At 38.8% G+C, this 288,358-nt stretch overlaps 3 protein-coding genes and 1 long non-coding RNA gene across 5 annotated transcripts; 3 read left to right on the forward strand and 1 right to left on the reverse strand.

The window, feature by feature from the left end:
* Nucleotides 1-22,074: 22,074 nt before the first annotated feature.
* LOC129452685 (NACHT, LRR and PYD domains-containing protein 12-like) lies at nucleotides 22,075-138,107 on the reverse strand. The gene is made up of 21 exons (XM_073861812.1): nucleotides 137,978-138,107; nucleotides 137,742-137,808; nucleotides 122,299-122,491; nucleotides 120,420-122,208; nucleotides 119,995-120,165; nucleotides 105,635-105,808; nucleotides 95,650-95,823; nucleotides 95,273-95,443; nucleotides 89,613-89,786; nucleotides 82,980-83,153; nucleotides 69,061-69,231; nucleotides 68,289-68,462; nucleotides 53,850-54,023; nucleotides 52,376-52,549; nucleotides 51,350-51,523; nucleotides 50,646-50,819; nucleotides 50,396-50,557; nucleotides 49,987-50,160; nucleotides 49,677-49,850; nucleotides 49,283-49,453; nucleotides 22,075-23,609 (listed from the first exon to the last, which is right to left on the reverse strand). Exons 3-21 carry the CDS (start codon nucleotides 122,444-122,446, stop codon nucleotides 23,432-23,434), a joined length of 4,875 nt encoding a protein of 1,624 aa, XP_073717913.1. The 5' UTR covers nucleotides 122,447-122,491; nucleotides 137,742-137,808; nucleotides 137,978-138,107; the 3' UTR covers nucleotides 22,075-23,431.
* A 28,045-nt stretch (nucleotides 138,108-166,152) lies between these two features.
* LOC129414907 (uncharacterized) lies at nucleotides 166,153-169,060 on the forward strand. 2 transcript variants are annotated; one of them, XR_012365962.1, is made up of 7 exons: nucleotides 166,153-166,948; nucleotides 167,136-167,686; nucleotides 167,788-167,862; nucleotides 167,976-168,024; nucleotides 168,111-168,187; nucleotides 168,368-168,454; nucleotides 168,655-169,060. It is a non-coding gene; the product is annotated as an uncharacterized lncRNA (long non-coding RNA). The 2 variants fall into 2 exon arrangements; XR_012365961.1 differs by lacking the exon at nucleotides 167,136-167,686 and having other exon boundaries at nucleotides 166,869-166,948.
* A 34,313-nt stretch (nucleotides 169,061-203,373) lies between these two features.
* LOC141359243 (myosin heavy chain, fast skeletal muscle-like) lies at nucleotides 203,374-213,902 on the forward strand. Its single transcript, XM_073861353.1, has 40 exons — nucleotides 203,374-203,441; nucleotides 204,152-204,197; nucleotides 204,519-204,730; nucleotides 204,825-205,125; nucleotides 205,221-205,248; nucleotides 205,345-205,456; nucleotides 205,543-205,635; nucleotides 205,727-205,790; nucleotides 205,880-205,978; nucleotides 206,057-206,160; nucleotides 206,261-206,399; nucleotides 206,494-206,612; nucleotides 206,695-206,838; nucleotides 206,927-207,103; nucleotides 207,177-207,483; nucleotides 207,580-207,650; nucleotides 207,737-207,824; nucleotides 207,898-208,013; nucleotides 208,107-208,232; nucleotides 208,333-208,469; nucleotides 208,554-208,809; nucleotides 208,892-209,134; nucleotides 209,217-209,393; nucleotides 209,486-209,631; nucleotides 209,704-209,794; nucleotides 209,882-210,271; nucleotides 210,346-210,472; nucleotides 210,546-210,664; nucleotides 210,755-210,951; nucleotides 211,029-211,212; nucleotides 211,305-211,470; nucleotides 211,551-211,675; nucleotides 211,766-212,074; nucleotides 212,167-212,370; nucleotides 212,461-212,586; nucleotides 212,723-212,893; nucleotides 213,047-213,151; nucleotides 213,231-213,326; nucleotides 213,440-213,571; nucleotides 213,796-213,902. The coding sequence occupies exons 3-40, from the start codon at nucleotides 204,530-204,532 to the stop codon at nucleotides 213,814-213,816; spliced, it is 5,811 nt and encodes a 1,936-aa protein (XP_073717454.1). The 5' UTR covers nucleotides 203,374-203,441; nucleotides 204,152-204,197; nucleotides 204,519-204,529; the 3' UTR covers nucleotides 213,817-213,902.
* A 2,242-nt stretch (nucleotides 213,903-216,144) lies between these two features.
* Nucleotides 216,145-220,675, forward strand: LOC129453528 (uncharacterized). The gene is made up of 3 exons (XM_073862424.1): nucleotides 216,145-216,238; nucleotides 217,039-217,365; nucleotides 219,087-220,675. The coding sequence occupies exons 1-3, from the start codon at nucleotides 216,196-216,198 to the stop codon at nucleotides 219,419-219,421; spliced, it is 705 nt and encodes a 234-aa protein (XP_073718525.1). The 5' UTR covers nucleotides 216,145-216,195; the 3' UTR covers nucleotides 219,422-220,675.
* Nucleotides 220,676-288,358: the final 67,683 nt, after the last annotated feature.

The following is a 288,358-nucleotide window of genomic DNA, read 5'->3' on the forward strand; positions in this document are numbered from 1 at the left end:
CGCGTTTACCTCCGCACTGTTTACGTTCGTTTCCACACACATGCTGCTTAAAAGTCGAGCACACCTGAAGTTAACATCCACATTTCTTCAAAGTTGTTTTAAACAGCTTACCATCTATTTGCCAAATTGCTGACGTCCACACCCTCTGTGAAGCCTAATGAGCAAACGCAGGTTCCGTTTGACGCCGCCTAACGCAATGTTGTTTGGTCACGTGCAACCTCGCGTCCGTTTGCCACAGATGTGAAAACAACAAAATACGGACCGTGGATATTAAGTCATAACCCACCATTGTTTACAAATACGACACAGCTCGCCGGCCGCGCGCCACAGGTAACTTCCGCTTTCTCTCCGAGTTTACCGGTGTTTTGATTCTGTGTGAATGATGTCTTACTGGTAAAAAGAAGGAACATCAGTGCATGTGTGAACAACACATTTTTCTCTCTCTCTAAACATATGCTTCATTTGTTCTATTTTTTGACCACTCAAATATGTGTAGGTTTCTTCAAAAATACCCAATTTGGTAACACTTTATAATAACTGCACACCATGAAGCATTAGTAAAGCATTACTAAATAGTCAATTTTTTATTTATTAAACATTAATAGACATTAGTAAGTAAATTACAAATGCTTTAGTCTTGATTTATAAGCACATATATAATATGTTTAAAAATTTTGTTTTTTTATATTTTATTAATTATCAATTCATCATTTCTAAAATAAGTATTACATTTTTTACAAACCAGTTATTAAGATGTTGTCAGTTGTTCATAAGATACTTTAGGAAGTGTAATAATCATTCACACACACACACACACACACACACACACACACACACCCACACACACACACACACTCACAAACACACCAGAGTTTGCGTTAGACTATCTCATATGAAAATCCCAACAGTCAATGATCCATCATTTCATGTTTTAAGGATAAGAATTGTTTTCGTTCACCTGTTTATTTGTAATCATGAACTTGCAAGACGAGCATTCAAGTTCAAATGTGTTTATTTATTTGTCAAGAGAACCAGTGGCGGTTCTACACGGAGGCCAAGGGTGGCCCGTGCCTCTGTAGACAAGTCCCTGGCCACCCCTGTGGCCACCCCGTGCTGACCAAATAAAAAAGTATAATGTATTTTGATTTTACACGCGAGCACCAAAAGCGGAACTAATCCGACGCATAACGTTCTAAACGGGCAAATTAGAGCGGCGCACCCAACCACTGTAGCCGGCTGCGGGTGCTGCTCGGCGAGTGTCTCAATTCGTTCCCAATTTTCCGATGTTGTGAATGTGTATGCAGGTTTGGGCACTGGTAAGGACTCTAGCTCACTTGACATTGGGACACTGTTCACTTGTTCTCCTGTGACGTGGCTGCTTAAGCGCGGTGATTATTCACAGCTGTTACTCATCAACAACCGGCAAAACCAACATCTCGCTAACTTTTTAAAGTTTACACTTTGTAAAAAGCGCAGTAATTATGCTCTTACATATACGTGCATAAAATTGGAGGAATATAATTAAATGTTTCATATAAAAATGTTTACAATTTAAAATAGATACTATTTTAAATACTGATTAGATTGTGGTCCCTAACTGTCTAGCAATGTGTGTTTATATGTAAACTAAAACAAACGTTTGTCTTTATAAAAGTTTGCATTTCATAAAGTTTATTGAGTAAGCTCGCATGATTTTCGGTTGGGGGGCTTTAGAAAAGAGCCAAGCTTCCCTTTTGCACCTGCACTCACTCTTGTATTAAATAAAGAGTTATATGATTGTAAAGTAAAATAAAGTTTATGGGGCAGTTTCCCGGAAAGGGATTAGACTAGACTAAAATAAATGTAAGAGCTGTCCAAACTGAAAACAACTTGCATTGCCATATCTTAAAATACATCAGTGACCTTTGTTTTGCTTCAAAATGCACACAAGTAATGTATTTAGTAAGGCATGTTTGTTAAAACTAGTTATATTTCCTAATTAAACTAAGGCCTAGTCCTGTCTTAAACTAATTCCTGTTACTGCCCCTATAATCTTTAAATATAATTTCTTGCCATTTTTTTATGTGCCCCTCTGGTAAAACACTGGCCCCTCCTTGGCCCCCCTAGTGAAATTTGTCTAGAACCGCCACTGAACATATGATGAACAGAGACTGTGGATCACTTTACATGTTTAACATCACATGAAGCAGATTAATTAATTATTTTTTTCTCGCAGTGACAGACAGCTGAGTCGATAAAACACACAAACTTTGTGCTGAACAGGCATATGAACAAATAAATCACAAAATACTATTGCGATTAAAATAGCAACAAGGTGAATTGAATTAAACCATGACTGTGTATCTGAAACCATCTTGTATAATAAACGCATGAAGGCAGAAAATGCAGACTCTTGTCATTACATTTTGTGTTAGACCTCAGATAGACGACGCAGTTTTACTACTGTTCTTGATCGCGTGCTCTTACATAACGCTTCAGTTAATGCGATCTGACACACACACACACACACACACACACACACACACACAAACACACACACACACACACACACACACACACACAAACACACACACACACACACACACACACACAAACACACACAGTAAAGTTGCCTAATCACAGACCAGTACGTTGCAACAAAGTTGACCAAGCCATGGAAAATACCGGATTATCTGAACATCATGTCTACGCAAAGGCAGCTCTTATAAACAGCAAACAGGGAAATAATAAAAGGCATTTGACTTACATAGCATCCAGCTAACGTTAGCCAACTCTGTTTGCCATAAGTCCTGGAAAAGCATGTAAACTCGACCATGATAATGTCCTGCTGCTCAATCTGGTCCAAGCTCTTTAATCCTTTATTCATTCTTCAACTGAACGTCTTGTAAACAGTGATTTTGTAAGCATAAAATCATATTTTCTTTTATCTCAAGCTATTTCACTTGCTTTCACTCATCAGTACTGTAGTATCTAGCAGTTACATGGCAATCTGCAGCGCGGTTATGAGACTCTGAAAATGATCCAATTACATGAGGTCAAAGAAATAATAACGAGTCTGATTTGCTTACAACATAAGTGGGAGGGTTTGGGGCCCACAGTCCAAAACCAGCCAATTAGAGCTCAGCCTCAGGTCACATGTTTTTACCCTTTTTACTAACCTACAAAGACACTCATTAGGGGTGCACCCCAGACACACAAACATGACACACACAAAACAAACTCCGTTTTGATTTTTTTTTTTTTATAAATTATAACATGACTAACAGTGAAATAGTACCACTAAACGATTTTATTTTGTATTAATTTGCATTATATATTTATCTTTTTTTGTAACATGTTAAAGTAGCTTTCTTCTCTGGCCAACTTTGAGGGGCAGTGCCCCCTAGTGACCAGCCACCACTGTTCCAAAGTAAATCCTGATAGGATGATAATAAAAGCAATGACATTTTTAAAATAATAAAAAGTTTTTATTTCTCTTCTCTAGATTATCAGACTGCAGTATTGGAGAAGAAGGTTATGTTGCTTTGTCTAGAGCTGTGAGATCAAACCCTTCACATCTGACAGAGCTGGATCTCAGTGGAAATGATCCTGGAGAATCAGGAGTCAAACACATCTATGATTTAATACAAGATCAAAACTGTGCACTGAAGAAAGTCAGGTGAGTATTCTCAATAATTGTTTTAGTTTAATTGTTTTAAATCAGTTTGGTTTTCCTTACTATTTAATCTACAAAAAGCTTTTTGAAAAGCATTTAAATGACGCAATATAACTTTGCAATATAATGTTGTGACAGTAAATGATTATTAAACAGATAATATCAGATATTATAAACTTTTGTCTCCAGATTTTTACAGAGTCGTTCAGCAGAAGAAGCTCGTCAGTATCTGAATAAAGTTGTTGGTAAAGAGATTTTACTCCAGAGAGATCTGAATCTGAATGATCATAAACCAGACAACACAAGAATGAAACAGATCTGTGATCTACTGAAGGATAAACACTGTAGACTCAACACACTCATGTGAGGATTTCATCTTTATTTAAAGTCTCTTAACAAACACAACATCATTTAATATCATGAGTTTGAATGAAGAGGAAATGATGAATTGAAGTGTATTATTGTTGTGATATTTTTGTATTGAAATGAGTTTAATGAAGTAAATTAATACAGTACACACCTATGATAAGAGTGTTGTGTGTCTTTGTAAATGATGTTTGTGTTGTGTAATATTTCAGATTGAGTGGTTGTGGTCTAACAGAAGAAAGTTGTTCAGCTTTAGCTTCAGTTTTAAGATCAAAGTCCGGTCTAAAAGAGCTCGACATGAGCAACAATAATCTACAGGATTCAGGAGTCAAGAAACTTCACAACGGATTAGAAAATACAAACTGTCAACTACACAAACTCAGGTAACAACATTACATCAAGAAATGTCTCTGTGGGATTATTAAAGATTTTAAAAGATGGACAATTAAATAATTGTAAGTGAATGCAGTTCAATAAAGAAAGAAGATTTTTATTTTGTTTTCAGTAATAAAGAATTTTATTATTTTTCACGCCCTAGAATTAAAAGAGAAATGCACGCAAGATAAAAATTGATGATTATTATTTTGTGTATTCTAGACTCTCAGACTGTAGTATTGGAGAAGAAGGTTATGTTGCTTTATGTTCAGCTGTGAGATCAAACCCATCACATCTGATAGAGCTGGATCTCAGTGGAAATGATCCTGGAGAATCAGGAGTTAAACTCATCTATGATTTAATACAAGATCAAAAATGTGCACTGAAGAAAGTCAGGTGAGTATTCTCAATAATATGTAGTTTAATTGTTTTAAATAGTTTGTTTTTCCTTACTATTTAATCTTAAAAAATGTAAAAAAAAAGCCTTTAAATAAAGCCTTTAAATGTGTCATTTTAAGGTTTCTAATGTTCAGATCTTTTATCAATTTTCAAATCTTCATTTTTGCAATATAATGTTGTGACAGTAAATGATTATTAAACAGATAATATCAGATATTATAAACTTCTGTCTCCAGATTATTACAGAGTCCTTCAGCAGAAGAAGCTGTTAAGTATCTGAGTGAAACTCTTGGTATAAATCCTTTACTCCAGAGAAAACTGAATCTGAATGATCATAAACTACAAGATTCAATACTGCTACAGATCTGTGATCTACTGAAGGATAAACACTGTAGACTCAACACACTCAGGTGAGAATTTTAAATGATCACACTTTCATACACATTCTCAGCCACAATACTATGTTATATATTATATAAGCATATTATATATTTAGAAGTCATGGTTCTGTATGTAACTCTGTATTGAGGTCACAGTTCAGTACAAAAGAAATATCAAAAAATCGCCAAATGTTGTTTCTTTTAATATATATTTACCAGACAGAAAAGGAAATTGCAGTTTGTTCCATTATAAACCAGTGCTTCTTAATTGGGGCTGATGATGATATTTAAACTGCAATAGTTATTAAAAGATAAATAATCCTATTCAAACAGGTATTTTTTCAAAACTGCATCACTATTGAATAAAAAGATTTGATGCTTTTACTTTATCTGAACTTTTTTTTAGAGACTTTAATGTAAATTATACCATGGTCTGTTTAAATACGCGATTCTGATTGGTTGGAAGGTAGTTCCAGTCAGTTTGATTACAGTTAGAAATTAATCCGCTTCTATAAACATTGATAACCATAGGTACACAGTGACACTTGCAAACTAAGTGAGAGACACATATTTAGGTAAACTAAATTGATGATTTGCATATCATTTAATTTGTATGGTGAATATGGCAGTTTTGAGAAATGGGCCCAGGCACAAGACGAAATAGAAGACTCTCTCTCTCTCTCTCTCTCTCTCTCTCTCTCTCTCTCTCTTCTCTCTCTCTCTCTCTCTCTCTCTCTCTCTCTCTCTCTCTCTCTCTCTCTCTCTCTCTCTCTCTCACTGAGTCCCAATTGCCTACTTATACTGCAATCTAAAAGTATTTACTGTTTAAGTGAGGAAAACGTACATACTTGAGTGTGTAGCAAAAGAGTATCCACGTTCTGGGACATACTTCGATGATGTCACGCAACGTGAACGAAAACTTGGTTGCCTAGTTACGCACACCACGACTGTTAACAATATTTCATTCATTCTTATAACTTGTGTCCAATATATTTTATTTAGCAGAGCGTCATCATAGAACCAAACGTTCATGTGCAATGTGTGTAACGAAAGCTACTTATTTTAATGTCAAAATATAATTAGTTATAACTATTGTTTAACATATTTTATACTTAATTGTATACTTATGTATATAACTCAAAAATACCCAGATGAAAATGAACCATGCTTTTACTATAGTAAAAGTGTAGTAACCATGTTTCTTTGGTTGGACTAATAAAGTGTAAATTTGTACAGCCACAGTCCCAGCTAACAGAAAAAAGTTCTAAGAACGTTCCCTGAAAGTTTTTAACGCTCCCAAAAACGCTCTGCCAACGTCAAAAGTGTCCAGTTTTCCTGACGCTCCAAGAACGTTTTTGTGTTGTCTCAACGTTAGAGGAATGTTACATTTGACCATTTTTAAACGTTATGACAATGTCATGTTTTAATGTTCACAGTCACACAATGTTTAAAACAACAACTGTTTATTATATTGACTTCTTTGATTGTTATGTAAATTATAGAGAAACATTGCATTTTATTATATTTATTTTTATGTTTATATTCTTTTATTATATTTATTATATATTATACATTTATTATATATTATATATCTACTATACACAAGTTCAGATGTTGATGTTTCGTTTCATTTTAAGTCACCATTATTGTGATTAGTGTTCGTTTTAGATGTGCTCTTGAGCCTTGTCCTTTGCTTGCTAGTTTTTTCCCTGGTTGTGTTAACTTTTTGTTAATACACCACATTTGTTATGAACATGTTAAGTTAGTAGTGTAATTCTGTGGTGTGGTGGTTGGTACATAATGGTAAAAAATCATTCCTAATTAATTTACTAATCAAAAGTTTATTTTCTAATCAAAAGTTTATTTTCTGTCAATAATGTAAATGAGATCCAGCACTTTCAGAGCAGTTTGTCATTAAGGAGTTTAAGAAACTTTGGACAAAAAAATATCTGTTGTATAATTGGGACGTACAAACATCAAGAATCAGACTATGAATCTCAACCATGGTGACAAAGAAAATTGGAAAAAAAACATTATTTATCCATGCTGCAGTGCATGCTGGGAGTCCTGAATGAGATTTGTAATTTGTTAATACCCAGCATGCATTGCAGCATGGAGTTTTTCATTTATTTGTCGCCATGGTTGAGATTCATAGTCTGATTCTTGATGTTTGTGCATCCCAATTATACAGCAGATATTTTTTGTCCAAAGTTTCTAAAACTCTTTAATGACAAACTGCTGTGAAAGTGCTGGCTCTCATTTACATTATTGACAGAAAATAAACTTTTGATTAGTAAATTAATTAGGAATGATTTTTTACCATTATGTACCAACCACCACACCACAGAATTACACTATTAACTTAACATGTTCATAACAAATGTGGTGTATTAACAAAAAGTTAACACAACCAGGGAAAAAACTAGCAAGCAAAAGACAAGGCTCAAGAGCCCAACTAAAATGAACACTAATCACAATAATGGTGACTTAAAATGAAACAAAACATCAACATCTTAACTTATATATAATAGATATATAATATATAATAAATATATAATATATAATAAATATAATAAAATAATATAAATATAAAAAATAAATATAATAAAATGCAATGTTTCTCTATCATTTACATAACAATCAAAGAAGTCAATATAATAAACAGTTGTTGTTTTAAACATTGTGTGACTGTGAACATTAAAACATGACATTGTCATAACGTTTAAAAATGGTAAAATGTAACATTCCTCTAACGTTGAGACAACACAAAAACGTTCTTAGAACGTCAAGAAAACTGGACACTTTTAACGTTGGCAGAACGTTTTTGGGAACGTTAAAAACTTTCAGGGAACGTTCTTAGAACTTTTTTCTGTTAGCTGGGGTATTACTACAAATAAGTCAGTGTGGTTAAGCTCCTCCCGCATGCAATGGGTTGTGGGCAATATTAGCCGTTAGAGTGTGCATTGATCTGTACTTCGAACTCTAATAGGAAATAGTAGACCATCCGGGTATCTTTGGGATACTCATTTCAACATACTACGATTTGGGACGTACTAATACTAGTTTCGAATACTATTTAGGACGGATAGTATGTGAATTGGGACTCAGCATCTTTCTCTCTCTCTGGTTCTTCTCTTTCAGTTCTCTGTCTCTCTTTTTTAAAACATCCCCTCAAAATTTCTAACTGTTTGTGTTCAGTTAAAGGCAGGGTAGGCAGGAATTATCTAAAAAACTTTTTTACAAATTTGTTTAAACTGTCTTTATATACAAATACATAATTAAAATGTAAGTACTCTGAAAAAGAGAGTATAAAACTCAAGTGTCTGTAGACCTCTCACGACTGTTTTAAACACAGCTAATTATTTCCATTCGGGACGAAACAAATGATTAGCTTGCGCGAATATCACTCTCTCTCGCTACCATGGCACCACCCGTTGCTATGGGATCTGCCCAGACATGCGCACACCCGATTGATTTGAACGTGTACGAGGCACTCTAGAAAGAGCACAAGCATGGCAGAGAAATTGCATTCAGAACTCCCATAAAGTGAATTCAGAAGTAACAGTACCTGCATATCCAGTCAGCGAAGGCAAACAAGGCAAAAAGGGAATAAACGAAGCAATCAAACGAGAGTAAATATTAGGTGGCTTTTCCTCGAGTCGATGATGCGGTAGCGGTATTGTCTGCGGAGTGTAGTCCTCATCAGAGTCAACAATGCTTTCATCACGGAAACTCTTCCATGCAAAACACTGGCTTAATAGTGAGTACTAGAAGGCATCCTATCTGTTTATATTCCTAGTGATAAAGTTAGGTGTATTATTACATGTGATTGTGACATGATGTTGTTACATGCACCGCGCTCCTTCCTCCGCTTGTCTGAGGTAAATCCTTCTCCCAGCAAAGCTGTCGGTGTTTCGCGTTCATGTGTTTTGGGGGCGTGGCTTTAGAAGAAACTCAGAAGGGAGGGGGTGGAGTGAATGGAAAAAAATGAGCTGTGTTTAAAACAGTGGTGAGAGGTCTACAGACACTCGATTTTTATACTCTCTTTTTCAGAGTACTTACATTTTACTTATGTATTTTAGTATTTTACTTATGTATGTAGTTTTTTTTAGATAATTCCTGCCTATCCTGCCTTTAATTTAAAAAATATAAATGTGATAATTAATTTAAATAAAAACAATATGATGGCTATACTTTATTTAAAGCGGACGGAGTGCGAGCCATAACTTCATAACCGTCATTTTTAACTGTCTGTTACACTGTAAAAAGTAATACCTAGATCTAACTTATAAAAAGTGAGGCAAGTGACTTTATGGGAAGTTTTAGGTTGAGTCAACTTTCAACCTTTTTTAAGTATATTGAACACACTAACATTACTTAAAATGAATGCAATAAAATTGAGTTGAGTTAACTAATTGCGCTAGTACTTCTCAGTTAGATAAACCTTCTTTTCTTGGTACAGGTAGCGTATTTATGGTTAGTTGTTGTTTTTATGCCGTCAGATGAGGGCTAGAAACATTTATTCAAACAACACACCCACTCAGTTTCGTTTTGAGCAGCTGTAAAGCGCGACATACTTCAGTATGCAGTCTATGCACAAGCACCAGTCTTCTGAACAATGGTAACTACAAAACTCAAAGAAGAAACAGAAACTCTTCCAAATATTGAAGATAAATGAACATTAAACACTAACAAGTCTTTCTTTTTAGTTAAAAACAAAACAAAAAAAAATTCAATTCAAATTTCACTCTCCAAATGCAGTCCCATGCAAAGCATGCTGGGAACTGCAAGTCCACTGCCTAGTTAGTTGTGTTTACTCAAATAATTCATGTAGTTTTAACAGAAAATTAATAAGTTAATTTCTTTCTTACAAATTTAAATCAACTATAGATAATAAAATTAAGTTGAATTTACTCAATAATGTGCTTATTTAGAATTAATCAATTTATTCCAATTTTTATTTTATTTTAACTCATATTTTGATTAAAAAAAACAAGAATAATTTTTTTTAAATACAGTTTACTCAATTAATTTTTTAAAAATCTATAAGGCACAGAACCACTTTTTACAGTGTAAAAAATTACACTGTAAACATAAATCAGCTTTAACTTGCCAAATAATCAAGGTATAAGCCGGATAATCCATGGCTAGCCAAGCATTAAAGGATTTTAATGCACTTCGTAGAGGCAACCTCCGCTATGCGTCGGGTGGTTCTTCGCCTCTACCTCATGCATTAAAATCCTTTAATGTGTAGCTAGCTGTGGATTATCCCTTACATATGCAAACAATTATACATGAAAATCAGATCATCTGTTACTGTAATTTGTGTCAGTCAGTAATTTGTGTCAGTCAGTTGTGTGAAAGATTTATAACTGACAACATGAGCAGTTGATCAGTCTTTAACACTCAGTATCTTATTTAGTGTTTCATCAGTTATGAACTGCAGCTTTATGCTTTAACTTCTTTCTTTCTCAATATAGGTTAGGTCACTGTGGTTTGAAAGATGAAGTTTTATCTGCTCTGATCTCAGCTCTACATTTAAATCCTTCACATCTGAGACATCTGGACCTGAGTGAAAATGAACTATCAGACACTGGTGTTGAATATCTCTGTTCTCTGCTGGGAAATCAACAATTCAAGCTGGAAACACTGGGGTTAGTAACATACATGATGTAGATCAAAGTATATGGACATACATACATACATACCTGTCAACACTCCTGTTTTTACACCAATCTCACACCCCCTCTTGTTTTTGTTATTTATCCTGGGAAGCTCCTGTAAACCTCATTAACAGTGCTTGAAATGGGGAAAAAGTAATTTGTAATCACTTGTGCACATTTGTGAGGTCCCCATGAGGAAACAAGCTTATAATCAAACAGAATGATGTTTCTTGAAATCTGAAGTAGGAGAAAGTTTTCTGTAATGGTTGGGGTTTGGATTAGTGAATAGAAAAAAAAACTTTAAAGGAAAGGTTAGGAAGATGGCTGCAATAAGGCTTGCCACAGTAAAAGCAGTGTTCCTGTATGTCATCTTACTGTCTGCGTTATTTGTTTGTGAAGTGTCATGTCTAATTCATTACACTCGATCGGAGCTCCTAAACCTCCGATACACCTCTCACTGTGATCTGTCTAAGTCCTTACTGGAGAATCTACGGGAACTAGATATACCACGCCAGTCAACACCATGGCTGCCGACCAAAAAAGGCCGTCGCTCAGGAACCTTTGCCAGGTTCAGGAGACGCCCGCACCGGCCACCACTCCCAGCCCTCTTGCTGTCAAACGTAAGATCTCTCCGGCACAAAATGGATGAACTACACCTAATGTTACAACACAACAAGGACTACAGTGATTGCTCTGCTATCTGCCTAATGGAGACCTGGTTGGATCAATCAGTACCCGATCAAGCGGTAACACCTCCAGGTTTCACTTTACATCGTGCCGATAGATCACCTTCACTATCGAACAAGTCTAAAGGCGGTGGTATTTGCATAATGATTAACGAACGATGGTGCACAAACTCTATAGAACTCGCCCATGTATGCTCACCTCACCTAGAATATCTCACTGTCAAATGCAGACCATCATTTCTCCCACGGGAATTTGCATCAGTAATCATTATCTGTGTATACATTCCACCTGAGGCTAACGCTGCCACCACCATAGCCGAGTTAGCCAACTACGTCTCCTCTGTGGAAAATATACACACAGATGCAGCAGTCATTGTTTTCGGGGACTTTAACCAGACTAACCTGTCGTCTGAGCTCCCCGGTTACCATCAGCAAGTAGCCTGCCCCAGCAGAGGGACCAACACGTTGGACCACTGCTATACTACCATCAAGAAGGCTTACCGTGCTTTCCCGAGGGCTCCGTTGGGTAGGTCCGACCACGCAATGCTGCTGCTAATTCCACAATACAAACAAAAAATTAAATCCTCCAAGTCACCAACAAAATTTGTTCGTTGCTGGTCCTCTGAGGCCATCGAAAAACTTTGTGGTTGTTACGCGTGCACGGACTGGGAAGTTTTCCGTGCCGCGGGCGATCTCGATGACGTCACCGACGTAATAACGTCATATGTCAATTACTGCGTGGACCTGTGTATCCCTCTCAAAAAAATCAAACATTACAATAATAATAAACCGTGGTTTAATAAGGAACTTACACAGTTAAGAAAGGAGAAAAATGCAGCTCATTTATCAGGAAATAAAGAACAATATATGGCTGCCAAATACAAACTGAGATCCGCTATAAGAAGAGCCAAATCTAACTATGCTACCAAACTGGAAGAACAGATCACCAATAATGACACACGTTTTATTTGGAAAAAGCTCCAAAACATGACAAATTGCAAAAAGAAACTCACTCCCACACCTGAAGGGGATAATCAGCTTCCACATATACTCAACTCCTTTTATGAGAGGTTTGAGAAGGCACCAGTTACTTCACCATCTCCTCCCGATCCCCTCCCCTCCCCCCCATTTATTATTAAAGAGGAGGAGGTGAGGAGTATTTTCACGGGACTTAAGAGAAATAAAGCCCCCGGCCCAGACAACATCAGCCCCACTGTTCTCCACCACTGCGCTGCTGAACTGGCAGGGGTCTTCGCTGATATCTTCAACACCTCCCTCTGCCAATACTCAGTACCCAAGTGCCTTAAAGAATCCATTATCATTCCGGTTCCCAAAAATAAGACCATCTCCTGCCACAATGATTACAGACCTATCGCTCTGACATCAGCAGTCATGAAATCTTTCGAGCGCATCGTACTTAAGCACCTAAAAACTGTCACTACCCCTCAAATGGACCCATTTCAATTTGCATATAGAGCCAATAGGTCAGTAGAGGACACCGTCAACTTAGCAATTTATCACATTCTGAACCATCTTGAGTCTGCAAATACATATGCCCGCATTTTGTTCATGGATTTCAGTTCTGCGTTCAATACAATAAACCCAGTTAAATTGTTTAATATATTACTGGATATGAATATTGACCCATGCATCTGTCACTGGATTTATAGCTTTCTCTGAAACAGGAAACAAAGGGTAAAGATTAACAACAACATATCTTCCCCTCTGTTCCTCAGTACAGGCGCCCCCCAAGGATGTGTTCTCTCACCCTGGTTATTTTCTCTTTACACAAACCAGCTCATATAACAACACAGTTCTGTCAGCCTATACAAATATGCGGACGATACAACCATCATAGGACTCATCACCAATAATCAAGAAACTGCATATCGTGCACAGATCAACCAAGCAGTGACCTGGTGTAAAGATTATGATCTCCAACTCAACACATCAAAAACAAAGGAACTTATCGTCGATCTTAGACGTCAGCCATCTCCCAAAACTCCTGTGCTCATTGAAGGTGTACCCATTTGCATCACTGATACATTTAAATTCCTTGGAACCTACATCAGCATTAACCTTAAATGGAAAATTAAATCTGATCATATCCACAAGAAAGCCCAGCAAAGACTTTTCCATCTCCGACAGCTCAAGAAGTTCAAAGTAAGGTCTCATCTCCTGCTCCGCTTCTACACAGCCATCGTTGAAAGTATTCTCACTAAATCCATTACGGTCTGGTTTGGCAGTCTTGACACTTTTTCCCGGAAGAAATTGCAGCGCATCATTAACAGAGCATCTAAAGTCATTGGCTCACCTCTACCATCCCTTGAATCACTCTACCACAAATGGACATTATGCAGGGCCCATAAAATAATCTCAGATAACACTCACCCTGCACACAACGCTTTTCAGCTATTGCCCTCAGGAAGGCGGTATAGGGTCACAGCTTCCAGAACAACTCGTTTTAAAAACAGTTTCATCCCAACAGCAATAAACATTCTGAACTCTGTACGCTGAGGAATTGATTAAGTACGACTTCTTAAATACTCTGTGGTGTATAGGTGTGTATTAATGTGTTTTTCGGTATGTATGTTACTTTATATGTTTATTGTTTAACGTAATGCTGGAACCTGTAAGAAAGATCTGTACTGGAAAACAAATTCCACCAGCCTGGCTGTGTGGTCATTAAAATTGAATTGAATTGAAAATTGAGAATATACCGTCTGTAGAGCATAAAAATCATTACGTCTATGAAATGTCCCCACAAAACATGGAAACCAGTATGTGTGTGCGTGCATGCTTAGCAGTTTGTGGATAAACAGTATTTATCACATTTAATGGTAAATTATTTCACTTGTAATCTATTGTACTGACAGATACTCATTACTAGAAGGTAGATGATAAAAATGAAATTCTTTTCTAAAATGTTTAAGATCAAAAGATGTTTACCTTTTTAAACAGGCTCAGGTATTAGGGTCAGCTGGTACTGGTCACTTATGATCACAAAAATATCACTGTCTGAGTTGCAGATTTGCTCACGCACAGTTTTTACTTTATCCTGGTGAAGTTCTGACTCACACATCCTTGGTCCCCTTCAAATTCGGAAAGAAGAAAACTTCCTATAGACGACTATTATTTGCGTGATTTGATCAACCGACAAATGGATGGCATGAAATTAGATAACTGCAGAACACAGTGTAAATAACCAAAAATTATCCTTAATTACTGTGCATTTTTTTCATTAAATGTCAAAGTGTGGAAATACAGCCATCAAGCTACCAGACAATCGTTTCTCTCCATGTTATCATTATAATAGTCCTAAAAAACACTTGCAGACAAGACATTTCTGATTTAACATCACAGGACCATGGTGGGCGGCACAATGAATAATAACACAGAAGGTGTGATAGTTTAGGGTCAACACATTAACACCTTCTGTGTTATTATTTATTGTGCCGCTCACCACAGTCTTGCGATTTTAGATCAGAAATGTCTTGTCTGCAAGTGTTAATTCATCACAAAATAGAGTAACGCGAGTAACCAACTCATTTAAATTTCACTAATTGTAACTGCGTTACTTGATTTTAAAAAAATACTCCGTTACGTTAATTACCGCTGAAAGTAGTGGAATTAGAGTAACGGAATTACTTTGTAACCTGTTAATCCCATCACTGTTTTAACACAACTTGTGTTGTCCCTTTTATTTATTTTAAAATGAAATAATGCCTTAAATGGCATGACACACACAATGTGTAAAAACACATCATTTTTGCAGTGTATATGTGGTCAGTTAATTCCTTCAGAAGATTTAAAACTGGATTAAAAAGTTCATTTTGTGATTAGCTTATTTGCTTATCCTGATTATTCAATGCATCATCTTAGTCCATATGCATTGTGTTTAAATCAATGTCAGAATGATTATTTACAGTCAATTTCTGCCCCAGACTTGATTTTTATTTTCCTTTTTCTCTCTCTGCAGGTTGTGTGGTTGCAGTATTACAGAGGTGCAGTGTGTTAAACTGATGTCAGCTCTGTGTTCATACCCTTCACACCTGAGAGAGCTAAACCTCAGTGACAATACACTTAAAGACTCAGGAGTGAAACACGTGTGTGATCTACTACAACATTCAGACTGCAAACTGGAGAAACTGAAGTGAGTCAAATATACAGTATTTTAAAAAATGGATTTAAATGTTTCGTAGAATGTAAAATTGTATTAATCTAGGACTTGTTGAATAATAAGAGTTCAGTACATGGTAATGAAATATCATGATCCTAAAACACGATTGTTTCCTCCTTATGTAAACCTCATGCATCCAAAAGACCGCTGGAAAACAGACCAATATCAACATAACACCAACTGTGAAGCTACAGTCCAGATGTACGCCCCAAACATTGTAGTTTCATTCTTACCTTGAAATGTAACGGTTGCTTTTCTGAAATTAAACCCAAAATATTAAACCTGGATGACGTATGCGGTCGACCAACGCGACTTCCGGAGAACGAACCTGAAAACATGTTCGGGACTTGTCCGGCGGAACTGGCACGAATGGCCACCCTAGGCTGAAGTTTTACCATTTACGTTACAGTTACGTTTTGTAGGTCCATACTGAAAAAACCCTAAACTTACCACTCAGAAACGTTTATTAACAATCTCCAAACAATTGATTATTCCTCAAAATCTTCATCTGATACACTGTGGGTACGGGTATTGACCCGTAATTGGAAACTGTAGCCTAACGTTAAACATGCGAACAAAGTGGTAAAAAGTATTTTTAGAAAAAACATTTTAGAACAAAGATAGAAAAGCAATAGCCTATACTTGTATTTTGAATTAGGCATTGAATTGTATTGTGTTTTAGAAGCAAAGAAAATTAACTGTTTTGCATTCTAGGGCATTAAGCCTCTTAACTTTAATAAAATTGTTGTTTATATTTACTGTCAAACTGTAATTCGTTGTAATTTAGGATACCTCAATATTTGATCACTGTTTATAATAAAAACAGATACAGTGAGAGTTATTTCACTGATTATATTTTTAATATTATTAATAAAAATGGTCCTCATTGTTACAGTTACAAAAAACTTTGTAAACCACTATCATGTTTAATTTTTATCTAACATTCAGGCTTTTATTTTAATGTAGTCAACGTTATTAAGTTATTAATTTTAATTATCTAGTTCGATGTAGAATTATAGCACATGTTCCAGTATAGATTCTATGATAGACCAGTCAAGCTCAAATGTCAAGCTACGCCTATGGTGTTACTATGTCAGTCATTAAATTAATTAGATTTTCCACAGAAACCTGTGTTTTTGACATTGTCAGTGCTGTGGAGAGAAATACAATAAAATGTGTTGAACAGGGTTCATAGAAGTAAACACTGATCACCTGAACAAAATTATAATTTACAGCAAATAAATGTAACTATATTTAACCAGGGCCCCCAGAAGTCTAGGATTGGCTCTGGTGGTGGCTCATGGTGGATAAAATGGGTTTTAATGTATTTTGTTAAAGGTTTTCTGATTTATGATGCAGCTTTTTCTAACATTTTCTTTTTACATTCTCTCTCTCTCTCTCTCTCTCTCTCTCTCTCTCTCTCTCTCTCTCTCTCTCTCTCTCTCTCTCTCTCTTTCTCTCTCTCTTAATGCAGGTTAAGATCGTGTGATTTCACAGATGAGGATTTTTCTGCTCTGACTTCAGCTCTTAATTCAAACCCATCACACCTGACACATCTGGACCTGAGTGGAAATAAACTGGGAGATTCAGGAGTTCATCATCTCTGTGATCTACTGAGAAATTCACAATTCAAACTGGAAACACTTGAGTTAGTAACATACACTAAGCTGCACATGAGTTATTGTTCTCTTTCACACAGTAATTTTGGTAAGAAGAATGACTTTACTAGTAAATACAAAAAAGTGCTGTTCACACGCCTTTTAACCAGTAAGATATCATTCAAACATCAATACCAGAGCTGGGTAGAGTACCCAAAATCTGTACTCAAGTAAAAGTTAGAATCTAATTAGTTACTTGACAAAAAGTAAAAAAGTATAAGATGGAAAAAAAGTCTTGGTTACATATGTAACACTCATTCCCTGAAGGAAGGTAACAGAGATGTCATGTTGTAACTGACGAATTGGAAACCGCTTCACGGAGACCAATCTACTTTTAGAAACTATTAAAACACCAATGAACTTGGCATGCAGGTATTTGCATCTGCTGGCGCGGGTATTTCATGCAGAGCAGGTGCATTACCAAGTCAGCTATATTATTTGCTGAGAAAGCTGAGCATCAGTACCCGACCTGGTAAACAGCAATGGAACTGCAAACTGTGATGACGGGACGTGATGTCTGTTCCCTTCCTTTAGGGAACAAGGGTTACATTCGTAACCAATACGTTCCCTTTCAGTTGGTCATGTGACCGATGAATTGGGAATCCCTACCAAAGCACCACTGAAGCTGGACCCTTCCAGTGCCTGCATAAGCCTTCCGCCTTCAACATAGGGGGTGGAACCTAAAGCTTGCTGCAGAAGGCCAGTCACTACCTGTTCCTTAACCCACGATAGTAAACCAGCGAACTGGGAAAGCGACCTAGTCTGGGCGGAACTAGGAACACTGCGGAAGCCATCCCCTAAGGAGGTTAACTGGATAACATATAAAATATAAAACAATCGACAGGTTGCTCATATAGAAATCTCTGAACAGTACATGGTATGCCAGAGAAGCAAAGCAGGCTTGGCTGAGAGAAACGTGGGCTAGTAGGATTAAACCCACAGACTATACATACATAAGAACCCCATGAGGAAACCGGCTCGATACGAACACTATAAAATTTAGTGAACGTGTTAGGTGTTGCCCAGCCAGCAGCTCCTACAGATGTCTGTTTGCGAGAAACCATGAGCTCTCAAATGGCACGGGATGTCTTGCTTTTGGTATGCAAGAGCTATTGTGTCCACAATCCAATGGGACATCCTCTGCTTGGTGACAGCTTTCCCTATCTGCTGACCACTGTAACAGACAAAGAACTGGTCTGAGGTCCTAAAGCTTTGAGTTTGGTCCACATAAACATGTAGTGCACGTACAGGACATAACAAACCCATTCAGAGCAATCTTTAAAACAGACACGGACATGCAGCAGCTTGTCATAGGGCAATACTACCGGGTTTAAAAAGTTGTGGAAGGGCGCCACCTAGTGGATAATAGCGGTATTGCGGAAAGACGGAAATACTCGTCATTGGCAGGGAAGCGTTTTCTCTTGATTGACGAGATATCTCGTCAATGGCGGGGAAAGAGTTAAACGATGCCTAATTAATGTCACAGACATATAAAAGAGCACTTCTCAATGTCTAAACCAAATTTCGAGCAGCAAAATTGGCTTATATTTCCAAAACCCTGCAGCAATCAGACAAGCAAAGGTGCGTACGTCTGGCCAAACCCTGACGTGGCGCTAAGCACTTTTCCACATCAAAGACAGTTTTTATAAATATGGACTTTGCAGTGGATGTTTGCGTAGGCAAACTTTACGATCAAATCCGTGCGTACGCACGCTTTATAAATGAGGCCCCTGATCTTTGAAAGGAGTGGTGGGAACCTTGGGCATGTAGCCGGGCCTGGGTTTCAGTGTTACACTGTATACAGCAGGCCCAAACTGAAGGCACGAATCGTCGACCGAAAATGCGTGGAGGTCCCCTACCCTCTTAACGGAGGCCAATGCGAGGAGCGTTAAAGTTTTCATAGTAAGAAACTTAATACTAATAGAAACACAGACTGCAGAGGCTTGAAGGGAACACCCTGTAAGGCTTTCAGCACCATGGACAGGTTCCAAGGAGGAATAGAGGGACGGCGCGTGGGTTTTAGCCATTGTGCACCTCTTAAAAACCTAATGAACAGTTCGTGCTGACCCACTGACCTACCGTTTATCGGAGCGTGGTATGCAGATATTGCAGTCTACTTTGATGGTGGAGGGGGACAGCCTCCTCTCTAACCAATGCTGAAGACACTGATAGAGCATTCTCTGGGGTTTTCTCATTGAGAAGAACACCAGTCGACAAACAGGTCAAATATGGTGCAACTAGAAGCACGCTCTCCTCTCCCCCATGATGTTGCAAAGTGTCTGTGTGAGAAGGCTCACTGGGGAAACTCATATTTGCGCAGACCCCGCAGCCAGCTGTGTGCCAGTGCATCCACAATGACATAAGTTTAATATGTAGAGGGTAAAAAGTTAACTACATGACATAACTACATGACTAGTTTTATTCTATCTCTCTCTCTCTCTCTCTCTGCAGGTTGTGTAAATGCAGTATTAAATATACAAGGCGTGATAAACTGATTTCAGCTCTGTGTTCAAACCCTTCACACCTGAGAGAGCTGAACCTCAGTGGAAATAAAATCAAGGACTCAGGACTGAATCTTTTATGTAATCTACTGAAACATTCAGACTGCAAACTGAAGAAAATTAGGTGAGTAAAACAAAAACCTTTGATTGACAAATGTGTAAGAGATGATTTGTTTTTGAAAGTGAATTCACTTTATGCTTGTTCAGATTAAAGCTGAATTCACATGTATATTTGTGTATCATTCTATAGTTTATGGTCTAATAAATGTAAAAAAAATCTCTGTTTGTGTCTTTCCAGCCTAAATAAGTGTAAAATCACAGATGTTGCTTCTTTAGCTGAAACTTTGGCTGATACAACAACATTGAAGATTCTTGATCTGAGTAACAATAAAATAAACAGCTCATCATTGAATCAGCTTCGTGAAGTACTAAAGAGCTCAAACTGTGAACTCATGTGAGTAAAGGTTCATTATTGTGATGTTTATTATAAGGGAGAATTTACCTCTTTCAAGTCTTATTAAAAGGGATCATCAAATACTTAAAACAAAAAGTTAATATTGGGTTAAACTGTTATCTAATATAAGGTTTCATATGAAGCAAGATGTAGTGCCATCTTTATGGAAAAATAGCAGCTTATAATTTACTTATAATAGCTTATATTAATTAACACACACTACTGTATGTTTGAATGATCACTTATACACAACACATTATCACAGTTTTCTTCATCATGTGTCATTCTGCACTTTATCTGCTCATGACCACAAACCTGTTTAATAAAAGTTATTACTGTTATACTTGGGATCGATCAATATTTAAATGAACCTCATGTTTATTATTATTGTTGTAATGTTTTAATTTGTTTCTGCTTCTCCTTACAGAGAAAGAAAAGATTGGTTGTCATGGAGCTTCAAAATGCCTCTGTTGAACAGAACAGTGGGTGAACAGTCATCTTCAGATGAAGAAGAAGAGGACACTTCATCCTGTAGGTTATTGAGCGTTTGTATGCAAGACACCCTTGAATACAGAAAATTAAATAAAATGTTACCAGCATTTCTACAGTATGTAATAATATTTACTTTTTTACATATTTACACTGCAATACAGTGTGGAAGGGCTTTCAAATATGAAGCATTAATAGGAACACACGTGTATACATGGCTGATATTGAAGATTGAATTAAATTGGTATGGGATTCAGATAAATGTTGTTTCTCTTATTTTGTACTTTACAGTTACACCAAAGGATGAAGCAGAAGCTGATCAGAGCACAGATGGATCAAGTGTAGACTAAAATATGGAGACTCCAGTATAATGCATATATAATGTAAAACATTATAAAAATTCAAAGAACATTCATATTGCTAAAGTTGCTAATAATTAAACCTACAGTATAAAGATTTGTGGCACTGAGTCTGTGTAAATAGTTAAATTATCTTCATCAACATTCTGAGATCCTCTGGATTACCTGAATCTTCAACAGGTAGAGAGTTACTGCTGTGTCATTAAAGCTGAAACAAACCATGCACACTGCATACTTACAGACATCGATGTTGAGTTCATTCACATAAATATTACTGAGGTTTAAAAAATCATTACTAGGACTCGAGTATTTAAGTTGCCTGTAACATGCTGTTAATTTTTTTTACATTTTTATATTAAATTTGATTTGATATATACACAGTCTGTGTGTTTAAGTGCACTTATTGCTGTGTGTTGATAAAATGTACTCGTAGAGTTTGTAATGTTATATGTTCAACCACAGCAGCAGAAACAAAGCTAATGTAATCTCAATGAATCATGTTCAATAAGAGATTAACAAAAACCACTGGCAACATGATTTAGCATTGTTAGCAAGGAAAAGTTTATTTATTTTGCACATTTCATACACAAAAGATGATTCAAAGTGTTTAACATAGAAATGATTTACAAAGAAAAAGGATATTAAGTGAACATTACAGTAAAATAAGCGATATTTAAAATTAAAAAAATTAAAATGAATTCATAAAAAACTTATAGAAATAAAGTGGAAATACAGTTAGAGATGCCTCTCTTTCAGATGTGAAATCTATAAATCAAAAATCTTGAAATTACGCACTGCTGAAAAGTTTCAAATCTCTGCCTTTAAATGATGCCTGATTAATGTAAAACATGTAAAATAACCCACCAATGTTTAAATCCATTACAAGCAGCAAGAATTGCTTTTATTTAAAAAAAAACCTGCAGCACTCAAACAAGAGAAAGTGCTTACATCTGTTCAGACCCCGATGAAGTGCTAGGCACTTTTCCATGTCAAAGATGGATAAATATGGATTAATTTGAATAAGGATAAATATGAACGTTGCCGTGGTTTTGTGCGTACACACAGTCTACAATCAAATTTGTACATACACACGCTTAATAAACGAGCCCCTAGATTTCTTCTGGAAGTTGATTTCAGCTATGAGTTGCCTTGTAAAACCTTGTCTTTCGCCGCAATTGAGGAGTTATCTCGTCAATGAAGAGAAAACGCTTCCCTGCCAATGACGAGTTTTTCTTGCTTTCCGCAATACCGCTCTTCCACAAGTTATAAAACCCGGAAGTATCGCCCTAGGGCAAACGGCTGTATGTCCATGTAAGTCCTTCACAAAATTGGAACTATCTCAGCTTTTTTGCTCAAAATGTATTGTTTTGTAGAACAAATGAAAGTAGGATGAAACTTTTTTTTAAAGCAGAGGGTCTGTTCTTTCATTTGATGAATTGTTTATATATTTAAAGAAGAAAATTTTCTGTGAGGCATTAAACTTTTGTGAAAATCCTAAAAAATGCTTTAACTTCTGTATATTCAGCAGTTTTGCAACAACGGACTGAATAGCTTTACTCACGTCTTTCTCCACTGCCATTACTGAACTACAACTCAAACTGGCGCACAACATCAACGTCATTGTTCTCAGACACTCCCTCTGTTCGCTGATTGGTCCTACAAAAATTTTATTTCTCGAAACGCTAGAATAGACCGAAATCCCAGAGGTAGTACTGAAGGAAAATGAAATTAAGCGGAAGTGTGTAGGAGGCCGCAGCCAGGCTAGGGAACACTGGGATACAAAGACGTCTTGCCAGGTTCTTAGGGCAGAATTTTTAAAAAAACATTTTACTGTCAACATTGATGTAACTGAGAAAATTTGATTAAATTGGTCACATAACTAAAATGAGAACCATATACTACTGACAAATTGAGTAGGCTATTTTTTACTGAACTAGTTTAAACATCCATGCAAGAAAAGAAAAAAGAATGAGGTTGACTGACACTGGTTTCAGTAAAGAACAGTTCCTCAGATGTGTCTGAACAGAGGTGGTAAGTTATAATGAATAAAGTGTGGATAGTCGGGAGTGAACTATTCCCAGAATTCTGACTGCTAGTCTTTTATTTAATAAGAGACAACAGAATTTGAAAATGGCATCTACTCCAGTAAATGTTTTTTCCAGGGGGCGAAAACATTGTTTTATTGCTTCCAATCCCCATATGATAATCATGTACAGGTTGGCTTGAGGGTGAGTACATGATGGTTTAATTTTATGTAAGGCATATTTCACCTGAATTTTTTCAATGCACATTTGGGATCTTGTATTAAATCATGGATGAGTTTGACTCCTGATTTTCCAGGATCATTTCCACTGAGATCCAGCTCTTTCAGATGTGATGGGTTTGATCTCACAGCTGAACATAAAGCAACATAACCTTCTTCTCCAATACTACAGCATGAGAGTCTAGAAAATAAAAAAAGTGTCATTAGCCATGGAATTGGTAAAGAAACCTTTTTCCCAACCCTAAAGTTCAAAAGTTATAAACACAAACATAAGTAAAACTTTGAAGTGTTGGTGGCACTAGAGGAGTTTAGGATCTCTGGTGTTAATCAAACTGACTCTTCATCTGTGTGCCACATTTCAGCATTTTTTTAAATTAAGTGGTTGCAAAACCAGTGGATACAACAGAGGTCAAAACCTGAATTAAATCTTTTCACAAAGTCAGAATGTGCCAATAGTCAAATAAAAATGAAAATGCTGCATCAACATCAACAGCCTTTTACTCATTAAAATTATTATAATTAATTAGATATTTGCACATTTATATAAAAAGCAGTACCTGAGTTTCTGTAGTTTGCATAGTGGATTTGTCAACAGATTAGAGATCTTCTTCATTCCTGAGTCTTCAAGTTTATTTCCACTCAGATCCAGATGTCTTATATGTGAAGGATTTAAAATAAAACCTGACATCAGATCAGCACAACCCTCAGATGTAATACAGCTGTTATTCAACCTAAAGAAAAAGAAAACAAACAACAAAATAAACATCTACTGATCACAGTCAACTAAAGCCCTATTTGGACGGGATTAGTTTTTGTAATGATCAGTCTTGTCTTGTGTTTTCCCCTGCCCATGTGTCTCATTTTGAAGTTCTGTTTTGTCACCCATGTTTGTAGTTCTGTTTTTTATTGGTCCTTGTCCTTAATTGTTTCTCTGTGATTTCAGTCCCATATGAATGCGTCATGTCAGTAATCATTACGGACAATGTCAGTAAAGCTTTCTTCAACTTTTACCTTCTATAAAAAGGTCCGAGGTATTACCTCTGGTAATACTAATCCCATGTGAAAAGACCAGCTGTAAATATACACATAAATATTCTGTCTTTTTGCACATTTTTTCCAAATATAGAAGTGCTTGAAGAAGTATTTACTTGCGTTCTAGGTGGTGCAACAAGTCAGTGGCAAACCTCAAGTTTTTTTCGGCATAGAACAACACAGACCTTTAAAAAAATCGTCTGGACCCAAATCTTTGTTTATATCTAAATTTGTATTTATTTATATTTTCATTTATATAATCTATTATTATTATTATTACTATATAATGTACATGTGTACATGTTATATAGGGGAGAGCGGGGTATGTTGTCACACTTTTCACACTGTCTAACATTTACTGAGCACCATACATCAAAATGGTATAAATCTCATACCAAATGAAAGAAGGAAGTCTTGGGCACATATGTTGTATTCATAACATCTTTATATCTTATCTCATTACAGAGTTGTAGACTGTTGAATAGTGACTGTGCACTTGTGACAATTTGCCCCATCGGAGGGTAAGTTGTCACACTAGGGCGGGTAAGTTGTCACACTAGATTATCTAAAAATAAGAACACAACTACTTAATTGTGAATATTGATTTTAATTTTTAAACTCAAACCAAACTGGAAATATAAACATCCGTGCCTGGAGAATCTGGAAAAACAATTATTTCAATCCAAATAATGCACATTTCAATTAAGTGGCAAGACCACTTTACTTTGAACTTTGGTTCAAATGTTCTATGGCTTTCACATAAAACCAGATAACTGAATGGAACGCTGCAGATAACTTGCTTAACTTAACATGTTTAACCTCTGAACAAAACAGATGCCCTGTATGACTAATAGGACTCATCTCCAGAATCACAATTCTGACACACATAAATTGCCTGGCCTGAGGTGCAAGCATCATGGGCCCAATTGTTGCATTTTACACATTTTACCCAGGTCTCCTTTGGACGACTCTTTGAAAATGGCTCTACACAGACGAGGCAGAAGCACTCTTCATCATCTGATGATGACTCTTGCATGATTTTTCTTCTTTTAGCTGCCTTGTTTTTCATAGGTCCAGATTTCTGCTTCCCTTTCTTTTGAAACAGCTTTTTGCTAGAGTGAGGCTTATTCTTTTCTATATCATGTTTTCTGAGCATGTTCGATGTGTTTGTTTGTACAGGGGCAAGTTGTCAGATGTGACGACTTGCCCCAAAGTCATTGAGACAACTTGCCCCATACTTACTTGTGTGCTAATGTTGTCTAAATCTCAAGTTTAGCTCATCATATCACTTTAGCTAAAGTATCAAAAGACACTTTACGGTCTCCTCTATTTTGTGCAAAATAATCATTTTAAACATTCACACCTAACAAAGTTGTATTGCATAAAATGTAAAGTGATTTTTTTTTACTTTTTAAGCAGAAAAATAAGAAAATTGTGCTAACCTCAGATTACAGTGATCTTGACCACATGTGAACAGGAAGTTCACTATAGAAGAAGAAGTCACATAAAGTGGCTATTTGATTTTTGAGATAGAGCCTCTAGTGTTGGAGTTATTAACAGTGTGACAACTTACCCGTGTGACAACTTACCCCGCTCTCCCCTACACAGTCAAACCATAAAAAAATCAGACACCACATATCATTTTTTATATTTTTGTTGACATATTATATAAGGAAGTGACAAGGAGGGAGGTGACAGCACTGCATATTGAGTTACCCCTTCCATACTGAATGTTTTACTGAGATTTCTAATCCCATGCGAATTGGCCATCAATATTACAGACGTCCTGCGATAAAGTTGCATTACTGCATCTACCCGATAAAACGAATCCTGCCTGAATACTAATGTACTCACACTATGCATATTCACACCGTACCCGAGAACATTTGAACCATTAAAGTATGGGTTAGCATTTAACATTTAAACACAGGGGTGCAAACTTGTCACCTTTCGGCGAAATTCGCCGTTTTGTCCTTGAAATAGGTCATTCACGTGAATCGTGTAGATCTGTAAAAAAAAAAGAGGGGGGAGGGGGGGGGGTTGTCGTTGTCGTATATGCGATTCATCGTCATATCTGCAAGTCATCTGTGTTGTCACGTCACCTGTAGCGCCTGCTATCGGTAAAGAAACAGACCCGCCCTACTCTGATTGGCTACTTTTCCTTTCCCTCATCCAACCACACAATCTCACACCTGAAGCCTGTTACCCTAACTTTTGGACGCCGCAGGCAACATCGCATCTCTCTCAACAGCCCATATTTACAGAGGCTATGGAACAAGCTGACGGTAAGTCATGTATTTTTTTTAAGTAATTATCATATAATGTTGGGGTTTAGATTAGCCTGTTAGTTAAATTAAGTTTGCAGTGGGGCTGCACGATAAATCGCACGTGATTGCAACGCGCATCTCGTCAGTAAAGCCGCCAGTTCCTTGCTTAGAAGTAAATCGCCATCAGCTGCAGAGTAGTGATGGCCAAATGAAGCGTTTCGAAGCATTATTGCTTTCCGATACAATTGTGTCGAAAATGGTTCATTACTCGAAGATTCATTCAAACAGAAAATGCACACCACCATCTGCTGGTGAAGTAAATGTAATGCAACAAAGCTGACAATGCGAGTAGGTTAATGTACCCGCCCCATTTGGGCTGTCAGAGCTTTGACACTGTGTTCATGTTTAAAACCCTCAATAAAACATTGAACATGAGATGTGTTTGTGTTAATATTTAGCCGTAAAATACAGCACTCTACAACTTACTATAACTGGACATTTATGTATTTAAAAATGTATTTATAATGTGGCAGAGGGCAACTGGACAGGGCTTGGACAATGTGGAGGAGGGTATTCATTAAATGTTGTGGTTTTATTCGGAAATATAATTTTATATTAATTATAATATAATTTTATATTTTTTAATAATTTTATAATATAGCCTAATAGGCTATACATTTGGTGATGTGGGCGATTTCTTTCTTTTTTTAACAAATTCACCAGCTTTGCAGAATATTCTCTCACATGAAACAGATGATGCTGGAGTACACAAAACTTGTTTAGAAAGATTTTCTATGGTTTGGCTTCACTTGTGTGGAAAATAAAGCCGCCAGTTTCAAACCTGTCAACGCCGGATTGGGCTATCAAAGCAGTCGTGTGGTTCACTAGAGAAATGAACCAGTGTGTTTGCTTCAGACGTCGTATTTCACGTGACTAGTGACGTAACGATACAAGCTCCGAAGCAGTGGTTCATTGCAAGGACTTTTCGAGTCTGAAGCAAGCATCGAAGCTTCTGTGTCAAACGTAACATCACTACTGCAGAGCCGTAGTTAAGTGACAAGATGGATATCGCATTCATAGTCACGGATGAATCCCCTGCGATTATGAATGCGATAGTTAGCTAGTATCCTACATTTGTTTGCTACCCTTTGCAAAATGCTTCTCAGTCTCGACATTAACATTGTCTCACATATCAGTATGCTAATTACTCTGACATGAAGTCGATTTGCATCAAGCATACTGTTTAACTCTTTCCCTGCCATCTATCACGGACAATTGTATCCTCATGCCAAAAGTTTATTATTTGCATGCGTTTTAAAGTTTTGAGCGTTTAAACTTTTATTTTCCTCATAGCAGCCTGTCATCAGTGCACGTGAACAGAGCGATCTCTCTCTCACGTCTTAAAGCTTCAGTAACCTATTTCATCTCTCAATAAAATCACTCTACTCTTGACTAAAGAATTTTTATACTTCATACGAATGCATGTATATTTAATTTATACAGTAAAGACGGTGGAGTGTTTTATTTTCATTACTTTTAACATATATAAGCCTTTTTAAAGCCATAATAAATTTCTCTTTGCAGAATAAATATTTGTTGTGCTTATTTATTTGAGTCTCTATTAAAACAATAATATACCTAATTACTGCAAGTAATATAACAAAGGCAACATCCGTGGTATTATTTTATCTAGAAAAAATTTAACAGTTACAGTCATCAAAGAGCTTGCATATCAGCTTGCATATAATCCTGTGAAATGCAACAGGATATATATATATATATATATATATATATATATATATATATATATATATATATATATATATAAATATATTTATAAATATAAAGTAGTTGTTAATCAAGCTGTTAACCAAACTTTACCACTGACCCACTACATTTTTTTCAGAGTGAGAGAATGAGAGAGTATGAGGAGGAAGATGCCATTACTGTGGCTCAGCTAGAGGCTGGGGTCAGGTGCAAGTGGAACTGGTCCTGGTTGAAGTTAGAATCAAAGTGTGATGTGAAGGGAAAAGAATATGTTTTTCAATTGTCACAGTTTTTTAAAAAAATAGAGAAACCAGGCCATGCTAGATGCAACCTCTGCTGCAAAGAAATCAATTATGCCACAAAGGGCTCCCATGCCCTTTTGGCACATTGTAAAACTGAAAAACATGGCCAAAAGGTGGTGACCATTATTACTACACATAGTGTGTTGTCTATGTCAGCAACTATGGTTCAGTCAGAGAAGGGGATGCTGGTGCAGGAGCCAGAGCAGATGAGGGAACGGTTAAAGGTGTCCGTACCCCTGTTTGACAGGGTAGCAAATGCAGAGGTGAATGTTTGTTCAATAGTATGTGCTAGTTGTTATCTATACATCATTCAAGTCTTAGGCTATTTATAATGATGTCAAGTTTTAAAATACTAATACTATTTTTGTGTTTTTCTAGGCAATGGTTCTTGCAACCATTGCAGAACATTCACTGCCTTTATCTGCAGCCCCTGTCATTGTTGAGCTTGCCCGAACACTGGCTCTAGATAAACCAGCATTAGGGGGCATGAAGTTATCCCGGACTGCTGCCTCATACAAGATGGTCCAGGGCCTGGGGCACACCTTCTCAGAACGAACGTTTGAGAGCACCAGGACAAGCCTATTCTCTGTAAACTTGGATGAGAGCACATCTAACTCAAATGATAAAGTGCTTTCAATTCTAGTGAGCTACTTCAGTCAAGCGCGTAAGCATGTGGTGGTGGAACACATTGGCTCCATTAAGGTTCTCAAGGGTACTGCTGAACATTTGGAAACTGCCCTAGTGACCTTTTTCACTGAACACAAAATCCCATTTGGCAACATGGTCAGCATGATGATGGACTCCTGTAATGTAATGCGAGGGAGCAAAACTGGACTGGAGAGCCGAATAAGAGAAAAGTACTGCAAGAACCTCCTGGATGTTGATGGAGATTCTTGCCACCACATCCACAATGCTGCAAAACAGTTTGGTGTGCCTTTTGGCCACCACCTCGAGCAGCTCTTCACTGACCTCCATACAGACCACAAGTGGGCTTCAGACCAGGTAATTTTCAGAGATTTTGTGTAATATATATATATATATATATGCACCAGAAATTTACTTGTGGCATAAAGGCATGTAAGCTTTAAGAGTAACCTACTTTTTGCCCATTTCAGGTGAGTTACCTGAAAGAGATCTGTGAGTTTATGGGCATTCCAGGAACCAACCCACAGAGGTTTGTGGCACATCGGTGGCTTTCGGCATATGATGTGGGCATCAGTACTCGTCGAATGTTACCTGCATACAAAGTGCTGTACTTCGGATTTCTCAGTCAGGCAGACCAGACTCTTTACAAAGAAGTCCTGGAGGAAATCTACAAGGACCACAGTGTTGGTGAGCGTGCAAAGGCCAGAATCAAGTACTTCCACCAGGACCTCAGGCAAAAAGGTACAGTTGTTGAAATAAATCTAATATTGTTATAAATTCATTAAATGGGGCCCTTTCAAAGTTATTAGTGGTCTTGTGTGTATGTATTGTGAATTAAAATGATTCTTATTATTTCATTTCTTTCCTCCAGGAATGACTGTAGTTGGGAAGGAAAGAAAAGAGAGGCTAGTCAAGAAGCTCTGGTTTGACAATCGTTCTACAAACCTCCATCTCAGTGTTTACCTTGGCGTTCTTCCCATCCTCAAGGAGTATGTGATGGTGTTCCAGGTGTGTTTTGCATTACGTGGATTATCAATCTCTGATAAATTAATTAGGATTATTCTTGTGTGGCCTCGTCAGTTAAATTATCATATAAACCAACTTCAAGTCAAGTGTGTGTGTGATAAAATGATTGTAGTATTATAAAATGACATGCCATTTTTATTTTATAGGGCGGCCAAACCCTTGTTCACAAGCTGCATGATAAGCAGCTCCAAGTTGTCACCAATTTTCTAGCGTGCTTCGTCAAGGCTGAGCATCTTAAGACCACACCAAAGAAGCTCATGGAGATGGATTTCAGGTCCAAAATGCTGCCACTCCATGAGCTCTATATCGGGCCAGAAGCTGAAAAAATTAAGGCAGAAAATCCACATCATTCTGTGAGTAAATTCACTGAAAATCCCAAATCAAACATTGGCAAATTTTTTAAATTTATAATACATTTTCATAATGTTTCCAGACTGTGCTGCAGTTTTTAGAGACTGTGAAGACTGCATACCTTACCACAGCTGCCTACATGCAAAAGAAGCTGCCACTGAACAGCAAGACACTGCGGTCTCTGTCTGCTTTGGACCCACTGGTGAGGGGCCACTCAGTAACTGGAGTTCTTCTGAAGCGGTTGGCTGGTATGATGGGCCACTTTGTGCCACCCCATTGTGACATCCCTCTGGAAGTGGTTAAATTCAATGTCGATTCCACTCTCCCTGTGTACAATGATGGTGATGACATGGTGACCTGGTGGGTGAAAGTGTTTGACACTGGTCTGTACCCAGGATTAAACCATGTGGTTCGAGGGTGTCTGTCTATTTTCCACGGACCCATGGTGGAGTCGTCTTTTAGCGCCATGGGAGACATCATTAATGATAAAAGCACTTCAATGACCATGGCAACCTTCAACGCCATCCAGACTACAAAGTATGCCCTCAGGTCCAGGGGTCAGACAGGCATCCAGTTGTTTAAAAGGGAGGATGTGAAGCATGATAAAATTGACAAGGTCCTCTGCAGAAATATCCGTACTGCAGGAACAAAGGACAAGACTCGAAGACAACAGGCCCTTGTTAAGAAAAAAGAGAGGCTTGAAGAGTTCGGATGCCAGTCAACAGGTAGTGCAGAGCAGAGCAGAAAGACTGCAGTAGAAGAAGAACGGCAAGCCAAACACAGGCACATGGTTCAAAAAAGGAAGAATGCAATGAAGTTGTTGGTGCAGGCCAAGAAGTCCAAAAAAGAGATATAATGCAACGTTTTGCACTTTCACCATGTTAAAAAGAATGTTAACATTTTTACAATCCTGTTCATTAAATTATTGTTTGGCGAATATTTTGGTATTTAGTTGTTTCTTTTCCCGGTGGGGTGGGGAGGGGGTGCAGCATATGGTTGATTTGGGTGCTGCGGGGCATGTCACCTTTTTCACCCCTGACTAGTTTGCACCCCTGAAACATTTAAAAACATTCTGATACACATAACACAAAAACATGCAGCAGCATCTTTCATACCTCTTAAATACGGGTATTTTTCTTTAAAAAATACAACATTTTGAGGAAAAACTGAAGTAATTGCATTTTTGTAAAGAAATTTTTGTAAAAGATCAGATTCAGAATGATTTAGTTTAAAATGAATTAAAAAAAATTTTGCTTCAGTTTTTTATAAATTGGGTAAGAGCACCTTATTATCTAGTGGATAATAGCGGAATTACAGATTACTGTAAAAACGAATCAGGAAAGTGTCATTTGCCATGTTTCCATCCACATGTTTTTATCCGAATTAAGTGATATCGAATGAAAAATGCGTTATGGAAACAGTAAAATTCGATTGAATTTCATGAATATCGACTCAAAAGAAATACGTTCAATCTCATCGGATTTTATCTTGATCGATATATGGCTTATGCGATAAACGCTGATGGAAACGTTATTTGCCGAATAAATAATGATTTGCGATTAAGGTTTAGGTCCTTTTATGGTTGCAACCCGCACACAAAACAAAGAAGAAAAAGTTTTAGGTCATTTCCGCTCTGGTGGCACTGCGTGTGTCAACAAAGTCAGATTTAAGTGGACAAACGACGAGACGAGATTCATTTTAAATTTAATTTAGCAGAGAAAATAACGGCTATAGAGCTGAAGATCTTTGCCCGAACCCGACGGGTTCGGTCGGATTCGGGCTTCATTTCTAACATTTTACACGGGCTCGTGCTCCGCCTTTGCACGGTAAATGAAGTTCAATGCTGATGAATGCCCTATCAGTAAGAGCAGGACCACGCTGAAGCCATTTACAGTGGATTTAATAATTTCCTCAACAAAAATGCCTAATCTTGGTGAGTAAAGGTTTTTTAATTTATAACTAAATATTACTTAGTCTTAAATACATAATTTAGACAGAGGATATAGACTAATGTTGGCATTAATGTAAAGAAAGTGCCGAAGCAAATACCACGGAACCTTTATCTTAATTTCGTTATTCCCAAATAACCATTTTATTCAGAATGTATTATCATAATTTAATTTGTTAAGAAATAATTGTTTTTATTGGCATGTTGGCCTATAATGTATTGCATATTTAGAACGAGATGTTACGATAGATGACTTTTTTCTTTGTTTCAACTTCCAAGTGACGTGTAGCCCAGTTAGTCATTAATAAATAATGTTAAAACCTGTGTAAATTACTCATTCTTGATAAAAGCTGTTTGTGTGCGCAAATTTAAATAATGTATGGCTGTAAATGGGTTCGGGCTTTTAAAAAGCTGTCAATCTAAATGTACTTTCGGGTTCAGGCTGCATTCTGTCGGGCTCCGGTCATTTCAGGCCCGATTACAGCTATATTTTAGATAGCAAAAATCTAAGAAATGCCATAATTTATCAGGAACTGGCGAAGGAAATGTCCAACAATGGTTATGACAAGACGTGGGACGTCCTCCGGAGTAAATGAGGCGCTCAAACAGCGATACGTGTTTCAAAAAAGAGTTATCTCGCAACGGTGCCGGAGGGAAAATAAAAGCAAATTCGACCTTGATGAGATGGATCCTCGGCCAAAGAACCCTCGTAGCTTCATTGGCTTCCAATATTAACAACTCTAAAGATATTTTTTCATTCTCATTTACGTTAAGAATTGATCCGGACTATCATTTCACGTTAATGCCTCCGTTGTCGTTGGGCATTTACATGCATCTGCATCATCATAGCAATTAACGTTATTTTCTTATTATTATAGCTTGATATGTCGCTATCAGCTCAGCTGGCACATAAGCACTTATAACTTGTGAAATGGTGCAAATTTGTCTAGCAAAACTTTGTTCGCAAATGTTTGCTTGAATATTGTGCGATTCAGTGCGAAAATGAATGGAAACACCTTCAAATGTCTCAAATCAATTCGATATACCAATTTGATCGCAAACCAGCATGTGACGTCATTATGCACAGGTTTTTATTCGCTTCAAAGCCGTTGGATGGAAACACACTTTCACCAGCTTTATTCGCATAAGCTTTTTTACCGAACTTCAGATAATTCGATTGACAAGTGGATGGAAACTTAGCTATTGATTTGTCTTAAGATGCACACAAATGAAGTATTTTTCTAAGGCATGTTTATAAAAAATACTTAACTAAACGTCTTAATTTATGTAAGGCCAAGTTCAGATCTTAGTTTGTGAAGCTGGGCATGTGTGTCATTTTATCATATTGTAGCGAATCAGCGGGAGGAGGCGAACGGCGTTATTTAAAACACTATAAACCTCCGACCGAAACACTACGTGAATTTAAGGGAATTTTGGGAAATTCACAGATTTAGCTCAAATGGAATAATAAGTACAATTAACTGTAATTAATTATACAAATTATTCGGATTTTAACTGATTTAGCAGAATAATAATAACAATTAATTATTGTATTTGTCCAGCAAATACTCATAATTGTACATTAAGAAGTTAATTCCTTGGCCTTTAGAAAATAACATTCTTACTGCTATAAAGTATTTTTAAGCATGTAGCTTTAAGATCTTAAAGGCGGATTAAGTGACATTGATTTCATGAGCATTGAACACAGAAACAATTCAATTGTGAAATGCAAAACCGGTTTATTAAACTACGTTACACTACAAAAACACACAAGACTAACTATACATACAAACAAACAAACGAGAAACATATATGAAAGAGAAAGAATGGAAAATTAAGAGAGCGAAAGTAAAAGAAGGGCAATATCACTATAGACTTAACTTCTACACAAACCATCAGAACTCTGAGAAACACCTTAATTAATCAGGGGCAATAACTTTTTACAGCGAATGAACAAGCGATACTTGCGTTGGCTTTTGTGATGCGCTTGTGCACGTCCAGCTGTTGGTGCGTGGAAGAGAGTTCCTGAGTTTGTGGTCACGTGACGGAGTCCTGAGGTGTCCATAGGAGTTGTTCCTTTTTGGGTTAATCCGTCGGTCTGGTTAATCTGTGGCAATTAATTTGTCCAGTTTGTTGAAGTTTGCTTTGAGGTGTTAATTTGCTTATATTGGCGCAATAAAGACAGCCAGAGAGAGTCGATAGGTCTGGAGATGTATGTTATCAGGAGATTAGGATCTTCTGAAGAAAGCGTCCGAGCAGACCTGGTGACAAAACTCAATCTAGGGTCACAGCATGAAACCGTTAACGACCCAGACTGAAAAGACCTCCAGTTGATGTCCAGCCAGATGTTACATATCCCCCCTTCACGACCGTTAAAGTCCAGGGAGACTTTGGCGGGCGATGATTAGGCTGGTCATGAAGTCTGGATGGCAGGTGTTTCTTAATTGTCAGCAGTATTCGGTCAAACAGGCAAAAAGGTGATTTGAATGAGGTTGGGTTCTGGCTCTGCCTGGGTGTCCTGCCTTCCACGGTTCCATTTGAATTTCCGACAGGAGGGCAGCTGTGCACCTGTTCACTGAACTCTTGCATCCCGTTGACTCTTCGTCATGGGATGAAGGCTAGGCGGCGAGTAAGGACGTATCCTATTCCTGCAGGGAGGCACAGTACCGTATCAGTGGCGGTTCAAGATCAGACAACACAAAGGCTGTCTGTAGTTGGCATCCAAGCGAGTCTCTGGAGGACAGTGTTGAAGGCTGTGACATCAATTTGTTTGGGTCCCCCCTTTACGCAATCCTCATTTCTAGTTCAGGGTTAACGATGAAGTGGTGGTCCCTGAAGAAAGATGAGATTTCCAGTTTGATGTAGTACTACTCACTGTGAAGGTGATCAAGTGCCAGGTCATCAATGCGGAGGATCCCATCTTTTGAAGTTTGAATCCACTTTGTCTGGTTGTGCAGGCTGATGTGGGTGGTGTAGGTTAAAGCGTTTGTATAGGCTGGGGTGTTGAACAGCCATCAGTCACCTACGAGTGTTAGTGGCATTGGCTAGTGGTTTAACCGAAATGGAACACTGGGCGTCGATCTTCGTGGGCTGCAGCCCACGGATGTCATCAGTGTAGTCCTTAAAAGGAATGCTTGGGCAGAGATGGTGAATGTCTTTAGTGCGGCTGCACCTGCGCGGGTTTGATGCAAGATGCAGCTGCTTGTTTGGTGGTGAGGCAGTAAGGAGGCGATTTGGTCTAGTTGGAACTAGTCCCCCCTTTTCTGTTAAGCCTCAATGTTTAGGGTGTTGGTTGTGTTATGATGGACCCATCTGAAGATTGCTTCTTTCTGCTCCCTGTCCATCCTGGTCTGGTATGCAACAGCAGAGATTTTGTCCACAATCTGATGGGGTCCTGTCCAGCGTGGCAGAACTTTCCTTGACAGTCACTGGTGAGTTGTGTGAAGTGACTGTGCAAAGCTGTAGTACCAAACATCGTCATCCACGTCCAGTTCCTCTCATGATGACTTCCAGTCGTAGTATGCCTTCTAGCCCTCAGCCATCTTCTGTAGCTTTTCCTGGGCGGAAGCGAAGGGTTCCAGATGCCTGTGAAGTTCATTGGGATTCTGGTGAGTGGTGTTGGCTGTGATGAGATTGGGATCTCAAGGTTGGTACAACAGGTGTACTGGTAGTGTCATCTGCTGTCCCGTCCATAGTTTGAAGTAAATTAATTTGGGGTCGATCTGATAGCCATAAGCACTAAGGGGAGTGTCCGATCCCAGTTCATCTGATTTGCTGAGACACATTTCTTTAACATGCTAGCCACAGTCTGTTTGGTTCGTTTCACTGGTTCCGAAGATGGCTGATGTGGAGTTGGGCATGTGTGCCTATGGGTCTTCACACATCTTTAATACGTTCAGTGGTGAAATGGGTACCTCTTTTTTGAGTTGACTCTCAGTGGCAGGTTGAACCAGGCGAAGATGTGGATCATGTGTAGAGGTGCTGTATTTTGAGCAGTGTCGTTGGGTGCTGGGAGGCTCTCGACCCACTGTGTGAATGGGCTGATGACCGTGAGGAAACATTTGTTGCCCCTTGTAGGCCTGGGTAGCAGTTAAAGTCTGACCAAAAGTTGGCACCTGTTCTTTGCAGTGGTGCTCTGTGGTTTGGGTTAGCTGATTGTAGTTGGCAGCAACCCACCCATCCTTTGATGCATTCTGCTAAGTCCTGCTGCATCCAGGGCCAGTATGCCACCTGTTTTAGTGGTTCGTACGTGGCTCTCGTGACTTGGTGTCTGGCGCATGCCGTTTCATACGCATACATCTGTAGAACCCCCCTATGTCATTGAAGAACCACAAGCTTAGGTGTAGTGCGGTCGTCAGGGACATATCAGAGGATGTTGTGTTGTATATGCAGCAGGTGTTCGATGTCGTTAAGACATTTAAGGCTGGAGCAGAAGTGAGGTCAGAGTTAATGATAGGGCAGGTGTAGGGGTCTTAGAGGTGGTTGACATAGCTTGTATGGTGGTGTCGGAGGCATGTAATGCAGCTATGTCACTGTTTGAGATATGTGGAGCCAGTGTAAGTGGCTTGTGTGATGGGCACTGTGGTGGTGGGCGTGTGTTGGCCGCAGGTCAGTGCAATCACAGTTGGGCGGGTGGGTGGTTTGTTTGTACCCATGGGTTGTCAATCATGTAGTGCACCAGTTTTTGTGAGGGCATCTATTTAATTGTTTAAGTCTTTATCTTGTCCGTGCTGTTTCGAATGACCTTCTTCAGAAACCAAGCATGTTGTGCTCCGTGGTGATGGCATCACCGGCTTGGAACAGGTGTTGATGCTTGACTGGCTTGTTGTTAGCAGTTTGTATCCATTCTCTCTCCACCCAGAGAGATGATGTGTGAAACTTAATCTGACATACTTTGAGTCTGTGCAGATAAGGAGTTCTGTGATGTTGTGTGCTGCTGCAGTTTGGGAAGTGATCAGGATTGCTGTGACGTCTGCATATTGAGATGGCTGGAGGCTCATGTTGGAGTGTGCAGTGTTTGTTGCTCACCTACAGAACACCTGCTCCTGCTTGTAGGAGCATCAATCGTGTAGGCTGTTGGCATGCCCTGGCAAACGTTTCCTTCACAGTACCTGTGGCAGGTGAGTTGTTTGGCATGCAGCCAGTCCATTTCTTAATGCAGACTTGTGTGTATCGTGCCCTGACTTTGCTTCCTTGGAGGGTCATTACCCACATTGCTTTGCGGGCGTTGGTGGCCACTTCGTCTCGGATGTGTTGGCTGTGCAGGGACGATACTGGTCGTTGGCAGGGTTTGACGATCACTTCCTGTGCTCCGATGACATTGGAGAATCGTTGTAAAACCCACAATGTGCAGAGCAGTGTTTTTCACAGTCAGGATCAGGTTAGGCCAGGCATGGTGCGGCTGAACAGGTGCTGTTGCATGGGTGGGTGGCACCTTTTTCGGCATGGAGGTCGATGATCTCCTGCACTGGCTCGTGTAAAGCAATGAGATGTTGTATTGCTCTGAAGAAAATGGGAGGAGCACTTGGGTGTGTGGATACGCATCATGTGGATATTAGTGAGGCCAAAGTTTACAGAGTCTTTTGCAAAAGATGCTTTGTGCTTGTATAGGAGTTTTTGGCGATCCGCATCATCCTACATGACATCTGCTCTTTTCAAAATTTGCTGAATTGGTACCTCGAATCCTGCGTATGGCTCCTCTGGTGCCATGTCGTTTGTGCTGCTGACAGTTGTAGAGGGAGTTTCCTCATCGGTGTTAGTGATGGCAGCACATGTACATGTTGAGGTGAAAGCAGGTATTGCAGTCTCTTGTTCACTCACCAGGGTGCAGACTTCTGGCGTGGTCTTGTCTGACGGAAGGTTCTCGCACTTGACAGGGGCCCCGAGGGTTGTGAGGTTAATGGGGTCCATTCAACTTCATTGATAGGTTCACATGAGTTTTGAGATGAACCCGAAAGTGGTTGGTTAAACACCGGCTGTTCCATTTCAAGTTCAGTGTGTTGATGCCCTTGGCAGTCACCACGGTTAACAGTCCAATAAAGGCTCAAAACTACCTAACAAGTCTTTGCCAATGAAGAGAGATATGTGTCCATTGATGAGTTTTACACAGGGTGTAGAAGTCTCATAGGACAGATGGTCAGGTGGATGGAAAGCACCTGTTGCAGTTTTGCTGTGAGACTGCACCTTCAGCATACACCTTCTGGGTTGAGATTTTGTGCTTCAGCTCTGTTCTGGAGTCTTGTGAAATGCTGGAATGACATCAGCATTAGATCAGCTCCAGTGTCGGCGAGGGTTTCCAATCTGACCTTGTGTTTCACAGTGGTTGCTAAATAGAGTCTTTTAGCTACTCCTCTCTCATTCAGGCTTCCCAGGGCCTTAGTACCAGGTTTTGTGTGGTAACTGGAAGGCAGTTAAGGCTGGTCTTCAGTGATTCTGTAGGGAAACAGAAGTCTAACACAGCACTTTTCTGGTACCTGCTGAATCTGACTGGTTGATATTTGAAATACAGTTTGTGTGCCAAAGTCTCTGATTTTTGCGATGACTGGATCGATGGTAATGTGATGAGTGGCAGAGATTTAAGTGTTGCTTGCAGGAGGGTTTTCTGGAAAGTTCTTGCTGTATTCCAGTGCTGCTGCTAGTGATAAGTAGTTTGGTTCATCCTCGCGGTCCTCCTTGTGAGGCCTCCTTTGGATTTGACTTCTTCACTATTTTCAAAATCTCTGCTGACTCAGATGTGTATGTGTCGCTTTGCTTTTGTGACAGTTCATACTTAGCTTTGTTCACTGTGTGTCAAACCGGATCCATCGGTTGAGAGTTTGGACTTCTCGTTCTGACAGGTGCAGGATGGTTTCCATGGACGCTGTCCTCCTGGCTGTCTGATGATTTTGGCTGTGAAGTCCTTCGATCCTCTTGGCTCTCTGCTGAAATGTCCTTCACTGTGGCGCTGTTGTTCGCCTCTAGTGGCCGTTTTGGGGTAATTTTCAGAGAAAGAAAGGATGACAGTCTTTTCAGAGGTGGCTTTTGTTTACCGTAGGCTTTATGGATGAAGTCCTGCATCTGTCTGGTTGTCATCAGGCAAGGGTAGGCCATAAATCCTAAGTGTTGCATTACGGTAAAATGAAGCTTTGCAGGGGGATGATCTTGATGTTTCCTCCATTCTGGGCTCGTTTTGTGAGCTGAAATAGACTGAAAGTCAGTTGTAGTAGTAGGCCTGTGGAGTTTCATTTCTGCTTTGTTTTAAGTCCATTGCAGCTATTAGTCCTCATCGTGATTCTGGATCTGAAAACTCATCTATCAAGGCCATTTGCAGCTGCTTATAATCCATCTTGACACTTTCTGACTGCCGGTATAGGAAGCTCCTCACCTCACGGCTGTAAGTAATCCATAGCAGTACAGCTGGTCTCTCGTGGTTACATTCGGCAGCGTGTGCACATAAAAAGTCAATGTTCTGCAGGTAAGCGTGGATGTCATGGCCACCTGCAGTGTTTGGACTAAATGTTGGACTGTTTCTAGCCAGCTTGTCGAGGTCCTTGGGTGCCATGCTGTGTGTCTGCTGACATTCTTGTGAAAGGTGTTGGCCCCACCCCCCTTGTGTTCTTGTGAGAGGGTTGTGGACGCTGGCTGGCAAAGTTCTTAACAGTGGGCTCTCACCCCCCTCTTTTTCAGCAGGAAACTTTGGTGGGGGAGTGCAGAGACACTGATTGGATGAGAGGAGAATGATGCTTTCTCTCTCAATGGTTCAGCTTGCATTCTGAAACCATATAACAGTTCTTTTGGACGGAATCACGTTCGTCCTTAGGTTGGTGATGTTGCTGAACAAGAACTTGAATTTCAGCTTGAGCAGCTTGCAGGTGGTTTTCGTAGGCCTTGGACTTGGCATCGCATTCTTTCTGTTCTGCCTTGGCTCTTACCAGAAGACTTTTGGCCTGCAGGAGCTTTCCCAACAGCTCCTCTTTGGCTGTCTGTTCCTGCTGCTCTCTGTGCTCGGTGTCTGTGTGGAGTTGTGACATGGCCTTGTGAAGTTTTCTCGCCTCGTTCTTTATCCTCTTGTGTTCCTCCTCAATCAGCTGCTGCTGATCCTTGGATTCCTGTGTCACCCAATCTAGACGAGTCTGCGCGTCCTCCTGAGTACTCCAGGCTTCCTTTGCTTGGAGCTTTAGTGTTGCTGCATCCTGTTCCAGGTGGGCGACGTTCCTTTTGTCCCGCTTAAGCTGGATGATGAGGTTGTGAGCGATGGCACCTGTGATCCTTGCCATCTCCTTGTGGCTGTAGCTCTGTGTTGAGTCCAGGTTGCCATCCCGTTGCTCTCGGTTTCGGCGCTGCAGATCGTTGGCGACATTGGGCAGGAGGTCAGATGTCAGATCGTTGAGCCATGCCTTCAGCTGGTCACAGTGGTTGGCAGGGCTGTGTGATCTGGACACGTTGGGGCACTGGTGGGTGACAGAACACAAAGAGCCAATACAAGTCCACACAATTTTAACGAGCTAAAATAAATACAAATGTGGGCTATGCGGGTCTAACTGACGTGCTAAGCTAGTGGCACAAAATAAAAACTATTATCAGGGCCTTGCTTCGGCGGCGCAGATAATTAGTGATGGCAAAAAGGGAAAAAGTTTAGTGAATGGACGATGTGTTTTAACCTATTGGTTGCTTCAGACATTTGGTTAATCGGTCGCATTACCAATACATTTTCTCATGGTTTGTGCAGATATGGTCTCTCAGCCCAAAATAAAATAAGATCAGAATAATTAAAGTTAATTAATTATAATGATAAAATAAAATAAAAAGAAAATAAAAGAAAATAAATAAAGGATGAGAAAGATAAACTGCTGAAAATTAAATGAATAAAACAAAATGGATAAAAATGAAAGAGATTCAACTAAAAATAAAACTGAAAATAAAATAAGACAGCCGAACAGACAAAGTCAGAAGGCTGAAAAATGAAAAGGATAGGAGATGAAAAATAGAGATGAGAAAGTGTTCCCTGTTTCAGCTTAACAAGTTCTCTACCCTAGATTTAATGACAGGGCCTTACAGGGAGAGGGCACTATGGAGTCATGCGAGCTAGGGGAGTGGCTTAGCTAGAGTGGCTGGGCTAGGCCCAATCTGAGAGGGATCTGGTGCCTCTAGTGGCTACAGAGGGGAGAAAAGTGCATCTCTTTGCGCTACACTTGTTGACTATTTAAGACAACCCAGGGTGGAACACAGAGACAAGGCGCTTCCCTGAGCACGCAGCCAAGAGTGCCGGGCCTTCTGCCCTCCCCACCTCGACTGCTCAACAGTCACGGCCCTTCACACCACCGGGCCGCACTCAAAGGTGTCACCCACCAACTGGCACTGCCGCTAGGGCTTTTGTGTGTCAGCTGGCATGGTAAACAATTGGAGTGCCCGGTGGCAGAGGTCGCACTGCGTCTTGCTGCCTAAGGTGCTAAAGGAGGGAGCTACCGCAGCACCCCGACTGTAACACACTCGAGTCAGTTCAGCGGAACCGGTCTCTTGTAGAACTCACCGCTGGCGAAGCCTCTGATTCATCTATCAAGTGTCAACTTACAGAGATGCACAGAGGCTTATCACATTGCACCAGTTAAAAACATAAATGAATTCACTGAGAATGGGACTTATGGGGCTGGATTCTATTCACAGTAGAGAATTGATTCAATTAAAATTTAAAAATAAATCAAACTGCATTAAATTTAAATTCAAACTTAATTAAAGATGCAATCTCTACAATAGAAAAGATAATAAGAGGTAGTAAGGAGAGAGAGAGAACAGCAAAAATGAAATAAAAATTAAATAAAGAAATAATAAATTAATAAAGCCATAGCATTCAATAAATAGGAAATCAAACTAGCAAGCAGTATGATAACCTAGTTATTAAAGTAAGATCAAAATAAAAGGTAAGCAAATCAGGTTTGACTTCCACATCTTCAAAAAAATGTATGAGGACCAAACAAGATTTTCCACCAGATGGCGATCTATTGCCCCACAAACAAAGAAAGCGGAAGTCAGGCGTAAAGTGATAGAGAAGGAGAAGTGTTAGACACTCAAGACTGACATCTTAGTGTTAGAACTAGGTAGTACGCTTTAAACTGACAAAGATTCGCTTCCATACAATTATATCGGCGACCGCTGCGTTGCTAAGACGACGGATATAATTCTGAGCTCGTGTTCGTCCGGCGCCTGCTTTGGCTTATTTTAACCGGGACACGGAATAAATAAGAGTCTAACGGGCTTTCTTCTCCGTTGACAGAAGTTACTTGATCAAGGTTTATCTCCTTTAAAATTGAAAAGTCTTACCCTCGGTGCTTACAATTTTAAAAATCCACGTACGTGAATAAAAATGGAAACATACAAAAAGACAGCTTCTCTAATTGTAAATGATTTCTGGAGATTTAAAAGAAGGCCTTATCAGATGGGAGTACTCACTCGACCACCGCTTCGCAATTCTAAATAAAGGAATTATCATCTTTATTAGGCGGAATCAGACGGTAATACGCTGTATTAAAAGGGTTTTTAATACGATTACCTTAAAGACTGCAGTTAACTATACATAACAGGGGCGCGAGTCTGTTATGTCCTGAAAATGATACAGGAAATTACATTTTCATTCATTCCAATATAAGAACGGACACAGTTATAGCTAATAGTTCTTTTCATTCACACAATGCAAAACACATTTGATTTGTTAACTGTTTTTGCTCAGAAATAATGTTTAAATCTGCCCGCATTCTCCACCATTAATATGTAGCGAATCAGCTGGAGGAGGCGAACGGCGTTATTTAAAACACTATAAACCTCCGACCGAAACACTACGGGAATTTAAGGGAATTTTGGGAAATTCACAGATTTAGCTTAAATGGAATAATAAGTACAATTAACTGTAATTAATTATACAAATTATTCGGATTTTAACTGATTTAGCAGAATAATAATAACAATTAATTATTGTATTTGTCCAGCAAATACTCATAATTGTACATTAAGAAGTTAATTCCTTGGCCTTTAGAAAATAACATTCTTACTGCTATAAAGTATTTTTAAGCATGTAGCTTTAAGATCTTAAAGGCGGATTAAGTGACATTGATTTCATGAGCATTGAACACAGAAACAATTCAATTGTGAAATGCAAAACCGGTTTATTAAACTACGTTACACTACAAAAACACACAAGACTAACTATACATACAAACAACAAACGAGAAACATATATGAAAGAGAAAGAATGGAAAATTAAGAGAGATAGAGTAAAAGAAGGGCAATATCACTATAGACTTAACCCCCTGGGGTCCAAAAACGCGGGGCCGCGTTTTGATGCATTTTTTCCTGTTTCCTGTGACATCCACTTAAAATACTCCGTCATTCATAATCATACACATACATGTAATACATCATTCGAAACTGTGAAGTCTCTACTTTAATGTGAGTGCCTTCATAATAACAACAAAACTGTGTGCTTTTGGCAAATAAAGAAAATAAACAGGGAGTGCATTTCGACATCTCTGTTTCCTTGACCATTTTCCTCAAACACGTTTCAAACATGAACTGATAACTCCGCCAATACTTGTCACACGAACATGATACATATGTCTAAAGAAAGCCTGAAATGTCTACTTTTACGTGATGTAATTAAAATCTGAAGAACTCATTGTCTGTTTGTGTAATCAACATGTAAGTAAAGAGAGGTACAGTTTTTCTGGCTCGACCTCATTAGAGCTAATGTAATCCCACCTACCATGTGCGCGCCATTCATATGGAAATTACCTGATGCGGGCTATGCAAACAAGATCAACGCCCCCAAACAATGCTTTAAGAAGCAGCGAGTTTTGATAGTTTCATTCACTTATCAACGCGCTGGGAAGATGACACGCTTTACAGGTGAGGAAGCTATACAGATGCTCCTGGACAGCGAGGAAGAGTTCACTGTTTCTTCAGACGAAGAGCAGGACTCCGACGATGAACGTTTGTATTTTGAAGAGCGACTTGATCCAGCTGAGGATATAATTTCTGAAGAGTAAGTTTTACCTACATTTGTTGAAATGTTGTGTGATGTAAACTTTTATATACTGTATACTGACTATTTGCACGCAGATATTCATAATGACTTTATAGAAACGTCTCGTAATTGGCAACTTGTTTACATTAAAATGATAGTTCTTACATTAAACCGTATGCTGATTAGTGTAATGTGAATATGTTATAAAGCAATATCACTACTATAACTATAGTGTCCATGCAGACTTATCAATAAGGCTTCTTTATTTGCTCGTATCAATAAGGCTTCTTTATTTGCTCGGGTGTTACAACCGGTGTAACATTGTGCTGTACATGAGCCCGGAGATATGTCATGCGTTAAACAGTATGATTGTATGGTGTGATGTGAATATACAATATGTCATAAAAGAATATCACTATTTAGAATATATTTTGACTAGTGTTTATGCCTCAACAAGTCTTGTTTACGCGACTATCTGTTCGGGTGTAAATGTATCGATGTAGTATCGATGTGCTGTAAATGTGTCCGGAGATATGTAATGTGTTAATGTTTAGCCATAAATATGTCCGGTAATGGCCCGTTAACAAAGATATACCGCATCTATGTACCCAATTATCTTATCTCAACTATGCTTTACCGCCTTAGTATTGCTTTATAAGTTTGTTACTGTGAAGAATACATTATATTAATTATTAAAAACTTTTGTAGGAATGTGGCAGCATCACTCTCCTCTTCAGCGGGCATTTGCAGAAATGCGGCGGACATTCATACTGGGTAAGTCACATTTGCGGGCTTTTCTGTTTTATTAGTAGACTTTTACTGATGTTTTGCGTAGTAATTTGGAAAATACAAGATGTATATATATAAACATATCTGTATTTTCCGAAAATACATGATACAAATAATGTTTTTTTTTTAGTAACGTGGCTTCATCGTCATTTACTCGCACGGGGGCATGCAGAAACGAACCCGAAATTCATAAAGTGTAAGTTACATTTACCGGCTTTTCTCTTCTCAATATTAGTATTACTGATGTGTTGCTTGATTTTTTTTAATGCATAAAACTACGCATAAACATAGAACTTATGCATTCACAATATTTGTATTACTGACATGTTGCTTACATGATAACAGTAAATGTGCCCGGAGATTGTCATCATGCGCAAATATGCATGTATCTGTTCGGGTGTAAATGTTTCGATGTAGCCTAGTATTGATGTGCTGTAAATGTGCCCGGAGATATGTCATGTGTTAATTTTTAGCTATAAATATGTCCGGTAATGGCCCGTTAACAAACATATACAGCGCATCTCTGTACCCAATTATTTTCTGCTTTACTGCCTGAGTTATATAACAGTATATATTTGACTGTGGATGCATTTATATATATATATATATATATATATATATTTTTATTTTTTTTTTAAGGTAAAATGTAAGGCAACATTTGTTTAATTATTCCTCATAACATTTTAATGCCACGATCTACAGAACATCACACAAAAAAACATTTTGAGAACTAAACCTAAAAAATAACAAAGGTGATCCTGCCTTGGAAACCCCGGCTACAATTTAGTATTTTTATTTAATTTGGAGATTAAGCGCATCAAAGCCATGACCAAAAAAAAAGACAAATGACAAATCATTTGTGATTGTTACTGTAAATGATAAAAACTAAGTTTGTATACAATTCATTAAACGTTATTTTTTAACAAGATAAACCCTGAAATTAATGATTTTATAGACACTACGCGTTATTGTTTAGCACAGAAATGCTTGCTTGCTTTGACTTTGATCATCTCTGTATTCACTTTAGATACAGAAAGACCTGATGATATTATTTCAGGAATCTCTTTGCTATCATTTGAAAGTGAACACCGACCATAATAGATAACCACTCGGTTTTAAATACATTTTAAAACTTATACCCGTCGAAAAACATCCGTTTTGTAATGTTTAGTTCGATGAACTTCTAAATATGAGACGCAGAGCACCTATAGCACGTTCGGCTAAATTGCATGCGCAAACATGGCCAGAACGAAATAGCGCAACATCGATAGAACGAAAAACAATCCAAAATGTACAGACTTAAATTATATCAGAATTTACGTTTATAATAAATACATTTTTTAAATCAAATAAGGTCAGAAGTAACAACGTGCAGAACAAATGTGCAAAATGCCTCAAGTGCACGAAAACAAAACACAAGCCAAATAGATACATCAGATAACCCAGAGTGATTTATAAATAAAATAAAGAAATTAATAAAAAACGAAAGTATTGCCAGAATTGCCAGCTTTGTCTTTTAAATGTAGAAACGACTGTGAGATTGGTAGTCGAATCCGGCTTCTCCGATGCATCGAATCTTCAACTATTCGGGGTCACCCCTATTAATTATTTAAAAAAGTTCTCAATATTAGTAATACTGATGTGTTGCTTTGTACTTTGAAAATACATGATATTAATTAAGATATGTTTTCAGGAATGTGTCTGCAACACCAACTTCGTCTGGTACTTGCACGTTTTGAACAATGGGACGACAACATTTAACTCCATTCCCAAAGAGTTACAGTGTGTGATGGTTTACAAATGTATACCTTATTTTTTAATATTTGGAAGTATTTTTAGATGCACACCAAACTTTCACAGCTGACATTTAGAATCCTTTTCTTTTAATTAGAGCCATATTGTACTGGTCATATAGAATATTGTTACATGTATACATATTGTTACTTTATTATTTATAATTACAATGAAGCTTCTTCATTTATAATTACAATAAAGCTTCTTAAATCTATTGTATTGTTCATGTTTTAGCATTTTTTGCAACCCTATAAGACTTTTATTTTACTAAAAAAGTATTTTGTACTTTATTTTAACCTATTTTTTTTTAAACTACAAGCAAAAGATTTTCTCTTTAAGTCTCCCCACAGTCACAGTTCTTTTGTCCCAACATTCCTCACTGAGCCATTAGGGGGTTGGGTCTCCTCACGTGTGAAACACATCAATATTCATGACCATTGACCCTCCCTTGCATATTGCCTTTACACAGCAAAAAGTGTCTTACAAAAGTTAAATCAATGTATTTTTTCATGTGAATGAGTGGGTTAAATGGTTTTTACATCATTTTGTAGCAAATTCTCTACTCTACAAGAGTAGATAACTTTTTTGCTTGTTAACAAATGTTTAGGATGTGTTTCTTGGCCTTATTTCAGCAACTTGATGTTTTCTTTTTTTTACTAACCACGCATAAACATCATTTACTTAAAAATACAAACATGTACATACATTTATCTTACATATTATTATAGCACAGTTTGTGCTGAATACAGTGTTATGTGATATTAGCCATTAATGTGTTTTAAAGCAACTGAAAAAAGACCAAATGTGAGAGCATGTCAGAACCTCTGACTGTGTCCAAAAAGGGTCCGACCCCAGAGGGTTAACTTCTACACAAACCATCAGAACTCTGAGAAACACCTTAATTAATAAGGGGCAATAACTTTTTACAGCGAATGAACAAGCGATACTTGCGTTGGCTTTTGTGATGCGCATGTGCACGTCCAGCTGTGGGTGCGTGGAAGAGAGTTCCTGAATTTGTGGTCACGTGACGGAGTTCTGAGGTGTCCATAGGAGTTGTTCCTTTTTGGGTTAATCCATCGGTCTGGTTAATCTGTGGCAATTAATTTGTCCAGTTTGTTGAAGTTTGCTTTGAGGTGTTAATTTGCTTATATTGGCGCAATAAAGACAGCCAGAGAGAGTCGATAGGTCTGGAGATGTGTGTTATCAGGAGATTAGGATCTTCTGAAGAAAGCGTCCGAGCAGACCTGGTGACAAAACTCAATCTAGGGTCACAGCATGAAACCGTTAACGACCCAGAGTGAAAAGACCTCCAGTTGACGTCCAACCAGATGTTACAATATTATGTGTCATTTTGTGTGGATTTTGAGTTAAAATAAATAAAAATGGCAACACATGTTAAGTTAAAAGTAACAAGAAGTTTGTTGTCCCAAAAATAACACTGTTTCTGCTGTTTTTAACAGGTAACACTTTATTTCGATAGTCCACTTTAGACATTTTAGTAACTATAAGTGACTTTGCAACTATCAACTACCAATCTTTAGAGAATTAGTAGAATGTCTGCTTAATATCTACTAACACTTTATTGTGATGATATCTCAACAGACATTTAACTGTCTAGAAGTATCTTTGCAGGTGCATGTCAACTTATTCCACTAACCCAAACCTCTTCACTAACCCCAACCCTTACAGTCTACTAATACACTAATGACAGTTAGTTGACGTATAGTTGCAAATTATTGAAAGTTAGTTGACATGTAGTTGCAAAGTTATTTATAGTTAGTTGAATGTCTAAAGTGGACTATCAAAATAAAGTGTAACCTTTTAACATATTAGTTTTTATTGTAGTTTACAACATTGATTAATTTGTTAAGAAAATAGAAAGTTTATCTATCTTTTAAAATCTTTAATAATCCCATACATTTCTTGATGTAATGTTGTTACCTGAGTTTGTGTAGTTGACAGTTTGTATTTTCTAATCCGTTGTGAAGTTTCTTGACTCCTGAATCCTGTAGATTATTGTTGCTCATGTCGAGCTCTTTTAGACCGGACTTTGATCTTAAAACTGAAGCTAAAGCTGAACAACTTTCTTCTGTTAGACCACAACCACTCAATCTGAAACATTACACAACACAAACATCATTTATACACAACACTCTTATCATGGCTGTGTACTGTATTAATTTACTTCATTCATAAACTCATTACTATACAAGACAAATAATAAAACATCACAACAATAATACACTTAAATTCATAATTTCCCCTTCATTCAAACCCATGATATTAAATGATGTTGTGTTTGTTAAGAGACTTTAAATAAAGATGAAATCCTAACATGAGTGTGTTGAGTCTACAGTGTTTATCCTTCAGTAGATCACAGATCTGTAGCAGCATTGAATCTTGTAGTTTATGATCATTCAGATTCAGATCTCTCTGGAGTAAAATCTCTTTATCAACAACTTTATTCAGATACTGACGAGCTGCTTCTGCTGAAGAGCTTTTCAAAAACCTGAAGAAAAGAAGAAGTTTACATTATCCATATAATAATTATTTGATAATTATGTGTTAATCTTATAGTATCATTATGAAATTTAATAAGAAATAAAAGTGGTTTAAAACAAACCGTATTTTATCAGAATACTCACCTGACAGTCTTCAGTGCACAGTTTTGATCTTGTATTAATTGATAGATGAGTTTAACTCCTGATTCTCCAGGATCATTTCCACTGAGATCCAGCTCTATCAGATGTGAAGGGTTTGATCTCACAGCTTTAGACAAAGATTCATAACCTTCTTCTCCAATATTACAGTCTGATAGTCTAGAGAAGAGAAGTTTTTTTCAATTACTTAAAAAAGAACTGATGTTCGGAGGTAAAATCACTTCATGCTAAATTTTCAATAATTTACCAATGGAAAAATTAATTAAAAAATCCTACATTATAAAGAAAATAATATTACTTTGATTATTTAAACACTTGGACTTAAACTACAGTTATATTCTTATAATAATTGTATTTGAAAGTATAGATGATGTGTTGCTAGATGTTTGCTTACTTGAGTATCTGTAGTTGACATTGAGGTTTCTTGAGTTCATTACAGATCTGTTTGAGTCCTGAATCCATCAGACGACTGTTGTTCATCTCAATCTCTTTCACACAGGAGAGAAGAGCAGCTACAGCTGAACATTGTTTCTCTGTCAGCTCACAATCATTCAGTCTAAACAGAAACATCATCATCATCATCTTCATCATCATCATCATCTGACAGTCTGTACTATACTGTACTGTATGAAGAGTCAACTCACATGATTTTCTTCACTTTACTATGAGAGTCCATCAATAGAGCTGAGAGTTTCTCTCCATCCAGATCTCCCAGTTTATTATCACTCAGATTCAGTTCTTTTACCAGTAATGGATGAACATCAAGAACTTCATTCAGATAAACACAAGCTTCTTCTGCAGCATCACTCTTCAATAATCTACAGACACAACAACATCACTTTACATCTCAACATATTATTATAATTATTTTATATCTATTTTAAAAGACTAATAAAGTAAACTTTTTAAAGAGTGAAAACAAGTGGGTCATCTCACATTTGAATTATTGCCATCTTATTCAATATTAAACACCATTTTGGTTGATGAGAAAGAAAAAAATGTATCCGAAATATTTCTACAAACATTAAATACTGTAATTATGATAATGTCGGTCTTTACTACATCACCAATCCCAGGAAGTAAATTGTTGCCTACAATCTGTGTGTTTGTTGTAGTCCAAGAAAAGAGATTTACATTGGAGATAACTTGTGTCATTGTTTACATTGGGGTTTGTAACTTTTGCATATCATTAACATGAACTAATACACACTTACACACCAAAGGAAATTAAAAACATGTGAATCAGACAATAGGTGCTCTTTTAGTATTTACATATCTTTACATACAGTTACATATACCACACTTCACACTAATGTCTGATGTATTAATATTTTAAAGTTGTAATCACCTGACTTTCTTCAGTGCACAGTTTGGATCTTGTATTAAATCATGGATGAGTTTGACTCCTGATTCTCCAGGATCATTTCCAGTGAGATCCAGATCTTTTAGATGTGAAGGGTTTGATCTCACAGCTAAATACAAGGCTTTATAACCTTCTTCTGTTATACTACAGTCTGATAGTCTAGAAAATGAAAAGTTTTTTTAGTTGAAACAATTTATTGAAGTTATAAGACTTTTTAAATATGAAAACCTAAATAAATTAATAAATAAATATTATTAAGACAAATAAAAACCCAGGTTTTAATGGTCCTTTTAATGTTTTTTTTCTAGATTTAGGTATGTGTTAGGAAAAAACATTGTTGTTTCATTCTGTCTACCAACAACATTTCTGCCAAATTCCTAATAAAAACAATGTTTTTATTTGCATTTATTTACTGAAAATTGAAATGAAGAAAGCATTGTCTAAATAAATAAAAAAAAGATTTCAAATTAATTTCATAACAACAAAATATTAATGTTTTTACACCTGTTTCAGGAAAAAATATTTTGGGAAAAACCGTGATGCTCTCAAGTCTTTTACAGTGCTATTAAGTGAAATTCAACAGACACTGGACTGTAATGATCGCAATATATCTAGAAATGATAATTCTGAACTGAAGAGTCTTATTTTTTTCAACGGCTGTATGTACATCAAATTGTAATGTTTGCCATGAAACAGTCTATATTTGGCCAATACTTTTTATACGGTAGGTGCTGGGTTAAAATGACAGACTTTTCTAGTTAGACTGTAATAAAAATCATGATCTAGCATTAAAAAAACAAACATCTGCATGTAAAACCATTTTAAACTGCATGTTCCACTGTTTACTGTAATGACTCAATAATTACTGTAATAATTTAAATTAAAATGTGGGACTTGTATTTCTACAGCACTATATTGAGCATTTTAAGTCACATGGTTGGTTTACAGAGTCCTGTTATCTAACCACATACCAATTTTCTTTTGTTTATGTTTAGATAACCACATTCAAACCTCAGTTCCTGTAGTCCACACTGTAGATTTGTCAACAGATGAGAGATCTTCTTCATTCCTGAGTCTTCAAGTTTATTTTCACTCAGATCCAGATGTCTGATATGTGACAGATTTAAATTAAAACCTGACATCAGATCAGCACAACCTTCTGCTGTAATACAGCTCTTAGTCAACCTGTAGAAAGTGAACAAAACAAAAAGACAAATTATCATTAAAACCCTTGCTATGCACAGATACACTAAAAGTGAGAAGAGGAAGTGATGCATTGACAATCAAAATAGTTTAACTCATAATTACACACAGCAGGTGAATATTGTGAAAGCCACTGACATTTCTTTTTAATCATGAGAGAATCAGGATTTCTATTCTCAGCAACAAACAAACAAACAAACAACATACTTGAGTTCAATTAATTTGCATTGTGGATTTGTCAACAGATCAGAGATCTTCTTCATTCCTGAATCTTCAAGTTTATTTCCACTTAGATTCAGATATCTTATATGTGAAGGATTTAAAATAAAACCTGGCATCAGATCAGCACAACCCTCAGATGTTATACAGCTGTATCTTAGGCTGCGTAAACAAAACACAAAGTTACAACTGCATCTAAATATTTTTCAAGTGTAAAAGTATCAATGATGTAAAAGTATCATCTGCTGTTGACATATGAACCAAAATCAATATATAGTCATAAAATACAAATACACTGTCACATAAGGGCATGGATTTGGGTAGGGACTTTTAACCAAACAATTGATCTTTATTTAATGACTGTCTGTTTCTTGTGTTTTTTACTAATTACTTATTTCATTTAACATTTATTTATTTAAGAATCATTTAAATGAGATTAAAACTCTTTTCAAATCACGTTCTGTGGTACACAAACGGTTAACAGATCTCATTCTCTGCAATGAGTCCAGCCTCCATAACTCAGATCAATAATATGATTGGCTTTGCCTTTCTTAAGTCCCGCCTCTTTAACCTACATCGCTTTATGATTGGTTTTGTCTTTACTCGTTAAACGTGTGATGCAGGTGTGATGTAAACAATTTTTTGTTTGTGTTTTTTGTAATGGCTGTTAAATAAATATAATGTGTAATATTTTTTATGCTGGAGCAGATTGGGAGGAAATCTGATGGTTCAGTGTTTTAGTTGCCAGGTCAAAATGTTCACTGGCATCACAAAAAGTAAAAAATAAAATACAAATAAAATAGGCCAATTCTATATTTGTTGTTTTTGACACAAGTAACCTTAATAAATATGACACCTAAGATAAATCCTGTTACTGATGTCAGTGTTAACGCCCCGGTTACTCACTACTCTCATTCCCCCGAATTTTAACCTGGACTTCATTCATTTATTACAATAAAGAGTTGCAAATGGATCCCTATCTCTCTGAGTCATTACAAATACATTATTTACGTCCCCACCAATGTCAAAATCAAAATTACGCCCTTGCTGTCATAATACTAACATGAATGTGTTGAATCGACAGTTTTTATCCTTCAGTAGATCACAGAACTGTTTCACACTTGAGTCATCAATTTTTTTATCACTCAGATTCAGCTTTGTCAAGAGTAAAGGATTTACACTCAGAACACCAGACAACCACTCAAAGGATTTCCCTGCATCTTCAGTTTTCAAAAATCTAAAAAAAACAAACAAACAATAGAGTTATACATACACTTTGCACTTATTATCCACAGATCATTGTTGATCATGTGCAAAATTATATTTAATTTAGAGATCACAGTAAATTTCTTTCTAGTTTGGAGTTATTATACATCCTGTGTAACATGAGATGTGATGTTTAAAGTTGATTATTTTTGTTCTTATTTTCACTCTTAAAGCGATACTCCAGTGAAAAAATACACATTGATTTACTCACCCTCAAGTCATCCTCAATGTACACGATAATCTTTTTTTAGATGAACACATTAAGAGTTATATTAGGGAATGTCTTTGATCTTCCAACCTTTATAATGATAGTAAACAGGAATCATAGAACAACTTCTGACCCAACGAAGTGCATCCAGTGGGTTAATAAAGGACTTCTCATGGTAATTCACATGATTTTGTAGGAAAATATCCACATTCAAAAGCTTTATAAACCACAATAACCAGCTTCCGGTATCAGCCAAGGTGTATTCATATATATTGGGCTATTTTGCTTTTATTTTGACAGTGATTAAGGAGAGGACAGGAAAGTACAGGGAGGAGAGAGGGCCACGGGGTCGACAAATGACCACGAGCCGGAATCGAACTAGGGTCGCTGAAAGTGCGAAAACACCACATGTCATGTTCAACCACACACACTACTTTCCTCCCATGATATGATGTTTCACTCTAAAATACGTCACAACACTAAAGTAAAGTCAATCACGTCTGTGTTGAAGTGGCTTGGGTACTCTTTGACAAGAGTGAGTTAGGTGGTGATAATACACCTTAATGTTGCTAATCGTGCTACCCGCCATGAAATGAAAAAGCAGCTCAGTGAATGTGCCTTGGCCGATACCTGAAGCTATTTATTGTGTTTTCTAAAGTTTTAAATTGGGATATTTTTCTTACAAAATTGCATTGATTATACCCAAAAGGCTTTATTTAGCCACTGGAGCCGTTTGGATTACTTCTGGGATTGATACACTTTGTTGGGCTTCAAAGTCAGAAGTTGTTGCCTGATCACTGTTTATTATCATTATAAAGTTTGAAAGAGCAAAGACATTTACTAATATAACTCCAAATGTGTTTGTCTGAAAAAAGATAATTATGTACATCGAGGATGGCTTGAGGGTGAGTAAATTATGGTGCAATATTGATTTGACTATCCCTTTAAAGGGATAGTTCGGCCAAAAACGATATTAAACCCATGATTCACTCACCCCCAAGCCGTCCGAGCTGCACACGTCCATCGTTTTTCAGACAAACACATTTTCGGATATTTTAGAAAATATTTTAGATCTTTCTGTTCATTAAATGTAATGTTACGGGGTCCAGCAATAGTCCACTACCTTCAAGTCCAAAAAAGTGCGTCCATCCTTGCGTAAATCCAAACGGCTCCAGGATGATAAACAAAGGTCTTCTGTGGGTAATCCGTGCGGTGTTGTTGTAGAAATATCCATATTTAAAATGTTATTAACGTTATAAACTACCTTCCGGTAGTGCCGCCATCTTACACTCAGGAGAGAGTATTAGCGTAGTGTACGCACTTTTCTTAGTGACGTATGACAAATTCGGAGGGCGGGGGCACAGAGAAGCAGCAGAGAAACTCTGTACGCTGCGTAAGCTCTCATCCTGAATGCGCATCACTCCAAAATGGCGGCGCTACCGGAAGGTAGTTTATAACGTTAATAACATTTTAAATATGGATATTTCTACAACAACACCGCACGGATTACCCACAGAAGACCTTTGTTTATCATCCTGGAGCCGTTTGGATTTAATTTGTGAAGGATGGACGCACTTTTTTGGACTTGAAGGTCGTGGACTATTGCTGGACCCCGTAACATTACATTTAATCAACAGAAAGATCTAAAATATTTTCTAAAATATCCGAAAATGTGTTTGTCTGAAAAACGATGGACATATGCAACTCGGACAGCTTGGGGGTGAGTAAATCATGGGTTTAATATCGTTTTTGGCCGAACTATCCCTTTAAGGAACTTAATTTATTTGCATATTTCACCTGACTTTCTTCAGTGCACAGTCTTGATCTTGTATTAAATCATAGATGAGTTTAACTCCTGATTCTCCAGGATCATTTCCACTGAGATCCAGCTCTGTCAGATGTGATGGGTTTGATCTCACAGCTGAACATAAAGCAACATAACCTTCTTCTCTGATATTGCACTCGGGCAGTCTACAGAAGAGAAACGATGACAAATGAATTCGTTTCTCAATTGCATTTTATGTACAAATGAATTACAGAAATAAGCAGTTTAAAATAAGAATAATAAATATAAAGTAACCATCTCTAATAGCTTGAATATGACAGACATCAGTTCACCTGAGTATCTGTAGCTTGCAGTTCTTCATCAATCCATCAGAGAGCATCTTAACTCCTGAATCCTTTAGATTATTATTGCTCAGATTAAGCTCCTTTAGACTGATGGAGTCTAAACTGAGAACTTTAGATAGAGCTAAACAACTTTCCTCTGTCAGCTTACAGCTACTGAGCCTGAAAATAAAATATATTTACATAACTGTTACAGCTCCCATAACACACTGTTTATCTGATGTTAATCTGGAGTACCTATAGAGTAGTATTACATCCTTTATATCTCTGAATAGTCTTTAGTTTTATCAGATTTATAAAAGACAGATCAGCTCTAGCAATTCTTTCTGAAAACGCACAGAAATATTCTGAAAGAGGAGTCAGAAGCTGCGAGAGGAGCGAGTCACCAGCCAAGCAACAATACAACATTGGATTACTTATGATTCACTATATGTTCATGCCATTTACATTATATGAACTTACGCGCCGATTTCCAACATAACACAGAAGTCTTACCGCACGCAACTAATGACCCAGTCGGGACAAACACATACGCAAAACTCTGCTGCTACCCCAGATAAACAAACTATATCCATTGTTTCCATGAGGCTGGCTTCCTTCTCCTTACATTTAAAAACACTTCTTTTTTCGTGCCATTGTTGAGTTTTGATATAAAACAAAGCTGTCGCTTGAAGTGATGCCTGTGACTTCGAGCGTCCTCAGATCTCGCTCTCCCACTGATTGACGTGTGGGCGTGGTTTTCCGAGGGATGTGCCCATAAAAAAAAATTATAAATATGGCCTACCCCTGATATGTAAGATCTAGTTGTATTTTAGTCGAAAAAACTTTCCGAAACTTGTATTAACCCTGGCGAAGTGCATTTGGCACAGAAATAGTCTGTCACACATCCTATTGCTTTTTTGACACTTTGTCTATAGTTTAGCATGAGGAAACAACTCTTAAACTGTATTAATCGCATTATTTTTATCGAATTATTGCGTTTACATGAGGTAAGGTATAATCGCAGTATTGCCAAAATCCCATTATAATCTCATTATTGGTGTGTATGTAAACAAGCTCAATGTCATAAGGTTTGTGACTGTCCTTTTGTGAAGAGTGTCATGCACTGATCAGGACATAAGAACCTGATCCTAGGTAAGGGTGAGAGGTCCAAACTATAGTAACTCGTGTAAGACCGGATGTTAAACCATCACCTTTTTTTAATCAAGTTTGTTTATGGTAGAGACAATAAAACCTTGGTTTGTGCCATTAATCTGCATTTGACCCTCAGGTGGGTCTGTTGACATGCATTCAACCTCTTTGATCCCTTCAACTCAACTCTTCAACTCTTCAAATTCTCTCATTCTAAAACCTTTCTCCAAGCTTTCAGGCTTAAATCAGGGCTCAACATAAAGGACTGCCCGGTGGCCCGGGGCAAACGTGAGAGATGTTCGGGCCAGTAAAAAGTATTGTCACTTGCCCGATCGGGCCAGTGCTTTACCCTCACTAAAATATATTTTCATCAAAGTATATGATTTAACATCTTGCAGGGAACTACACTAACCTTTTCCACTGGTGGCACTTGCGCTACCAACTTTTTCAGTTACTGGCGCAAAATATGATTTGGTCGCACATATTTTTTTCAAGTTATATTAAGGCGCTCTGGTTAATAATGAACAATAATGAAACTGTATTGCATACAGATATGCTTTTTATTTTACTTGCCATCTTTTAAACCACATGCCTTCTTGTTTTCTTAAACGTTGCAGTCGTGTTTCCCACAGATCTGAAATTTACTTGGTGGTGGTAACCGGTAAAAAGGGCAATCATTACCCACTGACAAATAATGGTCTACTATACATATGACGAAGAACTAATAATGTGTGACACAACACAATACTTTGATTTATTGAAAATTTATATTAATTTCACATTATATTTCATTAATCTAAACACTCCAAACTTTCTTTGCCATTAACAAAGCTGACACTGTTTGTCAAAGCACCACGAAAACACTTACTGTTTTTGCACTGATATATGAAGCAATTAGACCCCTTTTATCAAACTCAATATAATACGCTACTATGTATAGTATATTAATAGACAGTGCAGGTCTATAGATTATAAATGTGACTGATGTTATGACTGATGTTATAATGGTAAAAATTTCTATTAAATAGGCACTTTTTCTGCTTCTGCTCTATCTTTCTATTTCTCTCTTGCCGATTTAAAAAGCTTAATCCACTAATTATTTCAATAATATTATTCCACTTATTTTATTTTCAAATCTACTTGCTGTCCCGGTGACAAACTTTACATTGCTTTGCTCGTTTAGTGCAATGGGCTTGACATTAGCACTGCTTTTTTGCTACAATCTTACAAACTTAATATGGATATGGTTTTAGAAAATATATGGCTAATTAATAATAAGATTATTAAACATGTGAGAAAGAAAACGCAGCGCGTGGTCGTAACAAGAACCATCGCCATAGAAACCGAAGGCACGCTAAACTTCACTCGAGCTTTAGCGCGGTAGCGCTCATGGCCGTTTTCCGATCGACTCGGGTTATAAACTCAATATTAATCAGACTTGGGACCCAAAGTAATTAAACTAGGACCTAACCGGACCCGACAGACCATTTAAAATATAAACCCGGAACCATACGGGTCCCGCGTCCTCAGTGAAGAAAGACCTCTGCTCAAGTTCAGAAACATGGAAGACACTGCGCTTGCTTCGCGTCGCACCCAATTCATTGAGAAACAGCTGAGCACGCAAACGCACACTGATGGGGAGAGACACGACGTGCTTTCACGCAAAATGAAGCCAACGTGTTGATGGCTCAGAGCACGTTATAAAACGTATTCTTAAAATCCACATTTATGTTTTAATAAATGCTCATAGTAAATCATAGCATATTGTCTAAAACATTAGGTAGCACATTTGCGACCCATTAAAAATTAGGGTCGCAACGGCAGTTCAAAAGGTCGCATATGCGACCATTTTGGTCGCAGTGTAGCTCCCTGTCTTGGAAGCAGACATTTATTTGGGTAAAACAAGACGAAAGAAACAATGCAATATTTTGCTGTCAGTTTACAGGTAAAGCAGAAAAGTTGGGAGCCTTTTTTTCGTTGGAACATGTCTGTTGTTGTATACATTTATATTTGACTTTTGAAATATTATTTTTAAATATGTTACACTGACATTTTTTTTATTGGGGCCAGTGAAAATTTTGGCAGGGCAAGTGAAAACCTGAACCACTGGCCTGAGCCCTGTTGGGTATCTGCTGAATATATATGATCTTATGTATACATTCTTCTGAGATTGCAATTTTATATTCATGTGTGGTATCATTTTAAAGGTCATGGTGCAATGGGTAAAAAGATTTAATTTCTATAATTCTAAGATAAAGTGTACCAAAGTTCAAAACTTAGAGCATGATATGTACTCCTGCTAGAGGTATGTCTTCATAAGGAGGTCTAGTTTACAGATTGTTAACGATCCCATTTGGTGCCCCTGGTCGTGAGAACCTGACCAACCAAATTCTGATTTTAAACTTTTATGATTCTTTTTCTCTGTGTATATAAGGTGGCTTGGCAAAATACTCGAGGAGGATATCTTTAGCAAGAAGCTCCCGCAGAGTCTGCACAGTCTCTGTTTGTATTCAAACACAATGGAAGCATCTGTATTCAGAAAATCCCGCACTGCTGAGTATCCTTGATTGCCAGGTATAATTTTGACTTTGTGACTTTTATTTTCTATGCTAATGTATTAGGGCCTTTTTACACCTGTTTACTTCATGTGTTTTCTCTGATCGGAAAAACTCTTCCATTTACCATGTTTTCCATTAGACCATTTTTGGACAAAGAACTGCTCCGCCACCTTAGGGTGGAGTCTGCATTCCACCGGGCCTCAACCCCTGCCTCGACAGAATGTCTGCTCTCACGTTCTGGAACCTTGACATATGCATCGTCCTGGGAAACAAAGAGACCACAGTTTCTTCCATCTATATGGATCGCCTGAAATTCCAATGAAGCAGGGGCAGAATTCATACAGTTTTTGACTGTGAGAAAACATGGTTTCTTCCATGTAGACAGGGAATGAAAGCATTAACATGTAACCCTGAGCATACAGAACAGGTTTCCCCTCAGGGAAAACCCTTAAGAGTCACCACTGAGGTGCTGTTTATATTAGAGCATTTGCATTTTAAAACGGCATTTTAAAATGAAAACGATCCTTGTTTATAATGGCATTTTAAAAAGAACCTTCATCCACACTTTACACCACCATAAATGCATGAAACATGACCAATCAAGTAACTGGGCATGCACATAAAAGTGTAAAATAACTTATTACTTTAATAATAGCTTACCTTTGCACATTTATGCAGCCTAGGGGTGTGCGATATTGACAAAAATTCATACCTGGATCCTTTGCCGGCAACTACAACAGACACTAATTTTGAATCTATAAAAATGTGTTTGGGAAAGTCTTATACTGTTCTATCTCCCCCCTACAACATATTAATATGATTAATAGGTTCATTTTGATGTTATAACTAAACAGAAAGGTCTTTATGATTTAAAAAGAAAGCATTTAAGTGAACAGTACTAAACGAACTTGAAGCAAAAATAAATTTCAGCAAATGCAAACTTCAATCAAACATAGTAAGAGGTGAAGTATTGCTTTAGCCTACCAGAAATGCTTATTGCATTAATTTTTAAAAGTGTGCGAGGTCCGTGCACATCCTCCGCTAGCAACACTAAAAGCGCAAACGACTAAACGAGCATTAAATATAAATGACGTTGAGTTTGTTTTTTTAAAATAGAAAACAAAACTTAAATTAAACTCGAAAATAATGTCTGACCATTACAATTCTCCCTTCATATTTGTAATGGTTTTGTTATGTGTTTTTCTTGTATTCTGTGTATGTTTGTATTTTTGACTTTTATTTTGACATCCTGTTCTGTTCTGGCTTTTATTTTGATATACATCCTGCCATGTTTCACTTCACACTTCCTGTTTGTTTTTGTATATAAGTCACTTCCTGTTCACCTGTTCCCGGCTGATTATTACATCGCCCCATCCTGTCTGTATCTGCCTGTTACCTGTATCTGTTTCTGTTTATCTGTATCTGCCTGTTTTTTGACCTGTGCCTGTTTATTTGGATTTAGCCTGTATTGCCGCCTGCCCTGATATATTTTGCCTGTTTTTGGATTCTGTCTCTGGATTAACCCTTTGGATTTGTTTGCTGGCCCTTATTGGGATTTTACTAATAAAACACCTTTTGCACATGGATTCACCTCTTCATCGCTTTCATTAAAGCAACACCCGTTACAGAATAATCAGCCTCAACCGGAATCCAGCAAAGGATTGTAATCTCGCACCAGCACCATGAAACCTGTTTTTGCTCTGCTAGCACTACGCCAAAACCACCGTGCCATCGAGGATTACGTGAGTGACTTTCTGGAATTGTCTAATCGAGTGCATTATGATGAGGACACTTTGAAACCGATATTTTATAATGCTTTGGATGAATGGTTGCGCTTGTGTATGCCACGGGATATGTCCGTCTGGTCTCTGGAGCAATATATTGACTTTGCGTTGCTGTTGTGTGGTTCCCCCTTCACTGTGGGTGTTGCGGATACACCTTCAGAGGCTATTCACAACACACAAAGCCATGTCATGCCTGTTCTGTCCATGCCTGTTCACAAAATGGCCGCCACCATGGCTGCTCCCAAAATAGGCGCCACCCTGCCTGTCCCCAAAATGGCCACCACCCTGCCTGTTCCCAAGATGGCCACCATCCTGCCTGTCCCTAAAATGGCTGCCATCCTGCCTGTTCCCAAAATGGCCGCCATCCTGCCTGTCTCTGGACTCGCACCTGTTTTGGAGAGAGCTACAGTTATCCCTGCACCTGAGATTCAGAGGGCCATCGTCACCACCACACCTGCACTAATGAGAGCTATTGTACACCCTGCACCTGCCGTCAAGATGGCCGTCTTGCCTGAACCGACTACCACAGAGGTATGTCTCATTGACTCTGTACTTTCTGAATTTGCCATAGCCCTGTGGTGCGTTTGGTCTGCCTTCTGCTCTGTTGTTCCCGAGGTTCCTCAAGGCCCTGAATCTGACCCATCTGACTCATCTGATCTGCCCGACTCATCTGATCTGCCCGACTCATCTGATCTGCCCGACTCATCTGATCTGCCCGACTCATCTGATCTGCCCGACTCATCTGATCTGCCCGACTCATCTGATCTGCCCGACTCATCTGATTCACCTGATCTGCCTGATTCACCTGATCTGCCTGATTCACCTGGGGCCTCATGTATAAAACTGTGCGTAGGATTCTTACTAAAAGTCTACGTACGCACAAAAGCCAAAAATGGCATACACCAAAAATTATGAAGACTTATAAAACAAAGCAATGTTCCCTTTATAAATCACATATCACCTGCAAGTGTGCGTACATGAATCATCCTAATATCCCACCCTGCAAGCCCATTCTCCCATCAAGTTTGTTTTTTTATAAATCACAACCTTTGCGTGGGAACTGGCGTACACACGTTTCCAGCCCTGTTTTGTGCGTACGCATGCTTTATACATGAGGCCCCTGATCTGCCTGATTCACCTGATCTGCCTGATTCACCTGATCCGCCCGACTCCTCTGATTCTTCTGATTCATCTAATCCATCTGATTCATCTGATTCGTCTGTCCTGCCTGATTCACCTGTTCCATCTGATTCGTCTGTCTCACCTGATTCACATGATTCGTCTGGCTCACCTGGCTCGCCTGTCTTATCTGACTCACCTGGCTCATCTGATTCACCTGGCTCACCTGATTCGTCTGGTGCACCATCTGAAATATCCCCACCTTGGACAGTGTAAGCTTTCCCAAGTTTTTTTTTGGGGGGGGTAGTACCCGGACACAGGAAGGAGGCAGAGGACACCAAGGCGGAGGCCGAAGTGTGCTCGTACCCTTCCTCTCCTTGTGTTCCAGGCCTATTCCTGCCCCATGACCCAGGTCCAAGCCTGCCCCATGACCCAGGTCCAAGCCTGCCCCATGACCCAGGCCCACATCTGCCCCATGACCCGGGCCCACATCTGCCCCATGACCCGGGCCCACATCTGCCCCATGACCCGGGCCCACATCTGCCCCATGACCCGGGCCCACATCTGCCCCATGACCCAGGCCCGCATCTGCTTCATGACCCAGGCCCGCATCTGCCCCATGACCCAGGCCCGCATCTGCCCCATGACCCAGGCCCGCATCTGCCCCATGACCCAGGCCCGCATCTGCCCCATGTTCCTGGACCATCCTGGCCATATGACCCAGGACCTCTCCTGAACTGCCCTGCCTTTGCCAAGAGGTCCTGGCCCGCCCGCCCACCCTCTATTGGACTGTATGTTTTGTTTGTTGGGCTCCGGGAGTCGCACTTTAGAGGGGGGGTTCTGTAATGGTTTTGTTATGTGTTTTTCTTGTATTCTGTGTATTTTTGCATTTTGGACTTTTATTTTGACATCCTGTTCTGTTCTGGCTTTTATTTTGATATACATCCTGCCATGTTTCACTTCACACTTCCTGTCTGTTTTGTATATAAGTCACTTCCTGGTCACCTGTTCCCGGCTGATTATTACATCGCCCCATCCTGTCTGTATCTGCCTGTTACCTGTATCTGTTTCTGTTAATCTGTATCTGCCTGTTTTTTGACCTGTGCCTGTTTATTTGGATTTAGCCTGTATTGCCGCCTGCCCTGATATATTTTGCCTGTTTTTGGATTCTGTCTTTGGATTAACCCCTTGGATTTGTTTGCTGGCCCTTTATGGGATTTTACAATAAAACACCTTTTGCACATGGATTCACCTCTTCATCGCTTTCATTAAAGCACCCGTTACAATATTGGCCTTTACAACGCCCTATATGGCGTTTAAAATTACAGTCTATCTTTCGTAATAAGCTAACTAAATTTAAACAAAACAAACGCATTACAACAATATTCAAACCCAACAATACTCAAACATTAATATAAAACAGACATTATCTATAAGGATACATGTTAAAACAATCCGATATAGCGTTTATAATAGCTCGTTGGTAGATGTTTACTATTTTTGGCAAAACCTCCGTTGCAAACCTCCATTTACCTGAATAAAATAATTTTTACTTTGAAAATGATGCGCTGTCACGTTAACATCATCTGTTCGTTTACATAAGACTCAGTCTATGTTCATTTACACTCAGAGCAACGTCTGAGTTCTCAAACTAAAACAGGGTCTGCAGCGTTTGCGAACAAATCCGTTTATGAGGGTTGAAAACTGTGATGTAGTGAAGATGAAAGGTGTAAAACGTAGCAAAAGTGACGCGTTTTAAAGTATAAACGCATTAATCTAAACATAGCCTGAGAAAGTCTTATGTGCAGTTGGCCAAAAAGAATCATGTTGGGCACTGCTGCTTTTAAACCCAATATTTACTAAAAAAATTCAGTGTGAACAGGGCCTAATATAATCTTATGATCAGATGTCCCTGCATTGTCACTAAATCTCAAAACCACTCTAAGGGCCCTATCTTGCACCCAGCGCAATTGACTTTGTCAGTGACGCATGTATCATTTCGTATTTTGCACCGGTGCACAGCGGGTTTTCCCCCCCACAGAAGCACGTCAACAAACTAGGGAATGAACTTGCGCTCCCTGGGCGGTTCAGCGAAAAAAAGGAGGCGTGTTCCGGCGCAAACCATCCCTGATGCTATTTTGCAGTTTCAAAAAACAATTGCGCTACTAACCAAAAAAAACTAGTCTAAAGTCAGTGGCGCGTTACGCGTTGTTCATTATGCAATTTTTAAGGCGCATGCTTGACCATAATGTATAGTGGTCACAACGCGCACACACTTTGCTTATCTAATCTACACAGACGCAAGTGTTATTTTTGCAAATCATAAATTGTTACAATAAAAAATATTAACACATGAGATAAGAGAAATCATTGTGGTGATAGTTTTTATTTATTGTGTGGCTGTGTTTTAAAAATTATCATGCAAATAACGATTAAAATATTTTCATAAGTTTGTTGTGTGGCTGTATTACGTTTATTTTATGTAAATGATAATTAAAATGTTTTCATAAGAAACCTTAATGTATGTGAACTTGATTTGTAAGTGTACTTTGAGGTTGGACTGCTTGCGTTTCTTGGCTTTCAGCGGTGAGGGGGACGCAGCGATGTCCTCTGCTGGCGTCAGGTCATGTGTAGAGGCAGATCCACCTCCTGTTACATGGCGTATCCGATTTATGCTGGCAAGCTTGGGATTCCCCCGTCTCCTGACATCATTGTAGCGCTTGTGGCACAACGTCCTGGGAATGCCAGCTGATGAGACAATTGTGGCTATTTCCTCTCACGCCTGTTTAACCGACGCTGATTTGGGCGGGTTTCTCCTATCCCCATACAAAACAACTTCTCTGTCTTTGACTGCTCTTACAAGAACGTCGGACTCCTCGGCTGTGAACCACTCCTGGCGTGCGCCTGGTAAATCCGTCATAATAATAGCAACCCGCCATGGAACTTGCGCACTTGCGTTTAAAGGTGTTGGATGACGTTCTGATTGGTTTATTTGACGTTACGCCCAAACCACACCTATGAATAATGAACCTACTTCAGACCAACCCCTTATTGATTTGCGCCTGGCGCAAGACTTATTTCTCCCGCCGAGAAAATGGCAACATGACCAAGATCCGCCCACAAAGTCACTTGCGCTTCGCACTTGCGTTTCAGATCGTTAAAATAGGGCCCTAAGAAACAATATTCTTTGTGTGGAGGGGGGTATAGCTCTTTTAAGGCTTTAGCCCATATCTCCAGACATGTCATATTGCCAGGAATGACATCTCAATGTCGAACTGCCATTTTATGAGACTTTTTAGACATATAAAAATATAAATCCCCTGATCTCTCAATAAAGCAAGGGTTGAATCCATACATTCAGGTTTCCCCTCAGGAAGAATCCATTGTGTTATAAGGCTAGGAACGACAACTCAATGCAAATCTACCATTCCATAAGACTGAGCTAACACTAACCAGTCATCTAAGGGATCCCCTGAAGTCTTATTAGAGCAAGGGTTGAATTCATACATATTGTGAACGTGCAAGGGAAAACGCTGATACAAAAAATAAAAAGAATTTGTTGTAAAAACACTGTCCGTAAAGGCTGGACTGAATCTTGAGGGAGACATACCCTGGCCCTCTTCAACCGGGAGATTTAAAAACTTTACCTGAGCTTTCATGAGGTCCACCTTGGTGGAAAAACCCTTTATCTGGGGAGATAAACAGAAAACTGCATCCTGTACTATCCTGTTCTCTATACTGAAAAGAGGCCATTGTTTATTTATTTTTTCCACTCGTAGAGGACACATGATGAAGGAACCAGCCCCTCGAGGCTGGGTTAGTGTATGATGTGACTCATCTCTAAATACACTGTTTTTTCAGCTGATTCATCAGTTCTAAAACCTTTATTGGTGCAGACTGATGAACACACTTTTCGGAAATAAACATGCCCTGAAGCATTATAAACGGCAGGGTTAATGTAAAATTTCCCTGAGAACTGTCCATGAGAACAGACTTTGGCTGTCTCGAGAAGCCCCCCAAAACCCTGACAGACCTTCAAGATCTTAGTATAGCCTTACGATTCATGTATTTTCTCAAAAACATCCTGAGCGTGTTCCTCCCCAAAACACTGCATAACTCGTGAGTGTCCCCGCCTGTTATGAAACTGGGACAGGGGAACACACACTACCTTAACTTATTTCTTAAACTAGTTCTGACTAAGACACAGTTTTTGACAAATAATTTTAAGACAAATTGCTCGCTGATTGACAAAAACCTGTAATGCGCTGTTGGGGCTCCGTTATATACCCAGTGTTGGGTAAGCTACTTTGAAACTGTAATTTACTAAGCTACAAGCTACTTATCAGTAAACATGCAGTTTTTAAATGAAGTATTTTATTATTAAGGGAAAACAAAATCCAAATTCACATGGCCCTGTGTGAAAAATGTTTTTGAGAGCAAACTTTTGGGAAAATACTCTGTGGAGCTACGGGACAAAACTTTTTTTAGGTGTGTGTCCCATTATGTCTGGCATAAAAGTAACACAGCATTTTAGAAAAATAACATCATACCAACAGTAAAATATGGTGGTGGTAGTGTGATGGTCAGGGGCTGTTTTGCTGCTTCAGGACCTGGAAGACTTGCTGTGATAAATGTAAACATGAATTCTGCTATCTACCAAAAAATCTTAAAGGACAATCTGTTTGTGACCCCAAGCTGAAGCGAACTTTGGTTCTGCAGCAGGACAATGATCCAGAACACACCAGCAATTCCACCTCAGAATGGCCGAATAAAAACAAAATGAAGACTTTGAAGTGGCCTAGTCAAAGTCCTGACCTCAATCCCTATTGAGATGCTGTGCCTTAAAAATACGTTTCAATCTCAAAAACCCTCCAGTGTAGCTGAATTACAACAATTCTGCAAAAATGAGTGGACCAAAATTCATCCACAGCGCTGTAACAAACTCATGGCAAGTTAACACAAATGCTTGATTGTGGCCCAACCAGTGATTAGGTTTAGGGGGCGAGCACAGGGCCATGTGGGTTTGGATTTTGTTTTCCCTTCATAATAAAAACCTTCATTTAAAACTGTATGTTGTGTTTACTTGTGTTTTTTATTAATATTTATATTTGTTTTTATGATCTGAAACATTAAAGTGTGACAAACATGCAAAAACAAAATTCAAAATCTAGAAGGGGGTCAACACTTCTTCACACCACTGTAAACTTTGTTATGGTATAAAAGATTTTACAGAATTTAAAATTCTTACTCATTTATCTGATCATTTAAATACCAAAACACTTAAATCCTTTTTGGTATATTTAACTCACTTCAGTTTCTCCAGTTTGCAGTCTGAATGTTTCAGTAGATCACACAAGCGTTTTACTCCTAAGTTTTCAAGTGTATTGCCACTGAGGTTCAGCTCTCTCAGATGTGAAGGGTTTGAACACAGAGCTGCAATCAGTTTAACACACAATTTCTCTGTAATACTGCAACCACACAACCTGCAGAGAGAGAGAGGGTGAAAAAAAATCAAGTCTGGGGCAAACACTGCCGTAAATAAACATTCTGACATTGAGTTAAAAACTATTTATATGGACTAAAATTATGTTTTAAAAAAATCTATTTATGAAAATAAAATAATCACAAGATGAACTTTTACATTTTTTGAAGGAATTAACTGATTACAAATTTTTGTGCAGCTGATGTTAAATGTACATGTATATTTTGATAAAGATTATTTTTGCAGGGGCACCACCTCTTCTTCTATTTCCGATGCTTTATTTAATTTTCCTGTGTCTACTACCTGTGCAAACATCAAATGCGCAACTGGGTTGTTGGTAACCAGGTCATGGGTTTAAAATGGGTTTAAATTTGTATTATGTGTTGATGTTTGAGTATGTTTCTTACAAGATCTGGATCTGCCAAGATCCTTGGAATAATATATTGATGTGATTATTTATATAACAAGGTTTGGGCCATACAAAGTACTAAATAAGTAAAATTAAGTGTAAAATAAGGAACTGCTGGGAAAACATGAGTGTTAAGAGGTATGCGAGTATGTCCATATACTATGTGATGCTCATCATGTATGTTACTAACCCAAGTGTTTCCAGCTTGAATTGTGGATTTGCCAGTAGAAAACATAGAGGCTGAACTTCAGTGTCTGATAGTTTATTTCCACTCAGGTCCAGATGTCTCAGATGTGAAAGATTTGAACTTAGAGAGGTCAGAGCAGCAAAAACTTCATCTTTTAAACCACACTGTCCTAAACTACATTGAGAAAAACAGGGAAAAAATAAGGAGGGAAAACTCTTTATCGTGTAAAGTTATAGCATAAAGCTGCAGCTTATAGCTGAATAAAACACTAAATAAGTTACTGATTATTAAAGGGATAGTTGACCCAAAAATAATAATAAAAAAAAAATAATCTCATGTTGTTACAAACCTGTATACAGGGCCGCATTAACACTGTAAGGGGCCCCTGGGCTTTACCATTTTGTGTGGCCCTTCGTCCGCCAGCGGAGTCAGTATTTGTATCTGTAACAGTCTTAAAATTATTTGTATCTGTATTTGTATTCTGATGGAACCGGAAGTGGGCGGGTCTTAAACAGGAAGTTTGTCATATTACATTAAAATGTCATTTTAAATGCATTTTAGCTTTTTATTATAATTATAACTTAAATAACTGTAAACATTTGATAAAAATAATAATACAAAATTTTAATCAAAAAGACAATAACTTGATTCTCGTTACTATTATGCATGGAAAGCAAACATCTCATTTTTAAAGCCTCATACAGCTTGTGCCTATGCATCATTGTATTGTAGCATTAAAATAACAAACTTGAAAGTACATTGCCAAAACTGTAGGCTACATCACCTTTAAACGTTTATTGTGTCTGTCAGCACAGTTCCATGAGACCCATTCTGTCTAAATGAGTGGGATGTTTTCAGAAAAAAATAAGTAGCCTACATTAATCCCTCGTCTAGCGATTTAAATATACTAATTAAACATCTAAAATGATCGTTATTTGTCTAAGTTGTCTGAGAGTGAAATATAACCTAATACTACTCATACATCCACATGTCTGACATCTTGGTTTCGGTTTAAAAACATGCAGGAATTTGAAAATAAAATGCAGGACTTGCTTGATGTTTAAAGAGATATTAAGGGAGATAAAGTTCGGGACCTGATTTATGTAAAAAAGTTATTAAGATCAACAAGACTCACACTGACTTATAGATCCGAAACGCAAAAACACCTGTTTTGACAAGAATTTACAAAAGCATATTATGCATTACAACAAACTTGCTGAGCTCATTATTATCTATGTCCATACAGCGTTTGTGCCAACATATCGAATTGTTTAATAAAAAAACTCTCTCATTAATCTTCACCTAAATAAATAAATAATCAGATATTCGTTTACAATTTTAAATTACAGTATTCTCTATTATTTAAAAATCAGTTTTGACTTAGTTCAAAACAAGCAACATGATTTAAACAATAAGGTAATTAGAAAGATTTAATCCAATGTTTCAGTTGTTATTTGCTTACTTTATTTTAATTGCAATTCAAGTAATCTTCAGTTTAAATTTAGCTTTTAAAATGTTATATTTTCATATTTTTATCTATTTACTTATTTATTTTATATTCACCTAGATTGACCATAAAGCTTGATTCGACTAGAAGTAATTAAAAGATCATCTACCGGAGTCACACGGAGAAATTAATGAATATTTTATTATCAGTGTGCAGCATTTTATAAAGTTTTTTTTGGTCTTGTGTAATTAATTAAAACGAAAAAAAAAAACTAAAAGGGTATTTTTACATCTGGGTTTAAAGAAGTTTGATATTAGCAGCGTTTTTAAGATTTTAAATTAATTCCAAAACAGCTCGCGTCTCTAAATAAGGGACGCGCAGAAAATGTCACTCAACAGGCAATTCTATACTTTCGTTATTTTAAAATTAATTTTAATATTTCCTTGTTTTTATTTAATTTATAGATTATTCAGTGTTATCTGATTAAACTATTTGTGGCTTGTGTTTTATTCCCTTGCGCATTTAGGTATTTTGCACCCATGTTCTGTACCTTATTGATTCTGACTTCATTTTGTTTTTATTTTTTATTAATTGTAAAGGTAATTTCTGATCTAATTTAAGTTCTGTACGTTTTGGATTGCTTTCCGTTGTGACGATGTTGCGCTGTTGCATGCTGTCACATTAAATTTAGCCGAACGTGCTAGGTGCTCTGCGTGATTGTATTTAGGGGTTTATCAAACTAAACATCAACAAACTGATTTTTTTCGGCAAGTATAAGTTTTAGAATGTTTTTAAAAGGGTTGCTTAACTTGTCAAAGGTTGAGCTACAAAACAGGTAAGGAGTTTTTTTTTTTTTTTTTGTGATGACACCAAAAATATCTCTACCGAATCTGACACAATTGTCTCTCCGGGTTGGTCTCTCTTGTGATTTAATATTATGGTCGGTGTTAACTTTCAAATGATAGAAAAGAGATTCCTGAAACAAATGTTATAAGAGTCATCAGGTGTTTCAAGTGAATACAGAGATGATCAAAGCAATCAGGTATTTCTGTGCAAAATAATAAAGCATATATAGTGTCTATAAAATCATTAATTTCAGTGTTTTTTGGTTATAAATGAACCGTTTAAGGAATTGTATATAAAGCTTGTTTTTTTATAATTTACAGTAACAAATTATATGTAATTTCTCGTCTTTTATTTCCTTGCCCGCTAAATCTCAAAATGAAATAAGATCGCTGAACTTATAGGCTTCCGAGGCAGAATCTAATTTGTTATTTATTGGATTTAGTTATCAAAAATGTTTTGTGTAATACCTTTGTGTGCTGTTCTGTACATATTGGCTCTAAAATGTTATGAGGAGTCATTTAATGAATGTTTATATACACGTTGTCTTTCATATTAAGATAAAAACGCGTCCTCAGTTTCGTCTTTGTTCATCACTTGAAAGGCACTTGTGGTCACTTTATCAGAAAGCTGTCTTTGTGTTGCCTTCAGAAATGCAATAATGGATATTTCAGACAGAAATTTTAAAAAGCTCACTAATGATTGCAGGGGAGCCTACAGTAAGTGATAGATTTTCTTGCGCAGGAACTGCATTCACGCACGGACATTCAAAGCAAAGCGATTAAGCATAATTTTAAAGGGAGTATCAACTTTTTATAAAATGCGGTTGTTATTTTTTTCCGGCATCTCGGGGCCCTTCCCAGCCTGAGGCCCTGGGCTTAAGCCCAGGTAAGCCCATGCATTAATGCGGCCCTGCCTGTATACATTTTTTTGTTCTGATGAACACGAATGAAGATAAATTTTGATAAATGAAAGGAAGTCAAATAGTTCATGAGCCCCATTCACTTCCATAGTATTGTTTTTCTTACTATTTGTGGTGTTACCAACCACTGTAGTCATTTGTACCAACTACGCCACCCATTAGAAAATAACTATACTTGAGTAATAAGAAAAAAGAAAAAGAAATTATACCACAAATAAAAACCAATAAAGAAATAGAAACCAAAAGAATTGATTACCATTAAAGTAAGAGAACAACAGCCCAATAAGGATATGAAAAATAATAATAACATAAAAGAATAAAGATAATGCAAAAATTTATAATTAAATAAAAACACAGAAAATTACCCAAAAACAAAGAAACAATGCTTGTGACAGTCAGGTAATGACTACCCTGTCACATGCCACTTTTAGGTCAGTTACTCACACTACGTTGGGAATAATCACCATGCCCCCAGTCCAGACCACGGTCCAGCTGATCCTGCAGGTATTTAAATGCTGCAACAATAAACTGTTAGCATACAGGAGCAGCGCAATGTTAATCAGCTGGTATGACCCACCGAGTGTCACCGCATACAGTGCCAACTGGAAATAACACGGAGCTCCAGAGAACAGAAATGTAGATTACGATGCCCAGATGAGCCAAGCGAAGCAGACAATGCAGAGCACAGATGACGTAGCACAAAGCAGCTGCAGTCGAGTAAAACAGAGCAAAAATGATGTAGAGCAAAGCAGCTGCTGTCGGGTAAAGCAGACAGTCAAGCCAACATAAGGGTGGAAGTGGTGGAAGCGATGCACATAGCGCATGAAAGCCACACAGCAAGTGAAATTCCCACTACAGCAACCCACTGTAATGTCCCTTGCACATTGACCCGCACATGAACTGCGACTCACGAGGCGCGGATGCAGAAGTGTAATAAGCACGTCTCCATGAACACAATGATTAAATGGTTCCCAAAAAGCTCCTCAGTCCACTCTTGCCACTATCCACACGCAAATCCAGAAGTATGGCGGCTCGCTTCTGACACAGAACAAACGCACACACGTAACACGAACCAAAATGATTTTATAGGCAGGTAAATGAGCATAATCAGAACATGCCCTAGACCAGTGGTTTTCAAACTGGGGGCCGGGGCCCCCAGGGGGGCCGCGAGATGTGTCGGGGGGCCGCAGTTTTATGACATTTTATGAAATTCATTAATTTATCATGAATTCTGTGTAATTAAACCTAAAAAAATAAGGCTACTAACCAAAAGCACAACTTTTTTGTATAATTTAATGTTTTTTTATTTAATTGTTGAGTTTTAGAACAGTTTTTTGTCACAAATTTTCTTTGGGGGCCACGAAGGAATGCACCGTACACAAGGGGGGCTGCACGCTGAAACTGAAAAAGTTTGGGAACCACTGCCCTAGACCATACTGCTACATATGGAAGTGAATGGGGCTCACGAACGGTTTGGTTTCAAACATTCCTCAAAATATCTTCCTTAGTCTTCATCAGAACAAAGACATTTATACAGGTTTGTAACAACATGAGAGTGAGAAAATGACAGAATTTTCATTTTAGGGTGAACTATCACTTTAAAGATGGATCAACTCATGTTGCCCATTTTTACAGAAGTGACTGACACAAATCACAGTAAGATCTGAGGTGAAGTTTAAACATAATATACATTTATAAAAATATTAGCCCCTTTGTTAAATATGAGCAAAGAAATTTCTCATTTTGAGCTTTAATTAAAACATTTTTTAAAAATCACAAAAATATGATGTTTCATTTAAGTAATGGCTTTTAACCTATAATTTACAGCAATAAACATAAATTGCATGTTTTGTCATTTGTACACTCATGATTACTTTGACGCTCTATATCTCAAAATTAGATTACGTGACTTTAGCTGGGGTTTCACTGACGATGTCAGAAATGTACCTTAATAATAAATATGTACCTGAGTTTCTGTAGTTTACATTGTGGATTTGTCAACAGATCAGAGATCTTCTTCATTCCTATGTCTTCAAGTTTATTTCCACTCAGATCCAGATGTCTTATATGTGAAGGGTTTGAATTAAAACCTGACATCAGATCAGTACAACCTTCTGCTGTAATACAGCTGTTAGTCAACCTAAAGAGAAAGAAAACAAAAGAAACATCATTCAGTTTACTTCAGACACAACAAATATCTACACGAGCAGAAGAACAAACGTCTTTAATGATCACAGTCCTCTAAATCTTCTTCATGAGAGTCTTCATCAGAATCAGATGTCACACAATGTTAGATGAAATGTAAAAGAGTATTGTAATCCTCACATGAGTGTGTTGAGTCTACAGTGTTTATCCTTCAGTAGATCACAGATCTGTTTCACTCTTGTGTTGTTTAGTTTATGATCATTCAGATTCAGATCTCTCTGGAGTAAAGGATTTATACCAAGAGTTTCACTCAGATACTTGAAGACTTCAGCTGCAGAAGAGCTTTTCAATAACCTGAAGAAAACAGAAAGTCAAATTCAATTAATGTATGATACTCAGAAACAAATTCAGTGTAGCAGAAAATAAACTTTCATTATGTTTAATATGATTTAATATGTTCATATACTATTATCCTGCATATGTTGTATTTTCATTACAGCTCACCTCACAGCCTTCAGTGCACATTTGGGATCTTGTATTAAATCATAGATGAGTTTAACTCCTGATTCTCCAGGATCATTTCCACTGAGATCCAGCTCTATCAGATGTGAAGGGTTTGATCTCACAGCTCTAGACAAAGCAACATAACCTTCTTCTCCAATACTGCAGTCTGATAGTCTAGAGAAGAGAAGTCAAATAGTTCATTACAACATACATGTACAGTAACAGTTATGAACAGATCTTTTAATTTATGATTCGTTTTAAAAATGGTCTTGTCTTAAATTGTTTAATTTAAGACAATCATAACAATTTAATTAATCCTCCTAAGCTGTATATTTTATCATCACGTAACCTGCATGTTGGTAGATGTCAGTATAAACAAGTACTACTGCGGGCGGCGAATGTAAGAAATAAATGATCTAAATGTTGTATTAATTAGTATTAAACAACAATAAACCTACAGTGTGGAGAAGCCTAGAGGCTGTTTCTACTATAAAGTTGGCTTCAAGCCTGTATTATTTATTATTATAGTATAGGTCGATTGTATAGTATATACTGTGTTATTATTATAGTAATAAATGTACACCCTGTACTACATGCTTTAGTAGGCAGCTTCTCCGTCACTCTCTAAAGTGTACTGTGGCAAACTGTTCTCCTTAAGATGCTATATAATGTTAAGATCTATAATGCTACTGTTCATAACTGCTCAGAACAAGAGGCTAAACTTCAGGGCGACCAAAACACACTTTGATCAAAAAAATATTTTTGTTTTGGTTTTATTGTATATTTGGTAACACTTTACAATAAGGTTCATTAGTTAACATTAGTTATTACACGGCTCTCTGGAATGCTTGATTCTGATTGGTCAGTTGAGACATTTGCAGGTTCGTTCTTTTCAAATAATAACCGCTCCAAAATAATAACGCATAGCCGGGACTACTTGTAAGAGTAAAATCGCTCCGCGCCATATAAAGATCAATAAAGATTACTTTTTGGCGCCATCTTGTGACAAACACTGGAACATTTTGACATTCATTTTAACATGTACAGAAAAACAAAACATTTAAACAGTGGATAGAAGAACGAACAGCGACAAGACACAGAGAGCTTACTGAGACTGAACTTGACAAAATAGAGCATGACAGCTACGAAGCCAACACACAAACAAATACAGAATGGGCATTAAAACTTCTCAAAGACTGGCTAAAAGAGAAAAAAATGGAGACAGACAAGTATGAAGCAAGCAGAGGATCTTAATAAGGTATTACGATCATTTTTTGCATCTGTGCAAAGTTTCGCGGAAGGATAAAAATGTTAATTTAAAACAAATATGCTTCGCGTCGGGTCCTGATCACACTGTCGGGGCTTATTTCCCAATAACTACCGGCTGCCTCTACATTATCCCTTACTTAATGTATTAACTAACATGAACAACCATGAGCAATACATTTGTGACAGTATTAATTAATCTTTGTTAATGTTAGTTAATAGAAATAAAGCTTTTAATGGTTTGTTCATGTTAGTTCACAGTGCATTAACTAACATGATTTTCTCCTTGATTCCTTTAATTCGAAAGTTAAGTGTGAAATCGATGATATTGGATCGTTGGAGAAACTCAACAGACGTGCAGAATATGAAGAGACAATGCAGAAAAGCTGAGCGCATGTGGCGGAAGACAAAACTTGTAATTCACTATAATAACTATAAAGACAGCCTTCGTGCTTTCAGTGTGGAACTAGGCAAAGCTAGACAGACTTTCTTTTCAAATACTATAAACAAAAACATAAATAGCACACACACTCTTTTTGCTACTATAGAGAGACTAACAACCCCCCCAAGTCACATTCCAAGTGAAATGCTCTCAGACAGCAAATGTAGTGAGTTTGCTAACTTCTTCTCTGAGAAAATCAATAATATCAGAAAGGTGATCAGCACATCCTTGAGCTGCGCCGGGGTCAGACAAATCAGACCACAACATCAGAAAGTAGTTACGATGTCTGAAGCAGTTGATGGTAAAATTCTGGAAGAAACAATACAGCATCTTAAAATATCAACCTTCGCCCTTGACACACTCCCAACATCTTTTTTCAAAAGTGTCTTTAACTGTTTAGAAGCAGATCTCCTAAAAGTGGTAAATTCATCACTTTACTCTGGCACTTTTCCAAAGTCCCTTGAAACTGCAGTTGTTAAGCCCCTCCTGAAAAAGAGCAACCTAGATAACACTGTATTGAGCAACTACAGACCAATCTCAAATCTTCCTTTCATAGGCAAGATCATTGAAAAAGTTGTTTTCAATCAGCTGAACAAATTCTTAATTTCTAATGGTTACCTTGACATTTTTCAATCTGGTTTCAGACAACACCACAGTACAGAGACAGCGCTCATAAAGATAATAAATTATATTTGCCTCAACACAGACATAAGCAAACTATCAGTGCTGGTGCTACTCGACCTCAGTGCTGCTTTTGACACTGTCGATCACAACATACTTCTTGACAGGCTGGAAAACTGGGTCGGGCTTTCTGGGGTGGTCCTGAAATGGTTCAAGTCATACTTAGAAGGGAGAGGTTATTATGTAAGTATAGGTGGCCATAAATCTGAGTGGACATCCATGACATGCGGAGTCCAGCAAGGCTCAATTCTTGCGCCACTCCTGTTCAACCTGTATATGCTCCCACTAAGCCAAATAATGAGAGAGAACAAAATTGCCTATCACAGTTATGCAGACGACACTCAGATCTACTTAGCTCTATCCCCTAATGACTATAGCCCCATTGACTCCCTGTGCAAATGCATTGATGAAGTTAACTGTTGGATGTGCAAAAACTTTCTTCAGTTAAACAAAGAGAAAACTGAAGTCATTGCGTTTGTAAACAAAGATGAAGTTCTCAAGGTGAATGCATACCTTGACGCTAGGGGTCAAACAACTAAAAATCAAGTCAGGAATCTTGGTGTGATTCTGGAGTCTGACCTTAGTTTCAGTAGTCATGTCAAAGCAATAACTAAATCAGCATACTATCATCTCAAAAATATCGCAAGAATTAGATGCTTTGTTTCCAGACAAGACTAAGAGAAACTTGTGCATGCTTTCATCACCAGCAGGGTGGATTATTGTAATGGCCTCCTCACTGGCCTTCCCAAAAAGACCATTAGACAGCTCCAGCTCATTCAGAACGCTGCTGCCAGGATTCTGAGCAGAACCAGAAAATATGAACATATCACACCGGTCCTCAGGTCGCTACACTGGCTACCAGTTACATTTAGGATTGATTTTAAAGTATTATTAATGGTATATAAATCACTCAGCGGACTAGGACCTCAATACATTGTTGATATGCTCATTGAATATAAACCCATCAGGTCACTCAGATCATTAGGATCACATCAGCTAGAAATACCAAGGGTTTACTCAAAGCAAGGAGAGTCAGCTTTTAGCTATTATGCCAGTCGCAGCTGGAACCAGCTTCCAAAAGAGATCAGATGTGCTCCAACAGTAGCCACATTCAAATCCAGACTCAAAACACATCTGTTTAGCTATACATTTACTGAATGAGCACTATGCTGCGTCCAAACTGATTGCACTATATTATATATGCACTACTTTAATTATTTTCTATTTCTCTTGTTTTTATTGTTATTTTTAACTGTTTTATACTTTTATTCCTGTTTTATTCTTTTTCACACATTTAAACAGTTTTTATTAAAATCACATTTATTTTCTTTTAATTGATATTTTAAATTCATGTATCTTTGATTTTTTGTTTTCTCATTTCTATGTAAATCACTTTGAATGACCTCTGTGTATGAAATGTGCTATACAAATAAACTTGCCTTGCCATTAACAAGATTTTGATAAAGTATTAGTAATTGTTGAAATGAACATTAACAAAGATTAATAAATGTTGTACAAGTGAAGTTCATTGTTAGTTCATGTTACCTAATGTAGTTAACTAATGTTAACTAATGAACCTTATTGGAATACATCCCTTTGTCACATCCCAACTAGATTATTGTAACTCACTACTTTATGGCCTTTCTGCGAAAAATATAAAGAGATTACAATACGTTCGAAACTCTGCTGCTCGTCTGATTACACATACCAGAAAGTATGAACATATCACACCAATCCTACATCATCTTCATTGGCTTCCCGTCTCCCTCTGTATAAACTTTTGGTGCTAATTAAATGTTCTTTTTTTAATTTTTCTCGTTTTGAATACAAAAAAACAAAAAGAAATTATCTAAAAGTACATGGATCAAAATCCTTATGCTACGGCTTACCTCAGTATTTCAAGTCCACATTTAACATTCATCAGTCCATTAGAGATCAGCTTAACACCTGAATCCTGTAGATTATTATTGCTCAGATCAAGCTCCTTTAAACTGATGGAGTCTGAACTGAGAACTGTAGATAGAGCTGAACAACTTTCTTCTGTCAGCTTACAGCTAATGAGCCTGAAAATCAACAACATATAAATATAACTGTGGTATTATATATGCCAAATAGAGATACAGAAGGTCAGCAGATTAACATGAATTCCCCCTTTTTTTTATAAATTTAATTTAAAAGCAGCATGCATTCAGCTCTAACATCACCGGTCCTTGTATCTTTGTGCAGTATCCCTGTACACTGCTTTAACCAGGCCCAGTGCTACCTATAGGCAGAGATGGCAAATGTCTAGGGCCTCAGGCTTGGAGGTGGGGCTCCATAAGCGCTAAATCTATGTGTGCTAGATTTAGCAAAAAAAAATCTATGTGTGCTAACAATAGACAAAGTTATATGGTGATCCCAAAAGCGGCTATCACATCCGTTGTATCCTGCTTAGCAAATCCAACATGCAAAGACAGTGTAGCACATGATGCAGGTATTTTGAAATAATTGTAATGCATTGTAAAAATAAACTTGGCTTTGTTCTGTGTATCAACATCATTTCAGGACAGATCAAACTTCAGCGCTGCTGACTCTGTTTAGACACTTTGAATGTGTCTGCATGCGCTCACTATTAAAATAATCAAGTTAGAAAAATGTGTATTTAAAGTCAAACACCAAACAAAATTGGAGTTATTAAAGTACCTAAAGTAAACTGTCTGTATATCTTGAAAATCATCTACACCAGGGATTCTCAACCATCATAATAGAGACTAGATGCCCTATTGACCCCTGGGGACTGAGAAATACGGCCGCCATCTTAAACCGGTTGTACTCGTAGTTTCGTTGCGTGGCAGCAGATAAGATGCCACAGCACTGTAGAGCACTTTCCTGTTCATATCGGCGGACCATCGCAAATAGAGCCCGGGGAATTATTTTCACAAGTAAGTTTAACTATTGGTTGTATTTTGTGAATATAATATTACCAGACAATTGTGAAAGAGCCAGGATTATTGATATTACTGTACTTAAATCGTAGCCAGCTAATGTTCACTAGGCTATGTTTACTGCAGCAGCCGGTGTTAACCCTTCAGAGAGAGGTGGGGTAAAGTAAAGTAATAATTACAAGAGTTTCTCTGTTGTGAGTATTCTGTATGGCGCTATATAAATGTGTATTATTATTATTATTATTATAAGGTGCTGTGTAAGCTGCGTGAATCACCGAGCTTTAACAAGCTAAGATGTCAACAGTCATGCACGTTGTGTGGGATGATCTGCCTTATAACAATAATTAAAATTAAAACATGTATGTATTATACTGTTCTGTATTTTCAGATATGAAATGAATATTTAGTTCACTAGCTCTATGACAGTTTGCAGTATTTTAGTATAGCATTATAAAATGCAAATGTGCAAGAAAATATTTTTTTCTGCTGTCATTATTTCCATAATAAGCATGTTAACAATGTTCATGTTAAGTATAAAAAACATGATACTTAAATATTTTTAAATACATATTGCACATGCGCAGCTCATTACACTCGGCACTATGACTGACCGCAGAAAATGTTCAAAAGTTTGGTTCAACTTTGTAAAAAAAGACTGTAGTATTACCAAATGCATTACATGTGTAAAGGAAATTTCGTTTAAGGGAGGCAAAACCTCTAATATTTTGAACATTTGCTTCAAAACTGCGTTAATCGAAGGAATTTACCATGTTTAACTCAGCCGCGAGTCCAACAGTGCACCAGATACAGCTAATATTAGAAATAGCAGCATCTCACGTACAAAACACAGATTCACCTTCAAATAAAAGCTCCATACTTCTGGATAAACTGAAATAAACTGGATAATCACTTTTGTTTACTTTTTTTATGGTGATTGCTATAAAAAACTACAGCTATAAAATAATATAGTTTATTTTAAATGCTATCAATTTGTATCATTCATTCTGGCACTTTATAAAAATGTAGTATTTTATTAATAAAAAAACTTTTGTTGATGGACAGGCCATAGCTTTAAACAACTCTATATTAATGATTCAGCAAAAACCTAGTTGCTACTTGTTGCTATCTATGTATTCAGTATTTTTATTTTAAAGGGACACTTCACCCATTTGCATTTAGCTTTGTATAGTTAGAACCCCAGTCATGTTTTTGAATGGTCATGCATCATTTTCTCAGTTGCCGCTGAGACAGGAGAAATACAGACTTCAGTGTTGCACTTCCTTCTTTCAATGATGCAAAAATCATCATTTTGCATCATTGAAAGAAGGAAGTGCAATATCGTTGTTGAGGGAGTGAGACTACAAACACCCCTTTTCTCGGTCAAATAGGCACCAAATTCTAAATGTATGTTACATTTCGACTACAAATATGACACACTTTTAATAAAGATTAATGTTTCTACGGGTGAAATGCTCCTTTAAGAAAATCTGTTTACTGTAGCCATGAAGGGAATCTCTCAAATTAAAACGATACCCAACCCTACTGGTGACTGTGGGCGGAGTTTAGTCAAAAACTGTTGACGTCATTCAACCGGGAAGTAGAGGGCTGTAGTCCAAATTGGCCCTTCGCTGTAGGCTTTGAAAGGTGAATTCTGTTAAAGAAAATATATCGCCTAGCAGTGAACTTTGAGCTTTATCATTTTACAGCTTTTATTTATGCTATTATAGCAACATTACACACTAACTAAAGTTTGAAGAACAGGATCATGATAAACAGGACTTTTAAACAATCACAGTTATATAAACTACAGTGACATTCAAATAGGTGTCTTAAAAAGGTTTGATTATAAATATAGGCCTATATAAAATAAAGTGTAAACAGAAGCCCAGACAAATAAAATTCTCTCTCACTTGTTACTTGTTGTGTTAATATTTTAAAGCTGTGATCACCTGACAGTCTTCAGTGCACATTTGGGATCTTGTATTAAATCTTGGATGAGTTTGACTCCTGATTCTCCAGGATCATTTCCACTGAGATCCAGCTCTATCAGATGTGATGGGTTTGATCTCAAAGCTTTAGACAAAGCAACATAACCTTCTTCTCCAATACTACAGTCTGAGAGTCTAGAAATAAATAATAAAACTAATAAAACTCTTGATTATTTATTTATTGGTTAACTTTTCATTACAAAATTAAGATTTTAAAACTGGAATCAAAACGGTTAAGTATGAATATTAATTAATATATATACAATATAATATATTAGTTAATATTTCCAATTCTACTTTAAAATTGACAATATTAAACCTCAACCACAAAGTATATTAAACATTAACTATTTAATGATTTCGTTAAATTAGAAAAAACATACATCAATATAAATATGTACCTGAGTTTCTGCAGTCTACATTGTGGATTTGTCAACAGATCAGAGATCTTCTTCATTCCTATATCTCCAAGTTTATTTCCACTCAGATCCAGATGTATTATATGTGAAGGATTTGAATTAAAACCTGACATCAGATCAGCACAACCTTCTGCTGTTATACAGCTGTCAATCATCCTAAAGAGAAAAAAAACAAAAGAAACATCATTCAGTTTATTTCAGACAAAACAAACATCTGCACGAGCAGAAGAACAAACGTCTTTAATGATCCCAGTCCTCTTAATCTTTTTTATGCGAGTCTTCATCAGAATCAGATGTCACACAATGTTAGATGAAATGTAAAAGAGTATTGTAATCCTCACATGAGTGTGTTGAGTCTACAGTGTTTATCCTTCAGTAGATCACAGATCTGTTTCACTCTTGTGTTGTTTAGTTTATGATCATTCAGATTCAGTTCTCTCTGGAGTAAAATATTTATACCAAGAGTTTCACTCAGATACTTGAAGACTTCAGCTGCAGAAGAGCTTTTCAATAACCTGAAGAAAACACAAAGTCAAATTTAATTAAACTTGATGTGTAAGAAAAACACAAATCTTAATAAATATTGTAAATACTGAAGTGCTGTTAAAAACAATTTTACTATATATACTTTCATAAAGGGTTTGTTCAATCAATTTTTTGTCATTATTTACTCACTATGTTGTTAAAATCAAGAAAGACACCTTAGAAGGTGTTTTCTGGTTCCAATTCGAGTAGATGGAGATCGTCATTGTAATGCAGAATCGCACAATGTTTTTATAACACAAACCCACAGTGGACTTTAGACTTTTACAAAACTAAAGCATATCTTCGCCTCTTTCAAGTTGTGTGAATTTATTTAATCAATTGCTTTGAAATGAGCATGTTGAGTAACTACACATGCAGCTATAATCTAACATACTGGTATATTAGTGCCAACTGCGCAAGAATTTGCGTGTATTTGCTGGTGTCACTACAGTGAGTGACCTGGGTCACCATTAACAGCCACTAGAGCACACTCTGCTAGACAAAGTCAAAGTACTTACATCATTCAAAAGCATTTAAAGGATAAGTTGGGTATTTTAAACTTAAAGGAATAGTCTACTCATTTTCAATATTAAAATATGTTATTACCTTAACTAAGAACTGTTGAATCATCCCTCTATCATCTGTGTGCGTGCACGTAAGCGCTGGAGCGCGCTGCGACGCTTCGATAGCATTTAGCTTAGCCCCATTCATTCAATGGTACCATTTAGAGATAAAGTTAGAAGTGACCAAACACATCAACGTTTTCCTATTTAAGACGAGTAGTTATACGAGCAAGTTTGGTGGTACAAAATAAAACGTAGCGCTTTTCTAAGCAGATTTAAAAGAGGAACTATTTGATGGCGTAATAGCACTTTTGGGAGTACTTCGACTCGCCTGAAAAGTCCGCTCCCCTTCTCACTCTCATAATGGGAGAGGGAGGGTGTTACTGCGCCGAGTCGAAGTACTCCCAAAAGTGCTATTACACCATAAAATATAGTTACTCTTTTAAATCCACTTAGAAAAGCGCTATGTTTTATTTTGTACCACCAAACTTGCTCGTATAACTACTCGTCTTAAATAGGAAAAACGTTGATGTGTTTGGTCACTTCTAACTTTATCTCTAAATGGTACCATTGAATGAATGGGGCTAAGCTAAATGCTATCGAAGCGTCGCAGCGCGCTCCAGCGCTTACGTGCACACACACAGATGATAGAGGGATGATTCAACAGTTCTTAGTTAAGGTAATAACGTATTTTAATATTGAAAATGAGTAGACTATTCCTTTAAAGCCCCGTTTTCAGATTGTTTATTATGAAATAGATTGGTTTTGACTGAAATTCCGACATATGATGCTTTCCCGAGGATTTTCGATTGTTTCTTGTACACTGAAAAAAATTATTCATTGAATTTAATCAATTTTTTTAAGGTAAGTGGTTGCAATCAATTTATTTAAGCTACATTTAAACAAAAAATATTAGTAACGTAAAATAAAATATAAAACTTTTGTTTAAATGTAGCTTAAATAAATTGATTGTAACCACTTACCTTAAAAAATTGATTAAATTCAATGAATTATTTTTTTTCAGTGTATCACCTCCCACCTCTACAATGGCTCTATAGGTGCACTGGAACAATCCTTCCTAAAATGCATTAAACTTTCGCTCGATTTTTGTGTGAGCATATTAGTGAACACCCCTGACCACTCGGTGAGTTTCACGTCTTTGTAAACGAAACTTTACAGCATTTTAGGAAGGATTGTTCCAGTGCAACTATACACCAATTGTACAGGTGGGGGCTGATACAACAAACACCCAAAAATTCTCGGGCCAGCAGCATATGTCGAAATTTCAGTCAAAACCGTTCTATTTCATCATAAACAATCTGAAAACAGGGCTTTGGGTGTAAAATACCCAACTTGTCCTTTCATGTGTTCTGTAAGAAACGTTCATATCGGCTGCATATCTGCCACTTATACTCCGATACAGATATATCTGCGACCGGCTCATATCAGCCAATAAAATCGTCAAAACTATAAATCGGTCAGGTTCTAGCAATAAACCAATGAGAGTTTCAGCTCTCAGCCCCTTTAAAAGCCAGTTGCACTCGCACCATGCCTATTTAGATGGTGGAATTTGTTAACTGGAAAACTAAATGGAGGAAGAAGACTACCAGTTTAAGATTGATATTAAAAAATTGTGTTGTTTTCATTTGTGTTGATTTTTTTTTATAATAATGTTTACAATGCACATAGTGTTTTAATTTAGCCTGACTACGTCAGACTTCGTACTTCCGCTAAATTTTATTACGCTTCTGTACTCAGTCTGAGATACCTCCCATTCAAACCGTTTTCCTCCGGTCTCAAAACGACCGTCCAATCAACGAACAGAGGGCGGGCTGAGAGCCGTGACGTAGACGCTAAACACCGAATCACGGTTGTAGTTTGTTGTGGACATGGAGATACAGAAAGCTATTTGCTCTGTTGTGGAGAACCGCCACTTGCCAACTTAAACCCGAACAAGAAAAGTGTTTGTTAAACATTTGAATGGAGATTATGTTGTTGCCCTACTCCCGACAAGTTTTTGGAAGAGTTTAATTTATCAACTTTACCGATCGTCAGCGAGAAACTGTGTGCAGCACAGCTTGACGTGCACAACGATCGAGAAATCATGGAATGGAATTATACTGTTCACAGTTAATGGTGGAGGACGCATTCTTTGGTGACATTCCTGATTAACCAGAAAATAAGGTAGGAAGATTTAATTTACATATGGTTATGGTTGTCTGGTGGAAGAGTTTGAGAGGAGAGAGGGGCGTTCCTCCCGTTAGACGTGAGTGGAAAGCCACCGTAAGGATAGTGTTCAACTAGCTGTGGCACGATTTACTTAACATAATCTGCAAAAGTCGTTCATAGCCATGTTAACTCTGGTATTTCGCTCGATGGGTTTATACGTGTATTTTACAGCAGAGATTCGATGCGGCTGATCCGGCGCATAAAGCACATCATATCCAAATGTTATGTGTGATTGGCTTACGTTTAGACCAATGATTTTAAACTTCAGACAAGCCCCTCCCACGAGAAGGAAAACGATTGTCAATTATGCTCAGCCAGACTCTGTCTATGAAGCGAAGCAAAATAGCAGAGGATGGTATTACCAGGCTAGTTTTAATTGGAACATACTGAAATACATCACTTCTGGTCAGCGTGCTGTTGTAGTCGCACAAGTTAATTTTTTATGCATCCAAAGCTTAAATTGGATCCGATAATTATGCACCCGCAGATGGTTGGCACAGCCTAGTTCCTGACTCTCTTTCCAGTTTATCGACCATCATTTGTCATGCACAGTGGAAAATTAAAAGTAACCACACTGATTTTAAATTAGACAAAAATTATCATTTCATTAATTTAACATATTTAATATTGGGGGCATCAAAGTTATTTGAAATATTAGTTTTACGTAATAAGTAACGCAATAGTTACTTTCCCTGGTAACTAATTACTTTAGTAATGATGTAATGCAGTTACTAACGTAGTTACAATTTGTGAGAAAAACTAGTAACTACAACTAATTTATTTTTTAAAGTGACGTTCCCAATACTGCATGTCAGATTGGATTGGAAGAGGCCACCCTACTGATGTTATTGAGAAAACAAGGTGATAAAGGTGCACCACGGATGATTGATTGACCCGCAGGGGGAACATGCTAAACTTACAAAAATAACCATGGAGAAAGAGAGAGACGCCAGTGATGCAGACACTCAATTTAATTCTTATAAAAGAAACTTCTCAGTTACTTGAAGCGAGTGTTTCATGACCGTGAAACCATGGCAGCCCTCGGCAGTGGTGCAAAGGCTGACAAGGGTTTTGTAGTTTTCATGTAGCCTTGGCAACTAGCCAGCCTAAAAAATATGCACATGAAATTAAACTTGAACTCACCTCAATGTCTTTTACAATCATTTAACCCGCCATGGGTAATGCTGAAGTCATTGTTACAAACTGTACAGCATGAAAGATTGTAATTATTTTTAACTTTTATAAGACAAGGGTACACTTTTGTGTAGTCTTATATTTTCACTTTTTGTGGCACTCTCCCTCTGCCATGGGGCTCTTGTTTCTAAATACACTGATTTATTCACTTCGGGAGAAGAGATAAAAGCACACTGTCAATTGATTGGTTGATTTACCACAACAGGCCAATCAGGATGCTCTCTGTCTTACATGAGGTTAATAATAATGAGGCACCCTAGCACACACACACAAGGTCTTAACTAGATTGTAACTAATTTGTGGGCATCAGGGAGCAGCTATCAATATGCTGGAGATTCCCGAAACTTCTGGGAGACTTGGGATGTCTGAAGTACAATGACATTTAAACAAAGCTTGACAAAGACAATGTAACACAAGAGGGCTCATATACAGACAGGGAACCAATCAGAATACAACACATCAGGGAATGGGGAAGCAAGACATAACCATGACAATGAACACTTTCAAAATAAAAGACATGAACATGAAAGACAGAACTTTATAACAAAAGACTACAACAAAACACAAACACTTACATAGACATTAAATCTGGAAAGACATGTTATTCAACTAAACAATAGCACAGAACAGCTGGCTAAATAGGTGTCCGTACATGTTAAAGTAACACAAACAGTTATTTACACGATACCAGTGCTTTAAGTGGGCCGGAACGCCCGGTACTCAGTACCACCACTTCCAAAAATAGCTCGAGCGTACCACCACCTCTCCGTGTGCCCAGAACGTGCTTTTATCGTACCGGAACGCTCATTTGCACATCTGTTTAAAAATCGGAGGTTTCATTTAATCCTTTGGCTAGACTGCGGCTTTTCAGAGCGCCCTTAGTGTACGCCTCCTAATACGTCCCACCGAGAGCAGAGACTACATTACCCATACACGGTTAAAATGAAAATACAATGAACACTTAATATGCCCTCCTTGTTTTAGACTCTGAGTAGTAAAAAAACAAGGTCAGAATCAGAGGACTCGCTGGCTGACATCCCACCAAGCCAGAATGATAGCTGCAGGTCAGACGCAAGCCTTGTAGGTACGTGATAATCTCCGTTGTCGCGGCTGTCAGTTTGGTTCCCCTCGACGCAACTTCAGATTTCCTCAGGCGATGTGCAGAAAACATTCTTGAAATAGTAATATACATTTAGTTTAATTGCTAAACTACAAGTGAACAAAATTTCAATGAATTTGAACGACGTGCACAGTAGTTTTACCACCTGCAAACTGGAAAACAATGGGACAAAATAAATGACTTTCGAGTTTCAAATGGCCAGTATTTTGTTATACTTGACCCCATAGACATGGTCTTGGTTTCATTTTAAAGTTTTTTTTCAAGCTCTTTCTATCTGAACAACTAGTTTTAGCATTTAACCATGCTGAAAATTTTACTCATGTATCTACCTTTTGCACATTTTATTTATGTTCAAAAGCTCTTTCTAGATCGAGTAAATCCACAAACTTATAAAAGGATTTATTATTTTTTACAAGGTCGTCTGTTGACTGCTGAATATAAAACCCCTTCAATAGGAGTCGAGTCAGCAAAAAAAAAAATATATTCAATTCAATTCATTTTTATTTATATAGCGCTTTTCACAATTTGTTAATTGTATCAAAGCAGCTTTACATAATAGATGTAGTGAAAAGCACAGAAAATCGACAGATAGCATTAACATAATACACGATAGCACAAGCAGCTAAATTTGCTGCGGCTATAAATCAACATTATAAGCAAACGTATTACTAATGTAACGTATAGAAGTTAAGCCCAAAAAGGCTGCCTCCCCGGGTTGAAAAACCCCCTAGGAGAAAAACCCCCCGGAATTTTAGCCGGGGAAGTAAAAAAAAAGTCCTAGGAGGAAAAAACCCTTGGGAGATATATATATATACACATTGAAACGGAACGAGATTAAGCGGAGATTAAGCGGGTATAGAGTAATATAGAGTATCGGCACCTCTTTTGGGCCACTTAAAGCACTGCACGATAAACAATAGCATACAGAACATACCTGGGAGGCTGAATATGCTAAAATAACACGACAAGCCAAATCAAGTTTAAAAAGGTTCCGAAATTCTTTCCACATCACTGAATCCATTGAATTACATAAATACAGGAGCAGCATAGAGCAGACTCTCGCGACTGTAGACAGTAATGGTTTCTCTTGGTTTACATGAAATAATTTTGACATATAAGTCACACCTGACTATAAGTTACAGGACCCGCCAAAACTATGAAAAAAGTGCAACTTATAGTCCAGAAAATATGGATAAGTTAAAATAACTTACTTTTTACTTCAGTAGATTTTTAAACCAGTAAATTAAAAGTTTCATTAAAAGTAATGTTATGGTACTTGAGTCAAATATTGTATCACTCTTTCCACCTTTGGATTTATTTTGTATCGTTTCAACATGACTCACCTGACTTTCTTGAGTGCACAGTCTTGATCTTGTATTAAATCATAGATGAGTTTAACTCCTGATTCTCCAGGATCATTTCCACTGAGATCCAGCTCTATCAGATGTGATGGGTTTGATCTCACAGCTTTAGACAAAGCAACATAACCTTCTTCTCCAATACTACAGTCTGAGAGTCTAGATAACAAAACAATAATCATTTTTTATAATCTATCAAATAAATTTCCTTCATATTCTGGTAAGTGAAAATAACATTTCCCTTTCGAGGAACTCGAGCTGCGTCGCCATAGCAACGACTGAACTTGTAACACATAATCAATAATTTGATGATTGGATATAGGCTGGATGCCATGCGGACCAGGGGTATAAGAAGGCATCCCACACAAACACACTTGCTTTTAGTGCATCAGCAAGTGACTGCGTGTACATTTGCATAAATCTGAAGTATGTTTAAGAAGTTCAAGTATGTGTATCTCCCTGTCGGCTCGATATCACAGACAAGGATACACATGTATGTGTGTCTTATGCGGCTTTCACATAGGAAGCGGTGTGCGCTGCGCTCGCCGCTTGTGCTCTGCTGGCCAGACCCGAGTATAAGCAGCTAATCCTCCATTTTGTTTGGACGCCCCGTTTCTATTGGCCGCGCGGGTAATCTTCACAGAGCGCAGTGCAAAAGTTAAACTATTTTGAACTTTGACCGCGGCGTGAGCGCAAGCTGCGCTCGCTGCGCCCGAGCTTTGCTCGCCGCAACAACAAACCGCCCTCACGCGGCGCAAGCCATTGAAATTAATGGGTTTCATAACGCAGCGCGCACCGGTGTGCGCTGCGCTCGCCGCTTGTGCTCTGCTGGCCAGACCCGAGTATAAGCTCTTCGTTCATTTTGTTTGGACGCCCTGTTTCTATTGGCTGCGCGGGTAATCGCCACAGAGCGCAACGCAAAAGTAAAACTATTTTGAACTTTGACCGCGGCGTGAGCTATATATATAGCATTTAAATATGATTTTTGCATTTTAATTTAAATCAAATTTGAACCTGTTAACATAATGCAACATCAATTACTAACATCAATTACTGTAATTACATAAACAAGAATTAATGAATGCTTATATACAATATAATGTTCATTTTTTTGTTCATAATGCATTTACTAATGTGAACAAATACAACCTTTTTGTAAAGTGTTTGTTAAACATGTTTATAATGTCCTCAGTTGTTCTGTGTTGTGCATGTAAGTGGTCACAAGAGGGCACCAAAGTGTAAGCTATGTAAAACGCGTTTGCGTTAATGTTTGTCCCCTGTGGGTTACGGTAGATCAGTGTGTCTGTTCATCTCTGCATGTATGTAGAGCTGCTCTGACCGTGAGAATGATGTGTCAACAGCAGCAAGTTAATAAATATACTTAAAGATTAATCTCCATCATAATTTGTATAAAGGGTAGGCAAAATAAGCATATGCTTCAGCCTGCACCTTTTTCGGTTGATATGTGTGTATACATTTTCTTTGTTTTGGAAATTATGTATGAGGACCGAAATAAATTTTGTTGTTGATTGATTGATTGATTGACTTCCGAATGCATCCCAAGCTGCATCAGCAGTGTTGCACAACTCAACAGTGGTACAGAAATTTGTATTTTTATTATTATTTAGTAGTACATATAAACATAATTCAGGGTTTGTTCTGATCACAGTCATAGCTCTAATAATACAGTAAGTTATATGAATATAAACCCTGAACTGGTATCAGACACTCTTCTGCAGGCAGGGGGAGGGGCAGGGCTGTGTGCTCTACCCTCCACCGCCACTTTTAGAGTGTGCTTGTAGCAGCTAGGAGGCTGATCAGGTTGCAGCAACAGTACAATTTGTCCAGTTAAAAGTTGTTCTATCACTGAAATAATTTTAGAGACATTATTTAAAGGTAAAAAAACGACATAGTGTTGCTTTAAGACCTAAACATTCGTGTTTATGAGGATACTTGCAAAAGATGGGAATTTTGATGCGTGTATGCATTTAAGGCTAATATAATGGCAAAATACTCACGAGCTTAATGAGAAGGGGATACGCGGCTTGCACACTCCTCTTAAACAGAAACAGGTATATAGCGCATATAGCACTGTTGTTTGCGTTTCAATGGCTTAAAATCACTTAACTTAAAACTGCGGTGCGTGAACAAATGTTAAGCTTTATGACCATGCGCACAGCAACGTGACGTGGGCGTGTAACCTCAAATGAGAAAATACTACGAGTTAAGTATGTGCACTCAATCTGCAGACTGCTTAAACTTCGGCAGGAAATGAGGTGGCTATAAATTGTAAAACATAACCCGCCAAACTGTCTAGTAATTTGACATCGTTACCACAATAGCTGGACATGATTTTCATAATTTCATTTACTGCTACCATGTCGCAGACCCCCCTCACCCCTCATTTTCAAAAACTCATCGGATCTAGACGAATCACAAGAATTACCTATTTTGGATCAAAAACGGCGAATTTCGCCAAAAGGTGACAAGTTTGCACCCCTGCAGGACACCACACATTGCCCACGGTGGTTTTCCATGGTGCAGACGTGGCAGAGGCTGGTTGTGTTGATCCCTCCACGGGGAAACTTTATTTCCTTAAGTGGAAAATTGTCACCTCTTGGTGCTCAGCTCATCTGACAGACCCAGTTACCTGCCCTGTCGACGTAGTGCGGAGGTTTCTGCAGGAGCATTTCTCTGATGGGTTTACTCCTTCCACCATTAAGGTTTATATGGCACCAGTTTCTGCCTACCATACTCCTGTGGAAGGCTCATCAGTGGGTAGACACGCATTAGTGGCTCGCTTTCTTTGTGGCAATCGCAGGTTGCAACCTTTTAGCCACACTAGGGTGCCTACTTGGGACCCAGCAATTGTGCTGGAAGGGCTCTCATGGGCTCCGTTCGAGCCACTTGAGACTGCGCCAGATAGGTTTCTTGTCTTTAAGAATGTGTTCCTTCTGCTCTTACCTCTTTAACCCCCTGGGGTCCAAAACGCAGCGCCGCGTTTTGACGTGTTTTTTCCTTATCATGGCAGAATCAACTTAAAATACTCCATCATTAATAATCATACACTTACGTGTTTGACATCATTTGACATGGTAAAGGGTCTTCTTTAATTAGTGTTCATTCACAACAACAACAGATCTTTGTGTTTTTGTCAAATAAAGAAAATAAACAGGGTGTGCATCGAGACATTTCTGTCTCCGCCAGCTGTCTCTCAAAACGCGTTACAAAAATCAATTGAAACTCCGCGAATACTCGTCACACAAACATGATACACATATCCAAAGAAAGCCTGAAATGTCTACTTTTAAACAAGCTAAATATAATCGAAAACAAAAAATGCCTGTTTATATAATCTGCATTGAAGTAAAGAGAGTACCATTTTTCCTGGCTGACTTCATTATCTTTAATACGGACAAGCCCACAGGCGGTACCGCTGTTGATATGGTAATAATGAAGACACGAGCTGTTCAAAGCATAACAAGCAAAGCGTAAAGTTTTATCAGATTTAAAGACTTTACCACATGTTTGGATTATAAACTTTACACACACGTGAGGAATATCTTCATTTATGTCTGGACATTGAGGAAGAGAAGCGTTCATCTTTAACATTACCTAAGAAGAACAACAATGGAAGACGCAATGGAGAAGGGTATATTCCTGAAGAAACTGTAAGTAATTTATCTTCATTTATATTTGCTATTATGGCTTGTGCAGTTCAGCCTACATACAGTAAGCAACCTCAGAAGACTGCACGCTTCGGATTGAAAAACTTTCGCATCGTTTACAAACGGATGCGTGATCGTCACGTAATGGCGGATTTCACTGTTGCATGCTGTACAGTGTTAAACACAATTATTCACTTATATCCTTCATGGCAACTTTCAGTAAGCCTGAACTGCTGTATCTTTTAAGTGTGTGATGTAATATGATTCCATGTTTACATGCTTATTTACAAACAAATCTGCGTGACCTCTGATAATGGTGGATATCTGTTACATGTTGTACAGTGTTAAGACACAGTTATTCACTTTCGTATCTGTCATGGCAACTTTGAGTAATGCTGCACTGCGGGATTTGCTGTAAAATGATTCCATATTGTTTACATGCAAGGCAATTCCATACATTGCGCTTTACACGCGACACCGTTTTTATGAGCGCCGCAGACGGAGACCCGAGCTCCCGCCATACGTGATGTGTTTTTAAAATTCATACAAGCTTACAGAAACACGTTTAAAACAGAAGCTAGACGATAAGAAGATGGGCATCTGAAAACAGTCATCTGAAAACAGCTTTTTATATAACTAATCACGGCAGATGTTTATCTGAGATGTTCTGAATTTAGTTTATGTACATGATAGTTTATAATGTAGTATCTGATATTTACACATCAGTTGTATATGTAAGGGTATTTCTGTGGACAATTTATGCTAACAGCTGTTTATAACTCTCTTACAGGTCTGCATCCCTCTCATCAGTACAAAACTATGAAGTGGAAAAACACTTTTTGAACATAAAGCTATATGGTAACATGAGCCACATGAATAATTGTCAATATATTGTTTTATGTGAATAAGTAGGCAGGATGATTTTCACATCATTTTAAAGAAAAAACTCTAGACTATTAGATTTTGTTTAGGAAAGTCTTGTTAAAACATGTTTAGTATGGGTTTTGTGGACTTATTTCAGTGACTTAAATTTTTTGCTTTTTTAAAAATCATGCATAAACATTTTTATCTCAAAAATACAAACATGTACATACATGTAGTTCATATAATATTTTAGCCCAGTTTGTGCTGAACGCACTTGTCATTATTATGTTTTAAAGCACCTGAAAAAAGACCAAATGTAGGAGCATGTCAGAACCTCTGACAGTGTCCCAAAATGGTTGGACCCCAGAGGGTTAAAGCGAGTGGTGGACCTTCAGGCCCTGTCAGTTTGCACCAGGGATGGGTAAGGCTTTTCTACACCCAGAGCCAGGTTATGTTCCTAAGGTGCTGAACAATGTGCCATGGCCTATTGTTCTGCAGGCCCTCTTTCCTCCCCCTTTCAGGAGCGCGGACTAGGACTTCACCGCTCACCTTCGTCATATTTATAATTTAGACCTAGACCCCTCTTTAGGGTCCCAGGTTCTTTGCCTTGACTGTGTTCAGTTATACACGCTACAGGTATTTGGTAGTATGGAAGCATGGGCATTTCTTTCCCCAAAGCATTGCCATGGCGACGCAGCTCGAGTTCCTCGAAAGGGAACGTCTCAGGTTACGTATGTAACCCTGGTTCCCTGAGAAGGGAACAAGACGCTGCGTCTCCATGCCATACTCCCTGCATCCCTGTAGGCACTTGCTTCGGCACTTGGTAGCGAGTGTGTTTGTGTGGGATACTTTCTTATACCCATTATCCAATCATCAAATTATTGTTTATGTGTTACACATGCTTCAGATCAGTCACGCCAAGCCGTTGCTATGGCTATAGGGAACCAGGGTTACATACATATTTTTATTTTTACTGCAGACATATTTTAAATCTTCTTACTTTATTAAACTGCATTCATTTGCAGTGATTTAAAAGTTGAGAAGAGAGAAAGTTAATCTTTTAAAATCTTCAATAATCCCCCACAGAGTCATTTCTTGATGTAATGTTGTTACCTGAGTTTGTGTAGTTGACAGTTTGTATTTTCTAATCCGTTGTGAAGTTTCATGACTCCTGAATCCTGTAGATTATTGTTGCTCATGTCGAGCTCTTTTAGACCGGGTTTTGATCTTAAAACTGAAGCTAAAGCTGAACAACTTTCTTCTGTTAGACCACAACCACTCAATCTGAAATATTACACAACACAAACATTATTTATACACAACACTCTTATAATGGGTGTGTATTATTTACTTCATTCATAAACTCATTTCAAAATAAAAACATCACAACAATAATACACTTCAATTCATAATTTCCTCTTCATTTAAACCCACGATATTAAATGATGTTGTGTTTGTTAAGAGACTTTAAATAAAGATGAAATCCTCACATGAGTGTGTTGAGTCTACAGTGTTTATCCTTCAGTAGATCACAGATCTGTAGCAGTATTGAATCTTGTAGTTTATGATCATTCAGATTCAGTTCTCTCTGGAGTAAAGGATTTATACCAAGAGTTTCACTCAGATACTCAACAGCTTTCACTGCAGAAGAGCTTTTCAATAACCTGAAGAAAGAAGTTGTTCACATCGACATTATCTTCCTGACAAGAACATCCGGCGAAGCTGAACATATGGCAAAAACAAAACTTGAAGTACTGTACATTATTACATCTATGTGATAACCTGCATGCTTGTAATGTTAAAAAGCACAGCTAGACATACCTGACTTGTCTTGCCTAAAATGTTACAATTATACAATTGATAACAATTTTTGGCAGGTATAAAAATCAGGGGGAAAATTTCATCTAAATGTTAGGGGGGACAATAAACATAAAATTTTTCAAGAAATTTTTTTGAAGGGGACACCAATAATACAGGCAAAATTGTACTTGCAAAGAAATGAACGTTTCTCTTTCTCTATGAACAGACGCAAATGTAATTTTAATACACATGAATGCAGAGGTGGAAAGAGTAATAGGTAACACTTTATTATAATGTTCATGATTTAACATTAGTTAATGTATTAACTAACATGAACAAACCATGAGCAATACATTTGTTACAGTATTTATTCATCTTTGTTAATGTTAGTTAATAGAAATAAAGCTGTTCATTGTTTGTTCATGTTAGTTCACGATGCATTAACTAACGTTAACCAAATTTTATTAAAGTATTAGTAATTGTTAAAATTAACATTAATAAAGATTAATAAATGCTGCACAAGTGCAGTTCATCATTAGTTCATGTTAACTAATGCAGTTAACTAATGTTAACTAATGAACATTATAATAAAGTGTTAGCGAGTAAGGTAAATATTCCACTTAAGTAAAAGTAAAGTTACTTTAATAATATTTTATAACATCACATACATCAAAGTACTCCACTGCATGGCTGGCCAGTAAAGGCTTTAGAGATTAAAAACTAATGACATGGCCCCCTTCTTCACCTGACTTAAACCCTATTGAGACCTTTTGATCCCTTCTTAAGCAGGACATTTACAGTGAAGGTAAACCGTACACCTCTCTGAACAGTGTCTGGGAGGCTGTGGTTGCAGCTGCACAAAATGTTGGTTCAGATCAAGAAACTGACTGAATCCGTGAATGGAAGGCTTGTGACTGTTATCGAAAAGAAGGGTGGCTATATTGGTCACTGAGTTTATATATTTTTTTTTTATTGTTTTGTAAAGTTTTTTTGTAAATGTAGAGTTTGTTTATTATTCTCACTTTAACAGGTGAAAAAAACAAGTGAGATGGTAAAATCTTTGTTTTTCATTTAGTTGCCTAATAATTTTGCACACTAATAGTTGCCTAATAATGATGTACATAGAAATATTCTCTTAAGAAAGCCAACATTTCACTTTTACTACTTTAATGTTCAGGTTTGAGGGTTTGTTTACATCTTGAATTGACCAAGAGCACTGTAGTTGTACAATAACAAAAGTAATCCTCAAAAATACAACTTGCCTAATAGTTCTGCACTCCCTGTACTTTTATCCTTTACATGTTTATTGTATTCTAGCTTCCCTGACCTGTGTACCCGATGTCTTTCAATCTCTCTCTCTCTCACTCTCTCTCTCTGCAATGTCTAATGACCTGTGCATTCCCGAGGACGTTCTTAAGTTATGTTTGACTTGACGCAAAGCTGCTAGACCTCGAAGGATAATGCACATGTATTAAAAACGCGTCGTGGAAATTAGCGGTAAAAACCCGGTCGGCAATTCAAGAGCCTGAATGAAACAATCGCTTTGCGTCAATGGCCAGGGGTTTCTTTCATAAGAATTGAATTGAGGGTCTGCATTAGCGCACACTTGTCTCGTCCCTCTCCATAGCTCTTTTTGCGCGTTCCCCCGCCCATCAATCAATCATCCATGGCGCATCTTTATCCCCTTGCTTTTTGTTTTATTTTTTACTCAGTAACGGATATGATTTAAAATGTAGCGAAGTAGCCTACAATACTTTAAACAAAACATACTTAAATAAAAGTAAAAGTACAGATTTTAAAAACTACTCAAAAAGTAAAAGTACACACAAAAACAAAACAATTACAGCAACGTAAATGTAATTTGTTACTTTCAGCTCTGCCTCCCCTCTGCATGAATGCATAAAAATGTTTTCTTGTTCTTTTATCTGCTTCTGTTCTCATAAAACGAAATATGTTTATGTTTATATGTCCAGACCAGTTTTAAAACATATGAGGATAAACTGATAAGTGGTGGGAAACGTTGGTTTGTAGGTACAGTGGGGCAAAAAAGTATTTAGTCAACCACCAATTGTGCAAGTTCTCCCACTTAAAAAGATGAGAGAGGCCTGTAATTTTCATCATAGGTACACTTCAACTATGAGAGACAAAATGAGGAAAAAAATCCAGAAAATCACATTGTCTGATTTTTTAAGAATTTATTTGCAATTTATGGTGGAAAATAAGTATTTGGTCAATAACAAAAAAGCAAGATTTCTTTCTCTCACAGACCTGTAACTTCTTCTTTAAGAGCATCCTCTGTCCTCCACTTGTTACCTGTATTAATGGCACCTGTTTGAACTTGTTAGCAGTATAAAAGACACCTGTCCACAACCTAAAACAGTCAGAATGCAAACTCAACTATGGCCAAGACCAAAGAGCTGTCAAAGGACACCAGAAACAAAATTGTAGATCTGCACCAGGCTGGGAAGACTGAATCTGCAATAGGTAAGCAGCTTGGTGTGAAGAATTCAACTGTGGGAGCAATTATTAGAAAATGTAAGACATACAAGAACACTGATAATCTCCCTCGATCTGGGGCTCCACGCAAGATCTTATCCCGTAGGGTAAAATTATCACCAGAATGGTGAGCAAAAATCCCAGAACCACACGGGGGGACCTAGTGAATAACCTGCAGAGAGCTGGGACCAAAGTAACAAAGGCTACCATCAGTAACACACTATGTAGCCAGGGACTCAAATAATGCAGTGCCAGATGTGTCCACCTGCTTAAGCCAGTACATGTCCGGACCCGTCTGAAGTTTGCTAGAGAGCATTTGGATGATCCAGAAGAAGAGTGGGAGAATGTCATATGGTCAGATGAAACCAAAACATAACTTTTTGGTAGAAACTCAACTTCTTGTGTTTGGAGGAGAAAGATGCTGAGTTGCATCCAAAGAACTCCATACCTACTGTGAAGCATGGGGGTGGAAACCTCATGCTTTGGGGCTGTTTTTCTGCAAAGGGACCAGGACGACTGATCCGAGTTAAGGAAAGAATGAATGGGTCCATGTATTGTGAGATTTTGACTCAAAACCTCCTTTCGTCAGCAAGGGCAATGAAGATGAAACGTGGCTGGGTCTTTCAGTATGGCAGTGATCCCAAACATACCGCCCGGGCAAAGAAGGAGTGGTTTCGTAAGAATAATTTCAAGGTCCTGAAGTGGCCTAGCCAGTCTCCAGATCTCAAAAATCTTTGGAGGGAGTTGAAAATCTGAGTTGCCCAGCAACAGCCCTAAAACATCACTGCTCTAGAGGAGATCTGCATGGAGGAATGGGCCAAACTACCAGCAACAGTGTGTAAAAACCTTGTGGAGACTTACAGAAAACGTTTGATCTCTGTCATTGCCAACAAAGGGTATATAACAAAGTATTGACATAAACTTTTGTTATTGACCAAATACTTATTTTTCACCATAATTTACAAATAAATTCTTAAAAAAATCAGACAATGTGATTTTCTGGATTTTTTTCTCATTTTGTCTTTCGTAGTTGACGTGTACCTTTGACAAAAATTACAGGCCTCTCTCATCTTTTTAAGTGTGAGAACTTGAACAATTGGTAGCTGACTAAATACTTTTTTGCCCCACTGTATATAGTTGATTAACGCGTCGGCTCTGTACACTTCTCAACCACCCGACTGTGTGGTGCTGGCAGTGGACCAAACCACTGTGAGGCAAGGGAGGTGGGGAATCCAACTTTTTACAACGTTTTTGTTGTTGCTCCGTAAGCATTTGTATTGTTTTACTTCTTACACAACTATTTTAAGTATTATAAATCATTAAATTATTTTCAATACACATATTTTAATGATATTTTGGGGGGACAACCCTCAGATAGGGGGGTCCTGTCCCCCCCGAGCCCCCCGGGATTTCCGCCTATGCACATAGCTAATAATTATATTTCTAAGGTGTTCTACTTCAATTTCCACTGTTACACAATCCAAAACATTGTCTACGCTATATGAAACATTTTTTACAATTTTACTTCTTAATGATTGATCTATATACAAAGCAACTCCTCCGCCCTTTTTGTTATTCCTATTGGTGGTATACAGCTCATATCCCTCAAGACCCACATCACCCACTTTGCCATCATCAAGTCAAGTCTCTGATATAGCTATTATAGTAAATTTTTTAAGGGACTTAAGAAATTCTTTGATAGCTGAGTAATTTTTGCATACTTCTGCTATTGAAATGGATGTGGAAAGAGTTTGATCACCACCCACATAACCAAATGTCTCTTTTGGAAGCCATGCGTGCCGGATGTAAAGACACGAGTCCAGAGGACTGCCATGGATGGATTCACTTCTTCGAATCCGTTGCAATTTCAGATGTCATTCTGCCAGTATCTGGCACAGGTCAAGGCTGATGGGGTTGGTTCAGCCAGATCCTGGGGTCTGCACTGGGGGGCCTGTCCACACTCCAGTAGGTGGGCCCATGTCTGTACTGCTCCGCAGGTCAATGTGTCGTCTGTCTGGAGGTTCCAGATCTTCATATGTGCTTTGCACCTCCCCGGTTCTACTCGTAGTCTGTGGAGGGTCTTTCAGGTTGGCCATGGGAGATTGTGCCTGCTGGCGAGACATTCAGTCGGAGTAATTCCTCTGTCCATCCAGTCCTGGGCTCGTGTGGTTAGCTGGTTCCATTCATCTTTCCAAATGTTGGTCCTTGCTATTTTTTGGTTGTCTGGAGAGGTGAGACTGTCAGCAGAAAACTGGCTCTTGATTTCAGGCGGTGTGGGAGTGCTGTGTGTCCATGCAGGGGATGACTGGTGTCATTCTCCAGTGTTCTCCGCTCGTCTTGGGCGATGATGGATTGTTTGATGTATGGGGGGGCAATGCCAGCTAGAGCGTAGAAACATGGTAGAGCCGTTGTTTTTATGCGTCCTGTAATAATGCGGCAGGTGTCGTTGAGAGCTGTGTCAATCGGTTTGGTATGGTGGGAGCGCCTCCAGCTTGAGCATGCATATTCGGCTGTGGAGAAACACAGAGCTAGAGCAGTTGCACGGATGGTTGGTGGATCGGCACCCCATTTTTAGTTTACCAGTTTGTGCAGGATGTTATTGCGAGTGTATATCTTGCCTTTGGTGTTCTGGAGGTGGGTTTTGAAAGAGAGTGTCCTGTCGAGTGTGACTCTCAAGTACACAGGGTGAGGGTGGTTGGAGAGTTTGTTGCCATCCCATGAGATGCGCAGTTCTTTTTTCACATCTCGGTTTTGTAAATGAAAACTGCATAGTTGGGTTTTTGATTGATTGGGTTTCAGATGGTTATTTTTGTAGTAGATTGTCATCTCTTGGAGGGCACTTTCCAGAACAACCTCAATGTCATGATTTCGGTCTTACCGGCCGCTATGTTTTTGTCTTTGTGTTTTGTTTTGACAGCTTCACACGTGCACGTCTCTCACATGGGTGTCATCAGTGTGATTTCCTTCACGTGCATCACTTCACAGATGCTCCTCATTTTGATGGCCAATCGGTTTGCCATTTAATCCCTGCGTGTTTTGTGTCTCGTTGCAAGTTCGTCTTTGTATGTGCTCGCCCGTTTCTAGCCCCGTCTAGATTCTAGTCTAGATCTATCAAGCCTGTTTAAAGTTTATTTCTAGTTTATCTGTGTTCTCTGCTGATTGTTAGGATTTGGATTACCGCCACTGATACCATCTGCTATCCTCGATTTTCTCTACTCATAAAGGACTGACGATCTATCCCCGTGCAGAGGAGTCACGCCGCAGCTTTGCCGCTGTCCAGAAGGCGGTCTTTCGCCTCGGGAGCTGTCCAGCACTCAGCACCTAACGCTCTCTCTCTCTCTCTGCCCGCCACAGGATCACTCCTCTCACCCGCCATCTGCTGATGTGTAGCTTGTGCCTGGACGTGCGCGGATCTCTCTCTGTTCCAGTGGTATTCTCTTCGCTCTCCCGCCGTCTGTCTCGGTGTGGCCTTTGTGCCCAGACGTGTAGTGGATATTGACTTTGAGTTTTGGTGAATAAATATTTCTGATCATCTGCACTGGGATCTCTCTGTGTTTTCTCTTCGTAACACTCAATCTTCTGGAAGTTCTCCTGTTGGGTGGTGATGCAGAGATCGTCCGCGTAGGTAAAGTGACGGCATTGTGAGGGAAGTGGTTGGTCATTAGTATAGATATTGAAGAGAAGGGGGGCCAGTACACTGCTATGTGGTGGGCTGTTCTTTTGGGCTTTCCATTTGCTCTTCTTGTCATTTAATTGGACAAAGAAGCGTCTGTTGCTGAGGAGGCATTTGATGATTTGGCACAGGTCGAGGTCACCAGTCATGTCAAAAAGTTTCCTAATCATGGTGCGGTGTTGGACAGTATTGTAGGCAGCAGTAAGATTTATGAAAGCTGCTCCAGTGATGAGTTTACACTCAAAGCCATCCTCGATATGTTGGGTGAGGTTCAATAGCCAATTGATGGATAAGGCACTCCAGAAGGTTCTTCCCCAGGTGAATGGCAAGAGAGAACATGTGATGTGATGATGAAAACCTGTGGCCTGATGCTATAGAGAGGCAGGATTAACCCCTCAATTATTTGTTTGAATTAAAGTATGCACTTTTAGTTTTTACCTTTTTTCCTCATTACTGTAATTCCGTAAATCACTACAGACTATTGAAGCAAACTGTTAATTTTCATTTAAATTAAATAATTGTTATGTTCTAAACATGTAAATAAATCATGTGAAAGAATGTGAAGAAAATATTACTTTGTATGAAGTCACTGAATTTGTAAGGATAAAAAGTTACTATTTTCTATATTGGTGTTTGATGCTAGTGTTTTCCTCTCAGTGTGTTGTGAGTGACAGTGTGTGTTGTCTCAGTGAGGGTTGTGAATAGTGTTTGGCTGCACTGAGCCTGTTTTGAGCCATGTGTTAAGAGTTGTGTTGCTTGCAATATTTGTTTTGTTACTTATTTGGTGTTATCAGCAGGTAAACCAAAATGCAGACACTATATTGAGGAGCACATGATACAATAGCCGCTTTTGCACTATCGGGCCTGTGCGAGCCAGGGCTTCAAACGGACCTTATGGAGCCAATAGCCTCAGACCTCCAGCTGTGTAGCCAAAATCACGACGCGTTTGCATTGTCAAGCCAATAGCGCCGCAGCGCTTCAGAAAACCCTGCCCTTAATACGCCTACCTGGATGTAACGTCACACAACTCTGCCTGTTTTACCGTGAGGAAGTCACTTCAATCTGACAGGAGATGGGAGTGAGATCGCATCATCATACAACAAACATAATGAAAATAACTGAGGCGGCTGTTTGCACGGTGAAAGCCAAGATGAGAAGATAGAGATGTTTGCTCCATCCGCGGTGTTACTCTTGAAGTTTATGTTGGCTGCACACGAGCGATCTCACAACGAGACAATATCAGATCAATAAGCAATAGTAAACTTTATGAAGTGGTAATTACAAATAAAGCGTTCATCTACCTAATGTGCCATTATACACAATATTTTAAAGAATATAACGAGTCCTAGTTTTACATTTATGTAAAATAATCTTATTTTAAAATATGCACGTGTGTCTAAATAACGTTAAGTTTGTAATTATAGTTCTGTGGCGATGTAAACATACTTACACATTATATGAGGTGTGATATCATTAAACATGAAAACGTTAGTTGAGCATCACATGAAACACAAGGTAACTGTCCAATAGCTATTTCAATAATGTGTCAATCAATAAATACTTTTGTATATAAAGAACTGCCTCGAATAGCTGATTAGGACTAAAAATCACTTTACTTGCATCTCAAAAATCAAAACGTTTGAGAAATCATTAGAAAATGTACTCGTTAAGAATCAACTCTGAATATACACAAGTATTTAAAAAGCTATGTTACAGTGGTTAAGTTAATGTTGGTTATATTTACCATTTTGTGGCATCTTACCATTTCTGTGTTTCAGATGTGATTATTAAGCAATCATTTTCAATAAACTGACAAGCAGCCGTAGTAATAGCACGGTACTTTATTTACATATGAAGTTTATATCAGTGCACAGACAGGTGTATTTAAAGACATCTCCTCCGGACGGATTTCAACATCCATGGCTCCTGTCGTCTCATCATCATCATCTTCGTTTCATCTCCTGCTCTTTCATCTGTTGCTGTATCATCTCTCATATACAAAATAAAAACTCCTGAATGACAAACTGAAAGCTTTACGTTGGCATTTTTCTGTAAAACGGACACAAAAGCAGCACATGTGACGTTTTGTATAAAGGGTTTGTAAATACACATACAGTATACCGACATATAAAGTTTGCTACATTCATATAAGAGTTAAATTAATCTCCAAAATACCAGAAAGCATGGCTATGACTATGACTATAATAAAACCATGGTTACTTTTTCTAAGGGCTGACTAGAAAATTCTACAGAGATGACAATATAACACAAAAAACACAATAAACACCCATGTAAGACACTTCTGCAATGGTTATTTGTGTTGTATTTAAGTGTTTTGTATGCAAACGTGTTTTTGTAAGCAAAACTCACCGACTGTAGATAGATACCATCGTGACTCGAGTGATCACTTCTTTAATACATGGACGATGAAATGATGATCCAACACACATCTTTAATTTCCCAGCACTGTTGCACTTTAAACACTTTGTTCTGTGCCCGAAACTTTATAAACTTCTCCCGAACCGGTAGCCGTGTGCGCCGGATCCTTAGCGTGGCGAGTTCGGCGCTGTAATGCGTCTTTGTTTTTTACATATGCAGATCACTTTCTTCAGTCCGAAGTACAAACATAGCAGGCATCTTCCGTTAAACAGTAAATTACTAGTGATCCCGATTATTTTTAAAGTTTTAAATCTGCAGACGATGCGCATCTTGCCAGAGACTCAGGTAAACTCCGCCTTTGACATTTACCACTCCCCTAGCCCCGAGAAGCCCGCTCTGGCCCAAGGAATTCAGCGGGCCAGAAAAGCCGGGCCTTAAGCCCCAACGAAGCACCGGTGAAGCATGATCATGCCCCGGAAGTGACAATGCAAACGCCACAGGCCTCGGCAGGCACTGGCACGCCCGCTTGAAGCCCGATAGTGCAAACACGGCTAATGTCATCTAAACGATATTATAATATTTTGCAAAGACAGTATAGACAGCATGTTCTGACAGTTGCACTGTGCAGAAAATGTATCAGGTATAAAATTATGGCTTTTGCGCCGCACAGATAGAGAGAGAGAGATGCGCTGTATAAGCAGCTTTTATTATACAAACAAATAGCTTTTTAGAGTACCTCCATGATTTCGCAATTTATTTTTGCGATCAAAATGACCTTAATTTTATGGCATTCATTTCCAGAAATTTACGCAAAAATTTATATTTTTCTCTCTAATTAGGATATCAATGTTTGTATAATATTAACAACCATGCCATGCTCAAAATTCCTTAGATCACCTTTCTTTCCCATTCTGACATTCAGTTTGGAATTCAGGAGATTGTCTTGACCAGAACCACACCTCTAAATGCATTGAAGCAACTGCCATGTGATTGGTTGATTAGATGATTGCATTAATGAGAAATTGAACAGGTGTTCCTAATAATCATTTAGGTAAGTGTATAGTTGATTTAAAATGTTCCTTAAATGAACGTATTTTTGCACAAATTAAAATTATAAGAACACTCACCTGACAGTCTTCAGTGCACAGTTTTGATCTTGTATTAAATCATGTATGAGTTTGACTCCTGATTCTCCAGGATCATTTCCACTGAGATCCAGCTCTATCAGATGTGAAGGGTTTGATCTCACAGCTGAACATAAAGCAACATAACCTTCTTCTCCAATACTACAGTCTGAGAGTCTAGAGAAGAGAAAAGTTTGTTAATGTCTGTACAAAAGTAAAAGAGGTGTGCTTCAAAATGTTATTTAAGTAATTACATCATAGTTGCAATTTGCTTTGTTGGTCTGATTTGTACAGAATTTTGTAAAGTAAGTAAAGGACAGAATTTTTTTGTACAGTACAAAAAACAGGTTTACTATAGCTCCTGTGTTTAAATGTTATCGTTATGTCTAGCACTTCCTGCTACTGACTGAATGATTCTCAAAGGATGCAGGTTAGTTCCTGATCATGTTTTATCTTTTGAGTGCATTTACATGCACAGAATAAGCGGATAACTATCAAAAATCTGCTTATATCATGCGTTTACATGCAAATCAATAAACCGGATAAGCAGACAACTGTGTTTACATGGCACTTGGACAATTGTCAGGTTTCTCGCAAGTAGTCACCGCCTATAGTACATAGTTGTTCAAGAAGCCTACAGCATATCTGTTTTGCGCTATACTGTTGTATCTCTTCTCGTGTCTGCAAAACCTGTAAATGTAACATGAGCTTTTATTTTCAGTTTTTCTTGACCAACTGCTTGATTCGAGCGGAGACTTTTATGCGTTACTTTGCACTTACTTCCGCCTGTGACATTTATCTGTCACATGTGGAGACATTCACACATGGACAAAACCATGAAAAAGCCGGTTAAAGGACAAGTTGGGTATTTTACACTTAAAGCCCTGTTTTCAGATTGTTTATGATGAAATAGAACGGTTTTGACTGAAATTTCGACATATGCAGCTGCCCCGAGAATTTTCGGATGTTTGTTGTTTCACCTCACACCTCTGTAATGGGTTTAATGGTGCACTGGAACAATCCTTCCTAAAATGCATTAAACTTTAGTTTACAAAGAGGTGAAACTCACAGAGTTGTCAGGGGTGTTCACTGATATGCTCACACAAAAATCGCTGCAAAATATGCTTTCCAACAGCTGTTTTACCGTTAGTTGTAAACTTGTGGACCTACAGTGGGGCAAAAAAGTATTTAGTCAGCTACCAATTGTTCTAGTTCTCACACTTAAAAAGATGAGAGAGGCCTGTCATTTTTGTCAAAGGTACATGTCAACTATGAGAGACAAAATGAGAAAAAAAATCCAGAAAATCACATTGTCTGATTTTTTAAAGAATTTATTTGTAAATTATGGTGAAAAACAAGTATTTGGTCAATCACAAAATTTTATGTCAATACTTTATGTTATATACCCTTTGTTGGCAATGACAGAGATCAAACGTTTTCTGTAAGTCTCCACAAGGTTTTTACACACTGTTGCTGGTAGTTTGGCCCATTCCTCCATGCAGATCTCCTCTAGAGCAGTGATGCTTTAGGATTGTCGCTGGGCAACTCAGATTTTCAACTCCCTCCAAAGATTTTCTATTGGGTTGAGATCTGGAGACTGCCTAGGCCACTCCAGGACCTTGAAATTATTCTTACGAAACCACTCCTTCTTTGCCCGGGCGGTATGTTTGGGATCACTGCCATACTGAAAGACCCAGCCACGTTTCATCTTCAATGCCCTTGCTGACGAAAGGAGGTTTTGAGTCAAAATCTCACGATACATGGCCCCATTCATTCTTTCCTTAACTCGGATCAGTCGTCCTGGTCTCTTTGCAGAAAAACAGCCCCAAAGCATGAGGTTTCCACCCCCATGCTTCACAGTAGGTATGGTGTTCTTTGGATGCAACTCAGCATCTTTCTCCTCCAAACACAAGAAGTTGAGTTTCTACCAAAAAGTTATGTTTTGGTTTCATCTGACCCTATGACATTCTCCCACTCTTCTTCTGGATCATCCAAATGCTCTCTAGCAAACTTCAGACGGGTCCGGACATGTACTGGCTTAAGCAGGTGGACACATCTGGCACTGCAGGAATTGAGTCCCTGGCTGCATAGTGTGTTACTGATGGTAGCCTTTGTTACTTTTGGTCCCAGCTCTCTGCAGGTTATTCACTAGGCCCCCCCATTGCTCTCACAGTTGATTTCTTCACACCAAGCTGCTTACCTATTGCAGATTCAGTCTTCCCAGCCTGGTGCAGGTCTACAATTTTGTTTCTGGTGTCCTTTGACAGCTCTTTGGTCTTGGCCATAGTTGAGTTTGCATTCTGACTGTTTTAGGTTGTGGACAGGTGTCTTTTATACTGCTAACAAGTTCAAACAGGTGCCATTAATACAGGTAACAAGTGGAGGACAGAGGATCCTCTTAAAGAAGAAGTTACAGGTCTGTGAGAGAAAGAAATCTTGCTTTTTTGTTATTGACCAAATACTTATTTTCCACCACAAACCGCAAATAAATTCTTAAAAAATCAGACAATGTGATTTTCTGGATTTTTTTCCTCATTTTGTCTCTCATAGTTGAAGTCTACCTATGATGAAAATTACAGGCCCCTCTCATCTTTTTAAGTGGGAGAACTTGCACAATTGGTGGTTGACTAAATACTTTTTTGCCCCACTGTATTTTTCCAAACGCCCCACACCCGTATATTCTTCCGCTTAGAGCTTGAATAATAGACACTTCAGCTCAGGTGGTGGCGCTAATCCGCCATTGCCAATTGCAAAAATACAAACAAAGTTCCCGGCGAGGAGTAATACCGTACCTCACAGCACATCTAATACAAGTCAATGGAGTTGTCAAAAACTACGATAAAACAGCTGTTGGAATGCGTCTTTTGCAGTGATTTTTGTGTGAGCATATCAGTGAACACCCCTGACCACTCGGTGAGTTTCACGTCTTTGTAAATGAAAGTTTAATGCATTTTAGGAAGGATTGTTCCAGTGCACCTATAAACCCATTGTAGAGGTGGGAGATGATACAAGAAACACCCGAAAATTCTCGGGCCAGCATCATATGTCCAAATTTCAGTCAAAACCGTTCTATTTCATCATAAACAACCGGGGTAATGAGCAAAAAACTATCTGTGCCAATAGGATTTTGCTTACACCGCTTATGGGCTTTCCCCAAAAAAAGAAAACAGTTTAATGCATTAAAATGACCCCACGTTATCAGTTTATTAAAAATAATCGCCGTAAGTACATACACTACAGCCTATCTATCCCATCCTTATGCCCTTATAATGTCATCTTGCACTATTCTCCACTATCAGTGTTTCTCGGTGATTAAAAGTCTATGTTTAAAACATTTGTCAAATATTTAAAGTATATGTATAGTCTAGAGATCGACCTTCAATTAATTGTTGATAAGAATTAAATCGATAAATCTTGACGATGGTCAAAAAAGCAAAGTCTTGTACATGTGTGCAGCAGGAGAAACAAACATTATGCAAGCGCACAGGAGTTAAAAAAGCTATGATCACAACCATGCTTGATGCCAAACAGACACCTGGGCATTTTAACGTCATGCGAGACGGGACTGGCTGTCAACAAAATGAAATGGCATCCGCAGCAGATCTGATAGGGTCCAATACAGTAAATGCAAATACGGTTAGCCTACTGAAAGCAAAGTCCCTCTAAGAATAAAAATGCTGCTAACACTGCTATACACAGGGAAGAAGACAAGAGGCAGTTTTTTTAATGAACAGATTAAAATGTAATCTTAAATTCTGACAACTGTAAAATGTAAACTATAAACTATAAACTATAAAGGGCCGTTCACATTATAACAATAACGATCTATGTAAACTATAAAAAATTGTTTGAATTTTTTTATATTAAAGAGAATAGCAGAGTTTACACCATAACTACAGGGAGTGCAGAATTATTAGGCAAGTTGTATTTTTGAGGATTACTTTTGTTATTGTACAACTACAGAGCTCTTGGTCAATTCAAAATGTTAACAAACCCTCAAACCTGAACATTTAAGTAGTAAAAGTGAAATGTTGGCTTTCTTAAGAGAATATTTCTATGTACATCATTATTAGGCAACTATTAGTGTGCAGAATTATTAGGCAACCAAATGAAAAACAAAGATTTTACCATCTCACTTGTTTTTTTTCACCTGTTAAAGTGAGAATAATAAACATAAATAAAACTAATACAAATAAAAAAAATATATAAACTCAGTGACCAATATAGCCACCCTTCTTTTCGATAACAGTCACAAGCCTTCCATTCACGGATTCAGTCAGTTTCTTGATCTGAACCAACATTTTGTGCAGCCGCAACCACAGCCCCCCAGACACTGCCCAGAGAGGTGCACCGTCCACCCCCACTGCAAATGTCCTGCCCAAGAAGGGATCAAAAGGTCCCAATAGGGTTCAAGTCAGGTGAAGAAGGGGGCCATGGCATTAGTATTTCACCTTTAAGGCCTTTACTGGCCAGTCAAGCAGTGGAGTACTTTGATGTATGTGATGGAGCGTTGTCTTGCATAAAAAAGTCTTCTTGAAAGATGCAAACTTTTTCCTGTACCACTGCTTGAAGAAAGCGTCCTCCAAAAATTGGCAGTAGATCTGAGAGTTGTTTTTTATTTCCATTTTCAACCCAAAAAGGTCCAACTAGCTCATCTTTAATAATACTTGTCTGTGCCTGCCTGCCTGTATTGTATAAGACACTTTCCTCAAGCAGTGGCACAGGAAAATGTTTGCATCTTTCAAGAAGACATGCACTGGCATGTAAAGGCCTTAGAGATGAAAAACTAATGACATGGCCCCTTCTTCACCTGACTTAAACCCTATTGAGACCTTTTGATCCCTTCTTAAGCAGGACATTTACAGCGAAGGTTAACAGTACACCTCTCTGGGCAGTGTCTGGGGGGCTGTGGTTGCGTCTGCACAAAATGTTGGTTCAGATCAAGAAACTGACTGAATCCGTGAATGGAAGGCTTGTGACTGTTATCGAAAAGAAGGGTGGCTATATTGGTCACTGAGTTTATATATTTTATTATTTTCTATTTTTTTATTAATTGTTTATTTGTAAATGTAGAGTTTGTTTGTTGTTCTCACTTTAACGGGTGAAAAAAACTAGTGAGATGGTAAAATCTTTGTTTTTCATGTAGTTGCCTAATAATTCTGCACACTAATAGTTGCCTAATAATGATGTACATAGAAATATTCTCTTAAGAAAGCCAAAATTTCACTTTTACTACTTAAATGTTCAGGTTTGAGGGTTTGTTAACATTTTGAATTGACCAAGAGCACTGTAGTTGTACAATAACAAAAGTAATCCTCAAAAATACAACTTGCCTAATAATTCTGCACTCCCTGTATAATGATAAAGATACAATGAACAATATAATTGGAATCACTTTGAGCAATTTTTTCCCACCCGATAAATGATAAACCATTGGCAGCCAATCAAATCTATTTGATTATTATTAAATGACAGTGGTGAACCTCATTGCTAAGGTCTATAACATAAAATTACCTATGTTTCGAGCGCTGATGTAGTTGCTTTGAAATTCACTACGTAATGCTTTTATTCTACCACAATGACTACGTCAAAAGGCAAGATATTAACATTAGATTACACAAACTAAATTCACTGTTTAGAGTTACACAAACGTGGCTTGTTGAGGATATCTGCTGGCTACCTGCTCTGTAAATGCAACAAGAACAACATTTTATATTCAGTGACATGTAAACCAGGGGTGTCCAATCCTGCTCCTGGCGATCGACTATCCTGCAGAGTTCAGGTCCAACTCTAATCAAACACACCTGCCTTCAATTTTCAAGTAATCTTGAAGACCTTGATTAGCTGAGTATTTGATTTGGGTTGGAGCTGAACTCTGCAGGACAGTCGATCGCCAGGAGCAGGATTGGACACCCCTGATGTTAACAATTGCAAAAGCATATTACAATAAATTTCCAAAATTAGTTATTTCCATTAAAGGCAAGTGTTTTGCGCGAGTGCCGCGCACGTGAGCGAATTAGCATAAAGTTATCTTTATGATGTGGACACTAATATAGTTATTGTTACAGTTAATGTTATAGTTATCATTATAATGTGAACATCCCTTAACTGACTGTCGTTACATCCGGAAAAGATATCACTGATCATTATTTATTGTCTGAGACGCTACACTCTAGTCAAATTGACTGTTTCAAGTTTTCTAATGGTAGAATACCGAAGGTTGCTATCTTCATAATATAAGTATCTTTGCTGAAAGGCCTTCATATACTACTTAAGCAATATCGCTCGAGTAGGAGTGTGATATAGCTCTATATCATCACTGCTGTGATTAGGCCAAAGGCCTCTTTGTTTGGGAACTACTTTCTTCCGCCACGGATTTGAGGGCGGCCAGAATGACAGGTAACACTTTTGGCTGTTTTGAATCTCAATAACTCAATGGGCGGACGTTTTTTAAATATTACAGTTTCTTGGTCACAAAGTGTAGTTTTAAGATTAGTTAGGTCAAGAATATATATGTATAATATTCAAATCTGCAGTCGATTAGTAAAGATAGCGCCTGTTTGAACGTTTGCTTAAAAAAGATTCGGTACGTGAGCCATGAGTGGAAGTCAGTGTTCACTCGCCCCGCTGACCACGGCCCTCTCTGGGCTATATCTCTGACAGGGATTCCCTGGCTCTCATGTTGGCCCTGTCTGTGTTTGATGAGATCAAATCAGCAGTTTTTGGTGTCATGAAACTAGTACTTGGTTTCTTGTCGATATTTTGTGTCTTTTGTGTTGTTATTGTTTTGGCACGAGGTAAAAGTTAATAAAACTATACTGATATAATGTTACTAGTGCTTTCCCATTTATTCTTAACGCGATATGAGCACTCGCTTATTATAAGACTTTGTTTTTGTCAGTACTATATAAACAGTTTTTTATAAGTGTCACAGATGTTTTTTGCATGCTGTTAAATATATAAATATATCAGTGGTAATATCTCATAACGTGTTTAATAATCACGTCACGATTATCAATGTCTAATTTAAAAGCTGCAGTGCTTACCTGTGAAGAAGTTTATTTTAATCCCAATCTACATCAATATGAGTTTACCATTATAATCACATGTAATTTGTTTACCATGAAGTTGTGTTATGCTGTGTGTGAGTCAGGAGTTTAAAAGCCATCTGTGTGGTGCATTATGTGTTAGGAAGTTATGCATGTCATGTGTTAGGCTGTGTGTGGATCAGGAGTTTGTTTGCCATGGGATTGCTATTGCAACCCAGCTGTGTGTATTCATGTTTCAGGGCACAAAGGATTTTAGTATTAGCAAACAGCCAAGGGTCAAATAGGTCAAGGAAAGGAGACACTGGTTTGGTCTGGGGACTGTCATGTGATTCTTCAAGTTACAAGCCTGAACAGAAACATATTGTTAAAGCATATGGAGGGGAGGGACAAAGACCATATATATTTACCAAGCCTGGCTCAGAGGGTCAGACTGGTTTGGAGATTTCCTCCCAGGCCGGCAGACTGGGTTGGGAGGAATTCTCCGGACGGCCTCGGCTTTTGTTTTGTCCGGAAAATAAAAGTCTATCTCTTGAAATCAGAACCTAAGACTGAAGATTGTTTCATTTGAGGAAAAGGAAAACCACAACACGTGCAGTTCCAATGTGTTTTCACGTTCTGAGAAGAGAGATCGCTTCAGAGAAAATTATTGTTTTCATTCCTTTTTCTAAGTGTTAATCATCCACACGGTGTGACAATACTCCACTTAAGTTTAACGTTACATCCAAGAGCGCTGATCTTCGACGGGATAATCACTTCCGATTGGGATTACAGACTGATTGAGGAGCTAGTGAACTAATGAAACACACGGAGAGTGTTTAAAAACAGCGCGTCTGTGTGTATCCGTGTGTACCTGCAGTTTTTTCAGTCAGAGACGAGCCTGTTTAAAGAACTTCCATTCAGTAATACTAAAATGACCAGTAGGTGGTGGAATGATACGAAAGGTGAGGTGGTAACACTGATCTATATAAATGACTGGATTGCGCAAAGAATGCTTGACATAACAGCGTGAGGTGAAGCCAGCGCAGAGTTCTAGGGGCCATCTTGGTATGTGTCACAGGTCGAGAAGCGGACCGCCCCTGTTGCGGATAACGCTCCTCCTATTTCCACCCCAAGGAGGTCCCAAAACACCCCAATGACCAGGCAGACAAGGAATTAAAAATTAACAAGTTGTATTAAATATTAAAAAGCATATAGGGGGATTAAATACTACAAAAAAGGTCTCAGTCCTTTGGGTTCTCATATCAAGGAGGGGGGGGGGCATTAGGTGCGCTGGGCTCTTGGCTCCGGGCGTCCGGTGAACGTACAGAAGGGCAACTGGGTCTTGACTTGGGTGTACTGGTGAGGGAAAAAGAATCAGGAGTCACAAGCGGCATATATGTAAAGATGGTTGCTTCGCCAGCCTCAATGCTCAATTCCTTTGCAGGATTCCGTCCGGCCTAAACGATGGCTGCTGACATCATGGACACAGCACGACACTGCAAATTCCAAGTGGACACACACAGCAAAGGAACTATTCCTGGCTCACCCACAACTCCTCTCCACGGTGGGGCCGCTCACACACTAGGTCACAACTCACAAGAGGCTTACTGGTTTTTCACACTCATGAGATTATACTGCTGCAACAGTGATTTGAGGTACTCACACGGTTGTTGACACGAGGTCTCTCCTTCTTTCTCCAGATACTGGATAGATTACACAACCGCCGTGCGATCTCCACGAAGGCAGCCTCCTACGGCAGTACTTCCGGTAAGTCTTCCTATTTATGATCACTCAAAGCTTGTTACACATTATCCATAGGACGTTTCACAGATAAAATAATGAACTAGGTATACTCAGCCCGGTCTCTATTCCTGCCAAATCCTTAACTTAATCCTAACACTCCGTTTCACCCGCCGTATCAGCTAGAATAAAAACTGCTCGCAATTGTCGTCTCTCTTCAGCCCCGTCCTCTTTCCGCTACGCTTCCTCGCGATCGCCGGATCAACGGGGCCTTCGGACTCTTTCTTAGAAGGCTTACAGTCCACACGCCCTTGGCGTCACACACGGCTGCGGCGTTTGGGCGTCCCACTCTCACTGCATCCCCGCGGCCACCCAGCGCGAGCTGCAGAAACAAGACCGCCCGAGAACGGCTCCCGAGACAACTCTCCCCTGCTGTTTCCCGGAGGCCTCCTTTATACGCCTCCTCTTCTCTGATTTGCTCACTCCACGATCGCCACACTCATCTGTACACCTGCTGTCGATAAAGCCCTGATTTCATTTGCCCGTAGTTCCCGGAAGTGGCTGGTGTTCGGGGATTATGGTCCGGGCGGAACTGATCTCCATCACTTTTAGTTCCACCCTTAAAAAGTCACTCCGTGACATATACCCAACCGGCAGAAGGCGTCATTGACTTCCATTCAAAATCATGATCTACATTTACCCACTTTACAGCGTATCAGTCACACAAGAATAATTTTTAGGATGTGTACATAAATTATTTGTTAATTCTGGTGTTATTTGCAATATTTATGTTTTAATCGGGCAGGATAATGGATTTATAAAAAATGTTAAGGTGAGTGTGTATGCTGCATTCTGTTAATGACACGGGTATAAATAAAGTTTTTTGACATTCAACACGGTCAGCGTTATTTCTCTAAATAAGTTGAGGTAACTTGTAAGTTTAGATAACATAATTACAAAACCAGCAAATTATTGCGTGCACATACGGTACAAAGCATGATTATTTATTTAGATTTCAGAATAAGCACGTTTGTCATTAATACTAAATATGCTGCGGTCTGTCTGCTGATCTGATACTGTAATGAAGATGAATGTATAGTAACAACTGATTAAAACGTAAAATGTACAACTTTAAAGGAGCGGTGAATCAAAAACTAAATTTTAACTTGATAATTTGTTATATAAGAGGTCATCATACTTAAATGAACATCCTGCAAGTTTCAGAACTTAAAACGTCCGTGCTACTGAAATATAACCGTTTTTGGCACCAAGCCAGCTAAACACTCCAGTCTAAAATTCGGAAATCTATGACGTCAAAGTAGAATTGAAACACCTCCCCATAACCAAAAGGACACGTCTACTTTTGTAGCCCCGCCCACAGCTTCGCGTGACACACGTGTGTCTCAGTAAGTAAACATGTCTTTAAAGATTGACAAATTTAACCAAAATGACTTTTTAAATACATTTTTTCTGAGAGACTTTTATTTTGACGCGGTGATCTGTTATGATACCATGGAGATGCATTTTCGGTTGTGCAGTGGCGGTTCTAGACAAATTTCACTAGGGGGGCCAAGGAGGGGCCAGTGTTTTACCAGAGGGGCACATTAAAAAATGGCAAGAAATGATATTTAAAGATTATAGGGGTGGTTACAGGAATTAGTTTAAGCCAGGACTATGCCTGAGTTTAATTAGGAAATATAACTAGTTAACAAACATGCCTTACTAAAAACATTACTTGTGTGCATTTTGAAGCAAAACAAAGGGCACTGATGTATTTTAAGATATGGCATTGCTAGTTTTTTTTGAGGTTGGACAGCTCTTACATTTATTTTAGTCTAGGACTAGTCTAATCCCTGTACGGGAAAACACCCTTTAAACTTTATTTTACTTTACAATCATATACATATTTATTTAAGAGTGAGTGCAGGTGCAAAAGAGGAGCTGGGGTCTCATCAGCTCTCTTGTTCAGTAGTCAGGGCACTGTGGTTAGGTAGTCTGCCATTATGCCAAACGTTAGTTACCTAAAAATTCCATGCAACGCAAAAACCTGTGAGCATCGATGGTCCCTATGTTCCCTTACTGGAAATCACGTGACCTTTTCTAAAGCCCTCCAACCGAAAATCACGCGAGCCTACTCAATAAACTTTATGAAATGCAAACTTTTATAAAGACAAACGTTTGTTTTAGTTTAAATATAAACACACATTGCTAGACAGTTAGGGACCACAATCTACTTAATATTTAAAATAATATTTATTTTAAATTGTAAAGATTTTTATATGTAACATTTAATAATATTCCTCCACTTTTATGCACGTATATGTAAGAACATAATAACAGCGCTTTTTACAATGTGTAAACTTTAAAAAGTTAGCGAGATGTTGGTTTTGCCTGTTGTTGATGAGTAACTGCTGTGAATGATCACAACGCACTTAAAAAAGCCGCGTCACAGGATAATAAGTGAACAGTGTCCCAATGTCAAGTGAGCTAGAGCCCTTACCAGTGCCCGAACCGGCATACACATTCACAACATCGGGAGATTGGGAACAAATTGAGACACTCGCCGAGCAGCACCCGCAGCCAGCAACAGTGCAGTGGTTGGGTGCGTCGCTCTAATTTGCCCGTGTAGAACGTTGCGTCGCATTAGTTACGCTTTTGGCGCTCGCGTGTAAAATCAAAATAAATTTATACTTTTTTATTTGGTCAGCACGGGGTGGCCACAGGGGTGGCCAGTGACATGCCTACAGAGGCACGGGCCACCCTTGGCCTCCGTGTAGAACCGCCACTGCGGTTGTGGAATGTGGAAGAACCGCGTGGGAACAACACAGAAGCTAAATACTTCAATTCGGAGGCTTGGAACATAACATTAGCAATATGCTTGGATAAAGTTTGCTTTTGAAGAAGTTCCAGCTCGTGTGGGGAGTGCTTGTTAACGTTGTGTACACGGATTCATTTGTAAAGAAGTCGATGCTGGAGAGAGACTGTGATTAAAAGCACCACTTATATTGGATCTGACAACAATGACACAGCAGTATAATACACAGTAAGACATTTTACTTTATTTAAGTTACTGCGTTTCACGTAAGCAATAAGGTACGAGAGGCTGTGCTGTATTGTGAATAAGTAACGGCTGAAGGGCGTTGTTAGGCACGACGCGAAGCGGAGTGCCTGCAACCCCTTCAGCCGTTACTTATTCACGATACAGCACTTGCCTCGAGTACCTTATTGCTTTTATAAAACGGTTACCACACAATATTAAAGTAAAAAAAAATATTAGTGCAACTTTCATGAAGTTAAATCAATAAAAGCATTCCTTCCGCTAGAAAAAATAGTCCCTGACTGCGGACAACAACATGAAAGCTCAAATAAAAACAACAAACTGTTCTCAGACTTTGTCTCATTATATGTTTATGTGTTGCTAAGGGCACAGTGATATTAAATAGAACCGTTGGGTGAAGCGGTCATAGCAGTGTTTTATCGTGAATAAAGCACACCTATTGACCAATCAGAATCAAGGATTGGAACTAACCGTTTTATAATATTGCTTAAGAGATCGCTTGATATGTCTGTTGTAACATCCGTGTCTTAACACATATGTTTGACTATTTTAATTTACTAAAAACATTAAACGATTAATAAAGGTACAACACTTAACAATTCGACTGTAATTTAAAGGTAGAAATATACAAAGTTAGTGATAAAGAAGGACTTATCAACCGCAGTTTAGATTCTGATGCCCGTTTACTGTGTTGTATACGGTAATTTAGGCGAGTTCCGTTTGAAAGGTCAAACACTCAACAAAGCTTATTTTTTATCATATAACTGTGGTATGTAACATTACGTGAATGTAAAAGCAACCTCACAAGCACAATAGAAATATACAAAGTTATTGATAAGTATTTATTAGCCGCAGTTTAGATTCTGATGCACGCTTACTGTGTTTTATACGGTAATTTAGTCACGTCGAGTTTTGTTTCTACTTTAATATACGTATTGTCATTTATGTGTATCATCTTTAGCACCCAGAATATTTTGTGGCTCAAACATATTTGTGTTCGGCTGCTATTTTTATCACATTAATGTTTTTAAAACATTTCCCCACATGTAATGACGGGGAATGAAGCTGTCCAATCATAGCAGTGGGTGTTTAGGTTCAGGTCTTCAATGCGGCCCGCCCCTTCAAACGAACCATTTCTCCAGAGAGCCACTAATCCATGTTACAAAATAGCCTATTACTTATTGCTTTTGATGTTTTTGAATGTAAAAACCATGCGAACATCATAAGTAGACATCAGACAACAGTATAAAACAATAAAATCAACAAATTCACCGCCCCTTTCAGTAAATAACTTTGTACATGCTTAGGACCTTTGCGTTGTAATAATGTACAGGGGGACTTCAGATATAAAAACAGAGACTAGTAAAGTGATGTTTTATCATTAAAATCTGATAACGTCTATTGATTTAATAGAACGTTTGGGTATACCAACATGGCTGCGCGGTGGCTTCACAAGTGTGACGTCATGCGCAATCCAGTCATTTATATAGATCAGTGGGCGGTAACTGTGCAAGAACTGACCCGAGATTCTCACTCAGAGCCGGAAACATTGCAAACTCGAGAGACCCGCGGATCCGCGTGAGCCGCAAATTGACCCGAGATTCTCACTCAGAGCCGGAAACATTGCAAACTCGAGAGACCTGCGGATCCGCGCGAGCCCCGAACTGACCCGAGATTCTCACTCAGAGCCGGAAAACATTGCAAACTCGAGAGATCTGCTCTGACTCGAGAATCTTTCAACTCGTAACCGGCTGATCCGTAACCGGCTGATCAGCGCAAACTGTTTCTCCGCCTCTGGGGGCTGCATAAGCAGGACACAGTTTTTTTTATATTATTATGCTATTATTAGGCCTATTTTTTTTAAATGGTCGACCATACACACACCAAACCTAAAAGCATGTTATCTCAGAAGTGAAAGGCTTTTGTTGTGGATGTGCTTTTGAGGAGACTTCAGTCGCTCTATAGATCCACTAACCGGCTCCGGCTGATCCACGCGAATCAGCCGGTTAGTGTGGATCTGTAGAGCGAGTCCCATGGTCTGCGAGTCTGCAATGTTTCCGGCTCTGAGAATCTCGAGTCACGTGGATCAGCCGGTTACAAGTGGGTCTGTACTGAGTTTCCTTGGCGATTTAGCAATACTGACTCAAGTGATTCAAGTGACTCACACAACCCGGATCACTTTAGTGAGTGACTCACAATAACCCGGATCCTTAAAAGGAGTCGAGTTTGCCAGGCCTATTCACTACAAGATATGTTTAAATTGATGATGTTATCAAAACACCAATTACATAGACTCATTTTACAATACCACTAGCATGTTATTAACACAAATTATTTTATATTTTGTAAATATTTTATTCACATGAGGAAGCTGGCATCTTGATTTACGTAAACTTTTATGTCATTGAATATATGCCACTGCAGTAAAGGCTTATTGCACTATTAAAGTTAATGATTATTAAATTGATTGATAGTTAATTTAAACAATCATTGAATATAGGGAATTGCATAAATTGTCATCCTTAGTATAGTCTGACCTCAGTAGCTTTAATTCACACTTTGTGTTCTCCAGTCCATCACAGAGCAGCTTGATTCCATCATCCTTCAGATTATTATTGTTCATGTTGAGCTCTATCATACGACTGTCTGACCCAAGAACTTTAGCCAGAGCTGAACAGCTGTTGTCCGTTAGATTACAATCATTTAGCCTATAAAACAAAACATGTCAGCATTAGATTGAATATATGTATTGTCAGGATCCTGTCTTGTCCTAGTTTCTAGCTCCTTGTGACAGGGTTCTGGCAGTCCTGTGTTTTGTGTGAAGGCACATGGCTTTATTTATCAGGCCATGTGCTTTCCCTGGCTCACTTGGAATCTGTTCTACCGATCCTGACACATACCATATTTTACATTAACAGAAAATATTATTTTCAGATGAAAGCAAACATTTACTATTACTTACAAAGCTTGTTTACAGGTCTTGATGACTGGCGATAATCTATTGAGACATTCATCTGATTTCTTGAATTTCTGAAGCTCAAATTCCTCCACTTCCTCTTCTAATGTCAGCAACACAAAGACCAGAGCAGACCACTGAGCAGGTGAAAGGTCAGCAGATGAGAGACTTCCTTCTCTAAGATGCTTTTGAATCTCCTTCACCAGAGATTGATCATTCAGTTCATTCAGACAGTAAAACAGATTGATGGATCTCTCTGCTGATGAATTATCTTCAAATTTCTGCTTGATGTACTCCACTATCTCCTTGTTGCTCTGTTCATTGCTCTCTTCTTGTGTTAAAAGACCTCGTAAGAGCGGACGATTGGACTCAAGTGACAGACCGAGGAGGAAGCGAAGGAAAAGATCCAGATGTCCATTGTCACTCTCAAGTGCTTTATCCACTGCAGTCTTTAGTAAACCAATCATTGTTTCATTGTTTTCCTGTCCTGTGTGCTCTTGAACAAACACATTTTTCTTTGTCATGTCTAGAAACAGATGTGCATACAGAGCTGCAGTAAACTCCTGAATGCTTAAATGAACAAAACAGTACACACTACCAAGAATGATCCCTGTTTCCTGTTTAAAGATCTGTGTGCACATCCCTGAGTAAACTGATGCCTTAGTTATATCAATGCCACAGGCCTCCAAGTCTGAGTCATAGAAGATCAAATTGCTTTTCTCCAGGTTTTGAAATGCCAGTTTTCCCAGTGAAAGGATAACATCTTTATCCCAGAAAATATCTGGTGAATATTCTCCTTCATACTTTCTTCTGCTCTGTTGAATCTGAAAGCGAAAGAAATGTGTGTACATTTGTGTCAGAGTTTTAGGAGTATCTTCAGATGTTGTGTCATCAGACTGATCGTTTCTCTTCTTCTCCAGAATGTTCTGGAGCACAGTGGCTGAAATCCAGCAGAAGACTGGGATGTGACACATGATGAAGAGACTCTTTGATTTTTTAACATGATCAATGATTGTGTTGGCCATATTCTCATCAGTGAATCTTTTTCTGAAGTACTCCTCCTTCTGTGCATCATTGAATCCTCGTACCTCTGTCACCCGGTCAATACATTCAGGTGGTATCTTACCGGCCGCTGCTGGTCTGGTGGTTATCCAGATGAGAGCAGAAGGAAACAGATTTCCTTTGATGAGGTTTGTTAGGAGAACATCCAGAGAAGCAGGAGATGTGACATCACGCAGAATCTCATTACTGTCAAACTTCAGAGGAAGACGACATTCATCCAATCCATCAAAGATGAACAGCACTTTTTTGTAATTTCTTGTAAGGTTCAGTTCTGTTATTTCTGGAAAAAACTGACTTATAAGGTCCATCAGATTTAGTTTTGCACTCTCCTTTAAATTCATCTCCCTGAAGGGTAGAGGGAATATGATGTTGATATCTTGATTTTCCTTTCCTTCTGCCCAGTCCAGAACAAACTTTTGCACAGAGAAAGATTTTCCAATGCCAGCAACTCCTTTTGTTAGCACAGATCTGATGTTTTGGTCTCGTTCATGTGGTTTGAACAAATCTCTGAATTCAATCTGTGTCTCTGATGTTTCTAGATTCCTCGAAGCCACTTCAATCTGTCTTATCTCATGTTCAGTATTGATTTGTTCACCTCCACCATGAGTGATGTAGAGATCTGTGTAGATCTTATTTAGAAGTGTGGAGTCACCATGATTTGTAATTCCTTCAAATACACGTTGATACCTCTTCTCCAGGTTTGATTTCAGTTGACAGATGTAGACCAGCTCATCTAAAACACAGGAATAAAAAATGTCAATGATTTCTCCCCAACATTTTATAAGTGACAATATGACAGATGGTGATGTCTTGAGCTTCTTACCTTCCAGCTTATCAGCATGTTCATCTTGTTTCATACTTCTGAGAAAGTGGAGTGTGATATTCAGAAATGCTTCTCTGATTTGGTTTCTGTCCTTATAGTCTTTCACCAAGTCTTGTATGTTTTCGTTTCTTAATATCTTCTGAAACATTTCCAGCTCATTCTTCTGAAATGTGTTTATTTCATACTCAAGATCCTAACAAAAAAAAAGTTTTAATACATAGAAAGTGCTGCATAAAGGTTGAAATCAAGACCATACTGATTCTGTCACTGACACCTATGCTGTTTGTCACGAACATAAATTGTGGCCTCTTGTGACTGTCCCATAGACTGCAGTTTAATTTTCACAATCAAGCCCAGAAAAAAAATGGAAAACATCGCCTAAAAGGTCCATGTACTATCAGCAGGGGCTTGTCTGGGGGGGCCCCACCCCACCGGAATATGATCGGTCCCCCTGGTGCCCCCATTCAATCTCATTGGGCTAGCTAGATTTACTGTCAACCTAAAAATGCACCAGAGCGCTGTCAATCACTGTTTGATTTGAGACTCACGCGAACGCGAAGAAGCAGCGAGCACAGTAGTTGCATGTTTTTAAAATAGGAGAAAAGAGACACCATTACACCCAGACCGCACCGTTGGGCCAGAGCGCTGTCAATCACTGTTTGATTTGAGACTCTCGCAAACGCGAGAAGCAGCGAGCACAGTAGTTGCACGTTTTTAAAACAGGAGGAAAGAGACACCATGACACCCTGACTGCACCATTGGACCAGAGCGCTGTCAATCACTGTTTGATTTGAGACTTGTGTGAACGCGAAGAATCAACACTGGCCGCCACAAACAGTTTCTTCATGATTACCATTAATTTTACTATTTAAAACATCTTCATTTGCTGTTGTAAGCGCTCAGCTGCGCTTCTCTCTCGTGCGTGTGCTTTCTCGCTTTCTAACCTCGACAGTGCCTCTCTCACATGACACTGCATGAAGGAATTAAAAGATGGTAGCAATGCTGACATCGCGGGCACGTGCGTCAAAATTCTTAGGCATAAATCTGCCTCCGCCCGCGCAGGATTTTTACAATGCGTCTCACGCAATATCCAATCCTCGTCGCAAGGTTGTAGTGTGTTTTCACTAAATACGACAATAAATACGTCAAGTCCGACCACCGGAAGCGTTTGATATTTTGAGATTTCAACTCGGAGGTCTTTTTAGTTCACAGCAACTGTTTAAAAATGTGTGTCACTTTCAACCGGTCGGTGTGCTTCCACTAAACTCTGGACACTAATGAAACATAGATGGACCACAATATATATCTTTTATCTTGGTGCTGAAACACGGAAATCTAAATTTGCATATTACGTTTCTTGTAATAGACTACAGTGAAAGTCATATCAGAACGTCCACTGCAGGCATCGCTCTAAAAACGTCTCGGTTACGGATGTAACCCTCGTTCCCTGAAGGAGGGAACGGAGACGTCACGTCGTGACCGACGAATTGGGAACTCGCTTAGAGAGACCAATCTGCTTCGTATACTACTAAAACGCCAATGAACTTGGCATTGAGATATTTGCATAATGCTGGCGCCGCCCCGCCAGGTGCGTATATAAGGCGCACGTGCAAATAGGGAAATCAGCTTCTGTTCGCTGAGAAAGCCGGAAGGTGACCGGCCTAAACAGCAGGTGGCAGCACCTGTGGCGACGGGACGTGACGTCTCCGTTCCCTCCTTCAGGGAACGAGGGTTACATCCGTAACCGAGACGTTCCCTTTCAGTCGGTCACTACGACGTCACGTCGTGACCGACGAATTGGGAATCCCTACCAAAACGCCACTGAGGGCTGACCTCTTCCAGTGTCTGCGTAAAGCCCTCCGGTTCCACTTAAGGATAAGGAAAATTAGGTTTTAAGGCAGAAGGCCGGGCACTAGATATTCCTTTAACCCACAGTAGTGCCAGCGACTGGGAAGCGCCCTATCTGAGCGGTATAGGGACGCTGCGGAAGCCACCGCCCCGTTAAGGGCTATTGGTGGGCGAAAGTCAACCGTAGTTGAGGTCTAATGACAGCCGTGGCTGTGTAAGCAAAGCAGTGCTCTGCTAAGGGAAACGTGGGCTAGTAGGATTAACCCCACGGAATAATACTCACAAAGGAACCCGTTGGGACGCAATGTGGGGCCCAAGCCAAACACGTAGGTTCGTAAGAATACAGCTAGTGAAAGGCTGACAGCCAATGCTCCGCAACAAAGGCTGTCAAGGCAGTGGAGAGAGCAAATCAAACCATTACGCATTTTTGCTCTGTTAGCCTTCCATACTGAAAACTCAATTTGGAGCCTCAGTCGGAGGCTGCAAGCCGACTTGCGAGTCTGCTCTCCGTGCCCTCCCTGGTGAGGAAAAGAACACGAGAGGATACAGGCTCGATACGAACATTGTAAAATCTAATGAACGTATTAGGTGTCGCCCAACCAGCAGCTCTACAGATGTCTGTTAGCGAGGAACCACGAGCTAAAGCCCAAGATGAGGCAACACTCCGAGTGGAGTGCGCTCTCAAATTAAAGCGCAAGGAATGCCCTGCAAATTATAAACCAGGGCGATAGTATCAACTATCCAATGAGACATCCTCTGCTTAGTGACAGCTTTCCCTTTCTGCTGGCCACCATAACAAACAAAGAGCTGGTCTGAGGTCCTGAAGCTTTGCGTGCGGACCACGTAGAATCGCAGTGCGCGTACGGGGCACAACAAAGCCTCGGTTGGGTTTGCCTGCTCCAAAGGCAACGCTTGCAAGCTCACCACCTTATCTCTGAAGGGAGTGGTGGGAACTTTGGGCACGTAGCCTGGTCTGGGTCTTCAGTGAGACAGCAGGACCAAACTAAAAGCACGAATCGTCAACAGAGAATGCATGTAAATCCCCTACTCTCTTCATGGAGGCCAATGCTAGCAGGGTCAGAGTTTTCATTGATAAAAAACTTCAGACTCGCAGACTGCAAAGGCTAAAATATGAGACCAGAAGGCTTCAGCACCATGGACAGGTCTCAGGAGTAAAGAGGGAGGGCGCGAGGGGTTTAGCCTACGAGCGCCTCTTAAAATGTAATAATTAAATCATGCTGGCCAACTGATCTGCCGTAGATAAGTGAGTGATGAGCAGAAATAGCGGCGATATCAACTTTAATGGCGGAGGGACAGCCTACCATCTAACCCATGTTAAAGATATAAAAGCATAATGTTAAAGGGGATTCTCTGGGTCCTCGCGTTGCGAAGAGCACCGGGTGACGAAAAGGTTTCATTAAGCGCGTAAGCCCGTCCTGTGGACGGTGCTCGAACCGCGTCGATGGTGTTAGATACCGCTTGTGATAAATCACCTAAACCTTGCGCGCGCTCAACGACCATACATGGACAGGTCGGGGCGCGAGTGCCAAATGTGCCCCTTCCTAAGAAAGAAAGTCCTTCCTCAGGGAAATCCGCCAGGGAGGGCTGTCGCGAGGAGCATTAACTATGAAAACCAATTCTTGGTCGTCCAGTACGGACGATTAATAAAAGGCTCTCCTTGTCCTGCCTGACTTTGCACAGTGTCTGTGCAATAAAGCTCACTGGAAGGAATGCGTATTTACGCACCCCCCGCGGCCAGCTGTGTGCCAACGCATCCACGCCGAGGCTGCCCTCGTTAGTGAATAAAATAGGCGACAGTGGGTATTGTCCGGCGACGCAAACAGATCTATCTACGCACAACCGAACTTCTTCCAAATTAGCTGGACCGTCTGGGGGTGGAGTCGCCATTCGCCGGGGGCGCAGCTCGGGAAGCGCGTACCGCTGTATTGAGCGATCCCGGGATGTAAATGGCACGAAGGGACCTCAGATGCTTCTGACTCCAAAGGAGGAGATGACGAGCGAGATGCGACAGGTGACGAGAGCGCAAAACCGCCTTAACGGTAAATAACGCAACAGTCGCAAAGTTATCGGTGTCGACAAATACATCCTTCCCTCGCATCTCCATAGCGGAGCGTACAAGTCCCAGATATACAGCGCACCGCTCGCGGCAGTTGGGGTGCTATGCACACCCCAGACTGCAAGCCCGTCATACGTGGCTGAACATCCCGTGCTTAGGGCATCGCATGCTACAGAATGCCAGGAGACCCCGCAGAGGCATATCTTGCTATCAGAAATGCTGGGTCTACTACGGGGAAATTTAAATGACACGCAGGTGTAGTGTTTACACAATGCATGCCGGTGCGCCACGCTCTCCTCGAGACTCGATCGTAAAGCCAACGCTGAAGCGGTCTCATATGACGCAGCTCGAGCAGCGTCACAGCTGCAGCATGCTGTCATATGTCCAGGAGCTTCTGAAATTGTTTCAGAGGGACCGCGTACTTCCCTCGAATTAAACCGAGGCAAGTCAGAACTGACTAGTTGCGCGCTCTTGTAAAACACGCCAATTAGTTGATCGAGTCTAATTCCATACTGAGAAAAAGGATCCTCTGCACGGGGCAAAGTTGCTCTTTCCCAGTCGACCTGATGACTTAAACGAGCGAGATGCCGAAGCATTAACTCTCTGTGTTCGCGCACGTCTGCCAAGAACGGGCTATAAGTCAACGTAAATAAAGCAGAATGCGAACAACGCTCTCTCTCTGATATTTTAATGCCGTGACTAGCACTTTCATGGAGACACGGAGAGAGAGAGACAGCTCGAATGGTGTACTTAATATTAATATGCCCACCCCACGACGCAGAGCGAAAAACGGTCTAAGGCGAGGGGATATGGACACAAAAGTACACGTCTTACAGGTCTAAGGCTGCAACCGATCTGAATATTGAAATACGAGCCTCGGCGTTATCATCCAAAAAAAGACCACCTCTGTAGAGCCGGGCGTAAATCAAATCGATCGTAACCCACCGCGTATTTTGGGTACTATGAGATAAAGGCTGGAAAACCCTATCATCATATCATCATCTCGGTAAGAGGGACCGGCTCGATAATCCTTCGCCAGCAGGACATCGACTTATGCACGCAGTACATGTGCATCGGACACTTTCACTATAGTGAAACGAAAGCCCGAGAATTTTGGGGTTTTGCCGGTAATTGTATTTCGTAACCGAGGCGGATCGTGCGTAAAACCCAACGAAACGGGCTGGGAACTGAAGCCAAGCACCCAGGCACCGTACGAGGAGAATTAACGACACTACCGGTGTACCCGCGGCGGGGCAGCGAGGCGGGACAGGCGGGACTGCCGGTGCGTCTGCCGTGACAGCATAAGCATCTACAGTATGTGTGTGTGTGACACTGACCTGAGCCCGCTGAGGGAAACGGTCGTCCGGTCTCCTCAGCTGAGGACGCAGACTCTGAAGGGGTTGCTGGTGGTCCGGTCTCCTGAGTGGAGGGCTCGGACTCCTCAGAACACCCGCTGGCGATAGAGGAGAGGTAGGGTGAGCTGGTGTGTGCCCGCTCACGGCTCTCTCGATCCTCTGGAGACCTGGAGAGGGAAGAGGAATGCACTCTGTGTGTGGTTAGTGGGTACCGGCTAAACAGCCGGTGGAACATATGCAAACCAAGAATTTTCCACCCGACCCTCTATCGGGGAAAGGAGCGAATCACCGTCTCCTGAAGAGTGATCCTCTGCCAATCCAGGTCGCCCGCTTACTGGCCACTTAAACTCCCGATTTCACGGGAAGCGGCTAAGCGGGCGGGGCGAGCTGCTGACGACCGGTTCCCCCGCGCTGCCGAGATGGGGTCCGAGGAGGGGAACGGAGGTGGTCGCCGCAGGACGCCGACGGCGAGAGGCAGACTGAGGAGCCGGCGTGGTGGTTTTTACCAAGGGCAGCTCTCCTTCGCCGGGCATGACCTCAGAGATCGCCTCAGTCTGCGCAGCGGAGCTGTACGACTCCACGGCCTCGCTGAAGAGGCCGGTCTGTGAGACAGGAGCATTCAAGAAGTTGTTCTCGCCTGCGTCCGTCAGCCAGACACAGCCAAAGACGTTATTGCGTGCAGGGCTGAAGCCGCCTCTCCGCATGCCTGACGGACAGCGCCCGTAACCGGACGACTGTCTACAAACACGGGAGGGAAGGGTTGGGTGGTCCCTCCAGGAACGCAGCTGCATCGCAACCCCCCGCTCCACTGAAGGGTCCCTGCCCTTAGCGGCTCCATTGGTGAGGGAGGTGAGGGGTGAGAGCTGAAGCTGAACGGCCGGATGGCCGCAAACCACGTCAGCTCTTCGTGCCGTCGGGAAGAAAGGCACAGGAGCAGAGGACCGAGAGGCCCGAGCAGCTCCGAAATACCAATCACGTGGGCGGTACGGTTCGGGCGGAGAGGGGTTAACCTCTCCAACTCTACCGTTACTGCCGCTCGAGCGGGCACGGCCGCCATCTCCGGAACGACTCCACTTCGGAGGAAAATTGGACACCCCTCTGATGCTGCAGAAGTGAACGGGACCAGAAGGAGGTCCAATGGATTCGGCAGACATCGTAGAACACGACTCTGCCGTCTCCACCGGAACCTCAACCAGCTGAGGATGAAAGGCCGGTAGGTGGAGGACGCATCCTCCGTCCTCCTCAGCGTAGTGATGCGAAGAGCGTCATGCGAGCGCTTGACAGTCGCACCATGGCGGTGTCAGCACTGCAAAGACGCGGACAGCATTCCCGTAGAAACGTCAGTCGTCTCCGCAATCCAAGAGGGTTATGCTCTCACAGAGAGAACAAAAACTCTCCACGAGCGCAGCCTCAGAGTGCTTGATGCCCAAGCATGAAGACAGCGCTCGTGACCGTAACTGGAACCCTTATACCTCTCACATCCAAGATCGCACGGACGAAAAGCAATCCTGAAAAGGACGCCGATCTCCGAATATACGAGAGAGTGGCTGTCTTTAAAAAGACACAGAGCTCTCACGTATCACTCTTTTAGGGAAATCACTCTTTAGGTGCTCAGCTGATGATGCGCACAGGGAAAGGCAACGCACACACTAAACTCAAAACAAAAAATATGCAGAGCAGTGGAATACTGCGAGCGTCCGCTGTGTTAGTACTGCTTGTCAATCAACTTCAGCAACCGTTCCCAGAAGAGCAGAGAGTAGCTTCTCAGTCAGATAAAGCCGGCTTTCGAAGCGAAAAAAGCCGATTTCCCTATTTGCACGTGCGCCTTATATACGCACCTGGCGGGGCGGCACCAGCATTATGCAAATATCTCAATGCCAAGTTCATTGGCGTTTTAGTAGTATACGAAGCAGATTGGTCTCTCTAAGCGAGTTCCCAATTCGTCGGTCACGACGTGACGTCGTAGTGACCGACTGAAAGGGAACCATGGTTACCATGGGTCCGATGCCCATTCCAACTAAAGTTTGATGCCCATTCTGACTAAAACAGTAAATGTTTATAATTTAATTTGAAAGTACTAACAAAATTCTACCTTCCGTTAAAATTTCATGAAAATATCTGATAAAATGAGAAAGTAATAAGCAAAAACATGTGAATAAGCAGCATTATGGTCACACACATTCAACAGACATCCATATATAACTTTTTCCTCTGATTTCTAATATTAAAAATATCATAACTTTCTCAATCCTTAACGGAATCCTTATCATAACTTTTACAATCCAGGTATCTTTGTAAATGGGAACGTCTGCTCTGTCTAGTCATTTGATAGATTTTGAGCTTTGGGGTTTTTGAAAATGTTGTCATCATACCTAAAGATGGTGGTGTTTTCCACGTGGGTTCCTCCGTGTACTTCTCTTTTCACGTAAATGTCAACAGTTGTTACTGACAGACGGCTGATCAAGTTTATCATGACTTAAAGAAAGGTTAGTAGTGTCCCCCCCCCACAAACACACACACACCGGTTCTCTGTGCGTGAGCTCTCTCTGTGCCCTATGGTGCGGTATGCGCACGTGCGTGACAGTATTCTCTGATATTTTTTAATTTGCGGTGAATTGTCTCTGCTATACGCGACATACAATAAAACTATCACTCGCATTTAAAATTAAAAATTGCTCATAACAAAAGATCAGCAACAGGCTCTGCCCTGCATGAGACACACAGGTAATCCGAAATCACCTCATATCAGCTCTTCAATGTAAATGTATTGTGATTTTTTCAGATGATGTCGCATTTATAAATCAGGATTTTAGCAGTAATTAAAGTAACGGCAGGTTGGATTAAACATTAGGGGCCCTATCTTGCACCCAGCGCAATTGACTTTGTCAGTGACGCATGTATCATTTCGTATTTTGCACCGCTGCACAGCGGGTTTTTCCCTCCACAGACGCACGTCGGCAAACTAATGAACTTGCGCTCCCTGGGCGGTTCAGCGCAAAAAAGAAGGCGTGTTCCGGCGCAAACCGTCTCTTATGCTATTTTGCAGTTTCAAAAAACAATTGCGCCACTGACCAAAAAAAAAACTAGTCTAAAGTCAGTAGCGCGTAGTTCATTATGCTATTTTAAGGGCGCATGCTTGACCATAATGTATAGCGTGCACAACACGCATTGCTTATCTAATCTACACAGATGCAACAGTTATTTTTGCAAATCATAAATTGTTACAATAAAAAATATTAATACATGAGATAAGGGAAATCATTGTGGTGAGCATTGTGGTGATAGTTTTTATTTATTTTGTGTGGCAGCGTTAAACAATTATCATGCAAATAACGATTACCGTAAAACTTCCCAAATAGACGCCTGTCTCTTTTAGACGCCTGGTGTGACGACAGGTTTGGGTAAATAAACGCCTGTCTCAAATAAAGGCCTGGTCTGTTTTTTAGTTTCGGGTTGTATTTAATCTTTTAAACCCGTCAGATCGTCTGTTTAAAACAGCTCTATGGTGCAGATTGAACACGCTAAAGTTTTTTTGCTTACCGGTAGATGTCACGTGACAGACGCAGTCGTTCCGTTACTCATCACTATGACAACACAACAAGCTTCGTCGCCAGGATTGAGGTGATGATGACAGTAGTGAAGTGGCAATCGGGAGATTCAGGACTTTTCCCCGTGGGCCGGTAGAGTTTTGAGGTCTGATAATAGCCGGGCTTTCAGTCTTTTGTCATGCATGCACTCCCGCCACACATTGTATTTCTCACGCGGAAACACTATTTATCATATTTAATATGCTGCAGCGCCCAAAATGTATCTGGCCGCACTGCTCTCTCTCTCTCTATCAAGCCCGTCTTCCCTAGAGTTCTAGTCGAGCGAGCCAATACAAAAAAAAGAGAAAGAGGCTACACAATAGCCAATCAGAAAATAGCACTGTGGTATCTGGGTAAGATTTCACGCAACAACCAATAAAAAAACATATCCTTGTTTGCTTTATTTATACTGCCAATAATTTAAGACTGTTGTTATTACACAAACTAATTTGTTAAACACATTCAAATTAAAAATAAAACATAATATGTGGTAACCTCCTGCTGTCATGCTGGAACAATTAAATTAAAAGCCTGTCTCTTATAGACGCCTGTCTCTTTTAGACATCTGGTGTGATGATAGGTTTGGGAAAATATAAGCCCGGGCTATTATTTGAAGTTTTACGGTAAAATATTTTCATAAGTTTGTTGTATGGCTGTATTACGTTTATTTTATCTAAATAATAATTAAAATGTTTTCATAAGAAACCTTCATGTATGTGAACTTGATTTGTAAGTGTACTTTGGGGTTGGACCTTGCTTGCGTTTCTTGGGTCCGATTTCAAAGCCCCCAAACCCTTTCAGCGGTAAGGGTGGACGCAGCGATGTCCTCCTTTGTGCCCGGCGTGCCCGATTTATGCTGGCAAGCTTGGGATCCCCCCGTCTCCTGACATCATTGTAGTGCATGGCGCAGCTGATGAGACAATTGTGGCTATTTCCTCTCACGCCTGTTTAACTGACACTGATTTGGGCGGGTTTCTCCCATCCCCATACAAAACAACTCTGTCTTTGACTGCTTTTACAAGAACGTGGGTCTCCTCGGCTGTGAACCGCTCCTGGCGTGCGCCTGGTAAATCCGTCATAATAATAGCAACCCGCCATTGAACTTGCGCCCTTGCGTTTAAAGGGAATGTTGGATAGCGTCCTGATTGGTTTTTTTGACGTTACGCCCAAACCACACCTATGAATAATGAACCTACTTCAGACCAACCCCTTATTGATTTGCGCCTGGCGCAAGAGTTATTTCTCCCCCTGGGAAAATAGCAACAGCGCCCAAGATCCGCCCACAAAGTCACTTGCGCTTTGCGCTTCGCACTTGCGTTTCAGATAGTTAAAATAGGGCTCTAGGTGTTATTGTGTCATGTTTAGTCACTATTTTAAACTCGTTATTTACATCTGACAACAGCACAGATAATATGTAAAAATAGCATTCAGTTGTGTTAAAATACAATATAACAAACAATGAAAGTCAGATCAGACAGAGTAAAAAAACAGATGTTTAAGTAATATTTTCCCAAACGGAAAAATGAACGTTAACTAATACCAGCTACATGCAACTCTATGTAATTTAGATAGCCTACTTAAAGGAATAGTTCATTTAATTTAAATGGTCATTTACTCACCCTAAACTTGTTTCAAACCTGTATGAGTTTCTTTCTATTGGTGAACACAAGAAAGAAAAGAGTTAAGAATGTCAGTAACCAAAATCAGTTGATGGACCCCATTGACTTCCATAGTAGGAACAAAATAACATGGCAATCAATGGGGTTCATCAACTTTCTGGTTACTAAGATTCTTCAAAATATTTTATATTGTGTTCAGCAGAAGAAAAACTCATACAGGTTTGAAATAACTTTAGGATGAGTAAATTATAACAATTTATTTAAAGTTGTCTAATCCATGCAAAATACAAAAATTTTATACCATCTATATTAGAGCATGTGGCATTGCACAAGATTCTGGAAATCATGCTTAATATTTTCTAAACCAGTATTTATTTTCAGTTGAATTTTCTGATTGCTCCCCCTGACTGGTTCTTGGTCCCCCCTGTGCCCCCCCCCCCCCCCCCTCATTTATAAAATCCTGGAATCGCCCCTGACTATCAGTAGTTCAATAATAATATTATGAAGTAAAATGGTGCTTTAGTGCTGCTAACGTGACCTGCTGACGTAGTTGCCAGTGTATTACGTGTCTTCATGCTGGCAATTACGTCAGCAGATCACATCAGCAGCATGTGCTGTAGTCTGGTAATGAACGCTCACTGACTGCGTTTACATGCAGCCAATAACCCGTTCAAATCCGGAATATTAGCAATAACCCGGTCGCGCACGTCCATGTAAACACCGGCAAAAACCCGAATATGCTCATATTCCTGTTTTTAAAATCCCGAATATTACCCCTGGGTTACCTCTTTTCTAACCCGAAATTTTGGTCATGTAAACGCGCATCGGGATATTCCCATCAAAAGGAACATTGATTTGTGTACTGTGCATGTTCTATTCGCAAGGAATCTTGGTCTTTTGAGTAGAGGAACTTCTTGTATGCGCCAAAAAACCCGCAGCCGCAGGGAGTAGAGGCATGGCGAGAGAGATGCACCACACTTTTAGAGGAGGAAACCAATTGCAACAACCGCGTTTTTCACGTTAAATTAATATATAGCTATTCTTGTTTTTCAAAGCATACATGTATAATAAAGGCCAAATAGATTGTCAGTAGTTATGAGAGTAACTTGTTTTTTTTTGTGTGTGAATTTGAATTCAAAATGTAATACTATGCTATTCATATTTCGTTAAATACAGTGAATGTGTGAAAAAGTTAAAGATGACAAAATAACTGTAGCGTCGTCTGCATCTTGATGCAGTTTCTAAGATTAAAATTACTTTAATTTAACTGATCAACACAAATACAAAGCGGCATCTTAATAACTGATTGCTTACCAGCATTAAAACCGTATTTCTTTGTATACAGCGTCCGCTCCGTGGATAAGGATGTTGCAATAACACCGGTGGCTTTATTATTAACTGACTGGCTACTTATACCTGACATTTAGATATGAAAGTTTATCATCAACAGTACCTGCGTGAAACATTATGAACATTGGTGATCATCTGCCGACTCGACTGCTTCTGCACGTCCTCTGCTTAATTAACGGCTTTTTGTTCTATCCGCGTGGGGTAAACATTTTTGTTCTGTACTTTTTTACTTGCATGTATTTCTACATATTTTCGGCCAAGTAACACTCAGGATATAATGTAAGTTATTATAGATAGCATATACGCTTGTTCTGAAAGGATGACAATTATAAAAATTATCCATCCAGCTTAATTTAGCCAAAATAATGATTTATTCGTTTTCAAACTTTATAGATGTTAATATGATTGAAAATGCCATAAATAAATATTCATTGCCTTCTGTAAGCTATTGCATTCGTTTTGTACATTTATAGGTGCATAAATACTGTCTAATTTTAATTTCTTTAAGACACGGTTGTGTCTTACCGATGCTCTGTAAATTTGCACTTAAAAACCTTCTTGTTAGAAAATTGTTCTTCAATTAATAAAAAAAAATATTTAGCTGAAGGCTAGTATAGCTTTTTAATCTTTTTCTCAAAAAAGGAAAGACATGTAACTTAGACTACCCTGCTTCTACATCGGTGTAGCTTGTTCTGGATTTAAATAATATTTTTATTTTAGTAAATGAAGGCGGTAAAACCGCATAGCAAGCTAGTGAGCCACGCAAAATCACCGCATTTACCTTTTAATCACAGTTTACATCGGGATATTGCCAATTCCATGTATACAGGGGTAACTCTCTCTGCTCATGCATGTAAACGGGTTATTCCGAATGTTTCAGAAACCCGAAACCCGACCTTAACTCGACCATAACCCGAATATTGACAGCATGTAAACGTAGTCACTGAAGGACCAAGGAGAAGAACAAATTGAAGAGTTTCGTTGCAAAAAGAGATAACTCCGTTTTTTTAATTATTCAGAAATCTTGTTTTTTGGTTGTGCATTTCAATTAACATCAATTCAACTGCAGTTGGTTTGTTTTGATTTAAAGCTTCATAACTTAAAAAATACAGCTAAGTAGCACCATAATTAAGCAATGAGGTACGAGAGGCTGTACTGTATCGTGAATAAATAACGGCTGAATGGGCGTTGTTAGGCACGACGCGAAGCGCCTGCAACTCCTTCCAGCACTTGCCTCGAGTACCTTATTGCTTTTATAAAACAGTTACCACACAATATTAAAGTAAAAAAAAAATTATAAGTGCAACTTTCATGAAGTTAAATCAATAAAAGCATTCCTTCCACTAGGAAAAATAGTCCCTGAATGCAAAAAACAACATGGAAGCTCAAATAAAAACAACAAACTGCTCTCAGACTTTGTCTCATTATATGTTTATGTGTTGCTAAGGGTGTTGCTAAGGGCGCAGTGATATTAAATAGAACCGTTGGGTGAAGCGTTCATAGCAGTGTTTTATTGCGAATAAAGCACACCTATTGACCAATCAGAATAAAGGATTGGAACTAACCGTTTTATAAAACAAAAAAATAACATGATAACATAATAATAAACATGTTTTGACAAAAATGTAAAAAAATGGATTTATCTCGTTTTGCAACGAAACTCTTCAATTGTTAAATAATATCATTCATTTTGTTTTCTTTGCACACAAAAGTGTTTTCTCTGCTGCATAATATTATTATTGAACAACTGATGGCACATGGACCTTTTGGGCGATGTCTTTCTTTTCTGGGCTTGATTGTGAAAATTAAACTGCAGTCTATGAGACAGCGAACATAAATCACTGCTGTGTGTACATGAGGTTTGGCACTTTGGCAGCCAGGCAAATAATTCAAGAATCTGTTGCTCACATTATATACACAGTAACGTTAGCTCAGTGTAGTAGTTCATACGCTTTAGCTATGATTTGAACTAAGGTAATTTACTGGTTATTTATTTAGTTTGTTTTTAGAAATAATCTACTCAAGAGTGACTCTGTTGTTATTGATACTATACCAGAAGATACATTTGGGCCACAAAAGAATGGTTAATAAAACACGACAAAAAAACAAACAAATTACATTTGTACATTTTCTGTTTTGGTTTAATTAAAATTCTAAAAGATAAAATTCTAAAAGTAAATAGTCACATTTTGTAAGTATATTCCTACATCTGCGACTACTTTTTATTGAGTATCGCATGGCGCGACTGTGAAATTTAAATATAATTATATTAATATAATGCACAGGCGATTACGTCTACGTAATTCACTAGTTCACTCTCCCTTTTTGCTGCCCCTCCCCCGCCTTTCTATTATATCTCAGGTGCACATCACCACCCTTTGACAGTACATTCAAGGGGCGAATGCGTGTAACGCTTGAGGCTGGTCTGAAGGGTGGCCAACAATTTACACCAGGTATTTAAATCCGTCTCTTTTGTCCACTTTCTTCCTGATTACTTTGAGTGGTGCTCTGTGTAAAGTTTGGGCGAGTCTCTCTGCTGTCGTTTAAACGCGAGCGGGAGTAAGAACAGGTTTAAATTGCTGAGAACTAATATTATGTCAGAGTCCGCTGCTTGTGTTGTTAGTAAACATGCTGCACAGTGTTGTGTAGATATATATATATTAGAGCTTTCTCTTATATATTGAAATAAGCTCAAGCAACTTTCACACGTGCATAAAACGGAACTAATGAAATACGTGGAGACCAGGCGCTTTAGTTTTATCAACAAAGGCTACAGATAGCGCTGTGCACTGTGTGTTCGCGCTAGAAGTCAGAAAAAATGTAAAATGTGCTCAGTACCTTAGATTAGATAAATAGGTGGAGAGAAGGCGGTTTCGTGGTCTCAAAGGCCAAATTACAAGAATGATATCTTCAGAGTGCATGGAGACATTTTGTAGTGATTACAGCACAAGAACGTGATTTCTTTTCTCAAGTCTGTGTTAAAGCAGCCTAAAGCTTTTACAACAAAGTAAAAAATAGTTTATTGTAAGGTTTATGGTTTACAGTAAGGCAAATAAGAGTATGGTCAAGTTAAAAAAATAATTAATGTATATAAAGAAAAAAAATATCTGTATTTGTAATGAATTTATTAATGCATTAAACAAGTTTAGACTTAGTTTTAGTGTTTTTTTACACCACCCAGTGACTGGTGCCACCGAATTGAGGTCCAGCGCCACCAGCTCTACAACTTGGTGGCGCCAGTGCAACCTTTGTCAAATGTTAGTCTGGAGCCCTGCTTTGCATCTTGAAATTTCTTTGGGGGGACACAAAGGGATGGGTCATACACAAAAGGTCTGAAATATGTAATTATTTAAATTATTACGACTTTAAAAACGAAAAAAAAATTACGACAAAAAAGTGGGTCCCTGGCCCCAGTGTGGAAATAATATAAAATTTACAATAATTAAAAACAACTTATTAAATAATAAATAACCTAGTTTTGGGCTCTTGTTTTACTGTATAGGCTCTGGGAGAAGAATTAAACATTATGTTGAGTGCTTTACTTCTGTAAGTCTGTGAAACTTTGTTTAATAATCAATTTGTTGTATTAATGAAATTTTTTTTTTACCTTGAAGATCCGGGGAAGATCGTCTTTACAATTCTGAATGTCTGCCTCTGATGTCTCATACTGATGCCTGTTTGAAAAAGCATTAGATTATTAGAGAAATCTTATTATTTTCCTATTATTAATAATCTTATTATTTCATGAACATACAGTATGTGTTTTTTTTCCACATAAGCCACAAAATTTATAAGAGCCACAATTTAAACACACTTTAAACTATCTGAAAGTTGTGTACTCACCTGTTGATCAGAAAAGTTGCCAGTTCCTCATCACTCTTTATACCTCTCTGTTCTTTTAATGCTTTCCATCGGTTAATTTCTGAACCAATATTTACTGAGGTCTCCGGTCTCTGGTTACTTATAAAAATACAAACATAAACAAATATATTACATGGAAAGTTATGCAGCTTAAATTATATTCATTATTTAAACAATACATGATCAAATTTGCTGCTTATCTGAAGCCAACTGCTGTTCTTAGTTTAACCTTAATTCATTAAATGAATTTCTACAAGTAATTCATCAATAAATCCTTACTAGTGAAGAAACAATACCATTCTCAATAAAATACATAACATCTGCAGCCCTCATAGCTGTTCTGCATGTTTTTAATACTTTAAAGATAAACTTATATCAAGAGAAAACACTGACACAACAATATATGATATGATTCTGTATTTGTCAGTAATACCATTATTTTGGAGTAAAATGTATATAGTTATTGCAGGATTAAAGATGCCCCTTATTTTCCGCCTTGCCCTGCTAAAATTTTCAGTCAGGAGCTACAGTGCTACTCTCCTATTAAAGAAAGTTAGTCTCAAGCCGCATTCACATTACAAATGACTTTACCTTGTTCACACTAGCTACGTTTACATGGACACATTTTGCCTCCATCGGAATAAAATCCGTCCGATTGATAAATTCTATCATAGCGTTTACATGAACACTTAATAATGTGATCGGATTGGCGTGTGTGTTTATATGACACAAGATTTAAATCAGATTTGATCATTTGACATGCGCACATTGCACAAATATTTCGCGCTGTTTCAAGATACGCATACAAATCATCCTCCTAAAATCGCTGTGCGTCTATTTCAGGTCATAATTAATAAATGACGAGCCCCCGAAGCTTTGTGCCTCTTGATTATCAAGCAGCAGCAAAAACACCCATTCACATGTGCCCAAAAAGCAGAGACGCGAGTCCTAACACACGCGTTTGTGGATCAGAGTGTAAATGATGGACTGACCAAACAACGCTGTCTCGAATAACTTTACGGGGGATTGTGGAAGGAGATTAGGAACATTTTAAGATTGACAATATAATAACTTCATGTGACTTTCTTCAAAAAAACAAACTCGAGTTATGTGCATCACACGCCATTATGCCAATTCTACATCATTGCACGTGTGCATATGCTCCACACTAGAGATGGACCGATACTCATTTTTTTAAACCGATGCCGATAACAAATATTTGCATGCTTATGTGCCCGATAACCGATATGCTGAACCGATTTTTATTTATTGTTATACTTCTGTTTTTGACATAATAATTACTACACTACTGAACTGAACAAACCCTTATAATAATAATCATCATCACAATCACTCCCTCTTTGCATACAAAGTAATAAATAGAGGGGTCTGAAAGAGTGAAGAATAATATTAATTTAATGAATAATGTAGAAACTATATTCCCAATACATGGACCATTCCAAACACCCCTATCATTTCGTCAGAAATGGACTGATCCAAAGTTCGCGCTGCCGTTCCCAGGTTAACGGAGCGGGAGAGAGAGAAAAGTATAGCGGAGTTGGCTGCTTGTTAGTTTATAGAGTAAAACAGGTGGATTAAGTGCCTTTTTGAGATATAATATCGTTGTTTTGACCAGCAACATGTAGCCTTCAGCAATCCAACCAGTAGTTAGCAAAGAGATTTTACAAATAATATCACTGACTGGAATAATAAATTTAGGAAAGTAACAAACAAAACGGCTTATATATCATTAAATTTCTTAACTGGTAATGTTATTTGATGTCAGAATAATTAATATTTAGTTGTTTTAGCTTATGAAATGGCTGTAGACAGCGCTGTTTATCTATGAATTTGCTCACGCATTAACTGTATCAAACTGTGACCGCTTGCAGAGGTAATAAATAATTAATTAATATCCACAGACATTTATTTAGATATTTTAGCAAAATAATGTTTATCTGGTAAATGTTAATATAACTTAGGGTAAATCTTGTTAAAAGTGGTAGATGTGCTTTAGCCTTCAACCCCGGTAAGTGATCAGCAATATGAACGTGATTTTACGATGCTAATGATAAGCATAAATGACAGAAAAGCGAATTTAATTCAGCGTTTTTAATTCCACAAAGCATTAATTCATGGCTGTTTTATTCATGCAAAGCTACGTCATTATTGGGAGCGGATTTTATGGATCAGCCAGCGTGACTCTGTGAGTTCGTCTCTATTCTTGGACAAGCTGCATGCATTGCTTTTAATATCAACTTATTTAACATAACATACATTAATGCACAAATAAGATGTGTTATAAATGCCTAATATGCAAAGTAAGTATACTCAAAGTCCTTTTAATGAAGTCGCGTCACTCCGCCGTCATATTTGCTGTGCACGCTGCTGCTGCTGTGAGCTCCTCTCCTCAGATGCGTCCAGCGCGCAATTCTCAATTCTCTTGTTTATCGGTCAATCCGATATTACAAAACCGATATCCGATCATCGGAAAATACCCAAATATCGGGGAAAATATCGGAAAACAGATATATCGGTCGATCTCTACTCCACACTCCCGTCCTATAGGGCTTATTGGCAAACACCGGAAGTAGCTAACCGCTGCCATATTGTTAACATGACATCTGTCCTGCCCCTAGCCGTACGTAGATTTGAGTTGAGGGGAGCAGTAGCCTAATGGCTTCATCTTGTCGGTATCAAGAGAAGATAAGCTTGATTGGTGTGGACCCATATCAAATAGACCCAATAGCCTTAAAGGAATAGTCTACCCTTTTGCCATATTAAACTATGTTATTACCTCAACTTAGACGAATTAATTCATATCTATCTTTTTTCAATGCGTGCACTGTACAGTGCGTTGTGAATGTGTTAGCATTTAGCCTAGCCCCATTCATTCCTATGGTACCAAACACGGAAGCCACCAAACACTTTTGTGTTTTCCCTATTTAACACTCTGGGGTCGACGGCGGCGCGGGCGCCACAAACTCTTTATTTTTCAATCACTCTGCAAAGAGAGTTAGATAACTCTGCTGATTTTGGACATACAGATATGATTTATACATCATTTAAAACGTTAAAGTGTCTAGTTTTTTTCTGTCCACTCCCAAAAAAAAACAGAATGTTGTGCTCTCCGCAAAATTAAGAAAATAAGCATGATGCGTGTTTTGTTCTCTCTCCCTCAGTGAAGTCCTTTCAGAAACACGTCAGAAAAATTAACTGTAACTTAACGAATACTTGTCAAAGAAACAAAAGATAAATGTCTACATAATGCTTGGAATGTCTGCTTTTGGAAGATGTAAGTGAAATCGAAAACAAATATAAGAAGAGGGAGATGTACCGTCTTTCTCGTGTTACTGCATTATCTATAATGAGCCACGCACCGCTCCATTAAAGAGAAGAGCAGAGATCATCCATATTCATTAGTCAACCCCAGTCAATGGAGACTCCGTCTCTGCAGCCATTCAGTGCTGTGTTGAGTTAATTTTAATCCAAGTGCTGGTGACATGACATCTACTTGTTTACTCAGACTGTAACTTAAGTTATCTCCAGACGCGAGTGTGTGTGCTTCATCAAACAGACGCGATCGACGTCCAAACGCACACACAAACACACTACCTCATATTTGACGCGCTTTGTGGTATCATTATAAAATATGCGATTGTAAACATCACATCTACTTGTTTACTCGCGCCTAAAGTTATCTCCAAACAGACGCGAGTGTGTGCTTCGTCAGTGACGCGATGTCCAAACGCACACACAAACACGATGCCTCATATTTGACGCGCTTTGTGGTAAAATTATAAAATATGCTCTCTCGCCTGTAAATACAACTTATCTCCAGCCGCTTATGTTTTCTTTGTGCTTCCGTCAGAAGTGTTGAAGTGACATTCAGTGACACGCGAAGTGCAGAACTTTTCTTTTTAGAGGCCCGCCCATCACACACTTTCTGCCTCCGTCACTGATTAGTTCTAAAGCATTTTAATTTAATATTTTTTTTTTTTTGGACAACCCTTTTCAGGGATAAATGGAGGTAAGAAATTTAAGACTTGGGTTAATAAAATTTAAGACCTAGGATGAAAATCTGGCCGTTTTTAAGACTTTTTATGGCCTTAAATTTAACTTTCTAAATTTCAGACTTTTTAAGACCCCGCGGGAACCCTGCTCATATTTGACGCACTTTTGTATTAAGACACATCTAAAACCCTGTTTGTTCGCGTATATCTCTGCACAGTCAGTTTATTTATCGCAGGATCACGCATGGGAAGGCATTTCTTTTGTGTTGCTTTCACAAACAAACACGTAACAAGGCGTTGTCTGACTGCCTAAAGGCTCATTATGCAGCTCATTATGCAAGTGTTTTGTTCTTCAGCTGTCAATCACAGACTATTCAAGAGCTTCCAGCCTCCTTGCATATTGCCTTCCTGACCAAAAAGTGACTTTGAAATTGTAAATCAATATATTGTCTTATGTAAATGAGTAAGCAGAATGATTTTCACATCATTTTAAAGAAAAAAACTCTAGACTACTAGATCCTGTTTTGAAAAGTCTTGGGAAAACATGTTTAGTATGGGTTTTTTGGACTTATATCAGTCACTTAAAAATTTTGCTTTTTCAAAAACCACGCATAAACATTTTTCTCTCAAAAATACAGACATGTACATACATATTAATCATATAATATAGTAGCCCAGTTTGTGCTGAACACAGTGTTATAAGACTTTTAGCATATATATGTTTTTAAGCAACTGAAAAAAGCACAAATGTCAGTGCATGTCAAAACTTCTCCAGGGCCCTAAAAACCCCTTAGACCCCAGAGGGTTAAAGACTGTTACATGAGGAGTTATACCAGTAAGTATGGTGCCACAAAATAAAACTTTTTTTTGGTACCATAGGAATGAATTGGGCTAGGCTAAATGCTAACACATTCACAACGAGCTGTACAGTGCACGCATTGAAAAAAGATAGGTATGCAGGGAGCTACACTGCGACCAAAATGGTCGCATTTGCGACCTTTTGAACTGCCGTTGCGACCCTAATTTTTAATGGGTCGCAATTGTGCTACCTAATGTTTTAGACAATATGCTATGATTTACTATGAGCATTTATTAAAACATAAATGTGGATTTTAAGAATACGTTTTATAACGTGCTCTGAGCCATCAACACGTTGGCTCCATTTTGCGTGAAAGCACGTCGTGTCTCTCCCCCTCAGTGTGCGTTTGCGTGCTCAGCTGTTTCTCAATGAATTGGGTGCGACGCGACGCTAGCGCAGTGTCTTCCCTGTTTCTGAACTTGAGCAGAGGTCTTTCTTCACTGAGGACGCGGGACCCGTATGGTTCCGGGTTTATATTTTAAATGGTCTGTCGGGTCCGGTTAGGTCCTAGTTTAATTACTTTGGGTCCCAAGTCTGATTAATGTTGTGTTTATAACCCGAGTCGATCGGAAAACGGCCATGAGCGCTACCGCGCTAAAGCTCGAGTGCAGTTTAGCGTGCCTCCGGTTTCTATGGCGATGGTTCTTGTTACGACCACACGCTGCGTTTTCTTTCTCACATGTTTTTAATAATCTTATTATTAATAAACCATATATTTTCTAAAACCATATCTATATTAAGTTTGCACAGATTGTAGCAAAAAAGCAGTGCTAATGTCAAGCCCATTGCACTAAACGAGCAAAGCAATGTAAAGTTTGTCACCGGGACAGCAAGTAGATTTGAAAATAAAATAAGTGGAATAATATTATTGAAATAATAAGTGGATTAAGCTTTTTAAATCGGCAAGAGAGAAATAGAAAGATAGAGCAGAAGCAGTAAAAGTGCCTATTTAATAGAAATTATTATCATTATAACATCAGTCATAACATCAGTCACATTTATAATCTATAGACCTGCAATGTCTATTAATATACTATACATAGTATTGTATTATATTGAGTTTGATAAAAGGGGTCTAATTGCTTCGTATATCAGTGCAAAAACAGTAAGTGTTTTCGTGGTGCTTTGACAAACAGTGTCAGCTTTGTTAATGGCAAAGAAAGTTTGGAGTGTTTAGATTAATGAAATATAATGTGAAATTAATATTAATTTTCAATAAATCAAAGTATTGTGTTGTGTCACACATTATTAGTTCTTCGTCATATGTATAGTAGACCATTATTTGTCAGTGGGTAATGATTGCCCTTTTTACCGGTTACCACCACCAAGTAAATTTCAGATCTGTGGGAAACACTGACTGCAACGTTTAAGAAAACAAGGCGGCATGTGGTTTAAAAGATGGCAAGTAAAATAAAAAGCATATCTGTATGCAATACAGTTTCATTATTGTTCATTATTAACCAGAGCGCCTTAATATAACTTGAAAAAAATATGTGCGACCAAATCATATTTTGCGCCAGTAACTGAAAAAGTTGGTAGCGCAAGTGCCACCAGTGGAAAAGGTTAGTGTAGTTCCCTGGTATGTATTAATTTGTCTAGGTTGAGGTAATAACATAGTTTAATATGGCAAAAGAGTAGACTATTCTATAGATCCGTCCTTATTGCCAGCCGTAACTTATCTGGATATTTATAACTATATCGTTCATACAGTATCCGTATACATCATACAGGCACTGAAGGGGCGTTCACATTATAACGATAACTATAATGTATAACTATATTAACTATATATATATATATATATATATATATATATATATATATATATATATATATATATATATATACATACATCACCAAACGATACGTGTATGCTAATTCGCTCATGGCACTCACGCAAATCACTTGCCTTTAACCCCCTGGGGTCCAAAAACGCGGGGCCGCGTTTTGACGTGTTTTTTCCTTATCATGGCAGAATCAACTTAAAATACTCCATCATTAATAATCATACACTTACGTGTTTGACATAATTTGAAACGGTAAAGGGTCTTCTTTAATATGTGTTCATTCACAATAACAACAGATCTTTGTGTTTTTGTCAAATAAAGAAAATAAACAGGGTGTCCATCCAGACATTTCTGTCTCCGCCAGCTGTCTCTCAAAACACGTTACAAAAATCAATTGAAACTCCGCGATTACTCGTCACACAAGCATGATACACACATCCAAAGAAAGCCTGAAATGTCTACTTTTAAACAAGCTAAATATAATCGAAAACATATATTGCCAGTTTATGTAATCTGCATTGAAGTAAAGAGAGTACCGTTTTTCCTGGCTGACTTCATTATCTGTAGTTTGGTCACGCCCACAGCTGTTGACATGGTAATGAAGACACGAGCTGTTCAACCATAACAAGCAAAGCGTAAAGTTTGATCAGATTTAAAGACTTTACCGCATGTTTGGATTATAAACTTTATTCACACACGTGAGGAATATCTTCATTTATGTCTGGACATTGAGGAAGAGAAGCATTTATCTTTAACGTTACCTAAGAAGAACAATGGAGAACGCACTGCTGGATTAGAAGTAAGTAACGTTAACAGTTAATTTATACCATTTATATTTGCTATCATGTAACTTAATATGCTCATGGCTTGTGCAGTTCAGCCTACATACAGTAACGTTAAGCAACCTTAGCAGACTACACGCTTCGGATTGAAAAAGTTTCGCATTGTTTACAAACGGACGCGATCTCGCGTAATGGCGGATTTCACTGTTGCATGCTGTAACAGTGTTAAACACAGTTATTCACTTATATCCTTCATGGCAACTTTCAGTAAGCCTGAACTGCTGTATCTTTTAAGTGTGTGCTGTAATATGATTCCATGTTTACATGCTTATTTACAAACGAGTACGCGTGACCTCCCGTAATGGCGGATATCTGTTACATGTTGTACAGTGTTAAGACACAGTTATTCACTTTCGTATCTGTCATGGAAACTTTGAGTAAATGCTGCACTGGGGGATTTGCTGTAAAATGATTCCATATTGTTTACATGCAAGGTAATTCATACATTGCGCTTTACACGCGACACCGTTTATTATGAGCTCTGCGTTGTTTACACGGAGACGCGAGCTCGCGCACATCCATTTGCGATGTGTTTTTAAAGTTCATACTCGCTTACAGAAACGCGTTTAAAACAGAAGCTAGACGATAAGGGGATTTGCATCTGAAAACAGTCATCTGAAAACAGCTTTTTATATTAATTGCTGCAGATGTTTATCTGAGATTAAGTTTATGTACAAGATAGTATATGAATGTAACTTAGTATCAGTGACATTTACCCATCAGTTATATAAGTAAGGGTATTTCTGTGGACAATTTATGCTAACAGCTGTTTATAACTCTCTTAGAGGTCTGCATCTCTCTCATCAGTACAAAACTATGAAGTGGAAAAACACTTTTTGGACAAAGTTATATGGTAACATGAGCCACATGAAGTTTACAGCTCTGTTGTGTATCAGTTTCTTAGTTTATACAAAGTTTTAGGAATAGGGTATGTTTCCAAATAAACTTAAAATGTCCTACTAACCATCATTTCTATTTTAATTATATTGTTAACTTAATAAACCTCAAACAAACATGTATACATTTGTCCTCACATTCTTCACTGTAGTTCATTCTCACATTCCTGCCTCATTATTATGCAGCTCATTATGCGAGCCTTTGTTTGCTTGCTGTCAATCAATCCTTCTCGCATACAGCCCGTCTAAACAAAAAGTGTCTTACAATTTCTAAATGAATACATTGTTTTATGTGAATAAGTAGGCATGGTGATTGTCACATCATTTTAAAGAAAAAACTCTAGACTACTAGATTATGTTTAGGAAAGTCTTGTTAAAACATGTTTAGTATGGGTTTTGTGGACTTATATCAGTGACTTAAAAATGTTGCTTTTTTAAAAACCACGCATCAACATTTTTCTCTCAAAAATACAAACATGTACATACATGTAGCTCATATAATATTTTAGCCCAGTTTGTGCTGAACGCAGTGGTATGAGACACTTCCCATTATTATGTTTTAAAGCAACTGAAAAAAGACCAAATGTAAGAGCATGTCAGAACCTCTGAGAGTGTCCCAAAATGGTCGGACCCCAGAGGGTTAATATTGCTTGTAATAAAAACTTTTGCAGATGTCTTCAACACGCTGCGTTTCACGTAACTCTAAACAGTGAATCTAATAGTTTGTGTAATCTCTTACCTTTTGGCATAACAGTTAGTTAATGTAATAGATTACGCAGTTGTAGTCAATTTTCACAGCAACTGCAGGTAATCTTGTGTTATAGACCTCAGCAATGACCTTCACTGTCATTTTAAGTGCTCGTGCACTTGAAGTTCAAATAGATTTGCCTATCAATGGTTTATTCTTCATCAGGTGGGAAAATCGCACAGAAAGTGATCCCAATGATGTCGTTCATTGTATCTGTATTGTTATATTTGGTGTGAGCTCCGCTATTCTCTTTAATATAAAACGATTTTCAAAACTATATTTTTTATAGTAATCGTTATAATGTGAACGGCCCTTAATTCCCTACCTAGTATCAATGCCAGACCTATTATGTTCATATAGTTATTAATACTAATTTAATAGCTGTCTCAATTTATGGCATCTTATTTGAAAGAGCAGTTTCAGCCACTGCTTACAGCTAACCATATGTGATCAAATTATGGGGACAGACTTTTCTGTGAGGTGACGTTAAGTTATCTAAAAACAGAAACGCTTTCTACATGTGATAAAATAATGGAGACTTTGCACAGACTTTGCTGTGAGGCATATATCCCTAACGTTACCTGTGGTAAAATGATGGGGACAGACTTTGCTGTTGAGAGTCTCTCCTTTGCTGGTTAAACTCCTCTGTCTCCTTCCTTTCATGTTTTCTGACAGTCGGTATCGCATAAAAACTAATTCCGGGGTTCTTTTTGCTGTTGTTAGAACAGCCGTGTATTACATCACACACCATCGCGCGGTTTAAAAAAAATTACATCGATAATACCATGGATAATACCGACACTGCCTCGCTTGTCAATTGACAGACTGACAGTTGTCGTGGTTTTTATGTCAACAACATGGCCGCCGCGAACGTTGATGACGTAGATCGAATGTCTCCTATAGGTGGTGGAAATGCACCTTTCAGTGGGTTTGCCTACTGCCATTAAAAAGAAAAGAAGAAGAGGATTGGACATGCGCAGAGTGTCCCAGTTTCAGTTATCCATCCAATTAAGTGTTTACCAGTCCTTTTGAGCAGTATAGAAAAGGTATAAACCACCTCTATCAAGGGGATCAGATTTTTAATCGGCTTGGCTCTTTTTAGTCTGATTGAGGTGTTTACATGGAGCATTTTTATTCAGTTTAAACTGATTACAAATGTCCATGTAAGCGCAGCTAATGTGTAGTGGAAGATTTTTATTATGCTTTTATTTTCATATTATTATGTTCTATTTTTCATCCTATTTTTCATTTTTTAATTACAATCATAAGCTCATAAATTATGATTCATATGGAGATCATGTTTTTCTGCTAACGTACAGAATTATGCTCTTTCTGTCTTTTCACCAAGTACAATGTCCAAGGACTTAAACATCATGTACCAGCATGTACTGTCCTATATGATAAGATATTTAACTGTTTATGTTCTATATGACGTAGAAACGGATGATTGTAGGTGTTTCAGCATCTTACTATAAATGTGTGTTCAACTTTGCAATCGGGGCTCTTAGGTTTTTAAACTTCTAGCACCAAGGGGGTGAGAGCCTATTCTGCAGAATATATAAAATTCAGACAAAGAAAATTCTGTAGACAGTGTGTCTGTGTGATCCTTGACTTTCACTCTTAGTGAGTATTATTTTATGCGGCTAAAATTCCACGACAATAATGGCGACGAGGATGCGGATTCCACAGCTCGGGCTCCGTACCCCAGGCCTAAGGGAAGGGAGAGTCTCAACCATTTCTGAAGTCAAAGCTGACGGAATCTGGAAAAGAACCGTTGTGGTGGCATCTGAATAGATAATACGGTAAGCATTTTTCGTTCGTGACCATGGGTCAGGGTAATTCGAAAGAGAGTAAAAGTCAATCGATCTGGAAAATGGTGTGTATACTCGAGTGATCAAATCAAAGGGCACGGGGGCATTGGAAAGCGTAAAAATCTCGGAGAAAAGGTATGATTTTCCTCCTAAAGGAACACTGAGTGTAAAAGCACTCACTTTATTAAGGGAAAAAAATCATTGCAGATGGCAGAGAAATGAGAGCACAGAGTAAGATAAAGACCAAAGACGAACTGACTCAGACTAAGTCAGAGCTAAACATTAAGCACATTGTTTGCCTGCATCAGATTGCTTACAAGATTAAACTAATTCTCTGTCTTTTCCTCCTCCCTATGCACCTGCACGTACCCCACCTGGGGTACATTTCCAATTCACAAGGGTACCGCTTCTGGACGATGACCTCCAACCCCCTCCACAACGTCGCCCTCCACCACCACCTGCTCAACAAATCGCACAGATACAACAACCAGCTCAACAAATCGCACAGATACAACAACCAGCTCAACAAGCCGCACAGATACAACAACCAGCACGACAAGCACCACCTTCTGCACCCCCGCCACCGCCGATGCAAGAACTGCCACGTGGACCAGAATCAGAGATCATCCACATCCTTGACAACACTTTTGAAGAGGACAAAGATGATGTTCAGATAAAGACGGAACGGGAGGCAAGGCCTAAGGAAACAGCAGAGAAGCCGTTCACCAGAGAAACAGCTATCTTCAGCTTTTGCCAAGATAGGAGAATGGGCACAGCCACAACATAACAACGCAATTTCTCTTCGCAAGGACAACGCTCCCGAGAGAACGGGCAGCAGAGAGAATGAGAGAAGAGGAGAGGAGATCCGAAAGAAAATGTTTGCTGGTATTGCGGACAGAAAGGACATTTGAAAAACCAATGTTCCATTTCCTGAAAACTCAAGGGACACCGGAATCCCAAGGGGGTGTGGGAAACCTGCCGGTGTGTAAAGAAAGGGGCGACTGAAGCCAGGAGGGGAAGGGGAGCATCGTACAGAGGCGGGTAAGTCCAATCTTGTTTTTTCTGCGGTTCAAATGCCATATTATCTGCTTGCTGATTCTGATTTTTCTGATGTGTGTGATAGGGAAAGAAATGCTCTATGCAATGAAGAACTTGCTTTGCTTGATATTGACCGAGAGGCATACTCTAAATTGCCTCTCGAAGAAATAATGGTTGAGGGACAGGCATTGTTGTTTATGGTAGACTCTGGTGCGACTCACTCTGTCATACGCAAAGATGAACTCCCATTTGTCACCTTGAGTGGGCAGTTTAACTCATCTATGAGTGCTACGGCGCATACGGGATTTGATGTGTAAAATGAATGCTAGCATCTTATGTAACAACCAAGGCCTGAGTATTTCTTGCTGGGATCCCAGAATGTTGTCTATGTGTGTGTCTCTGTTATATGTGTATGAATGGGCCTTTCAGAGTGAAGAATTGTTTGCTGAAGGGAAGATAAGATTGCCACAGACCAGCGAGGTCATTCCAGCTAATAATATGCATTGCACTGCTCATGTTGTTGAGACAACAGAGAGAGAGTGGGAAGAGAAATGGTTCTCTGTAGAAACAGAAGGTTTGACAATAACCCACATATGCTGGAATGACTCTTGTGTGTGGCACTCGTTAAAATTGACAGAAAAACAAGAACAAATTTTTGATGTTGAAAATTCAGTACCCCATGTTTCCATTGCAAAAAATACCAGTCAGTCATGGGAAAAAGCACGTGAATTTGCAAAGGCCTGTAGCGAGGCTGTTGATTGGAAAATGTTGTCAGATAACGTGCAGTTCTCAGAGCAGATAACAGCACACAGGAGAAGTTGTGTTTATTTTTTCATTGCTGAGAGATAGAGTTGTAATACAGAAAGCTGTTTCTGCAGAGTCAAATTTACAAAACATTTTGCCAGCACACATGACGTGTGCTAGTATTGATTTACCGCAACAAGTTTTTGACAAAGTACCTGATTACCTGTGGGCTAAAGATAAATATGATGTGGGTTTGATTAAAGGGTGTGAACCAGTAGTTATCACCCCAAAGAGTGATTACAGACCATGTAAACCCCAATACCCTCTGAAAAGGGAGGCGCTTGAGGGAATAAGGCCACTATTTCAGGCCTTATTGGAAATAATAATAATTCCTTACATTTATATAGCGCTTTTCTCAGTACTCAGAGCGCTTTACATATGAACGGGGGAATCTCCTCAACCACCACCAATGTGCAGCATCCACCTGGATGATGCGACGGCAGCCATATTGCGCCAGAACGCCCACCACACACCAGCTTATTAGTGGAGAGGAGATAGGGTGATATAGCCAATTAGTATGAGGGATGATTAGTAGGCCAATGGGCAAGTTTGGCCAGGATGCCGGGGCACACCCCTACTCTTTTTCGAAGGACATCCTGGGATTTTTAATGACCACAGAGAGTGGTAATAATTGGTAACAAGAGGGATAATTGTTCCCTGCCCACAGAGTGGAGGTTTGTTCAAGATCTCCAAGCAGTAAATGCTGCGGTACAAGCAAGGGCACCTAATGTGCCAAACCCTTACACAATTCTCTCACATATACCAGCTGACAGCCAGTGGTTTTCTGTAGTGGATATTTCAAATGCATTTTTCAGTGTTCCTGTCCATCCTGATAGCAAGTTTTGGTTTGCTTTTACATTTGAGGGGTATAGCGAGAGCCCCACGATTTACAACCCAGAATTGCATTGTTCATTACAGACACTTGTGTTGGATGACGATGTTGCTTTATTGCAGTACGTGGATGACCTCTTGGTGGCGGCACCGACTCAGCAATCGTGCACAGACAACACATTGCGGCTGCTCACTCATCTAGCTGAGGAGGGCCACAAGGTCAACCCCAAGAAGGTACAGTGCTCTGTCCAGAAAGTAACCTTTCTAGGACATGAAATTACACTAATGGGTAAGTCTCTCTCTCCAAAGAGAATAGAGGCGATGGCTAACATACCAAAACCCATTACAAAGAAACAAGTGATGTCATTTTTGGGTATGACTTCTTATTGCAGGACTTTTATTGCTAACTATTCTGAGATGCAACAACCATTGCATGACATGATTTATGAGAAACCTTTAGCACCATCAGGGAAGGTAGAATGGACAGAGAAGGCTGAAAGGGCATTTGTGGAACCAAAACAGACATTACAACAGGCACCCATTTTGGGGCTGCCATATTTAAAAAAGCCTTTTATTCAAACGGTGGATGAAAGAAATGGCTGTATGACATCTGTTTTGTTGCAAGAACATGGTGACAAGGTGAGACCAGTTGCATATTTTTCAGGTCGCCTTGATGCGGTGACCAGGGGCCTACCAGGAGGTCTCAGGGCAGTGGCAGCTACAGAGAAAGCTGTACAAGCCAGCAGTGAGTTTGTGGGTAACGCACAGCTGCGGCTTTTGGTCCCTCACTCTTTGTCTCACATACTGTTTGAACAGCGCACATCTCACTTGTCTGCAGCAAGGTGGCTGCGTTATTCCTATGCATTGTTACAAATGTCTAATGTCACAGTTGAAAGATGTACAGTTCTGAACCCAGCGACATTGTTACCTACACCTGATGAAGGTACACCACATTGTTGTTTGTCTGCCCTATGGGAAGTATGTACTCCAAGGCCTGACCTTCCTGACACACCCATACCTAATTGCACCCTCACATATTTTGTGTATTGTTCCTCTTCCAGAGATGACAGAGGCATGAATAGGATGGGGTGGGCAGGTGTGTCTGACTTTGAAGTAGTGAAATCCGGATGCTTACCACCTCACAAATCTGCAAAGGTGGCTCAATTGCATGCACTAACACAAGCTTGTAAAATTGCTACTAATCAATCTATAACCATTTACATTGACTGCTGGTTTACTGACAGCTGCTCTCCTAGAGCAAATTCCACTCATTTCTCAAATAGCTGTGTGCAAATGCAAAGCACACACCAAGGAACAGGACGGGGTATCCAGAGGAAATGCACACGAGGACAAGCATCTCTCATGATTACTAACACAAACTTTTCTCTTACACAGATCTCCCAAGGAAATGAAGCTGAGACAGCACAGGAGTAATTAATAAGAATGCAAACTTTTTCTCTTTCAACAGAAATAGCTCTATGGAAATCGTGTGGAGCAACCAAAACTCCTGAAGGGATTTGGATGGGTCCAAATCAAAAACCTTGCTTACCTAAACATTTTTATTCCCATTTTGCTAGGTTGACACATGGGGACCACGGTGACAGGCGATATTCTTCTAAATGAAAATGACATGTTGCAGTATTGTATTTCTATGTCCTCTGTATTTCAAAATATCTCCAAGCAGGTTAAAGCAGCCCTACCACGCCCAGTAGAAGAACCATTACACAACATCAAACCAGGGGATTACGTGGTGGTAAAGAACCTCAGGAGGAAATCCTGGAAAGCCAGATGGTGGGATGGGCCCTATCAGGTTCTGCTGACAACTCATACCGCCGTAAAGATCGCAGAGCGTGCCACGTGGGTGCACGCTTGCCCTTTGCCGAAGGGTTGGTGCTGGAATCCAAGGGGTGATCCAAAGGGAGGACAACTAACCGACTGCGTGGTGTGGTGCTACCATACCCGAATCTACAGAGGGAATTAATCATCAAGGGCACATGACCCCAACTCTAACTGTGCTCAACCTCTTCACCACAAATCCAAAGAAATCATCAAGGGCACACGACCCCAACTCTAACTGTGCTCAACCTCTTCACCACAAATCCAAAGAAATCATCAAGGGCACACGACCCCAACTCTAACTGTGCTCAACATCTTCACTACAATTCAAAAGACCATACACTCTTGGAATAGATGTGTTGGATTGGGGACGGCACACTGGATGTGTTGTCCTTGGCTGGACACGGGATGTGTTGATTTGACACATTCGTTTTAAGAGTGCAGGGAACTACACTAACCTTTTCCACTGGTGGCACTTGCGCTACCAACTTTTTCAGTTACTGGCGCAAAATATGATTTGGTCGCACATATTTTTTTCAAGTTATATTAACACTCTGGGGTCGGCTGCGGCGCGGGCGCCGCCAACTCTTTATTTTTCAATCACTCCGTGAAGAGACTTAGATAACTCTGCTGATTTTGGACATACAGATATGATTTATACATCATTTAAAACGTTAAAGTGTCTAGTTTTTTTTCTGTCCACTCCCAATAAAAACAGAATGTTGTGCTTTTCGCAAAATTAAGAAAATAAACATGATGCGCGTTTTGTTCTCTCTCCCTCAGTGAAGTCATTTCAGAAACGCGTCAGAAAATTAACTGTAACTTCACGAATACATGTTATATAAACAAAGGATAAATGTCTACATAATGCTTGGAATGTCAGCTTTTAAATGATGTAAGTGAAATCGAAAACATATATTGTCATTCGGTGTAAACTGTATGAAAAGTAGGAGAGGGACCGTCTTTCTAATGTTACCTGATTATCTGTAATGAGAAGAGATCGCCACGCCCCCGCGCCATTGAAGTGAATGAGCAGAGACATGCATATGCATAACTTGTGCCTCCTGCAGTCAATGGATACGCGAGTGACTTTAAAAATACAAACATGTACATACATGTTGATTATATGATATTGTAGCCCAGTTTGTGCTGAATGCAGTGTTATGAGACTTTTGCCATTAATATGTTTTTAAGCAACTGAAAAAAGCTGAAATGTCAGTGCATGTCAAAACTTCCCAGGGCCTAAAAACCCCTTAGACCCCAGAGGGTTAAGGCGCTCTCGATAATAATGAACAATAATGAAACTGTATTGCATACAGATATGCTTTTTATTTTACTTGCCATCTTTTGCACATGCCTTCTTGTTTTCTTAAACGTTGCAGTGTTTCCCACAGAGCTGAAATTTACTTGGTGGTGGTAGCCGGTAAAAAAGGCAATTATTACCCACTGACAAATAATGGTCTACTATACATGTGACGAAGAACTAATAATGTGTGACACAACACAATACTTTGATTTATTGAAAATTAATATTAATTTCACATTATATTTCATCAATCTAACCACCCCAAACTTTCTTTGCCATTAACAAAGCTGACACTGTTTGTCAAAGCACCACGAAAACACTTACTGTTTTTGCACTGATATATGAAGCAATTAGACCCCTTTTATCAAACTCAATATAATACAATACTATGTATAGTATATTAATAGACAGTGCAGGTCTATATATTATAAATGTGACTGATGTTATGACTGATGTTATAATGGTAATAATTTCTATTAGACTTTTACTGCTTCTGCTCTATCTTTCTATTTCTCTCTTGTCGATTTAAAAAGCTTAATCCACTTATTATTTCAAATTTAAAAGTCTACTTGCTGTCCCGATGACAGACTTTACATTGCTTTGCTCGTTCAGTGCAATTGGCTTGACATTAGCATTGCTTTTTGCTACAATCTCTGTCTAAACTCAATATGGATATGGTTTTAGAAAAGATATGGTTTATTAATATTAAGATTATTAAAAAAATGTGAGAAAGAAAAATGCTGCGCGTGGTCGTAACAAGAACCATCGCCATAGAAACCGGAGGCACGCTAAAACTGCACTCGAGCTTTAGCGCGGTAGCGCTCATGGCCGTTTTCCGATCGACTCGGGTTATAAACACAACATTAATCAGACTTGGGACCCAAAGTAATTAAACTAGGACCTAACCGGACCCGACAGACCATTTAAAATATAAACCCGGAACCATACGGGTCCTGCGTCCTCAGTGAAGAAAGACCTCTGCTCAAGTTCAGAAACATGGAAGACACTGCGCTTGCGTCGCACCTAATTCATTGAGAAACAGCTGAGCACGCAAACGCACACTGATAGGGAGAGACACGACGTGCTTTCACGCAAAATGAAGCCAACATGTTGATGGCTCAGAGCACGTTATAAAACGTATTCTTAAAATCCACATTTCTGTTTTAATAAATGCTTATAGTAAATCATAGCATATTGTCTAAAACATTAGGTAGCAAATTTGCGACCCATTAAAAATTAGGGTCGCAACGGCAGTTCAAAAGGTCGCATATGCGACCATTTTGGTCGCAGTGTAGCTCCCTGGAGTGTATGAAACGATGACAGTAAATGAAGTTATGAATAAATCATAAAAAGGGAGGAGTGTAGTGGAAGATTTTTATTATGCTTTTATTTTCATATTATTATGTTCTATTTTTCATCCTATTTTTCATTTTTTAATTACAATCATAAGCTCATAAATTATGATTCATATGGAGATCATGTTTTTCTGCTAACGTACAGAATTATGCTCTTTCTGTCTTTTCACCAAGTACAATGTCCAAGGACTTAAACATCATGTACCAGCATGTACTGTCCTATATGATAAGATATTTAACTGTTTATGTTCTATATGACGTAGAAACGGATGATTGTAGGTGTTTCAGCATCTTACTATAAATGTGTGTTCAACTTTGCAATCGGGGCTCTTAGGTTTTTAAACTTCTAGCACCAAGGGGGTGAGAGCCTATTCTGCAGAATATATAAAATTCCGACAAAGAAAATTCTGTCGACAGTGTGTCTGTGTGATCCTTGACTTTCACTCCTAGTGAGTATTATTTGATGCAGCTAAAATTCCACGACAAATGTCAGTCCATATCCGATTTTGGCTCACTGTCCACAATGTGTATCACAACTGTTCAGATCCGATCTGTGCGTCCTGTAGTGTTGTGCCATGTTCTAGATTATCTGCACTGTTTCTATGGCAATGGCGTGGCACTGGCATGACAAACTGCCTCGATGTCTGACGTTGTAGAAACTATATTCCCCAATACATGGACTTTTTTCCAAAGTTCACGCTGGGATTGCGTTTACGTGACCTGACAGCATGACGTAACCAAAAAGCTAAATGCAATCAGAATGGTCAGACTGAATTGGAATTTCTGGAAATGGGATTTCAAAACCACCTCTGGATGTGGCCTGAAACAGATTAGAAAAAAATGATTGTATGTGTTTTTTGGCCATTTATACTAGGGATTAGTGTTGTTTTTGGCAGCCTGTTTTCATTTTAGTTTTAGTCTAATCTTTGTGTCAAGCTGTCCTTTTAGTTTTTATTAGTTTTAGTCACGTCATACTCTTTTTAGTCTAGTCAAGTTTTAGTCGACTAAAATTCTGTCCATTTTAGTCTTATTTTAGTCAGACTTATCCATGACTATTTTAGTCTTGTTTTAGTCGACGAAAACTGTTGACATTTTAGTCTAGTTTTAGTCAGTGTAATTGTATTTTAGTCTCTTTAGTAATGCAATTGTATTTAACCCATATTGTATAATGACCTAGTAGTAGTATAGACAAAACATAATTTTCTTTTAGCCAAACCCATTTCAAACAAAAGTTACATTATTGTTACCTTATAGACCCAAGAATACATCCATTACAGACATGGAAGATACCCTGATTTGAATAGATATTTATTTTACTATCCTCTGAGTGAGTGAAGTGACTGCTCGTAAGAGTCTACATAAAAGTCAGAAGTAGTCCAAACAAACACATACACACACACACACACACACGCATGCACGCACGCACGCACACACACACACACACACACAGGCAAATGGGTCACACACAACTATAGTATGTGTGAGAATAGAAATATGCTATTGTTAACATTTATAATTGTATTTTGACAGCAGCACAAACTACAATCATACATATGTAATTATATATTATAGTTTATATTTCTGCATCTGTACGTTACCACCAGTGTAGCTAATGGACTTTGGCTTAATCTTATGTGACAAAGCTGATCTTAAATGTCAGTATAAATCCAAGCAATTTTGTAGAATTACTAAATGTTTTTTTGTAAGTAAATTAAAAGTCAGCTTTAAGAAAACAGCAGATGTCTATTAAGAAAAGCAAAGTTGGTATGTATGGTTATGTTCTCAACAGTACAGGTGTTTGATTGATTTAATAGTCAAGTATTCAGCGAAGTATGTTTTTTTTATTTAAATAATAAATAAGTGTAGTTATTAAACATATACAAAACAACGAATGTCTTTAGCATAGATATATTTACAATGTTTTAAAACGCAACGCAGCACAATGTCATTTAAACAACTGTTACATGATATAAATTTGTACATTGTTATACTGTTGGTGTCAGCAATCAAAGCTTTACATTTTAACAGGCTTGTTGAACTGACCTGAAAGTGATGCACAGGATTTATTTCGGACTTTTCTTTTACATTTAGAGCTAGAATGCTGCATCTTGCCGGTCGGAATCGCCGTGCGGCTACAGCTTTTCTAATGTAGTGGAAGCATTTTGTGCAGCATTTAGTGGAAATGTGTCTATCTTCAACGGCGACTGCCATGAAGAGTCGTGTCCATAAAAGGAAGAGGATCTTAGGTGCACGAGCAAGGCGTGTGAACCAACTCCGCTTCCCCTCTGTGACCGCCCCCGTTTCTCCGCTTTCCGCATGTTTCGCAGTTGCCGCGTACACTGTTTGAAATGCTCATCATTAGCGTGCAAATGGAGCCGTATGATATCAAAGCATCGCGAGAGCAGACTGCTCCGCATGCTTTCTACTCACTCTCGCGGTACTTTCATGTTTTGATTGATCTACGCAGCGCCAAGAACACACGTGATCCCCTGCAGTCAGGTGGCGGGGGCGCGGAGATGTTGGTATGAGTAAAAGACGAAATAACGTTATAACTTTTCGTCTCGTCTCGTTTTAGTCAACGAAAATTAAGAGACATTTTGGCTTAGTTTTTATTTTGTAAACCACTTTTAGTCTCGTTTTTATTCGTCAACAATATTGCATTATACATTTTATTATAGTCATCGTCACATGACCAGCATTTTCGTTACGTCTCGTCTCGTTTTCGTCACGTGAAAAAGGTTCGTTGACGACTATATTTCGTCATACTTTTCGTTGATGAAAGCAACACTACTAGGGATGCTCCGATCGATCAGCCGATAATGCTTGCTATGCTTCTCAAAGCCAGGGGGCGCTCTCGTGCAGAAACTCAAAATGCGCTGTAGACGAAGAACAATACACACGCAGCTATGATGACATGCAGCTCCAGGAAATGTCTTAAGGATATATTTATATTGCTGTTCTTCAAACCTTTTTAGGTATTTTCATGATAATAAAGAATATGTTTATAAACACGTTCCTCGTCTAAAAGGGAGAGGGGGTGGTGTATATACAATATACATCAAAATTTTTAAAGTAAACCATAAATCCGACCTAAAATTTAATTCGTTTGAAATAATACTGTTAAATATGGAAATAACTGATTGTAACAACAAACAGCTTTCGTTTGTTGTAGCTACCATCTACAGGCCTCCGGGCCACCACACAGATTTTCTTAACCTCTTGAAAAGCACCCCCATTCTGGCCCCAAACCATGAAAATACCTACTTTCACTAAAAGGGCTGTTTTTACTAAACTATTTAGAGTACATGCATAACTGTGGTATCATTAGATAGAAGACACTTTGAGCTTCGTTTTCCATGTTTCAAAATAATTTTAAGATAAAAATTAAAAAAGTTAGAGAGGCTGAAGTACATTGTAATAAATGTTTTTTTGCATAACATCTTTTTTAACACTAAAAATCTTAATGATAAATATATGTGTGGAACCTAGAAATGCAATGATGCCAAAGCCACAAGTCTAAAGAAGTTATGTTTCACGTTTGAAGTCAATAGACCCAAAAATGAGGTTCTTGCAAGAGTTTTTGTAAGACTAGTGCCTTTTCTAAGTGCCAGTCAGCCACAAAATAAAAGTCTTTTGTTTACATGCATACACGTTCGTTCTTTTTATTGTTTATCCTTATGTAAGCGTATGAAATGCAGTTTCCACACCAGGAAATAAAGCTTCACACAAAGATCGTTGAATTCGTTATCTAATTGGCTACACGTTCTGTCTATCAATATTTTCCATGAAGTCATTGGAGGAACGCGTGAGTCAGATGACGTCACGATATTTGACAGCGCAGTTTGGATATTATGTATTATACTCCCGCCTACAGTGTTGGGAAAGTTCACTTTCTACATGAACTAGTTCAGTTCACAGTTCACAAATTTTAAAATGAACTAGTTCAGTTCATAGTTCATATTTCCAAATTTTGAACTAGTTCACAGTTCCAAAAATGAACGAATTTATAGTTCTTTTTCCCCATATTATTTTTTTTTTAAAACATTGCCATTATACCCCATATAGAACCACAGACAGGAATTATTTTATCAGTTTTAACACTGAAGCTAAATGCATCAGATTTCATCTTCATATCCAACTTTAAACCCTTATCCAACCAGGGATTACGAGCATTGACAGTCTGTTAATTTTTGTATTTGCTTGCACATACCTTGAAAGGCTAGCCGGGTGCTTCAAGGGGTTTTCCGGGCGAGAAGCGCTGCGAGGCGTTGCGTGTATTGACAACTTGCAGGTATTGCACACCGCACGTGCACGTTAAACAGCGTGAGCTTAGTCAAAGTCTATTTCAAGATCCAGAATATGCGTAAGCAGCCTTTGTTAATCATTAACGATTTAGGACAAATATGATGTTATTTAATGTTAAACTATGCGAGTGGCGCGGCAGGGATTTGGATAGCAGCGTCCAGTCAGTGTTGTTTTGATGACGTATGCAGCCTGGTGGCAGTGTTGCCAGATTGGGTGTTTTTTCCGCTACACATTAAGGTCTGTTTACAGTGTGTTTTAGACGGGTTTTCGCCTGGAAGACTCTATAGAAATCTGGCACCCTACTGAATGACGTTAAAATGAGAGAACGTGCCGTTCACAAGCCCCAGAATGAACGAGTTCACCTTGCGTTCATCAGGCAGTAATACAGTACGTTCAGTTCACGTTCGCCCAAAATATGAACTAGTTCATGAACTTTCGTTCAATGAACTCGTTCAGGCACAACACTGCCCGCCTACTTGTACAAACAAGTTTGAGCGCTGGTTTTGAACGCTAGTGTAATCTCATATACAAGTGTTACGATGTAAATAGTCATCAGATTGTATATTATAATCTATTACAAGACGTGCATGTGAAATGTGATGTAAACAATGGACAATATTTCAATATTTCACGGATTATACGCATTTGTGGACAAAAACAGTCATTGGATGTACTTTGTTGGAGAGTTTTTATGGGTTATTCACACATCTGAAACAGACTGGATTCTATTCGCGTTCCTTATACCAGCCCAAAGGTAAGGAGTCAGCTTATTTTATGCATGTTGTCATCTGGACTTCTGTAACAAAATACTATATTTATGATGCTAGAGCAATTGTATCTCAAAACGGACACCATACACTGATGCTAAACCCTTAGACCTTTTAAACGATGTATAGCAATGTTATTATTATTGTTTGTTTGTACACAGTAGGCTATAAATATAGTGTTAGCAGCATTAAAAAAACTGACGTTTTTCCGTGCACGAACTAGTGCGCGTCGAGAGGTTAATGAAATAGCAGATTTCCTATCTGAGCTTACAGTCACGGTAGATAAAGCTTTTTTGTTGGTGATTTTAACATCCATGTGGATTAGAGCTGGGTTTTGATTCAAATTTCAAGAATCGATTCGATTCCGATTCTCAAGATCTTGAATCGATTATCATTATTCGTTTCGATCCGATCTGATCCGATCTTCGAGATTTAGATAAGTGTTTTTGAAAAAAGCCCAAAGTGGTGTCAGATAGGGGTGGGCGGAATGACTAAAAATCTATTCCACGGAATGAGTCATTTTATTTCACGGTAACTGTATATTTCATGGTATACATGTTTTTCAGTTTATATTGTTTTTGGATTTTAAAAATGCAGACCTGCCAACCTTGGAAATTGTTTTTGAGTACAGTAGCATCGGCCGAAAGGACAGAACACGGGTTTTTAACATATAATTTAACACATGCACGCACACACACCTCTTGGTAACTTTCAAGGTAACATGCTGCACATTGCACTCACTTTTTTCCCCATCCTGCCATAATCTGCTTTAAAAATAATTATAAATGTGAATAAAGTCATGTTTAACTAAATTTGCCTTACATGGTGATTAATAACATTATTAATGTTAAATACTGTATTCTCCAAAGTTTAGCATGTCTGCACAAACACTGTTAAAAGTGATATTACTGTTAAAAAGTGGGAGATGGTTAACCCAAAAATGACATTCTGTTATCATTTACTCCACCTCATATTGTGTCTAACCTTTATGATTCCTTTCTTGAGTGAAACGCACAAAAAAAAGAGAAAAAAAATTTTGTTTTTCCCTGACTAGCAAAAAATACAATGGAGTGGGGACCAGTCACTGTGGTTATCAACACTCTTTAAAATAACTTGTGTATCACACAATAAAGAAACTCATAAATGTTTGGATGGTCTGGTATGTAAACTATGACTGAATTACATGTTTTAAGTTAACTACCCCTTTAAGACAGTATTTTAGAGTTAACACTGCTTTAAATTCAACCATAACTGTGACAGTAGTGCTGTTAACTGTATGTCTGTCTGTAATTTATTGTAGCTTTGTTTACAGTACAGTACAGTACGGCATAAGCACCTATCACGTGGGCACTCGAGACACGAGATATTCTCCATTTATAAAACTTTATTTGATGTGGTTTGTATATGATGTTTTATTTTATTGACAATTATCAAGAGCGCGTTATTTCAGAACGCATTTAATCCGCTTCACTCAGATGTCAGGTGGATTCCCTTCACTGAGAGTGAACTTTCCGTTTTTATTTGACTAAAACTGGATGATCTGCCCCATGGTAAAATCATTGTACTTTTTCGTAAGCGCTTAATTATAAATGATGCTCATTTACAAATCAGAAGTAATGTTTACGTATCTTGCGGTCACGTGCACGTTATGAAACGGAGCCCGCGCGACCGTCGACTTCATAGGATTAAGCTATGCATTATTTCATTATTTGCACATCAACCCTGACCAGTTTACCTTAGCGATTCAGACGTCTCGACTCTCCGTTGAAAAAGATGGTCAGAAACTGCGGGTGGAGGAAGGAGATCATGCTGGATTTTGTGATTCCATCGATAGCAGACTCTTGTTACTGATTGGCCATACGACAAAATGCGTACAGGTTGGCAGGTCTGAAAATGTGCAGTTATTTGCCACTCACTATAGCTTTTAACTGCTCACCACAGTTTTAAAATATGAACAATTTAAAGTTAATAATGTTAAAGTGAAAATGCCCAGATGATAACAACAGATTAACTCTTTCCCCGCCATTGACGAGATATCTCGTCAATTAAGAAAAAACGCTTCCCCGCCAATGACGAGATTTTCCGTCTTTCCGCAATACCGCTATTATCCACCAGGTGGCGCCCTTCCACAACCTTTTTAAACCGGAAGTATTTCTATGACAAGCTGCTGCATGTCCATGTCTGTTTTAAAGATCGCTCTGAATGGGATCTCTATGAAAAGTCCGTCACAAACATGGAATTATCTCTGCTTTTTGCTCAAAATGTGGTGTTTTTGCAGAAACCTACTCATATTCAAAAGCTGATTACAAAAGAACTACTCAAGGTAGGATGAAACGGGTTGTTTTGTTTGAAAGCAGAGGGTCTGTTCTTTCATTTGGTATATTGTATGTTTATATATCTGAAGAAGAACATTTTCTGGAAGGCATTAAACTTTGGTGAAAATCATGAAAAACGCTGGCGCTGGCTGGCAACTTTTTTAAAAAATGCTGGCGGTGAAAGAGTTAAGTCTTGATAGACAATATCTTGAGTTATTAATTTTATAGACTATTGAAGCTATAGTATGCATTGTATTTTGTATTTATTGCCTATTTTTAATGTAATGTATGCATATGTAAAATGAACAGGTATAAATTATGCACAAACCTACAGACAGGATAAATAGCTGTATATGAGAGACGGATCTCTAGATATAGATATTATAAATATGACAGGTGCTATGATGTGATGAAGTCTGTTTTAAGGTCTTGACGCTCTTTACTTTCTATTAGACATTAACATTTGCGTCTCTTTCTCGTCTTTCTGATCAGAGATATTTGTAATATAAGCAAATTAGGCGTCAAACTACATCGCTCCAGCAGCGCACCTGTCACTGATATAAACGCGAGTTTTGTCTTAGCTTGCTTAAAGTTCACAAAACTTTACAACTATAAGCATTATGTGCGAGAAGAACTCTTTATTTGGCGACCTGTTGCGCGCGCCTCAAGAAACCTCTGCCCGTGAGAGACCAGCTGCATGAGCACAAAGGGAGGGAGAGAGAGATTCGCTGCCAGACCCGCAGTGGATTCACTGGCGCTTATTATAAAAATAACACAAATAACTCGTTCATTTGTTATGAGTGGATTATTTTACATATAGATCGCAGCTTTGAGCGTTTCTGGAGTTTTTAAAACAACCACTTGCTTAACGTTACTGACCACCATGACCTCGCGCGCATTCGTGAATTCAATGATGCGACAAGTTCAAGTTATTAATTATTAAATCGATCCTCTGAGTTACGGATCGATCTTTAGAAATTAACATGAAAATCGATTCAGAATCGGTGAACCAATTTTTTCAACACAGCCCTAATGTGGATAACCAAAAAGATGCATTAGGACGTGCATTTATCAGTGTTTCCCATACATAGGCTCTACTTGGGCGGTTCGCCCAGGTAAATTGCGACCCGCCCAGGTAAAAAAAAATCACTTTACGAATTTCCGTATTTTCTGAACTCGACTGGATGACCCGTGTTTTGGAGAGAGCGAGAGAGAGAGAGAGAGCGAGAGAAAGAGAGAGAGCGCGAGCGAGAGAGCGCGCGCGAGAGACAGAAAGGTGGGGGCCGGGTGACCGTGAAGATGATGCACGCATGATAAACTCATCATCCAGCGCGGCAAACTGGATCAACTGCAGCACATACTGAGGTAACTGAGCAGCCAGGGAACTACACTGCGACCAAAATGGTCGCATATGCTTATGTGCATATGTGTTTATAGCATCCAAGTTGGCTTCATTTTGCGTGCAAGCACGTTGTGTCTCTCCCGTTGAGTGTCCGTTCACATGCTCTCTGTTTCTCAATGAATTGGGTGCGACGCGAAGCAACCTCAGTGTCACATAATGTATCCTTTCATGTTTCTGAACTTGAGCAGAGTTTTACCATTAGAGGTCTTTCTTCACTGAGGACGCGGGACCGTACGGTTCTGGGTTTATATTTTAACTCATTCACCGCCAGCCTTTTTCAGAAAAGTTGCCCACCTGCATTTTTGTGATTTTAACAAAAGTTTCACAAAATTCCTTGCAGGAAAAATTATCTTCTATAAATATATAAACATACAAATTATATCAAATTAAAGAACACACCATCTGCTTTCAAACAAACAACAAACAAACAAACAAACAAACTGGGGAAAAAACGTTTCATTATATATTTACTTTTTCCACTTAATTTGACAACTGAAATATGGATATTTCTCTTCAAAAATACAACATTTTGAGCAAAAAGCTTAAAAAAATGCGTTTTTGTAAAGGAATTTATGTTAGAGATCAGACTCAGAATGACTATCAAACATAAAGGCAGTTCAAATAAATCATCAAATCATTTTAACTTCCGTTTTTGATAAATTGGATAAAAGCGGTATTACACTTTCACTTTGAAATTCGTCCAGAAAGGCACATTTGTTAGTTAAATATTAACTCATAATTGACGAGATAACTCGTCAATGGCGGAGAATGAGTTAAATGGTCAGTCGGGTCCGGGTCGGTCCTAGTTCATTACTTCGGGTCCCAAGTCTGATTAATATGTGTGTAAAACCCGAGTCGAGCGGAGAACGGCCGCTAGCGCAAAGCTCGAGTGCTGTTTCAGCGTGCCTCCGGTTTCTTTGGCGATAACAGCTGGCTCTTGTCACGACCACGCGACGCTTCATTTTTTCTTTATCCCATTTTTTTTATAATCTTACAATTAATAGACCATATCTTTACTAAAATCTAAACAGTTTGCACAGAGATTGTAGCAAAAAGCAGTGCTAATACTGAATGAGCAAAGCTCTAGCTGACTCAGGATATAAAAAACGCAAAGCTGTAATGTAACGTCTGTCATCGGGACAGCAAGTAGACTTTTAAATCTGAAATAATGAGTGGATTAAGCTTTTTTAATCGGCAAAAGAGAAATAGAAAGCAGAAGCGGTAAAAGTGCCTAACTCCCAGATAGCAAAGTTTCTGGCACAAATCTGGCTTACATTGGGCATTTATGGCTAAATTTAGGCTCTCTTTTGTTCACACCTTTGTGTGAAACAGCTTTCGGGGGAGTTGTGGGGTGAGGCTAGCCAGCCAAAAGCAAAAAGGTACATTTTTGGCTGAGTCCTGGCTTAAGTGTGGTCTGCCAGAAAATAGTCAATATATGGCAGAGTTCTGGCTACGGTTTGGTTGGCCAAAGAGTAAAAAAAAACACCAAATAAAATCATTTACAATTGATAAAAACATCAAAGTTAATATTTAAGGCAATAATAAATATGTTTATCCTTATTAAAAGACGAAATGTAGAAAATGTTATTTTGGGCAGTTAATCCAAAGGTGTCAATGTGCAATATACAAACAATGCAATAAACAGATAAATTAATAATTCAGTCTGCACTAATATACATCAAACAAAAGTATTTTAAGTATGTGTGCTTGTTTAAGTCTTTTTAGTTTTGTATTTTATTTTTTATAAATAAATAAGACTTTACATTAAATTGTGTTTACAATTAAAAAATACGACTAACTAATACTAATATTTATTGGTGCACTTTCGTTTCTAAAACAATGACATATATTGCAATGGATCTTGGAAATAGTAGTCCTTTAACCTCAACAGCGTTCAATCCGCCGTGGAAAATGAACTACCTTTCCCATAATGCAACTGGTCATGATCAGGAACTTCCGCGAAATTCAAACCCCCACTGTGTACTGGACGAAGGACACGCGATCTTTTGTCTTGTGGAGTTTTATATAACACAGTAAGGTAAGTTATTAAGATACTTTTCTTTTAAATTCACGTAGATTGCACTTATTGTTCTACAGCGCGATATCCAGTTGGTTTTCGTTTTTGTTTGTTATTCTTTTCTGTGATGTATTTTCGTGTAAGTGCAAGTATTTTATCATCAGTCGCCATTTAACGTAGATAACGTTAAACATGCATGTTTTTACAGTAAGAGACGCAACATGCATGACGGGGATGATAAAATAATCAATAAGAAGTTTGAATCTTTAAATGAATGCTGAACCCCAAAGAAGCCAAACGAAGATTAGATGTTTTCTGTACTAAACCACAAATCAGCATTTGCTGGTAATCATAACAGTTACAAAGTGACTCATTCATTCCAACTATTTATATCTTAGTAAAACAATGTTTTTGATATTCTAGAAAGGCATGTATTCAAGTTTTAGCTTAATAAAGATGGTTTACTATGATCTCTTATTCTCTTCAGTCCTGGTCAGTGCAGTTTACAAGATTGTGTTGTTAAAAGGCCAGATTTATTTGCTTTATTTTATGGTGTAACATAACCAACCCCACTTGAAGAATAACCACATACTTTTGTAAAGAATTTAATATGCAAGAGTCATGCATTTTGTATGTGTTTGTTTTAATCTTTTATTTTACAGTATAAAGTTTAATTATATTTGCATTTTGTTTGCTGAAGTCATGAACCACACTTTGTCAACAATAAATGTTGTTTCTGCAATCTGGATAAAGAATAATGTGAGTAAAGAATAATAATGAGGTTAATAAACCTAACCGTTTAAATAATAAACAAATGTGTATGTGTTAAGATGTTTGTGTTTGACTCCTCTATTTAATAGATATTACTGCCTCTTGGGAAAACAGCAGACTGTACTCCAGACAGAGACAAAGACATGAGGACATCCATTGCTTTTGTAAAGGAATTTTATACCTAAGAGTTATAAATGTTGTCTTTATTGCTTGTCTTAATCTTTTATTTTACCTTTTTACAATATAAAGTTTACTTATACTTGTTTTTTGTTTGCAGAAGTCCTATACCAGACTATGTTGTTCCAGCTGTCTGGGTAAAGACTGATGTGAGTTTAACTTCGTTAAAAAATGTATCAGTTTAAAAGAGTAAACCAATGTGTGTGATTTGATTTTTGACTTCTGTATTTGATAGACATTACTGCCTCTTGGAGAACAGCAAACCATTCTCCAGACAGAGACAAAGACATGGACATCAAAACAGAAAATTAAGTAAGATGATGTATATTATGTTCATTATTTATCTTTGTGCAGTTTGATTTGATGAATTACATTATTGTCTATATCTTATTTGTTAATTCTCTTATTAGGGTAATTTGTCTAATATTCATATAAGTTACAAAAGCACAAGTTTTGGCTTAAAAGTGACACCATGTTTTAAAAATATTCCAGGTACTTGATCTTGGATTGTTTGGAGTGAAGTAGTGAACGCTGGAAAATAATGAAGCAGGAAATTGACTAAAACAATTTTTGTACTTGGTAAGTGCTTTATTTAATTGGTAATTTAGAAATCCTTCTGGAACTCTGAAATCTGCAAACATATTTTTTCCCATGTCTTGAATTGAATGTTAAAAGTATCAGTTCTTGGACTGGCAGTGTGTACTATATCATTTTTGTCCTTACTCTTATTCATTTTATGTAAATTTATTTTCTAACTGTATTTTATGATTTTTCTGTAGGCTGTAAGAAGCCCTTTGTGTGCACAGACATGACTGGAGATTAAAGTTACTAAATGTTGCGCTTTTTCTAGCTGGTGACATAACATGGTATTATTTTCAAATGTATTTATCTAATACACATTTGCACATCTGTAAACATTCATTTTATATAGGATGTTTTTTATATTTAACCAGTTGTTGTATATTGCTTTCTGTTATTACATCTGTTTTTTTTGCCTGTTTATTGTTTAAAACAATTAAGTTAATGTTTCTCTGTTAGCTTTTATGTTACTTTGGCTATTTCTTTGCTTTTATTTGATCCTTCTACTGTTATTTGTTTATTTGGCAGAACATTTGACATTTCATTTATTTTGCTGTTATCTGAAATTTTTCTTGTCAGCATCAATAAAACTCTATATTTGCTTTATATCTGTGTTTTTCAATTACACATTTTACGGGATATAAATATATTTTGGTCACTTTATGGCTATTTTCTGGGGCATCTGGATAAGTTGTGGGTGGGTTCTGGGGTAAATATGGTAATTTTGGTTATTTTCTGGGTTACATTTGGGGTTTCTGGAACAGTTGTGGGTAAGTTTGGGGATAAATGTGGTAATTTGGGCTCTTTTTTGGTTGTTATCTGGAGATTCCGGGAGAGCTGTGGCTGATTTCTCGAGGTGTGAAAGGGTTGCGGCTAAGCTATGGTCTGCTTTCGGCTAGATTCTGGATTACTTAAGGCAAGCAGCTCTGGGACCAATCAAGGACCGTAAGCCGTGGCGGCATGTGTGCCAAAAGAACAGCCTGAACTCAGCCATTTCTGGCCCTGAAAAATTTTGCTATCTGGGCTAATAGAAATTATTAACATTATAACATCAGTCACATTTATAATCTATAGACCTGCACTGTCTATTAATAGTATACATAGTATTGTATATAATTGAGTTTGATAAAAGGGGTCCTCAAATTGCTTCATATATCAGTGCAAAAACATAAAGTGTTTTCGTGGTGCTTTAACAAACAGTGTCAGCTTTGTTTATGGCAAAGAAAGTTTGGGGTGGTTAGATTAATGAACTATAATGCGAAATTAATATTAATGTTTAATAAATCAAAGTATTGTGTTGTGTCACACATTATTAGTTCTTTGTCACATGTATAGTAGACCATTTTTTGTCGGTGGATATAATGATTGCCCTTTTCACGAGCTACCACCACAAGTAAATTTCAGATCTGTGGGAAACACTGTTTATGGATGTTCTAAATTATCTTGGTATTAAACAAAACGTGTCAGGGCCCACGCATACTCGTAAGCACACATTAGACTTTATTCTGTCACTCTGACTCAATATTAATGACATCGAAATATCACCCCAGAGCGATGCAGTTTCAGACCATTGCCTTGTGTCATACACTGTACTTCTAGATAGGATCACTCAGTCTACAACATGCTTACAGATTAGCCAGAACAATAATTTCCACCACTAAAAGAAAGCTTTATTAGCATTCTTCCAGACCTGTCTTGAATGAAACATGTTGTCATGATTCTAGCTTGATTGATTGTTATTTTAGGTTTCTCTGTGTTGTTTGTTTTGTTTTGACAGCTTCACATGTGCCCGTCTCTATCACGGGTGTCATTAGTCTGATCTTCTCCACCTGCGCCATGCACAGCTGCTGCTTATTTGTTGCCCAATCGGTTCAATATATATTCCTCGTGTGTTTAGTGTCTCGTTGCAAGATAGTTGTTGTATGTTCCTGCCAGCTAGCTTTCCGAGCTCTTGTCTTGTTGTGTTATCTATGGACTTTGCTAATTATTATTATTTGTGCCCTCTGCTGTCCTAGTTTCCACTGTGTTCACAGTTCTACATCTCTCTGCCCATGCATTGAAGACGCTTCCTCGCTGATTGTTTGTTGGAGCATTACAAGTCTCAATCCACCATCTCATCGGCTGTGACGCTGCCGAGTTGGACTTTGTTATTGGAATACTATCTCAGCCAAGTTTGACATTGCTGCATTGGAAACCAACTTCGCACTGTCCAGTACTGTAAGTGCTGTCCAGTGATTGTCCTGCTGATTCTTTCACTAACTCTGTTCCCTCCCTCTGCCACAGCTCCGGACTGTTTGCTGCTATTGAGCTGTCTGTCTCGTCTCACCACCACTTCTCAGGAAGTCGAAGATCTAAGTTCCCGTCTGGCTGACCTTTCTTCACGTGTCGACCAGGTCCGTCATGAAGTTTCTCCACCCAGTAAATCGTCCGAGAGGGAACCTCATGTCACAGCCCCACCACCTTACGACGGCAATCCCTCTTCCTGCCGGGTGTTTCTCTCTCAATGCTCCCTGGTGTTTGCTCTCCAGCCCCGGCGCTTCTCTTCTGAACACACTCGTGTTGCGTTTGTTATCACTTTGCTGGTTGGTAAAGCGCGTGAGTGGGCTACGGCTGTGTGGGATGCTCGGGACCCCTGTTGTTGCTCTTTTAAGGAGTTTCGAGAGGAGATGGAAAAACTTTGATCGATCTGTGCGTGGAGACGCAGCAGCCGCTCGTTTGGCTCGTCTAGTCCAAGGAAAGATGTCTGTTACCAACTACGCCATTGAATTCAAGACCCTAGCGGCTGCCTGTCAGTGGAATGAGGCTGCTCTCCGAGCTCAGTTTGTGGATGGTCTGTCGGATGATCTTCAGGATGAGATTGCTGCTCACGATTTTCCCAACTTACTCGATGGCATAATGGACCTGGCGCTTAGGATTGAAGAGCGCAAGCTGTTACGTAATCAGTGCCGTTCCTTTCGCCAGAAGACTTTTCTGGAGGAGTCTGTCCTGTCCACCTCTCCCTCCTCACCACCTGTCGAGGCCGAACTTATGCAGTTGGGTAAGATGCGGTTTCCTATGAAGGAGAAGAAGAGACGACTTCAGAACGTTTTATGTCTCTATTGTGGAAAGTCTGGTCATATTGCCAAGATGTGTCCATTAAAAGCCGCTGCCCACCAGTGAGTTCGGGAGTCCTGGTGGGCGTTACTTCAAAACTCTCCTCTGTTTCCAGTACTCATCTTCCTGTCATGTTGTCTGTCGGTGGACAGGACCATCCGTCTACCGCCCTTCTCGACTCTGATGCTGAAGGCAACTTTATTGATGCTGCTCTGGTTCGTGACCTGAAGATTCCGACTGTCCCTCTCCAGAACCCCTTGGATGTCTGGACTCTCAAAGGACAGCAGGTTACACATTGCACCGCTCCTGTGAGTCTGTCTGTGTCAGGCAATCATCGTGAAGAGATTGTGTTTCACATCCTCCATGCCTCTCAAACCCCTATTGTGTTAGGGCATGTATGGTTAGTGCAACACAATCCTCACGTTGATTGGCAACATAATATTATTTTGTCTTGGTCTAAGTATTGTCATGAGTCTTGTCTTGGTTCTGCTGTTTCTGGTTCTGTTCTCTCTCATCCTCAGGTTTCGGTGGTCGATCTAACTGGGGTCCCGGCGGAATATGCCGACATCGGTCAGGTGTTCAGTAAAGCCCGGGCCACCTCCCTTCCTCCCCATCGGCCGTACGAACTCCTCCCAGGCACTTCTCCGCCTAAAGGTAAACTTTACTCTTTGTCTGGTCCTGAGAGAGGCCATGGACCGTTATATTAATGATGCCCTTAGTGCCGGTCTCATCCGTCCCTCCACCTCTCTCGCAGGGGTGGGGTTTTTCTTTGTTAAGAAGAAGGATGGCTCCCTCCGTCCCTGTATTGATTATAGGGGCTTCAATGACATTACTGTTAAGAATAGGTACCCTCTTCTTTAATGTCTTCTGCTTTTGAGCTTTTGCAGGGAGCACAATTCTTCACCAAGTTAGATTTGCGCAATGCCTACCATCTGTTGCGCATAAGAGAGGGCGATGAGTGGAAGACAGCATTTAACACCCCTACTGGACACTTTGAGTACTGCTTTCTCCCTTTCGGGCTTTGTAACGCTCCCTCTGTCTTCCAGGCTCTGGTTAATGATGTTCTGAGAGACATGATTAATAAATTTGTCTTTGTGTACCTAGATGACATTCTCATCTTTTCTCCCTCTATGCAGGAACACACTCAGCATGTCCCTCTGCCCAAGCTTCCCTCTGCCAAAGAAATGGCTCAGATTATGATAGAGCACGTCTTTCGCTTACATGGTCTGCCTTCTGACGTAGTTTCTGATAGGGGTCCTCAGTTTATTTCCCGTTTTTGGCAGGAGTTCTGTAGACAGATCGGCTCCTCAGCCAGCTTGTCTTCAGGTTATCACCCACAGATCAACGAGCAATGTGAACGGGCTAACCAGGATCTTGGTCGTACACTCTGCTGTCTGTCATCTCAGTATCCGAGCTCTTGGTGCCAACAGTTACCCTGGGTAGAATATGCTCATAATTCTCTCCCCGTTTCATCTCTGAAAATGTCCCCGTTTGAGGCTTCCATGGGATTTCAGCCTCCTCTGTTTCCAGCTCAAGAACCCGATGTGGCGGTTCCGTCTGCGCTAGCCTTTGTTCAACGTTGCAGACGCACCTGGAGGAGGGCTAGAAGAACGCTTATAGAGACTTCCAGACGAACCAAGGCCACGGCTGATCGCCACCGTAGACCCGCGCCCCGCTTTATCTGTGGGCAGAAAGTATGGCTTTCTTCCAAGGATCTGTCTCTCCGAGGACCATCCCGTAAGCTGGCTCCTCGTTTCCTTGGGCCATACACTATTGAGAAGGTAATTAATCCGGTGACGGTTAAACTCAGATTGCTTCCTGCTCTCGGTCGGGTTCACCCAGTTTTTCATGTGTCTAAACTGAAGCCTGTGTTCTTTTCTCCCCTTAATCCTGTCCCGTCTGCTCCCACCCCTCCCACCCCGCAGCTTTTGGACGGTGCCCCTATATATACTGTGAAATCCCTTTTAGATGTGTGCCGGCGAGGCAGGGGGTTTCAGTATTTAGTGGATTGGGAGGGCTATGGTCCGGAGGAGAGATGTTGGGTATCGGCCCGGGACATCCTGGACCCTGACCTGATTGAGGACTTCCGTCGGCGACGAGGTGAGCCCTCCCTTGGACTGCCTGGTGGCGGTCGTGGGGGGGTCCTGTCATGATTCTAGTTTGATTGATTATTTTTGGTTTCTCTGTGTTGTGTGTTTTGTTTTGACAGCTTCACATGTGCCCGTCTCTATCACGGGTGTCATTAGTCTGATCTTCTCCACCTGCACCATGCACAGCTGCTGCTTATTTGTTGCCCAATCGGTTCAATATATATTCCCTGTGTGTTTGGTGTCTCGTTGCAAGATCGTTGTGTTGTATGTTCCTGCCAGCTAGTTTTGCTAGCTCTTGTCTTGTCGTGTTATCTATGGACTTTGCTAATTATTTTGTTTGTGCCCTCTGCTGTCCTAGTCTCCACTGTGTTTACAGTTCTACATCTCTCCGCCCATGCATTGAAGACGCGGCGCTCACGGGAGCGGTCTACACACCCTGCCCCGTATCGGGGTCCCCAAGCCTTCACCCCGTGCAGTATAAGCCGGGGGAAATACTTCCTGCTGAGACTGAGGACATCTGATTGACTTTTGGTGGTTAAGAGACTTTTTCCTGTGAACATTCAATAAACCATTTCTGCTTTGGGATTTATGTGTTCTGTGTTTCCTGACAGTTCATGACACATGTAGCAGATAACCGTGAAGATCTGGATATTATAATAGAAAACCTGAACAATGTGTGTTTAAGCACGCTGGATGCCCTTGCTCCCATTCGAAAAAAAGAGAATCAAAGAAAAAACGCCAGCTCCATGGTATGACCATCATACTGCAGCCCTTAAAAAAGTAGCTAGAAAAAATGGAAAGAAACTACCGAAGCACAAAGTTAGAGGTATGGCGTTCAGCATGGAAAGAGAGTGTTCAACACTACAGACAGGCTATTAAAACCGCCAGATCGACCTATCTCAGAATGCTTATTAAAGAAAACCATAACAACCCTCGTTTCCTCTTTAGCACAGTTGCGAAACTGACTAGAAACAAAGAACAAACAGAAACCAATAGTAAACTCTAATTACAGTTATTAGGGAAGACATAGAAACTACGCAAGCAGCCACCACTCTACCCAATAGTACATTTAATACTAGATTACCATATGAACATCTTGAGTCATTTAAACCTACTACAATAGAAGAGCTCTCTAAATTAGTAACGTCATCCAAATCATCGTCCTGTATACTAGACCTCGTTCCCACAAAACTACTTAAAGAGGTATTTTATGTAGTGTCTGACACAGTACTAAATATCTTTAACTCATCACTAGAATTAGGCTACTTTCCAACAGCTTTCAAACTAGCAGTTATTAGACCTATCATTAAAAACCCACACCTTGACCAGGGAGATCTTAATAACTTTAGACCAATCTCAAATCTACCTTTTCTTTCGAAAATATTAGAAAAAATAGTGGCAAGCCAGCTACGCACATTCATAGTGAATAATAATACATATGAAAAGTTCCAATCAGGATTCAGGCCCCACCATAGCACAGAGACAGCGCTGCTTAGAGTTACATAATGACCTCCTTTTAACATCCAATCGTGGTGAAATCTCAATCCTTATATTATTAGACCTTAGTGCAGCCTTTGACACAATAGATCACAGAATCTTACTCAGTAGACTAGAAAACTATGTTGGCATCAGTGGTCAGGCGTTAGCCTGGTTTAGATCGTATCTAACCAATCGATATCACTTTGTTTATGTAAATGAGGAAGAGTCATATCACTCCCCCGTTAAATACGGCATACTACAGGGATCAGTTTTAGGCCCTATCCTATTATCGTTATATATGTTACCTCTAGGAGACATTATCAGGAAACATAACATAAGTTTTCACTGTTATGCGGATGATACCCAGCTTTACATCATAACTTTCTTAAGCTAAACTCCAATAAGACAGAGATACTTATTATTGAACCGAATCGCTACAAACATGTAAGATTACAAGTTGCCCATAGATGGCTGCACGTTGGTGCCATCTTCCACGGTTAAGAATTTAGGCGTAATGTTCGACAGCAATCTATCTTTCAATAGTCATATCTCCAACGTCTGCCGCACAGCATTCTTCCATCTTAGAAATATCTCAAAAATAGGCCATATGCTGTCTGCATCAGATGCAGAAAAGCTTATCCATGCTTTTATGACCTCTAGAATAGACTATTGTAACTTGTTACCCGGGGGATGTCACGCAAATCAGGTAAATAAGCTACAGATGGCTCAAAACGCCGCCGCAAGAGTGCTTACTAGATCTAAAAAGTATGACCACATAAGTCCAATTCTGGCATCTTTACACTGGCTACCAATGTTCCCTCTAAGCTAAATAGATTTGTCAGACCGCGCACATTTTTTCAGACCGCACAACGTGGGCGAGGCTAGCCCCTTTTTAGGAATGCTTCAGCACCCCTAAAAAGGAGCTCAGCACCCCTAAAACTTGGAGCAAGAAATGTATTTATTCTAAAATGTTCGTTCGTCTTTGACAAGGTTAAATAATGTCCAAAACATACTCCGTAGTTTGTGGTTTAAATTGTATATATGTTAAGGTAGAAAATGAAAACCTCCCCGCTTAGCAAATGGTGTCATCCTCTTCCTCTACTTCTCTGTACCTGTATTGCCGTCATCCAGCGCGGAACACACGCAGAGTGAGATTCAGTTAAAAGTGTTTGATGCAACTTTTTTGTTCAAATCTTACAAAATGTTTACGTTATGTTTATAATGAGGGAGTACATCACGAATCAATCTTTCAAGCCGTGTTTTTGTCTTATACTGAATTACCATGGTACACATATAATAAGTGTTTATTTTCGGATTATTTTAGTCCGGCGGGTACCCGCGCGCTGCAGAGTAGCACAGTACCTAGGTGACTCGTCCATAGACTTAAACGGAGAGAAGTAGCGCCGTTACAATGTTCTTCCGCAAGACGTATGCAGTTTTGTGCTCTCAGTGGGTAGTTGCATATGTGTCTCTGTTGTTAAAGTTTATTGTATGATTTAATTCGTTAATTTGAGACTTATTTTAACAATCGGGAGTCATGTAAAGATGACGTCACGTGCGTCTTTTCTGGTCAGTCGTCATGAAAACATGGCGTTTGGAACAGGGTGAAAACAAATTACATATCACTGTATACCACCAGAACCGGTAAGTTATAGACAACTAGACAATAAATATTTTTTTAGTTTGTCACATGTAGATTAATATGAAGGGGATAACGTTTTTAATAGGGATGCACCGAATCCAGATTTTTTGGATTCGGCCGAATACCGAATCCACTGTTTAAGATTAGGCGGAATCCGAAACCGAATACCAAATCCTACTTGCATCCTTATTCCATTACAGGGCTTTTAAAAATTTCAAAATCCCTGGTAGCCCTTCGGGCAGGCACTCTTCAGTTTTTGGTAGCCCGAAATTTTGCCAATACAAAGCCAATAGGGCCTCTAACCACAATGTTTAATCTGCTATTCTTGTTATTGTTTTGATGCTGTTGTTTTTTAACAAACAAAAAAAACTAGATTTCCATGTAAACCAACTGTTCCTGCTCATCCCCACACCAGATATACTCACCATTTAAAAGTGGTTCAGTGGATCACAAAACTCACAGTTTGGATAATCTAGTTAGAGATTGGATAATTTTTTCGATCAGAAAAACAGGGGCTACTGTCGCTGAGCGATTCTGCACAGTCACCCTCTTCACTGCCCGTACAATCTATATCACTTTTGGAGTTGGAGGATTTGCACAAAAATCCATGACAAATCAGTACGGATTGCTTCCTGTACTGTGGCTTCGCCCGATCACGAAAGTGAAAGTAAAACTCGAGCGCGTTTTAAATACCCAATGCCTGAATTTCATGCACTACAATTACCCATCCAAATCTGTGAGAGAATACATAAGCATTTAAATATATTTTTCCTACTTATAAGTCAAGATAACCTGACGGGCAGGGCGGGATGCATTTTGATAGCCCAACTGCAAAGCACAATAAAAGCGATGCGGTGCGATGCGCTCGTAAGGAAAAAAAACACTTGATGTGTGTAATCAACGGCCGCGTGACGTCGACCAGCGTAGCACAAGCTCAGGGTTCGGTTCGGTGGAAAAAAATCTAAGATTCGGCCGAACCCGAACCCCGTCAAAAAGCCCAGTATTCAGCCGAATCCGAATCCTGGATTCGGTGCATCCCTAGTTTTTAACCCTTAGTGCAGGAGTCACAAGTGTTTTGTTTTAGACATACAGTAAAGGTAATGGTTCAATTAAAGGACTTATGTTGTAGTTGTAGGCATAAAAGTTATAAATTAGGAGATTTGTCATTCTGACAAAGGATTAAAACGATACGTTGTATATTTACATAAAACCATACCCACACTGCTGCTGTAGCCCACCTTTTGTCCTGAGGCTTTAATATGGCATTAATGGCAAAAAAGTGCTAGCTCGCCATTAATTCGAAATAAAAAGGTTGGCAAAAAAATGCATCTCAAAACATTAAAATATGTAATTTTAAAAAAATTCTAAGGGGGAGCATGCTCCCAGACCCTAGAGGGGTAATATTCTTCTAATCTTTTTCACCCCTGACCCGTTTTCATGCCTGAAAGGTCTCCAAAAAAATCTGGATTTTGGAGTTAGTTGAACCAATGTTAAAATGATCGTTATTTTACAATAGACATATTATTGGTTTCTGTAGGAAAAAAGAGCAGGTGGTGGCAGCGGAGCTCATTGGGTGCTCAGCACCCCTAAAGCTCTAACCCTAGAATCACCTCTGGTAAACTTTGATGCATTTGCTGTTATCTCTTTGAATCTCCTATGGCTAACGCAGGCTCGTGGACATTTTCGGCAGGTCGTGTGGTTGCGAATTGCTCACAGTATTGAAATGTGCGCTCAGAAAAAAAAGAATTTGCTCAGTGGTGAAAAAAATTAGAGGGAACATTGCTGGCTACCAGTTAAATATCGCATACAATTTAAAATACCACTAATCACCTACAAAGCCTTAAATGGCCTAGCGCCCTTGTATATTAAATAATTACTATCAGAATACAATCCACCACGTAAACTGCGATCACAAAATTCTGGTCACTTAACTATCCCTAGAATATCAAAAGTGTCTAAAGGCGGTAGATCCTTTTCTTACTTAGCCCCTAAGCTCTGGAATGATTTACCAAATAATGTTCGAGTATCAGACACAGTCGATCAATTTAAATTTAAACTTAAGACATTCTTCTTTAACAAAGCATTCACATAAAATGTACAGTAAATGTAATTATCCCGCAATAGTTATTTTGACTAGAACAAAGCACTCACCTCATATGGGTTATATACTATTGCCGCAATAGTTAGCCTGTCTGGAACCGAGCTGACTTAAACCACTATAATGTATGACACTTGCATTACATGCGAACGGCCCCTACGCTAATAGAACTCTGTTTTTGTCTCCCTGTCTCGTCCTCGACCCAGAGGACAATGAGACAAACAGACCCAGTTCCTGTAGCTGTGAAGGTCATCACGCCACTGATCTACTGGCTGTCCTTCAACGTGATGCCCAGCCGATGCGCGACCAACGACCACCGTCTGAACCAGTTTAATCCGCTTACCCGCTTACTATCCCTACTGTGTTTATATATCATACCTGCAAACTCAGAAGGGCTGAAAAAGGTGACACATTGTATACGCGCCCGCAACTCCCCCCCCCCCCCCAATTTAAATAAAACTTGAGTAAAAGTATTAAAGTAACCCAATTTAAAAGTACTTAAGTATTTTTACTCGTACTGAATGTTGGCTCAAAGATGCACTAGTCCTCAACACAAAGAGACATTGTAGGTCAGTGAAAAGTTTATTTATGAGGTTTTACTTCCTAATATAGAAAAGAAATCAAACACCTCAAAATTTTGACCTGGCAGAACAAACGCAGATTAAACATAGTCATAGTCTTTTGACTAAAATTTAATTTAGTTTTAGTGATTTTTGTCATCTGAATTCATTTAATTATATTCAACTAAATGGCATAAGATTTTAGTCTACATTAAATTTAATTTAAACCCATTTAATTTTAGTCTAGTGTCATTGTGTACTTGAATGTGCCATGCTGACAAATATAAAGCCTAACTGTTGTTATATAAATATGGTAACACTTTACAATAAGGTTCATTAGTTAACATTAGTTAGCTACATTAGTTAACATGAACTAATAATGAACTGCACTTATACAGCATTTATTAATCTTTGTTAATGTTAATTTCAACAATTACCAATACTTTATTAAAATCTTGTTAACATTAGTTAATGGACTCTGAATTAACATGAACAAACAATTAAAGCTTACATTTTTATTAACTAACCTTAACAAAGATTAATAAATACTGTAACAAATGTATTGCTCATGGTTTGTTCAAGTTAGTTAATACATTAACTAATGTTAACTAATCAACCTTATTGTAAAGTGTTACCAAATATTCTTATAGGCCAATCCTAAAAAAGTTATAATCTAAATATATCAAAAAATCCAGTATTAGAGTCCAGTAGGTTGTTACAGTTAATATACAGTAACAGAAATTTGCATATTAAAAACGTGAAGTTGTTCATTTGAAAGATTAATTGAAAACACATGTAGTAGACGTAACACCACTCTCACATTAAGTGCACTACATTTCTTCAGTCATGCATCACTCTTTACAGTAAATACATTACAGCATACTTGATTAAATGTGAGGACAGTGAAATTGTACACTTATTATCAATCTTATACTGTACTTAAGTTACTCAGGCAATCAGTACAGGACATCGCTGGTTTATTTTGGCTTAGTAAGTTATATCAACCAGCTCAGGTTAGCTGATAAAGTAGCATCAGAGTATATAAAACATTTGTGCTTGCCTTTGAGTTGCGGGATGACCCTCCTGCGATCGCGCTTCATTTTTCTTTTGATTGCAGCATCACATGTTTAACAAAGGGTCCCTTGACAGAAGCAAATGTGATATGCATCCATATGTTTGCGCTTTATCTCTTCTCTCAGATAAGACGCTTACTTTTCTCTACAGTTTATGACATACGGAGCACGCAGATGTCCCGCTACGGTGGCTCAACACAAGCCATTCAGCGTTTGACATCAAAGTACCGCGAGACCAGACTTCTCCATATGCATTTGATTCGCTCTCGCAGTACTTTGATTTCATACGATTGCCCTGCGTGGCGCCACATGAGGTCCCTCAGTTGTGTGTGTGCGTACCTCGCGCCAACAGATTATATCCATCATCACCCTCTGACACTTTCGTCACGTTTTTATTTGACGAATAAACAATGTAGCGAGTAACGTTAAGTGTCATTTCAAATGTAGTGGAGTAAAGAGTACAAATACCCAATCAAAAATGTAATTGAGTAGAGAGTAAAAGTTGCTTATATTTTTGATACTCAGTACAAGTACAAAGTAGCCCAAAAAATACTTAAGTACAGTAACGAAGTACATTTACTCGAGTACTTTACACCTCTGTGTGTGATTCACAGAATAAACGCACGCACCCCTTTCTTTCAGATGTGAAATCTATAAATCGCAAATTATCTTGAACTAGTATGCATCTGAACAGTAAGATTTCCACCTTTAAACGATGCCTAATTAATGCCATTGACATATAAAAGAGCGCATGTCAATGTTTAAACCCTTTATGAGCAGCAAGAATGGCTTATATTTTCAAAAACCTGTAGCAATCGGACAAGCAAAAGTGCCTCAAAACTAACAAAGCTGATGCAGCCAAGGCCTTTGTATAGAAGCTGCTGGCAACGCAAAGACCCGCCCTTCACGTAACCCCATTTGTTCAGCTCCCATCCATTGACCAATCGGCTATCCTAACCTTAACCACACTGTGATGACCTCACGTGATGACCAAAGAGCTTTAATTGTTTTTGTGAAGACCGCTGCAGGTTTTTTAAACTCCCGTTTATGGGAAGTTGAGACCCCCCCCCAAAAAAAAAAAAAACTCTTCGGATCTACATGATTCACGTGGATGACCTTTTTCAATTCAAAACGGCGATTTTCGCCGAAAAGTAACTAGTTTGCAGGTATGATATATATAAATATATATTAATTTCTCCCAAGGGTTTTTGTCCTTCTAGGAGTTTTTCCCACTGGGTTTTCTCCTAGGGGGGTTTTCTTTCCACGGGAGAGTCAGCCAACTTTGGCTTAACTTAGCACTTTACTGTATACGTTACATTATTACTACGCTCGCTTTTACGGTTTATCCTTAGCCGCAATATTATCTATTGATTTTCTGTGTTCTCCCCTACATTTACTCATGTAAAGCTGCTTTGCAACAATTAACAATTGTGAAAAGCGCTATATAAAAAAAATTTAATTGACTTGAATTTAATGTAATAATTATGTTTGACGAGTGTTGCTTTTTTCAAATGCATGTTATAAACTACTCAAACTAACAGTGATTTTAGATCGATAAGGACTTACTGATCAAAAGCCGTAGTACATGAAACAGCTGTGAATAAGATCGGCTGTCAGATTCAGAATAGTGATCGGCCACTTTTTTTTTTTAGTGGAGATCGACATTGATCGGAGCATCCCTAGTTTACACGTTCTAAATGCGATTGGAAGTTGCTCATCATTTGCATACATTTTTTGCCAATGTTCACTGTAGCTCGTGTCACCGGAAGTCACCAAGCTTCCATTGAAATCAATGAGATTGTGTTGCTCTGCAACTGCTAGTCGCTGCTAATGTGAATAAAATTTCAGAGAGCAAAAGGCCAAAACACAGAGAAAAGATAAAAGCAGTAGACATACAGCAGCCTGGCTAAATTTAGGTGTTTGTTTCTCAAATTTGCAGCTATAATATATATTCCAGTACTTCCTGGCACAGTCCAAGTGTGACAAGCAAAAGAAACACATGAAATACCTTGTAGTAGCTGTTGGTGTTTTCTCACTGAAGTTTGGTCCATCATCTTTGGAGTTGTCACTCTTTATAGACACAGAGCTGAATACAGGTACAAACAATAAAGTTCAGCTGATCTTTAACACAGTCTAAATGTGATGAGCAATAAGAAACACATGAAATACCTTTTAGTATCTGTTGGTTTGTCCTCACTGAAGTTTGTGCCAACATCTTTGGAGTTGTCACTCTTCATAGACACAGAGCTGAATACAGGTACAAACAATAAGTTCCCTATCAAAAGCTTTACTTGCTGCTGCGCTGCTAAGCGCTATGGGGAAACGTCTTTATTGTTGACCAGCTGAATATAGTGTGTAAACACGTCAATGAAATTGACCCGGAGGTATATAGCCTCGGTTGATGACGACATCACAGCGCACCCGATGCATGGCTATAAAATAGATGAGCACCAGCTGCTCATCTTTTTCTAGGGTTGAACGCCAATTAAAGCGTTCTTTCTCATGCCCAGAGAATGACTTATTTGGGGATAGTCTGGGATTCGATTACGATGCGGGCACATCTGTCTCCCGAACGAATCGCGACCATTCAGCATACCCTGAGCAGATTCAGGCTAGGCCAGGATCTCAGTGTGAAACAATATCAGAGAATATTAGGGCTTATGGCATCAGCATCCACGGTGATTCCTTTGGGGCTGTTGCATATGACGCCGTTTCAGTTGTGACTCAGAGCCGGAGGGTTTCATCCAAGGGCCAACCCTCAAAGGCTAATAAAAGTGATGCGCCGCTGGCTTCGTACACTAACTATGTGGATAAGACCTGGTTCAGACCCCCTTTGAACCTCTAGAGTCAGTGTCTGATAGACTTTTGGCACTAAAGATGGTTTTTCTAATGGCGATAACTCCTTTAAAAAGAATTGGGGATATGCAGGCGCCATCCTGTCTAGATTTTGCCCCAGGAATGATGAAGATGTTGCGGCAGGCTGGTCCTTTCCGCATACGTTCACAAGATTTTATAGCTTGGATGCTCATGTCACTCCAGGAGCTCATGTCGTCGAGTCAACATCTCAAGCTGATGTCTATACCATTTGTCCATAAAGGGGTATCCCCCACTACTATTTATTAGTAAGTGGTGCCTTCTTATAGGTGTTTGTGAGGCTGCAAGAGCATCCTTTCCGCACAGATCCACTATTTTTAGCTTGGTTGTTTATGTCTGACATTTCCTTGCGGTCCTTGTGCGCACACTTACACCTCTGTAATGGGTCCAGACATCTCCAAATACGGCAGCGTGGGTATTGTCGTTCCCCATAGCGCTTAGCAGCGCAGCATCGAGTAAAGCTTTTGATAAGGAACGGAGGGGTTACTTGAGTATAACCTTGTTCCCTGAAAAAGCGGAACGAGATGCTGCGCTGTCTTCCTGTACAGTAGATGTCCAAGGACTGGACTTCAAACAAAAGATCTGATGACACAGCTGGTGCTCATCTATTTTATAGCCTCGCATCGGATGCGCTGTGATGTCGTCATCAACTGAGGCTATATACCTCCGGGTCAATTCAAACAAACAATAAAGTTCAGCTGATCTTGAACACAGTCTAAATGTGATGAGCAATAAGAAACACATGAAATACCTTGTAGTAGCTGTTGGTGTTTTCTCACTGAAGTTTGGTCCAACACCTTTGGAGTTGTCACTCTTTATAGACACAGAGCTGAATACAGGTACAAACAATAAAGTTCAGCTGATCTTAAACACAGTCTGAATGTGATGAGCAATAAGAAACACATCAAAAAAAATACCTTGTAGTAGCTGTTGGTGTTTTCTCACTGAAGTTTGGTCCAACATCTTTGGAGTTGTCACTCTTTATAGACACAGAGCTGAATACAGGTACAAACAATAAAGTTCAGCTGATCTTTAACACAGTCTAAATGTGATGAGCAATAAGAAACACATGAAATACCTTGTAGTAGCTGTTGGTGTTTTCTCACTCAAGTTTGGTCCAACATCTTTTGAGTTGTCACTCTTTATAGACACAGAGCTGAATACAGGTACAAACAATAAAGTTCAGCTGATCTTAAACACAGTCTGAATGTGATGAGCAATAAGAAACACATGAAATACATTGTAGTAGCTGATGGTGTTTTCTCACTCAAGTTTGGTCCAACATTTTTGGAGTTGTCACTCTTTACAGACACAGAACTGAGTACAGGTACAAACAATAAAGTTCAGCTGATCTTTAACACAGTCTAAATGTGACCATCAATAAGAAACACATGAAATACCTTGTAGTAGCTGATGGTGTTTTCTCACTTAAGTTTGGTCCAACATTTTTTGAGTTGTCACTCTTTATAGACACAGAACTGAATAAAGGTACAAACAATAAAGTTCAGCTGATCTTTAACACAGTCTAAATGTGACCATCAATAAGAAACACATGAAATACCTTGTAGTAGCTGATGGTGTTTTCTCACTCAAGTTCGGTCCAACATTTTTTGAGTTGTCACTCTTTATAGACACAGAACTGAATACAGGTACAAACAATAAAGTTCAGCTGATCTTTAACACAGTCTAAATGTGACGAGCAATAAGAAACACATCAAAAAAATACCTTGTAGTAGTTGTTGGTGTTTTCTCACTCATGTTTGGTCCAACATTTTTGGAGTTGTCACTCTTTATAGACACAGAACTGTATACAGGTACAAACAATAAAGTTCAGCTGATCTTTAACACAGTCTAAATGTGACGGCAATAAGAAACACATCAAAAAAATACCTTGTAGTAGCTGTTGGTGTTTTCTCACTCAAGTTTGGTCCAACATTTTTGGAGTTGTCACTCTTTATAGACACAGAACTGTATACAGGTACAAACAATAAAGTTCAGCTGATCTTTAACACAGTCTAAATGCGATGAGCAATAAGAAACACATCAAAAAAATACCTTGTAGTAGCTGTTGGTGTTTTCTCACTCAAGTTTGGTCCAACATTTTTGGAGTTGTCACTCTTTACAGACACAGAACTGAGTACAGGTACAAACAATAAAGTTCAGCTGATCTTTAACACAGTCTAAATGTGACCATCAATAAGAAACACATGAAATACCTTGTAGTAGCTGATGGTGTTTTCTCACTCAAGTTTGGTCCAACATTTTTGGAGTTGTCACTCTTTACAGACACAGAACTGTATACAGGTACAAACAATAAAGTTCAGCTGATCTTTAACACAGTCTAAATGTGACCATCAATAAGAAACACATGAAATACCTTGTAGTAGCTGATGGTGTTTTCTCACTCAAGTTTGGTCCAACATTTTTGGAGTTGTCACTCTTTATAGTCACAGAACTGTATACAGGTACAAACAATAAAGTTCAGCTGATCTTTAACACAGTCTAAATGTGACCATCAATAAGAAACACATGAAATACCTTGTAGTAGCTGTTGGTGTTTTCTCACTCAAGTTTGGTCCAACATTTTTGGAGTTGTCACTCTTTATAGACACAGAACTGAATACATGTACAAACAATAAAGTTCAGCTGATCTTTAACACAGTCTAAATGTGACCATCAATAAGAAACACATGAAATACCTTGTAGTAGCTGATGGTGTTTTCTCACTTAAGTTTGGTCCAACATTTTTGGAGTTGTCACTCTTTACAGACACAGAACTGTATACAGGTACAAACAATAAAGTTCAGCTGATCTTTAACACAGTCTAAATGTGACCATCAATAAGAAACACATGAAATACCTTGTAGTAGCTGTTGGTGTTTTCTCACTCAAGTTTGGTCCAACATTTTTGGAGTTGTCACTCTTTATAGTCACAGAACTGTATACAGGTACAAACAATAAAGTTCAGCTGATCTTTAACACAGTCTAAATGTGACCATCAATAAGAAACACATGAAATACCTTGTAGTAGCTGTTGGTGTTTTCTCACTGAAGTTTGTGCCAACATCTTTGGAGTTGTCACTCTTCATAGACACAGAGCTGAATACAGGTACAAACAATAAAGTTCAGCTGATCTTTAACACAGTCTAATGCTGAGTTTACACCAACCACGTTTCAGGCTTCAAAATCGTGTCTACCCCGCGTGGTTTGCCGCTTGAACAATTTGGATGCATTCGCGCGTGTAGAGCAGAGTAGGCGCGCTGAAAAAGCAAGCATTTGACGCGCATCAGAGGCAAAATCCGCTTCTTGTGGGAGGGGCAAGTGCTATGTGGTTGTCTGTTTGCAAGATGACTGATGTTGATTGTGCATTTATCGAGAGAGTTATCAGTTTGTATTTGGTCATCTTACTATAGGGGGAAAATAAATGTTGCGAGTCGATAAACGTCACGTGACTCAAAAGTGAAGGGTGTATTACAACTTAACAGTTTGCCCAATGTCCTCACTGACACTCTTCCAAGCGAGGTCCTTTTTATTCCTGTCTCCTCTATAGAAATAAGAACTTGTGTCGTATAGCTCCAGGTGACTGCTTACGGTCAATATCAAGCGTTGGTTGAATGAGTGACTCCGGGCGGGGCTGCCACGACAGCAGCAAGCAGGCTCCTGATTGGTTAACGCAGCGCGAAATTCCGCCAAAGTTAAAATTTTTCAACTCGAGCGTCAGCCGCAAATTCGTGTGAACCGCAAAATGCACGATAGCACCTTTCGCGCGTACTGCGCACAACGATCAATTCGCGCCTCGAAACGCGTCTTTCGCGCCGAACGCCTCTTCCGCTTTGACTTAACATTGAAATCACTCGCGCTTCACGCCTTTACCGCGGTTGGTGTAAATGCAGCATAAATGTGATGAGGAATAACAAACACATGAAATAGCAACATTACAGCAACATTTGACTTTAAAGACAAGTACTCAGACTTAAAGCTGTAGCCTCATGCATCTTTTGAAGGATTTAGACTTCATGCAGCATCACTCTTACCTCTGTTTCTCTGTTTCACTCATCTTAGAGGTGAAGTTCAGCATGTGATGATGAAGTTCAGCATGTGATGATAAATTCAGTCATGACCTGGAGATCACAATGTGTGTGTTTAGTACAAAAACACTTCACAATGATAAATGCTGTGGATCAAGAAAATGAGACACAGATAAGCAACAGATAATCTAAATTATTTAAAAAATAGGCTACAGTAAATGTTACAACTATATTGGGCTGCAGAATTACCAAATTTTGACTTCCCTTTAGATTATTTATTTATTTTGGTTATACACTAGGCTATACTGTTTGGTTTAACAAAATTCTTATTTCATAATTTACACAAAGTTTGATATATTTTAACAGAAACTTCAGGTACTGTAATGCAGGGGTAATGGTTCTATTGAATTAATCCCACTATAAAAGACAGTACTCAAATGATTCACATATCTTTACTGTTTTCTTTCTTGACTAATTTGTTCATAGTTGAAGAGCTAACTCACTTTTTTCAACAAACTTTTGCGTTTCCCATTGAGCTTGTATAGGAAGATTTTATATTGTTATAAGATTTTTTACTTTAAATCTGCCCATATAGTGTGAAAGGGTCCGCTCGTTGCATATTCCTACACATTATATAAAACTATAGACCTCCCACAATGAGTTAACAAATGAGTTAAAGGGGACATATCATGAAAATCCGACTTTTTCTATAGTGTAAGGTGGTGCCAAACACTGACAAAATATATTGTAAGACCAGCACCAATGGCTGATCCCAGAGGTAACTATTTATCAAAGACACTTCATTCTGGTGAGAAACTAAAAAGATCTCATTAAGCTCATATCTACCTCAAAGACAATCACCCTTTGTTATAACACAGAGCATCTAAAAGGTCTAATCAAATTTACCTCCCCAAAGATAGCTATCCCATGGTTTAGGAACAGAAGAGACACACCCTACCACACTTTCTCATAACCCTCTCCTCATTCTCTCATTGTCTCAGAACAAACTGTATATGAAATACTACATTATACATGCACAAAGTATCTAAAACTGATCTTGCTTGGTATCAATTAAATGTTTCAATGGGTTTATTAATATGACAACAGAATTCAACGTTAAAGTGTAACAATAAAAGTAAGCAAACTTCACCTAATATTAGAAGACACCTCCAACCTAAGCAATGTTTTTTCATTTGATTATTTCGGATTTGATTCGGATTGTAAATTGGCTTCTGAATTATGGTTTTCCTACCTGGTATAAATTGCTACGTTTGCATTCATTCTAATTTGCTCTGTATTCTCTTAAAAGTTACTTTAAAGTATTACGATTATGATTTAACTACAGGCAGCTAGAAGGAGCTAGACTGAACCTGTAGGGGCTAAATGGGTACCTTTTAACGAGAGCATGTAAGCATGGAGCGGTATTGTTAAATCACTTCAACCATTAACCTATGATATTGTATGGTCAGATTAATTATTTAATCTTAACTAAGCTGTTATGTAATCGCATTTGGTAATCATAATTACCTCTGTTATAATCAAGTTGTTATGTAGTGATATGATTTAACTATTGGCAGCTAGAAGGAGCTAGACTGAACCTCTGATTATAGTTTAAATTTTATATTTTATTGGCGATTGTAGAGAGCTACATGGGGACCTTTTAACAAAAGATCACTGGATCATCATTGTTAAATTGCTTTAGCTACAACCTCTAGTACAATCGAGTTTGTGTTCAGAACCCACACAATAGCAGGTGTGGACCGATACGACATTAATAATCAAATAAATTAGTTCAATATAAACACGAGTTAAATAAAATGATCAAACATTTACCCAAATTCCTCAATTCTATCTATTTGATTCATAATTATGAATAACGAGGTTTCATCTTTTGGATACAGATAAAACAACCTGAATTACGTAATGTTAAAACATCATTGGTAAGCGCCGAAAAAGACTGAATGCGCAGGACTCTTCGCCATGCCAGTTGGTTTCCGCCATTGAGCCAGATGGATGGATATATATATTATTATTTTTACACAAGTGCTATAATTTAGTCCCCAGTGCTTGTAGCAACCTAGAAAATGTGAAAATGATCAACCCAGTAACTTAGTTTTGCTAATCCTTTCTCTGCAAGTGTGGCACCCGGCACGATAAACACAGCCCGGAATGAAAACCGAGACAAACGAACAAAGAACATACAGTCAACAGCTCATCTTAGATAAACAATTATTCGTGGTCTGTGACATACCCAAAATGAAGTCCACAACCAAATGCTCGTCCCAAATGACTCAAAGATCCACTAAGAGAACATTAGACACGGAACGTTGCCAAAGTTGCAGCAGCAGCCACCCGTCAACACGCTCAAAAAATGCTGAAAACCTTCCTTTTACACACACTTACACCCATAACGCACATGTCTCTAACTAAAGCACTCATCATTCAGCCAGTCTCAGGGTAGTGCTGCTACACAAGCATGTGAAAAAATAGGTAATTGAAATTTGGCTCCCCTTGTGATGTCAGAAGGGGTTCTTATTAGAATAATACATACATTATAATAATACATACCACCCCTTAATCTGCACTATGTTTTAAAGGACACACACAAAAATTTTATATTTTTGCTCACACCTACAAAGTGGCAATTTTAACATGTTATAATAAATTATCTGTGGGGTATTTTGAGCTAAAATGTCACCTACGCACTCTGGAGACACCAAATATTTATTTGACCTCTTAAAAAGGTTTTGTGAAATGTCCCCTTTAAAATGTATAAACCCAAATATACTTTACAGTAAGGATGTCAAAATATGCAATTTCCCATATTCGATGATCATTTAAATTAACGATCAATCAATTGAATAATCGTTAACAGTAATAGTGCAATAAGCCATTACAGCAGTGACATATAGCCAATGACATAAAAGTGTGCGTAAAAATGCCAGCTTCCTCACGCAAATTAAAAGTTTTTATTTTGTCTAAATAACATGCTAGTGGGATTGTAAAATGAGTCAATGTAGTTGGTGTTTTGATAAAAATCATCAATTGAATCTCGTAATGAAATATAATTACTAATAGACACAGTAAACTCCGCCTCATAACGGGCACTTCGCACAGTCGGATGAAAGTCTGTGCGTCCATGACAAAATAAGTTTTCATTATCATCAAGTGTTATTTTTCTAGTTGTTCACCTTGCTTTCTGAGCTGTTGATACATCACTTGTTGTAATTATATCCAAGAAGCACACAAAGGGCACTTTTCCCGTCGTCACCTCAGCTTTAGACCTGCGGCGTACTTTCAGCAAAGATGCTTTTATTATGACGATTTCAACCTTCCATTAGAAAATCCGTTTAGCGTGTAGCGCCTCAGCCAGTAATAATGATGATCAGTGATATATGTTGTGGGCGTTCAGAGTGTAACGACAGTCAGTTACAGTTTACATTTAACAGTTTCTTGCCAGAATGTAAGTTTTACATTTTAATCTGTTTATTAAAAACGGCTTCTGGTCTCCTTTCCTGTGTAAAGCAGCGTTAGCAGCGTTGCTATGCTAATCTTGCAGGCTTCCCTGAAGAGGGTCTTTGCTTTCAGTATCCTAACTGTGTTTAGATTTTCGGCATCGGAACCTCTCAGATCCACTGCGGATGCCATTTCGTTGCGTTAGCAGCCAGCCTCGTCTCGAATGAGGTTATAAAGCCCAAGTGAGTGTTTGGCATCAAGTATCGTTGTGATCATGGCTAGTTTAACTTCTTCGCGCTTGTTTAATTTTTTCACCAGCTGTGTATGTGCTTTGCGCAGGCGCCGGACACACGTGCTTGCTTTGTCGACAATCGTTAATTTTTATCGATTTAATTCTTATCGACAATTAATCGAAGATCGATTAATTGTTAACATCCCTACTTTACAGCCATATTACCTTTAACAACATTCATTTACCATTAAACAAAGCTGCTCATTAAATCACTTACATGTTGAAATGGTTGTGTCTTCCTGTGGCAGAAAGTGCAATGTTTGCGAATACTTTCGGTTTCACTTTAACACAACGATCCCCATTTCAGGCTCACAGTCAAAAATAAACAAAAATGAACCATTTTTAACTCTATATGTGTATTATTGTTTTTCCATTGTGGGGTTTGTTCAAAATTATGGCAGCTTTGTCGCCTGTAAGTTAATTAAACTTATTTTAAACCATAATCCAGCTAAATGTTAACGCTTTTCATTCCACCTTAAAAGAAGCGATGCAGGTTTTCCATAGCCAGCAAAGGTTTTGCATTATTCATGCTGTATTGAGGGAACTTTGTTGTGTTTCTGTAGTTTCTATGAGAGTGATATACAATTAAAAATAAACTGAATAACAGAGTTATGAGAGAAAAAAGAGTGTTAAAATGTAAAGCTACATTAAGTAAATGTCTGTAATGAGCAGCTTTGGTAATGGTAAAATTAATGTTATAAAATGTAATATGGCTGTAAAGTATTTTTGGGTTCATACATTTTAACTCATTTTTGGGGGAGGTCTATTGCTAAAATTAATAAATAGAAATTTATTATCTTTACTGCATAAAGTGACATTAAAATAAGATAAAAGCTACAATACAGAGAAAATAATAGCGTCAATAAGGAACTACTTTAAAACCCTATTTAAGTTTGAATTTAATTAAACGTCATCATATTTGCAGATATCCTGTGTAAATTCTAATCACACTTAGATATAGAAAACTGTAATTGTCACACTTTAGCCTAAATTACAATTGCACATCTCTAATTATTAAATCACTACAACTTACTTTTTAGTAGTAGCACCTGACGGTCTTTCAAGCTTAGAAAATGTATTTCAATTCTGAAAGCAGATCCTTATCAGTGCGTTCAGGCAAACTGTGAGGCCAAAACAACACCGTCAGGCCAAAACAACACCGTCTGTCCATGTGGACTTTCACCCTTGTAAACATTACTTTGCCAGTAATATAAAACAATAGGCGTAAATACCGATGTATGTGGGGGGGGCTGTGACTGCAGGTCCCCATCTGAGGGTTGCCCCATAAAAATATAATTGAAACCAGGCATGTTATAAATAATATGAAGATATACTTAAAACAACTGTGTAGTAAAACAAATGCAAACAAGGCAAAAAATGCTTTTTAAGTTCATCCTTATGTTTGGTCCGCTGCATGATTTGCTCCTACACAGAGAGAGGACAAAGTTCAGTAGTTCTAGTGAAACTCCAGTAAGTAGAAAAGTCATTTATTAACTTTGAACATCAGATACACTGATTACATTATCTTTAATTCAGTTAATGCTGAATACACACTAACTGATGTGTTAAAAACAACACATTTGTGTTGATTCTGGGACAACACACTAAATGCTTTGTCCCAGAATCCACCATCTCGGTGTTATAACTGAAACACATTTTGTGTTACTTTTAACACGAAATCAACAGAAAATTACACATAATGTGTTAAAACTTCCATATTTCTAAGCTATTCAGAGTTTTATTTTAGGTTATGATGTACTTAAAAATATTTATTTTCAGTTTAAGTACCAAAAACAATCTCTATATATTTTTACAGCTCCTCTTTCAGGAGCTCTGCTAAAAACAGGTCGTTTTGGCCTGTAATAAGTAATATTCATGAGCCTCTCTTCTGATAGGCCTGTTGTTTTATGAGTGAAATATGCAGTTGAAATAACGTTACCCATGGAAGAAGTGTTAGTTTCTGTACACTAAATGTAAGGTTGGTAAACCAACAGACACAGAGACTATGAAAAATCTAACAAAAAAAAACTTAAATGTCATTTCATTACTTGCAATATCTGTATTTTTTAAATATAAGGATGCAGTTTCTGTAATGCAGCTTTAAAACAATATGCATTTATGTGTAAAGCACTATACAAACACTCAAACATGGTGAACACAAACTCCCGCCTTCTTTTATTTTATTGGTTGGAATCTGCTCAGCTCTGTAATGTGATTGGTTGGAATTGGTGTTTCGTCTTAAGAAATACCCGACTTCTTTTATTTGATTAGTTCCTGCTTGGCCGTGTCATTCAGTTGGCTGGAAGTCGTTCACAAAAGCCGTGAACAGAATTATCTCCCGCCTTCTTTAATTTTGATTTTTTTCAACATTTTGACACTGATGTGCGCTGTTAGACCGCTGCAGTAACGACTGTGTGTTTTAGGAGGCAGCAACGACGGCATTAAGTTAAAATGGGTCCAAAGAAAAACACTGTAATGGATGACTAGCAGTCAAATCGAGGTTATTCGCTTATCTGGATAGTTACAGCTTCAAACTGTAACCTTAGATAGAGGGGGGAAGGGTCTTCTGATAACAGATCTTGTCACCTACTGACTCCTCTGCCGGATCGTAAATTGGTGACAGTCTAAACAAATTCAAACAAGCTTCAAATGAATTCCATCAGAGAAACTTGAGATCTGATAATTGGGTGACAATTGTCAGAGACCGACAGAAGGCTGACACTACGAGATTGTGTGTCTGTAGTTAAGATCCCAGTTAAAGATCACAATAAGCTGTTTAAAATGTATATATCCTTGTATTGCATGTTCGTATTTGTGATGTACCACTTTCTGGTAAAACTAGAGTGATGTTTGCTTTACCCTATTATGTCTTATAATTCAAAGTTATGAAATTATTAGTTGTTGTGTATTTAAACCCAGAACTGACAGCGGAGCTTTTCACCCAAAGTTTAATATTTTTCAACTCTCTACGCTCAGCGCCGGTTTTCAGTGCGGAAAAAAACACTAGCTGCTGGCTTATTAGAAAAACGCATATCTTCAATTGGAAACAATTGAAAACATGCCGGCCGCAGGCGTAAAAGCTTTGGTGTGCACGCCCCCTTAGTCTTGTGTGTTTTTTGTAGTGTAATGTTAGTTAACATTTCACAAGTGGATTGTTTCTGTGTTCAATGCTCATCGAAATTAATGTCGCTTTATTTGCCTTTGATCTTGTGACATGCTTTGAGGTAGTACTTAATTACAATGTACAATTAAGTTAATGTACAATTATGGGCATATTCGCTGGATGAATGCATTAATAATGCATAAATTAATTGTGCTTGATTTTTGAAAAACACTTTGGAAAAGGGAGTCAGGCCGACTACCAAAACACACATGTAGCCAATCAGCAGTAAGGGACGTGTCTATGTGTCTAGCATAATAGATGTCTAATGTATACAATTTAAAAATGCTTAATAATTACAAAGTCAGCCTAGGTCAGACATTAGTACACTATAGTGTGAGTTATTCATATAAATTGATTGTAAAGTGTAGTATAGTTTATTGGTGCAGAGAGTAGAGTATATGCATGCTTTAGATAAAATGCTAGTAAATGGTTAACTGAATTAACTGAACTATTACCTGCTTTCTTTAACTATTTATTTCTTATAGATATATGGAGAATTTACAGTCTTTACTTCAATAAAGAAAAGAAAATTCAAATACCTGGCAAAATCACGTCCAAACACTGGAAATATGTCATGCAAACTGGCGCAAATGACAGTACAGTGACGATGCCAAAAAACTTTTATCAATAGTTAAGATTTAGATTCATTCTTGATTGGCCTCAGAAAATTTATTTCCACAGATGTGATACACATAATACCAAATACAGACAATACAGTTACAGTATTATTATTGTAATGATAGAGGTCATTGCAAAGCTAAGCTACTTGACGACGACTGAGGTTGTTTCAAAGCAACAGGTTATTTGAAATCTAACTTTAACAGGGTTTGCCAACCCAAGGCATTTGGCGAGAGACAAACACTCTCAAGCTGTATCTGTCCAAATAAACCTCATGCCAAAAAAGCAAGCCGGCGTAAAAGCAGCCATAAATCTACTCATTTGATTGCTTGTGTTAGAAAGGAGTTTAAATGGTATGATTAAACTCCACACGTTCTTAACTGGACAGGTTTGAAGCAACTATAAATAAAGCGCGCTTATCATTGCGGTAATATGCGCACCATTAAACAGTGTGTGCTTATAATCATCATTACCGCAACATGTGGGCCACTAAATACGGTAAGTTATTATTTATAAATGAGAAATCTGGTGATATGTTTACAATCTTTTTAAGCCATTATTTTATGTAGATTTGATACAGAATGAAAATTGTGTTACTGTGGCAATGTTTCATAAAAATAAAGTAGCCTACTGTGCAAAAGTCTTAGGGCACTACCTAGTTGTTTTAGCTAAGTTTATATGTTCATCTTTTTATTAAGATACGAAGAAAATACAGGAAATATGTACACAAGATGTAAAAAATCCCACAATTTTCTGAATAAAATGTTGTCTTTAGGAAAAAGTCAGTATTTTGTTTTGTCCTCTCTTGGCACTAAACACGTCTTGAACTCTTTTGAGGAGACTGAAGTCATTGAATTAGAATTTAAAATAATCCTTGATATCATATCCAGTTGCTGCCCACATACACAAGTGGCCGCGGCTTAAGACTTTGGCATAGCAATGTACAAAGCCACTTCAATGCATTACTACTGTGAGGTTCAACATGTTCACTGGAAATAAAGACCAAAATAAATTCACATCCAGTTAATAAAAAGCAAGACAATTATCTTGTCAGTGTGTATTCAGAAACATGATATGAATCAATGCAATGATAGGTTTATAAGATTGTTGACATCTGTCGAGCAAACACATATCAAACAAAAGACATCCATAAAAAACAACATGTTGTTCTGAGGGGATTCATGGATGTCTTTTGTTTGATATGTCCATGTCAGAATCTTGAGCTGACATGAAGAAAGACGTCTGTAAATGCATGTCATTTTACAGAAATGTCTTAAAAGTGATCACTAAACTGTACCGTGTATATAAGCACTATAGTGTTAATCCGTTGGTATAAGCAATGTGCAAAAGTTCATTGGTATAACTCCAGGGGAACACACATGATAATGAGAAATATATACCTTGAATGCAGTATTGTAACCCACCCTGATCCAGGATCGCAAAATGGACCACGGATGCCAAAGACATGAGTTACTCTGGAAAAAGTTGTGTATGGAAACAGCACGAGAGATCAGTGCATGGTAGGGTATCCTTACATGTGAAGATATATAACTACTTCATTTGAAAATAATTATTATGTGTATATACTGATCTTCATCACAAAGAGATCTTTAATTTTTGAACATGGACATCCAAGTCAGGGTATATAATACTAATATTTATCAAATAACTTTAATATTTGATATTTTAAATATTAAAGCTGTACCTTTGGCCCCAAATGAGTTGCTTTTGTAATTATGTTAACATTTTGTCCAACTCGTGTATATGTGCATGTACATATATCTTCTAAATAAAAATAGAAACAATATACATTATACAAAATATTATGTGAAGTAAACATAACATACAAAAGTATAAAAGAGTATAGAGCACATCAAAACACATTTAATTTTATAAAACATTTTTATTGTTTTGTTAGAGACAGCTCACAGTTGCAGTAAGATTCTGATGTATAATTTAATATTGTGTAGCTGTACATTAATAATGTTTTATTAAATATACAGTATGATTCTGCTGTTTTCTGACACAAAGATAAGTGATAGAAAATTTCAGTATGGCGTCTGTTTAACATCAGCAAGATTTGAAGTACATGTCAAACATATGCATTGCTTTCATGTGCCTAATGCTTATATTATTTATTATCGAAACGGAGCATCTCTTGCCAATTATTTAGCCGACTTACAAATGGAACAATCAAGTCATCATATAGTCAATGTGGATGAGACCACCTAAGCTAGGGCCACACCAAAACATTTTTTAAATCTTATAAGATTTTCAAAACATGAGAGACCACAAACATGATGAAAAAAATTAAGATTTAACATGTTTGTTCCTATAGTCTGTGGAGTGCCAGCGCCGCTATGTGGTCACACCATGCATCATCAGATTAACTTCACAAACAACGCAAGTCTGAGATCTTACGATGTTTCTTGCAGCCCAACGTGACTTTACATTAAACAAACATGGCAAACAATGGGAGTAAAGAAATGGCAATAACCTCCTAAGACCCGAGCTTTGGTTTGGCTTGCATTGTAGAATTTAGAGAGCTATTTGGGGTTTGGAAGAACCAATAAATATAACAACCAAATATTTTTCTTTGAATATGAAGCAGTATACTGCCCTACAAAGCGAAAGCGCAGTAACTACGCATTTGGTCAAAATTGAGTTAAGGGATAAAATGGGCTTTGTGAGATCTGTTGTGTCTTGTGACAAAGTCTCCTGGTTAAATTTTGTCCCATTTCAGAGAAATGTGTGTGCCAAAATTGCAGTAACATGTTTGACTGGCTGATGTAAAAAACTTTAAAGCCATTTTTCTCAGTTTCAGTGTTTGCGTAGATACTGCACTTAGCCTTTGGAGGGCAGTATAAGCGTCCACGTTTGTGTACAATATGTTCCAGTTACACAGAATTAAGTATTAAGGTGCAAACAACAAATAATGCGTATTTATAATACGTATATGGACACACATTGGTACTCATTTATAAAACTGTGCACACGATCCTTACTAAACGTTTACGTGCGCCAAAACCACAAAATGGGGTATGCCAAGAAATATTAAGACTTATAAAACAATGCAATGTTCCTTTTATAAATCACAGATTACCTGCAAGTGTGCATACATGAATCTTCTTCAGATCCCATCCTGCAAGTTTGTTTTTATAGATCACAACTTTTGCATGGGAACTGCCGTATGCACAAATCAGGGCTTGTGTACCCCCGGTTCCCACGCAAAGGTTGTGACCTATAAAAAACAAACTTGATGGGAGAATGGGCTTGCAGGTTGGGATCTGAGGATGATTCATGTACACACACTTGTGCACGCTTTATAAATGAGACCCCATGTCTTAGGAGGTTAATACAATGGACTGCTTTTTTATATCTCTGATGTCCATCACATTTTGGACTGTGCCTGCTACGCCATGACTGTAGTTGTTATGGTTTCATCTTTCATCAGCTCGCTTTCTGATCTGGGTATTGTTTCGTTTCTCGTAAAAATCTACAGTGTGTGTGTGTGTTTGTCCTCTGGGTTTCTGATCGTAAATATTCAACATGTTAAATATTCGCGATCGGAACGGTCCCGACGTGCTTCCTAGCAGATTCAGACGCTCTTAGTCTTAACACACCACGTACCACAGGATAATCTGATCAGATCATCGGTGCAACCACAAAGACGATCAGGACTTTACCAAGGATTGTCGTAAGGGCTAATTCAAATTCAACCCGATTATCTTCTGGTGTGTACACGGCTTAAGATGAACACATCTGACTTTAGTGTACATTTTTTGACAGAGCTTCTGTTGCAAAGAATGAGGCTCATATCAGACGGCACTAATACAAGCGCTTTTTTGTCTTATCCCGTATCACACTGGGAAAACCCTTATGAATAATTAAACACGTTTTTGTCGTAAAAGGATTACTATTAGCAAAACTATGGTTTTATTATAGTTACCATGGTTTAATTACGATTTTGTTATTTTGTGGCAACCATGCTTGATCTAACTTACAATAACCATGTATTTGTTTTAACTGTAGCCCTATAGACCCTTTTACTGTTTGTACACAATTATTACGTGTCAAGATATGCGTGCGGAAGTATGGCAAGAATCAGCAGTGAAGCAACACAGACAGAGAAAGTTATTATAAAAAGTTGACTTATCAACTTTTTCAACACAGCTACCAGATCCGTGTGCTATAGTGGAGTGGATAGAAGACGTTAGCAGATGCCCAAATATAAAGTGTCCAGATACATATTTGTATATTAGTATATATTAGTGCAACCAAATGCAACAACCAGACATTTTGATGCTGGGAACCCGTTTTAATAAACTTTCTGAGTTGCTAACACGTTTGAACCAATGGGGAATAACACCACTTCTGTTGCCAAGAGCACACGCAGACTATTTGATCACATGGGCTGTAAAAGGGTCTATATACTGCCCATGTCCAGCCCTATTATCATGTCATCTAATATCTGATCTCATGAGAGATTAATATGCCTTACAAGTCTGCTCTAAAAGTTTGGTGTTGAGTTTCTATCACCTGAGAGTTTAGAGGTCCTTTTATAGCATCTGAATATTCAACCTCCAAATCAGGAGCTTCTGATAAACCCTAAAACACAAATAAATAAATGACATCACTTTAATAAACACAACTGATGTGAATAACATGTCAATCATCACAATCTGCAAATATGAAGAAACAAGATTTTAACTTATACCTGATAGTAATATAATCTAATACTAGTGGTTATCATCATACAGCACAGCTTTTGGGCATATTTTATTAGTAAATATACCCTTATGAAAATTAACCATAGTTTTATTGTAGTAAAAGTGTAGTAACCATGGTTTTTCAGTGTATTGATTACTAACAGCAAAACTATGGTTTTACACCACTAACCATGGTTTAGTTATGGTTTCTGAAAACCATGTTTATTTTGTGGTTACCATTATGTTGCTAACTTCGCTGACTTTTTGGTTTCGCTCAACGAAACTCAAGATTTCCTCAGGCCGCGCGCAGTGTTGTGGAAAATAATGCTTCTGTTGGTTTGTTGATGTAAATTTTTTTTGTTAACATCACCGGAAGAAGCATAGGTACATTCTCGTTTTCGGTCACCAATTTTCATGTTTAATTTCTGGCCGCCAAAGTCTGTTGTTTGTAAAATTGTCGTTGTTTTTGCAGAAGTTGAGTAAAGACATTCTTGAAATTGTAATGGACATTTAGTTTAATTGCTAAACTACAAGTGAACGAAATTTTTATAAATTTGAACGACGACCACGGGAGTTTTACCACCCCCAAAATCTGCTTGAATGGACAAAGAATGTGAAGCAGACATATAGCCATGTAGTAGATGTCTGTATATATTAGAGTTTGTGCGGAATGTAATGTAAAACAATAAAATAGTTATGATTTGAATATTTTTGTTTTTAATCTAAAACTTTTAAAGGAGTTACGAAACCCTTTGGTTAAAACAAATGAGATCTTGGAGCCAATCTTGGGGTTATTAGCGATATTCTGAATAAAGATTGCTATTTGGTGTAATTAGTGGTTTGTTTTTCAGAAGTAGAATATGTAGAGAAGATGGCAAACAGCTTAAAAGATCCAGGTCAATATCTCAAAAATGTAAAAAGTTATGGCAAAAAAAACTTTATAATTTTCATGATTCGGTCACATTTTCTTGAATTTTAATGGAAAACATGGGACAAAATAAAGTGATGATTTTCGAGTTTCAAATGGCCAGAATTTTGTTATTCTTGAACCCTTAAATATGATCTTGGTCTCATTTAAAAGCTTTTTTCAAGCTCTTTTTATCTGAACAACTAGTTTTAGTATTTAACCATTATGAAAATTTTAGCAACATGCCCATTACCATGGTTTTACTACAGTAACCATGTTTTTTGGGGGTTTTAACTGTAGAAAAAACATTGTTAATTTTCGTAAGGATAACGTTAGTGCAGTTCATAATTTTATATAAAATCTTTTTGATTATTATACATCTTTTTGTACATCTGTCACTGTACATGTTTAACATCAGCTTCATATTCAGTCAGTAACACTGATGGCTTAATAAAAAATAACGTAAATTTCACTCAAATGAAAAAACTTTGTCTGTGTTTATAATTTCCTCAGATCATATTGAATGCTAACAGCCGCTGAAACGCTTTAAAACTAAAAACACGTGACATTAACTGATATAAACACACAGGTTTGAGTCTCACCTCTGAATCTTTCCTCATGTTTCTAGTAAATTCTCCTCTTATCTTATTTAGCAGCATTTGTTTCGGTTTCTGTTGCTTGTTATTAGCACTTAAACCGACACCGTCCATCTTCTCAAGTCCCGCGGGCTCACAGACTCACTTCTCGCGATACTCGGACAGCGAGATATCACACTGCAGGCGCGTGCATCAGTCCGTGATGTGATTGTACTCATAGTAGACATTATATAATGTCTATGATTGTACTTGCCAAGGCTAAATTCATAGATTTTATAAGTTTGATTTTATCTTTTGTACACTATACATACATATTACATATTATTTTGAAATACTTCTGTTTAATTTTATATTACTTAAAATTGTACATGATTGGCAATGGGAAAATAAGCACAATACAAATAACAACAGTTGGTGTAAGGAAAAAGTTATGTTAAAATTTAGTCAACATTAATGATATATATTTTAGATAAAAGCGTTTAACCCTATAAAGTTACATTTTGTAAGTACGTGATCATATCAATCAAATAAACGATGAATATTACAAGTTAACGCGAAAGCGTACGCCACGTTACAGATAAACATATATATTTAGAAATTGACATCAAGGGCAAAGAAATAAAACGCATTAATAAGGAAATGTTCTTCATCCAATCAAGTTTAAAGCTTCTATTTGTGGATTTGGGCTTCATGTAGAAAGATCAAAGTTCATAAAAAACACGCCTTTCCATTTTTGGCAAGTGTGAAAGATGCTTAAAGTGACACTGGAGATCTCTGTCACAGCTGCACGTCTCTACATCAAAAACACGCGCATTAAAACACACACCCATATATAAAACACACACACACACATAAAGCACTCAACATCACGCGATGAAGCCTTTCTTTCGGCTATTATCACGTTACATATGCATATACATACATGCATTTGGTTAAAGTAACAACTGTTGAGTGATATATTGTTGAAACGTCTCAGAACATTTCCTGGAAGATCCGCATTCAAGATTTTATCATCAGGAAACTATGTGACCGATTAAGAATCTGACACCATAGACATCCAAAAGAGAGAGAGCTGGAACAACAAGAAAGAGCTGAATATAAAACAGAGATGCCTATTAATACTTATATATTTATTGTGTAGAAATAAATAAAGATGCTTTTACGTGCTCATTTCTGAATCATTTATTTGCTGTCATTTTACAGTGAACAATGCATACATGTCTAAATATATGCCGTTTGAGTCCTCTTGTGTTTTATAACAGAGCAGGGCTGGAAATGGCAGAAATTCACTTGGGGGACTCAAGTAGTTGGGAGGGGGTAATCTTAGATGTCTTCTTAGGTGGGTTTAAAATAACTAATAACATTGCCATTTTTATATTCATTGCTCTTATGTAAGTTTTCTTGAGAATTTCAGTCAAAAACTTTTAACAATACATTTGTTGTTAGCTTAAAGAAAACTTGTAAAGTGTGAAATTTTGTATATTTAGTTAATATTTTAAATAAGAGGTAAAATTTGAAATGAAACTGATACATCAGTCATACGGCACCACTGTGACTGAAGTGTCATGCGATGATGCTTGATGATGTATTATAAAATAATAGCTGCAATAAAAAAATACCCATCATGGGGAGTTGTTTTCAAATGCTGTTAAGATGCTTTTCAATTGCACCATTTAAAAAATTCTAACCAGTTTAATGTGAAACCGCCTCGAAAATCACTCCCTGAACTTCATCCCCTCGCGCTCCCCCCATTTCCAGCCCAGAGTATGAGAGAGTTCATGTTAGAATTTGACCAGGAAAATAAAAACAACAGATTCATTCAACATGAATGTGATGTTTAAAATAATCTTTATACTGTGTGCATCAACACTGAGATACCTAGATATCTAAAAATAAGTAAAACGCATCAAAACAATGCAAATCCAAATATTGAGTGTTTAGGTACAGCAGAACATTTACTGAAAACACAAACAGTATTACATTTTAAAAAAATAGTTGATTCATAGATATAAACAAATCTTACATCCTGACTGAATGGACTGATCAGTGAAGGATTATACAATGCTTGTGAATGTAAGTTATTTAATGTTTCTAATAATCTTGTCATATGAAATGAGTCATGAAGATGGAAATAAATGATATCATTATCAAATACGAATCTATAAATGGGAAATGGCAAGTGTCGCCACCCTTTACAGTGATTTAACATGACCATATAGAGCCGGTGGATTCTGCTGAGTACACAGCAGCATCTCTATAAAAGAATCAGTTTTCCCACTTCAACAAGACCTCACACAGACCCATCCACGGTAAGATTATTTAATACACCTGTATCTGCTATAGGTATTATTTGAATTCCAGTATTCTTTTATACTGTACTGTACTGTATTATACAATGATATACTATATTGTACTGGCGTATACTATGCTGCACTATACTATACTACACTATACTGTATATATACACTTTACTAACAACATACTATACTGTGCTGTACTGCACTATTCTATACTGTATATATGCGCTATCCTATACTGCACTGTACTGCACTACACTATACTGTATACACGCTATTCTATACCACACTATACTGCACTATATTATACTGTATATGAGCTATGCTATACTATACCACACTCTACTGACCTATGCTATACAGTCCTATACTATACTGGACTATGCTATACGGTATATAAGGGCTGTTCTATAATGTACTGCACTATGCTATACGGTATATAAGGGCTGTTCTATACTATACTGCACTATGCTATACGATATATAAGGGCTGTTCTATACTGTACTGCACTATGCTATACGGTATATAAGGGCTGTTCTATACTATGCTACACCATGCTATACAGTATATAAGGGCTGTTCTATACTATACTGCACTATGTGGTATATAAGGGATGTTCTATACTGCACTGTACTATACCATACTATACTATATGTGACTGTATATAAAGTAATGTGTAATTATTATAACAGATATTTGACAGCTATCTTATATGTGTTCAGGGAACAAGACCCTGGCCATCATTTCTCTGAACTGGTAGTGAAAAAGGTAAAACAAAAGTTTCTGTTTGTATGATGTAATGAATAAACATGCATGTAGAGTTCAGACTCAGTAGAAACACCGTCACTGATTTAATGTGATTCAGAAATCAAACATCTGAACACAACTGACTGAACGCTCCCTAAGCTACGAATCCTTGAAATGCTCATTTAAGCCTTTATACAGTACAAATGTCTGTAATGTAAGCTAAACCTGGCGATCCTTAACCTGTCTGACATGTTTTGCTCACTTCCTACACATTTAATTTGTGTTATTTAATGTTATTTATGTAAACTACATAGTGATTTTTTTATTTATATAATACTTCAGCACAAGTCATCATGGGAGACGGTGAGATGGAGTGTTTTGGCCCGGCGGCCGTATTCCTCCGCAAACCAGAGAGAGAGAGGATCGAGGCGCAGAATGCCCCGTTTGATGCCAAAACAGCCTTCTATGTATCTGATGCAGATGAGATGTACCTGAAGGGTACTCTTGTTAGTAAAGAGGGTGGCAAAGCTACTGTCAAAACTCATAGTGGGAAGGTACGTTCAAAACTATTAATTGTGATCTTGAGAAATTATTTCATGTTACTAATATTGTAAGTGAGTCCTGATAACTGTTGTTGTTTATTTTCAGACTGTAACCGTCAAAGACGATCAAATCTTTCCCATGAATCCACCCAAGTTTGACAAAATTGAGGACATGGCCATGATGACCCACCTCAATGAGGCCACTGTGCTGTATAATCTCAAAGAGCGTTACGCAGCATGGATGATCTATACCTACTCTGGTTTGTTTTGCGTCACCGTCAATCCATACAAATGGCTGCCGGTGTACGATGCAATTGTTGTGAATGGATACAGGGGCAAGAAAAGAGTTGAAGCTCCTCCCCACATCTTCTCCATCTCTGACAATGCCTACCAGTTCATGCTCACCGGTCAGACACTCTTTAAAAAGTTTTTAAACAAATAACTAAAGTTTTCCAAAGAACATGAAACTAAAACGAACAACTTTTAACACTTTTTAACACAGATCGTGAGAACCAGTCTATCCTAATTACGTGAGTTTAGATCTTTTCTAACTGTACTTTGTATAAACTTTATACTATTGTATTTTTTAATGTAAAGTGTCTTACATTTTCGTTTTCCCACTACAGCGGAGAATCCGGCGCAGGAAAGACCGTCAACACCAAACGTGTCATCCAGTACTTTGCGACAATCGCTGTGTCTGGACAGAAGAAGGCAGAACCTGTTGCAGGAAAAATGCAGGTTAGCAAACACACAATACTGTAAAAATAAACAAAGTTTAGTGCTACAACTGTTCTACATGATGAAATTACTTGTATACGCCACAGGGATCGCTGGAGGATCAAATCATCGCAGCCAACCCCCTGCTGGAGGCTTATGGTAATGCCAAGACTATAAGGAACGACAACTCCTCTCGTTTTGGTAAGTTAAAGTCTGATGAAATGCATTATCATTTGTGTTATACCATCCCAAGATGGCAGACATTCAAAGGTGTCCTAAATAATGTTTCAGGGTAAATTCATCAGGATTCACTTTGGTACAACTGGGAAACTGGCGTCAGCTGATATTGAAACTTGTAAGTAGCACCGTTTTAAAACCAAAACATGTTTTATTGTTAAATAAGCATGAATATTAGTCATCTGAAGCCAATGTTATCCTGTAAAGATCTGCTGGAAAAGTCAAGAGTAACATTCCAGCTGTCTGCTGAGAGGAGCTACCACATCTTCTACCAGCTCATGACTGGACACAAACCAGAACTGATCGGTGAGAAATCTAGAGTAGTGTATGATTGATAAAAAGTCTAAGAGCAGTGTTAATAAAGTGCACATGAATTGTTTACAGAGGCACTGCTCATCACCACCAATCCTTATGACTATCCAATGATCAGCCAGGGTGAAATCACTGTCAAGAGTATTAATGATGTGGAAGAGTTCATTGCAACAGATGTACGTGGTGGACAACAATGTTATTATTCATTTGCATGAGTAAAACTTATGCTACCGTATGAGATGATGTAGAATAAATCACCTTACTTGTCTCCAAAAGACTGCTATCGACATTCTGGGCTTCACTGCTGAGGAGAAAATGAGCATCTTCAAGCTGACAGGTGCTGTGATGCATCATGGCAGCATGAAGTTCAAGCAGAAGCAGAGAGAGGAGCAGGCTGAACCTGATGGCACTGAGGGTGAGAGATGGACTATCTGAAGAGAGATTATACTCTTTTTAAATGTACAAGCATTCATTTACTGACCATTATCTGAAAATCTCTCTTTGTTTAGTGGCTGATAAAATCGCCTATCTCTTGGGCCTGAACTCTGCAGACATGCTGAAAGCTTTGTGTTACCCTAGAGTAAAGGTTGGAAATGAGTTTGTGACCAAAGGCCAAACTGTACCACAGGTGATGATGAGTAACACAATCAATGTCTAAAATCTAAAATTATCTTAGATCAAATTCATGACCTCTGTACACTCTTTCACAGGTGAATAACTCAGTCAGCGCTCTCAGCAAGTCAATTTATGAGAAAATGTTCTTGTGGATGGTCGTCCGTATCAATGAGATGTTGGACACAAAGCAAGCCAGACAGTTCTTCATTGGTGTGCTGGACATTGCTGGATTTGAGATCTTTGATGTGAGAATAATTTACTAATATGTTTCTAAGAATCAAAATATAAATGTAATGATATAAGACTGAGAATTTGCTTGTGTTGCAATTTGATTACAACAGCTTGGAGCAGCTCTGCATCAACTTCACCAACGAGAAACTGCAACAGTTTTTCAATCATCACATGTTTGTGCTGGAGCAAGAGGAGTACAAGAAAGAAGGCATTGAATGGGAGTTCATTGACTTTGGAATGGACTTAGCTGCCTGCATTGAGCTTATTGAGAAGGTAAAAATAAAGACTTGACAGAACAATGTTTATATTATGTACTTGTGCTTAAGCTTGAGTATTTCTCCACCAGCCAATGGGCATCTTCTCCATCCTTGAAGAGGAGTGCATGTTCCCCAAAGCCACAGACGTGAGCTTCAAAAACAAGCTGTATGATCAACATCTTGGCAAAAGCGCAGCTTTTCAGAAGCCCAAACCTGTCAAAGGCAAGGCAGAGGCTCACTTCTCTCTGGTGCACTACGCCGGCACTGTTGACTATAACATTACTGGCTGGTTGGACAAGAACAAGGATCCACTGAATGACTCTGTTGTGCAACTCTATCAGAAGTCATCAGTCAAACTGCTGTCCCTCCTGTATGCTGCTCATGCAGGTGCTGAAGGTAAGAATGACAGAACAAGTGGTGACAATACAATAATTATGAGATTAATTATAATATTAAATATTCATTAACTTGTTTCGCCTTCACACAAAACAGCTGAAGGTGGTGGAAAAAAGGGAGGCAAGAAGAAGGGTGGTTCATTCCAGACTGTGTCTGCATTGTTTAGGGTATGTTTTGCTCAACAGCAGGTAAAATGTTGTATTTCAAGTTAGATTACTGTCCAAGTCAACACACAACAATATTGATTCTACAGGAGAACTTGGGCAAGCTGATGACAAACCTGAGGAGCACTCACCCTCACTTTGTGCGCTGCCTGATTCCCAACGAGTCCAAGACTCCAGGTAAAGACTCCTGAGTCAAATGTGCAATGATTGTTTAAGTTACTTAGAGAACTCATGGTCATCTCTGTTTTAGGTCTGATGGAGAACCCCCTGGTTATCCATCAGCTGAGGTGTAATGGTGTGCTGGAAGGTATCAGAATCTGCAGAAAGGGTTTCCCCAGCAGAATCCTCTATGGTGATTTCAAGCAGAGATATTCTGTTTAAACTATCACAGTGTAACACATTAATATCACTACAAATACAATCAAGGCCTATCATTAATGTTTTAAAACACTTAATTTTAGATATAAAGTATTGAATGCTAGTGTCATCCCTGAGGGACAGTTCATTGACAACAAGAAAGCTTCAGAGAAACTCTTGGGCTCTATTGACGTCGACCACACTCAGTATAAATTTGGACACACCAAAGTATGTGATAGAAGTTTAGTTGAAATCTTGAAGTCATTTTACGTGGACAGAGACAATAGGTTTGCTACCAGTTCAAATAAATTCTGTGGTGGGATTGCAGGTGTTCTTCAAAGCTGGTTTGCTGGGTACTCTTGAAGAGATGAGAGATGATAAACTAGCAATACTGGTAACCATGACTCAGGCTTTGTGCCGTGGATTCGTCATGAGGAAGGAGTTTGTCAAGATGATGGAGAGGAGGTACAATGCACTTACAAAACTGCCTAGTAAAAAAAATAATTAAATGAACTGGTTTCAAAGAGTAACTGGTAATATTTTACACAGAGAAGCAATTTTTTCCATCCAATACAACATCCGCTCATTCATGAATGTGAAACACTGGCCATGGATGAAGCTTTACTTCAAGATCAAACCTCTTCTGAAGACTGCCGAGACAGAGAAAGAAATGGCAGCAATGAAGGAGAATTACGAGAAAATGAAGGAGGATCTAGCCAAGGCACTAGCAAAAAAGAAGGAGCTTGAGGAGAAAATGGTGTCACTCCTGCAAGAGAAAAACGATCTTCAACTGCAAGTAGCATCTGTGAGTGCTTCAGTGCTTATACCCACATTTATAGATTTTAAAAGGTTCAAGAAATTAACCTTGTCCTTATCTCAATGAATAGGAAGCTGACAATCTCAGTGATGCTGAGGAGAGATGTGAAGGTCTTATTAAAAGCAAGATCCAGCTCGAGGCCAAACTCAAAGAGACAACCGAGAGACTGGAAGATGAGGAGGAGGTCAATGCTGAACTGACTGCAAAGAAGAGGAAACTGGAAGATGAGTGCTCTGAACTGAAGAAAGATATCGATGACCTGGAGCTCACCTTGGCCAAAGTGGAAAAGGAGAAACATGCAACAGAAAATAAGGTTCACATTTAAACACATCTTCTTAACGTGGCTCATGTGTTTATACATGAGAAGAAAAACACTAAACAATGCTTGCATTTAGGTGAAAAACCTGACTGAGGAGATGGCCTCTCAGGATGAGAGCATTGCCAAGCTGACCAAAGAGAAGAAAGCCCTCCAAGAGGCACACCAGCAAACCCTTGATGACCTTCAGGCAGAGGAAGACAAAGTCAACACTCTGACTAAAGCCAAGACAAAACTTGAGCAGCAAGTGGATGATGTAAGATGTTTGACATGAGAATGAGACCATAAATCAGTGAAAGACATTTATCTGAATGTAGGAAATTCTAATGTACTGGCTTTTGGGAACAGCTCGAGGGTTCACTGGAGCAAGAGAAGAAACTTCGTATGGACCTCGAGAGAGCCAAGAGAAAGCTCGAGGGTGATCTGAAACTGGCCCAGGAATCACTAATGGACCTAGAGAATGACAAACAACAAGCAGACGAAAAGATCAAAAAGTGAGTTGAAGATAGAACAATTGTAAATCTAAACAATGCACATTTTACAAAACATTAATTTTCTCAAAACAGGAAGGACTTTGAGATAAGTCAACTGCTCAGCAAGATTGAAGATGAACAGTCTTTGGGAGCACAGCTTCAGAAGAAGATCAAAGAACTTCAGGTAATGTCTTTCATATGTTAAACTAAAGTACATAACTGGGGAATTCACACTACTGTATGAAAAGCTAAGTAAACATTTTAAAATTAGGCCCGTATTGAAGAGCTGGAAGAGGAAATTGAGGCAGAGCGAGCTGCTCGTGCTAAAGTGGAGAAGCAGAGGGCTGATCTCTCCAGGGAACTTGAAGAGATCAGCGAGAGGCTTGAGGAAGCTGGTGGTGCCACTTCTGCCCAGATTGAGATGAACAAGAAGCGTGAAGCAGAATTCCAGAAGTTGCGTCGTGATCTGGAAGAGTCCACCTTGCAACATGAGGCTACAGCAGCCGCTCTCCGAAAGAAGCAGGCAGACAGCGTGGCCGAACTGGGAGAACAGATTGACAATCTTCAGCGTGTTAAGCAAAAGCTGGAGAAGGAGAAGAGTGAGTACAAGATGGAGATTGATGACCTATCAAGCAACATGGAGGCAGTGGCCAAATCAAAGGTAATCACAAGCAGAAGATCATTAAATAAAAATGTACAGTGAGACAGCATGTGTAAAACATTGTATTTTGTTAGACTAACTTAGAAAAGATGTGCCGCACTCTTGAAGACCAACTGAGTGAAATCAAGTCCAAGAATGATGAAAATGTTCGCCAGCTCAATGACACGAGTGCCCAAAAAGCAAGACTTGCCACTGAGAATGGTTAGTGCACAACCAAAAATGTTTTCTTAATAAAACTGTTCAATAGAATTATTAACACAAAGCGGATGCACAGGTGAACTGGCTCGCCAGCTGGAGGAGAAAGAAGCTCTTGTTTCTCAGCTGACCAGAGGAAAACAGGCTTTCACTCAACAGATTGAAGAACTCAAGAGACACATTGAGGAGGAACTTAAGGTATATCACAACATAGTGAAATGTATTTCCATTTCAAGAAAACCATGGAGACCAAGACTTCAATTGCAAATTAAATATGTCCGATTTAAGGCCAAGAACGCTCTGGCTCATGCTGTCCAGTCTGCCCGCCATGATTGTGATCTGCTCAGAGAGCAGTATGAAGAGGAGCAAGAGGCAAAAGGTGAACTTCAGCGTGGAATGTCTAAGGCCAACAGTGAGGTGGCTCAGTGGAGAACCAAATATGAGACTGATGCTATCCAGCGCACTGAGGAACTTGAGGAAGCCAAGTATGCACAAATGCACAACATTTAAGTAAATTAAACATCTGATAGACCAAGACATGATATCATTCAATTTTCCACAGGAAAAAGCTGGCCCAGCGTCTCCAGGATGCTGAAGAATCTATTGAGGCTGTAAACTCCAAGTGTGCTTCTCTGGAAAAGACCAAGCAGAGATTGCTGGGTGAAGTTGAGGACCTCATGATTGATGTGGAGAGAGCAAACGCATTGGCTGCCAACTTGGACAAGAAACAGAGAAACTTTGACAAGGTAAGGAAAACATGACATCTAAAAATCTAAACTTCATAAAATTAACAACTTAATGATTAATTGAAATATAACTACGTTTCTATTATTGTCAGGTCTTGGCAGAGTGGAAACAGAAGTATGAGGAAGGCCAGGCTGAGCTAGAAGGTGCTCAGAAAGAAGCTCGTTCCCTCAGCACTGAGCTCTTCAAGATGAAGAACTCTTATGAAGAAGCTCTTGATCAACTGGAGACTCTGAAGAGGGAGAACAAGAATTTGCAACGTAAATGGCACTTTTATTTATACATCATGAAAAAGAAACATTGAAACTATAATTCTTATAATTGTATTTTGCACCCTTAGAGGAGATTTCTGACCTCACTGAGCAGCTTGGAGAGACTGGTAAGAGCATTCATGAATTAGAGAAAGCCAAGAAGGCAGTGGAGGCTGAGAAATCAGAGATCCAGACTGCACTGGAGGAAGCTGAGGTAAATCAACATTAAAATTATGCAAGAATCTATTACTCACCCTTTCTCACTTTTCAAGTTTGTTAATAAAACCTCACTACTGTTTGTCAGGGCACTCTGGAACATGAAGAAACCAAGATTGTCCGTATCCAGCTCGAGCTGACCCAGGTCAAGAGCGAGATTGACAGAAAGATTGCTGAGAAAGATGAAGAGATTGAGCAGATCAAGAGAAACAGCCAACGAGTGATTGATTCCATGCAAAGCACTTTGGATGCTGAGGTAAGGAGCAGAAATGATGCCCTGAGGGTCAAGAAGAAGATGGAGGGAGATCTCAATGAGATGGAGATCCAGCTGAGCCATGCAAACCGTCAGGCTGCTGAGGCCCAGAAACAGCTTAGGAACGTCCAAGGCCAACTCAAGGTAACCTTTCCTTTGTAAAATGTCTTCACAAAACATTTACTTGTCTGAATAAGAATCAAAGCATGAATATTGACACCGTAAATCTGCCACAGGATGCCCAACTGCACCTTGATGAAGCCATCAGAGGACAGGAAGACATGAAGGAACAGGTTGCCATGGTGGAGCGCAGGAATAACCTGATGCAAGCTGAGATTGAGGAGCTGAGAGTTGCACTGGAGCAAGCTGAGAGAGGCCGCAAAGTGGCCGAGCAGGAGCTTGTGGACGCCAGTGAGCGTGTGGGACTGCTGCACTCTCAGGTACTATAATTGTACAATAACACTAAACTTGAGAACAGCTGTTTGAAGCTAACAGTGAGGTTTCTGACTGAAGCGGTTTATGTCTCTCAGAATACAAGTCTTATTAACACCAAGAAGAAGCTTGAAGCTGATCTGGTCCAGGTTCAAGGTGAGGTGGATGATGCGGTCCAGGAGGCCAGAAATGCAGAGGAGAAAGCCAAGAAGGCCATCACTGATGTGAGTGTTTGCTACAGTCTACTTTTAATGCAGAAATTCTTCTGAAGAGCATGTGCAACCATGTCATTTTGCAAATGCAGTTTTGATATGTCTTTCTCCTATAGCTTAGTCAATGATATTTCGCTCTCAATTCCAGGCTGCCATGATGGCTGAGGAGCTGAAGAAGGAGCAGGACACCAGTGCTCACCTGGAGAGGATGAAGAAGAACATGGAAATTACGGTCAAAGACCTGCAGCACCGTCTGGATGAGGCTGAGAGTCTGGCCATGAAAGGTGGAAAGAAACAGCTCCAGAAACTGGAGGCCAGGGTAGGTTTTGAATGTTTAGGTGCTCAGAAGAATTTATTCTCACAAGTCCTAACCATGGCGAAGATATGTTAAAGAGTGAGAAGTTCTTGTGGTGTCGCTTGTGTAGTAAAGTAAATTAACCAAAACTTTCTGTATAATACTTCTTTACTGAAGGTGCGTGAGCTGGAGTCTGAAGTTGAGTCTGAACAGAGACGTAGTGCTGAAGCTATTAAAGGAGTGCGCAAATATGAGAGGAGAGTGAAGGAACTCACATACCAGGTACCATCTGTACAGCAATAACAACAAATCAGTCAATCTACAATGCTGGATAGTGATTTAACCTCTTTGACCTCTACAGACTGAAGAAGATAAGAAGAATGTGACCCGACTGCAGGATCTGGTGGACAAGCTGCAGATGAAAGTCAAGTCCTACAAGCGTCAAGCTGAGGAAGCTGTGAGTGATGGTTTTGTGTTAGAACATTGTGAGATCTTGAGGGATCTTCTTAAAAGTTCATGAATCAAACAAGAAGATCCAAAGTGACTAACAACATACATCTCAATTTACAGGAGGAGCAGGCCAACACTCACCTGTCCAGATACAGGAAGGTGCAGCACGAGATGGAGGAGGCTCAGGAACGCGCTGATATTGCAGAGTCCCAGGTCAACAAGCTGAGAGCCAAGAGCCGTGAAATTGGAAAGGTGAGCGCCACCTGCTGGAATAAACACATACATACATGCATACATTTGAGTTATAAAGTCTGAGACAACACAATTAATTTTAAAATTGAAAAAATGGAAATAAACAAATATTAATTTTGTAAAATGCACAATAGCATACATTTACTAATGGTGTAAGATTTTGTAGCTTACTGTATAAAGAATCATTTAGTAAAATGTATGCATTTTTTATCTTTTTTTTAAAGGGAAAAGATATGGAAGAGTAAAACCTGAAGCTTTGAAGAATCACAACAGAAAGTAATCATAAAATATGAATTACTTGTAAATAATAAAAAGTTGTTGTGTTCTACAATTGTGTTATTGTAGTTTTTAAAACAATTGTAAAGTCAAAACAAACTAAAAAACACCAGGTTGACATGAAAAATATACATTTCTTTATCTCACAAATTCTTTTTAACATTTTCCAGAAATAATAGACACAATGATACAAAGTTAGCCTTTCTTGATAAAGCTGTGCCATCTGTACATGTAGTGTAATAAAGTGATCCCTTTTACATCATCTATAGAACTACAAATAAAATCCAGAATTGAAATTTCGCATCAATAAACTCATGGCAACACATAGATTTGTTTATAAACACAATGATATAAATACTCCTTTTTGCATTAAATAAAACTGATAGCTCAAACACAAACATTTAAAGATTATTTAAAGATATGCTATAAAGGGACACAAGGCAGCATTTGTATGTTAACATATTTTAAAATATTGTTTAAGCCATTACGATAGAAAACATCAAGCCAATGCCTTTTTGGTCCAAACGCGAGCTGGTCTGATCAGTGCTTAATGGTCTGAAGGGCGACCAATGCGAAATACCTTTAAAATACTTACGATCACTAAAAAGCAATAAAACATTTGTATTTAAAAACCAAAACATTTTCAAAACAAGTTTGTTGATGAAACAGATAGCAATCTTTCAATATGAACTTAATAAGATGAAATCGGTCAAACTGAAACAAACAATTTGAGATCTGTCAGTAAAGCAGTAAATGTCCTGATATAAGCAGATTTAATGGCAGGTATTATTTCCCAGCATGCAGCGAGACAGCAAAGCATTAGCTTGCATTCAATTCCATTAAAGGCGCTCTAAGCGAATCTGCGAGACGTCACTTTTTGTTGATGTTTGAACTGTTTTCAAACAAACGGAGCGTAGCTAACTCCTCCCCCTCCCTTCCATGCTTTCATGAACGCGCCCAACCCCCACCCCCAAATCCTTCTTGTCGTTTATTGGCTGGAACACTTTGTTTTGTTTCGTGGTGCAGGTTTGGCCACTGTGTTTATATTAAAGTTTGTAGAGCCGGGGCTGTCTACAGAGATCGCGTTTTTTACAGTTTTATCAGCGGACAGGCATCAAGCAGATAGTGAGGAGATGTTTTATGGTCTAAAACGCGTGAATTCGCTTAGAGCGCCTTTAACTAGGATTGTCGTAAGGGGGAAAATCGGCCCAAATTCAGTCCGATTTGTGTGTACCGGGCTGGTACGCAGGTCGTAGCAGCAAACACACTGTGCGTTGATCAAGCTGAATTTCTGACACTGTCAGAAAACTATTGTAGGTTATCTTTAGACGCAACACTGGGAAAACAGTCTTTGAAGATCTCTCACTGTACGACATAGGACCACCGATGAAGAGCCACGATCAGAGAAATCGCCACGTTTTTCAAGATGGCAATCTTTCGTCTGGGACAGCCAATAATCGTGTAGTGTATCCTGGGCTTTACTTGTTTATATTGCAATATGTATTGTCTATAACTTTTTACTCTATGCCTCACTACATTGTCCATACTTGTGAGAGCTGCTAAACAGTATTTTGTTGTTTCTAAAAAAAAATGACATAAAGATCTGTTATTATCTTATGTATAGCTCAGTGGTAGAGCATTGCATTAGAAATGCAAAAGGTCATAGGTTTGAACCCAGGAAACACACATACTGATCAAAAAAATGTGTACGTACTGTTGCTTTTAATTAAAGCATCTGCCAAATGCATAAATGTATTTTCTTATAGCCAAATATAAAGATCTGGGATGAGAACTAAAGTTTACATTTCTGTTTGTGTGCTATAGTCTCACTTTTAATGTCACACTAAATAAACTATTTTGAATCACTTTCAGTTCCAGACACTTTTTTGTTTCAGCACACAAAAACTGACCCCGTAATGTTTTTGCTGTGGGTGAAGAGAGATGCCAACATAGTATAGGCTACTAGTCTTTGACAAAAGTCAATAAATAACAAGTAAACTCTTATAGAAAGTAACCATGGTTTTACAGTTAAAATGAAAACCAGTTTGGGAGGCTATATAAGACCAAACCCCTTTAGTAACACAGTTAGATGTTTGTTTTCTCCACAGGATGGTCTTCTTTAAATTAATCTGGTTCTTCTGTTTTTAGGATCATATCCCACATGAAAAAATACTGTAGTATACTTTAGTACTATTTACTATAGTTAACTGTAGTAAATTATAGTATTTACTAGAGAAATTTTACATTTCCTTCGTTGGAACTGGCTTTTATTTTGGAAAAAATATATTACCGTAATATGTAGTGTATGCACCCACAATAATACATCGTGCTGTTTTTGTATTTACCTAATGGATCGTTTATTATTCTTCTGTTTTGCATTGCTCCTGGATGGTGAGTAAGATATGAGTTTAGAGATATAACTTAATGATGGTTAAATGTGTTACAAAAGTGCTTTCAATGTGCTCCACTGGTGGCTTAAGGATTTGTATGTGTTTACGAAGTCTTTGTGTTTGGATTGGTTTTGAGAACTTCTCTATCTTTATTCAGTCAGATAATGAACTCAACATAAATATATACAAGCTATAAACACATACGTGTCAATAATATATAACTATTTAAGTGTTTGTTCTTTCTTACCGTACACAATAAGTCCATATAACGGTTTATTAATTCAACACTTTCGGTTTCATTTTGAACACAACGTTGGAAAAATGTATTGCAAGAATAACAAAACAAGTAGTTATGTAAAATTACAGCGCAACTGTATTAAAGTCACATGATACAGGAGAACAAGACATGAGTGTTTAGGCTTGTTCAAAAATAACTGACAGGCGCATGACGTCAAAGTACCGCGAGAGCGATTCGAGAAATCATACGGAGAAGTCTCATTCGATCCGCTCTCGCGGTACTTTGACGTCAGCATCATGTCAGTAGAGAGAGAGAGCGAGAGAGAGGACAGTTAAAAAGCTCTCAAAATCCAAAAAATCTTAAGTTAAATGATTACTAAATAAATAAACTGAATAACTATAATAATATGTATTAAAAAATACTGTAAACATTTTACGAGCACAATGATAGAGCTGTGAATAAATTATCATTACATCACTTGATAAACTACAGATATATATACAGATAATACAGTGTTTATATGTAAGTTGATGTTTAATTGAATAAAGAGTTTGTGTCTGCAGGTGTGTTTGGTGCTGATGTTGTAGTGATGTCAGTGATGAAGAGAGATGATGTCACTCTGCCTGTTGCTTGGCGTTTAAAGGGAGATGAACGGCTGCTGTGGAAGTTTAATGACAAGGATATAGCAGCTATTCATTCAGACATGATACCTAGCCAAACAAATTACCCTGATGAGAGATTCACAAACAGACTTTTTATGGACCCTAAGAGTGGATCTCTCACCATCAACAACATCAGAACTGAAGACACTGGAGAATATCAGCTGAAGATCAAGGGCATCATAGATAAAAACTACTATCCTTTAAAGACATTCAATGTTACTGTCACTGGTGAGTAGTCCACAGTAAGATGGACATCAGAGATGCAAAAATCAGTCCACAGTATTAATGACATTTCTTTATGTTCGTCCATCGTGTTTGTTTACTGTAAAGTCATGTTTGACAGCGAAAGACATCGCAAGATTTCTACATGATTTCCTGTGTTCTTCGTCAAGAGTTCTTGCAACTATCCTGTATTTTTAAAAAACATTCTAGGGCTGTCACAATGATTAAATAATCATCTCATCGCGATTGTTTGACCTCATCGCGATGGTTTCATATCACCGCGATGATTGCACATCTCTTTACAAAACACAATGGGGAGCTGCAGCCCCTGTATAAACGAGACAGTATGTAATGGCACTCCTTGACTAACAGTGTAATGCGATACATTGCAAAGCCATTTAATACAGTGAAAAAACACCATTTAAAGAAATGGCGCAAACCTTTGATAAGCAGTATGAATATACATTTTCAGAACAGCAATTCCAAATTTAGGGAAGTGAAGGATGCTATTCTTAAGGATCTGTAAGGAATTGATTTGTTTTGCAGTCACTACAGACATGTGGTCCAGTGCTAATATGACCTTAGTAGGCTTGGCTACTATTTAAGGCCTGTTCTGCTATAGTCAGTTTATTTTGATTGCATTTTTATTTTTATTAAATTTTTAGTTATTTTTGTATTTCTTATGAAGAATTTTCAGTTTTTTAAATATATTCATTAAATAATTACTTTTAAATATGTGTATTAATATGTACTTCCAGTTAAACCTTGCAAAAGATTTAATTTAAATGATCACAACAATGTGTAAAAAATATTTCATGACCAAACAAAAAAAGATCTATGAGAATTAAAACAGTCAATTAATCGTCATAATCGTCACAGTTTATTAGGCAATTAACCGTCAGCCAAATGTCATAACCGTGACAGCTCTAATTCTATCCCGCCATCATCCGTTTAAATAATTTTCCGTATTTCTCGTGGAGCTGTGTGGATTACTTATGTGAAGGAAGAATGCACTTTTTTGGGCTTTAAAGTGAGTTAATAATAAAGCCATCAGAGTTATATTGGCTGCAGCTCCCTCATCTACAGAGCGGAGGCTGTTGATACACAAAGAAAAAACCTATAAAGAATATAAACAAGAAGGGCATAGCTTTATATACTTAACCTGAAAACCGTGGTTGTTGCGGTTGCTTTTCATTAGCACGGTACTACAGGATTGCGGTTATATAGCAGCTAAGCTGCCAGCAATCTACTGTTAATTTACAGTTATACTACCGTTACTCCGCTATATTTAACGGTATGTTACCATATTAATACCATGGAACCTTATTTCATTTGGGAAACCAGTCGCCTTGAACCATATAAGTTTAGGATGTAAATTTCTATAGTATTTCATTACAGCATTTTCCTGTAGAATCTGGCTGTTTTACAGCAGTTTTTACAATGTAGATTCCACTGATGCTTGATGCAGCGGCTTTGTGTCGTTGTGTTGCTTGTATAGGACAAGGTGTTATGCAAAGCCTCAACATCATATCTGGAAAAAAGTCAGTAAATTTAAATAAAATCACAGGCTTTGCTTATCCTGTGTGAACCGGCCACGAAACTCAGATGTAGGGAGGGAGGTAATTTCTAAATAAGATTTGGGTCGGCACACATTTAACAATACAATGTTTATATGTATATTTAAGTTGATTTTTTATTAAATAAAGTGTTTGTGTTTGTGTCTGCAGGTGTGTCTGGTGATGATGACGTTACAGTGATGTCAGTGATGAAGGGAGATTCGGTTACTTTACCTATCAATGCTAGTGAAATAAAGGGAGATGAATGGCTGGTGTGGAAATTTAAAAACGCATATATAGCACTTATTGATTTAGGAACTAGCCAACCAAATTACATTGATGAGAGATTCACAAACAGACTGAATGTGGACCCTCAAACTGGATCTCTCACCGTCAAAAACATCAGATCTGAAGACACTGGAGAATATCAGCTGGAGATCAAAGACAGACAAGAAACAAACTACAAACCATTAAAGACATTCAATGTTACTGTCACTGGTGAATAGTTCAAGTGATTATCTGGATTCAATGCCTGTAAATAATCTATAATAATCACAAGATTTATCTTTATGTTTTATATTTTTTTATGTTTTATTTGTTGAAAGACTTCAAAAGTATTTAACATTAAAGAGCACCTATTGTCCGATTCACATTTTTTCATTTCCTTTGGTGTTTAAGTGTGTATTAGTACATGTTAACACTATGCAAAAGGTACAAACCCCAAAGTAAATGGTGACGCAAGTTATCATCTCCAACGTAAATCTCTTTTTTTTGGACCACAACAAACACACGGATTGTAGGCAACAGTTTACTTCAATATTTCCTTGACATGATAGTAAATATGTGACAGTTTGTTAGAAAATACATTTAAATAAAGTTTTGTTTCATATGTTATTTACTTCTATGTTTTCATTTATTGTGATAGTTTTATTCATTCTTTTTTTATTCATGTTTCCTGTTGTTTTCAGTAAATAAAAGGAAATTGCATTAACTCATGAATTAATAATTTCTTAACTAAAAAAATGAATGTATTTACATCACCTGTATTTGTCTAGTTTGTATTTAGGAACACAGCTGTCATCTGACAATACACATTAGATTACAGCTTGCTTGTTTTACTCATTTTTGTCCACTAAAAAATGTGTAATATAATAAAGTATTGGTCATAACATATTCTGGTATGATATGTTAGAGATATCTTAAGTATTAAGTATTTTTCTGAGTATGAAACCAGCAGGCAGGTGACATCAAAGTACCGCGAGAGCGATTCGAGAAATCATACGTAGTCTGATTTTGAATATATTTTAAGATCTGTCAGTGCAAGCTGTTTTCAGTTAGGACAACTTAAACAAGCATTGTAGTCTTGCCCTGTCCGGTAAACTTCCCCATACTGTTTTAAATTCAAGACGAAGCATTATTTTGAAACTTTTATTATTTGCCGCTAGATGTCGTAGTTGCACTATTTATTATTTTACTTTCGCTTTCACCGCCATTTTGTTCTGGTGCTGATGTGCGTGAATGAATGCAAGTTTTTCTTAAATAATATAACGTTTGATGTCAACACATTTCAATGTTTAGCTGATATGCATTTTATATGTTCCGTGGTTTAAATGCACATGCTGTTTTGTTTATGTTATCTGACCTACATTTATGTATATTTTGTTCTGTTTATTGCAAGAAAACCACATTAATACTTTGTAGTCATGTGTTTAAATTGTTTAATGCTATGGATAAATATGAGTACAATAAAGAGTTGAACTGTTGCCTGTCTCCTGCGCTTCTTATCAGGAACCAGTGGTGGATGAACATTAAAGGAACACGCCCACATTTTGGGGAATTCTAACTCTGTGGGAAACGGTGAGCTACATTCCCAACATGTGGGCGTGTTCCTTTGACCTAAACCTGTTAATATGGGTTACTATGGGATGTGATCAGTCATGCATTCAGAAACACTACAGAATACTTTTGGCAGAGGTTTGGTGTTTTTTGCGTAATTCAGCCTGAGGGTGGCTCTCTAGTGTTGCTTGTAAGGCTCTATACAAAGCCATCTTATACATGAATAATGTATCATTATCTTTCACATGCAACCCAAGAGTAATCTTCATGTCTGCAGTAGATTTGCATTGCACTTCACCCGTTACACACATGTTGACCTGATCTTTTTTTTACCAGAGGATATGGTTTGGTTTCAAAAAGGAAATAAGAGGTTGCTAAGATGGTTGCAATGGGGTGTGGACAGTTTCAGTTCATTTAACCTCTGAGTTTTCTTAGAACATGAAGCAGAAATATTTTTCTTAAAACATGAAGCATGTGTATTTGTCTATGTTTGTGTACAACAGGTTTTAGTTACACAGAATTAAGTAGTATGGTCCAATCAACAAAAAAATGTGATGTCCACACTGTAATTTGCTGTAATTATGCAGCTGGTTGCCAGTAACTTACTGTAGAAGATAAAGACAGAACATGTTTCATGTTCATTTAATTTTGAACAAACTGTTGCCAGAAAATAACATAAATGTAAAATCTACAGTAAGTTACTGGCAGCTAGTTGACATTAATAACCAGTAATACTGTAATTTCTACAGAATTGTTTACAGTGCACGTATGTCTTAGGAGGAAAGAGCAGAGTGAGGTTTTATTAAATTAATTTCCCTGTTTTCTTTAAAAAAAAAAAAATGCAGCATGAAGTTAATACAACTTGGTTTTGCAAGTCAATTTAACCTACAATGTTAAGTTTTGACTTGTGCTAAGTTGACAATAAGTTGAAATTGTTTGTTAAGTCTGTGTGGCACCACTCCCATCCTTCCTAATGATTAAAATAGACCAGAAGTGCGTATTTGGCTCCACATCTAAATCAAAGGACTGAACAGTCTCACTATAACATTTTGAGTGATTTAATCAGTTATTAATCCGTTATGTTCTGTAATTACAATAATCTGAATTCCTTTTATGTTTGTAAGATCAAAGTAATATTAATGTAAGGTGTCCTTTGCAAGTAATATTGTGTTTCTTCTCTTTGTTATGACCTTTGAAATAACACAAAATATGTTTGTGGATCTGTATAAAAATTCAGCAGCACTTCTAAAACAAAACTAGGACCTTTGGTTAAGAAGGGAGTGCTTAGCACAGCGGCTTGTGAAATGACTAAACGGAAATAAACTCCATTTCACTTCCTGTTGGCAACAGAGGCGGTGTTTCTAAAATGTTTGCTAATAACCCTACTGAAAAATCCAGGAAAGACCAGCATAAGCTGGTAGCTTGTTTTAGCTGGATTGTTCAGTATATAAGTGCTGATGGGTGTTTGTGCATTATGCATTTGGCAGATGATTTTATACAAAGTGACTCAAAATAGTAAATGGTTTATGCTTTCACTAACTTTGGCCCTGTAGCAATTCATTAAATTATGAATTGCCTCCAGCGCAATTAAGTGTTTACTTTCACTTTCGCCGGGGCGTTTCAAACGCTAAAGACTAGGCGGAGCAAGCAAATTTATGAATGAATAAAAGGCGAGGTCTACGCTACGCACGGGAAGGGGTTTTTCACAAGTTATTCAGTATTGGCGAGTGGATTATCAGACTTACCTGAAGAGTACGACTGTTTTACTGGTCGGCGTCCTGCCGCTCTCTGTTGGTCCGCTATTTGGTGGTGCTAAGTTATATCCGCCGTGGGCGATCTCATTCTGGCGGATGCCTTACATACTGGCCAAAAGGTTCGGGCCAGAGTTCAGTGCCAGCACGTAAAACTTTTAAATTACTTATTTGTCTCCTGCTCGTGCTGATACACTGTGTTTTCATCACCATTTCCCTTGAACAAACTTTCCCTCACACGATTAATCTAAGCAGACACATACAGTTAACGCACACACATTGGCTGCGTCCGAAACCGCATACTGTATAGTAGGTACGGAATTAGATGAAGTACCTACTTACTTAGCGTTAAAACAGTAGGTACTGTATAGTATGAATCCTGGTAGTATGAATGAGATTCGGACGTACTACATCCGCCATGTTGCTACATCACGTGACATACGTCGTCATCACGTCATGTCATTTTAGCGCGAAAACAACCGCATGCCCCGTCTTCTTCGTTGGATAACTCCTCTCCCGGGGCATCATGGGATAGTGAAGCGTCCATCGTATGCACACTGCAAAATCTAACCGGAAGTAGTAGGTCATCCGGGTACTTTTCGCATACTGTTTTTCGAATACTATGTATTCGGACATACTACTCGCCTCGCCTACTGCTTTTCGCGTACTATATAGTAAGTAGTAGGCTGTTTCGGACGCAGCAATTGTTGACGGACACACGCGAACTATTCACGCCAGCATTTTGGGACTTTGTGAAATCTGAGAAATGAATAAAAGGTTCGCCTTTTAAATTAATTTACACAAACTGATCAAATAGCAAAGGGTGTGAAAATTGGTTTTTTTTCTTGTTAGGGGTTGTATTATTTAAAGTTTTTGTTTGCTTTATTTTTTCATGAGAAATTGTGGTGAATCTGCTCGTGTGAAATATGTGCTACTTTTTTTCGCAAGTTCACACTGACTTGTCTTTTTTGAATGCCAAAATTGAAGTTGGGTTGGTTTGATGCTTTATTATTTTTCTTTGCTGTTTAATGTATAAGACATTAGAATTGAGTTATACTTTTGAGTTTATTGTTGTATTGTAAGGAAACCTATTAATTGGTATTTGTTACAAACCTTTATTTTCCTTGTAAGAAATATATTTTTGGAAACTTAATTTCTGTGTGTTTATTATGCCTTCTTATTTAAAACCTTAAAATTATTATATCTGAGTGTTTTTTGTGTGTGTAAATGGTGGGTAGAAATTAAAAAATGTACTTATTTGACTAATTAGTGACAGGCTAATAATCATCCTGTCTGGCGCCCGAACTTAAAGTAAATGTGTATATATATATATATTTTTTATTTGAATGGTTGTTCGGGGCGACCACCACCGTTACAGCCCAATGATGTTTAGTGTTAGCAAAATGGTTTCAAAAAGGAAATGAATGGTTAGAGCTAAGATGGATGCCAAGGGATACAGATTGTGTTAATTTAAACAAAGAGAGAGTGAGTTATTACATTACTTTCCCTGTGTTTATCTGTGTAAAGGGGACAGTGCGGTCATTGAGAAGATTTTGGCCTATTTGTTAAATGCATGCTGACCTCTTATTATTGTGATACAACAAAGAAGACTGTAGAATTAATCTGTTTATCAAATAAAAATTGATCAATCAGTCACATTAACCATCTATACAGTATTAGAGACAAGCCGACCATGAACAAATACACTGCCAGTCATATTAATATATATGAGAATGAACAAGATTTACCATAAGCTCATTTGAAATTTTGTTTGTCAGGAAAGGATGCATATGTTTAGTGTACTGACTATGTCCTAACAAAATCTAGTACTGGTTGCAAATAGAGTGTATAAAGTTTTGACGTGTGCCCGTGCAGCTTACACCAATCAACACTAAGACAATTGCGTATTATATTATCTAGCAAGTTTATTTTCCTTATGTATATCATACAGCGGCAATAACTTGACTCATAATACATACCAAAAACAACAAAACCTATTCTTCCTTGTAGCAAGCTAAACACCAAAGCACAGTCGAAAACTGTTTGCTTCCCAAATTCGCAACACCTGTGTATGGATTTCCTTGAGGTTAAATCACCCGGGGTGACCCGAGATCAGCTGAGCCACAAAGCTCATACCGCCCTCTAGTGGCACATGACAAAATTACATAACAAAATGAATAATACAAAATGAATATGGCTCATACACTCCAGCCCCTAATTGCGTCTGGCAGAGCAATTACACCAAATTCAAAAAAAGAGCCATAGATACCAATAATATAGCATCCATGAATTAGGAACCAATTATTCTTTAGCTTCATTAAGCAAGCATATTTTAGTTATTGGTCGTTCAATGATATTTGTCTTCGTCTTCAAACGAACCACACGTACCAGACCTCTCTTGTCAGGGAAGGTTTCCAGGACTCTTCCTAGCATCCATGACCCACGTGGAGCTGTGGAGTCCACAACCATGACCAGGTCTCCAGGAACAAAACTCCTCTTCTCCTGGTTCCATTTTTGACGCTCCTGTAAAAGCGGCAAGTACTCACGGATCCACCTCTTCCAAAAGAGATCAGAAATGTATTGGGTTTGTTTCCACCTTCTCCTTGCGTAAACATCTTTTTTATCAAACAGTCCTGGTGGGAGAACTGGTTTTCCTTTAAGGAGTAGCAGATGGTTTGGTGTCAATGCCTCGAGATCATTGGGATCCTCTAACAGTCTTGTAATGGGGCGATCGTTAAGCATAGCTTCAGCCTCACAGAGCACGGTATGTAACCCTTCGTCATCCAAGGTTTGCTGACGGAGCACAGAACACAAGATCTTCCTGATCATTCGTATCATGCGCTCCCATGCGCCACCATGGTGTGACCCAGCTGGAGGGTTAAAATCCCACTTAATTCCCCTTTTGGACAAGGCTCTTTCAATACGGTCATGATTCAAAGAGGTTAAGGCTTCCTCGCAACTCTCTTTCTGCACCCACAAAGGTGGTGCCATTGTCAGATCTCAAATGTGTGACTTGTCCTCTCCGACAGATGAACCTTCGCAACGCATTGATGCATGAATCCGTATCAAGAGAATATGCCACTTCCAGGTGCACAGCCCTCCTTGTCATACAAGTGAATACTACTCCATACCTTTTCACGATGCTATGCCCTCTTTTTACGTCAACTGGCCCAAAGTAATCCACGCCAACATTAGTAAATGGCGGAAGATCAGGAACCACTCTCTCTTCTGGTAGGTCTGCCATTTTTTGCTCACCAGGTCTTCTACCAAGGAGCTTACAAATGAGGCATCTTGATATGATCTTCCTTACTGCAGTAGGTCCGCTTGTGATCCAGTATTTTCTCCTTGTAGCAGAAAGAACATGATTTCTACCACCATGTCCAAGCTGTAAGTGGACATGACGAAGAATGAGATTGGAGATATGTTGGTCCTTTGATAAGATGAGAGGGTGTTTAATGTCCTTAGGGATTGCTGCCCTTTTAAGCCGACCCCCAACTCGTAGAAGTCCTCCATCCAAAACCGGATCCAATTTGAGGAGGCAGCTACTTCTTGGCACTTGTGACTTGCAAGAGGTTAGTGCAGCAAATTCAATGGGGAATCTCTCTTGCTGGCAAAAAGCGATTATGGAGGTCTCAGCCTTTAGGAGATCTTCCAACGCCACCTTCTGATTCCCAAGTGATGTTGAGAAAGCTTGCATCTCCTTTTGCACATCCAACCTTGCTGCTCCACTGGTGTTTGCACGCTCCAATTCTTTTCTTTTTTCTTTCAGTTTGAACAGGGTTTCTTTCAACTTAATGAGCCACGCAACTGCAACTCTCAATCTTTGCCAATCAGAGAAATGGGTCATCAGTTGCGATGTGGCATTGATGTCAACAAGTGTCGCATTGACCGTCAGACTGTTCTTTACTTCTGGATCGTCGGCAGTGACACTTGTATCTACAGGAAATGTTGGCCACATTTCTTCAGGTTCCAGTAGGAATTTTGGGCCTTCTATCCATCTTTGCTTCATAAGATCTTCGGCCTTCAATCCACGTGAAGCATCGTCAGCAGGGTTCAGGGTTCTGGGAACGTATCTCCACTGTTCAATTTCTGAGTTAACCCTGATGGTGGTTACCCTGTTTGCTACAAAAGTTTGAAATCTTCTGTCCTTATTCTTTATGTACTTAAGAACTGATGTGCTGTCAGTCCAAAAGCAAGTCTTTTTTAATGGAAGCTGGAGCTCTGATTGAAGCATCTTGTCTACTCAGTCTGCAACAACGGCAGCAGTGAGCTCTAAACAGGGAATGGTGACAGTCTTCAAGGGGGCCACTCGGGCTTTGCCAAATAAGAAAGTAACATGAACCCTCTCATCCATGTTCTGCATCCTCAGGTAAGTAGCCGTACCATAGCCGTTCTCGCTTGCGTCCGCGAAATGATGCAATTGAGCACTGACAGTCCTCCCAAATCCTGCAGGTTTCACACATCTGTGGATCTTGAAATATGCCACCTTCTCAAGATCTGTCAACCATTTTTTCCACTTTTGCTGGAAAGCTGGAGGTATTGGATCATCCCAATCACAATTTGTCCTACACAACTCCTGCAACAGCAGCTTGGCCGGGAGTACTATAGGTGCCAGGAACCCCAATGGATCGTAGACTGAACTGATAATGGATAACATGCCTCGCTTGGTTGCTGGCTTCTCTTTGACTTTCAGCTTGAATTTGAAAGTGTCCGTCTCTATACACCACTGTAAACCTAAAGCTCTGTCCAATGGCAGCTTATCCCTGTCCAGATCAAGCTCATGCAGGTTCTTAGACTTGAGATTCTCTGGAAGACCCTGTAGCACTTCTCGACTGTTACTTATCCATTGAGTGAGGGTAAACCCTCCTTTACTGCAAATGGTTATAAGGTTCTTAACCATAGTGACTGCCTCCTCTTCAGAGGGCAGACTCTTCAGTAGGTCATCCATATAGAAGTTTCGGTTCACCGTTTCAATCACTTCTGTTGGAAAGTTGGCCTGATTGTCTTCAGCAGTTCTTCTAAGAGCAAGACAGGCGACACTGGGTGAGGAAACCGCTCCGAATAAATGGACAGTCATGCGATGTTCTACAAGACCTGTTTCCAGGTTACCTTGAGGCCACCATAAGAATCTTAAGTAGTCCCTGTGTTTCTCTGCCACCTTAACCTGATGGAACATAGCCTTTATGTCTGCCATTATGGCCACTTGTTCCTGTCTGAACCTCATAAGAACTCCAACTAACGAGCTGGTGAGGTTGGGTCCTTGCAGAAGCTGACTGTTGAGTGAGACCCCTTTGTACTCTGCTCCACAGTCAAACACCACTCGTAGCTTTCCTTTACGTGGATGGTACACACCATGGTGCGGGATATACCACACCTTACCTGTTGGCGCTTCCAACTGATGCTGCGGCACTTCTTCAGCATAGCCATTTCTAATGACATCAGCAAGAAAGTTGTTGTACTCTTCATGAAAGCTTGCATTTTTCTGAAGTCTCCTTTTCAAACCACGAACACGTTGCATAGCAACACAAAGATTGTTCGGCATAGAAACATCTTTCTCTTTGAAAGGCATTTGAAATGTATAATGTCCGTTTTTAAGCTGAGCAGAGCTTTCCATTATCTCTACAAACTTCTTTTCTTCCCTTGACATTTCTTCCTGTTCTGCAGACGCTTGCTCATTGAAGTCGTAGTTGTATTGGCTGGTTAACAGTTCTTCAATTCTGTCAATGGCAATTCTGTTGGCATAAACTAAAGGGTGGTCACTTCCACAGTCACTACTTCCTTGTAATGGACCATTTATTACCCATCCCAGTAGAGTTTTGATTGCGTAGGGTCCTTCACCTTCATGACTGTTAATCACCTCCCAAGGCTCCATCAACTTGGATGCGTTTGTGCCAATTAATAGGTCAACATCAGCATTTATATGGGGAATCTTTACATCATTTAAATAACGCCATTTTCTCAGCTCCCTTTCGCTGATTATATTGGCTGTAGAGACAGGCATCTCTTTCTGGGTACACACTTTTGAAAGTGGATAGAAGGACTCGCCAGAAACTCCTGAAATTTCCAGACCGTCAACAACGGAGCATTCTACTGCGTTATTATGGCCTAAGGTGCGGATATGAATCTTGCATTTGCGCCCTTCCATGTTCAACTTATCAATGAGCTTCCTGGTGCAGAAAGTTCCTGTGCTCCCTGGGTCCAGAAAAGCATACGTTTCAATAACCTTGTTTCCCTTTAAGCACTTCACTTTAACAGGTAAAATGGGAAGAATTCCATTGCAGTGGCCAGCCCCTATATGACAACAAGCAGAGGATGTTGCACAGCTGTTAGAAGTATTTGACCGCTCAGTAATTTTCTGCTCACCATCCTTTTGATCCATTTGAGTAACCCTTTCCTTCTCTCCTATGTGCAAAACACTGGGGTGCGTTCGGTTGCACTTGTTGCAAATTATGCGCCTGTCGCAATTCTTACTCAAGTGTCCTGTGCACAAGCAAGCGAAACACAGACCTTTCTCCTTTAGAAAGTCTAGTTTCTCCCTGTGTGTCTTCTTTCCCAGTTTAAAACATTGTTCCAAAACATGATTACTTGCACCACAATACAGGCAGGAAATAGAATCATTATTGGTAAGGAATGTCCCTTTGTTCTGAGCCTTTTCCTTCTTGTTAAGATCTGGTTTGCTGTATCCATCCTCAATGACCACCTGTGTTGCAAAGCTATTTCTTCCCAGCCTAGGTTTCACCTGAAACTTGCTTCCTTTTGTAGCTCCTTTGATAACAGGTGAACTATCCTGTATGTCACCAAAGACTGGATCTGAAATTATTCTGACCTGGCGCTCGATGTACTCCACAATGTCTAAGAATCGTGCTCTTCGACCAGTTCTCTCCAGTATCTCACATGCCCTTGCTCTCCACTTATCTCTGAGTTTATACGGAAGCTTCTGACTCAAAGTCTTTATGTTTGCTGGCATGTTAAGTTCTTCTAAGTACTGAAGATCATCCATAGCGTTGGGACACTCGCGGAGGAAGAGTCCATAAGCTTTGAGTGCTTTGGAGTCCTCGGCTTTGATACTTGGCCATCCTGTGACCTTCTCCATATATGCCTCTGTTATCTTAAACTCATTTCCAAAATGCTCCTTTAGCAGTTTTTTAGCAACAGTGAATCCTTTATCTGCAGTCATATGAAGGCAGCTACGCACCATATCCCTTGGCTGCCCCCTAGTAAATTGCTCAAGGTAATACAAACAGTCTCCTTTGCAGCTGGTCTTTGCTTCCACGCAGTACTCAAACGCCTTCATAAATGTGTTGAACCTTAAAGGATCTCCATCATAAATTGGAATTTCTCGGTGCGGCAGCAGTTGTGAAGTTTGCATTTTAACAAGGAGAGCTGTTATGTCATTCTGTTGTTGCAGCAAATTGTAGAGTCCTGCTGTCTGATGTTGGTCTTGTACGGGTGGAAACACTTGTTGGCCTACAGTGTGTTGTAAGTCTTGAATGACAGCTGGCTTTGGCAAAATAGTTGATGTGACTAATTGTGAAGCATTGCTTTGTAGTGGTGGATAAACATGTCCCTGTGAGGGCATAGGTACAAATACTGAGGCCTGTGGATTGAGAGAAGTGGGCGAGAGCTTAGATCTAGCCCCTTTCCTAATATAGGAAGCCATTCCATCAGATTGCCTTGAATGGACGCTACCACCAACCTGTAACACTGCTAGTTTAGCAGAAGTGGCAGCTATCTCAGTATCCAGCTCAAGCTGCTCCTTCCTTTTCCTCAAGATGAGCTCCTGTTCCTCCAATGCATGATTGTCCTTTAAGGCAGCAGCTTGAGCCAAGAGAGCGGCCTGTTCTGCCCTCGCCCTGCATCTGGCTGAAGAAGTGGACGATCTACTACTGGAGGATCCTTTACTTGAGTCACGGTGCCTTGACTGCACGTTTGAAATGCTGTCTTGAGGTTGAATCTGATCCTCCTCTTCCTCATCATTTCCACTAGCAGTTCTTCTTACATTGCTGACATCAACCTCATTTCCATTTTCAGCATTGACATCAAAAGTTTGAGTTTCAGTTTGAACCGGCATATCATCATGATCATCATCCATTTTGGTAACTGAACAAGTTTTAGTATCATACAACCATTGATTTGTACTCACAAAAAAACTCATTGAAATTCAACATTTTAGCTCTGTACCATATTTCATGTTTGTCTGCTTCATCAGCAGGCAATAAACCCAATAAAGATGTATGTATATGCTGTATTTCATCACACAACTCATTAAACGTGTTAAATTCATTTTCAACCTGATTTACATGCTTTTTATCACCCATTAATTTAGCAATAGATTTCTTTTTGTTTGCTAGTTTACTAAATTTAGACTTTCTTTCCTTTTCTAAAGTGCTTATTTTTCCAACAAAGCTTTGGGTGTTAATTTAACCACACGTTTTTCAGTTACAGTTTTTACCCCTTCATCCACACAAAGTTCAGTCTCAGGGCCAAGCTGGCCATTTTCCTTTTCAGCCATAATGACCACACAAAGTGAATTGGCTTATTTAATCAAGAACTGTTGTGGATTTTTGTAGTGATTATGAAAAATAATTTTCAGCAGAGGGTTCCATTGCCAAAAGATGACTTTATTGCATACAACAATAAGGCTGAGTTGGTGGCCAAGCAACTAAAGAGTCTTTTTCAGAATGCAACCTAATATACAGTTCTCTAAAAGTTGAAACCCCTCCCATGTAGTTGTTTTTAGCATGTTTTTATGTTTGACAGGTGTGGTAACTTCATTCCTTCCAAATGTCAGCCTATGCATTTTTAGCTCTGCTCTCAGTTACCATATTTTAAACCCTGCATACATTGCAGTCTTTACGACTGCTAGTCTTCAGCTTACAAGCTTGAGACATACATACTTGCAAAACACATTTGAATCTGAGTACCATGTTCACCAAAGATATAGTTCTGAATTAAAAAATCTTCTTCAGAACCTCGCAAACAGTTTTGTGTTGCGCAACAGTTCGTCTAAACGCACAAAGTTATTTTTAGATGGTTATGAGTTGCTACCAATGCATTGGTTTTACGCGAATGTGTACACACAAATTAACATGGCCATTCATAATATCAGCGCTGATCATCACATACCCCAATAGTGCGTTGGCCGGCTTGATGAATGGTGTCCTGGCGTAATGATGCTGGTATTCCGTTGACCCTTTAACTCGCTCCAGCAGAGCTCCTTTCAGCAATCGGCAACTCCAAACATTTGCCCACCTCACATCCGGGGTTTCCAAACGAACACAGTTAAATCCACAATATAACCGTTCCGCGTCCTTACGATGAACGATTATCCATTGAAGCAGTTTTCGACCTAAATTGTACTGACTATGTCCTAACAAAATCTAGTACTGGTTGCAAATAGAGTGTATAAAGTTTTGACGTGTGCCCGTGCAGCTTACACCAATCAACACTAAGACAATTGCGTATTATATTATCTAGCAAGTTTATTTTCCTTATGTATATCATACAGCGGCAATAACTTGACTCATAATACATACCAAAAACAACAAAACCTATTCTTCCCTGTAGCAAGCTAAACACCAAAGCACAGTCGAAAACTGTTTGCTTCCCAAATTCGCAACACCTGTGTCTGGATTTCCTTGAGGTTAAATCACCCGGGCTGACCCGAGATCAGCTGAGCCACAAAGCTCATACCGCCCTCTAGTGGCACATGGCAAAATTACATAACACAAAATAAATAATACAAAATGAATATGGCTCATACATTTAGCATTCACGCTCTGAAATCCCCCACAATCCTATGCGCACAGCGCTGAAAGCACACCTTTTAACTGACGTAATGACGTGCACTTGCTAGCCTGTTTCCTTTACATGTTCTCTGCATGCTACAGAGGAGCCTCTTATAGTGTCTGAAGGAAGTGACTTGTAAGGACTAGTCCTGCTAAGAAAGTATCCTTGACATTGAGAAACCGCTCCTGTCTGTTCAGTTCTTGTTATGGAGTCCTTGTTATATGTCACACCACTTTCTTGTATAGTTTTCTTGTTTGTTTTATGTTCTGGACTGTTTATTTGGATTTTGACCCTTTGCCTGGCTGGATACAATTTTGGATTACCCTAAATAAACTGCACTTGGATCTTACCTCTTTGTGTGTGTGTGTGCGCGCCGTGTCAAAAACCTGTATTTAATCTCAGATGATCCTATAAAGATAATTAACATGGAGACTTGGTTTTAAAATCATCCAACACAGAAAAGCTTTTTCAGAAGGAGAAACTTGCAGACATTTCACATCTCTTTATATATATTAAGGTCATATACTGTATATGAGGTCTGATAGGTTTGAGTCAGCATAAAAAACAGCAAACATCTTGAAGATTTTGATCAACAATGTAAAAAAATGCAGCATGAAGTTAAAACAACTTGGTTTTGCAAGTCAATTCAACCTACTATTTTAAGTTGTGACCTGTGATAAGTTGACATAACTAAGCAAGTTGAAATTGTTTAACTTACAGTAATTTTTAAAGTTAGAAGTTAAAGTAACATAAAAATTTATGTTGATTTGACAAAAATGTTGCATTTGTTTTACAGTGCAACAATCAGTTTTGCCAGAGTTTCTTTTCTTTTTTTTCTAGCCCTAACCAATGAACTGACCTGAGGAGACCAATGATATGAATGTAGATTTGTGATGTCATCAGCTCCAGATTCTGACATGGAGAAAGAAAGCAAATAGCAAACATCTGGTAATATTCAGTATTGTGCTTTAAAATCAAAACTGTCAGAAATGTTGGTTCATTTAAAATAATATATATATTATTTGTTCTCATTTTACTCATTGTTAAACAATACTTATAGTTATATATGATACTATTTAAACTAGATTTTCACATGATTTTTTACATGAATAGACCTGAGTGAATGTGTTAAATGTTCTGGCACGGGGGGGGCACTCCAGTGACGTCAGCAGGACAACAATACTAACATTATCACCCCACACTCACATACATCACATCAACAGCCATACAGATAATACATACAGTGTTGTGACTGAGTGTGCTTGATTACGATTCCCAAATGATCCATTCAGGGTATTAAAAACATTTCTTTCTTAACCTAAAAAGAAGTCTTTTCCCTAACAAAATAATATTTTTACAAAAAAGAATGATAATTTAACTGTTCTTATATATAATATAGATACATTAAAATTGTAGAGGGAGTAATGTTGTTTAAAAGGGTCGTATTAGCGACACCTTATGTCTCATTTTTGTTTTTGAGTTCACTTCAGGACACTTTCAAATGTGTGACGCAGTTCTCAGCATCTTTTCTTCACAGATATCACGTGACTTGAACAGACCGTTACCAGTGCAGCTTTATCTCTATTCTTTAATCCTCACACAAACTGAGTGCAGATCAGACATAAACATGACGAGGCTTTTAGTAGTCTGCTGTTTTTCATTTCTACTGGCTGGTGAGTGAGATTTATTTTATTGCTTTTACAGATTATGGTTTGATTTAACAAATGCACATTTCTCGTTTATTGCCATACAGACTATTTTCTTCAAACAGTAATGATAATAATATTAGACAGCAGCATGTTTATCCTGTAAGAGTATGATGGTGTGATGTGTATGCGTGTTTATTTTAACCGCAGCTCAATAGGGGCCGCTGAAAGCTTCGAGCGTCTAAAAACATTGCGCATCTCTTGTTTGTCTTTCGCCAAGAATTGCAACACAAACTTATATGTCGCTGTTTTAGCTGTATAAAAATAATAACTAACAACAGCCACAAATGCTTCTAGTGTCTATGGTGGTGTAAAGAGGTTTTATGAATGTTTTTCACAGCCCTTGAGATTTGGGTGCGGCTCACTTTCATAAGACAAATAAGACTTCTCTGATCAGATCTTGATCAATACATTAATACTCAACATTAATATTTTAGGACACTTTCATATATATATCGATATATTTTAAACGGGGTTTGTTATTTAATCATATTTGTTGTGTAGGCTATTTGACACTTTCGGTTTCGTTCTGTGCCGGAAACGCAAACAGAAAAACACATTTTGATCCTGAATGTCTTAAACTGCTGACCTCTCTATATTTAAAACGCATCATATTATACAGAACAGTAAAATGTGTGCAAGAGATCAGGGGCCGTATTCACAAAGAATTTATCTTACCACTAAGAGTACTCCTAAATCACACTAAAAGATTTTAGCTAGGAGTTTTCTCTTAAAAGTTATTCACAACGCCTTTCAGACCTACTTTTAGTAAGGAAAAAATATAACTCTTAATCTAAGAGTGAGTCTTCGTTGCTACGGATGACGTCAATTCTCATGCACGAGCTGCCTCGCAATGACCACGGTGATTGGTTGTTAGATGACAGGGCTGTCATGCGTAACATAACACAGACGCACCAAATCATGGAATTACATCGAAATATGTCTGTGTCCTACACAAAATAATAATAGTAATGCCATCGAAATGCATATATAAAAGAAAAGTCGTGAATGAAATTAAATTAAATCAAGGTAGATAATACCCAAATGAAAACCGCCAATTGCCTAATAATAAAAAACGACATTGCATTAACACTTGCTTGATTAATTTACATCCTATTAGCCCAAATAGACTACTTAAAGCAAGGAAATGTTGCCCATATTGAAGAAGTAATAAATGTACCTAATGTAATAAATAATGACGTTGGATTATGAACTCGCCAAAACGGAAAAGAAAGCCCAACTGGATGCAGGATCAGTTACTGCTGCTGTCCCAGTTAGTGCTGGAAAAAAGAAACATAATAAAAGGGAAATTCGGCACTGAGATATCAAGCAAAACTAAGCGTGAGACGTGGGAGACAGTGATGCGCGGGTCAATGTACAAAACAACCGGCACCCGACCAACGTTATCAAATAACCCACCCGCAACTCGGACCGCAATAAATAAAAAATAAATATACCCGACCCGCTCCCTGGCCCGCACTTTTTTTAAAGTAGTAATTGTTTAAAATAGTTAACTGCCATTTTTATTTCAAACGACCCGACCGACCGCAACCCGAATATCATAAAAAATATTTTTGGATGACTCGTAAACGCAGGCACCCGCTCATTTCGGATCAATCCGCGCATCACTGATGGGAGAGGATTTGTTTGCAGATCAATGCAGCATTCCCGTTTGTGTCGCTGACCCCGGACAACTGCGAGAGGCGGTGGTATGCATTACATTCGCAGTCAAGGGTTGAGATTGCAGCCTTCAAACGGGCAAACATGGCAACAGGTTGGCGTACAATATTAAATATATAATATCATTATTGTTTCATGTAATTCTAAAAACTTCCTGCTTGTCATGAATGTAATGAATTATGAAACAACTGTCATAAAAATATGCTTACATTAAAGTGTGCTTTTAAGTCTAGGCAATGCTTTTTGTCATAGCGGTTAGATAATTATAAATGTTGACTGACAACCAATCAGAGTAAGAGGGGGCGGGACTTGAATTCAGTAGTCTGAGACTGAGGCATTAAGACAGTGTCTGTAACGTTCTATTAAATAAATAAGTTCTAAGCAACAAAGTCGTTGTAAGAGAGACTTATTTGACATGGTGTCAGAAGTTGTGGAGAAGTAGAGATGGCGAAATTTGCTCCACCCACGAACTTCACCTTTGATAGACCTCAGGAATGGGCCGCATGGCGACAGCGCTTCCGAGGTACAGGATAGCCTCGAAGCTAAAGGAGGAGGATGGCGAAGTACAAGTGAGTACCCTCATATATGCCATGGGACCTGAGGCAGAAAACATATTCAGCTCGTTCACGTTTGAGAGAGACGAGCAGAAAAAAGATTTTGACGCCATGCTGAACAAGTTTAATGACTATTTCATCCCGAAAAAGAACATCATCCACGAGAGGGCGTGCTTTTACCAACGCATACAGGGGAAAAGGCAGAGATGTTCATCCGTGCACTCTACGAATTAGCAGAGAGTTGTGATTTCGGTGCACAGAAAACAGAGAACATCAGAGATAAGCTTGTTGTTGGCATCAAAGATAAAGAGCTTTCAAGAAAGTTGCAGCTGATGACTGACCTTACCTTAGATACAGCGGTGCTGATGGTGAGGCAGGCGGAGGACATCGCACAGCAGGTGAGCCAACAAGAGGAAGGTGCGACAAGCAGTGTTCAGGAGGTTACACGCAGACGACCTGAATGGAGAGGAAAATGGAATGAAAAGAAGCCAGCAAGAGGAAAGAAGAATAGAATTGCTGGTGGCGGATGGTGCGGAAAATGTGGAAAAAGGAAGCATCACTACAAGGAAAAATGCCCCGCAGCAGAAAGTGAGTGTCGAAAATGTAAAAAGAAAGGACACTGGGAGCGTATGTGTTACTCAAGGACAGTTAATGAGGTAACAAGAGGAACACACACACAGCCAAGTGATGATGATGAGGCATATTACCTGGGAACGGTAAGCAAAACTAGTCAAGACGTCTCAGAGAACTGGTTTGTGAAATTGAACGTGCTAGGCTCACAAGTAAAATTTAAAATTGATACCGGAGCTGACGTGACCGTCATGAATGAGGAGACTTTTAATTCACTTGGAAGTAAAGTGAAACTGAGCCAGACACATGCGAAATATGACAGCCCAGGTGGAAGGATAAATTGTTTAGGACAATTTGAAACGACCACGGAGTACAAAGATAAAAAGTTCAAGTTCACAATTCACGTCATGGAGGGCGACACCGTGAACAATCTGCTAAGCAGAGAACAAGCAGTTGAAATGGGCTTAGTCAAAAGAATCGAGCAAGTCAGCGCAGCTTTCGGTGAACAGGGAATAATGAGAACAGAACCTGTTAAAATAAATCTAAAAGAGAACGTGGAGCCTTACGCAGTCCACACCGCGAGAAGAGTGCCGTTACCATTACTCCCCAAAGTTAAAGCTGAACTTCAGAGAATGGAGGAGAATGGAGTCATTGAAAAGATAACGAAACCTACGGACTGGTGCGCGCCGATGGTACCTGTGATGAAACCTAACGGTAAAGTGTGCATCTGTGTGGATTTGAAAAAGCTAAACGAAAATGTAAAAAGGGAGCGGTTCATCCTACCCACGACTGATGAAATTCTCGCCAAACTCGCCGGGTCCAAAATATTCTCTTCATTGGATGCCGCAAGCGGCTTTTGGCAAATTCCCCTCCACGATGAGAGCAGCCTTCTCACTACATTCATAACGCCGTTTGCAAGATATTGTTTCAAGCGCTGGACATGGGACCAGCCTCAAGAAAGCGCATTTCAAAAACTCAAAAAACCCTAATCATTGCACCTGTTCTTGCGTACTACAATTCAGGGAAACCCACGGCGGTGTCAGCAGACGCGAGTAGCTATGGGCTGGGAGGAGTCCTACTACAGCAGCACGGAGATAGCTGGAAACCGGTGGCATATTGCTCGAGGAGGTTAAATGAGGCGGAAACCCTGTACGCGCAGATTGAGAAAGAATGCTTGGCCGGAGTCTGGGCGTGCGAGAGATTCGAGAAGTATCTCATAGGCTTGGACAGGTTTCGCCTTATTACGGACCACAAACCCCTCGTACCATTGATTAATAAAAAAGACTTGGACACGGTACCAATACGCTGTCAAAGACTTTTAATGAGACTGATGCGCTTCGCAGTGACCGCGGAATACGCACCTGGGAAAACATTGGTGGTAGCCGATACACTGTCGAGAAGTCCAATAGGTGATGATGCAACCAGCAGTAGACCTACAGCGGACGCGATAACCTGTTACGTTGACGCGGTTATAGCCAGCTTGCCCGTGTCACAGTCAAAGTTGAGCCAGATCGCAGAAGCGACGGAAAAAGATGAACAGTTACAACTAGTGAGTAAGTTCATAAAGCAGGGATGGCCAGAGCACATAAGAAAAGTACCGGAAGGTATTAGAGACTATTTCTCAGTGAAAGATGCGCTGTCAATAAGTGAAGGACTGATAATTCTGGGCAGACGCATTTGTATTCCAAAGGAACTGAGACAGGACATCCTGGAGCGCATCCACGAAGGCCATTTAGGGTTGACTAAATGCAGGGAACGCGCAGCTTCATCCGTATGGTGGCCTGGTATATCATCGGACATAAATAACAAAATTGACCTGTGTATGTTCTGTCGTGAAAACAGGAAGACGCAAAGAAAAGAGCCACTTAAGTCAACCCTGCTACCGGAGAGACCGTGGCAGCGCGTGGCTATTGACATTTGCGAGAACAAGGGCCAGATGTATTTGATTGTTTCGGATTATTACTCACGTTTCATAGAGATCCTTCATCTGCCAAAGATAACGACGGCGCAGGTGATTAACAGACTGCAAGCTACATTTGCGAGATTTGGAATTCCCGAGCAGATCATGAGTGATAACGGTCCGCAGTTTACTAGTGAGGCATGGACTTTATTTAAAGAAAAATATGACTTTGAACATGTTACATCGAGCTCGCACAACCCGCAAGCAAACGGGCATGCCGAGCGCGCGGTCCAAGTTGCCAAACGCATCCTCAGACAGGACGACCCGCACCTTGCTTTGATGTGTTACCGCGCAACACCTCATTCATCTACAGGGGTAAGCCCCGCCGCATTGTTGATGGGCAGGAAAATCCGTACGACCCTGCCTATGTTAAAGAAAAACCTGCAGCCAAAGTGGCCAAATAGACTGTTGGTGAGAGAAAGAGATGCGTCGTCTAAAAGACAACATGCCTTCTACTTTAATCGTAGACACGGGGTGCGTGACTTACCTGAGTTGCAGCCGGGTGATGCAGTGCTGATGAAACTGGACGGAGAAAAGTCGTGGAAAGGTTCAGTGCAGGTCAGAACGCAAGAGAGCACGTCGCGCTCGTTTGTGGTGGAGGCTCCAAAGGGGGAAGGTGAGATGAGGCAGAATCGCAGACACCTACAGAAAGTGCCTGCGGAATGTCTAAATGCTGATAATAACTGTGAAACGATGGCGAAGAGCCCGCTGAATGTTGAAAAACTGTACATCAGTAATGCGGATCAGCTAGTGTCGCAGACACCGTGTGAAACAAAAGGAGTGACTGTGACCAGGTCCGGCAGAGTAATAAAACCTACTGTTAAACTGAATTTATAGTTAAGTAAATAGAAAATCTATGCATGTTTAATGTGTAGTGGATGTGAGTTATGCATCTTAAATGGCTGCTAAGTTAAGTGTTCATTGGAAAAAGGAAACTGTTAAATGTTGAAATGTTCATTATAGTTAAAATGAATAAGGGTTAGTGCTTGAACGTAAACAAAGAATTACAGTTACAATAATGGGTTTCTTTTGGAAAATTTAAAGGGGGAGGTGTCATAGCGGTTAGATAATTATATATGTTGACTGACAACCAATCAGAGTAAGAGGGGGCGGGACTGGAATTCAGTAGTCTGAGACTGAGGCATTAAGACAGTGTCTGTAACGTTCTATTAAATAAATAAGTTCTAAGCAACAAAGTCGTTGTAAGAGAGATTTATTTGACACTTTTGAGTTGGTGAAACTGTCCATGTATGTGTTAATCAGCATCTATGCCATTCCTTTGTGAATAGGTCTTAGTGAGTTCTTTTAAGCTGTCCCAGACTTAGGTGCTACTTTTAGGGCTAAAATGCTTCGTGAATTACTTTTAGTGAAAAAAATTAGGAGTCCTACATTTAGGAGTGACACGCCCATTATTTTTAGGAGTTGCTCCTAAATTCGCCAGTTAGGAGCTACTTTTAGCCTTAAAATTCTTTGTGAATACGGCCCCAGATCATATTAGCCGTTTCTCAATCTGAAGGCTGCAACCTGCAGAGGTCGCATACAGTCTGCATACGTCATCAAGTCTGGTTTATTTAAGTTAACTGAGCATTACATTCGCAAGTCATAAGCATTTTACAACAATTTACGATTAACTAAGAATAATATTACAGTTTATAATTGTTAATATTCTAAAACAAGACCTTTTGATGACGCATGCAGCCTACGAATGCAACCTCTGGATGCTGCAGCGGTCCAGCGTTCTGATTGAGAAACGGCCATTTTAGTACTGTCAAAATCACGCCACAGATGACGTATTTTTGTAGGCCAACCCTGAAAATTAACAGGACACTTGTTACCTCGCTAGAAAGCGTAGACTTTTGGATTTTCGCAAAAACAATAAACTATGTTTAACAAAAGTTTATGACACTAAAATAATCTTCCCAGATTAGCAAGGACAATGGGCCTTATGCAAACAGTATATGATTCACTGATTTAGTAACCACTTCTGAATTACTGCCTTACAGCAATGAAGTTGTATATAATGTATATTGTTGTGGCCAATGTAAATGTGTGTGCATGTATAGTGTGTGTGTGTGGGTGGGCGTGAGGTTTGCGTGAATGATTTGTCCGTTACGTCACCTGCGCACCTGTGTGGATGTGCTAATCAGCCAGGGTAGTAAGGGAATCACTGGGAAGCCAGAGGAGGAATTTTAGCTGAGGAAGCCACACAGTTTTTCAACCTCAGCTGTGCGTTGATGATGGTTTTTTAAGTCTGTTTGTCTTTAAACGTTAAGTCAGTCGTTTGTATATGTTTTTTAAATTTACATAATAAAGAAGAGTGAATTATACAACGATGGAGGACCTCATTTATTTGCAACAGCAAGAGTTGGAAAGGGCTTCAAAATACCTGTAGTGGCATTTTTTTTTGTGGGCAGATTGCCACTACATTTTGTTGAAAAACTCAGCTTCAAAGGATGGAAAGATTGGATTTGCCACGCGAAGGACAGCGCCGCGCTTCATTGATTGAGTGCCAGCTGAATCCACTCAACTGAATGCAGACACAGGCTGGGAAAGTGCTTCGCAGAGGAATCACGGTAGGACAAAATAAGGATTGTTACAAGCTGTGAAGAAGAGATTGGCCTTCTCACAAAAAGGATACAGGTACGTCCTGCTACAATTCTTAATAAAGCCTTCAGCAGTTCTGCTATATCAAAATGAGTGATGTGTCTGCAGCTGTCAATCAAAATGAAACGGAAAATGAAAGTGGTAAAAGATCGGTCAAATTGACGGTCAAAGCATTGCAATTACAAATCATATCAAATCAAAAGGAAAGGAATTCCAGGTTAAATAAATTATACAAACTAACAAAGGATGTTAAGCAACTGATGCTTTTAAAGGGAAATGTGTCTGAGGTACAAACAAAGTATGAAATGTGTTTGAAACTTTGTGTGGAAATTGAACAGTTTCACGAAGCATTGAAACAAAAATTGCCTGATGATGAAATGTCAAAGCAAAATGAATGGGTTGAAAATCAAATGCACAACAATAAAGCAATTATACAAAATGTGGAAAAGTGGTTGTTTGAAAAAGGGGACAATGATGATGATGCTGCATTAAATGAAGCTGCACCAGCAACCACTGTGGTCACTGATGACATTAGTCCAGGGGACAGCGTTTCTAATGTTGGTGGTAAATCAGGCTCATCAACTGGCAGTTACAGCAATAGGTCTTCAAGGTCTTCAATTTCCTCTGCATGCCTAAAAGCAGAAGCGGAAAAAGCTGCTCTTATTGCTAAGGCAGCTGCCCTTAAAGAAAAACATGAGCTGGACGCTCAGGAGGAGCAAATCTGACAGAAAAAGGAATTGCTGGAATTGCAAAGTCAAATTGCTGTACAAACTGCAATGGTTAATGTTTACAGAGGATCTGATGTGGAGAGCTCACAAGCTCATTCAGATGGAATGAATTCGTATTTGCGAAGTTCTAAACGTAAATCTTCTCTCAGACTCTCTGCTACGGAATTTGTTCCACAAAGTTCAAAGCCTCAATTCAATCATCCACCAACAGGAGGCGGCAGTGCAAACAGAGGTTCAACCTACGTATTACAATCCTCAGTTTAATCTTCCACCAACAGGAGGCAGCAATGCAGCAGCGCTAACAGAGGCTCAGCCTAAGTATTCTAATCCTCAGTTCAATCTTCCATCAATAGGAGGTGACAAAACTGCCATATCAATGGGAGCACGACGCAAGGAAACATTTTCACAGTATGTTGTACCAAAAGCTCATGCTCTGAATCCCCAACCAAGCATACCTCAAATATGTCAGGAAACATATCCTGCAACACGTCATACAAAGAAACCCATTCAACATGTTGACCTGATGCAAACTAATGCGGACCAGGGGAATCTTCTTTCCATTATGAAACAACAAAACGACATAACAGCTTTATTAGTGCAACAACACTCTTCATTATCATTACCTCCAAGGGATATACCATGCTTTGATGGAGATCCGCTTGAGTACAGCACCTTTATTAGAGCATTTGAGCATGGAGTGGAGGGAAAGGCTGCTGGTAGCAGCATAGACTGTTTATACTTTTTGGAGCAGTATACTAAAGGCCAACCAAGGGAGCTGGTTAAGAGCTGTCAGCACATGCCACCAGACAGAGGATATCAAAGAGCAAAGGCCCTCTTACAAGAACGTTTTGGAAATGAACAAAAAATAGCCACTGCATACATGGAAAAAGCTCTTGGATGGCCATCAGTAAAATCTGAAGACATTGAAGCTTTGCAAGCCTTTGCTTTGTTTTTACGTGTCTTTTGTAACGCTATGGAGGACATCAGCTATATGTCAGAGATGAATATGCCATCCAACATGCGTGCTATTGTCTTGAAGTTACCATATAAGTCGAGGGAAAAGTGGAGAAGCACTGCTTATGAGCTGCAGGAGAAGCATAGTCGTCAAGCACTTTTCAGTGATATTGTCAACTTAATTGAAAGGCAAGTGTCTATTGCTTCCAGTCCACTCTTTGGAAACATTCAGGATACAATTACTTCAACGACTAAGTGTAAGGAGAGAAACAAAGTCTCACGAGTATGCTTTAAAAGAAAAGGAAGCAGTTTTGCTACTTCTGTGACAGCTGTCAATTCTCAACCTGTGACTCAAAAGCAAAATGAGAGAAACTTACCTGATAAACCAAATAAGGTAATTTGTCTGCTGTGTGAAGAGGGTCACAAATTGGAGTTGTGTCCCAAAATGGAGAAGAAGTTACACAATGAAAAAATTAACTTCTTGAAGGAGAAAGGTGTTTGTTTTGGGTGTTTATCTGTTGGACACATGAGCAGGGACTGTCATAGGCGTCTGTCTTGTAAATTGTGTAATCTGAAACATCCTACCATCCTTCACATCCATTCAAAGGAGAAGAAAACCAATTCAGAGGACACACAGCAGGAAATATCAGGAAACAGTCATAAGGTTTCTCCCAAGACATGTGGCCATATAGGGGCCGGAGCACAGGACAGTGTGTTGGCAATTGTGCCTGTTCAGATTAAGGCTAAGAAAGGTAACCAAGTGTTAAATACATATGCATTTTTAGATCCTGGCAGCACAGCCACTTTCTGCTCTGAAGGACTCATGAGGGAGCTAAAAGTCAGAGGAAGGAGTGCCAAAATTTTGTTAAGGACTGTGAATCAAGAAAAGTTTGTTGACAGTCATGTTATCTCAGAATTGGAGATAGCTGCACTCAATGGTAACACCTACTTTGAATTGCCAGAAGTTTACACCCAGTGTAAGATGCCTGTGACTCGTGACAACATCCCACGACAGGAAGAGTTAAGTGCATGGCCATACTTAAGGTCTGTGGAAATTCCTGTAATTGATGCTGATGTAGAGCTGTTAATTGGGACCAATGTTCCAAAGGCAATGGAACCATGGCAAGTGTTACACAGCAACAACGAAGGACCTTATGCTGTCAAAACCATACTCGGCTGGGTTATCAATGGACCAGTAAGAGGAGGCAATGAGACTGAGATTAGCTGTCCCACTATTACAGCCAACAGAATAACTATTGCTCATATAGAGGAACTACTGGTGAAGCAATACAACCATGATTTCAATGAGAAATCAGCAGATGACAAGCTAGAAATGTCTAGAGAAGATCTCAATTTTATGGCAATCATGAACAGTTCAGCTGAACTCAACAGTGGACATTGCTGCTTAAGATTACCTTTTAGAGAGGATAATGTTGTTATGCCCAATAACCGCCATGTTGTTGAGCAAAGAGCTCTTTGCCTGAAAAGAAAACTTGAGAAAAATGCAACATTTAAGGAGGAATATGTCCAGTTCCTTGGTGATGTCATAGACAAGGGCTATGCAGAGAGAGTGCCAGAAAACCACTTGAAAGGAAAAGAAGGAAAGGTCTGGTACATCCCGCACCATGGCGTGCATCATCCCAAAAAAGGAACCCTGAGAGTGGTGTTTGACTGTGGTGCAAGTTTCAAAGGGATTTCCCTCAACAATCAACTACTCCAGGGACCTGACTTGACAAATTCTTTGCTTGGAGTTCTTATAAGGTTTCGTCAAGAACCTATAGCAGTGATGGCGGATATACAGGCAATGTATCACCAAGTCAAAGTGGCAAAACAGGACACAGATTATCTTCGTTTCCTCTGGTGGCCAAATGGTGAACTGACACAACATCTCACTGAATACAGAATGACTGTTCATTTGTTTGGTGCAATATCATCACCCAGCTGTGCTAGTTTTGCCCTAAGAAAGACTGCTGACGACAACAGAGAAAAGTTCTCAGCACATGTAATCAACACCATCAAGCAGAACTTTTATGTAGATGACTGCTTGAAGTCCATGCCTTCAGAGGCAGAAGCAATGCCCTTGGTTAAAGACCTGACAGCTCTATGCCAATTGGGAGGATTTCAGTTGTTGAAATGGGTCAGTAACAGCAGATCAGTGTTGGAGTCCATTGATGTAGAGAAAAAAGCTAAAGAAGTCAAAGGACTGGATTTCGACAGAGACGATCTCCCTGTAGAGAGAACATTGGGTTTGCAATGGTGTGCAGAAACTGACACCTTCAGATTCAAGATGGTAGTCCAGGAAAGACCATTTACAAGAAGAGGCATCTTGTCTGTTGTGAGTTCCGTATACGATCCCATTGGGTTCCTGGCACCTTTCACCTTACCTGCTAAGTTGATGCTGCAAAACCTTTGTAGGTTGAGCTACAGTTGGGATGACCTCATTCCTCAACAATACCAGCTGCAGTGGGCCAGGTGGCTAGACGACCTAAAAGGGCTTAGCACATTCAGCGTGCCAAGATGCATCAAACCAAAAGATTTTGGACAGCTCGTAAGTGTTCAACTGCATCACTTCTCTGATGCTTGCGAGGATGGCTACGGCACGGTTTCATACCTGAGGTTAAAAAATGACCGGGACAAAGTTCACCTAGCTTTCATTTTAGGAAAGGCACGAGTTGCTCCAGTAAAGAAGGTGACAATACCAAGGATGGAACTAACAGCTGCTGTGCTTGCTGTTAGAGTTGACAGAATGCTGAAAGCAGAGTTGCAATTAGAGCTGGAAAGTTCAATTTTCTGGACGGACAGCACAACTGTGCTAAAGTACATCAGAAATGAAACGAAACGCTTTCACACCTTTGTTTCAAATAGGATCTCCATAATCAGAGAAGCCACTGTTGTCTCCCAATGGAGGTATGTTGACACAAACAAGAATCCAGCAGACGAAGCCTCTCGGGGTTTAAAAGCTGAAGAACTTCTTACATGTTGCAGATGGATCCATGGTCCAGACTTCCTTTTCAAGAATGAAGGTGACTGGCCTATAAATATTGTGGAACCTACTTCTCTTAGCTGTGATGATCCTGAGGTCAAAGGACAGGCTATTGTGGATACTGTAATCCTCAAAGAGTCACATAATGCAATGACCCAGCTGATTACAAACTTCTCGTCATGGAAAAGGTTGAAGACCTCAGTTGCTTGGTTTCATCGGTGGAGAAAGGTGTTGCAGTTGTTGTGTCAGAAAAGACAGGAAATACAAGAGTGTGAGTCTGGTTGTGGACTTCACATATCTGAACAGAAGAACAAAGTGAAAAAATGAGATGCAAGGCTTCAAAGCCACATTGGGTGGTCAGACTTTGTCATTAGAAGATATTAACACTGCTGAAAGTGCCATTATTCAGTATTGGCAAATGGAAAAGTTCAGCAATGAAAAACAGTGGAACATCTGGAGTTAAGAAAAACAGTCAGATTTACAAACTTGATCCAGTGCTGGAAAATGGGCTTTTGAGAGTGGGAGGACGACTCAGTAAAGCGGCAATGCCTGATGGCATAAAACACCCAGTCATTCTTGCTAAAGATCAGCACATCTCAACTCTTATTTCGCGCCACATTCATGAGCAATTGGGACATTGTGGAAAAAATCATCTGCTTTCCAGACTCTGCCAACAGTACTGGATCACCAGTGCTAATTCTGCAGCCAGAAAGATCATTTCTTCCTGTGTTATTTGTAGACGTTATAGGGGAAATTTGGGTGAACAAAAGATGGCTAATTTGCCAAAGGAAAGACTCCAACCAGATCTCCCACCATTTACAAATGTGGGCGTCGATTATTTTGGTCCTTTTGAGGTGAAGGCAGGCCGCAGCCGCATCAAAAGATATGGAGTTATCTTCACTTGTATGGCCAGCAGGGCAGTACACTTGGAAATGGCGTACTCACTGGACACCAGTTCATGCATCCATGCATTGCGTAGATTCATTTCAAGACGAGGCCAAGTGTCACACATTAGATCTGATAATGGAACTAACTTTGTCGGAGCAGAGCGTGAACTGTGACGAGCTCTGGCTTCCCGTCTGTCACTGGGAAGCCAGAGGAGGAATTTAGCTGAGGAAGCCACACAGTTTTTCAACCTCAGCTGTGCGATGGTGATGGTTTTTTAGTCTGTTTGTCTTTAAACGTTAAGTCAGTCGTTTGTATATGTTTTTTAAATTTACATAATAAAGAAGAGTAAATTATACAATGATGGAGGACCTCAATCATTTGCAACAGCAAGAGTTGGAAAGGGCTTCAAAATACCTGTAGTGGCATTTTTTTTGTGGGCAGATTGCCACTACATATATAATAGTATAACAAAGTGTTATTTGAATTCATGTCAATGCAGCAACACTGTGCAAATCAATTTGTGCACAATTCTAAATTGCCTCAAAAACAGTTCTGGCTAAATCTATAAATAAATAAACAAAATAAATACAAAAAACAAAACATTATGAAAGCTGACAAATATGAGAATGTGTAGTATTGTGGTCTCACATGGGTGTCTGACATATATTTTCTCATTTTAGCTTGGATACTGATATGGAAATAGATACTATTGTGCAGCAAGCGTTTATTTTACTTTTATTTAAACAGATTGAGGTTGTGCAGTGCTTGCCACATTCAAATACTTTGGTTTTAAAGTCTAATTTGTTTCTAGTAAACTCATTTAGACTTCATACATAAAAAGTGCTTGGCCTACAAACGTGAATTTTAACATTGAAATGAATTAATGACTCTTGTGTTATAATACTATTACTATTATTTAAATCTTAAAATATACAAATATTATCAGGAATTGTATTATTCTACTAGAGTATAAATCTGTGCTCTTTTGATTTATTTACAAATAATGATACTTTAAGTTAAAGGATAAATAAATTTAATAAATAGAGTATGTATAATACAGTAAACCCAACAGGGCTCAATGCAAATAATTTTTTATACTGGCCCGTTTGGGCCAGTGGTTCAGGTTTTCACTTGCCCTGCCAAATTTTTCACTGGCCCCAATAAAAAAATGTTGGTGTCACATATTTAAAAATAATAATTCAAAAGTCAAATATAATTGTGTACATAAACAACAGACATGTTCCAACAAAAAAAGGCTCCCAATTTATCCGCTTTACCTGTAAACTGACAGCAAATTGTGCAAAATATTGCATTGTTTCTGTCATCATGTTTTACCCAAGTAAATGTCTGCTTCCAAGATGTAAAATAATATACATCAATGAAAATATATTTTAGTGAGGGTGAAGCACTGGCCCGATCAGGCAAGTGACAATACTTTTTACTGGCCTGAACGTCTCTCACGCTTGCCCCGGGCCACCGGGCAGTCCTTTATGTTAAGCCCTGCCCAACACAATGATAGAGCTGTGAATCAGTGGTACATTACTGAAGACACTGCATATATATTAATACACAGTATTTTACAGCACACATTTAACAATACAGTGTTTATTTAAGTTGATCTTTAATTGATAGACAGTTTGTGTTTGTGTCTGCAGGTGTGTTTAGTGCTGATGTTACATTGATAGTGATGAAGGGAGATAATGTTACTCTGCTCATTAATCCTGATGAAATAAAGGGAGCTGAACGTTTGTTCTGGAAGTTTAACAACAAAAATATAGCAACTATTGATTTAGAAATGGAAAATAGCAAAGCAAAATACCCTGATGGGAGATTTAACAGCAGACTGAATCTGGACCGTACGACTGGATCTCTCAGCATCAACAACATCAGAACTAATGACACTGGAGAATATAAGCTGATAAACAAGAACGGTACAAAGATAAAACACAAAACATTCAGTGTTACTTTCAATGGTGAGTACTTCAAGTATTTTATTGTCATCATTCTCTGGATTTATTTGAATTTTACAACTTATTTATTCTGAAATAATCACAAGATTTATCTTTAATCTCTATAAAACATCATAACATATTAAATCAAGAAACTAACAACAGCAGCACTGAGAGTTTAATCATGATTTACTCACATAGAGCCTTCAGTTTGTTTATGTTCACAGTTTAGAAATTCCTTGAATTTACACCAGTCAACAACCTTTCTTTATGCCCACAACACCACCTGCTGTGCAATCATAATATTACAACAAATTATTAAAACCTTAAAAAGCATAAAAAATATTAAACTGCCTGTATTTACAGAAGAGAAATTAAACATTTTGTTTTATTTGTAATTTACTCTCACAAACATTAGGTTGTAATGTAAATTCTTTGGTGTTTACAGTAATGGACAGACAGTCAGATTCAATGATAGTTTAAAATAATTCAAACTGCCATTTTAATTTAGGCACAACTTGAATGCAAATATAGGGTGTTTAACTCTTTAATGACAGCAGCACTGAAACTACATGATCCTAACCTAATGATACATGTTTAATTTTAAATAAAAATATGACAATTTTGTATTATGTATGAAGATTTACATTTTCGGTGTTGACCTTGGACTTCCCTGTACACATTCGATTTTGTTTAATTGTGTGAAAATTACTGACAGCATTATTACAAGTCTAAATTAAGTTTTAAACTATTTTTGTGTTTGTTCTCTGTGTGTTTTCCTGTGAGACAGATGAACCAAGCACATTGTCAGTGATAAAGGGAGATCCTGTAATTTTACCAACTGGTGTTAAAATACGGCCAGATGATGTGCAGTGGAAGTTTAAGGGCAACTTCATTGCTAACTTAACTCACTCGACGATGACAAACATGAAAGTGAATTCTGAGAGCGCAGAGTTAAACATCAGTGACATCAAACTCAACCAGTCTGGGCAATATGAAGTGGAAATCAACGGCAGAGATGTAATTTTACACAGGATATTCAACGTTAGCGTCAACGGTGAGTGACTTATTACAAAATGTTTTGTAAAAAGAATGTCGTTCACTCTAAATTACATAATTACAATTTATTTATGATGGGTTGAGAATTGTTCCAAGGCTGCTGATTATTTTTCTGTAAAACGCACAACCTGTCAATGTCTTAAGTCTCAAAATAACCACCAGAGCATTGACCACGTTTATATGCATCATGATCGATTATAATGGAATTGTGTCAATATTGCGATACGTTACCTCATCTAAACACAATACTTCAATAACATTGTGTGATAAGGCTCATAATCGCAGCAAGTGTTATCGTATTAAAACGGCGTATGCCGTTTTTAATCGCAGTATGCGACATGTTAACACTTTAATCGAATCTATACCGGACTAACTGTAGTGCACTGCGGTAAAGTTAGTTTTACGTTTGACCCCAGCTAACAGAAAAAAGTTCTAAGAACGTTCCCTGAAAGTTTTTAACGTTCCCAAAAACGTTCTGCCAACGTTAAAAGTGTCCAGTTTTCTTGACGTTCTAAGAACGTTTTTGTGTTGTCTCAACGTTAGAGGAATGTTACATTTTACCATTTTTAAACGTTATGACAATATCATGTTTTAATGTTCACACAATGTTTAAAACAACAACTGTTTATTATATTGACTTCTTTGATTGTTATGTAAATGATAGAGAGGCATTGCATTTTATTATATTTGTTTTTTTGTATTTATATTATTTTATTGTATTTATTATATATTATATATTTATTGTATATTATATATCTATTATGTGTGGGTTTGGATGTTGATGTTTCGTTTCATTTTAAGTCACCATTATTGTGATTAGTGTTCGTTTTAGTGGGGCTCTCGAGCCTTGTCTTTTGCTTGCTAGATTTTTCCCTGGTTGTGTTGACTTTTTGTTGGTACACCACATTTGTTATGAACATGTTGAGTTAGTGGTGTGATTCTGTGGTGTGGTGGTTGGTACATAATGGTAAAAAATCGTTCCTAATTAATTTACTAATCAAAAGTTTATTTTCTGTCAATAATTTAAATGAGATCCAGCACTTTCACAGCAGTTTGTCATTAAGGAGTTTAAGAAACTTTGGACAAAAAATATCTGCTGTATAATTGGGATGCACAAACATCAAGAATCAGACTATGAATCTCAACCATGGTGACAAAGAAAATTGGAAAAAAAATCCTTATTTATCCATGCTGCAGTGCATGCTGGGAGTCCTGAATGAGATTTGTAATTTGTTAATACCCAGCATGCATTGCAGCATGAAGTTTTTCATTTAATTGTCACCATGATTGAGATTCATAGTCTGATTCTTGATGTTTGTACGTCCCAATTAAATAGCGGATATTTTTTGTCCAAAGTTTCTAAAACTCTTTAATGACAAACTGCTGTGAAAGTGCTGGCTCTCATTTACATTATTGACAGAAAATAAACTTTTGATTAGTAAATTAATTAGGAACGATTTTTTTACCATTATGTACCAACCACCACACCACAGAATTACACTACTAACTTAACATGTTCATAACAAATGTGGTGTATTAACAAAAAGTTAACACAACCAGGGAAAAAACTAGCAAGCAAAGGACAAGGCTCAAGAGCCCAACTAAAACGAACACTAATCACAATAATGGTGACTTAAAATTAAACAAAACATCAACATCTAAACTTACATATAATAGATATATAATATATAATAAATATATAATATATAATAAATATAATAAAATAATATAAATATAAAAAATAAATATAATAAAATGCAATGTTTCTCTATCATTTACATAACAATCAAAGAAGTCAATATAATAAACAGTTGTTGTTTTAAACATTGTGTGACTGTAAACATTAAAACATGACATTGTCATAACGTTTAAAAATGGTAAAATGTAACATTCCTCTAACGTTGAGACAACACAAAAACGTTCTTAGAACGTCAAGAAAACTGGACACTTTTAACGTTGGCAGAACGTTTTTGGGAACGTTAAAAACTTTCATGGAACGTTCTTAGAACTTTTTTCTGTTAGCTGGGACATTCGTTTGATATTCAAATTCAAACTTATTAAACTCTGCATTCCATGTTTTGAGCCCAAACCAGTGTTCTCTTCATAGCAAAAGGCTTAAAATCACAAAAAAAATATTATTAATTAAGCCCTGCTGAAAAAAACAATAAAACCATTACAGAAAATTCTAATGGTTTCCATTAAAATACCAATATGAACCATTAACTTTTACCATTAAAACCACGCTGAATCTGAAATTGCATACTGAGTAGGTACTGAATTTTACTGAGTACCTACTTAAAGGGATAGTTCGGCCAAAAACAATATTAAACCCATGATTTACTCACCCCCAAGCTGTCCGAGTTGCATATGTCCATCGTTTTTCAGACAAACACATTTTCGGATATTTTAGAAAATATTTTAGATCTTTCTGTTGATTAAATGTAATGTTACGGGGTCCAGCAATAGTCCACGACCTTCAAGTCCAAAAAAGTGCGTCCAACCTTCACAAATTAAATCCAAACGGCTCCAGGATGATAAACAAAGGTCTTCTGAGGGTAATCCGTGCGGTGTTGTTGTAGAAATATCCATATTTAAAATTTTATTAACGTAATTAACTACCTTCCGGGAGCTCCCCCATCTTAGACTCATCCGCATTCAGGATGAGCGCTTACGCAGCATACGGGTTTCTCTGCTGCTGCTCTGTCCCCCCGCCATCCGAATTTGTCATACGTCACTAAGAAAAGTGCGTACACTACGCTAATACTCTCTCCTGAGTCTAAGATGGCGGTGCTACCGGAACGTAGTTAATTACGTTAATAAAATTTTAAATATGGATATTTCTACAACAACACCGGACGGATTACCCTCAGAAGACCTTTGTTTATCATCCTGGAGCTGTTTGGATTTAATTTGTGAAGGATGGACGTACTTTTTTTGGACTTGAAGGTCGTGGACTATGGCTGGACCCTGTAATATTACATTTAATCAACTGAAAGATCTAAAATATTTTCTAAAATATCCGAAAATGTGTTTGTCTGAAAAACGATGGACATATGCAACTTGGACAGCTTGGGGGTGAGTAAATCATGGGTTTAATATCGTTTTTGGCCGAACTATCCCTTTAACGAGTGCTAAGACAGTACTTACGCTTGCGTTAGTATGCCCTGCTGAAAAAAGAGCATCAAACCAGCATGGGAATTATGCTGGTCTATCCTGGTTTGATGCTGGTTTAGCTGGTGGTCACTCGAAATCTGACTTCTCCGTCTGATTTCTGGAATCGCTCTTACGGTACTTTGATGTCATCCACCTGTTGGTTCTTACAGCGGTGCATGAACTCAAACAAACCTAATAACAGGCATGAAAATGTATGCGTGAAGCAATCTCTTGTTTACTGAAAACAACAGGAAACATGAATAAAAAAAATGAATGAATAAAACCATCACAATACATGAAAACGTATAGAAGTGAATACCATATATGAAACAAAACTTTATTCAAATGTATTTTCTAACAAACCATCACATATTTACTGCCACCTCAACACGTTATTTTCATCAATCAACTCAGCCCTTTGTGGGATATCCTTGGTCTGTGCGTGAAGTAAGGGTGCTGTGTGTATCGAAATCACCCGATTTCTCCGGTCGATATGTTGATTGCTTTGCTTTCCCGTGGCATAATGGGAAAGCCGGGATAGAAGTGTCCATCCGATGCTTGCTTCAGAATCTGGGTGGACTCAGTAGGGTATCCGGGGATTTCTCGCCTACACTCAAAAAAATAAAAAAATCCGTAAAAAACGGACAAAGTACTGTGTAAATATGAAGGAATTTTCCGTATTTATGTTTTACAGGCATTTATCTGTTTTTTTAATAACATGTTGCATTATGGGTGCAACAACTCCTGCTGCAATTTTTCACTTTTGCCTCTCTATCTCCATCTCTGTTTGAAACCTAAAATTACAACTTGCTTGCAGAGTTCCCTTTCAGTCGGTCACTACGACGTCATGTCGTGACCGACGAATTGGGAACTCGCTTAGAGAGACCAATCTGCTTCGAATACTACTAAAACGCCAATGAACTTGGCATTGAGATATTTGCATAATGCTGGCGCCGCCCCGCCAGGTGCGTATATAAGCCCCAGGTGCAAATATAGAAATCAGCTTTTTATCGCTTCGAAAGCCGGCATTATCTGCTACTGAGAAGCTACTCTCTGCTCTTCTGGGAACGGTTGCTGAAGTTGATTGACAAGCAGTACTGACACAGCGGACGCTCGCAGTATTCCACTGCTCTGCATATTTTTTGTTTTGAGTTTAGTGTGTGCGTTGCCTCTCCCTGTGCGCATCATCAGCTGAGCACCTAAAGAGTGATTTCCCTAAAGAGTGATACGTGAGAGCTCTGTGTCTTTTTAAAGACAGCCACTCTCTCGTATATTCGGAGATCAGCGTCCTTTTCAGGATAGCTTTTCCTCCGTGCGATCTTGGATGCGAGAAGTACAGGGATTCCAGTGACGGTCACGAGCGCTGTCTTCGTGCTTGGGCATCGAGCACTCCGAGGCTGCACTCGTGGAGAGTTTTTGTTCTCTCTGTGAGAGCATAACCCTCTTGGATTGCGGAGATGACTGTCGTTTCTACGGGAACGACGTCCGCGCCTTTGCAGTGCTGAACGCCGTCATGGTGCGGCTGTCAAGCGCTCGCAGGACGCTCTTCGCATCACTACGCTGAGTAGGACGGAGGATGCGTCCTTCACCTACCGGCCTTCTCATCCTCAGCCGGTTGAGGCTCCGGTGGAGACTGCAGAGTCGTGTTCTGCGATTTCTGCCGAATCCATTGGACCTCCTTCTGGTCCCGTCACTTCTGCAGCATCAGAGGGGTGTCCGTTTTTTCCCTCCGAGGCGGAGTCATCCCGGAGATGGCGGCCGTGCCCGCTCGAGCGGCGGAAACGGTAGAGTAGGAGGGGTTAACCCCTCTCCGCCCGAACCGTTCCGCCCACGTGATTGGTACTTCGGAGCTGCCCGGGCCTCTACGGTCCTCACCTCCTGTGCCCGCCTTTCCCGACGGCACGAAGAGCTGACGTGATTTGCGGCCGTCTCGGCCGTTCAGCTTTCACCCCTCACCTCCCTCACCAACGGAGCCGCTAAGGGGGGGATCCCCTCAGTAGAGCGGGGGGTTGCGATGCAGCTGCGTTCCTGGAGGGACCACCCCACCCTTCCCTCCCGTGTTTGTATGGACAGTCGTCCAGTTACGGGCGCTGCCCATCAGGCATGCGGAGACGCGGCTTCAGCCCTGCACGCAATAACGTTACTGCAGGTTCACCAAGCGAAGGCTTTAGAGATTTACGAGGGAAGCCGCGACCTTCAGTCGTGCGATGTCCACCACAGTGTTCAAGATCGCCACCTTTGGCTATGTCTGACTTACATGACGGACGCAGACGAGAACAACTTCTTGAATGCTCCTGTCTCACAGACCGGCCTCTTCGGCGAGCCCGTGGAGTCGTACAGCTCCGCTGCGCAGACTGAGGCGATCTCCTAGGTCATGCCCCGGCGAAATAGAGCTGCCCTTGGTCCACCACGCCGGCTCCTCAGTCTGCCTCTCGCCGTCGGGGTCCTGCGGCGGCCACCTCTGTTCCCCTCCTCAGACCCCATCTCGGCAGCGCATGGGAACCGGTCGTCAGCAGCTCGCCCCGCCCGCTTAGCCGCTTCCCGTGAAAATTGGGAGTTTAAGTGGCCAGTAACGGGCGATCCGGATTGGCAGAGGATCACTCTTCAGGAGACGGTGATTCGCTCCTTCCCCCGGTAGAGGGTCGGGTGGAAAATTCTTGGTTTGCATCTGTTCCACCGGCTGTCCAGCCGGTACCCACTTAACCACACATAAGAGTGCATTCCTCTTCCCTCTCCAGGTCTCCAGAGGATCGAGAGAGCCGTGAGCGGGCACACCAGCTCACCCTACCTCTCCTCTATCGCCAGCGGGTGTTTTTCCGGAGTCTGCGCTCTCCGCGCAGGAGACCAGACGACCGTCACCCTCAGCGGGCTCAGGTCAGTGTCACACACACACATACTGTAGATGTTTATGCTGTCACAGCAGACACACCGGCAGTTTCACCTGTCTCGCTTCGCTGCCCCACCGCGGGTACTTTGGTAGTGTCGTTAATTCTCCTCGTACGGTCTCTGGATGCTTCGCTTCAGTTCCCAGCCCGTCTCGTTGAGTTTTACGCACTGTCCGCCTCGGTTACGAAATACAATTACCGGCACTCCCCCAAATTCTCAGGCATTCGTTTCACTATAGTGAAAGCGTCCGATGCACATGTACTGCGTGCAAAAGTCGATGTCCTGCTGGCGAAGGACATTTCGAGCCGGTCCCTCTTACCGAGAATGATGATAAAGTTTTTCCAGCCTTTATCTCATATTACCTAAAATACGCGGTGGGTTACGACCGATTTATTTACGCACCGGCTCTACAAATGTGGTCCTTTAGGATGATACGCCGAGGCTCGTATTTCAATATTCAGATCGGTTTGCAGACCTGTAGACGTGTACTTCATGTGTCCATCTCCCCTCGCCTTAGACCGTTCTTTCGCTCTGCGTCATGGGGTGGGCATATTAATACTAAGTACACCATTCGAGCTGTCTCTCTATCTCTCCGTGTCTCCATGAAAGTGCTAGTCACGGCATTAAAATCACCGAGAGAGAGAGCGTTGTTCGCATTCTGCTTATATTTACGTCAACTATAATGGCTCGTTCTTGGCAGACGTGCGCGAAAACAGAGATTTAATGCTTTAGCATCTCGCTCGTTTAAGTCATCAGGTCAGCTGGGAAAAGAGCAACTTTGCCCCGTGCAGAGGATCCTTGTCTCAGTATGGAAATAGACTCGATCGATTTATTGGCGTGTTTTACAAGAGCGCGCGACCAGTCAGTTCTGACTTGCCTCAGTTTAATTCGAGGGAAGTACGCGGTCCCTCTGAAACTATTTCAGAAGCTCCTGGACATATGACAGCATGCTGCGGCTGTGACGCTGCTCGAGCTGCTTCATATGAGACCGCTTCAGCATTGGTTTTACGATCGAGTCTCGAGGAGAGCGTGGCGCAACGGCATACACTGTGTAACCATTACACCTGCGTGTCATTTCAATTTTACCCCGTGGCAGACCCAGCATTTCTGATAGCAAGATATGCCCCTGAGTCGGGTCTCCTGGCATTCTGTAGCACATACGATGCCCCCAGCACGGGATGAGCAGCCACGTATGACGGGCTTGCAGTCTCAGGGGTGTGCTTAGCACCCCAACTGCCGCGAGCGGTGCGCTGTATATCTCGGACTTGTACGCTCCGCTATGGAGATGCGAGGGAAGGATGTATTAGCCGACACCGACATCATTGCGACTGTTGCATTATTTACCGTTAAGGCGGTTTTTGCGCTCTCGTCACCTGTCGCATCTCGCTCGTCATCTCCTCCTTTGGAGTCAGAAGCATCTGAGGTCCCTTCGTGCCATTTACATCCCGGGTTCGCTCAATACAGCGGCTGACGCGCTTTCCCGAGCTGCGCGAACCGGCGAATGGCGACTCCACCCCCAGACGGTTCAGCTAATTTGGAAGAAGTTCGGTCGTGCGCAGATATATCTATTTGCGTCACCGGACGATACCCACTGTCGCCTGTTTTATTCACTAACCGAGGGCAGCCTCGGCGTGGATGCGTTGGCACACAGCTGGCCGCGGGGGACGCGCAAATACACATTCACTCCAGTGAGCTTTATCGCACATACACTGTGCAAAGTCAGGCAGGACGAGTAGAGCCTTTTATTAGCCGCCCCGTACTGGACGACCAGGAATTGGTTTTCAGAGTTAATGCTCCTCGCGACAGCCCCTCCCTGGTGAATTCCCCGGAGGAAGGACTTTCTTTCTCAAGGAAGGGGCACATTATGGCACCCGCGCCCCGACCTGTGGGATTTCCATGTATGGTCGTTGAGTGCGCGCAAGGTTTAGGTGATTTATCGCAAGCGGTATCTAACACCATCGACGCGGTACAAGCACCGTCCACAAGACGGGCTTACGCGCTTAAATGAAACCCTTTTCGTCACCTGGTGCTCTTCGCAACGCGAGGACCACAGAGAATGCTTAACATTGTGCTTTTATATATCTTCAACATAGGTTAGATGGTAGGCTGTCACCCTCCACCATTAAAGTTGATATCGCCGCTATTTCTGCTCATCACTCACTTATCAACGGCAGATCAGTTGGCCAGCATGATTTGGTTATTAGATTTTAAGAGGCGCTCGCAGGCTAAACCCCTCGCGCCCTCCCTCTATTACTCTGAGACCTGTCCATGGTGCTGAAGCCCTACTACAGGTTCCGCGTTCGAGCCTTTGCAGTCTGCGAGTCTGAAGTTTTTGTCAATGAAAACTCTGACCCTACTAACATTGGTCTCCGTGAAGAGAGTAAGGAATTTACATGCATTCTCTGTTGACGATTCGTGCCTTCAGTTTGGTCCTGCTGTCTCACTGAGACCCAGACCAGGCTACGTGCCCAAAGTTCCCACCACTCCCTTCAGAGATAAGGTGGTGAGCTTGCAAGCTTTGCCCGCGGAGGCGGCAGACCCAACCATGGCTTTATTATGCCCCGTACGAGCGTTACGCATCTACGTGGATCGCACACAAAGCCTTAGGACCTCAGATCAGCTCTTTGTTTGTTACGGTGGTCAGCAGAGAGGGAAGGCTGTCACCAAGCAGAGGATGTCTCATTGGATAGTTGATACTATCGCCCTTGCTTATAATCTGCAGGGCATTCCTTGTCCATTTAATTTGAGAGCGCACTCCACACGGAGTGTTGCCTCATCTTGGGCACTCGCTCGTGGTTCCTCGCTAACAGACATCTGCAGAGCTGCTGGTTGGGCGACACCTAATACGTTCATTAGATTTTACAGTGTTTGTGTCGAGCCGTTCTCCTCCCGTGTCCTTTCCTCGTTAGGGGAAGCACAGAGAACAGGCTCGCAGGTCGGCTTGCAGCCTCCGACTGCTGCTCCAAACTGAGCTCAGTATGGAAGGCCATCGAGGCAAAAACGCGTAATAATTTGTTTTGCCTTCCTCCGCTGCCTTGGCAGCCTGATGTTGCGGAGCATCCACTGCCAGCCTCTCACTAGCTGCATCCTCGCGAACCTGTGTTTGGCTCGGGCATCCACATTGCGTCCCACCGGGTTCCTTTGTGAGTATTTTTCCGTGGGGTTAATCCTACTAGCCCACGTTTCCCTCAGCAGAGCACTGCTTTGCTTACACAGCCACGACTGTCATTTATACCTCAACTACGGTTGACTTTCGCCCACCAATAGCCCTTAACGGGGCGGTGGCTTCCGCAGCGTCCCTATACCGCTCAGATAGGGCGCTTCCCAGTCGCTGGCACTACTGTGGGGTTAAAGGAACATCTAGTGCCCGGCCTTCTGCCTTAAAACCTAATTCTCCTTATCCTTAAGTGGAACCGGAGGGCTTTACGCAGACACTGGAAGAGGTCAGCCCTCAGTGGCGTTTTGGTAGGGATTCCCAATTCGTCGGTCACGACGTGACGTCGTAGTGACCGACTGAAAGGGAACGTCTCGGTTACGTATGTAACCCTCGTTCCCTGAAGGAGGGAACGGAGACGTCACGTCCCGTCGCCACAGGGCTGCTCCCTGCTGTTTATCGGCCGGTCACACTTTCCGGCTTTCTCAGCGAAAAAGAAGCTGATTTCTATATTTGCACCTGGGGCTTATATACGCACCTGGCGGGGCGGCGCCAGCATTATGCAAATATCTCAATGCCAAGTTCATTGGCGTTTTAGTAGTATTCGAAGCAGATTGGTCTCTCTAAGCGAGTTCCCAATTCGTCGGTCACGACGTGACGTCTCCGTTCCCTCCTTCAGGGAACGAGGGTTACATACGTAACCGAGACGTTCTTTTCTAACATGGATGATGTTTAACTTCTAAACAAATGCTGTCAGAACAAGATACAAGTGTTAAACTATTACAGCATCAACACATGTGATTTAGTAGACAAATCTTCTTTCTGATGTGACGTGTAAGTCCAGGGGCGTCGGACTGGGGGTAAAACCAGTACTGATTACCAGGGCCCCAAAGGAAGAGAGGGCCCTTGAAAGTATGAAATATATTATGGGGGTGGGGCATGGGGGGCCATCAGGACTGCCTATGCATATAGGGCCCCAGATCTTGTGCAACGCCCCTGTGTAAGTCAAATGGATATTTACCACAACATTTATCACATTAAATCTACAGTTTGTGTTTGTTTTAGATTGATTCATTTGAAGTCACCACTATGGTGATTAGTGTTCCCTTTAGTTAGGCTTTTGTCCCTTGACCTTCCAGAACTGACTCTGCTCTTTTAGCATTGCAACAATGTTTTTGCTTGTAGTAATTAAAACTTGTTTGTTGCTTGAGGAAGGAGAATTTTCTATGATGTCATATAAGCTTGGTTGTTGTTATGTTATGCTGCCTAACATTTAAATATGAAATGATAAAATAAGAATAAAGAACTGAAATGTATAAGAGTGACACTCTATGCTGATCTAATAAGACACTCTATTGAATAAGATTGCTGTAATGTATCAGTTGTATATTTTGCTTCAGAGGGACATCAACATTTTGGATACAAATCTCAACAATGGTGAGAGTAAATGTTAAGAGAGTTTTCCACAATCCTGGTACCCAGCATGCATTGCGGCATGAAGCTTTGTTGTTGATTGTCACCATATAAACAGAGAGCACCTTTGTGATAACCAGAGATGGGCATAAATACATGGAAATGTATTTCAAATACAAATACAAAATACTGTGTCGAAAAATGTATTTAAATACAAATACAAAATACTGTGAGAAAAAATGTATTTAAATACAAATACAGTATTTTGTATTTTAAAAATACACAAAATACATGTGAAATTGGCGATTCAGTGCGAGTATCCCTATTAGGCTGAAATCTATCTGGGTCTATTTCTAAATGCCAAAAAGTATTTAGATGTGTGCAACTGCTTAGAAACTTTCATTTTATTTTACGTACCTCTTGCTTTCCCCTGCCCTGTAGGAAATAAAAAACTAGAAAAAAAACTTGGTATAAGACTGACATGACACCTTCATAATCATAACATGACACGTGTCATGAACATGAAGAAGATTTTATGCACATTTATGACAACTGGCATTAAGTATCATTTACTCAATTATGTAATTTTCAATGGAAATATGACATTGTTTGAGATATCTTTGTTATGACAACTTGACACATAAACCAATACAACACAACTTGTTATAAATCATAAACAATAATTATCAAACTTAAGAAACTACCTAGCTTTGTGGGTTAACATTACATTAAACTGTGATTTAAATGTCATTAAGTGTTGATACTATGTCAAATATTATTAATACTCGGTCAAATAAACATTATGAACTGAAGAATATTCATGATGCTGTTATAAAACTATTTAACAGCGTATTAACACTTAGGGTTCTATCTTACACCCGGCGCAATGCAGCGCAATGCGCGACGCAAGTGTCTTTCGCTAGTTTCCACCCTAATTTTCACGTTTAGCGCCGCGTTGTTTAAATAGCAAATGCATTTGCGCCCCCTTTTGCGCCCATGGGCGTTCTGGTCTGAAAACGAGGTGTGTTCAGGCGCATTGTTGGCGCGTTGCTATTTTGAGGCAACTAAAATAGACTACGCCATTGACCAACAAAAACCTGGTCTAAAGTCTAAAGTCAATGGCGCAATATGTTTTTTTTGTTATTTAAAGAGCGCATTAGTAATATGCGCCTATAAACGGGATGACAATGCGGGTTTGCTTATCACAAAGTACATGAATGCGCAGCAGCACAAAAATGCTTTTAAATATGAAAGATTAAAGGATTGAATGTAAAAGATTATTATTGAATCTCTTGGACATAAATGAGGACTAATTATGAGACGTTAGAAGGCGCAAAGAGCTGCTTCACCTGTAGCCTGGTAAGTAAATAAATGCTTTGCTTTAAACAAATGTATCTGTTTTTAAATGTTTTTTTAAATGCTACCTCACGGATTTATTATATGATGACTCTGTACCTGCGGATATGGTGAGATGAGAAACATTTTTAAGTAATGCTTAAAAAAACTCTTTGCTAAAAAAACGCTGTCCAAAGTGCTGAAACGCGCATAGAGCTGTTTGTAAATTCTTTATCTTCTGTTTGTTACAAATAAAGCATTTTTAGAGTACAAACCTTATCTTACATACTTGTAAATTATTTTTTTATGATATTGGACAGCCATACATTTAAAGCTTTTTTACTTCCATGACTAAAAGAAAACGGGTTTTAAAGGTTTTAATAAAAAAATAACCATTTCAATACAAGTGAAAAACAACACGATTATTTAACATTAATCTTAAACTGGGGATCTTCTTCCTCCGCTTAGTTTTTCAGTTTACAAAGTTCGTCATCTAAATAGGGATTAGACATAGCGCCAGCGCAACTTGCTTTTAAAGGGGATGAGAGCTGAGACTCTCATTGGTTTACTGCACGTTACGCCCAAAATACTCCCATTACAATAGGACCAACCCTTTTCGACCATGCGCTCGGCGCACAAACCATTTTTCCCGTCGTTAAATTAGCAAAAGTGGATTCGGACACGCCCATTTACACGTTGCGCTGTGCGCTTTAGACAATGCGCTTAGATCGTTAAAATAGGGCCCATAATGACATTTTAATGACAATTTCAATTTGTATCACTGGTAAAAAAATGGTCAGTTATGTTGTCTTGGTTAATGTCAAGTTGTCATGACAAGTTATGATGTATGGGTTAATGTCAAGTTGTCATAACAAAGACATCTCAAACAATGTCATCTTTGCAATAAAAATGACATAATTGAACAAATGACACTTAATGGCAGTTGTTACCTGAACTCTGGTGTCTGGTCTGAACTAGTTGATGCATGAAAACAGCACCCTGACTGGTTGACTGGCTCAAAGTATTTTGAGTATTTTAAAAATACAAAAATACTCATCTTAAATGTATTTAAATACAAATTACATTTCATTTTTTTCAAAGGCTTTGAAATACAGAATACAAAATACTATTTTGTATTTCAAATACGTATTTTAAATACATGTATTTGAAATACTGCCCATCCCTGGTGATAACTAATCACATATTTGAAAACTACAATACTTATTTCTCTCTAGAAATGCAATTAAAAGGTGTAAAAACTAAAAGTAAAAATATAAATTTGTTAACACTAAATTTGTGCTCCAGATGCTTTCTTGGTCGCCATTTTATTTTTTCGAACTCGACCAGGCTATCACATTCCCAATGCACGCACACACATAGAATTGTGGGACAAGATCTCAGGAGACAGGAAGTAAACCTAACATTGGATTCGGACATGACTTGATGCCTTACTGCCTTGAAAAGCTGCAGCAGAAGGCAGCAATTTAGAGTTTTCGGATGCAGCCAATATCACATCCGACTGAAGTTCACAGGTGTGTTGGATTGAACGCAGTGTGATGGCGCATTCACTAACAAACTTCAGATTCCTCGGTTAACAACCAGAGCTAGGAGAACAACCAATGAAAAGAAGGAAACAAAGATAGAAAGCAAGTCGTGCCCGTAATAAAACTAGGATTAATATCGGTTCTGGCATTTGAAAGGTGGAGGAATCTGCGAGATTTTAAAGGGTTCAAGCTGGATGCAGAGCTTGCCACATTTCTTCTTGACAAGTAATTGTGCATTTGTGTATTTCTGAGTTAGACGTGAACTCTACACGATAGTCGATCACCAGGAGCAGGATTGGGCACCCGTGTATTAAATTGTTTTATTGATCATTTAAAATGTACTGCTTATAATATTTATATTTTTGTAAAGAACTATATTTAAAAATATTTTAAGATGCTGTGCTATCCACAAACAGACTTTATCTGATGTTATGTGTTTATTTATACTGGAAATATTCAGTTAGACTTTTTTTCTGTTTGTCTCTGTAACAGAAGAGGAGTCAGTATCACAGACAAAGGGTGAATTTGTCATTCTGCCCACTTTTACCACACTAGAACCACAGTCAGATGATGTGATCGAGCTGAAGTTTAAAAACACACTCATAGCTCAGTTTAACAGAACTGCCTACAAGTTCCCATATACTGATGCTGAAAGGAGAGACAGACTGCATATGGATATTTTTGGATCTCTCATTATTATGAAGCTCAAAACTGAAGACTCTGGACTTTATGATGTAAACATCACTAACAGCAAAAATATTGTTCACAAGAGATTCAGTCTTAATGTCACTGGTGAGTAGTTTGTTTTAACAATGCCCTACGGCCATGACTTATTCAACGATATAGCAGCATAAAGTACAGGGGTTTCCGACATAGTGCCAAAGAACATTCTAAATAGTCTCAATTGTAATATTTATTTACACTAACCCATTTTATATATATGCTTGGCTTACATATGTTAACATTTTAAACAATACTAAAACATATCAGAGTAAAATAAAATAAAATCAACAAGTAAAAGTTTTGAGAAGACGGAGACCCCTGATGTAGTATCTTATTGCTTACTATAACAAGAGCAGTTAATTCATTTATCTTTTACTACTACAGAATCCAGTTCGAGGTCACATCAGGTTGGTCCAGGATTATTTGTACTAGTGATCCTCTTGGTCATAGCCATGGTTTAGTCTGCTACAGGAGACGTAAGTAACACATTAAATTACTTCATTACATGACAATAGTTTAATGGGTAACTAAACCCCTGGTCAGAGCGTGACTCCACCCACTGGCAATATTTTAAAAATGCAAGAAAAGCGGGCAGATCCTAACGAAGATAGAGGGGACGAACTAAAGTGTGGTGAGATCGTAACAAGGCCGTGGTGAGCTTGAACCTGCTTACGTCACAAGACATTTTTTGGACACAACATCCAATAGGAAAATTCAACTGCAGTAGCCACCGTTCAACCTGAAGAGGGCAGCACTCAGACGTTTTTACACCATATATTGTAGTATTGAAACACTTTATACCCAAATGTCAAAAAACGTACTAAAATCAATGAACTGCACTAATAAAGCATCATTCTTACAGATCAGTAACTAATAAAAGTTGGTTTAGGGTTTAGTTACTCTTTAATAACACTGTTAGATTTTCTTGAATTTGGCTGCTCAGTCTTTCATGGCTTGCCAACGCATTAGAATGCATCTAATATGTAAAATAATAAGGAGGACCAAGTGCATGTGGGCAAAATAGATTTAATAAAGGTTCTTATGTAGCATAGTTCTTCAGGAGCGATGTTGTGTCAACCTTCTACATTCTTAACCCAAAGTTCTGTCTGTGGGACAGAACTTTATACATGATAACAAATGGACTACAATAGAAACCTGTTAGGACCTCCTACAGGAGGTCTATACACTGCGAAAAATGATGTGTTAATTTTTTACACATTGTGTGTGTCATGCCATTTAAGGCGTTTTTTCATGTTAAAATAAATGAAAGTGCCATCACAAGTTGTGTTAAAAACAGTGATGGGAGTAACGTATCACAAAGTAATTCCGTTAGTGTACTTCCACTACTTTTAGCTGTAATGAGCATGTAATGAAGTATTTTATACTAACACAGAAGGTGTGTTAGTCTAGGGACAACACATTAAATGTGTTGTCCCTAAACTAACACACCTTCTGTGTTATTATTCATTGTGCCGCCCACCACGGTCCTGCGACATTAGATCAGAAATGTCTTGTCTGCAAGTGTTCATTTTAGAGTAACGCGAGTAACAAACTCATTTAAATTTCAGTAATTGTAACTGCGTTACTTGATTTAAAAAAATAAGGGTTCATTACCGCTAAAAGTAGTGGAATTACAGTAACGGAATTACTTTGTAACGCATTACTCCCGTCACTGTTTTTAACACAACTTGTGTTGTCCCTTTCATTTATTTTAACATTTATTTTAATTATTCTATATCTATGAATATATCTATAAACATGCAGTCCGAGTTAATACTATTTAATAGAAATCAGATTATTAACTCATTCACCGCCAGCCTTTTTGAGAAAAGTTGCCCACCTGCATTTTTGTGATTTTAACAAAAGTTTCACAAAATTCCTTGCAGGAAAAATTATCTTCTATAAATATATAAACATACAAATTATATCAAATTAAAGAACACACCCTCTGCTTTCAAACAAACAATAAACAAACAAACAAACAAACAAAATGGGGAAAAAACGTTTTATTATATATTTACTTTTTCCACTTAATTTAACCACTGAAATATGGATATTTCTCTTCAAAAATACAACATTTTGAGGAAAAAGCTTAAAAAATTGCGTTTTTGTAAAGGAATTTATGTTAGATATCAGACTCAGAATGACTATCAAACATAAAGGCATTTAAAATCAATCATTACTTCTTTTTAACTTCCGTTTTTGATAAATTCGGTTTTGGCGCCATCCAGTGGATAAAAGCGGTATTACACTTTCACTTTGAAATTCGTCCAGAAAGGCATATTAATTAGTTAAATATTAACTCATAATTGACGAGATAACTCGTCAATGGCGGGAAATGAGTTAATGAGACAGCTATAGTTTGAAGTAGCTCTGTATCTCTTCTCAAGACGTTCAATTTTCACATGCAAATCTTTGTTGTGTTTCTTCTCTAATGCGTTAGTGTGTTTTATAAGAGACTGTCTAATAAAGCCCTTTGCAGTAGTATAGGCAAAGATATCTGCGCTTTCATACTGAACTCATTGATTTTAAATACGGAGAGAGTGAGAGAGTACACTGATCGCAAGTTATGCAGACACATGCACCAGCGAGAAAGACACGCAAAGTGAACGTATACCCCGCTACCTTTCATTCTACGTACTCCGCGGGACACATGCGTTCTTTCCATATGGATCACGGATCAACAGCGATTCGTCACGTTACTTATAAAAGTGCATCCGAATCGATATGGAAGGTGCTGTATCGATGCGTGCATTGTCAGGTGTCCATGACGATGTATCGTAGTATCGATATTTTGAACACAGCACTACTGTTCAGATTCCCAACAAAGTTTGTTATAAGCTGTTTAATTGCACTGTCTGCTGTAACAACAGGCTAACAAACTTCTCCTGGACAAATCAACATGTTTTAGTAATCTAAAGACACAGAGAAATGAAAGATGTGTTTTACAACAAATAAAAATAATTTATGCAGTACACTATACAGTATAGTGATGCAACAATACACTTAGTTCACGGTTCAATACAATTTTTGGTTCTTGTCCACGGTTTTCGGTTCGGTTTCGGTTCTGATGCCTTGGCCTGTTAAAGTGTTTTTACTTATTCTATGCTTAGGTAACAGGAACAGTGAGATGTTAAGAAGCAAAAATACTGGTTTTAATTGCAGTTCTCTTTATTTTATGTAAATGCAAAAATAATCTTACATATTTCTAGTGTGTTGATACAATAATATAAGATATAATTAAATAAAGACATATAAAAATGATATCCTATTCAAACTGGGGAACATGTGAATTCATTACATTACATAAATTGGCCATTTTATATACCTGTACTTAGTAAATTAAACTTTATATTGTAAATGAAGGCTATACCTTACTGCACTACTTTTAAGTCCAACATCATGCTGTCTGTGTAGAAACCAAAAATGCGTTTCTCAATCAAGATTACTGGTGGGATTTATTTTAGCATGCGCATTCTCTTTTTCAACTTGCGAGGAAGACGTGTTTGAGGCAAATAACGCGCGTTTGCATCAATAACAAGCCCAATTAGCGCCATTCGCATTGCCCCACGCGAATTTGCATCTTTACATTGATGTTGTATGTAATCTACTCGCGCAAATAATTAATCCACACCTCAGATTTAAAAGACAGTCGTGCTGCTTCTTTTTGTTGTTGTATTTCTGTTGGGTGTGTGTGCACGCGAATGAAATCTGACACCAGCATTGCAAGCAGAGTTCAAGCAGAGATTTAACACAGCTAGCGTACAGTGACTGGATATCAACTCACTGTGGCGTTTATAAGCGTGCAGATCAAGCAGACGCGCACATTAACAAAAGTGCAGGGAATATAAAACTGACAGATTTGGATGGATAAACCGAAAAACCGCAATTCACACGCGCGTATTGAACCGTGGGGGTCGAACCGAACGGTTCAATAATGTATTGAGAATTGTGGCATCCCTAATACAGTACAAGTTTCAATATTGTATATCCACCTTATTTTTGACATAAATGTGAGCGGCGCCATATTTGAACTCTTTTGTGTAAGACTTCCAGTGAGCCACTACAGCAGTCCGATTGCAAGGGACACGAGAATTCCATTTAGACTGGCTAGTTAATGTTTATTATTAAATCCAGGTATACCGGCATAATTTGTGTAGTTAGGGTTGCCATAATAGCTGATACAAGCGTAGTAAATCTCTACAAAACATTTGTTTTGACCACACTGTTGGACATTTTCAAGGATTGAAAAGTAGGCTGCCAGTTGCCAGTAGTCTACTGTAAATGTATTTCCATTTTACAGTATCTAAATGCTACTGTAAATGTGTAATACAGTGTGCTACTGTAAAAACCCCAGGTTTACATTTTACTACTGTATACTATACTACTATTCTTTTTATTTTTGTATACATTAATTTGTACTATTTTTGAATTAGCTATAATTTTTAAATAAAATTAATTTTAACCTAAAGATACTGCTTACATTTAATCCAAAGAGACACAATTTAAAATATCGAAGTCTTTATTTAAGACAATACATTTGCTTTAAGAAGTTGTGTGAAAAATGTAATTTAAAGAGCCAGTAAGATGCACATTTTAAGCGTCCTATCACTGTTTATAAGGTCCCAGACAACAGGTTTAAATGCATGCAAGGTCAAAAAACACTGTAATTTTCTCAAAATATAAATTTAAAATTACCCCATTTCTCAGAGATCCCCAAACGATTTGTGTGAAGCCGTTCAACAACTCAGTCTGCCTAAACCCCACCTTTCAGTAGCCTACTCTGCTCTGATAGGTCAACTGACACAGTCTTCACACAGATCACGGATCAGTGGCACAGACCAACAATAGTTCAACATGTATTAGTGTTGGGCGATATGCCCCATATTTGAGATCGTCCTATCGTCAGCCTGTGAGATCAGCGATACACGATAGTATCGGGGGGCGGGGCATGAGTTGACTCATTTATTTATTTGTTAATGTTTTACTCATTATAACAAGTCACTTGATTGGTGGACAAAAAAGAACAAAAGCAACACCATCATGACCACAACCTTCTTAAAACTGATGCCATTAATCCGAGCGCGTCATTAAAGTCCGTCTAAAATTTCCTGCGTGTCAGGGAGCGAGAACAAGACACTTGCTGGTTTTAACCCTCTGCGCGCTAACAACCTCTCTGGTGCAAGGAAATGTAAGTACTAGGGCTTCTCCATTATGGGAAAATCATAATCCTGATTATTTAACATGATTACTAAATGACTGTAAAAACATGCATCTGCGCACACACACACACACACACACACACACACACACACACACACACACACACACACACACACACACACACACACACACACACACACACACACACACACACGGGCATGCACATACAAACAATTTAATGCAATACATTTGTTTAGTGTTGTTGCAGAAGGCTACACGTGTCAAGAAGTGGTGGTCTCAGAGGTCTTTAAACACATTGGTCCAGCAGAACGCGATCATAATTTAAGCACGAGGGATGTATTGCTACAACTCTTTGAAATGCATATCATATACAGGATTACTATCTGACTTCAGACAGAGCGCAGCTCTCTGCACGTACACGAGAGTGAGAGAGGCACCAATATGCAGCAGGTTATATTTTAAACAAAAGGGATAGTTTGCCTCAGCTCGCATGAAACGCATTAAACTGAACAAATACATAAAATTACTACTTTAGTTTATGTTTAGACTTCGGACAGATGCGAGAGCGCGTGCACGTGAGACAGAGAGAAGTGCAGCTGCTTGTGACGCGCTGGATTTAGGTGCTAGAAGGAGTCCAAGACGCACGCATTAAGTCCATGTGCGTTCAAGAAGGAATTCTCTCTTTACAAGCTCTCCGTGTAAAGTAAAGCCCACAAACCCTCATGCAAGGAAAAGCATGCAAAAACTATGATGATGATAATATTAACCATTCGCCAACTATCGTCATGACTATCGCCATGAAAGCCTTCCATTGGCGATATGTCTGAAGATCGTCGATACATGATACTATCGTCTATCAGCACAACCCTAACATGTATGAACCTAGTGTTAACATGTTTTACTGAGAAGACATTATCGACAACAAATACACATCATTCAACATTAATCGAAGCAATAAAAATGACGATAGAAACTAACATTTTACACTCATTTAAGTATTCATGTAAGCTAACCAGGTCATAGCAAAACCGTAAGTGCAGCATGTGTTAACCGCTTGTTAACGTGACTTTCTGACAGTATATTAAGAGTTTAAACAACAACATCAGTACGCATCATTCATTAGGGGTGTAACGATACACCAATGGCACGGTTCGGATCGGTTTACGGTTTTGGAGCCAAGGTTCGGTCCGATTCGGTTCGGTTTGCTGTGGGAGTAGGATTCCTGTCATTTTACCAGCAATGCTATGGAACAATAGATTAACTTAATTTGATAATAACAACAAAAATAACTTGACTATTTCTTTATTAACTTTGGCAAACAAACTTAAAATCAAACTTTTACTGTAGTAATGCAGGACTGTAAATAGCTGTTTATCAGGCAATAAATATCTTTCCTTAGCTAAATTGCTGAAAATGTTATGTTGAAGTCAACTAATGCATGAAATAAATGTACTATGAATCTGTAAATCTGAGTATAATGTGGGTTTATTAATAGTAATGAATCAAGGTAATCATCACACGCAGGCAAGCACACACACATACACACACACACACACACACACACCAAAGGTCGCGTTAGGCTTTTTCACTGCCATCACTTATTATGCGTCATTTCATGCTTTAATGATAATAATTGTTTTTGTTTAAATGTTCATTTTTAATCATGAACTTACAAAACGAGCATACAAGATCAAATGTGTTTATTTATTTGTGAAGAGAACAGATGAACAGAAGAGACCATGTTTAACATCATGAAACAGATGAATTAATGATTTTTTCTCGCGCAGTGACAGCGGAGGCGATCAAACACGTGAACTTTGAGCTGAACAGGCAAATGTAAACAAATCAAATCACTGTTGCGATTAAAATCTGCAATCTCAGGCGGAGTAATCTCTGCGCTCAATCCCAAGTCAAATGACATGACATGCACTTGAAAAACAGTAACTTTGGAATATACTATTTAGAACAGCATTTAAAAAGCTCTTATTAGTCGTTACTAATACAATTTAATCAAATGTATGCAAATAAGTGACATTAACCTTAACAATGGGGAGCAGGAGGCGTGAGAGTACCGCGACACGCCACGGGAGTTTCGTGAATCGTACTGTGGGTGGTGTATCGCGATCGGTTGGTTTAGTTTGTAATATCGTTACACCCCTATCATTCATCATTAGTCTAGGTTATAAAAACAATGACAGACATTCACATTTTTACACTCATTTAACATTCATGTAAGCTAATCGGGTCATAGCAAAACCGTAAGTGCAGCATTAGCTGCTTGCTAACGTGACTCTCTGACAGTATATTAAGAATTTAAACATCGACATCATTCATCATTAATCCAAGCAATAAAAACGACGATAGACATTTTACACTCATTCTTTCATTGCCAAACATCTAGTAAATCCCTCCTTGTAAAAGTAATTTTAACACCAGATTCTTCATATCTTCATCCTTTGGAAGTGAAAACCACACAAACTGAAAACACAGCGTGATATGATGTTTACACACAAACTAGCTGTGGGCAGGTCATAGTTTTCGTTTCTCCCGCGGTCAAGGCTGTAGGGGGAGATTATTATGCAAAGTATTGGTATTATGTGGATAAAGTCAGACAGGAGATCCAATCCATATAACGACTCATTTCAGCGATTCAGAGTCGACTCCCTACTTTAGAAGCCAATAACTTTATTAACACTCTGGGGTCGACGGCAATCACTCCGCAAAGAGACTTAAATTACTCAGCTGATTTTTGACATACAGATATGATTTATACATAATTTAAAACATTAAAGTGTCTAGTTTTTTTCTGTCCACTCCCAATAAAAACAGAATGTTGTGCTTTTCGCAAAATTACGAAAATAAACATGATGCGCGTTTTGTTCTCTCTCCCTCAGTGAAGTCCTTTCAGAAACGCATCAGAAAAAGAAACTGTAACTTAACCAATACTTGTCGTAGAAACAAAAGATAAATGTCTACATAATGCTTGGAATGTCAACTTTTAAATTATGTAAGTGAGATTGAAAACAGATATTGTCATTCGGTGTAAACTGTATGAGAAGGAGGAGAAGTACCGTATTTCTCCAGTTACCTCATTATCTGTAATGAGAAGAGATTGCCACACCCCCGCACCATTGAAGTGAACGAGCAGAAACATCCATATGCATGACTCGTGCCTCCTGCAGTCAATGGATACGCAATCCACAATCCAGTCTCTCCATTCCTATAGCGTCCCATTCAGCTCATTATTATGACCTTGCTACACACACTCGCGTCACTGAACGTCTCACTCAACGCCTTATGTTTTTTTTCTTTTCTCCTATATATTGCATTGAGTTTGAGGCGCAGACGTGGCGCCCACGCCGCGCAGACGCGACGCCGATGTCGCGTATATCACGTGTGCCAGTGAAGTGTCAAGGCAGACGTCACGCGTCATTAACGTGTTTCAGTGAAGTTATTTATTTGATTTTTTGCTCACACGTATTTCAACACGTGCTTAACACGGCTCGGTGCAGTGTGTCAAGTGCCAAAAGCGCCTGACTTTGTAACTCACACTTCACACATTCCTCACAATGAACGTGACGTCTGCGTCTGTCTTTTTTTGTCCAGTAGGTGGCAGAATTCTAATATCAAATTCCTATATTGTGGACTAGTAGTTGCTATTTAATTTAACTCTTAGTAGACTTTATAAATAAATGATGCAAATAAATTATTTGTTTCCATGGACTTTGTTTCATAAACTTTAAGTAGGTGGCAGAAATGCAACATTAGGCTAAATGATTAGCAAGCCTTGCCATCAAGACATTTTTGTGTCTACGTTTCAAATAGTTTGCAAAAATATGCCTAATTTGTTAGTAGGCCAAGTATCTGGTTTTCGCAAATGTGTCTCTCAGTCTCTGCATCCCCTTCCCTTACGAAAATTATCCATGGTTTTTTTTTTTGTAGTAAAAGTGTAGTAAACATGTTTTTTTGGTGTATTGATTACTATCAGCAAAACCATGGATTTACTACACTAACGATGGTTTAACTATGGTTTTGGAAAACCATGGTTGTCGAAACCATGGTAATTTTGTAGTTACTATGGTTTTACTACAGTAACCATGATTTTTTTTTAACTGTAGTAAAACCCTGGTTAATTTACGTAAGGGTTAATCCTACGAATGCACCCTAAAAGAGATCGCATTCAGCCATCGTGGTTGGTTTTTGAAGGAGAGACGCTAAAAAGGTTGTCTCTGCAAATTATTTTCTTAAATGGATTTCGCACTAGTTGCAACCCAACGTTTTTCCTTAATTTTTATTTTGCTAATAATTTGAGTGACAGGCGTGTTTCATTTTTTTTCTGTGACATTTTTTCTCTATTCTGCTGACAGTACAATGATAAAATATTTTTATATTGATGAATAAAGGTTAATAATGTGTTATGATGAAATAAGGATCATTCAATTGTGGCTATAAGGGTGCACATTATCTGATTTCATTCACATATAATATAAAACTGGTAAGCTGTTTCGGTGACGACGCGAAACATATTTGCAAAGAACATATTTGACACAATTGTCTCTTTTTTTATGGTCTGTGTTCACTTAAAAGAGATTCCTGAAACACATGATATAGGAATCATCAGGTGATAGAGATGTTCAAAGTAGCTAAGCAAGCATTTCTGTGCAAACCAATCTATTAATTTCTGTATTTTTCTAATACTGAAATTAACGTTTAAGGAATTGTATATAAAGCTTAGTTTTTATCATTTACAGTAACAATCCCAATTTATAGGTCATTTGTCGTTTTTTTCATAAAGACTTTGACGCACAAAATCTCAAAATTAAATAAGCTCGCTGAACTTAATGGCAGAAACACAGTTTCATTATAAATAACAACGTATCCCCTATTTACCATCTAACATTTGCGGCCTGTAATTTGAAGTGGGGTTGTATGAAATGGTAAAGTGTGCTGTATATGAAATCGGATATGCTTGACTTCGAAACTTATGTTAAAAATGTTCTATTTCAAACGACATAATAATGACAACAAAACAGCACCTATTTTATTCATTTTAATATGTGTTATTACTGGGAGAATGAAACTTTGCAGCATGTGTAAATACAAGCATTTTAGCCAAATATATTTATGCAACGTCAAACAAGAACGAAACAACAGCAGATGGGTATCGCGCTGAAGCAGGCTAGGTTGCTATGATGCATATTGCGCAAATGCAGAGCGCACGCCTGTCTGCTGGAGGCTTGGTTTGTCAAGGCACAGTGAAGAAACATTTATTGGCTTTATATGTAATGCAGAACAGCTACATTTGTGAGATTACAAAACTCAACAAATGGAGAAAGGCAAGCAGCAAAAACGGAAAATTGTCATTACTTTTTATTTCACCAAAAAAGGATGAATCTTGACTTAAATAGTGTTGTAAAGATGCTTTGAAATAAGTTGTTTTTAAAATAAAGATGACAGTATTGTGTATGTATTATTATGGTTTTTACCCTATAACTATATTTGTAACAAGAGTTAAACAAAGCACCACTTTTTTTACAGTCTGCAAACGTAAGAGTTGGTAACTCATATAGCTTATACAGAACAAAGAGGTACAAGTTGCTAAATTTTATTGTACTTCACAGATATCCAAATTAAATCAGCTGCACTTTTTCTATTATAATACAGTCTATAACGAAATAAAAGTGATGTGCTCATTGTGCTGTTATATTTTATTTACTGGCGTAGTTCGTGTACAATACACTTTCATAAGGTTTATTAGATATGAACAAATCAAAATAAAATTATTTTTAAAAAGTAATAAAATACTACGTAATATTACAATGTTATAAAAAACGTAAAGATTATAAATAATCCATAATTTTCCATTTTCTTAGTTTTAGCAGTCATGTCAAAGCCAATGCAATAAAAAACACAATGAGCGGACTATGCTGTCTAAAAAATGGAAATTAATCTGCTCGCAAACTTACCTTCGTGGTTCACGGGCTTCCTTCTGCACAGAAGCATTACAGCTATCGAGTTTTAATAAATGTACTCAAACCGAACTATTTTTACTAGAGCCCGACCGATATGCGTTTTTTTGGGCCGATGCCGATACAGATATTAGGGAGTAAAAAAAGACCGATAACGATATATCGCAGGCCAGCTGACAGTCTTGCTTGGGCCCGGGACAAGATAATCTTAGAGGGCCCCCCACCCCTTACTTTTTACTGGTAACAAGACATTTGGCATTATCAGATTCAGGACCCACGAATATTGCATATTACACATTGTATAAAACATTTAGTTAAAGGTGCAGTGTGTAATTTTTAGAAAGATCTCTTGACAGAAATGCAAAATAATAAACAAAACTATATTATCAGGGGTGTACAAAGACCTTTTTTAATGAACCGTTATGTTTTTATTACATAAGAATGAGAAGTTTTTATCTACATACACAGAGGGTCCCCTTACGTGGAGGTCGCCATTTTGTGTCGCCATGTTTCTACAGAAACCTTTAACGGACAAACTTTTTTTACTAAGTTGTCTCTGACGATGACATGTTTTACCGGTGGTGGCTACTGTAGCTTCTCTATGCGTTTCAAAAGCGAGGGGTGAGTGGATTGAGCCGTTGGTTGCAATTTGCAACCTCACCACGAGATGCTTCTAAAATTTACACAATTTGCACCTTTAAATGTAGTACACTGAAAAAATATATTCATTGAATTTAATAAATTTTTTAAGATAAGCGGTTGCAATCAATTTATTTAAGCTACATTTAAACAAAAAAGATTAGTAAAGTAAAATAAAATATAAACTTTTGTTTAAATGTAGCTTAAATAAATTGATTGCAACCACTTACCTTAAAAAACTGATTAAATTCAATGAATATTTTTTTCAGTGTACTGACACTGTATACTGACACAAAATATCATAATCACGTATGAATTATGAACAGACTATTGGAAATATCAGTAAAACAACTTCAGCTAATATTATGCCGTGTTTGGACTAAAAATTGAATAAATATTACTCCTCTCTTTGTAAACATATAAACTCAATCAAAATTTCTCCAAACATGCACGCCTTTGAACCAAAAGCCCAGAGGGATATTATTTTGTAAAGAGCTTTCATGATGAGCATGCATTGCATTTTTCTCAATGAATGCGACTGAGGGTAGAGCACTGCATTTCAGCCCAAGCCCGACCCGACCTTTTTACACCCCTCAGGTTGGGTTTCGGCCAATTTTAACCTCACAGCTGATACGCGGGCGGACCTCGAGCTTATTTAGGCTTCTCCGTCTTTTTATATTTTTCAATTTAATTAAAATAACATTTTGACAGACGATAATTGCAAAACAAACGTAGTAAGACTTTTAACCTATAGCACGAGTCCGCTATAAGCACAGCCAGCCACACATTTACAATGCAGCTGTTGCGTATTTAACAGCAGTACCGCAGCGCACCGCGAAAAAATATTAATGGAGGACTAAAACCTTGGATAATGCGCATAATCTATGCAAACAGCATCCAATACATAATCTATATATGCATAGCGAAGTTGTAAGCAGGTTGCATGTTTATTCGGTTTCATGTTTATTTCGTTTCGTTTTGTAGCTATAGCCCTTTTCATTTTTATATTTCTGCCCCCGTTGCAGCTGCGAGCAGCAGAGCAACCTGCCTCCGCTTTTAAAAAATAGTGTGTGTAGATAATAAACGTTTAAACTAACACTGTGATATGCTGAAAATATATATTTTATGTAGTTGTTATTATAGACAAGTGAAGTGTTGATTTGAGAGTTCAATTCATCAAACATATCGTCAACTTGCTGTCGGCTGCTAACCGCTTGTTGGAACAAACAAAAATACTCTAAAATGTAAATAAAAAAATGAAATATAACTATTTTGCCATTTAAAACAAATCTGAACTGCTTTAATTTCTGCAAGAGTAGTACAGCTGTATAAGGAATCTGTGCAAGGAGTTATTTTTTTGCTATTTCTGCGGATTTCTTTTGCAAAATCTATGCGGAATTTTGCAGAATAATTAAACATGTTTTAAGCACATTAAGCACATTCATTTGAGAGAATGTGCGCTGTGAATATTACAAAACAATAAAATATTTTATAATTACATTTTATTAAAGGATTACCCTGAATTAAACTGGACCAACATGAACCAACAGATAATGAACAATGTGCTGTCACGACCATAGAGTTTTATATAAAATACATATATTACTGTCTACAGTGTAACAGTAAAAAGAAAAGGCTTCTCATTATGAATGTAGCCTATATCAAGATAATTTCATCTGTTTAACAATTTATATTTATCTTGTAAACGGATTTGAAATAATAAATAATTGTCGCGTCACTTAGCAATAGAGATCTCATCTCATTATCTTCTCCGCGGTAAGTTTATTTCAAATTCAAGTTTTACACATTAAATATTAAATAGTTGGTGCTTTCTCTCATAAAAACCTCACAGCAAACAGCCAATACAGCACATACTTCTAAACACACGCGATGCAGTGACTATATCTGCGGTCACAGATTCCTAATGGGGAGAATTAGGAATTCTATTTTCCTCTATTTTCCTCTATAAGGCCTATATTTTCTTCTTTTCTTTTATTTTCTGAGCACCGGACTTGTGCTGAGTCTGACCGGAAATTTTGAGCGTACTGAACTTCAAATCAAATGAATCAAATATTTTCTTTATTTTTAACAATAATCCATAGGTTCCAGTTCTGGGCCCCCCTCTGGGCCCACCCCCACCCTGGGCCCGGGACAACAGACCCGTTTGTCCCCCCCTGTCGGCGGGCGTGCCGGCCGATATCTTTATGTGTATATTATAGTTCAGTACACATATACTGCAGTATATTATACTACAGTACTGTATATAGAATACACTATATACTTCAACATAATATACTGTTTATGAATAAATACAATTAAATGCAATGATCACTCACAAATGTGGTGATCACTCACAAATGTGGTGATCCAACACTTATATTGATGTGACAAAGATATGTACTATAGGCAAGAAGTTAACAATAAACTTTATTATCCAAAATGAGTCGGATATCAGTGCACTAAACAGTAAACTTGACTTATTATAAATAACTTTAAAACACAAAGAGAACAAAATACATAAAACTTGCATCATTTGCAGTTTTGACAAGAATAACGTTATAAAGAGAAACTTATGAAGTCACTGATTACTAGCTTTACAGTAAGTTGTGTACTTCACAAATTAGTTAGCTACTCACAGTTACGAAGACAATGCTTGACGGAGCACATACTAATGTACGCTATGTTTAATGTTGTGCTTGTGCACAACGTTTTTATAACACAAACCCAGGGTTCCGTGCAAACTTTAGACTTTTATAAAACTAAAGCGTCTTCGCTCCGCCTCTTTTATTTAGCAAGGGTGTAGAGTTGCTCGAGCTTATTGAATCAATTGCTCTGAAATTAGCATGTTAACTAACAACACAAGCAGCAGTAATCTCATATAGTGATATATAAGTGCACGGCTGCGCGTAGTTTAAACGTGTCATTTCTCCGTCTCGCGTCATTTCTCCCGCTTGCGTTTTAACTCGCAAGTCGACAAAGAGACGGTTTAAAACACCAAATGTAAACGGGAATGCGTCTCTCTTGTCCATTTATAATCCAATCGACCAAAGCGCGTCTTAATACCAGGTGTAACAATGTTGTTTAGAAGACACTGCGTGACTGCTTCCACGCCACCTGAACTGAGAGACTGACTGAAGTGAAGGAAGGGGGTGGGGGATTGGATGGTGTCACAACAGTGAGTGACCTGGGTCACCATTAGCAACCAGTAGGGCGCACTCTGCTGGACAAACAAGTACTTACATCTTTCAAATGCATTTAATGTGTTCTGTAACAAACGTTCATATCGGCGCATATCTGCGGCTTATACGCCGATACAGATATATCTGCGACATGCTCATATCGGCCGATAAAATCGGCAAAACGATAAATCGGTCGGGCTCTAATTTTTACTTGTTAGTGTCTAACAAGCAGAATTATTATATTAATTAAACAGCCCTTTTATCTCCAATAGATTAAACCTTTACTTGTGTTTAACATGCACAAAATAATGTAATGGTGGTATCCAAAACATTCAATTTAATTCAAGTATTATATTAGATATACATTTTAAAACTTCAGTGCATGTATGATAAGCCTAGTAATACGTAAATATTTAAAATACATCAATAACTGATATCAGGTTAACACAGATAAAATCATAGTTAAGTCTTTCTTTATTAAGCCCATTACTGAGTGTATTTGTGTTTGTGAGTTTGTGACTGTGTTGTTGTCTGAGGTGGAGTTTCAAAGTTGGTGATGTGGACGCCAGTCATCAGAATGGTTGATTTTCAAGTTCATCGTTCCACTCTGTACCTGACAGAGTTCCTTTAAAGGAAACAGACATGGTTGCTGCAAAAAATAAATAAATAAAGGAAAAACAATCATTTCCCAACGTTATATAAGGCACGTTTACGTATAATAATGAGGCAAAAAACAGTTAGCTTGCATTGATTCATGACTGCAATGGCAGAACTAGCGGGGTCAAGATTTTTTTCTTTAAGCCCCACGAAAATCACGTGAGATATCTCACCAAACATGATAACAAAACCAATGCATAGTGGCTTAATAAGTCAACTGCAAGCAATCTGTGCTTTAAATTCACTTCACAAACGTGAATAGCGTAAAGAAAAATCTAGCAGCCTCAGAAACAATAAATTAGACTGTAGCACTACCATTACTTCGAGATAAAACTGTTATACACATAATATAAAAACTATTATTATATAATTCATATAACTGAAACATAAATAACCAGTGTTTAGAGGACATTTACCTCAGTGGACGTGTTGCGTAGACGTCACGTTGGGCACGCGTTCGAGTGAAGTGCAGACGCAGACGCCGCGCCCGGAAGACGCAGACGCCGCGCCGGGCAGACGCAGACGCCGCGTTCGGAAGACGCAGACGTCGCGTTCGGAAGACGCAGACGTCGCGTTCGGAAGACGCAGACGTCGCGTTCGGAAGACGCAGACGTCGCGTTCGGAAGACGCAGACGTCGCGTTCGGAAGACGCAGACGTCGCGTTCGGAAGACGCAGACGTCGCGTTCGGAAGACGCAGACGTCGCGTTCGGAAGACGCGTTTTGATAAGAATTCACGCAGGTAGGCTCTATAATCTGTTATGTCTTAAGTAAATGTTTGGTTAACTGTTGGGTAAAAATATCTGATGTGTAACATTATATTAGATCACTTAGATTTTAAGCAGTCTGTCTCAATGTCAATCAAACAAAAGGAAAAAAAGTTGAACATACATTGATGATGTTTTTGCTTTGTGTGTGCTAAATCTATTAGTTTTACCAGTGATTTTAAGGTATTGATGTGGTAATATAATGTATGGATGTGGAAATTTTTGTGGTAATTTGACTCTTTCAACTTCAAACACGTGTAGTTCTGTCATATTTTGTTATATTTCAACAAATCATGCATTGTTCTATGTTTTAATAGAGAATGTCAAAATATGAACAACTATTTTTTTTAAATTTGCTAATTCCGACTCAACTTGCCAGCACAGGTCACAAATGATGGAGCAGCAAACAAAAATGGAGAAAGAAAAATCTTCTGAAAGGAAAATTCATATACAAAACAATGGCTGGTGATTCTGTTAAAATGTAAACAGGCTGTTGTTAACATACATTTGCATAAAGCATCTATATATGTATATATGATTAGAATATTAAAAACCTGAAAAGTGTTAAATTAGGGTAAATTTAGAATGGATAAAAATGTGCGATTAATTTGCGATTAATCGCAGTTAACTCATGAAATCATGCGATTAATCTAGATTAATTTTTTTAATCTATTGACAGCCCTAATATATATATATATATATATATATATATATATATATATATATATATATATATATATATATATATATATAATGTGTGTGTGTGTGTGTGTGTGTATTTACATTATATTGAAAAGTAAACCTTATCATGGTTTTACTACAGAGAAAGTTACATTCCTGTTGAACATCCCCACAAGGCTCATTATGTGGCTCATTATTCAAGTTTGTGATGCTTATTCAAGCCCAGTTTGTGCTGAACGCAGTGTTATGAGACTTTTGCCATTAATATGTTTTTAAGCAACTGAAAAAAGCAAAAATGTCAGTGCATGTCAAAACTTCCCCAGGGCCCTAAAAACCCCTTAGACCCCAGAGGGATAATCATGCACATTTTGGTTCAACTACTTTGCACATTGTTTACATTGATGGACAGATACATGACACACTGCAATACTGCCCTACAATGGCAAAAGGCAGTAACTTCATTTTTGGTCAAAAATTACTTATTGATATTTTTGAGACATTCAAGACCTCCTTTATTATTTGCATTAGTATCTTGAGTCAATTTTATGTTTTTTCGAGAAAATTAAAATAAAGAAGAAATTAACTGACAACTGAAACTCACTATAAGTCTAAACTTTAAAGTAATTTTTCTCAGTTTCACACTCTAGCGAGTTAAGGTTTTTTTGCCTTTGTAGGGCAGAATACAGGTCATTTTCGATTTTGGATCTGTGTGGCTCTTTAAGAACATACACATTTAAAAATAATTTGCAGGAATAAATTTAAAATAACACAAATTACAAACTTACATACATATAACACTGATTACAGGTTTAGTTATTTCAAAAATTATAATTTTATAATTTAAACCCAATGATTTTCTTTGACCTTTAATCCAAAATGCTGATGTTTTAAAGGAACAGTATGTAATAAATTTATATCAATTAATCATAAAATGGCCCTGCTATGTCACTAGACATTATGAAATTATTTTCATTTTAAATACTTATATCACTGACAGCAGTGGTCCGGCCAGGATATTGTCATTTAAAAAGTGGAGTTGCAGCCCTCAACTGATGTTTATGTTGTCATGTTGTGTATTGGCCAACAGTTGTGTGATTGCAGTACCAGTTTTAGCCACAAGATTTGTGATTGCAATACCAGTTTTGGCCACAATCCTACATACTGTTCCTTTAAGTTGTCCAGTTACAATGGGAGTAGGCTGTGACCATCTCAAGATATTAGAAATGACTCACATTATACATGCTATATATTTCAAGTGTCCTGAAGACAAAAATAATTCATATAAACAATTTGGACCCATCATTTGTCTGAATGAGTGTTCATGAAATTGCAAGTAAACAGTACCTGATGGATAGGATGCTCACAGTCAAGTTTACTGTCAAGTCAACAACCAGGACATACCAGTAGGGCTGCACGATTAATCGAAAAAGAATCACGATCTCGATTCATACATATATTCATACATATCCTTATTTTAAAAGACGGCGATTCACTTGCATATACAGTATTTCCCTGTATTCAGATTCTGCGTTCAAGTGTTCACGTATTTACATTACAATCCAAGAATATCAGTCAAACTTGCTAACACACACTCATACAGGGTAAAACCAAACTCTATTCATTCACCAATCTGACCGGACCTTTTCTCTTCTCTCTCATCTAATTTGCGGCGTTCCGCTGTCACTCGCGTGATGTATAACAAGGCGGCAGACCTAAACACAGTCTTTACTTGGTGGATTTGGAGTGGCAATTTTCACAAAAAAAGGGAGGATTAACGAGTGTCATTGTGGAAAATCCTGGTGGCGACGGAGAAAGGGAAGATGCAACAACATTGCTTTCGAAAGAAGGCAAGGAAATTATTTACCTCAGGCTCCGGACGTTTCTAAATCGGAAGGCTGCAACCTCTGGAGGTCGCATGCAGGCTCCAGAGAGGCTGCAGCCTTCACATTGAGAAACGGCCTCTGTGCGTTCCCCATTAGAAAGGGTTTTTCGCACGAGGGGAACATTGTTACTTGTCTGCGTTTCTCTCTGATGCCTCAAAATGTTGATCGTTTAGTCTTTTAAAGGTTTAACGTTAGTGTTTATAAAGTTTTAAGTTTGGCCAGTTTGATAGTACAAAAAGCACAGGTGCAATTTAACAAATTTTAAATTACTCTAAATTTTAAGGGGTCTAAAATAAGAAAAAGAGACTTTTAAAACACGTTATTATAACTGAAAGTCCTGTAGCACATTTTTTTAGTTAAGTGCATAATAAATGCTTTTGTTAAAAAAAAGAGAATCGGGTGAGCGAATCGGGATCTCAATTCCCATGGAAAAAATCGTGATTCACATTTTAGCTTGAATCGTGCAGCCCTACATACCAGCAAGATATTCACATCAGGAAGAAGTGTAGATGGAATATTTGGAGTCTTTGGCATAGGACTTTGGATTACACACAATCATGTACGCCTTTAGAAAACTTAAAAGATATGTCACAAGTTAAATGAAGTTATGCTATATTTTTGGTGTTATACATTTTACATGAAGCGGGAGAAGGTGGTCATGGTCCACTACCACTGTAACCATAAACCCAAAACACCACTAAATCACCTTTGGGTTTTGATTATGGGTTTGAATGTTAAAAAAGTTAAAAAGCAAATTAACATTTTTGTAAACCTTTCAGTTATAGTCAAAAAGTTTCCTGGACTTAAAATGAAACAATGACTGCCTGTGTTTACATCCATCTTTACATTTACATTTACAAACAACATACAGTGCAATACAAAGTATACATTTTTTATCAGCATGTGGATTCCCTGGTTCGAACCCATTACTTTGTATGATGCTACCACAATGCTTAAAGCAACACAATGTAGTTTCCATGTAAAAATGACTTACAGCTCCCCCATGTGGTTGAAAAGCGCAACAGTGCCTGGTATCAGACACTCTTCTGCAGGCAGGGGGAAGGGCAGGGCTGTGTTTCCTTTCAGAGTGTGCTTGTAGCAGCTAGGAGGCTGCTCAGGTTGCAGCAACAGTACAATTTGTCCAGTTAAAAGTTGTTCTATCACTGAAATAATTTTAGAGACATTATTTAAAGGTAAAAAAACTACATAGTGTTGCTTTAACCACAGACCCAGCTAACAGAGAAAGGTTTTAAGAATGTTCCCTTAAAGTTCCCAAAGTTTCCAATAATGTTATGCCAGCATAAAAAGTGTAGACAGCTGGGGGCACTTGAGTAGTTTATTTGATGTGTTCCAAATGAACTACGTTAATAAAACATAATTTCACAAGTTCATACTTACAAATAAGTTGGACAGATTAAATTTGTAAACGTATTTGGCGTGCTGTCCGGGGAGAGGGCTTTGAGCTTGGAAATGGGTCGAACGCAGAGTATGCGTTGCCAAATTAGATTCAAAATTATGATTTGGATAGCAGCCAGGAGCTATACCCCCCAAAAGTTGAAATGATGAGGCTGATGTTTGCTGTCTTTGTGAGTAGACAGCTGATTGATGGATCGGGAGGTTTGACTTTGCATTCGATGGAAGTTCAATACTCACTGTGATTGGATGGGTAAGTCGTCACTGACGATGAGGACAACAGTTTATATTGGGGGAGGGCTTTTGCGGTGTCCAACGGGGTTCAATACTCGCTGTGATCGGACAGGTAAGCCCGCACTGACAATTAGGTGGACGTTTGGTTATTTTAGATTTGGAGGGCTTTGCGGCGATCGGACAGGTAAGCCACCGCTAAAGACTTTTAGCTACTACCGATTGGAAGGGCTCTCGCACCATCAGATGGGAGTTCAATACTCACTGCGATCATATGGGTTAGCCGACAATCGAACAAGTTAGAGTTACTTTAGCTCATAAAGGTTTTGTGCGTTTTTAAGGGTTTTAATTCTGCGTTTGAAAATAAGGTGGATAGTATGTACTTGATGCCTTGGACTTTTTATGTTGTAATCCACAATTAACATTTCTGAGCAATCTTTTTCATATTTTTTTGATTTTGGAATGGCAGTTTGGGATTTATGAATTAACCCTCTGGGGTCCGACCATTTTGGGACACTGTCAGAGGTTCTGACATGCTCTTACATTTGGTCTTTTCAGTTGCTTTAAAACATAATAATGGCAAGTGTCTCATAACACTGCGTTCAGCACAAACTGGGCTAAAATATTATATGAACTACATGTATGTACATGTTTGTATTTTTGAGGGAACAATGTTTATGCATGTTTTTTGAACAAGCATACATTTTAAGTCACTGATATAAGTCCACAAAACCCATACTGAACATGTTTTAACAAGACTTTCCTAAATATAATCTAGTAGTCTAGAGTTTTTTCTTTTAAATGATGTGAAAATCATTCTACCTACTCATTCACATAAAACAATATATTGATTTAGAAATTGTAAGACACTTTTTGTTTAGAGGGGCCGTATGCGAGAAGGATTGATTGACAGCTGAGCAACAAAAGACTCGCATAATGAGCTGCATAATGAGGCAGGAGGGAACTACAGTAAAGAATGTGAGGACAAATGTATACATGTTTGTTTGAGGTTTATTAAGAAGTTAACAATATAATCATAATAGAAATGAAGGTCAGTAGGACATTATCAGTTTATTTGGGAACACACCCTATTCAAAAACTTAACTTGTATAAGAAACTGATAAACAACAGAGCTGTAAACTTCATGTGGCTCATGTTACCATATAACTTTATGTCCAAAAAGTGTGAATATGTTTTTCCACTTCATAGTTTTGTACTGATGAGAGGGATGCAGACCTGTAAGAGAGTTAGAAACAGCTATTAGCATAAATTGTCCACAGAAATACCCTTACATACATAACTGATGGGTAAATATCACTGATACTACATTATAAACTATCATGTACATAAACTAAATTTAGAACATCTCAGATAAACATCTGCAATGATTAGTTATATAAAAAGCTGTTTTCAGATGACTGTTTTCAGATGCCCTTCCCCTTATCGTCTAGCTTCTGTTTTAAATGCGTTTCTGTAAGCGAGTATGAACTTTAAAAACACATTGCATATGGCGTCCATGTGCGCGAGCTCGCGCCGCGTACACGGAGACGCTCATAAAAACGATGTCACGTGTGTAAAGCGCAATGTATGGAATTGCCTTGCATGTAAACAATATGGAATCATATTACAGCAGATCCCCAGCATTACTCAAAGTTGCCATGAAGGATACAAAAGTGAATAACTGTGTCTAACACTGTACAACATCTAACAATGAAATTCGCCATTACGTGATCACGCATCCTCATTTGTAAATAAGCATGTAAACATGGAATCATATTACAGCACACACTTAAAAGATAAAGCAGTGCAGCATTACTCAAAGTTGCCATGAAAGATACGAAAGTGAATAACTGTGTCTAACACTGTACAGCATCTAACAATGAAATCCGCCATTACGTGATCACGCATCCTCGTTTGTAAACAATGCGAAAGTTTTTCAATCCGAAGCGTGCAGTCTGCTGAGGTTGCTTATGTAGGCTGAACTGCACAAGCCACAACATATTACATGATAGCAAATATAAATGAAGACAAATGACTTACAGTTTCTTCAGGAATATATCCTCCTCCATTGCGTCTTCCATTCTTAGGTAACGTTAACCCTCTGGGGTCCGACCATTTTGGGACACTGTCAGAGGTTCTGACATGCTCTTACATTTGGTCTTTTTTCAGTTGCTTTAAAACATAATAATGGGAAGTGTCTCATACCACTGTGTTCAGCACAAACTGGGCTAAAATATTATATGAGCTACATGTATGTACATGTTTGTATTTTTGAGGGAAAAATGTTTATGCGTGGTTTTTAAAAAAGCAAAATTTTTAAGTCACTGATATAAGTCCACAAAACCCATACTAAACATGTTTTAACAAGACCTTTCTAAACGGAATCTAGTAGTCTAGAGTTTTTTCTTTAAAATGATGTGACAATCACCATGCCTACTTATTCACATAAAACAATGTATTCATTTAGAAATTGTAAGACACTTTTTGTTTAGACGGGCCGTATGCGAGAAGGATTGATTGACAGCAAGCAACAAAGGCTCGCATAATGAGCTGCTTAATGAGGCAGGAATGTGAGAATGAACTACAGTAAAGAATGTGAGGACAAATGTATACATGTCTGTTTGAGGTTTATTAAGTTAACAATATAATCAAAATAGAAATGATGGTTAGTAGGACATTTTAAGTTTATTTGGAAACATACCCTATTCTTAAAACTTTGTATAAACTAAGAAACTGATACACAACAGAGCTGTAAACTTCATGTGGCTCATGTTACCATATAAATTTATGTCCAAAAAGTGTTTTCCCACTTCATAGTTTTGTACTGATGAGAGAGATGCAGACCTCTAAGAGGGTTATAAACAGCTGTTAGCATAAATTGTCCACAGAAATACCCTTACTTATATAACTGATGGGTAAATGTCACTGATACTAAGTTACATTCATATACTATCTTGTACATAAACTTAATCTCAGATAAACATCTGCAGCAATTAATATAAAAAGCTGTTTTCAGATGACTGTTTTCAGATGCCCATCCCCTTATCGTCTAGCTTCTGTTTTAAACGTGTTTCTGTAAGCGCGTATGAACTTTAAAAAAAACATCGCATGTGCGCGAGCTCGCGTCTCCGTGTAACGCAGCGCTCATAAAACCGGTGTCGCGTGTAAAGCGCAATGTATGGAATTACCTTGCATGTAAACAATATGGAATCATTTTACAGCAAATCCCCCAGTGCAGCATTTACTCAAAGTTGCCATGACAGATACGAAAGTGAATAACTGTGTCTTAACACTGTACAACATGTAACAGATATCCGCCATTATGGGAGGTCATTCGTACTCGTTTGTAAATAAGAATGTAAACATGGAATCATATTACAGCACACACTTAAAAGATACAGCAGTGCAGGCTTACTGAAAGTTTCCATGAAGGATATAAGTGAATAACTGTGTTTAACACTGTTACAGCATGCAACAGTGAAATCCGCCATTACGTGAGATCGCGTCCGTTTGTAAACAATGCGAAAGTTTTTCAATCCGAAGCATGTAGTCTGCTAAGGTTGCTTAACGTTACTGTATGTAGGCTGAACTGCACAAGCCATGAGCATATTAAGTTACATGAT

The sequence above is a fragment of the Misgurnus anguillicaudatus genome, chromosome 23, assembly GCF_027580225.2.
Source record: "Misgurnus anguillicaudatus chromosome 23, ASM2758022v2, whole genome shotgun sequence".
In the NCBI taxonomy this organism is placed as follows: Eukaryota; Metazoa; Chordata; class Actinopteri; order Cypriniformes; family Cobitidae; genus Misgurnus; species Misgurnus anguillicaudatus.

Bases quoted from the DNA above. Each gene is read 5' to 3' on its own strand.
- LOC129452685 (XM_073861812.1), bottom strand. From the start codon at position 122,446: ATGTTTCAGAAGATATTAAGAAACGAAAACATACAAGACTTGGTGAAA. The intron at 69,232-82,979 runs GTGAGGATTACA...TTCTCAATGTAG, and splicing joins TGTAGACTCAACACACTCAT to TTTAGGACAGTGTGGTTTAA. The intron at 68,463-69,060 runs GTTAGTAACATA...CTCTCTCTGCAG, and splicing joins TTCAAGCTGGAAACACTTGG to GTTGTGTGGTTGCAGTATTA.
- LOC141359243 (XM_073861353.1), top strand. From the start codon at position 204,530: ATGGGAGACGGTGAGATGGAGTGTTTTGGCCCGGCGGCCGTATTCCTC. The intron at 206,839-206,926 runs TTTGATGTGAGA...CTTGTGTTGCAA, and splicing joins ACATTGCTGGATTTGAGATC to TTTGATTACAACAGCTTGGA. The intron at 209,795-209,881 runs GTAATGTCTTTC...TTTTAAAATTAG, and splicing joins AGAAGATCAAAGAACTTCAG to GCCCGTATTGAAGAGCTGGA.
- LOC129453528 (XM_073862424.1), top strand. From the start codon at position 216,196: ATGGATCGTTTATTATTCTTCTGTTTTGCATTGCTCCTGGATG. The intron at 216,239-217,038 runs GTGAGTAAGATA...TTGTGTCTGCAG, and splicing joins TTTTGCATTGCTCCTGGATG to GTGTGTTTGGTGCTGATGTT. The intron at 217,366-219,086 runs GTGAGTAGTCCA...TTGTGTCTGCAG, and splicing joins ATTCAATGTTACTGTCACTG to GTGTGTCTGGTGATGATGAC.